Here is a 288358-nt window from a genome sequence, read left to right as displayed (position 1 = left end):
CTTTACTTGAATCAAGATTTTAGGCTATATAAATTTTAACAGTTACGAGGCTACTCGATCCACCTCAAAAATAGGCTAGTGTTCTCAAATTGTCCAACACCTATAGGATAGTCTGTAATAATAAGATGGAGATTACCAAGTTTCTTCCAAGTTTCCACATTTCTTCTTGTTTAAACTATTTGAAATAATGAGACTGTTTTGGTTTAGCTTTTCACTTTTTACTAGAAAATATTATAATATAAAAATCATACAAAACAGTTTTTTTTTTTTTTACTCTCACCCAGATAGTTCATGATAGAAGAAGAAGGAAATCCAGTTGTTACCTAACACATGTTTTTCAGCAACAATGTATTCAGGTCTTCTATATCTTGAAGTTTACTGTTCACTTTTTAGTCACTCAGGCCAATTAATAGTATATGAAATTTAATTTGGGTAAATTACTTTTTGAGATTTTGTTTAGATATATATAATTATTTTTACTTTAGCTTGTGTTTGAAATAGATTTTAAACATAGTATATTTTAAATAGGCTTTTAGGCTTAATTGACTGGTAATAGGCTATTTATATATTATTTAATTATACAAAATTTTATGAACTGTTGCAACGCTTTCATTACGACACTTCCACACTCAATACAGACTTCAAGATCTCAAACGAAATGCCATCAGTGAACAATAATAGACCTTATAATTAAATGTTGGGTGGACAAATGTGAAGCTACAGGATCAACTATGAAACCTAGTCCTATCGGTTGCCATAGAGAAGCGCGATCTGAACAAAATATCGGGCGTGTTCGAGATGCTGTAGAGGATAATCCACATCGATCAGTAAGAAAACACGCTGCTGCTTTGAGTATACCCGAACCAGTATTCACCGCATTTTGAAACAAGATTTGAAGTTCCACCCGTACAAAACTCAATTAGTACAGGCATTAAAAAATACAGCATGGGTATACAGCATGAGACTCCATGACTTCAATAAGGAAGCTGTTTCGTGGGAAAGTCATTTCCAGATTTAGTGACAATAGCTCTCCTTCAAGAAGCCCACACCTAACTCCACTAGTTTTTTTTTTTGTGGTTGTATCTAAACAGTCGGGTGTACAACAACGCTCCTGCTACCCTCAATCATCTAAAGCAAAACATTCGTGAGGAAACTGAAGCCATCTCACCAGAACTCTGCTGTCGAGTCCTCGCAGATGTAAGGTTTCGTTTGGCGGAGTGCCGGCACCGTAGAGGTCTACATCGGGAAGATGTAATCTGTCACAAGTAATTTCCCTGAAGTGTACAAACATGTATTCTTGGAAACATTGCTGTAAATAAAGCCATTTTTCTGTTTTGTTAGTTTTAAAAGTGCATTCCTTTCTGGGACACCCAGTATATAATACTAGCTCCTGTACCCGTGCTTCGCAACAGGAAGATGTACTATATCGCCTAATCCTAACACTTGTTAAGTGTAGTTTGAATTTATAAACAAAAAGTCACCAAATTTATACAAAAAGTATGACCTACATTGAATTGTTTTACTCTGTACATTAAAATGTATCAATAACATAATTGTCACAACTTACGGTTATAGAATCTTTCTTTAATTTCATAATCAATGACATAGGCAGTTTTAGAAATAATCGTGTAAAATATTTTATTTAATTTGTTTGGATCAGCTGTCTGAAATTGTCAAATAAGCATTCAACAATTCTGATTGTTTACATTGAAATGTCAACACAAAGGTAAACAAAGGTTGTGAATTTTCTCATGCTCCCTGGAGACCAATTAATATATTAACTTTTGATAATCTCACCTCAAAACTTTGGACAAACAGAGACCACCTACATTTTATAATAGTATAGATTTTTAGATAGCCTATGGATTAAAAAATTAAACTGTTTTAAAAAACTAACATAATTAACCAAACTGAAGAAATAATTAAAAGATGGCAAGGAACATTTTGAAGATTTGTTGAATTGTGAACAGGAAGAGACAGAGGAGCCAGAGGGTACAGTTGTGGGGGACAGAACCCAACAGGAAATCTCAGAATACATCACTTTTGTAGAACTACAAAACTCAATTAACAAGCTAAGAAATGACAAAATGGAAGAATTCCAAAGTGGATGGATCCATGGTAGGATTTAATATTCACAATGTGCATCCTCAGTGAAAAGATGGTCAAGATGGGGAAAGATTTCCATGCTGGTTTTATTGATTTAAGCCAAGCATTTGAAAGAATGCCAAGGAATTAAATTTGGAGAGTTATGGCAAAGCTGCAGGTTAAAAATGAATTGATACAGGTAATCAAGAGCTTATACAACAACTGTAAAAACTATGTTAGAACTTGCATTAAAAAGTCAACTGAATCTATCACAAAGCAAGGAGTTAGGCAAGGAGATAACTTGAGCCCTCTTCTTTTTATTCTACTGCTGGACGAAACAATGAAAAACTTGAAAGCTAAAACTTAAAGTCTTGTGGTGGGAAACTATCAATTAAGAGCTGTTAAAATTTTAAGCCTAGCTTTTAGGGACGACTTAGTGGTTTTGGGGAAAAACGAGGACAGTTTGCAGCATAATATGAAAATATGGGCAGATGAGCTGTCAATAAGATATGAAAATAAATGCAAACAAAACCCAAACCATGGTCATCAATGGGAAAAAGGTCAACCATCAAATCTCACTAGGAAACGGCCCCTTGAAACAGGTACCAACATTTAAATATCTAGATTCAGTTATCGCATAAAATGGAAAAATAGAAGAAGAAATGAAAATAAATACAAACAAAACCCAAACCATGGTCATCAATGGGAAAAAGGTCAACCATCAAATCTCACTAGGAAACGGCCCCTTGAAACAGGTACCAACATTTAAATATCTAGATTCAGTTATCGCATAAAATGGAAAATAGAAGAAGAAATAAATATAAGCGTTGCAGCAGCAAGTCGCCTCTTTTGTTGCATAACAAACTAATTTCTGGCCAAGGAAGAAATCTCAAAGAAAACCAAATTAGCAGTCTATAAATCTACCTTTGTGCCTACCTTGACCAATGGATGTGAATCCTGTACTTTGACAAAAAGACTCAAAAGCAAGCTCCAAGCAATGAAGATGAGGTATCTTAGGAAAGTAGAAAACAAAACTAGAAGGGATAGGATAAGGAATGTTGCAATAAGAAACACTTTAGATGTTAAGCCCTTAACCACCACAATACAGGAACAGGAACTAAAGTGGTTTTGGCATGTTCATCGTATGCCCACAACTCGGCTTCCGAAAATGATGAAAGAGGTCAAAGTTGAGGGAAAGTGCAAGAGAGGTAGACCGAGAAGGAAATGGGAGGAAAACATAGAGGATGCTCTGTGTGAAAGTGGCAACTCCATTCGTAAAGCTCTACCATTCACTGCAGACAGAAAGTTATGGAGGCGCCTCGAAACCAACCGGTAGAAGAGAACAGGATTAATTAAGTAAGTAAGTAACTAACCAAACTTGCTGTACTATTTCAAAATTCTGTTTGATAACACAAAGCATGTGCTGAATTCAAAAAGAATTTTGAAATGTTACAGCAAGTTTGGTTAGTTAGGTTAGGTTCATTTAGAACAGTTTTATTTCAATTCTTACTGTAACTTAATATTTTTTAAATTGTTTGTTGATACTGAACAATATTTATTTATCGTAGTTGTCAGCTGATCTATATATATAATTCCGTAAGTCAAATTTTTGTAAAGAAATTGTGAGTGACTGGATGGTTGTAGAAGGATGGGAGGGGTCTTATTTTAAAGGTCTTGACGTGAATTTTGAGGGAAAACTATTCATTTTTCTTATTTTTTTACCATAAATTCACAACAGAATAAAACTTTTCCCATTAAAACAACATGGGGTTTAATTTGAAATTAAAACAGCTGTGCCACAGATTTGAAAACAGTGATCAATACACGCATTTGGTTTACTTTTAGCCAGTCAACTATGAAATGTATACTAAAATAAAACTGAAATATTGAAGATTAGTCGGAAAAACGTCTGCATTCTTTGTTTATATTTAAATCATATACTCAAGTTTCATTTTTTCATGCTTTTACGTTATTGTCGTGTTAAAGGAATAAATGACATAGAATAAATATTCTGTATAAATAATCAAAGAGTCTAAATTAAATCTAACTTCTGTTTTGTTTTTATTTTTAAATCATATGTTCAAGTTTATTTTAAATGATGTTGTTTTCTTTATATTTCTACACATTTTAAGGTTAAGGTTGTGTGAATATATACAACTAAAATAACCTATAAATGTTATTGGTTCTAAAATGGTGTATTTGCATTCCTTCGTAAGTAAATTTTTTTAGTGCAGTGAATATACAACGTAGAGTAGTCATATTCGATCATACTTTTATAAAATCGCCAGGGATTCAAGATGTTTTGGTATGTAGGCTGCTGGATATATATTCTTTTCATTATAAGTACTGTAATTAATATGAACGCCAGGGGAATACCACAAAGGCGGGGAACTGTTCATAGGAATGACAGTGCGCGTAGGAGAGCAAGAGTAGATAATGACGAACTTAATCAAGATATGTTACAACCCCTTTTTAGGAGACCCATGGTAGACGAGAGAAATGTAAATATTCATGATGCAGGATTACTGGACCAAGAGTGCATTCAATGTAGTGCTCTTCATTTTAGAGAAGAACTAACGAATAATCATTTTATGACATGTTGCCATAACGGACTTATTAACCTTCCTCAGTCAAAAACTAATGTAGAACTTAAAAGTTTGTTTGAAGAGAGCCCACAACTGTATAAATTCATTCGACAATGCAACAGTGCGATGGCTTTTGCTTATTTTTCAGCCAGTAAGAAAGATATTCCAGGAAAAGGACCATACTGTTTCAAAATTCAAGGACAGATTTATCGTTCAGTCTCAGATTTGCTGCCTCAACAATCAACATGATGAAGACCCCGTGTATGGCCAATTGTACATTATTGACACATCAACAGCAACAGAAATTCGTCAAAGGCGTCGAGAAAATAGTGACTTAAAACCTGAAATATTGTCAAAACTAGCTGAAATTCTATTAGAAAATCCATTTGCACAAATTTACAAAAGAGCTTCGGAAGAAATGGTTGAACAAGGTGACAGTGAATTAGAACTTAGGTTTGTAGACAGGATAAATATGGATCGTCGTAGGTATAATAAGCCTACTGCAGATGAAATTGCAGGCGTCTTCAATTCATCTGAAGGCGAACCTCCAATGAATTTTTAAAATTCCAAACAGGGAAGCTTTTATTTATCCTCATTAACCACAAGACCAAAGCTACCTTAGTAAACCAGTATTTATTCACAAACAATGATATGTTTGCTGCCTTTTCATGTTAAACCACTGGAGTGATTCAAATTATTTATTGAAAATGACATCAACAAAAGCAAACAAAGAAGAACAACAAACTGGTTTTTACACAAAAGATATGGTGTAGGGATGCCTATTCTGACACATAGATAATGTTATTCTGAGTTTGTTTAAATACCGGTATTGCAAAAAGTTGTTTTACATTTGAGGTTTTTAGGGACTTATGTCCCTACAAGCCACTAGTATGTTTCAATTTGATAATACTTAATATCGATATATTGGATCAAAAAATAAAATATCAATATACCTATCAAAAAAACATTGATAACTTAAAAATGAATGTTCCCTTTAACAGGAAGGTACTGTACCTATTATTTAGTTGAGCTGGACTTCTACCTTGTATGAGAGGGTAAACTTTTCAATTATTCAAAATAGTAACCATGCTGTGTTAGTTAGATCAATTCCCGTTCTGATGGGCAGAACCAGCCACTATTACCATTGGGGAGCAAGTTTTAGAATACCAATAAATATAGGCTATGCCACAGCAGTTGGATTGAGTCACTGACATTTTAACACAGCCAAACTGAGAGGACTATTTACTAACTGTAAACTTGTTGCATATTATAATGTCACATCAACTATCACAGTGAAAATATAACCAGAGGAGAAAATAAACTTTTACCCTGTAAGTCCTGTGATTAGCTGATCAAACTTATGTATTAGCAAATTCCCTATATAGGGAATAAGCTATTACACTATCCGGGGCCGCTTTACTTTTTCGTTTTGATGTCACCAAATGCTGAAAACACTAGGCCTACTGTTCAAATTCATATAGCCTATATGTGTCTGCGTTACATACAACCATAGATAAAACATACAGTAGATTTCTCATCCTTATGGAACAGCTGAAGACAATTTTATTGTTAGTTCTGTACGGTTTATGTAGAGGTCGTGTTTTGTTTACAATTTGTTTCCCGTTATTACAGCCATTTAAAACCTCGTTTAACCAAATAATACGATATAATCATAAACAATAACTTGTCCCCTAGTTATATAACCAAACAGTAAAGCACAAATCAAGAAATTAACCCTAAAATAATAGAAACAAAGTTTCGTCGACACTAGCGCCTTTGTGTCACGTACATGAACTAGACACGAAAAACGTGCTTCAAAATTTACAATGGGATGAGAAGTCTACTTGTGTTGGTTAGTCTATGATACAACTCATTATTTCGGCTGCTGGTTACTAAATAAGAAATTTTACAAGCAAAAGAATAGATAAGAGCTAAAATCTGTTTTAAAATTTGTCTACTTTCACAGAATTTTGAGTCTGACATTGGTCATGTAATTTCATTTAAGCATCACATAAGATAGATAATGAAAGTACAGTACTATACCGAACTGTTATTGTCTGTGAGTGTTATAAAGGAATGTGAGTTTTATGTATTTATTGCTTTGATTACAGAAGCATGCCGTGATGCGTTTTTTGCCAGAAGTGGAGCCGTAGAGAATGACATAGATGCAGAGGAACAACCTCACTCTGCTCAGTACGATACATTACTTCATAAAAAACTGAGTAAGTGAAATGTGTTGTAATTCTATACCTCAGTCTTCACAATGTATTATGTACATTCTACTTGTTCTGTATATGTTTGGGTAATACATTATTCAGACCTAGAACACTACTTGTTGAATTGTCAAAAGTTCTCTCAAAATTTGCTATAGGGGCCTAATAGCAGTAAGGGCCATGTCATACAAGCGCTATTGCCGTCGCGCAGATGCCGTAGAGATAGCGCCGGAAAAAGTACATGTCATACGTGACGGCAAATGCGTCGCATTGATGCCGTCCCGCCAACGCCAGGTGCCTGTCATACGTAGCGTCTTCCGGGCGTATTTGCTGTCGCGACAATTATGTTATTATCAAGATGGACACCATCCAGTTAGGTTGTATCAGCGTTTTGCACATTTTAGATACATAGGAATGGAGAGTATTATCGGAAGAATCCAAGACGATGGGGAACCCATCCTGTGCTTTATTCTCGTTTGTCGAAAGGACAGTTTCATCTGATGTTCCAGGAACACAGGAAGTATGAAGATAATTTTGACTTTACATCGTACAGAGGTGGCAGTTTTTCAACTAAATAAATAAATTTTTCCGTATCAAACATCGTATCAAATATCGTAATGATCACTCCAAAGGTGTTCCAGTTGTTCTGACAGTGCTCACGCGGCAAATGCGTCCCGCTGGCGCTAGCGCTCCGTATGACAGGGTCTGTGCGCCGCATCGCTAGCGCGACCGTCCGCGTTGGCTGCGCTCAGCGTCCTGCTAACGCGGACTTGCCGACGGCATTAGCGTCTGTATGACAAGCTCCATTAGAACCCAATTGCCGGGTTGGAGCGACTTTAACGCGACGGCATCTGCGCGACGGCATTAGCGCTCGTATGACATGGCCCTAAGCTAATTTTTATCTCACAGAAGATGAATTTTATCTGGTATAGTTTTCTTATCGAAGCTCTTACATCAGAGTTGGTGCAAGATGTTTTCTTAAACATACAGGAGTCATTTTTAGCACGCTTGACGTACAAGTCTAGAGACACCGTAGTAATGGTAAAAAGTTATTTAAAAGGCAATTTTCAGATCTAAATTTATCAATTGCAGTAAGTGTAGTTATCCGTAGGGTGTCCATTTGACCAGAAGAATTGAGAATACTTTAACTTTTAAGAGTAGGCCTACTTGAATTTTGATGACCATAGAAATGAACTGTACCTACATACATTTTGTGTAGGACTGGGAAATTTTAGTTAAATCTGCCACAAATCGCCTTTTTCCTCTTTTTACGTAGTCATCTCAAGTTAATTGCGTTCGTGGAAGATAACTACAAAGATTCCGTAGTTGCGGGAGATAACCTTGTCGCCATGATCGTGACAGATAATCACGATGATTCCGTTATTGCCGCAATCGTACAGTATTAATATAACATGGAATTTGTTGTTTTTATAAAATAAGAGAAATTTGATACTTTTCCATAGAACTTAGGCAATGACCCACTGCTACCCAATAGATGCAAACACGTTACATAATAGTTACTACATTGGTGATTTTTTTGGGATTGTTTAGCGGTGGATTATCAGTTGTTTGAATAGTTTTTGGAGTCAGGTGTGAAGGGTACAATGCTATGCAAATATTCCAGGTCAGCTTATTTAAAAAATATATATAAACTAGCTGACCCGGCGAACTTCGTATCGCCTAAGTTATAGGTTTCCCTTAAGACAGACCGATGGAAAGAAAGTACCGTTACGTTTAATTTTCAAGATGATCTCGTTCGCATCGCTCAATCACGTCCTGGTTGAAGTTCGTTCGCTACGCTCACTCACCTTTGGGTTGGAGCTCGTTCGCTGCGCTCACTTGCCTTTAGGTTGGAGCTCGTTCGCTACGCTAACTCGCCTCCAGGTTAGCTCGTTCGCTACGCTCCCTCGCCTCCAGGTTGAAGTTCGTTCGCTACGCTCACTCACCTTTTGGTTGCAAATTAGCTGTTGTCATAAATGTAAAAGAAATAATAGTGCTGCACCCTGTTGGTAATCCTTGTAACTTTAATGCTATTGCACATCATAGAACAGAACCAACTTGTTTAATTGAAACAGCTGTTAAGATTAATTAATTCCATTTCTCATAAGGTTAACATGGGAAACTCCAGAGCCACTGGGGTGGAGCCCTTTTAAGAATTTCGAAACGGGAAATAGTTTACGTCCGATTCGCATACCTACAGAATTTACACACCAAATTTCATTACGATCGGTGAAGTCGTTCCGGAGGAGTTTGCAGACAAACACTGTGACACGAGAATTTTATATATTAGATATATATATATATATATAATTTTTAAATATGGTGTAGGTTGTCTAATCTTTAAAATAAATAAGAATTAATTTCCGGTAGCTATCCTTAGGGAGGAAATTTTTATTAAGAGCACATGGTGCTGATTTGGAAAGGGAGACACCCTATATCAGTGCACTGTCTATAAATGTCCAAAAAGTAGGGATGGACGAGATTGGATTTTTAGTTCGAGACCAGACGGGATTTCCCTTCTCATACATAACAGGAAATGCATGCTCGACATTTTTACCCGATTTCGTAACATTGTTAGATGACTGTTTAGATACAAAAATGGCCTAATAATAACAGGCAAGAATATTTAAAATCTTTTAATTAAAAAACATCAGGATAAAAAAATGTATATTAATTAAGCCTAACTTATTAAAAATGCTTACGATTAGGAAACATAGTGATATAAGTTAGAATTGAGCTACACTTATCCTAAAATACATTAAATCATAAAATAAAAGCAATATCTATATAAATAATATTAGAGTTTTGTCTGTACATTGCTCAGAATCATAACTTTTTTGAATATTTTTACGTTTTATACATTAAAGAATCCGAAACAAGTCTTATCTAAATTTCTGTCTGTCTGTCTGTAACACTCAAGATGGCATTTTACACAAGCTTCTCCAGGAAAACGAGAGTACCTATCAAGATCCAAGTCATTTTAATGTATTCACTGGATTGGCGAGAGTGTCTTTAGCCATTAAAATATGGCCTCAATACTTTGTAAATAAAATTACGGACGTTCAAAAATTCAGTTTTGTGCGATTTTTGTCAAGATTCCGTCCAATTTTTATCACATAATCATCTATGAAATAACGAACAGCTGTTCGGATCAAGATTATTTTTTCTAGCTGTAACTCATATGTTTACAAATGTTGTTTACCAATACCGCAACCATTTCCGATCACGTTTTGAAGGCAAATCCCATCCAAGTGAGATTAAAAACGTTTTTCTTACATAAAGGATTTAATTAATCGTAAGTGGAATAATATAAAGTTTTGCTTTTTCTGTCTGGATTCCAAAATGTTAGTTTATGCTAAGAAAACGATAACGCATTTTAGTAAAACATTTATTCAGCAAACCATCACAAATTGTTCAAACGCTTTGAACGTTGTTTATGTATCAATAGTTCGTGGCCTATTTTGGTATTTTTATTATAAATTACCAATCTAAATTGTCTATAGATTTACTGTACTTCATTTCATATAGCAAACCGATTCATATAGCATTTCGACAGAATTTCGGGTCATCTTCGGTCCAAGCAAATATAAATTGTTATTAGGGATGGTCAAGTCTCGAAATTTCGGGAAATTTTAAATCTCGTTACACGAGACGAAATTTCTTTTTGGCTGAGATTTTTATCAAGACAAGAATTAAAAAAAAAAAAAAAAAAAAAAAAAAAAAAAACGCCTGCAGAAAGTCAATGCAATACCCGCAATACAGGAGCGTGTTGTAGTTGCGTTTCCTTTGCGAAGGCGTTCTTATTTAATTCTTTAAATGTAAATATAACTTTAATTATTTTAATAATATTACTTTAATAACATTTGAGAAGTTTTGTTAAGTGTAAGCAGTGTGAGGAATGTTTTATTACTATAAAAAGTCAAAACAAGTAACTATTTTATAAAAACTAATATTGCTTTTATTTTATGATTTATTTTATTTTAGGATAAGTTGAACTCTATCCTAAGTGATATCACTATGTTTCCTAATCGTAGGCATTTTTAATAAGTTAAGCGTGATTAATAAAAAAAATGTTATGCTGATGTTTTTTAATAAAAGATTGTAAATATTCTTGCCTATTATCATTATTTTTGTATTTAAACAGTCATCTAACAATGTTACAAAATCAGGTAAAAATTTTGAACGTGCATTTCCCGTTGTGTATGAGAAGGGAAATCCCGTCTCGAAATTTTATGAGAAATAAAAAATCTCGTCTCGTCTCGTCTCGAACTAAAAATCCAATCTCGTCCATCCCTAATTGTTATGATAAAATTTTATTACATTAATAAAGATTTCAAATACTAATTTTATACGTACTTTGTTATGCATAAAGCGAAGCAAATTCCCTAATTGAGTTCTGTATTTTTGTGTGTATGTCTGTTGGTAACGCAATTAATGTCCTTATTTCTCAGTGTTTCACGGAAAGGACAAGAGCACCATGATAATAAAAATGTCAACCCGAATAAAGTGTTAAATTGTGAGGTCGAGTTAGTACCTTAAATACTTTTAACCATTGTGAAAAGTAACTTTCAATTATAGGCCTACCTTAGGGCTATGTCTTATAGATCTATAAAGCATGTTTTAGTTTAATCATTGGATTTGCCATATGGACCAACAAGATCCGGGTGACATTTAATTGGGAAGCATCATTTTTGGCTTGAAACTGTCAGATACTGTATTTGCGAAGGTTTATATATAATAGTTTTGTCAGCATATCTGAAAGTATGCAAACCAACTGCTGTGCTTTATATAAGGTTTTAACTGAATATAATAAGATCCCCGTGCGTAGAACGGGCACACAGCTAGTATATTATATTATTTGTTTTTTCTGGAAACCCTAAAACTAGATTAGTATGGTTAACTAATATACAGGTAATGTAGACCATAAACCACAAAATGAATAATATATCAAATTACGATAATCCTCTAACACAATAATGCTTGTATTACAACCAACCAGGCAGACATTTACCTTTTCCACCACAGATCTTTATTCATAGCCTATCCTCTATGCAACCAAGGCAGGCAAGTCATTCTTTACATAGCTACACTTGTAAACTTTAAACAGAGTAATTAGCAACTAGTTTGAAAAACTGCAAGCATCTTCTACGAAGCCAGCCCAAGACTGGAGCAGCTACACCAAGGTCAGTTTCCATTTTGCGACTCAGGTCCGAGCTGTCTGTAGTCAATGCAGATCGCTTCAACTTTTTGACTCGTCCAGCCCGTTCCGAATGCCATCGAACGGTAAAGGACAAGACAGCTTTTTACCTCTCGACGTGTCTTCCTCTCACATTCGTCATTTCAGATCAATTAGGCATCGATTCTTCTCCGGCAGAATGTCGACGAAAGGCAGCTACTCTCTTATCAGCCAATCTACATAAAACAATCCCATTTCATTCAATAGGTGCGCCCGATCGACGGAGTCCGATACGCATTAATTGAAGTCACTGCGTACTCAATCATTTACTAATTACAAACATTATCTCTTCGAATCGGATTTTGAATTAGGAATAACAATTTGAGCGGTACGCCGCATTGTACGTTCGTTCTCCCGTAATAAAGTCGAACCATTGTATCTGGTTAATTATCTTCGCTCCTGATTTGTGGCTGTGCGAGAGCAGTGGTTCAAAACCAGCGTTTTTAATTTGAGATAATGTTTACTGTTATTGTGTACGGTGCTCGAGTTTAGGGTTAAATATACTTGGTGAGTAATGATGTAAAATTGTGTTATACGATAATTATTAATCATGATGGACTTTGATAATAAATTTACTGTCGATTCATACACACAGACATATCTGTATGAATACAGATAACCATAAATATGGCATCCTTATAGATATAGCGGTGTATGTTGCCAGTTCGTACAATAAGTCCGAAACAGAAACAGTCTCTTTCTTTTTTCTAACCACAAATGTGACCAAGTATGAAAACAAAAATTTGTACACAAAAGCTTTTGATAATACCATTCACTACTGCTGATGCCAGCCACGTCAACTTTGCCGAGGTTTGCCTGGTGCCCTCTCCCTGGCGGCGCCTAATGCAGCCGCATGTTCTCCGTGGTTCTTGCGCTGGACCTGTCTAAGATGATAATTTGGTAGATGGTTTTGTTTTACGATTATAGAAGCTATTGACACTTAACAAAAAAGTACCCTTTTGTCCATGTTGCAATTACTCAAGCTCCCTCTCTTTTAGTGAATTTCCCAAATAGGGAATAAGCTATTAACGTAGTAGTTATGGTAAGACCTGGACCCAGGACCGATTTACTTTTTCGTTTTAAGGTCCCTAGAGGCCAAAAACACCATCCGTTTCAAATTCATATATATATGTATTTGTCCGTTAGCACGATAACTCTGAAATACGGTATAAACTGTAAACCTACATTTATTCAAACGAGTTTGCTAACCAGCATGATCGGACCATGGGAACGAGGGTTTATGGGGGTTTTATGGGGTAAAAATGGGTTTTTCCCATTTTTGACCCTAAAAACAAAATATTTGGCAATTTCTTTCTAAACCATTTTGTAGAGCTTAAATAAGAAATAATTTAGTTTATTGAAGCGCTGTTGTATGCCTTAACAGTTACGCAGAAAAAAATGTAATTTAAAATTCCCATGTTATTCTTATGGAGAAAATGAAAACTGTTGTAGTTTACTTGTTTATGGATATATGTTGATGAAATTTGGCAAATTGATTTATTTCATCCTATACTATTGACATATGGTAAAAAAACACTTTTTACATTCCCCGCAGCAGCAAACCTAAGTACTCGTTAAATCTAATGATGTTATTTAATTTGGCAATAAATATGTCTTAGGCCTATTTATGGAAATATTTTGGTAAAAATGTAATCAGACAAGTTGAAATACGCTTAGTCTGCAGGTTTGCTGTGACAGGGGTATTTTTTATTATTTCTGGTGGAATAAATTCAAAAAATTCTTACTCAATTCAATCTATAACCATTGAATATTGGATTGATACAGAAAATGTCTCAATAGTCAAAGCTATAACTATGTATATTCAAATCAACTCAATCAAGTTACTAAAATACCAATAATATATTGTTTGCAGCGTTGTTTAATATTAAAATTAAAATTATGCTCCCTTTAGATGTTGCTACTTTCCTACCTGTTTATACTTTTATTCTATTTTTTGTTTTGTATCAAATTACAGGAGATTGCAACACCTCACTTCACAATGATGTTGTCAACTACTCCCGTCATGGTTTGGTTAATGGAGTGAGAGCGTTCAGTACCATAAACCAACAGCTGTTGACAACACAGATACAGATCCAAGACTCGGCCATAGCTCTTGGTCGAGCCAGTGATGTGCTGGGAAAACTTGGAGAAAGTCTCAATGCCCTCCTATCCACCCCTTACATACCAGATATTGATGTTACTAATCTTTAGTTAGAAATTGTGGGGTATTTTTGTACTTCACAGATACAGTTTTCCGTCTTTCTCTGTAGGGGTCTTAAAATTTCCAGAGTTACGTCTAAATGCAAAATATAATATGCTATTTAATTAAGATCACTTACTATTTTAAGGCAGGCCCCCTTTGTATTTGGACTGATCAGGCTGTAGCCCACAGCGTCAATTTTTAGGGGCGCCAAATTTCTTAAAAAGATGTTTTACAATAACTTTTTGATTAGTTTGTTAAAAACATATAAAATACGCCAAATTCTGACCTCTAAAAATCATTAAAAATTGTTTTCAGTTACTTCAATTTTGAAAATACCCAAGACTGTGTAACCTTGGCAAGGTTGTGTAACCTTGAAGCTTAATGAGCATTTAGTATTGTATATTCCAGTTATCATATATATTAAAACGTGACAGGGTTTTTTTATCACTCGATTCTTAATCAACCTCTTGACGGATTTTCATGTTTTTGTGTTGAAAGAAATATAATTTTGAGAACTAAGGAATGTCTAATCATAATTTTAGTTTAGGGTTTCAGTTTCTTAGCAATCAAGGTAAAATTTTGTTTAAGTCTAGCAGCCGACGCTAATATTCTAGACTAGCTTTTGATATAACACCATTTTCTTAACGTAACAGCTGTAAAAAATCAGCCTTCGAGACATAAAAATTCAGCATTTGGATAAAAATGAAATGAAATGATTCCCATACACGTTGGACGGGCCAATAGCTAGTTTATTAATAATAGTATACATAGATGTTTTAAATTGTTAATATTTATCTTTATTTATTTTAAATTATTATTTACACTCTTCCTTTGATTACATTGTTTTTAGTATCGTAGATCGTATACTACAGTTGTTTGTAAATATTAGTATAAGCAAATGTTTAAGATTGTTAATATAGCTTGTTAATTTTTTTTGTGTGATTATTAGGCACTTCCTCTTCATTACTTTTCTTTAACATAAACATATTGTTTTAAAGGTTTAAAAGGTTCATATAACCAACAAAGTCTTTCTTGGAAAGCAAAAGTTGAAGTTTTGCTGCTCTTTCGCTGACAAGATGCAAAAGACTTTTGACAATATTAGTATTGTAAGACTGATAACTTTATTTTAACCTTCAATATTGCTCAGCTTATCTGTGTACTTTGCAAGAAGGACATTACCAGCTGGTTGTCGTGCGAATACCAAGTTTGTAATTGTGACTAGATTTTAAGACAGGGTACCCAAGTTTAACAACACAAGTTTTTTGAATAATATTTTCAGCTCATTTTAGGTAGGGTACCTACTTGATACATACATTTTAACATTGTCTTTTGGATGCTGAAGTGGACATCCCACCCATATCGATCAGCTGTCGTAAAATGTTTTATTAAAAAACAACATAATTGTGTAAGCCAGTCACAGATTGCGCTATTGTCTCACCTTCTATTTCCTACCTTATTTGTTGTCGCTGAGATAGTCTGCATGATTCAAAAGATGCTACAGCTTACAATAAGTCATCCTATCAGTGTTACTTAGTTAAAAGCCAACATATTCGATATAAATTAGCAATTTAATTTAAACGAGTGATATTTGGTGGTTCAACTACGTTAATTTTGATTTTAAAACCTTCGACTTCTTGGCGATGAAACGTCTAGTTCTATCAATAGTCAAAGATTTTATCTAATTGAAAATTTTAGTTAACAATCCATATTTAGTACATGTTTTTTAAGTTGATAAAGTAGAAATATTTAATTAGTTCAGTAACTACAAAAGCTCAGGTATTATTATAAAAATATTTAACACTCAGAATCCAAAGAATAAGATTGTTGCGGAGCGTATGCGCCAATGTTTTGATAATAATAAAAAACTAACACTTTGAAATGAACTATGATTTTATTGATGCAGAAATGAACAAATGATTTTAGTGAACTGTATAATTTAAACGGATGCGGTTGTAAACTAAATGTGAATTAAGATTAATTAAATACGTGAGAAGGGTCTGCCTCTCATGTCCTATATGAAGCTGAACGAGAACAATGTTACTTAACCGACACAACAATAAGTACCGATCGATCCCACAAACCACCCTTACCCACGGTCCTAGATAACAATTCTAAAGATAGATAGAAAAGGTTAGTTTATGTGACAGTATTTGTTCCTCACGTAGAACAGTCTCAACTGCTTTGTTAAGAAGCCGACTAAATGCCCTAGCTGACGGTTAATGCGATCGTAAACAACTCTAAAGGTTTGACAATATTTTTAATTTGGATAGCGGAGATATCTTCTAACAACATAAATATAAAGATAAACAACAAATTAAATAAATACAATTACTCTCCCCAACAAAGATTGATCTCTTAACTCTAGAATATGACAAGAAAACCTTTTCACTTTTTATTTGGAACATTGTTTGAGGCTACCCTACATGTTTAATTTTTCACTGATATAGTTTGTTTTCATTGCCATAACTTGTGACAGCTTAATGATGTCAGTAAATCTGATTAGAGGCTTGTTGATATCAGTCAATTCACTTGGCTGTGAAGTTAGCCATGATTTCTTTTACTCAGTTTGTTGTAACCTCGTCTATACTTATCGGAATGTGTTTAAACAGTGAGGTATGTTGAAAATTGTTAATGTTAAATAGCCTTAAAATAGTTCTAGCATTTCGTACATTTTTCCTAATACAGTAATCTACATATCGTATACTTGCCATTTATTTTTATGCCCGACCATTTTTCTTTTTTTGCGTTTTTGGTTTTTCAAGGATATGGTCCAAACCCTGATCTTGTTACAACTTAACGTTGACCTTTTTTTGATGGTATTAATTAATTAATAGCTTAATGACAAAAGTCATCTGGATCAATATAAAACCAGTATAGCACATTCTCTTTTGAACATGAGCTAAATAACCACTTGTTTACCCAAGCAATTATATTGCCAGATTTCAATAGAGTTTTCTAGTTATAACAAACATCTCTTGAATCCAAAAATGTAATTTCTGATGTTTGAATGCTTGCTTGTAGAATTCATTTGTTTTCATAAGCAACCATCTGGTCTAAAAGCTAAAGCTCCAAAACTAGGTGAGGAATGACGTGCTGCTCAGAATTTCCAAGAGCTACATAATTTAAAATATCATATTTACACTCACCATTAGTCTGAATTGGGATGTTAAGTCCTAAGGTTATATTTCCGATTTACCTAAGTAATATAATACCCCCGTCGCAGCAAACCTGCATACTAAGCGAATTTCCATTTACCCGGCTTGATTTCTACTAAAATATTCCCTATAAATTTTCAGATTTATTTCCTATTTAAATAACATTATTTTAGTGAGTAGTTAGGTTTGCTGCTACGGGGAAGATGTTGAGGTGTGTGTTTTCAATTGAAATATTGATAGCTTAGTATGAAATAAACCAAATTGCCAAATTTGATTAAAATATATCCATAAACAAGCAAACTAGAACAGTTTATTTATTCTCCATAAGAATAACATGGGAATTTTAAATTTACAATTTTTTTAATTTTCTCCGTAGTCAATGAACATTCAAAAACACTTCAATATACTAAATTATTTGTTTTTTTAAGCTCTTCAAAATGGTCTAGAGAGAAATTTAGAAATTTAAAGTTTTTAGGGTCAAAAACGAGAAAAACCCATTTTTACCCCATAAAACCCCCCATAAACCCCTGATCCCATGGTCCAATTATGCTGGTTCGCGAACTCGTTCGAATTAATGTAGGTTTACACGTTTGTACCAAATTTCATCAAAATCGGATCAATTTTGCTCGAGTTATCGCGCTAACGGACACATATATAAATATATATATATATATATGAATTTGAACGGATGGTGTTTTTGGCCTCTGGGGACCTCAAAACAAAAAAGTAAATCGGTCCCGGGTCTAGGTCTTACCATGAGACCTACGGTAATAGCTTATTCCCTATATGGGAAATTCGCTAAAAGGGTTGCCACTTGCCATGACTGATTTGATTTTTACAGTATTCATTTCACAAGAAAGATTCAATAATCCAATATTATTATTATGTTATTTGAGTATTTGGCTACAGTTCTTCTGAGAACCTGTGATATATTATCGGATAAAGTATTTTATATTATTGATTTTCATTCAGTTTGATATATTGATTGTAAAGTATTATTATTCCCAATGTAAACATCTAATTGAGTTATGTCTGTTGACGGTTTTATTTATCCTATCCTACTAATATTATAAATGAGAAAGTTTGGATGTATGGATATATGGATGTATGGATGTATGTTTGTGACAAGTGAACGCGAAAAATACTGGTCGGATTGGGCTGAAATTTGGCATGATGATAGCTGACATTCCCGATTAACATATAGGCATATTCTTATTTCAAAAATCCTTTCGGGCTCCGCCCCAGTGGCTCTGGAGTTTCCCATGTTAACCTAATGAGAAATGGAATTATTGAATCTTAACAGCTGTTTCAATTAAACAAGTTGGTCCTGTTCTATGATGTTCAATAGCATTAAAGTTACAAGGATTACCAACAGGGTGCAGCACTATTATTTCTTTTACATTTATGACAACAGCTAATTTGCAACCAAAAGGTGAGTGAGCGTAGCGAACGAACTTCAACCTGGAGGCGAGTTAGCGAAGCGAACGAGCTAAACTGAAGGCAAGTGAGCGCAGCGAACGAGCTAAACTGAAGGCAAGTGAGCGCAGCGAACGAGCTCCAACCTAAAGGTGAGTGAGCGTAGCGAACAAACTTCAACAAGGACGTGATTGAGCCATGCGAACGAGATAATCTTGAAAATTAAGAAGTTAAACGGGGCAAAGCCCGTGGGTTACAGCTAGTGTTTAATAAATTAAACTATTCATATTTAACCAAAAACAATATATTTTTCCTACAGACAGTTATTGTAAAGCATATAAATAACTAGTCTTTCAAACAGTAAACAACACGTTATTACCTTAGGTTAAATAAATCCAAACATTGAACGAAATGGGAAACGCTGCTCCAGCTGATCGTAGTTGTTATATCTTTAAGTGTTGTCAGGTTATTTTCAAGTATACACGTATTATGGGCCTAATAAAAGCACGCTGTTTTGTGTTGTTTGGTTGTAATACTGGCATGCGGCAAAAATAAAAAGTGTGCGCCAAAAGTAGATGCAGTAATTAGCAACTTTCTTTGCTATAATCAGTGAAAGGAAGGCCACTTTGTCCAGTGACTGTAGGAAAAATATATTTTCCAGATTCATACCAAACAACACAAAACAATGTGCTTTTACTATGGAAATAATCCAAACACACTCTTGTGGACCCTTGAAAATAAGTTGGAAACACTTAAAGATATTACGACTACAATCAGCTGTTGCGTTTCCCACTTTGATCAATGTTTGGATTTGACCTAACCTAAAAACGTGTTGAACACGTGTTTGAAAGACTAATTATTATTGATATGATTTATAGTAACTGTAGGAAAAATTTAATGTGTAACCCAAGTGCAAACTGCCTTAGCTGCACTCGAGACACTTTCCGCACGAGCCGTACATGTAAACATTTTTTTTATTAATGCTGCAAAGAGGATGAAAAACACAAAAAGTAAAGATATTTATAATTTATCTAATGATCTGGTTAAAAATATAATTCACAGTATTGCTCAACCGTTATCTTTTAGCTTCAGCCAATGTCTGCAGGAAGGTATTTTTCCTAGTAAATTAAAAATCTCAAAAATATGTCCAATTTATAAGAAAGGCGCAAAAGACAAACCTGAAAGCTATCGACCTGTGTCGCTGATTCCAATTTGTTGGTAAACTCTTCGAAATGTTGGTTTATGATCAAGTTAGTTATTTTTAGAAGACAATAACTTTCTCAATTTTTCTCAATTTGGTTTTCGGAAAGGAAAATCCACTGTCGATGCTGTGGATCGGCTCGTAAGAGAAGTGCTCATGACTTTTGAGAACAAAGCCTATGCTCAGGTCACTATGTGTGATCTGAGCAAGGCTTTTGATTGTGTTGACCATGATGATCTTTTATTAAAACTTAACTACTACGGGTTTTCTGGTAATTCATTAACTTTTTTTGAATCTTATCTTAAAAATAGACTTCAAACTGTCTCAGTTAATGGTGAATATTCCAAGGAAATCTTGGTTCAATACGGTGTCCCACAAGGATCTGTTTTAGGACCCATGCTGTTCTTAATTAGTATTAATGATCTTCCTAGCTCTGTCCGTACAAAGTCTCTGTTATATGCTGATGATACCACTTTAGACATTTCTGATGACTTTGTTCATCTCAATTTACTTGCCCAGACAACTTTGAAAGACGCTGCAACTTGGTTTAAAGCATATGGATTTTTACTTAACAATCAAAAAACTCAAAAAATGTTATTTACATTAAGAACTGTAGATGGTGTAATTACTGATGATTTGGTCTCAAATGCAAAGTTTTTAGGAATTTATATTGATGACAAGTTAAACTGGCAACCACATATTGAGCACATATCTTGTAGACTTTCACGAGTTATCTATCTTTTAAAACGATTGACAATGTGCGTTCCAAGTCATTATCTAAAAACAGCTTACTTTGCCTATTTTCAATCTATTCTTAGATATGGTCTGATTTTGTTTGGCAACTGTGCTAAAATTGATGACATTCTTATCCTTCAGAAGAAGGCAAATAGAGTTATGACCAAGTCAGATGAAAGTGCTCATTGCAGGCCTTTATTTATTCAGTTGGAAATACAAACCATTATCAACCTTTACATTTTTGAACTTGTATCTTATATACTAAAAAATCAGGATCTTGTTACACTCACTGGGGATATGCACAGTTACAACACTCGTAATAGGGATAAAGCAGTAATTGAGTACAATAGGCTCAGCAAATCACTGTCTAGTCATGTAGTACTATCCCTTAAGGTATATAATAAAGTAATTAATCTTAGTAAGAAATATACTGTTAAAGTTTTTAAGAACAAATTTTAATGAGTGGTTATCTAAAAATCCTTTCTATTCACTTAGTGAATTTTTCTTATTAAAACAGATGTTATGTATAATTTTTGATTCTTGTATAGTTCCTATGAATTGTATATTTCTATGATATGTGATATTACCCTTAGGCCTAATTATTAGTATAGAGACTTGGCATTTCTGCTGTAAATCTGACTTTGTTAATGCTTATGTAGCCTAAAAGACAATAATAAACATATATATTCTTATTTCTCTCGTGTGCAGCAAAGTGCCACTTTGCCCACTAGTTACACAAATAACTATTCATGAACTTAAACAAAACAGACAATAACTTTACATCATAAGTTATTTAGGTAGTAATAAAATATTACAGTTTCTTCTATTTTAGTCATAACATTTTAGGATAACATTAAGGATATAATAAACTAACATCTTTGTTATTTTTTTAATTTTTTTTATTTATATCATATAGTAAAATTAAATGCTATGCGATATTAATATCGAACCGAATTAAAAACAATGATATCAATATTTATCCCGTAACGCAGGTTCTCTGCGCAACTGCATCCGATTATTTTCAAAATAACTTCTTACTTAAAATGGTTTACAATACCTGCATATAGTAATCCTTTGTTGCTGTTTTGGCAACTAGTTTCGGTTCTTGTTTTGAACCATCTTCAGGCCTCAAGGTGTCAAGTGATCACTTAATTTGAAGGTCGTTAACAGAGTTCAATAAATAAAACATATACAAAACCCATATGTTTTATTTATTGAACTCTGTTAACGACCTTCGAATGAAGTGATCACTTGACACCTTGAGGCCTGAAGATAGTTCAGAACAAGAACCGAAACTAGTTGCCTAAATCAGCAACAAAGGATTACTATATATGCAGGTATTGTAAACCATTTTAAGTATAATACAGTAATCCGGAGGCTAAACATTAAACAACTATTTTTAAAATAACTTCTTAATTAAAATTCAGAGACACTAATAACAAGTTATCATTAGTTGAGTTGCAAATAGGCACTAAGTTTCTAATTCAAGGTATAAAGTCTGTCAAAGTCATGTGGTTCTATAAAATAGCAATTAGAAAGTATATTTTTCCAAAATAGTAGTTAACACAATGATCTCTTAAAGGAAAATGTGAGTTGCTTACACTACTTTACTTAAGATTGTTTGTAAAATTTCATTCCCTAATTCTTTACTTTCTTTTTTCAGGGAATAGGTACTGCTATCAGCATTCTTACCATAAGTTCTGTTTCAGCCATAGACATATATTACATATTTTTTAGTAATACTGAATGTATTAAAACAGTTTACTTAAAACAAATAATAAAATACAATTATTTCTTAATATTATTATGTTAGTATGTTTATTAAATCATTAAATTTAGTATGTTATAGTCCTTTAAATTATGAACAAAATGGTACAAATCTCATTTCCGTAAAAATTACGGTTCAAAAGTTATGGTACGGTAACTTATGCTATTTTCCCATAAAAACCCATAAATAAGTACCTAACAAATAAATCGGATTTTTTGAGAACAGCTGGTTTTAATCAAAATTAATTATGATATTTTCCTTATAATTCTAAAAAAATAGTACAACACCCCATTGCTGTAACGGTTCAAAAGTTATTGCAATTCTTGGGATTTTTAACTATAAATATCATATTTACTCTCACCGCTTACCCATTATAAAGGTTGTTGACAAGCTTATGGGAGGAAGTATGTGTCAGAATGCTGATACCGTTTATTAGGTTGTGAGTTCCACTTCCAGCTGAAGTCTCAAGTAGTCAACAATTATTAGTTAATTGAATTGGTCGTTACCAGCTGATAAGTTGGCATTGGAAGCATTATTTTATTGCTTTACAGTACTTCTTTTCTCTCAATCCTTTAACCAATCGGTCCCTCACTTTACCACACTAGTGCTGCAGATAATACAGTATAGGTAAAGTGAATCTTTTCAATTATAAAATTGAATTGAAAGGCAGGTTTAAAACCGATCATAACTCAAATCAAACGTAATGTATTCCATGAAACAAAAATTACAATACAGTAATTCTAAAAAATAAAGGACCTTCCCCACATAGGCGAAGCCTGTGTGTGAGGAACGAGTTAAAATCAGTCCATATTCTTCAATCTAACACAGTTAATTATTATTACTCTACATACTAATTACACATTTACAAAAGGAGAAAAACGATTTTACTAGGAAGATACAGCAGATAACGTTAGCATTATGGAAATATCTAAAAGGTGTAAAGAAAGAGAAAATCGATTAAAAAAGGGAAAATAATGAGAATAAATAAATGATAAAAATCCAGTAAAAAGGGATTTAATAAAATTGTGTCAAAAATCACTGGGACTTGGAAACCATTCGTACATAAGTACGCGAGTAATAGTGTAGTACGGGTAAGTAATAGAATAGTATATACTGTATTACGTTATTAGTCCGGAAAATGTGTTTACCGGAGGAGTACTCCTGGTGAGTATATTTCCTTAGTCAATGGTATCTTGGTTCGTCCAAAAAACGTGTTGCCTTTGTTCGCTCGTGAGGGATACCATACGAGTACAGTAAACACATTTTGATAAAATAACCTATTGAAAAACTGTACAAATCCGTTACATATTCCCACCCGGAACTAAGGACTTAACACCATAACTCACTGAAATTACCTTTTGTCGTAATGTTTATCACCTGCGAAAATGTATCATTACATGGTTACTAGGCAAAGTAAAATGTTAACTATGTTTTTTTATTTTTCTGACATAAACAAACAAGATTTGTTGTTTCATCAACTGTTTCAAATTTAAACAACAAAAACTAAATTTTAACTTTAAATAGCAGGAATAACCTAAAAGTGCTACGAGATATGTAAGGTTCCTAACTGTAAAATAAATATAAATATCCAATGTCTATTTTTTTGATAAAGAACATATTAATTTAGTCATAGTAGTAGCGAGCGAAAAGTAACGTTCAAAACACGAGAGAAAGTGGCGACCATTTAAAGATGACTCACTTTCTAGTCTACTCTTATCATGAAAAATATAAAATCCAACTATAATACCATTATTTTTGCATATTGAGGTACTGGTCTATCAAAGGTAATAGTTCATTCTTATACTAACCGATATTGCATTTTAGCTAAAGATTAATCGAGAAATTTCATTTAAATAATTTAAGATAGCCTATTACTGTTTACCAATAATTATTCAAAATTAACTAGGCCTAATAACCGGTTTGCTATACTCTTCAGTGCTTTTAATAATATTAACGGTCGACGGTTAAAATGATAAAATGTGATTAATGACAGGAGGAGGAGAGGAAGAACGAGCAATTTAGATGATAAAGATTAGTTGGACCAGAACGTTTAGTTCCGATCCGTTTGAGATGGTCATTTATTTCAATGACCGTGGTAGGAGCGGACTGCTGCGGAGAGCGGAGACGCCCGACTGAGATTAAGGAACCAACTTACGGTAGTTAGACAGGGGATCTTTGTTTTTAAACACTGAATATAGATACCTAAAGATACTAATAAGATATTCTGTGATTCAAATCAAACCCTTACTTCCTAGGGGAGTGTAGCCTCGCTATAGCGAGAGTGTAAGACACTGATTTCTAGTTAACGCACTCATACGAACATAACTTTTAGCAGTATTGCTGTATGTAAAACATTATATTTCTATTTAAGTGAAGTGGGTGTGATATAGCGTGAAAATGTGGATTTTATTTGCTGAAATATTTATTCCAGAAAGAAATAGCTAGCGCCATGCTTTTGTAACGGGCATATTCTGCACTACTTGAGGTGCTGCACGTAGTTCCAGTAAACACCGCAGAGTAGCGCTAAACGTTAAGTTGAATGCAATTCCTTTATGGATGATAAAAGTATGAATAAAAAAATAAACTCCATATTTTTACGCTTACGTGACACCCACTTTACTCAAATAGAAATATGTTTTAGGCCGACATACATCAATACTGCTAAAATTATGTTCGATGAACGCGTTAACTATATATCAGTATTTACACTCTCGCTAGGAAGTAAGCGTTTTAATACATAGACTACCTGTCTAACCACCGTGTTTGGACAGCGTTTAGCAAGTAGCAACGTGTAAATACGAAACTTTCTCAAGTACGGATCGGAACGTTACGTTCTGGTCCATCCCATCCCATCCTACATAACTATACCTAAAATGTAGCCGCTCGATGGCGGTAGTTGTAAACCTAAAAATCATGCTTTATTCCGCTTTCATCTCAATCTCCCTATACTTACTGCGTCTGCGTCTGCTACTCTTGTGGTCTACTTACCACGTTTCACGTACGTTAATAGCAGCAAACTACAGTACTTCATTAGTGATTGATTACCGTAGAAGTGAAGTGGTTGCATTATTAAAATATAGTTTAATACATTTCATCACTAGGCCCCTTTAGGACGTAAAGTGACTATTTTCTACCCGAGCTCAAGTTTTACGATCGAGGTGAAGCAGAGTGAGAGGTCGGAAGATGAGCGAGGGTTGAAAAGACACTTTTGCCCTTGTGATAAATCATATTTTTCGTCTTACTCATTGCAACATTAATTCCACGAATAGTAGGAAAATACATTAATTCAAACTAAGTCAGAAAACTAAAATATTTTACATTAATAGACAACATCTAAAAACTACTTCGTACAACTTAAATAATAGTGTATTATAAATGCACTCTACTTTTCAAATTAGTTAATGCAAATAAACCTGCTGTTTAGTAGGTGATTCGATCATTTCGTATTACGATTGTGTTAGTGTACATACACTATACTGTACCATCAATATGTCGATCAATCGACAAGAATGCAACAGTAAGCTAAAACCTTACCTAATAAATCAATCAATAAATTTATAAATAAAAAACTTTTTTAGACAAAACGTTTTTAAATGCACTAAAAAGTAGAAAATAGTTTATAAATATGTGGAGGGTATGAATACTTTTAAGATTTAAAACGAAAAACGTGGGGTGCATGCAATAGATAACTTACAATTACCTTCACCTATTGAACTAATGTATTATTATCAATTGCATGCACCCCACGTTTTTTGTTTTAAATCTTAAAAGTATTTATACTCTCCACATATTTATAAATTATTTTCTACTTTTTAGTGCATTTAAAAACGTTTTGTCTTAAAAAAGTTTTTTATTTATAAATTATTTTCTACTTTTTAGTTTTTAATGTGTGTGGATGTTAAATCTATTTCAAGCATCTATATTAGATTAAGACAGATGCATGTGGGAAATCTAAGTTTTATTTGAGTTTCTTTTCATATAATTATGTATTAGATTGGATGCATGGCCTACCTACTAACTATAAATACATCAATTTATTTACTTTATTGTTTACTTTATAGAATACTAAATAAATAACAATTGACATTATTTACAAACACCTTTATATATGCAATCAGATTGTTTATCTTTATTTTGAAATTTTTGTTTGTATGAAGAATCGGTACTTTCCTGTTAAAGGGAACATTAATTATTATCGATGATTTTTTTCTAGATTTTTTTTTTTTACAGCATCATTTATTTCTGGTTCAATGTAGACATTATACACAGAAGTGTTAACAAAATTAATAAGAAATTAACTATAATAACATCGTGGGTTCGCCCAAACCTGAGTCACCCTGTAACATAATTAATTTAGAGAATAATTTAATCTTCTTTAGGCTTCATTCCTCCAATAGATCTTGAGGGAGCCTTCGACGTAGCCTCCTGTTCTCAGTTGCTTCACCAAGATGAAAAGTTAATGCACCAGGAACATCGTTTAAAGATTTTAGAAATTTTGAGGTGTTTTTTTCAATAAAGGCCGAGATAGACTCCACTCCTAGTTCTTCATGTATATGCCTGTTTCTAACAAACCAGGGAGCATTCACCGCTATTCTTAGAATTTTGTTTTGAATCACTTGAATTTTGAAGAGTTTGTTTTTTGATATAGGTAGCTAATCCCCAGATAGGAGATGCATATGTAATCAAGGGCCGAATTATTGATTTATAGATTAGAACTGTGTGATTAGAAGCTGGCTTCAGAGTAGATTTCCTATTGATTAAAGGGAAAAGCTTTGCAAGGCGTGCATAACCTTGGGACAGTTTTTGATTAACGTGGTAGTTCCAATTAAGTTTTTTGTCCAGCCATACTCCAAGATATTTTATGGCCTGGTCATCAGGGTTCCAAGGTAGAAAGTTACCATATATTTGAATTTCATGTGGCAATGTATGTTTTTTCAAGGAGAATATTTTGGTTTCACATTTTGTTGAATTTTGAATTTAGGCAAAATTTCCACTTGTAGAACCAATCAATAAGAAGATCCACAGAGTATTGCAGGGAATACGTGGCCTCGTGGATGTCGGAATGCTGGCACAGGATAGCAGTGTCGTCGGCGTAGAGAGCTAATGAGGCGTCTTTTGGAAGAGGACATTGGGATCAACTTCAATGCAACAAATAGAGAAACATCACTCAATAACGGCTGAACGCATTTCAGCCAAACTTAACAAAATTACTTAGACTAAGAGTGAGATGGTTTTTAAACAAACAAATTTCAATTAGATAATGCTAATGCAATTTAAAACGAACTTACAATTTCCAATTTTTAACATTAGGCTAATGGGACTAAAGTAGCCATGACAGGTTTTTTGTTTACAAGAAAAATGTAAACAAGAGAATCATCAAAGGTATTTCTAAATATTCTCGATATACGATAAACAAATTGAAACATATCAGCTGACAACTACGTGATAAAATATTGTTCAGTATCAACAAACAATAATGAAATGAAACTGTTCTAAAAAAAATAACCTAACATAACTAACCAAACTTGCTGTAACATTTAAAAATTTCGTGTTTAACTTGTCTTTTCTACTATCAAACCCAAATGGAATTTTTAAATGGTCCAGCAAGATTGGTTGGTTATGTTAGGTTAGCTTAGACTACTTTAGCCTAAACAAGATTTTTTTTTTTTAACAAGTATTTATTTACAATCTATTCAATAATAGAATAATAAGTAAATTCAATAACCATTTTAACATGGGTTAGTTACACTCCATCAAGTGCACTAACATACAAAAACTTTTAAAAAGTTTAACTAAAAACGATTTGGAAGGTCTATTGGATTAACTCTTTTGAGCCTATATGTAGCTTCACTATTGTCGAGGAGGTTAACAGCCAGGAAATTTGGATGGGTTTCTAATTTTCTTTGGTATTTTTCACTTCGTTTCTTTATTTCTTCTTTAACATAGGGTAATTTCGTATCTTGATGAATTACTTTATTTGTGACAAACCAAGGTGCTTGTAAAATTTTTCTCAGTGTTTTCGATTGAAACCTTTGAACTATTTCTATGTTTGAGTTGGAAGTGGTTCCCCAGAGTTGGATACCGTAGGTCCAAATAGGTTTCAATATAATTTTGTATAAAAGTAATTTATTTTCAACAGATAATTTTGAATTTCGACCAATGAGCCAATTTAGTTTGTTTGTTTTTAAATTTAAATGAAGTCGTTTGTTCCAAATGTGTGAATGCCATGTAAGCCGTCTGTCAAGATGCATACCAAGGTACCTAACTTCGTTGGATTGTGGAAGCATGACATTATTCAATGTTACTGGGGGACAAGTTCTTGTAGACATAGTAAATGTAACTTGAACGGATTTGGTTTCATTTACTTTAATTTTCCAATTCTGTAGCCACTGAGACAAATCGTCTAATGCAGCCTGAAGGTTTGATGATGCCAGAATAGGATCCTGATTTGATGATAAAAAAGCAGTGTCGTCTGCAAATGTTGCAACCGTAATACCCTGAGTACTTGGAAGGTCATAAGTGAACAAAATATACAAAATAGGTCCAAGAACACTGCCTTGTGGTACACCTGATTCAATTTCATGCACATCTGTAACTATATCTTGATATTTAATTTGAAAAAAGCGTTTGGACAAATACGATTTCAACACTCCATAGTATGTATGGGGCAACAAAGTTTTAATTTTGAACAATAATCCTGTGTGCCAGACTTTATCAAACGCCTGGGCTACGTCCAAAAAAGCAGATGAACAAAAACGTTTATTTTCAAGATCTTCCTTGATTACATTCACTATTCTATGCACTTGCTCAATGGTAGAATGCCTTCGGCGGAATCCAAACTGATGGGAAGGCAACAATTCTTTTTCATCAATTATAATTTGGAGTCTTTTTAAGAAAAGTTTTTCAAAAACTTTGGAAACCACAGGAAGAAGGGATATAGGCCGATACGAGGATGCTTGATTTAAAGGTTTACCAGGTTTCGGAATAACAACAATTTGTGAAACCTTCCACTGTATTGGGAAGTATTCAAGGCGTAAAACTGCATTGAAAAGTACTGTAAGGAAAACTATTCCTTTTCTAGGAAGCTCTTTCAACACTTTACCTGTTATCAGATCATAACCGGGGGCTTTTTTGCCGTTTAAATCGTCTTTTATTACTTTAGCTACTTCAGATGGTGTGAACAATTTTATTGGTAAATCAAGTTGATTTGGAGAATCGAGGAATTCCAAAATTTCTTGCTCAACATTTGAATTAATATTATATGGCTTGAACACTTCCTTGAAGTATGAAGCAAATACATCTGCTTTCTCGATGTTATTTTTGGCCCAAGAACCGTCTTCTTTTAGAATAGGTGGAATGCAAATTTGTGGACGTTTTAAGTTTTTTGTAACTTTCCAAAGGGAGTAGTCACTAGTTTCAGATGGAGAAAGGTTTGATGTGAAATCTTGAAATCTGTCATTGTTTAATTTAAACAGTAACCTTTTCAGTTGTTGAGTGGCCCTGTTTAGATTTCTTTTATCCGTCTGGTCTCTAGAGTTTTGCCATATTCTACGGAGTCGGCGTTTTTCGGCTATTTTCCTATTAATTTCAATTGGATAGTGTATTCCTGATTTTAAATTATGTTTATTCTGGTCTGGAGTTGCTCTCCAAGCGGAGTCTTGAACTGTTTTGTTGAAATAATGTTCAACAGCAAGATTTAAATCTTCTTCGCTCTTCAAACACACAGAAATCTTTAAATTTTCATCCATTAATTCACGAAAATAATTCCAATCTGTATTTTTGTTGCACAAATGTGGTGGAATAGGTTTAAATATAACATTTGAAGCGATCGTTAAAATTACAGGTGAGTGGTCTGAGGAAAGGTCCAGAGATTGCTCGATTGCCACAAAATCTCGGGATACACCTTTTGTAACAAAAAAATCAAGAAGGTCTGGTATTTTTTGACGATCAGAGGGCCAATATGTCGGTTCACCTGTCGATAGAGTATCAAGGTTCCGTTCTTGGATTGACTGCAATAGTTGTCGACCCCTAGGAGTTGCCAGACGGGAGCCCCATGTAGGATGTTTGGCATTGTAGTCTCCTCCTGACAAAAATTTACAGCCTAAAGTGCAGAAGAAATCATTAAACTGTTGGTATGTAATGTTGTGTCTAGGTGGGCAGTAAATAGAACTTATAGTAAGTGGGCCTGTCTCAAACTCCACTACAACAGATGAACTTTGGATGAAATCGAACTGATATTTTGGCAATTCATGGTGCTTGATATGACTTTTAATCAAGATGGCACAACCTCCATGAGCTCTATTGCTAGGATGGTTAGTGTTGTATAGACTGAAATTTGGAATTTTACAAAAGTTTAAATCAGTAAAGTGAGTTTCAGAAATAAGAATAATGTCCAACTTATGTTTAGCAATGAACAGTTTTAATTCTTGGCATCGCTGTGCCAAGCCGTTAGCATTCCACAAGGCTATTTTCAAGGTTTTCACCATTAATTGAGCTTTTTAAGAACAGTTGTAAGTAGGTCAAGTAAGGAACCTATTTGTTGAGATTGTTGCATAAACAGTTTTTCAAACCGATCAAAGAATGAAGTTATTGTATTTGTTAACTTTTCTGTGGATGCATCACTAGAAGCATTACTTGGCGTGCGTGCATTCACATTATCAGAACTTGTGCTGGGTTTAGTTTTGTTACTTACTCGTGAGTTGCTAACTGCCTCCGCATACGAAGTGTCAGGACGTGTTAGATTGTCAGAAGAGGCAGAATGTGATGATTGAGTAACTTCAGCTTGGTTTGGTACGGTAGTTCTTCCTCGAGCCTGGGGATGTGTTCGACTCTGGATATTTTTGAACACCATGCATCCCCTGTAATTTGCTGGATGATCTCCTCCACACAAGGCGCATATTGCAGGAGTAGAATTGTCTTTAGTGCATTTGATTGTATCGTGTTCTTTTCCACATTTAACACATCTAAATGGATGCCTACAGTAGGTTTTTGTGTGACCATATTGTTGACATCTTTTACATTGAACAATTTCCCTTTTCCTATAAGGGGGTTCAAAAGTTACCTTAGCATGTAACAAATACTGAATATTGAAGATGTCTTTGTTATTTGAACTCGGCTCTAAATCAACAAAGAACATTGACAGTGGCTGTTTGGTGGTTGAATGAAGTACATTAGAAATATTTCTTACCTCATGACCCATCTGTCGTAGTGCTTCTTTTAGTTCTTCTGTATCAACTGAATAGTGCATATTCTTCAATACAACTCTGTATGCTCGATCTTGTTTAAGCTGAAATGTATGGAAGCTAACATTACTCTCGTTAAGTTTTCTCACTATTTTTCTATAAATATCAGCAGATGTTGGAAGAATCTTAACTGAATTGTTATTTATGCATTTGTAGGCAAAAGCAGTAGTGTCAACGACAGATTCAAATGTTTGAATCATTGCCTTCACATTACCCACATCAGGAATAAAAATAGGTGGAGGCTTAGGTTCTGATGATTTTTTAGAAACTGTTCGGATGTTAGAGTCCATGTCTTCATTATCTACATTTAATACTTCAAAACTGTTGCTAACTTCAATAGGCGTGTTCATGTCTTGTTTGGCCTTTTTTTGGTTTCTATTAGAAACTTCTCCAATAGTCCAAGCAAATTAGATCAAATTTAGGGTGTGCTCCCCAAAAAATCGTCTAAAGCTGGAAAGTGTTTTAATACCTTTTGGGGGTCCCAAATAAGACTCCTGTGAGTTTGCGACGGATTCTGACGTCTGCTTAAGTTTTGGTGTCGAAAAACTATGAAAATTTTGCACTTTTTTCAGTTTTTCGCTTATAACTCCTAAATAACGAATCCTAAGGAAAATGTTGTTAGAAGATGTCTTTTAGTGCATTAAATTCCGCGTCGATTGATGTTAAATACGTCGAAATCGGCCGAGCCGTTTAGCTGCTGTAGCTTTTCAAAGTTGGGATATTTTCATCAACATGGCCAAAAGGTTGATTATTTGACCAGTTTTCGGCTTACAACTCCTAAACGAAGCATGCTATACAAAAATGCACCTTTAGTTAGTTTGGAAAACACAAAATTCTGCGTATAATGTTTTTTTTACTAACCAATACCGGCAATTGATTGTTGCTTACTTCGTATGGTCGCCATTTCATTGAAAAAATTATTAAAGTTAAAGTTGGGAAATTTTACTAAAATTGGTAACATTATAGATCCTGTCCTTAAATGGATTATGAATTATTAGATAGTGGTTTATTCCATGATGGTCATCCAGAGGTTTATCTAATAAGGTGTGATGAGAGTAAGACACCCTATGTAATTTTAAGTCCAATATTGTCTGAGGTTCAGAAAATTCTAGGATTCATATCCCAACCATCCTATATACCATCTATCCCTGTATTCATCTTTCAGTTTTTGGCTTACATCTCCTAACGCATGCTATAAAAAATGTTCCTGTAGTAGTTTCCTGTAGAGCATAAACGTCTGCGTAGAATGTTTTCCAATTCATTAAGATCGGCTTCACCATTTAACCGCTATTGATTGTTAACACTAGATCAGATGCTTGTCAAGTTTCCGAAGTTTAAAATCTTACCATTGAAATCTGGCAAACAACCAGCCTAATTACCAAAAACATAGGGGATATGGCAGTGAATCTATCCACTAGTGTGACGTCATGGATCCTGCAGCATGGCCTATGAACAAGTGCTCATGAGAGCAACATCTAAAAATAGTAAATTGTTTTGCAAGTGAAATACCTGACATTCCTTGTACTCGGCTAAAACAAAAGTTGATGGTTTGGCTTGCTGACCACCCTTTTTACAGTTTGGATGAATTTTTTGCAGTACATAATTGTTTTGGTAAAATTGTTAGTAGTGGTGAACCCACAATATGACATCACTTTCGGCACGTTTTCCCCATAAGAATAACATGGTGAGCTTTTTTTGACCACTTTTTTAAAAATCCAGCTCTCGACCAATACAAGCCTATATAAATGATCAATACCATTGTATAACTTCATTACTATTTCAAATCCACATGCATTCACATGTATATTCTCAAAATCATCAACTTGACAGTGCGAGGTTTGTACGCGAACTCGTGCGCGCTCCCGGCTTATGGCGCGGACATGCTCCCGGCTCATGGCGTGCTCCCTTGGACATCCTTAGTGGAAATCCATGAGTTCTGGCTACTTGGGAACCCAAGCCATTTGACATACAATAAATCACCCTTCCTCCTAATTACTTTTTCTATCAAATACATGTCTTTATACTTGGTCTTTAACAACTCCTCTGTATAGAAACCTCCCCTGATTATATTGCCATTTTCATCTTTCAAGATATAAGTCACAGGCTTTGTATTCTTAACTTCTGCTATTGTAAATAGTTCCCCTGTCCAATTCGGAGTATAACCTTTACTAAAAACATGTTTATACTTGGAAATCCTTACGCTATCACCTACCTTATATCTTGGCTTTTTAACTTGCGCTACTTTAGAAGTCAACCTCTCATGCACATATTTACTGTTCTTAATATTCACTTGGTTAGGCTTCATACCTATAGATCTATGCACCTTATTATTATATTTTCGAATTAACTTTGGAAGTAAATCCACCCATTTATAACTTCCCTGAGCACTAAATTCCCTATATAACCAATTCTTTAAAGTTCTCTGAAACCTCTCCACAATCGCAGCCTTAGTTGTAGAAAAAGTGTGATAGTGATTAATATTTAAGTTTTTCATTAGTTTGCTAAAATATTGATTAAAAAATTCTTTTCCATTGTCAGATTGAATGTTTTTAACCCCCTTTGGTAGAATGGTTTTAATGGCTTCTGTAACCACTAACCCTGTCTTATTTTTTAGTGGAGCAGCATAAGCTTTTTTAGAAAATATATCTATTAAAGTTAAAATATATTTATTGCCAGAATTTTCTCTAGCATAGTTTTGCATATCAATTAAATCTATTTGTATGGTTTCGTTTATACTTATTACTTTAAAAGACCTTCTAATGAAATTCTTTCTTGCAGGCTTATGAAGTTCGTATGCAATTTCATTCATTTTTTATAACATCATCCTTTCCTTGTACTGTAAATATATTACCATTAGCCCCAATCAATAGATTATCTTCCATTCTTTTAAATACATAGTTTTCTGGTATATATGGTCTATTATCTATATACTTAAATCCGCTCAAAGATGTAGGGTCGGCAACTAATAAATCAGGATTGTATTCCATCAAATTAAATTTTTTTCCTGCATATACAAATTTTGATCCATCATAATACATAGCTTGTGACATTAAACAAATATCATCTAAATATTCCCCCATTGGTAGATTTCTTATATATTGTTTTTTGGCATCCCAACATTTTTCTTTATTATCAAAAGTTATAGTCTGTTCTTTTGTAACACAGTCAGTGTCATCAATGGCAGGTTTAACACATACTAACCTTTTATTATTAAAATCCCAATAGCCTGCTTCCATTTTTGGAACTTGTGAAACATTCACAGCATCTTTACTATCTGTACCTTCCATCAAATCGCTAAGTTTCTGTTTCTTAGCATTCCAAACACCATTCTCTGATTCCAAAAATTCATAATTATTATCGTCTTGTACAAATTTACCATCTTCTTTTCGTATTAAAGTCTGTTGTAAAGTGGGCACATCATTTAAACTTTCACCCTTTTCCACATTAGTAATTTTCCGTTTCTTAGCATTCCAAACACCATTTTCTGATTCTAAAAATTCATAATTATTATTGTCTTGTACAAATTTACCATCTTCTTTTCGTATTAAAGTCTGTTGTAAAGTGGGCACATCATCTAAACTTTCACCCTTTTCCACATTAGTAATTTTCTGTTTTTTAGCATTCCAATTTTTATTCTTAGATTCTAAAAACTCATATTTAGTTTTACCTTGTAAAAAACATCACCTTTTCTAGTTAATGTCTGACCCAAAGTTGATACATCATCTACAAACTCTCCATCTTTAACATTACCAATTTTACGGTTTAAACAATTCCAACTATCGTCTTGTAAATTCAAAGTAGGTTCACTACTAGCCCTGGGTTCTGCAGGCTTATTATATGGATTATATAAACGATAAAATTTATCTATAAACATATTTTTATTTAATAAATAATACCACTTTCTCTCAATTCCTCAATAATGGAATCTATTTCATTATCCACTCCTGAGTTACCGGCTTGGCGACTTAGCCAAAGAAGTCTTAACCTATCTACAAGCTCATTAGGATCATCCCAATAAATATAGTCTATTTTATTACCAGTCACTTGTCTCAAACCTTCACCAACAGATTTAAATAGAGGTTTAATTATATTAAGATATTTAGTATGTCTATTACTTGAAATTGGTGCACCATCTTTGTAACTCTTTAAATGCCCATTTGTAGCTTCCAAAATTTCTTTATAATTTTGCAAATCAGCCGGAGTATAATCCTCAGGTTCTTTTAAAGTTAACAACTGCCACAAGCCTTTTGTCCCCTTGTAAGTTTTATTTGCAACTGTAACATCATCATTGGCAATATCAACTTCCTTATTTCCAATAAAAAATTTATTTGCTTCTCGTCTAATACCATATGTAGTGTCTGTCATACTACTTTTACTGAGGTAATTTCCTAAATAGTCTGATGCTAAAAGACCAAAATCTAATTTCTGTGGAGTGGATTGTTGTATTGGTTGTAATCTTGGTATCATTGATATTCTAGATGGAGTCATTGGGAGTATCTCCATTTGAGGCCTCTCTGTTTTACCAATAGATGTGATTTTTTTTAATTCTTGTAATGGCTCTATTAAAGGTTGGAATGTTTGGAACCTCTCTTCAGCCTCTAGAAACTTGCCACGTTTTAAAGCTCTATATTTCTCTCGTATTTGATTTGCAGAGTCAACCAATTCTTGTTGAATGTTTTTCATCTTTTATTTACATTTTATTTATCTCATTTGACAAAGGATTGTACTCAAACACTTTATCATGTATTATCAAACAATATGCAGATGTATTTGCTGGTACATTTTCTGCAGTTTCAATCTCTAATTTAATATCAACAATTCCTTCCTTCACTGTTTCATTCTGTCTAGAACAGTCTATTACAATTAGTGGATATTTCTTCATAAACTCAGCCCTACTAATCATAGGATCTGGGATAGTATTATAGTAAGTCTCTCTAAACCTCATAAACATCTCATAAGCTTTAGAGACATCTCCATTTTCAAAGTCGAGATTTAAATCACTATAAGGATAATATTCAGAGTTTAAAAATACTTTGAGATTTTTTAATTTACAGTGATCAAATTCATCAGTTCTTTTTCGTGCACTATTATCCCTAGCTGTTTGGAAACCAAATATAATATACCTAGGCTTCTCTAAACTTGAAGACGTCTTTACTGACCATGTATGTCTTGTGGTATTGGGATATGATGGAAGTTCATGTAACTCTAAACTTCTAAATGCAATTTGCAAATTTTTATTTTGCAATAACATCTTTTGTAATTGTAACTTCTCCCCATCTGATGGTATTACATGTGGCATTACCCATTGAATTGAGTTAAGTGTAATTTTGGGAATTGTATCAGCAGCGCCACTGGCTGGAGCACTAGTGGTTGTTAATATACAATTCAAATCATTTTTCGATCTTTTCAACACCAATTCTTGTTTGATATTTACTAATACCTTATTAAAATCCTCGAATACACCCATTAACAGCTCTAATGGCAAACATGTACTAAACTTGCCACCTTTATGGAACTCTTTCAAATTCGTGTCAGAATCAAATGCCACATTTGACAATTTAGTTGTTTTATTGTAAGAGCTCAATATTTTCATAAGACTAGAAATTCCTGGGTTTCTTACAATGTCTATTTCTTTACCTGCGACTTCGTATCTAATTTCATCAAATAAGAATGCAAATGCATTATTTATAAAATGACCTTTATCGTGATTCTCAATTTCTCCCTTAATATACAGATAACTTCTACATGGGAGAGTTAGCAAATCTTGATTATTAATACATATTCGAATTTCATCAGAATTATTTATTGCTAAAGTGTTGTGGGGAACATAGGAGTGATTTGTAATTTTAACCACACTATCGTCGAATTGGGATTTCCCTGTAACGTCTAGAAAATCTTCCATTTTTATTAATAGAAAATTTTAACTTTAGTCCTATTGATTTTAGGAACCTAGCATTTTGTACACTTATAGATAAATTGTTATAAATTCTCATATCTTTTTTATATGACAAGTAATTGTAGTTTCTTCTCCGTTAAAGTCAATTGCCTTGTCGTGTTGATCGGCAAATGTAATACTGACAACATCTAAACTTCTCTTATTTACAGGAAAATATATAATATTTCTTGGAACTTCAATAATTTTGTAGCCAGGAGGAGCTTCTGGATAAAAGCTATGTATGGTGTGTGATTTGTTGCCGTTTAAATAGGACCCGTTTGCAATATTACATTTTACTCTAATCACATTTACATTATTAATGTTTATTTTATTTGTAGATTCAAACTGAACACCAGGAGTAGAAATACCTTTAAATCCCAATAAAACAGACCCTAAACATGGTTTTGTAAAATCAAACACGTGGCTAGAAAGTAATGTCGCTTTCATAGTTTTATTATTAGCTGTAAGGAAAAAGTCTGGGATTTGCTTTTGAATTTCCTTTGCAAGCTCAACCACCTCATATGTTCCTTCAGAAATTTCTATTGTAACTGGAGCATTGTGATCATAATAGAAAACATCATCACCTTCTCCAATGGTTAATTTGTTGCCTTTAAGTTGATTTAATTTTGGCATAAGCCCTTTGAATAAAAGTTTGGATTTAGTATTAATTAATGCTTCTCCATTTTTATCTATTATAACTTTAAGTTTACCATTTAATAACTGGTTTAAATCATCGACAGAGATCTCTCCTTTTGGTAATGTCATTTTCTCTACTTTGTAATATGTTAAAGTATTTAGAGGTTTTTTAACATTAAATATAGAATTATAACTTTGAAAATCTACTAATCCAATTACATAATCATCATTTAATTCTATGGGAGGAAAGAACACTGACTTAAGCTCTGGCTCTGTACCCGAAAATGTTATAGTAAATGAATCCATTTTTATAAACAAAAATTTTTTATGAATGATAAACATAAAATTCCACAAATAGAACTATTTAAATCTTGTATTTGATCGGTTGTATAGAAGATTTTATATCCCTCAAAATATTTAATTACTTCTTTTGGAGGTTGGATTCCAAATGGGTCAAAATAAATTACAATATCTTTATTTTTACGATATGCTGTCCAATGTGTGCCAGATGAGCTATCCAAATTAACTATTCCGCACTCTTTTACTCTTGGTTTTAGATTTTTTAGCTCGTTTTTTAGGTACACCCCCCTGAAGTGAGGCACGTCTTTTGCGGCCTCTAACAGCTGGTAGTTGTCCATCTTTTTTATTAAATTTTAATCCCATTCCCATTTTTGCTTTTGCCTTCATCAAATTTGTCACGGCATAAGCAGCAGCTTTTTCAGCAAGACTTGCGTCCTTGGCCGTAACTCTAGTCCAAGCTAAGTCTGCTAATCTCATGTCTGCTTTGTTCCGAGCAGCGGTATCGGGATTATTCATGTAGAATATGTCATGCTCTTTACAATAAGAGTCTAGTTTATTTTTTGGAGGTACATTTTTGGCTAGATTCCCACGTATATTCGTTCCAGGTCCACAGTACTGATATGATGGTATGTGAAGTGGGAATGGAAGGTTATTTATAAGAGTATTCAATAACCCTCGACCCCTGTAAGGCTTTAGGAATAAACCTTTGCCCTTTTTACATGTTTTCTTATCATTTTTTACCATTTTTATTATATAAAAAATGTCTTTTATTCAACAAAAACATAAATTTAAAATAGTACATACTAAGGAAAATATACCAAAGAAGTTGGGTCTATTTCCTACCAATATTCGATGTGTTATTTGTGGTCCAAGTGGAAGTGGGAAGACGGTTGTAATTTACAATTTAATTGTAAGAAAGGAAGGATTAAAATTTACAAACTTATATTTAATATCTAAATCTTTAGAACAAGAAAAATATAAAAAAATAATTGAAATTTTTAGTTTGTGTGACGAAGTGAAATTACACACGTTTACTGACTGTGAAATCACACCAAATGATGTAAAATCACAGTCAGTTGTTGTATTTGATGACATAAATAGTCCAAATATTACACAATTTTTCTCAATGGGTCGACACAAAAATATTAACTGTTTTTACTTGTGTCAATCTTACAGCAAAGTACACAAACATTTACGTGATAATGTAAATTTCCTAATATTATTCAAACAAGATGATTTAAATTTAAAACATGTATATCACAATCATGTTGGTAATGACTTTTCATTTGACCAATTTAAAAATCTCTGTCATCAATGTTGGGATAAAACTAAATATGGCTTGTTCGTAATAGACAAAGAAAGGTCAAAGAATAATGGCAAATATAGATTTATGTTTGACCAATTCTATCAAGAGGATGGTAAGGGTAAATAAATAAAAGACTGGAGTTTTTTAACATTTGTATTTATTTTGCAACATTAAATATATCTACATACATTTGAACATAACTATGTTTGATCAATTTTATAATGACCAAGCGCAAGAGTATTGATACCATCTTCCAGAATAAACCTCTTGTCATCGTCAAAGGATAGTACTTTCTTATTCATGGTCAAGGTTTGAAGATGATGATTTGTAGATTTAATTCTTGTCACATTCTCATAGTAATCTTGCCCAGTTGCAAGGCAGTTCAAATAATGTTGATGTCTGAGGAGATGTTTAACAGTAGCACCATCAGCTCCTTTAGCTTTCTTCACCTCTAAAGCTTGCTTGTCTTCTTCATATAACCATTTTAGAGGAATGTAAGAATATAACTTTGGTCTTAAACCACAATATTCATACATAATATGACCACCTAATTCATCTTTAAACTTTCCAGTGACTTTTTTATTTTTATCAGAGTATAAGAAATGGTCTTTACTATATCCAGAGGTATCAAAATAGTGCAAGTCACATTCTATTTCCTTGTAAAAGTCCTCTGTAACTATAGCATACATTAATGAATCTGTATCTGTCATTAGAAATCTTTTATTCTTAAATTTTGACATATAATTATAGTGGAAATCATACATTATTACTTTACTAATATCCAAAATTGTCATTCCTAAATATATTGGTTTATTAAACTTTACAACTAATTTATTTAAATGTATAGCATGTAAATTGTTATCGAACTTTTTGCTACAGTCAAACCTTGGATTAGTGACATATTTTGTTAATAGTGACTCATCCTTGAGATATATGTCACGGAACTTTCGTTGATTCATAATTGTTCGACCAAAGAGACTATTATTTAATAATTTGTAAAAGTCTTTTTCGAAATCATTATTAGCACTTTTTCGTTTTTCAATATTAAAATTAATATAGGGTGCAAGCCATTTTGATTGTCTAAATTTTAAAATTCTATGGTATTTTGTAACAACCAACCCCAATTCCTCATATTTTTGTAATGCTTTATAATGTAAAATATATTTAGTTTTGTCATTTAAATTTGGTATTAATTTCCCATTCATTTTCTCTGGTGCCAATGGATAGTCATTATGTAAATCATGTAAGCTTTTATCATATTTTAAATCAACTTCTAAAATGTAACCAAACTCATAATTTTGATTGTATTTGTAGTCTATCTCATTAGTCCAACGGAATTCATCCACAGGCAGTGGCTCACACATTGCTGTAGAGTATAGCGAGTTACAATCTAAATATATTAAATACACACTCTCTTGATTGGGATCATAGTGTTCACCCATATATCTATTATTGGCTTTAGCATAACGTGTGGAAATCATACTGACTCCTCCTCTGATTGCACTTTCTATGAACAAATGCATGTCAATATCTTGAAATAATTGTAATTTTATACCAGTCATTCTAAGACAGGCCTCCCATGTTAATCCAGGAAGTGAATACATATGTACGGGGTCAAGTTTATAATCCTTTAAACACAGGTCTCTAAAAGTCTCAAAGACATCAGCCAGTAGCAATACATCTGTTTTAAGATATAAATCATGATATTCTTGTAAATTATTTATATTAAAATGGGTCCAGACATTTTTAGCATGTTCATATTCAATGGGAGAGATATGTTCTTTAGTTAGAGTACTGTAAAATGCTTCAATTGGGGGTAGAGACTCTGCAAACTTATCTGGTCCCGTCATATATTCATAGGGAAATACGCCTTTACGTTGTAGTAGTGGATTGTCTATGAATCTAAATGTATTTAAATTGGAAGCTAATTTATACAATGGAAGGGACAGAAAGTTGTATGAATCTAAAAATACTAAATCATCAACTGAGAATGAAATATACTTTTCCATATCCTTGGCTATGCAATTTAATTTACGATTAAACTTTCCCAAGTGTTGCATTATTAAATGTCCATCATAATTTTTTAAGTTATGGAAAAATACTGGTATTTTCTTTGTTACTTTATAGTTTAAATTACAATCATTATGGGCAGCTCCACGGTAACGGCCAGATGAATGACAATGATCACGTACCCTATCAAAATATAAGGGCTTTTCACAAATATGACAATGCGTTGAGTTTTGGAAACATGCCTCTTGTTCAGGAGTCATTACAAGGGGAATATATATCGCCATTTGACTTTTAATGAAGTCATAAGTGTCAAACAACCTTTTGAAAAACACATCCATAACATTTTCACCACTATATAACTCTTCAGAAATAATCTTAGAATCTCTCACTACAACGAATGCAAATCCAGATGGAGTATGGTTGTTAGAGTTTATAAAGCACTCAAAATCAGCATAAATCACAAATGGGGCTTTAAGTTGATATTTAAAATTTTTAAATTGTAATGTATCTTGTTTAGACATTTCCACTCGTTGGGCATCAAAGTTTTGACAATACATTATGTGACGTTCTAATTTATCATTAGTGTAAAAATGTTGTAAACACAACTTGCAAAAATGCTTCTTATTGTTATCTTTTGTAGACCGCAGCATTAATCTATTAAAATCACGAATTAAACAGTAATGTGATTTACGACCTTCTTGTAATAATAATAGATCTATATGAGTATTACTATTCAGTTTGGTTGTTCTTAATGGATGTATACATTTCTGGTCTTCAACTCCAAATACATTAACACTTATATTATTCTGTGTTTCAAATTTTTCTATATCAGATATTTTTACGGGATATTTTATATTTGTCATATTTAACTGCCCTATGTAGGGTGCATAGCTAGAGACCCTTTCAGCATTTTCATTGATACAATTCCTTGGATGTAAAGCTGCTAAAATTGACCAAAGGAAGCATTTATTATCAGCATTTTTAATATTTAAAACTGCATGTTTTGATTGAATACTTTTTGGTGTAGGGATATATGACTTTGGAGTTAGGGGCTTGTACTTGTAAATATGCAACTGCCAATACTTAGTGTGGTCATAAATCCATCCACTGCCTTGGGCTTGATATTTGTGTATAGAAGCATCAATCTTTAAAAGTGAATTTTCAATTTGAGGCTTTAAATCTCTCTTCTCAATAGTTAAGGTAGTAAGGCTTCTAAAATCTGCAATACATTCTTTCTCGTTAACTAATTTTCCATTTTGATCCATTGAATATTTCATAAATTTAATTCTCCTAACTAAAGTCCATTTTATCGGAAGAGGACAAGACTTCAGTGTATTTTCAAGGTCAGCTCTAATCGATTCACCGACAAATTTAATCATTGTATATGGACATTTGATGCAAGAATTGGCATGTCTTTTAAAATGTCCAACAACATTCGTTTTACAGAAATTACAAGTCTTGTGATTTTGTAATATATGTGATTTTAAAGCCACATTATTATCACAGATTAAATTGCAAACTTTGCACAGTTTTACCTTCATTTGATGAATTACCTTGTAGTGGCGAATCAGGTTACTTTTGGTGGAGAGTGACACGGAGCAGTGTTGACAGGTGGGCCTCATGGTCCAGAATGAAATATCACCCGAATGTCACTTCTATTTATAGACTTTTCAAAATTTCACAATTTTTAGCTAGAAATTAAAAAAATTTTAAACAATTTAACTAGAAATTACTTCAACAGGAGGTCACCCACCCAAGGCTTAATCAAGAGCTACCACTAGAGACGAGAAAACCGACCATGAGTCGGGAGCGAGAAGCCTAACCATAGGTCGGGAGCATGACCGGGAGCACGCCATGAGCCGGGAGCGCGCCCGAGTTCGCGTACAAACCTCGATCGATTTTGAGAATATAGATGTGAATGGATGTGGATTTGAAATAGTAATGGAGTTGTACAATGGTATTGAACATTTATATAGGCTTGTATTGGTCGAGAGCTGGATTTTTAAAAAAGTGGTCAAAAAAAGCTCACCATGTTATTCTTATGGGGAAAACGTGCCTAAAGTGATGTCATATTGTGGGTTCTCCACTACTATTGTTATCTAGTTCTTACTTAGTCCTTAGTCAACTGTTACCTAGTCTTTCAATAACTTTGTTTAAGTACCTTACTTTTTGTTTCTGTATATAGTTCTTTTTTTAATGATTTTAACTATTTATTTTCTTGTTGTAGTGAAGATTCCATGTTATACTATCTAGAATCTATGGCCCTTTTTGGCACCTTTTTTTTATTAACGAGGTCTATTGTAACATCTGTTATTTAATGACCAATCAAGATTTATGATTTATTATTCATCTTACTGTGGAGAGCTTTTCCGAGATAGGGGAATCAATGATGGGGATTTAGCCCGATGGTTCGCTGGCAGGTCCATCGCAGTGAATGCTACCGGTACCCATCAAATTAAGGGATATTGTGGGATCACCTCTTCAACATATTATCAGCAAGTTGACAATATAAACTCCACGGATACGGTGGGATCAAAAAGAAATTCATCAAATGGTTTCAGTGTCACGACCCATTTACTGAAAACAGTTCGCTCATGTCAATCAGCTCAGCAGTTATCCCATACGATAGCATCAACGCGAGATATGTATAAAGCATAATGAAAAGGCACAGCTCAAGAAATCGTAAATAGGCAAGCCTATAATGACCATAAACTGTGCAGAATAAAAGGAAGTGGTGACCTTAATTGCGAGCTGTGATGGCACCAGCAAAGATTAAAGAAGAATTTGCCCTCCTCAGTCAGCACATGATATTCCACATTAAATCCAAGCCTCATTTTTTAATCATACTTTGGATTAAAAATAGGTCCGCACCCACTAGCGCAGTTTGATGAAGAAAGCGTGATGTAGAAAAGTCAAAAATCTATTCATGTAGCCTAAAACTACTCATGCTGTTTACTCCAATCAATGTAGATCTCACTGTGTTCTGACGGGTTACAACGCTTGGCGAAGTTGCAGAAGCAGGTTGGCCCTATACATGGTTGGGAGCAGAAAATATCCAAATCAAGTGAGGGTTGGTCTCTTCTAGAAGACACTTTCAACTAATTTTGACATTGATTCTAACAAAAGGGGCTGCTCATCCACCAATCCTTTAGAGCTCATTTAAAAGTGTACTTAATTCAGAGAGATAGGTATGGAAAATTAACGCCAAAGGGTTAACTCCCATCACTACGGTTAATCCACCGGTTCGACAAGAACTTCTCAACTCAATCTACCTATCTCGACTATCGTGTACATGTTAAAAAAGGCTTACATTATCTTGCTCCTTTTGAAATGCAGGGATATAATGCACTACTGTCTGAAAGACTTGCAGGGGGCACGATTATCTCAATTCTATATCTGACGAAAAAGATGGATGGTACCGAATGTCACCATTTGTGGCAAGACCAATAAGAGCAAAGAATAAATTCTTAAGATTCCAATGATGAGAAGTAGAAAAGTTATATGGTAAAATCTACGAAAACTTCCAATCGTTTTTTTAATAGGCTAAATACATAGTAAAACTATGTACATCTGTCCCATTATCATATTTCGCTTATTAAGCTAAAAATAACATTTTTGCTATATTTAATCAAATCTTTCTCGTTGTAATATCTTATTATATATTAGAATCGCTTAACACCATTTTGAAGTGTCCATAGATGGGATAGTATAAATGCGAGCTTAGGACGAATCCTAGAATTTTTGTAACCCCAGATAATAATATTAGATTTAAAATACATAGGGGGTCTTGCTACCCTTCCCTTCACACATTCTTGGATAAACCTCTGGATGATAACCATGGAATAAACCACTATCTAGTAATTCATAATCATAATTCTACGCCGAATTTTGTGTTTTTTAAACTAACTACAGGTGCATTTTTGTATAGCCTGCGTCGTTTAGGAGTTGTAAGCCGAAAACTGGTCAAATAATCAACCTTTTGGCCATGTTGATGAAAATATCCCAACTTTGAAAAGCTACAGCGGCTAAACGGCTCGGCCGATTTCGACGTATTTAACATCAATCGACGCGGAATTTAATGCACTAAAAGACATCTTTTAACAATATTTTCCTTAGGATTCGTTATTTAGGAGTTATAAGCGAAAAACCGAAAAAAGTGCAAAATTTTCATAGTTTTTCGACTCCCAAAACTTAAGCAGACGTCAGAATCCGTCGCAAACTCACAGGAGTCTTATTTGGGACCCCCAAAAGGTATTAAAGCACTTTCCAGCTTTAGACGATTTTTTGGGGAGCATATGTCTAATTTGCCTGGGCTACAACGTTTCTGCGTTTGGGAATCGTTTGCCAGTTGTCTGTATCGTCTTCTGACGTGTTTGTCTTGCTAGGAGAATCAATCATAGCATCGATGATTTCAGATGAAAGAGAACCCTCGGTATTGGAGTAGTTGTGGTCAGAGAGGTGCGAGTTGGTGTAATTCACACCTTCGTCGGCCATTTCAAAAGATAAATGATAGATAAACGTAAACAAATCACACGGTACAGGTTATGAAATTTCAAAAGTCTAAATAGTTACCACGTTACACATCAAATCAAGTCTGAAAGTAACTGAGCATAACGGAATACTAACGCACATTCATTTATGACTATAAAAACAAAAACTAACTATAAAAACCGAGCTTTTTTTGAAAAATAATCAAGAGAAAAATAATTTACAACTATGGTGTAAAACAATACACAGCTGACTCCTAAACAAGATCAGTTAGTTGTTGTCAATTTGTAATGGATCGGAAAATAAAAATATCGATAAATCGAAAAAATCATCAATGATAATGAATGTTCCCTTTAACAGGAAAGTACCGAAGAATCTCTTGGGAGCATAACCTGTACCTCATAACCTCTGCTCTTCGAACTGTCAAATTTAAGTATTTTCAGCTGACTTAAATTAATTGATATATTTACATTCTTTCGAAATGTAAACATGGAAAATTTGGAAGCCCATGGGGCGTAGCCCAAGTGTAATATGAAAATTAAATGATATAATATTGCATTGTCATCCATTTGTGAGCTATGTTTCAAATTTCAAGTCTCTAGCTCATCAGGAACTTCGTTTAAAATTGATATCAAAATTTGTAGGAAAGCGAGCCAATAAAACAAGCCCATGGGGCGTAGCCCAAGGGAATTGTGAACATTTAATGATATAATATTGCATTGTCATCCATTTGTGAGCTATGTTTCAAGTTTCAAGTCTCTAGCTCATCGGGAAGTATCAAAATTTGCAAGAAAGCGAGTTAATAAAAACAAGCCCATGGGGCGTAGCCCAAGGAAATATAAAAATTAAATTATATGATACTGCATTGTCTTCCATTTGTGAGCTATGTTTCAAATTTCAAGTCTCTAGCTCATCAGGAACTTCGTTTAAAATTGATATCAAAATTTGTAGGAAAGCGAGCCAATAAAACAAGCCCATGGGGCGTAGCCCAAGGGAATTGTGAACATTTAATGATATAATATTGCATTGTCATCCATTTGTGAGCTATGTTTTAAGTTTCAAGTCTCTAGCTCCTCGGGAAGTATCAAAATTTGCAAGAAAGCGAGTTAATAAAAATAAGCCCAAGGAAATATGAAAATTAAATTATATGATACTGCATTGTCTTCCATTTGTGAGCTATGTTTCAAGTTTCAAGTCTCTAGCTTATCGGGAAGTTAGTATAAAATTGATTGCAAAATTTGTACCGTACAAGAAAGCGAGCTAATAAAAACGTTTTAATAATGTCGATCCTTGCGATTGCTACAATCGCTTATAACTGTTCACAACAGCTGATTTTTACTTCAGTTCAACTTACCGTTCTGGTTTACTTTACTCATCTTATGTCTCAATAGCATGTCAATACAGTAGTTAATTAGTAAGGCATGCGCAATTGCGATTGAGATTACGACTACGAGAAGTATTAATTCTATAGTTCGGCCGCTTAGAAAGCGACCTCCTCTAGCATTGGTTTAGCATTAGCACGCAGGTCGTTTTCTATGCGGCCGAACTATAATCCTAAATCCCTCACTCTCACTGACCCATTAATTAATCATTGGCTTAATCAGACAACGGCGATTACTCTGGATTACTCCGCTAATGCTACTAACTAGCCAAGCTCATTACACGTGTCAGAAGTCAGACGGTGTTAAGTGCTTTTTGTTTTAAATCGTCTGTAGCGATGACTAAAGACTTTGGTGTTAGGCCTAATACTGGTTTCTGAGGATTGGGAAGCCCAAGTTATATTTCCATTGCATCGATTCTTAGATAAACTTCGCTAATCACATTTTGCAGTCATAATCTTTATAAAACCCCAAAAATCTCAAAATCTTATATAGGTAACCCAATATTTCTATATACAGTACTTACTTAATACATTAAAGGGTTTCCCTGTTACATCCCTTTTTCAGACGCCCTACTTAGCCAATTTTCATGATTTACGTGTCTATCAAACCCATATGATCTAGCGCACCTGCGAATGGCGATAAAAAAAGTTATTTCCTTCAGGTCTTCGCTCTCCCCACGTGTTTAATTTAGTTCTAGAGTATATTTTCAAAGATCCAGTTATGCTAACCAACATTTCTTTATTACGAGTTAAATGTGAATTGTAATTTAACAGCTGTTTCTTCAGTTGAATCTCAGAGTAAATAGGTTGAATGTTTAATCACAGTCAACAGTTTATGTAGGTACCTAAATGTATTTTAAATAGGCTACTTTTTTACAACTGTGACCTGAATGAGGAAGGTAAATCACTCTTTATAGTGTAGATCTGAAATAAACAAATTTACTGTAAATTAGAAGTTCTATTCACCTAATTAACTACTGTCAAACAAACATAAACTTGAAACGGTAAATGGGTATCGCACTGGATTAATTTTGCCTCGGGGACAATTTATTTTACCCCTTCGTAACCGTTATAATACTCCAATAAGCTCAACATCTTATTTGTGCAACACAATCGACTATATATTCCACTTAAGTCTTATAAAAGTCGTCACTTCCTATCTGCTTGAATTGGCATGCCTACTAGAATACCAATATTATCTTAGATTAATCAAACTCTTTAAAAAATATCATCCTATAACAATCAGCCGAACTGTCTAGTTTATGTAGTGAGCATTTAGACCAACTGTTATGTTTATTTCTAGTTACTTATATTGAAAATACATTAAACAAACTAAAAAGTTATTTGAGCTTGTTCTCTGGAATTGTAACCAAACAGTTAAACTTAATTTGTGCATACGGTGCATACTGTCAAAGAAAGAAATATTTATTCGTCATCAGCTCACTCCTACGTCACCATCATGAAACGCATAAACGATATGCTTTGGATGATACAATGGGATATGCAATGTACTAGTACTTGCACTACTCGTAACTCGACGTCAATGATAGTGGTATAGGGTGGACCAAAAAAACAGGGACAATTTTAAAATGTTATTACTCAGCTGTTATAAAGGCTGGAGAGTTCATTTATGCGGCAAAAGAAAGTTGATTTGGTGCCATTTAGTGTATACTAGTGTAGTTGGCTGATTACTATGGATCCTAAATGGTTACCGCATCATTGTGCCTTTGTCATAGTTTTTTAAAGAATAATTTGACTTTCATTTCTACTCAACGTCAATTTCGTGTTCACATGGTGCAACCCCAAACCGAATAAACTACTCAAAGATGGTTAAACAATGTCCTAAACATGGCTTTTGTACTCAAAATTAAACCTATGCAAATTTAAATTTCAATGCAATGTTTTGCAAACGGTTGGCTTTGGACGCTCGACGCAGGACACTCGCGCGAACCATTTCAATGTTTTCCGGCGTTCGAACAGTCCGAGGTATCCCACTAGGGTTGACTTTGAGTGCAGAAGACGTGTTCTGGAAATTACTTACCCAACTTTAAATAGTTTTTCGCTTTGGGGTTGCACCATTACGGCCAATGTTGAAGTGAAAACGAAATTGACGTTGAGTAGAAATGAAAGTGGAATTATTCTTCAAAAAAGTCTCCATGACAAAGGCGCGATGTTGCGGTAACCATTGATGATCCATAGTAACTATACACTAAATGGCATCAAACAAACTTTCTTTTGTCGCATCAATGAACTCTCCAGCCTTTATAACAGCTGAGTAATAACATTTTAAAATTGTCCCTGTTTTTTTGGCCCACCCTTTATTATGCATCAACTCGCTATTTACAAGCCAATGACGCATCACGTGACAACTTAGCACCAAGGACCACGATTAACCGCTAAACCTTTTAAGCTGCTAATTTTTGGCTCACACAGGGCTAGTTTACTTAATGACAATAAATGTTATACCTATATAAATGGCATTGTCTGATCGAGCCTTGAATTCTCCAACATCCCGACTACCTAAGAAGGCCGAGATTTGGTTAACTCATTATTCAGGTTAAAATGGGAAGTTCAAATAGTTTTCATAGTGACTTTACCAAAGGATTAAAGGGTTGCGGCCTAAAAGCCCTTACAGTTGTAATGTTATTCATATGGAGATTCAGAATGAGCTATTTATTAATACCATCGGTTTGAAATTTTGTAATTTAAAGGTTACTGTCATCATACTAGGTGTCCGCGCATTTCTCGCAGACGGACAGTCTTCATGAATTTTTAATGTATATTTAAGATTGTTACTGTAATAGTTAGTTTCAGTAAATTTGACTTGTCGCATGTATATTGTTGATCTAGCTGAATAAATGAGTTATTAATATACCATCCGTTTTGAAAAGAGGTCGTTGTTATTTTCTCATCGAGATTGAAATATTATAGTAGGCTATTGTATATCAGTAAACTTTTAAAATTGAAAGTATTCGATTCCCTACTTCTTACTTAACCATTAATCCAATTTGCATACCGTCTGACTTCACTATTTAACCTGAGAACACTGTGCATAAAGTAAAACCAAACGTTAACAAAACATATTGTCCATAATATAAAATCTTTCTTACTCGTATGACAAGATAATCGAATTTTTGATTGAAACATAATGATAAATGAACTAAGAAACAAGAAAAGCAATGTTGACATTGTAGCGTAGCCATGTCACTATTATCATCAAATTACAGTGCTGACCACTTGATTTCTTTACCCAAAGGTCCCGTTGCAGTAATTAAGTAACTTATCTAACATATCAGAGTGTTATGAGCCCCCGTAGGAGCTGCCAAAAATTGCCGATGTGGGCGATATTTCACGCCCCCATGGCGGGGTATTGGTAAAAGTTTTCAATTAGCAATAATCGCACCTCAGTTAAACCTCATTGGTTACGATATTGCCACTGCGCAAAGTTGATAGGTGGTGGGATGCTAGAGAGACCCAACCAAATTTAGACCCTTATTACCTAGCGAGTGCTAAATGATAAAATATAACTTTTTTCATAACCACAATCTGCAATCCAACAGAATTTTTTTTATTCATGAACATTTTATTTGATCTTGTTAATAAAACCTCTATAACAGTCTGTTACAGATCAAAATAGTTATTAAATTCTAATAATACTGTTATCCAAGTACAATTTTTATTAAGGAAACAGCGAGCGCTTCCCTGCGGACTGATTCTGCACTACATGAGATGGACACGTAGCTCTAGTTAACACTGCTGCTGCTAGGCGCGCTAGCGCTCATCTTTCACTTTCACAACACAATTCGGAATTCGAATCGAATTGGATTGGAATTCACTATTCACAATTAACATTTCACTTTCACTTTCATCTTTCATCCATCATTTCATGAACCCGGAGGCCGGAACCCATTCCCGGTTCCCGTTGTCTGATTTTGTTTTTACTTTGATTCTAAAACAAATATTATTATTAGCTTGGAAACTTGACATTAACTAACGACGATTTTGTTTTGACTAATCTACTTACTTGGTTAGGCCTACACATAGCCTATACAATCGTTCTCGTTGAATAATTTGTATAGTAACTTGCCTTTCTCTAACCTCTCTAACCTAAAGTTTTATGATTATTCGCCAATTTCCGGCTTTTAGCTCATTATTTAAAAGATCCTTTAAAATGCCTCAAGCAATTGATCTTAGTTCATTGGAAGATAATGTAAAAACAGGCGAGAACATCATCAATGGGTTAAAAGAAGAGGTAAGTAAAGTAAAAATAGGCCTAGCCTAAGCCTAGTTAAGTAGAGGGCTTCCATATAAGTGCTTCCAGCTTAAGTGCTGTAATAACATATTGTGTGACAGACAATATGGTTTTAGACGCAACAAATCAACAAAATTGGCACTCATTGATTTCATCAACAGCAGTATAGACGCAATGGAGGCTGGAGAGACGGTAGTTGGTTGTTTTGCTGATCTCTCCAAAGCCTTCGATTGTGTCGAACCTGCGATTCTATTGGAAAAATTGGCATCAATTGGAATCTCAGGACTTGCGCTGAAGTGGCTCACATCCTATATGAGCAACCGATTCCAAGTCACTGAGATTCAAAAAAACTCAAATTCAAAAACTGAAAGAATTTCATCAACAAAAAAATTGATCTCCAATGGCGTCCCCCAGGGATCTGTCCTTGGACCTCTCCTTTTCTTGTTCTACATCAACAACATCACAGATACTGTTCCGCAGGACAGCGTCTACCTCTTTGCGGATGATACAACGTTGTTCGTAAGGGGAACTGACGACGCGGCCCTGGAGGCAGAATCTAATCAAAGAGCAAATGATTTGGCTGACTTTTTTTCCTCAAACAAACTCAAATTAAATTCACAAAAAACAGGATACATGTGTATCCAAACTGCAAAAAGACAAAATTCAAAAAATAATAGGACTCCGAACCTATTAATTGGAGAGGATCAAATTCAAATTTCAAAAACTGCCGACTTTTTGGGGGTGAGATTGGACGATAAATTGGGCTGGGATGCACAAATAAAAAAACTGGAGGGGTCTATGGCTCGAGGGGTCTTTGTACTTCGAAGAATAAGAACCTTCGGAAACCTGGCTCTCTCTAAACTTGTGTATTTTGGCCTAATAGAACAGCACATTTTGTATTCAATCATTCTATGGGGAGCTGTTAAGAAGAATATTGACCAGATCTTTGTTTGGCAGAATATGGCAGTAAGAGCAATCTTGGGCATGCCGCCTCGGACCAGCTGCAAAAATGTTTATAAAGAACTTGGCTTTCTCACAGTCCCTTCACTTTATATCTATGAATCAGTTTGCTATATAAAATCACAGAACATTAAACCAACTTTTACAAATCACACTTACAACACACGAACAAAGGGCACACATGCAGTCCAACATAAACTCACAAAATTTGAACACAAACCAGATTACATGGGAATGAAATTGTACCAGGCCCTACCGAAAAAATTACTTGAAATTCAGAGCTTAGCAAAATTTAAATCAGAATTAAAAAAATATCTAGTAGAGTTAAGTTTAGAGGACATAGACAGTTACCTAGACGGTGAAAAAAATTAGTATTAAGCTGGTTATTCTTTGTATTAACCCTGACCTGTCCAATTCCTTAAGGCAAAGGACTACGGACGGAGAGATCATGTATCATGTATGTATGTATGTATGTAAATATTTGTTTCTATGACAACGACAACACATAACCTAGCCTAGACATAGCATGAGAAAACTAAAGTTTGTAAGTTAACTCTGCAGCCTACAAAACGACCCCGTTCATAACTAATGACCCGAGCTTGCATTAAAATTTACGCAGAGGATAAGTTTTACGTGTCTGTTAACCAGATGTGGATTAAGTGTCCGGCAGTTACTGTCATAACCTAACCTAACCAACCGAACTTGCTGATAAGTAGGGTAAGTTAATGAAAAAATTGAATGAAGGTTAAATTCTGTTCATAAAATTTTAAGTTATCTTAAATGCCAAAAATTCTAACTAAAGATGTACAGTTAAGAAATGGCATTCAAAGCAAAATCTTTGACATAAAATGAGGTTACTAACCTGTCGTCAATCAATCCTCTATTGTCTTGGATGACTAGTTTCGGGGTTAAAACCCCATTTTCAAATCTCTTCAGTCTTCAAAAGTCAAACATATTTTCTTGCATAAGCCGTCGTCAAAATTACTTCACACATACACATAAACACACACGAAAACATTTATATTTACAAATCATGTACATGCGCGTGAGGCCGGCCAAGTAACTTAAAGATTAAAAACAAACACGGACAAAAAGTTAAAAGATACCAATGGGATTCGAACCAGGGACCTCTTGCATAATCAGTCTAGCATACTATCCACTAAGTTACACCACGAACACTGATGGCTGTAGGCCTTAACGTATCGTGGTAATGGCGTTCCGGGCCCCCACAACCCGATGACGTCACTGCTGGACGCCCAATCCACGTCCGGTTAACGGACGTGTATCCTCTGTGTAAAATTTACCTTGAGCTCTACACTTTCATGCTAGGGATGAGCATCTATAGGTCAACCATCGATGTACCGTACTGATAACAACGTCGTGGAGACATCAATGGATCAATGTCTTCGGGACTAAAACATCGATGTTGTTTTTCGACCGCTCTACGTACTGCAACAACTAATCAACTTAAAACTAATACTATTTAGTCATGGAAAACATTGATATTTCAATAAGTTAACTTAAGCCCCGTTCACACGGGGCGAGTTTACAAGCTACACTCCGGCTTTTTTACACGCAGCTAGTAAAATAGCTCAGTGTGAACGACGTACTCGCTCAAAAGCTGCTTGTAAAAAAGCTCTGGAAAAAGTTGACGCTGCTACTTTACATGCCAACTCGCCAGCTTTTGAGCGAGTAGGCGTGTAAAGTAGCCCAGTGTGAAGTAGCCCACAGTTGCTTGTGCTGGTGCGCTTGTTACTCAAAGATGTTGGAGGATTTGGTTCAAGCCAGCTACTGAGCGAGTGGAAAAAGCATCGTGTGAACGACTACAAGCGCACTCGCCGACTCGCCGGCGTCTTTCTACACGTCTGCGAGTTGGCGAGTGGACAAGCTCCGTGCGAACAAACACAAGCACACTCGCCAACTCACCGGCTTCTTACACGCCGCGAGAACGAGGCTTTACTTAGCTAAAACATTGATGTTCCAAAATCATCATTTATTGATGCTAATCCCTACCTAATTTAACTTAATTAAAATCAGACTGATATTATTCAAGTTATCATTTTTACGAACACACACATAATAAATAGGTAGGTATGTTATAGGCCTACATATTAGGCCTAACATCATAAGTTTACTGTATACAATATATTATTGGCCTATTTATAAATTCAAACGATAATAGTGTTTTGGCCTCAGGGGCATTAAGTTAAAATGGAAAAGTAAATCTTTCCCTACAAAAATAAACTTACGTCCAGGCCTATGCCTGAAAGTGTCAATAATTGTAGATAGGCCTAAACTTATTGTTTAAACTGTAGGCTACATGTTTCAAGCTTCAATACACGTCTCGTCTTCAGTAGCATTCTTGTATATCAAATTTATCAATTCGAGAGATGATTGTCTCGAGTAGCCTGTGGTATTTACAGGAAACACACCCCACATATAGAAATAAACATTGAACATTTTAGCTTGCTAGTATTTACATGTGTTTGCGTAGCGTACGGTCAATTAAAAACTTAGGTAAATCTCGACCGGACGACATTTGTAGGCCTACTCAGATTTTTGTTGAGATTTACCTAATCAAGCGTATATGCTAACTTATGCAAATGCTAACTTGTGTAGGCTTATATACTAGCAAGCTAATAACGTTAAATGTTTAAGTACTTAACTACTACATTATATATTTCTCTATTCACTTATATACTCTATATGTGTCTGTGTGTTTCCTGTAAGTAGTTGACAATCATCTCTCGATGTGATAAATTTTACATAGGCCTACAAGAATGCTGCTGAAGTTTGTATTGAAGCTCAAAACATGTACAGCATGAATAATATCTACAATTATTGACACCTTCTGCCACACGTATGTAGATTATTGTTACAAAATATTAAAGGTGTCGAGGCTGATCAATTTGAAATTAAATATTTTCTGTGGTAGGTCTTTCAATGGCTCTTTCCACTTATGATAGCCTATCTTAATTGTTGGGTTTCACATTAGGTTCTTTCCCCATAAGTTAGGTTACCGTAATTTACTATAAACCTTCTTTTTAAATTACAGATAAAGAGTTTGATGTCAGCCATAAACAAGAAGCAAGAAGACAGCAAGATAAAGTTCATCCGAGAAGAAAACAAAAAACTTCAAAGTGAAATCAACATTGTTAAAAGGGAGTTAATTAGGCTTCAGGTTGCTAATGGGGTTCCTCAGGTAGGCCTATCCATTGCAAGTATTGTACCTAACAAAAGAATCGAATACCACTCTTTTCATATACAGTAAGAACTTGATATTTCAAAAGCAAAGGGGGGGGGGGGGTAAAATTTCAAGTTTTTGAGTACTGTAAGCGGGGTTAAAGTTATCAAGGCCGTTATATTGTAAATTTGAGATACTAAGGCGTTGAATTCTGACAATGATTCTACACCATGACCTTCATAACTTGACTTTTAGAAGCTAAACCTTTATAACTCGAGCTTAAACTATTTCTACATACTGAAGGGTGACTGTAAAAAGGATCAAACAATTTACTGTGAATATACAGTAGCCTATAAAATTTGTTATACAGCAATGGTTATTTAGGATAAACGCAAGTCTAACTTTTTGTACTTTGTAAACCAAGTGAAAAACAAAAATAAGTTCAGAAAAAGAACATTAATTCAATTATAAACAGTTTCTGGTTTGCTTTATGTCCATTGATTTATCTTTTCTATTTCTGCCGTATAATTTATTTGTGAAGATTAATTATCAAATGTTTTTAATACCATTGTTAATATAATGAAGCAAATGGTAAATAAAGCAACTATTGAAATGTTGTACTGAAAACTGACTATTTTTGTTTGACTTAGCCTAAATAATTGACAATGATATAATATATTTACATAACACTAGTGTAAGTTGTTTATCATATTATGTGGCAATAACTGTTAATGTAATTTAGGTTAAACCTTGAGTCAGAATTCCGGGCGGAACAACCAACCTGTTAACTCAGCGCTTTCACATCTCTTCAGTTTTAACAATCCAACTTCAGCTGCAAACTTTTCTATGATTATGCCAACATCCCTTAACCCTTTGAGTGCCACACAACGATATATCGTTGTCGGTAGTCTAACCGAAAAATACATTGCAACGAAATATCGGGCTGGCACGACTTTCAATCATGTGAGTTTTAATGGGCATATCGGTTGAGTCGTTTGTTATTATAAAACAACTATGATTTCAATCAATTTCTCATACAATCGAGGCACGATATATCGTTCCATGGCACTTTTGGGATGAAAGTTTATACTTTTACCGATTTTTATTCTTGCGCACTACGCTTCACCCCCACGTAAAGCTTGGCCCTTTCAGACATACCTAGTAAAAAAAACTGGCACTTTTCGGAAAGTACCAAAATAAATTTCTGGCATCCAAAGTGTTAAGCCAGGTTTTCCTAGATGTGGAAGAGGAGGGCGGAGAGTGGAGAAGCGATTAACATGGCGTTACACTCTGCTTCTAGGAAAACAGTAACATTAATTTACCTAAGACAAAAGGAGTTTGCTTTTCGCGTTCCTCTCTCTCCGCACTCTCTACCGCAGCCAGGCTACACCAAGCAAAACATCATAAACATTGTGGGAATGTTTACAACCACCATCAAGTTCCCTCCATCCCTTTTTCTACTATCAAACGTTTTTCTTCATTCAAGTTCGTCAACTAGCGACTATAATAACGGTTGAAGCTTCACATAGGGACTACAGAAATCCAATCACAGATGTAACAATAATTTACCCACACTTCTCATTGTTTTTAATACTAATGACAAAACTTGTTGCATAGGACTGTGAATTGTGATCTGCCTAGAATAGTAGTGGATGAAGTAAAGGGCACAGCATTGGGTTCAGATTTGAATTTGGTCTTTCAATGGAGACCTTAACTTACGAACAAGCATTGTAGGCCCATGTGTGTAGTCATTGCTGTCCTTAATGTCTAACACAAAAACTTAATAATAGATAGCGGCCTGTTTTTACCTGAATTTGTTAAACCATTTATTTATTGCCTTTTCCGTAGAAGCTGCTGTCCAACATCGGTTCATTTATTCCCGCAGCTCCCACCACTGAGGAACTTGCAACATTTTTAGCCTTTGTTTGGTCTTTGTAAAATCTTCTGAACATTGTCGAAATGTTGACCTCTGGATATTCAAATAATTGAACCTAAATGAGAAATATATCTAGGCTACATTTCTGTCTATAATTTTAAGATTTTTCTATGGGTTAATATTCTCAAATAAAAATTTTCTGTGATTTAGCTGTTTTTATTACCCTGTGATTTGATTGCTATGTAAACAATCTTATTACTCCTTTCTGCCTAGTTTTTTACTATTATCAACTTATATTGTTTACTGTTTTTATCCATAGATTCCGATTCCAGGGGAGGACGGGGGAGCAATCAGTGAGTCAGAACCAGGAATACGATCATCCGAGATGAAGGAATACTCCTTTAGTTCTTCTCTGGCTGTAGATTCTAGTGAATCTAAGAAAGTGGAAAGTAGTGAAAACGCAAGTAATGAAACTAAGCCGGCTAAAGCAGCAAAAGTGAAAAAGCGTGAGTATAAATTAATCATACAAGATGACGCTAAGCCTTTATGCTATTACTCTCTTTGGAAAAACAATGTTTTTCTACAAACTGTTTTAATTGTTCACAAGACACTGTCTTCTAATTTGCCTCCCTATTTGAAAAGGAAACTTATGCCTCGAACATCAGTTAGGGAACGATGTACTAGGCAGGATGGCTTGCTTGAAATGCCAAGAGTGCGGTGTGAGATAGGTAAATAGGGGTTCTCATACTTTGGACCCCAGACATACAATACCCTCCCAAGAAATATGAAAATCATGTCATGTAATTCATTTAAGGCCAATTTAAAGCTAGTTTAGTTTCACTGTTTGTAATTATTGTGTACTTGTAAACTGTTTGTGACTTGAGTTGTCTTGAAAACCAGTTTTGGCTGAAGACCGCTTTAAATAAAGGCATTTTATTATTATTATACAGTATATAAAAGATGGAGGTTAACTTTTTATTGGAATGTGAAATTGTGTTAAAATTTGTGATTGACAAATGAAATGTGATTTTTACTATACCTACAATTATTTCATCGTCATTTACTAAAAGAGCCCAAATTCTATTTTCTAGTTGGTATCCTGCAGCAATGTTGGAGGGTAATATCAGATATTTTTGGACCATTTTATGGTGAATCTATATATATAATTCCGTAAGTCAAATTTTTGTAAAGAAATTGTGAGTGACTGGATGGCCGTAGAAGGATGGGAGGGGTCTTATTTTAAAGGTCTTGACGTGAATTTTGAGGGAAAACTATTCAAATTCCCCAAATTTTAATACAAAATTAGATATAACGTAAAATGTTTTCCATAAGAATAGCATTAGAAGTCATTTACTGCTGATTTCTGTTTACTTCAATACAGCTGATCGTGATTTATCATCAAGCCAGTAAGCAATATGAAATTTCTAGATTATTAATTTGCCAGTCAATTCTGCAATGTACTGTATACTATATAAAACCATGGGAAATTTGTTCTTCTAATTTGAAGGTTATTGCTATGTTGAAGGAATGTTTAACATGAAATAACCACATTGACTAAGTAATAAACTATTCAAGATAAAATGGAAATTTTCTGCCTTGTTTTGATTTAAAAACATATGTTAAAAATTTATGCTACACATTTTTTTATATTAACTAACATTTTTAATTTGAGATTATTGTAGTGTTTAATCAATATTTTGTATGAAATGGAATAACCTCAACGGCCACTCTTAGAAAACAACCTGGAAATAAAGACGAACTACGTTCGTATAGGCAATATTTTTGTTCATTAAGTTGTTCCTTTAAGTTAGTTCATTCAAAAGGTTCCAATGGGCAGAAAACATATGTTTTAGAGGACATTTTAACGAGGTACTGACTGTTGCTCCAAGAAAAAAATGTTATAATAATAGCCTAGCATGCACGGTAGTAAAGGGACTATCCATATATAACAGTAAAACCTAGAAGTAGTTTCCGTTTCTTAAAACTTACCAAAAATATGCATGTCAAAGATGCTAATGAAAAAGTAATTTCGTGATTGGTTTCGATAACTGGGTAATGAAACCCTAACCAGCAGCAAAATAGTTAGGAATCAGCGTTGATTAGGCCATATTTTGAAAGAATATGTGAAGTCAATCGCACTTTCTTAAGGAATGGCCACCACATAATCTTACACTAGGCTAATGGTAGTTTTTTTATGTTCATCAGAAACAAATTTAGCGTTAGGTTTTGTCAATGGGATGCCTATACTTTACACTAATTTTGTTAATTCTTTACAAAAGGAGCATGAAATTAAAAATAATAACTGGATCGGGGTGCTAATTTATTGGTTTTGACCAAGAATTTAGCTTATCTCAACACCTTTATTTGCCCTTCATATTTTACGAAGACAATTTCAAATATTTCAACCTAGGAAGCCTTTTTATCATCATTAACCAAAAGATTAAACCTACCATAATAAGCCAATATTTATTCACAAACATGCAATATTTATTCACAAACATGTTTGCTGTCTTTAGCAGAGTTAAACCAATGACTATTGGATACAGAAGTATTAATAGTTGTATTAATAGTCAAAGGTTAAACCTCTGAAGTAATTCAAATTATTTATTGAAAAAAACATCAACAAAAGCAAACAAAGACAAACAACAAACTATTTTTTACAAAAAAGATATGTTGTACTGGGATATCCATCCTGACACATGAATAATTTGATTCTGAGTTTGTTCAAATATTACAATAATTTGTTTTACATTTGTGATTTTTAGGGACTTATGTCCCTACAAGCCACTAGTAAAATATTTAATGCCATTCTGGCAACAGTAGTCAGTGTGTTGGTATATTGTGAAATATAAAGGAAAATTGAATTTTCTGTTATACTTTTAGCTCATTATATAACAAATTACATAGTGTGAAAATTTGTAATGCCTAATTTCTGAAGATAAAAATTCTCAACAAGAGCTTACAACCTAAAGAAACTGTGTTTCAAAATGAATCCCAACCCATTTGGTATAGGCTTAGCCTAATCTGATAAATTGCATTTACAGGTTATGTAATGAATAATTTCCCCTTAAATATATTAGCAATGATCAATATAAACTTAGGTTGTGCGAGTTCTTAAGTGTTAGGAGTATTTTTGAGCAAGTAATTTAGTACTGGACTTGACTCAAGCTTTTTTATAAAACTGGAAGAGTCGAGCTTTTTAATTAGTTTGCTGAAAGTACAGTCTAACCTTAATATAACGAACCTCGATACAACGAATTCCTTGATATAACGAATTTTTTAAATCCCCTAGAAATCTCCATAAGACACAATGTATATTTTACCTCTACATAACGAACAAACCATAACAACGACCTTGATTTAACGAAATTTTCATGATTTCGGCTAAAATAAGACACCTCAATATAGCTAATTCATCATTGTCAGAACCTCTACATTGCAAATTTAACCTCTGCATAACGAATTGTCTACGTCTTTCCCTCGATATAACAAATCCCCCATCCCATTATTGTTTTTGAAAAATCTGTTTCTTTATCAAATGAAATAGAAAGGTGACGTGATCGCTTGCGCTAACATTCGTCTGCTCCGTTCTACACATCTCTGTCTGCTGTCGCTGCGCACGCTATGTTGCAACTGAGAACTGATTTCATTCACATAGGACTGATGACGACGTAATGTTTAGTAAGCTGTGATTGGCGATTAGTAACTATGGTGAATTGTACAATTTTTGGATAAAAAAAAACCTAAGAAAGAATATAAAAACAAAACCAAAGAGAAAGAATAGCAACATCGTTATTTTAACATTCCTTTTTCGAGTGTTTTTATTACCGGTATCTTTAAGTTGGCTATGATTATACACTTTTATAATGACTTATCTAATAATTTATTGTTTTCAATACGATTTGTTTCAACTAGCAACACCAATGCTATAGTTAATGATTATTATTGACATTCCTCTGTTGTGATAAATCAGTACTGTACTAGTACAGTAGCCTACCGGCCTATCACGAGCAGTAGCTTACAAAACTTTCTACTACTGTTTTGTTTGTTCTTTACATGGTTTATTACTACGCAATAAAGTGTTTGGCTAGGTTTTAGGAGGGTTAGAACAAGCTGTGATTTTAAACTTACAGTTTTTTTACCTGTACCAAGGTCAATGCCATTTTCATGATTGCGCAATATTCAAGATCCCTCCCCTTTTTTATGCCGAATAATTTAGGTTCTACTGTACAATGTAAAAACTGTACTGTAAAGTATTGTAGCCTATGCTACTTTAATGTGTTTTAATGATGTCTAATCCCGACCTATATTGACCGACGCTGGTTCTGAACCTCGACTTAGCGAAATTCCTGCAAACATAACCTCTATATAACGAACCTCGTTTTAACGAAATCCTTGATATAACGAATATTTAGTTCGGTCCCTTCAGATTCGTTATACTGAGGTTGGACTGTATTTTTGTTTGTAAAGTATGGCAGAATCAATGCATGATCTTTATATTAGCGAGTTATTTCATAACTACCACTGTCAACAGAGTCAATTAATCTAAAAAAAAATACTGAAATAGTGTTATCGATATATTTAATACGCTAGGCATATTTTTGTCATAATTGTTTTGGAGTGGTGGTGCTACCGATCACCATGTTCGAGGTGTCGTTTGAAAGGTCTCAGCATGTAGTTTTGCCATCAAACAAAAAAACTTTGGAATTCCATCAGGGCTCTGCCCCAGTGGCCTTCAAAGTTTCCATATTATACTTAGGGAAAAATGTCTGTTTACATTTGAACAGATGAATACTTTTAAATTGACACTAATATTTAAAATACCCCCGCCGCAGCAAACCTGCCGACTAAGCGAATTTCCATTTGTCTGAATTGTTAAATATATTTTAATAACATTAGGTTTAACGAGTACCTAGGTTTGCTGCTACAAGGAAACTAATAAAGTGTGTTTTTGAGTAAAATATTGATAGCTTAGTACAAAATAAATAAATTTGCCAAGTTTGATCAAAATATATCCATAAACAAGCAAACTACAACATTTGACAATATTCTCCATAAGAATAACATGGGAATTTTAAATTTACAATTTTTTAAATTTTTTCCGTTACTAATAATCGAACAAAAATACTTTTATATACTAAATTATTTGTTTTTTTAAGCTCTTTAAAAAGGTCTAAAGAGAAATCGGGAAATTTTGTGTTTTGAGGGTCAAAAGTGAGAAAAACCAATTTTTACCCCATAAAACCCCCCAAAAAGCCCCATTCCCATGGTCCGATCGTGCTGGTTCGCGAACTCATTCAAGTTTATCCCGCTTTACACCTTTAAACCAAATTTCATCAAAATCGGACAAAAATTACTCAAGTTATCGCGTTCACGGACGTATATATATATATATATATATATATACACGGCCGCGCCCGGGAAGCCAGTCACATAAAATATACACTGGAAGTCAGTCAGTTGCACCCCCCAATATATTTTAAGACTATGATATATATATAATATATGTTGGTAAATATCTTAAGCCTAGACATATCTGAACGTATATATCTCTTTTTTTCTTAAAAATACTAAAATATAATTACGTAAAAAATGCTATGCTAATGCAGTCACCACCGCATTTGCATGGGAAAGCCAGTCACGTAAAATTTGTGCTGCTAAGCCAGTCACTATATATTTTACCGCATACCACTGGAATCCAGTCACTGAAAATCCACCCGGGTATCCCGTCACTTCAGTCACTTTCACCCCTGCGCTTCTACTTTGTGATATTTATTTGTTTTACAAGCTTGAAAATCCGCACCTCAAACAAATGGATTATGCTTCAGGCATTGAGCACTCTCATAACCCATCTTTCGCACTTCATTTTAATTAGTTGTCTTCCAGATTACTTAACAATTACTATTCTACAGATTAAATACCTAAATGTCAATGTAATCTTTGGTCGTCTTAATAGTCGTCCTGGCAACTGTGGATACAAATATGTACCGTACTAATTCGCAAGCGTAAGGTGGGAAGTTATTGCTTTATAGTCGCACAATTAGGCCTATTGTTGAGTCCTTGGAGGCAAGCGGCCATCTTGGATGATTTAAAAAAGCTGCAAAATTTATCGTCCAAAAATATTTTTCAAACACCAAAGTGTTTATAATTTAAATAGCTAGTATACTGTGGGATTAGAAATGTTCTTTGTAGTTTTGAATTATTCTCCAAGGGAGTCCATAAAATAAGTTAACGGTCACGGTCATCTTGGAAAAAGGCCAACTAATACGAAAACAATATCCTGTGTTGCGCGGGCCGTAGCACACAAATAGTTTTCCCGCCTCAAACAATCAAAGGCGTGTGGAACAAGGCAAAATTCTTGTCTCTTTTGTGGCGAGAGGTAGGGGCGAGCCTAACGGGTTCCATTGATGGGCTACCCGGCTACCGACCGACCTGGGGTAGCGACTAGCGAGCCAGTGGATGGTTAAAAGTTCTGCCGGTTATTTCCATCTTATTGCTGGTTCTCGAGCTTTTTGAGCTCGTTGTACAGTGAAATATTACTTCCCTATTTTATATAGCCACAATCAAAGCGATTTTTACAAGAAAGAATGAAGATATAGACTCAGTGATGTGTGGTTACTTAATTAAATCATGTTCCTTGATTGTTTACCCTTTTGTAAGAGCCAATAATCAATCAACTTATATTTCTTTATTTTTCGATTTATTATCTATATCAGTTCAAGAGGTAGCCCTGTACCTGGTTAACAAATATACCGATTACATTTAACGTGTTTTCTTTGAGTTACGCCCCATGGGATTCCAAAGTTTCACAATGTTTACATTTTTGAAGAATGTAGATAACAGAATGTTTAACGAAGTCAGCTTTAAATGCTGTCAATAAAGTTCTTTGATTTTGCGGTCCAAAAGGTAGAAACGATTCGATTTGTGAAACTTTTAACTTTTGCTACGGGCCTGTTAATTGGAGATTGTGACATTCTTAATTTAAGGAAGTAAACGTATTAACATGGCGTGTTTGGAGTGGGATTTGAAATATGTGACGTGTATCAAACTTTTTCTCTTCAAAATCCTCTCCGATGTAAAACACAGGTACGGCAGCTAGGTTTATTAGAATTCAAAAGTTTTTTAATTGTCCTCCAATGTTTAGAAATTATTTTTCGATCAAGTTGTTTAATGAATAAATAATTGTTTTGCCAAATTATGTGTCGAAAACAGGAACTAAAAATAGATCAGGAAATAGATATTTTAGTTCAGAAAACAAAGCCAATCAAATAGGCCTACGTACTTTTTAAATAAAAACACTGGTCAGATGGTTTTTAACTTTGCTGTTTATTTACTTCAATAAATTTCTAATAAAAATCACCACAGGTACTAATCTATATAAATAAAATTAGAGTTTTGTCTGTACATTGCTCAGAATCATCAACTTTTAGATTATTTTTACGTTTTAAACATTCAAGAATCCGAAAAAAGTTTCATCTCAATTCCGTTATTATCTGAATCATCAATTATTATCTCAATTCCGTTGTTGTCTATCTTCCGTCTGTCACGGTCCAAAGGCCATTTTACGCGGCCTTCTCCTGAAAACGAGAGTACCTATCAAGATCCTCGAATCATTTTAATGTATTCACTGGATTGGCGAAAGTGTCTTTAGCTATTAAAATATGGCCTCGCTACTTTGTAAAAAAAACTTACGGACGTTTAAAACCCAATTTTGTGCGATTTTTGTCAAGTTTTCTCACAATGTTTAACACATAATCATCATATGAAATAGCGAACAGCTGTTCGGATCAAGATTATTTTTCTCTAGCTGTCACTGATATGTTTAAATTGAATATTGTTTACAAATACCGCAATCATTTCAGATCAAGTTTCAAAAGCAAATCCAAACCAAGTTGGATTAAAACCGTTTTTCCTTACATAACGGATTTAATTAATCGCAAGTGCAATAATGTGTAGGGTAACCGTAAATGAAAATAGAGCTTCTTTGTGTATAGAATTTCTATCGAGTTTTGGGTTTATAACCGGGGAAAAGACTTTGACTCAGTGTTCTATATGCCTGGGAAACTTACATTTTTTACATAAGCGTTACCAATAGCTTACATATAAGGTTTCAACTCGTTGACGGCACTTCAATGGTGGTTGTGTAAAGTGTTTAGAGACAACTGCAGTGGGTGATTGTAACAGAGGTTTACGGATTATGCTCAAATCGTATTTCTAATGTGTCTTCTCAACGCTATGTGCTGCTCGCTGGACCATACGTCCAACAGACCAATTATCCATCTCTTGGGTTCGTAGGCTTAAACAATTATTCATAAGTTGGTAGCGCATATAACTCAGTGTTCCGTACGGACAGGCCAAGAGCACCTTTGATAGTGAAATTTCCAACCTGAATGTTTAATGGCGAGGTTGAGGTATAGTATTTTAACTATATATCGTTTGGTTAGTTAGGTAAGGTTAACCTAACCTAACTAACCAAACGATATATGGAATTAAACAATCGAATAATCAATATTACTAATTTAGTTGTTTGTGCCAACAGATATGGAAGTGTACCCCTCATAGATCTATTACGCATTTTTTTTTTACTTGAAACTGTCAGATACTGTATTTGTTTGTATATAATAGTTTGGCTAGCATATCTGAAAATATGCAAACCAATAGTTTTTCTTTATTTAGGAAGGTTTCAACTGACCACTAGAGGATCCCCGTGCGTAGAACGGGCACACAGCTAGTAATTAATATTTAATTAATACATCTTATCTTACTAATATTATAAATGTGAAAGTTTGTGTGTTTGTTTGTTTGTTTGAAGTTCAATCACGCATTAACTACTGGCACAGAAGATATACTGTTTTTAATTTATAAATAATTTGTCATATTGTGCGAATCTTGGTGATTTGCTTTTTTCTGCTGTTTAGGTGCAGTGGTAGAACATTGTTATGGATATGGTAGATGTTTTATACTATATTATACCGTAAATTAAAGAAACGACATGACGAGTGTCGTTGTCAATAATGTCGTCTGATTCTGACTGATGTCAGATGTTACACTGAATCGGTCACAGGGATAATAATTAGTTGTAACCTACCACTAGCTTACCTAACTAAGTTTGAGTGTTGCTATTTGCAGTGTGGGATGATTGCACTGGACAGTTTAGCTATCTATTTCAGAAAAATAAAGTTTAAAATAAATCAAATTCTAGGATCTGTTCTTAAGTTGTGGCCGTTTTGAGATGGATGCTTTCATAGTTCAGTTTAGCCTAGCCTGAACAACTGGATTAGTAGCTTGACTTAGTGGTTCATCCATGTTTAGTTTATAAACACTAATCAATGCCTAATCTAGATTATAGGTGCCTTATTCTACTCTGTTTTAAAACTAATATACATAGGCATAAGCTTTAATTTTTGTATTAAATACTGGGTGCATCATTAAGGTAACTCCGTTAGGTTGCTTTTTATAAATAAATAATTTCATAAATCACTGATACCCTATATCATCTAAGTGTGCTCAGTACATAATGACACTCTCTCAAAAAAGTACTAATCCTAACCCAAAAAAATATAGATAGGTAGCTTTAGGCCTACAGAGGATGAGTGTTTATATTTATATCACTTATATTATATGTCTGTGGTTAGGTTTTGGTTATGTTTGCCTTAAGATGGCTATAAGCTTAGGACTAGATATCAAATAAACTCCCAATTAACTTATAATGCAGCCTAGCCCTAATTTGTCAGTGTCAATGTCAATGAAATAGTGCAATATCAAGGACAACCAAACTTGGATATACAACCATGTTTATACCTAAGGTTCCTTTATGGTACTCACCAACAAGGATCAGCCGTAATTATTTTCAGTCAGAAAGTGTCCTGAGTTTCCAGAAAATTGTAACTTATTACATTTTAAAAATTGAGGGCAAATTAAACGTTTCGGTTCTCCAAGTTCTTGCAGTGACTAATACTTCAAAGGAAGGAAGGTGGGAAGATTTTCATACTACTAATAGCCTTCTTTGAATTCAGCGTGAAAAATACTGGGTAATTTCTATAGTTTCGGCCATTTAGGGGAACCAAACAAATTTTTAAAAAACTCTTCTATCTCATCATTTCAGTAAACTATGATATTATTATTTGAATAGAAGTTAAATGTCAAGAAAAAAAATACCGCAAATTATTATTTTTGGGATAGCATTACATTGACCAAGGAATACTCTCAATGTGTAAAGTTTCCCGAACAAAGCTCGGTCCCCAGCTACTTGTCAAACAACGCAATAATGTACGTTATTTCATAAAATTTGTACCTGAGAAATGTAAAAATGGAAAATGCATTTCTCGTAAGTGTAAGCAAATCTTAAAATGATAGGATTTGTAATGATACGATCTTAAAACGAGCAATTCAGTAGTCTTATTCAAAACACCAAACACCCGCCACTGGATCAAAATATGCCCGCACGGCGCAATCCGGCACGGTGGGAGGCCCCTCTCGTACAATTTAAATTACGTACATAAGCCAAAAATAAAAAAATATGGTTTAGAACATTTCACTTTTTGTATACAGAATCCACTGTTTTTAAACTAACCTGACCAAAAAATAAAATAAAGTAGTAGCCGACAAAAAAAGTTCCGTGGAAATTTGCTATGTCACGTTTCATAAAACATAAAAAATAATCGACTTTATTTGAATATTTAAAATGAAAAGTACCGGGGGACCGAGCCGTGGCTCAGTATTTCGATTGTAAAAGCAATATAAAGTAAACTCGTGTTTTCTTTATAACTAATTTCGGCTTTTATTGTTTAAGTTTCAGTGGAATTTCAATTTACTATGATGTAACTTTAAATGGACAATGCAACACATTACTTTATTTTAATCTTACACATTTCTGTTATTGTAAATAAATTATAGAAATTTAAAAAAAATAAAAGTAGTATTTTTTTAAATACGTTCTTAATGAATGAATTAATATGCGATCACAGGTTAATACAGTAGCAATCAACTACACAGCATTAAAACAGCACAGTGTATGTAAGGGGTGTGATTTATTTCTTGGTACTAAATTAAGTCATTCTTCAAGTATAAGTAAAACTTCAGCATGGGCATACTCTCTAACATAATATCATATGATGGATTAGCTGAAGGCAGATAAGTCCGATTCAAGCTTATTGCTTACTATAAAGATTGTTGTAATACAATTAACTTTAACTAGTGGTCGTCCAGTGGTCGAAAACTCGACCAAAAATATGTAATGTACAGGTTCCAAATGATTTAGGCCTAAAACTTTTTTTCCCAGTGTGAGTAACTAAGGACTTCTGGATAATTTAAATATGATATTTATATGTTTCTTACTCAGGAACAATGCCGTTTCGGGACACTATATAAATGGACGTTAACGTGATTATAAATTTGCATTTTACATAGTCAAAATACAATAGGTATTGCGCAAACGTGATATGTGAAGTCATTAACCTTGGTTTACTAATAAAAACTACACCGTATGCTTACTCAAACAAAACAAAACTTGCTTACTGTACAGCAATAAATCACGTAAAGAACAAAACAAAATGAAAATGTAGACTAGAAGACTACTGATACCGTAGTCATCCTAGGCTACTACTACATGATGTTTCAGAACAGAAGTATGGGGATAAAAATAACTCATAAAACACCATAAAATCATAGTACTGTACTTAAGTCTTTCTGGTAATAATAACAATGATAAAAATAAGATAAAGATAAAAATGACACCTCTTATTATTTCTCTTTGTTCTATTCTTTCTTTGGTTTCTCTACATCCACAAGTTGTCATGGTTACTAATCACCCAACGACCCAACCACAAAATATTGTAGTGTTGTGACAGCAGACAGAAGCAGACGATTGTCAGTATGTCAGTGTCAGTGCAAGATTGTCAGTGTGTAGGTGCGAGCGTATAGGTTGACCTTGACGATACTGATCGATATTTCTCCGTTTTGCTTCCATCTTATTTTTGTTAAATGATCTGTAATATTTCAATAATTGGGAACCTACTGCACATAAAAATTACCGTAAATAGTTAAATATATCGTTCATATCGAAATATTAGACTGAAAAACACAGTTAATAAAACATTTTCTTGGGATTTGTGAGGTTATATAATATATAGGCATCATGATGATGCGACTCCAGTTAAGCGAGGTTCTACTGTATTTGCAAGTTAAAGTTACAAATAGAAAACCCATTATGGTTTGTATTCAATGACCGATGTATTATACAAAATAAATTATAACTTATTTTGATATTAATCAGCAGCATTTATTACAGACTGCACTACTTATTGGCATATATAAATATCCCAGTTACTATTAGTAAAAAAAAAATAAAACACAAAATTGTGTGGCCATTCAATTTTTATAAACACAGTGTTAAACATTTGACTCTGCAGAATACGGGATGGTAAAGAGTGTTTGGTTTCAAGAAAATAAAATAAAAAATAGTTTAACCTGCTTTACTATTTATTTTGAAAAATAATAGATAGGAAACCATAAGGATAGGTATGGGATTGAACTGAAATAATTGCAGGAAAACTTAAATCGTAAAGTCCACAATCTGTACATTGTTAGAGAGCGAGAGAGAGAGAGAGAGAGAGAGAGAGAGAGAGAGAGAGAGAGAGAGAGATTTGATAAGGAATCTGAAAAGTAAACAAATAATCGTTTCTGGCGTTCGTTATATTGTACCCCCCTCCCCCCCCGTATTTGCACTCGTTGCTTCCTTATCATTCATCCGTCCCAAAATATAATTCCTGTAATAGTTTGTTTGTAAAATTGAAATTATTATAAAAATATTTTATCTTTCGAGTGTAGTTTCATGGTTATTCTTATCAGATAGAATAATATCGTTGTCATATGTAATAGTTACTCCTTCGCGTTACGCAATTGCGTAAAAAACAGTTCCAGTATCTCGGACAAGATTCACGTATATTTCTCGAGATAAAGAAAATCCGTATAGTTCCCGGTCCGTGGAAACACTGTAAATACTAGGATAAAAAATATTGTATAAAGGAGAAGTTGACTAAAATTTCAACTGAAGGTAAAAAAAATCAAAAATAACTTAAAATATGAGATGATGAACGGGTAGGATCAAGATTCAACCAATTATAATTAATTAATATTCGACGATCCTTATTAGAGGTGCATCATATTTATTTGGAGTATGAACATGTTTAAACATTAACACGTAGTTAATCACTATCCCAACACAAATAGTAACAAGGAGTAAACGAAGGTTACAGACCGCTGGGTGTTACCGCTACAAAGTAGGGTAGGGTGCCGTACTTGGCTACACTACTCCACGATAGAACACACGATGAGACAGTCTCCGCATTGGTATTGCAGTTACGCTTATCGACACAGGCAGCAGCACCGGTTTGCTGTTTTCATACGTATAAAGTGCACGGGAAGCCATACCTGACTGGCTTATGGGAGAGCTGACTGGCTTTCGGGCGGGTGACTGCCACACCGAGTAAATTACCAGCGCACTGACTGCCAAACCGGGTGGGCACAAAAGTATATATATATATATAAGTCTATATATATATATATATATATATATAAGTCTATATACAGGGTAAGTTTCTACTGACCGTGTTAACTTCGCCAGTGGGTTCTACTCACTAAAAGGAACACAAAAGTTCCTATAAACCCATGTCCGATTTTCGACCGTTTGGCTGTTTTGGGGGATTTTGTGTTTTTCTTATTTTATTAGACTTTGCTCCACAATTTATGTAATAAAAACCTAACCAATTACTTTAGAGAGTTATAGTTAAAATCATTTGGAAAGAACATTAAATTTGCTATAAATCAAAGGTTTCATTCAACAATTATACCATTACATAGTCCACGTTATAACCAAAATAAAGTAAAAATGTCATTAAATTAATTAATTACGATAATTTTCATGGGCCTCCTTTGATACATAAACCTGCATTTATGCAATGTTGAAATGCATAAAAAACTTGGCATTTTAATAATCTTTCAAATGATATGTTATTCAATACTATTATTGATATAAACCAGTGAGAAATTAATAATAAACTACAATAAAACACGGTTTACAGATTTTGTTTTTGCACAGTTTTACTGTTAATAATAATTACTGTATACTCCATGATGTATTTTATTGAACTATCTGATAAAATTTGTACATTATTTTAACTTTTAAATATTTATTAAAATTATATGAATTAATAAAATGTATAAACTCAAGGTTTTTCACATTTTCAAAGATGTAGTGTGTTTGATTCTTAAATGCTGTGTAATTAGTTTTACCTTGTGCTTGATTAAGTCAGCTTTTATTGATTTGTTTGATAGCTAGATAACTCAGCTGCTTGAACATACCTTGTTGAGTAATTTTTTGCTGTTTTAACTTTCCAAGTCAATTAAGAGTTTTTCAACATTTATTAAAATATGGAGCCTTTTACCAATCAAGATTATGCCAACATGATGAATACAGTAATTATTATTAACAGTAAAACTGTGCAAAAACAAAATCTGTAAACCGTGTTTTATTGTAGTTTATTATTAATTTCTCACTGGTTTATATCAATAATAGTATTGAATAACATATCATTTGAAAGATTATTAAAATGCCAAGTTTTTTATGCATTTCAACATTGCATAAATGCAGGTTTATGTATCAAAGGAGGCCCATGAAAATTATCGTAATTAATTAATTTAATGACATTTTTACTTTATTTTGGTTATAACGTGGACTATGTAATGGTATAATTGTTGAATGAAACCTTTGATTTATAGCAAATTTAATGTTTTTTCCAATGATTTTAACTATAACTCTCTAAAGTAATTGGTTAAGTTTTTATTACATAAATTGTGGAGCAAAGTCTAATAAAATAAGAAAAACACAAAATCCCCCAAAACAGCCAAACGGTCGAAAATCAGACATGGGTCTATAGGAACTTTTTTGTTCCTTTTAGTGAGTAGAACCCACTGGCGAAGTTAACACGGTCAGTAGAAACTCACCCTGTATATATATATATATATACATATATAAAAATTTGAACGAATGGTGTTTTTGGCCTCTGGGGACATCAAAATGAAAAAGTAAATCGGTCCAGGGTCTAGGTCTTACCGTGCCACCTACGGTAATAGCTACTTCCCTATAGGGAAATTCGCTAACAGATGGTTATATTAAAATTTTGCACCAAATCAAAACATAACCAAAAAACGTTGGACATAATGGAGACTATAAGACGTTGACCAGGACGGCAAATAGCAGGAGGCCGACGAACTTTAACTGGTAGACGCGAACGAAATCACACGAATTACAAATTGTCTATTGTCGGTGATAGCCAAATGCAGCAAGCACACTTCCGTGTTGGGTTTAAGTGTGCTCTCCAACAGTTGCCTGAAGATTTCACATTCAATTTAGGACTGTTGGATAATCGCTGCATAATATGTTGATTTTGGAAGACAAGGAGGCGGGCAGGACTAAATCGGAAACAGAAGAGAAGATATATTAGATGAGTGGCAAATGTGTTGGGAGCAGAGTGTTTTATGTTAACGTTTTAAAGGTAAACGTTCGGATGTATGCCTAACATCAGAAAGAGACTGGAACAAGATTGGGAGATGGTCCATTATAAAACGCAGTTTGTCACAGGACATGGAAAATGTCTAGACGATTTTGTGCAGATTTCACGTGGTGGAAGAGGAAGTATGTAGATGTGGAGAAATAAAAACCACGAGTCACATATTTATAAATTGTTGACTTCAGGAGACAAATAAGAGAGAACAGGAATAAGTCTTGGATAAGAGAGGTCTAGAGATGAAAAAATAAAAGATGATGAGTGACAAGGAAACAATTGAGACGTTTAGAGAAGTAGCTACAAAGGGAAATAGAAAAAACCAGGGATCCATACAGGCATACAAATTTAAAAAAAGAAACAAACAAAAACTAAAAAAGAAAAGGAATGAAATCTTGCCCATGAAGGGGAGAGGAAAGGTTAGAGCGAATCTCAATGATCCCTATCGCTCAGAGCGGTATGGGGAAGGGAGTCGTGCTGTTAGGCTTTTGGACACATAATGTCTGGAAACCTAATGGAGCTATGAGTAAGGCTGTAGAAAACACTATTTACAATAAATGTTGATTATATAGATCTGTTATGTACATCTTGAGTATTTTTATAATCTTTGAGTAGAATAATTTTAAAATATCAGAAATTATGACTGTTATTCGTTTTAAATTAACGCCTGTAATACTTAGCAATTGCTCGAATTCGAGCAACAGGTACACTAGTTAAAACTTAAAGAGAAGTATAAATTGCTTGGTTTGAATACCTCAAGGGCAAGACTAGTGTGGATGAAATGAAAAGTCTAGCTTCCAAGTATCTAACAAATCAATTAAAAAAAGCATCGTCCAAAAAAAGCTTTTTTGGTTTGAGAATAGAGTACTGAGAAAAATATATGGATCAAATCAAGATATTGTAACAAAAGTTGGAGAATGTGAAGGAACAGAGAACTAAAAAAAAAATATATTAACATCCAAGTTAAGTGGCGCTGATTTAAATAAAGGCTAATGTGGGCAGGCCAAGTTTGGAAGAGATAAGATATTTAAATCTTTAGATTGTATTCCATTGAGTACCACAAGGTAGACACCATCTTGGGAAGAACAATAATGAGGTAGAAAGACCAAACGATATTGAAAGACATCTCCAGGCTTGGTGTCGGGGAATTTTAGATGAGGTTAAAAAAACCTCTCATTTGCTACCATAGCCAGATGCCATTTTCATTAGGCTAACAATCAACTGTTGGTAAGATACCACTGGTGATTGTTGTGTGTTGATTGTAAAAACAAAGGGTTGATGTTTGATAGAAACAAGACCAGCATTTGAACCGTTCCTCTATAAAAACATTTAAAAATTCTGAACCTACTGTTCTAAATAAAAAAAGTGTTAACCGAATACTTGATCTCTGTGCGTAGGACAGGTCCACAGCCAATATAAACTAGTTTTATGGTACTAATAACAACACTAAACAACTTTAACAAGACCAACACTGTTACAGCTGCTGCCCCTGCTGTTAGTGATGGTCCGGTGGATGTCAGTCGTCTAGATATCAGGGTTGGTAAGATACTGCACGCCCAGGTACATCCTGATGCTGATGGTCTCTACATAGAGCAGATTGATGTCGGTGATGAGATATCTCGCACTGTTGTAAGTATCATTTGATAAAATCATCTTGTAGTGATTGGTGTATGACCTCGTTTAATCTTCTCGTTGTGTTTCTTGGTGTCGATTCCCTGATCAAAGTAACAAGTATACAAACTTTTCTCGTTTATAGTGATTGACTTCTGTTTCCTAAATAAGTTTATTGTTAACGTAACCAGTGAATAGTCATTGACATTGATCGGTTTGATGAGTGCAGTCAAACTCTGGGACCTCCATCTCTAGAAACTATTTCACAGTTGTCAGCTATGTTGTGGAGATAATTTTAATCTATCTGTAAAACTGGATACCAACATTCTTGTACTCACCTTCAATTCCAAATTTTACAGGTTAAATCCCAAATGTGGTTGATTCTTCACCCAGATTTCATTTGTCTTTGTGATATCATCAAATTTCTTTGTTTGATAGTAACCTGATCAGGAGTTAGATCCTTAACTAGTGATGGGGTCAGTACTTCACGTCAAATCTCGGTTCCACCGGTTCTTGGCAAAAGAACCGGAACCGAGAACCAATGTTGAAAAGTCGGTACCGGTACCTTCGGTACCAACAATGCTGGGATATTACCTATATTGCTGCGATCGCAAGACAACGATGACGTTTCCGTGGCCGCAGGAGATGATTTTGGTTACCCCGATCACGGATGACGACGATGACGTTACCCCGATCCCAGGAGACGACGATGACGTATACATGGCCGCAAGAGATGCTCATGATTTTGCCCTGATCGCAGGAGACGATGATGACGTCTACACGATGACTGCGAGGGTCAATGTTTACACGGCCGCGGAAGATGATTTCGCCACGATCGCGGATGATGACGATGACATTACCACAATCGTGGACGACGATGAAGACGTTTCCGCGACTGCGGGAGTTCATGATGTTGTCTAGACAACCGCGGGAGATGTTCATTATTTTGCAGCGATCACGGGACGATGATGACGTCTACACGATGACGTTTCCGGGACTGCGGGAATAAATTATATGTTTTTTTTTTTTTGTACAAATAAGTTTTATTTTCTTAATCCCTTAAGTGTTGTACCAACCTAATACTAATGCAAAATACTTTTCAATTGAAATACTTATGGTTTTTTTTTTTTGTTTAGGCTATAAATAAAAAATCAAGTACCGTAGCCTATCTTTAAAAACTAACATAAGGTACCAATGGTACCGGAATCGAGAACCGAGAATCGATTTTGGCTAGGAACCGGTACTGGTACCGACTTTGAAAAAGAGGTACCGACCATCACTATCTTTAACTTAAAAAAAATGTAAAAATGCCTGCGGTTAAAGTTAAAAAAAATTACACAAAATTAAATTGAAACTGTACACTGTTTAACTGTTGTTTTGTCATATCAAAACTATGTACAAGTAGGTATTGGGGGGAAGGATACATTGAATCGAGAAGAAAAGGAAGTCCATAGCTTGTTTAAGATTTAATTTACAATTTCTCAATAAATCAAGTTCTTGCTGAATCATTTAACTCTGTCAGCTAGTTTATGACTCATATTACTGCCTATTGTGGTAGGTGAGCGGACTTGTGAAGCATGTTCCACTGAACGAGCTAGACCAGCGGATGGTGGTGGTGTTGTGTAACTTGAAGCCTCAGAAGATGCGAGGCATCGTGTCCGAGGCAATGGTTCTCTGCGCCAGCACGCCACAGACAGTGGAACTACTCATTCCTCCCGCAGACGCTAAAGCAGGTGACAACATCACTGTGCCTGGTTACCCCCGCAACCCGGATCTTCCGTTCATGAACCCCAAGAAGAAGATTTTTGAAAAAGTCGCAGAAGATTTGAAAGTTAACAGCAACAAGCAGGCTTGCTACAAGGAGGTGCCTTGGGAAGTGGAAGGCAAAGGAGGATACATAACAGTACAGGCAATGTCTGGTTGCCACATTAAATAACCTTTATGTAAATATAGAATTGTTATTTACAATGTTTTACATTTTCATTGGTACCTGGAGATTTATGATAAACTTTAGGGTTATTTGGTAAAGGCACATAACATTTGACTATAAATTAGTAAAATTGGCATTATTGCTATAAATGTGTAAAGAAGTCAGACGAGCTTGACTTAACAAGGAACTGGGTTTGAAATAAACTCACCTCATTTAATTTGTTTCAAATGATGACATTTTCTGATGTTAGTAAGGTCATAGACTACGAATATGCCTACAATAGACTAATCAAAGTATATTTTTTGGATTTAAATAACCCAACTTTATGTGCTTTAGCATTACAGTCATTATAAAGACATTAATATTTGACATTATACAAAAAGGAAAAATAGGTGGAAAAAGCTCGGGTCAGGTTGATTTTCTAACTCAAATCTCAATTTAAGCTTTTTTAGGCCAAGCTTCACTAGACTTGCAAATCGAACCTTTTATATACCTCTTTTGGCTGTACATTTTTATAATTTCCTAAAAAAGATATCTTTTCTGGTTAACTCTATTTAGTTTCTCAGAATATAAACTATTAGGGGGGTTAGGCATTGGTAATGATGAATTCTTGTGGTAACAATAAAAACGTGAATCTGAAATCTACTCTTCCATGTATAATTTAATTGATAAATTAACGGTAATTTAATGTTAAAATCTGGTTGTGTTTAAAGCTTATCGGCTTAAAGCAATACAGTACCATATTTGGGAGGTACTACAGGAAACTTATAACAGTTTCAAACTGAAGTAGCTTAGCTTGTTACGTGTGGTGGCTGTTCACCACACTAAAATAGAATAAAATAATATTTATGTATTCAAAGAAATATAAACTTAACAATCTCCAAGTCTTTATCTGAGTTCACTGATCAAATAAATCCGTTTTATCTTTTTAACTTTCAGAGTTATTAGATGTGTTGTAAGTCTAGTATCAACTTATCTTGTCTGAAAAGTCACAGTTTCCACATTCAAGATGTAACACAAGCTAAGTTCATTCAAAGATTTTTTTTAAGAAGTTAGTAGTGATGAATGTGTTTGTTGATGACCGTTTAGTATCAAAGAAAAGTTGGAAATCTCTGAGCCAATCATGATGGATGGGAGTAAAGACGTGGAAGGTAAATAGTTTTTAATTTAGCTTGATTGAAAATATTACTGTAATTTTTACTTTTAAACTATTGCTATATTAAGAATATTAAAACTAGTTTAAAAAAAGTTATCTCAAAATTGTAAGAATAGGCCCTAATTAATTTGATAGTGAGGAATCAGTGAATAACCAAGTTTTATTTGACTTAAAGACCAAAGATGCGTGAAAGATTGTGAAAATACAGAAGAGAATACTGTAATGTGGTTTTCAAATGTATTGTAAAAAAATAGCTATAGGCCTACACCCTCTATTGATTATTGTGGTAAAACTCAAATTGTTATCAATGCTTATTTTAAAGAAGATCTTTTGCTTGTGAATTTGCAATCAGCTATCAAACAAAACTAATAACTTAATCATAATGTAAACATGGAAAATATATATATCGAGGGCCAAAAGTTTAACTCTGTTAAAAGTAAAACAAACAATTTTAAACTGAAACAAATGGAGCAGATGACACATTCTCAATATATATATAAAAAAAAAAAAACTTAATTGATTGACGTTTGTTCCCTTAGAAGAAGGTTTATAGAAAAACTAATATTTTTTGGGGAATCTCTCATCAAGACCTTTTATTCTAGCTTGCGGTTGGTTAGTGTGTGGCTTACGGGTTTCTCTTATTGTGATCCTCACTAGCTTCAACTTTAAACTGATAACTATAGTGTAAACTAACATTTAACACGACTTAAAGCTTGTAAAGAAAATAGATCAAGTTCAAGAAAACTATGTTACAGTGTTTATAATATTGGCCTATTGACTTGCAGGTCACTCGCAAGACAAATCTGAAGCTAAAGACAACACTTCTACACAGGTATGTGAAGAGAAAGCTGAAGACAATTCCGGTACCATCTTGAGTGATCCAGCAACTGCTGAAAATGGAGAAATCTCCGAAGAAAAAAAATCACTGGTTGAAAATGACATTCCAGACGATCCATTTTTGAAACCTCCGGATGACTTACAAGCCAGGATCGAAGCGTTGATTGACAAGCGTTTAGCTGAATCCCAAAAAAGGGAACAAGACTTGAGAGAAAACAAAAAAACAGCTTATGAGTTTTCATCTGAGAAAGTTTTTAGAGGTAAATTTCTCGAGCCGATTCATGATGAACACGGGGACATTATAGGTTACAAAAACCCTCTTCACATCGGACACCTTGATCTCAAAGTGGGCCAAGTACTCATGGTCGGGCGTCACCCAAAACCATCCAAGGGACGTCGTTACGTCGAAACTATCAGCATTAATCCAAATGTCAAACTATCTAATGATTTTATGGGATCTTTGGAAGACGTACAAAAAATAAAGGAAGAAAGAAGATTGGTTGTAGTAAGTTGAGAATCATTGTGTAGTTATAAAAATTGACTCCTTAGTTTAATGTTACAGCAGAGTCTCGATCTCTCCATAGTTTTCTGACGTTCCATAGTCTCGATTTCTCCATGGTTTTCTGACACTCCCTTCGGACGACCGAGTACTGTAAATTTGAGTGCAATTTCCATGTGGTATGACTGTACACACTTCAGGCCAATTTTACCCTCACAATTGTCCTGAAACTCAGTTGTATCCGGGACTGAACTGAGGACAACCGGCCTCTGACAATCATGTGGTGACAATCGGCAAAGACAACTGTCACACCAACCGGCATCGTGTAAACCTGACTTAAGGGAGTAATGCTAAATCTATGGTTTAACTTACCCCCCAAAAAGTTTTTTTAGAGCTCTTAAAAGATTGTGGATTTGGTTTTAAATATTTTTGACGTAAAACTCTCTGGCTAACTTTTATTTAGAAAATTGAGTTAGATTAAAGAACCATTGACTATAAAAATACTAGTCAATGATAAAACTCAAGCGTTCAAACTGTTCATAATCTACGATTATATAATAATGGGTACAAAAATGGTGGAAAATAAAAGGGAGAAATCTGTGTTAAGGATATAATATTGATTACTGGCAATTAAAAATATGTAGGCTAACCATTTTAATATCGTTAGGTTTACAACTTATTAATTGTTTCAGGAAAGTGGCCTCAGTAAACGATACAGCTCACTAGATTTGGAAAATCTAAAAATAGTTGTTTTATGCAATCCCAAACCTTTTACAAGCAGGGGAGTCGAGTCAAAAGTTGTTGTACTTTGTGCAAAGAAGGGGGATGAAATAGAACTTCTCCAGGCACCCAGAAAAGCACAACTTGGAAGTTCGATCCATGTAAAAGGGTATGCGAAAAACCCACAAAAGCCTTATGTTGTGAACGCAAATGGACTTATTGAAAATGACTTATGGGTAAATAAAGACAAACAAGTGGTCTTTAAAGACAAGCCTTTACAAGTTGAAGGTACTGAAGGATACATTACCACACGTACTTTGAGTGATTGCAGTGTGTCTAATGTGATGGGGTACGACTTTATCTAGTGAGAACATGTTTTGTACAATATCTTGAGATACGTTTGGCGAAACTGTTCAGGTAATTTGCATTACAAATTTTATTAATACTATAAGTGTTTGTGCATACAATACAGGTAAAATTACAACATCAAAATCTAAAATGCCACTGCAGCAAAATGTGAATTTTTTAGGTATAACTGTCAATGAAAATCTTAACTGGAAATCACAAGTTGTTAATTTGATTAAACGATTAAACCGCTGTATTTTCTCTCTTCGTGCAATCAGACAAGCTGTTGACTTGAAGACTCAGCTTATAGTTTATCATGCTTATTTTTCTTCAATAATGACATATGGTATTCTGAAACTCATGCCACTCCAACAAAATATTCAAACTTCAACAAAAAGCAATTAGAATTATTGGGCGAGTTCCTCGTAGAACTCCTTGTAAAAGTCTTTTTCAAACATTTTCGGTTTTAACATTTTATGATCACTATATTTTAGAAATTTCAAATTGGGTTGAAGGCAATCTCTCCTCATTCATGAACCAACCCATTCATTCCCACCACACTAGATTTAAGAGTTATATTAAGCCTGAAACCCATAGATTAGAGAAATTTCATTTATCTCCCCAATATATAGGCCCACAAGTTTACAATAAGTTACCACTCCGCATAAAAAATATTGATAGTAAAACACAGTTCAGATCCACCCTGAAGACCTGGTTAAAAACAAAAAAATTTTTTTCTATAGAATGTTATTTAAATATGGACGTTAAGTTAGATTAATAATTTAGTAAGACATTTTTGTTATTTCTTAGTTTTAGTATATCCTGTATATGACTTTATGTCCTGTCAAAAAATGATGTAATGACATGTAGTAAATAAATAAATAAATAAATAAAAAATATTTGAATATTTTAGCTTGACTATTCCGTGGCAATAGCAATGACATTGAACGTTTAATATTTTGAGATGAAAAGTGTCCATGCTTAAGAAGGTCAATTTTGATGGGAATCTTTTTCATAAATATACCTTTATTCACAATCCTTTCCTTTTAACTTTTAATGGAAGTGATCTATAAACCTTAAATAGTATATTAAAGGTCTTAAGTTTATTTTCCTGGGTCACACTCGATTTTAATGTTACTTTTAAATGATTGTTCAAAGGGAAAAATAAACACTCAATTGAATAATAAATAACATCCAACATACTGTATTATATAATATTTAATGTGACACATACTAAAATATATTACAAACAAGTTTGTACAGCTACAGCGAACATATTCTGGTTCTATGAAAAAGAATAAATGATTCATCCCCCATAGTTAAATAATGGCTAGTGATTTTGCAATAGTGCAGCATTGATGGATAAAATATGTTATGAAATTTTTCCCAAACACATAGTTTATCCAACTACCTGTCAGCCCGTCTAATTGTCCGTTCACACAATTTTGGGGCTTTTAATGGGAAGGTTTCTTTGGTGAGGCTCTAAAATTTTCTTCCAATGATGTCAAATGTGGCACCGCACACAGGAATCCGTCCGTTTGCTTGAGTTCGAGGACGGATTTTTTGAAACTTCTATAAATCGTACTGCGGACATTCCTGCTGCGCATGCGCAAAAAGGTTTTTCAACGTCAATTATCTGCATTGCGCCCCTTGCTGCGCTGTGGTTTTTTTACTAGGGGGTCCAGCCAACCTGGAAATTGGGAATTGTTGGTAAATTTTGATGACCGGAAAAAATCTGTGAATTTTGTAAACCACAGGGAAATCCAGAATAGTAGCAAAAAATCCTGCCAAAAACCACTGATTTTCCTTGTTTTGCGTAGTTGAAAATCGGGATCGCAGGGGAGACGATCACGACCATTTCCACAATCATGGTAAAACATTACGAAGTTATCCCCGATCGCAAAAATAATAGCAAGTTTTGAGATTATAGCGAGGGCTGCTGTAATCGCCAGAAATCATCAAGTATATTGCCGTGATAACGCCAAACTTTAAAAAAATTTCATGTGAGATGCTTACAATGTTAATGTAAATCTGGCGATTTAGAGATTGCAAATAATGATCAGTAGAGATGTAAATTGATAAATTGATTGATGTATATTTTATTTTTACTTGGGCTCTCTCAGGCTGGTCAAAAATTCAAATGGACGCCATTCTGTAATGGGTTGAGATAGAGGCCTCTGGTTTTTGCTAATATTCTTTTTAACTAATGGCCTTTAAAACGATAGGGGTTGGCCGCTTGATAGGAGTTGTAAGCATCTTACATGATTGCACAAAAATGTTAGTGAAAGTTTGCCGTAATCACGGCAATATACTTGATGATTTCTGGCGATTGCGGCACTACCCGCTATCATCTCAAAACCGGTGACAATTTAAAAATACCCCCAAAAAGTACTTTACATTACCATAGTAACGTGTATCGAAGCTCGTTTAAATATATTTAGCCGTTCAAAAATTAACCAGGGGGGAGACTATAATGGGACACTCGGTATTTATTTAAACTGTCACTTATCAAATATTCATCAGTGTTAATTCATCATTAAATCATTTAATTCTTCTGTTATTCATCATTCAACAGTGTTTACCAAATGGAATAATCAACTAATCACGCAAATGTATCATGTCTGTAATACTTCAATGTGGTACTCCTAGGCAGCGCTCGATTTGTAAAAAATGATGAGATGCCGGAACTGTAACCTATTTAACATGATTAGGCCTATTGCCTATTTAGTATTTATGTATCTATTAAATTCAATATTTTTATCTTACCAAAAGAGAGGTACCGGAATTCCGTTACACCGCAAATCGAGCACTGCGCTTAGGTAATACTAATATTTACCGAAAATATAGAATCTTTTCTTGTGGGTGAAAAAACATACAAAATAGTTAAACACACAAGTAAACCAATCATCTTATACAACCGTTAGTGATGGTTTTTGACATAACATACCCTTTATCGTTTGGACCTTCTACGTATAACGGTGTGTCTCTATAAGTAGCGATTCTATCAGCATTAATTTTTAAGTCTGGCGAGACTGCTGAAAATATTTTCCTCTTCGGTATTCGCTTTGGTCGATCAAACCTGTGCAAAGCATATAATGGTTCATAGAGGTTGTCTCGGGTAAATCCCTCTATCTTGACGAATTCACCCGGCTCACTCTTGGATGGCCCCCGGAGAAGCTCTCGCTCACCTGGCTTGGCTGCTAGTAGCACCCGAGCTGTAGCAGTCACCCCTGCCTTGTTGATGGGGTTGATGTTACAAAGGGCAATGCACTTCTTGTACCGCAGATGTCTCATTTTGTAATATTTACACAGTTTCATCACCTGTGGAAAGTTAAAAGCTGTAATTGCAGAGTAGGTGAATCATTCTAACCTCCTTACACCTATAGGTATTTACTGCTTTAGTGGCATTTAAAAATATAAGTTTAAATGGCTTGAGTTTATTAGTAGACTAAACAAACAGCTATACTTAACTTCAAGTCAGAGTGAGGCAGAACCAGGGGTGAACCAGTCTACCGCACTAATAGTCTTATCCCTTGAGTCTATTATGCGTGCTTGGAGCTGCTCGTGCAGCCGGTGACCTGGCCGGTGAGTCATACTACTGGCTCCACTATCTCTGAACAATATTTTTTTCTTAAAGAAAATATTAAAATCTTATGGTATTAATGGATATATTTTAATCTCCTGATCATTTTGATACCAAATTTGAAGAAAATCGTGGAATTTTTAAAATTACTCTACACTGTACTTTGAATGTAACATTAACATTTAATTATACCAAAGTTTAGGTTTAGTTTGACAGTGTTATCATTTATTTGTTGCATATAATACTGAGAAAATAACCATCTACAGTTTTATGGTTGTATGATTACAAATGTATTTTTAGTTGCTATCTTGAAGCCAAAATTTTTATCATCCAGTTCTGAATCAAAGAAAACAAGTCATTAGAACATGAACATTTTGTATTTAAACTAACCAATTAACCAATATGCAAGCGGGTGTTATTTTGATGTTATTTTTTCCAATAAATTTGGCTACATGATCAAACGCAGAGCTGATGAAACCTAAACTTTGGTCTAATTAAATTTTAAGGTTACATTCAAAGTACAGTGTAGAGTAATTTTAAAAAATTCCACGATTCTCTTCAAAATACCAAAATGATCAGAAGATTAAAATATATCCATTTTATACCATCAGATTTTTATATTTTCTTCAAAAAAAATATTGCTCAGAGATAGTGGAGCCAGTAGTATGACTCACCGGCTGCCCGAGCAGCTCCAAGCGAGACGTAGGAATTGGCTAACTCAGGAACTCGCTAACTCGGTCGTGTGTCGGAACTGGCTAACTCTGGAACTGGCTAACCGTCTCAGTCAGGAATTGGCTAACTCCGGAACCCGCTAACTAGATTTTGTCTCGCGGCGGAATTCGCTAACTCTGGAAGTCGCTAACCCAGCCGCGCCCACTGCATGGAGCGTTGCCAACCTTGCACGACGAAATAATCGTACGCTGCCGTATTTCAAAATGTCAGTGTTAATGAAGATACAGTAAACCACCTTCCTTATCACTATAAAGCTTCCTTTATCACTGAGAGAGGTAGAATCATTTAAAAAGTTCCGGTTACACTTACTGTCTTACCTGTTAGACAATTGTTTTTACAGAATTGAGGATTTTTTATCAGTCTGATTGTAGTAAACATAACTTATTGATATTGATATAACTTATTTGTAAACTTTGCTAATAACCTAACTTATTTTATACTTGTTTTTCAATACTGTTCAATTTTATTCTTATTATGTTTATTTCTATATTTATTATTATGTTGCTTTTATTCTATACTAGTACACAATGTATATTTTGACAATTTACCTGCCTGCGTGCAGAAGCACTCCTTAGGCGTTATGTGATGTATTTTAATAAATAAATAAAAATTTTATTGTTTTTTGTCCCTCTTGCCGAGGATACGAGCCTGGAGAGTCCTAGAGGATTATACGGCCAGTGACCACCAGTACATCGTTTTTGATGTCCTGGATAGTCATCAGAGACAAGCTACCATGTCTCGGCAGGTGTCCGTTGGGTGGAACACCAAAAAGCTGGACGTGGCCAAATTCACCGAAGTCATACTACGGGGAGAGCCAGTGGAACCTGCTGCATCTGGCGTGGCTCACGCAGAGACATCAATTACATCATTGATGAGGCTGATAGTCTCGGCCTGCGATGAGTCAATGCCTTGCAGGAGTTCCCGGTGTGATAAGCGACCTGTGTACTGGTGGACAACCGAGATCGCAGAACTGTGACGGGCAGCATTGAGAGCCAGACGTCTTGCTACCAGGGCCAGAGAACCTGAAGATAGACGTCTTAAGTCTGATGCTTACAAGGTGGCTAGGAAGTCTCTTTGCCGGGCCATTACCGGAGCAAACGCAGTTGCTGGGAGAAATTAAGGGACGATGTCGATTCCGATCCGTGGGGCCTGGGTTACAAGATAGTAACCAAGAAGCTTGGCACCCGCTCTCCACCTTCCGTTATGGACGGGGCCTCTATGGAGAGGATTGTAAAGTCCCTTTTCCCGACTCGCACACTGCGCCCATTGCGGGAGTTCGGAAGGGTGGACTACGTACCGCTGTTCAGTCTCGAGGAGTTGGAGGCGGCCGTTCTATCCCTTTTCAATAAATCCACAAATCCTTAAAGCACGTACAATGCCTGTCTGGCCGAGGGGAAGTTTCCCTTCTGCTGGAAAACAGCTAGGCTTGTGCTCGTGGGGAAGGGAAAAGGAAACCCAGACCTACCTTCCTCTTACAGACCTCTCTGTATGTTGGACACTGCTGGGAAAGTCTTGGAAAAGTTGATCCGTTCCCGACTGAATTCAGCCGTGGTTGCTGCAGGAAATCTATCCCCTCGTCAGTACGGCTTCAGGAAGGGACGGTCAACGTTTGAAGCTATTGAGGAGGTAAAGCGAGCCGTAATGAGAGCTGAGGAGTTTAACAACTATTCTCGTCGGGTTGTGCTGCTTGTAACACTTGATGTGCGAAACGCATTTAATTCCACGAGGGGGTGCGATATGGTGGACGCACTGGAGAACACTTTCCATGTCCCGGCATACCTCATGCGCATGATAGAGGACTACCTCCGGTACCGCCTCATCATTTACGACACTACAGAAGGCTCCAGGACGATGGATGTAACTTCTGATGCTGCTCAAGGATCCATACTGGGCCCGGACCTCTGGAACGTCGCCTACGACAGCCTCTTGAGATCCGAGATGCCTGAGGAAACTGTCCTAGTTGGGTATGCAGATGACGTTGCGGCTTTAATAGCCGCACGTAGCATTGAGCTTGCCCAGCTGAAACTAAATCGAGTCATGCGCACCATTAACGCATGGATGGCAGAACATGGTCTCTCGCTCGCTCTGAGCAAAACTGAGATTGTGATTCTGACTAAAAAGAGGATTGACACCATCGTGCCTTTGATGGTGGGGAACGTTGAAGTCCAAACCACTCGTGCCGCAAAGTACCTTGGTGTCATGGTGGACAGCAAGCACAGCTGGCAAGACCAGATCACCCGTACGGCGGACAAGGCCGCTAAAATGGTTTCTTCCCTTGGTCGGTTAATGGCCAATGTCGGAGGTCCGCGGTCCAGCCGCAGAAGGCTGTTGATGTCTGCGATCCAGTCCGTGCTCCTGTACGGTGCGGAAGTCTGGGCAGACGCTCTCAATAAGGAGATATATAGGATGCGGCTCGCCCGAGTGCAGCGCCAGGCAACACTAAGGGTAACATCTGCCTATCGAACAGTGTCCGAACCCGCCGTCCTGGTGGTTGCTGGAGTCATCCCCATCAAACTTTTGGCGGCGGAGAGGAAGGCAATTTATCAGCTCCGTGGGGAGGACCAGGCAAGAATTGAGGAACACACCTGGACCTTCCAGCTGTGGCAGGAGAGCTGGGAACAGGAGACAAGGGGGCTCTGGACCAGGCGACTGATACAACAGGTCCAACCTTGGGTTGATCGGCGGTGCGGAGAGGTGAACTTCTACCTCACCCAATTTCTGACGGGTCACGGCTTTTTCCGGTCGTACTTGTTCAGGATGGGCAAAGCCGTGTCACCCGATTGCATATACTGCCCAGGCATTCCCGATGACGTGGAACACACTTTTTTCCACTGCCAGCATTGGGAAAGGCCCCGCCTAGAGGCTCAACAGTTCGTAGGACTGCTGTCGGTGGACACGGTCATACCGATGATGATGGAGGGTGAGGACAATTGGACCTGTGTGTCACTTTACATCCAGGGTGTTCTCCGCGCCAAGAAGCTTGACCTTGACCGGGATGCAGTGTAGGTCAAAAAAATAAATAATGCCAGAAATGGTGCGAGCCCATATATTTATTTTATCGGCTACGTTGCTCTTACTACTAATTATTCGTAGGATACGACATTATGGTACCGATACGATATAGGTACTACACTTTCGGCAACACTGGCCAAAAATCTTCGTGCTTGGCTCCCATTGGACGGCCCGCGAGGCTTATGATTGGGAGTTAGCGAGTTCCGCCGAGGGACCGAGTTAGCGACTTCCGTACGAGGACGGAACCCGCTAACCCGGCTCTAGAGCGGGTTAGCGGGTTCCGGAGTTAGCCAATTCCGAAACCGAACAAGTTAGCGAGTTCCTCTCATCGACCAAATTTGAAGATAGGGCGTTTAACATGGGGTTAGCGAGTTCCAGAGTTAGCCAATTCCGCGGACCCCTCCAAGCATGCACAATAGACTCGACTCAAGGGATAAGACTATTAGTGCGGTTGACTGATTCACCCCTGGTTCTGCCTCAGTCTGACTTGAAGTTTAGTATAAACTAGCTGTGTGCCCGTTCTACGCACGGGGATCTTACTGTAGTCAGTTATTGAAACCTTTTTATTAAGAACAGAATTTGGTTTGCATATTTTCAGATATGCTGGCAAAACTATTATACAGTATATAAACCTTCGCAAATACAGTATCTGACAGTTTCAAGCCAAAACAAATGCTTCGAAATTAAATGTAACCTGGGTCGTGTTGGTCCATATGTTAAATCCAATGATTAAACTAAAAAATGCTTTATAGATCTATGAGGCATAGCCCTAATGTAGGCCTATAATTGAAAGTTACCTTCCACAATGGTTAAAAGTATTTAAGGTACTACTTCAACCTCCCAATTTAACACTTTATTCGTGTTGACATTTTCATTATAAAGGTACTTTTGTCCTTTCCGTGAAACACTGAGAAATAAGGACATTAATGCTTTACTAACAGACATACACACAAAAATACAGAACTTAATTAGGGGGTTTGCTACGCTTTAAGCATAACAAAGTACTTGTAAAATTAGTATCTAAAATATTTTGTTAATGTCATCAAATTTCATCATAACAATGTATATTTGCTTGGACCGATGATGACCCGAAATGACGGCTTACTATATGAAATGAAGACGACTGGTCCAGGGTGGTCCAGCCACCCTGGTATAGATGATTGGTAATTTATAGTAAATATTACCAAAATAGGCCACGAACTATTGATACATAAACAACGTAAAGCGTTTAAACAATTCATTATGGTTAGCTGAATAAATGTTTTACTAAAGTGCGTTATCGTTTTCTTAGCATAATGTGATACAATAATGATCACTTATGCTAGTTGATCAATAATGATACAACTTAGCATAATATCTTAGAAGGAAATGTGACAAAAATCACACAACGTTGGGTTTTTGGACGTTTGTAATTTTATTTCTTAAGTAGGTAGGCCATGTATTCTAGGGAAAAGTACTGGTATCAAGGATCGTCGTCGAACAGTTTGTTATGAATAATTGGGTAGGCGTACGTACCCAAGAGCATGGCTGTATGGTCCAGCGATTGCATCACACGGTGAGTAGGTACTATTGACTATATATATATAGTCAATGGTAGGAACAGAAAATAACACATTAGAAAAGCGAGTTTAGCATCATCCGTAAACCTCTGTTACAATCAACCACTGCAGTTGTGATTTTTTACTTACCACTTTACACAACCGCCATTGAAGCACCGTGTCAATGAGTGGAAACCATATTTCTAAGCCATTGGCGACGATCATTATTAAATTTAAAGTTTCCCAGCCGTATACAACACTGATTCAAGGTCTTCTTTCTGGTTATCAAAACTCAAGAACAATTTATACACAAAGAATCTCTGGTTCCTGAACTGGATGATGCCTAGTTATTTAATTTCATTTACACGGTTACACTATTACACTATATTATTGCACTTTCGATTAATTAAATCCGTTATGTAAGAAAAACGTTTTTAATCACTTGGGATTTACATTCAAAACGTGATTGAAAAAGGTTGCGGTATTTGTAAACAACATTTGTAAACATATCAGTGACAGCTAGGAAAAATAATCTTGATCCGAACAGCTGTTCGTTATTTCATAGATGATTATGCAATAAAAATTGGACGAAAACTTGACATAAATCGCACAAAACTACATTTTTGAACGTTCGTAATATTATTTACAAAGTAGTGAGGCCATATTTTAATGGCTAAAGACAATCTCGCCAATCCAGTGAATACATTAAAATGACTTGGATCTTGATAGGTACTGTCGTTTTCCAGGAGAAGATAGTGTAAAATGCCATCTTGAGTGTTACAGACAAAGGGAAAGACAGACAGACAGAAATTGAGATAAGACTCGTTTCTGCTTATTTAATGTATAAGACGTAAAAATAACCTAAAAATATATAATTCTGAGCAATGTACAGACAAAACTAATTTTATTTATATAGATTAAACTTTAGGATGGCCTATTTATTGCAATTTAAAATACTTTGAAAATAACTGGGAAAACAATTTTTTACATCTAGTTGTTGTATTGGTCCCACATTACCTCAACAACATAAAATAACCATACACCGATATCAAGTCTAACGTTTAACACATTGAAACTATGGCTGTGACACAACAGCCAACAACAACAGACTCTTAAGAACAAAGTATCAGAATGCAATTTGTTATTGGCAGGCAATAAATGTTGCTGTTGTGTTACTGAGTAACAGCAATAATTTACAACTCTAGTGGGTGTGTCTGTGTTATTACTCACTGCCAGTCTAGTTATTCTCTCCCCAATATCAATCATAGCTATAAAGCAGGTCTCGTCCCAGTGGTGGTACAAGATATCACATATCTCTCCAACTCTCAGGTCCAGCCAGCTGATGTCTATTGGAGGTAACTCCTCATCTGAAATGTATTACACCTTACCTAATCAATAGGCCTACCTCTAATAGTTTAACCATCAATAATGGTTTGTAAAACAGATTATCAAGCAGTACTAGCAAACTGACACCCTCTATTAGCTTGTCAACAACCCTCTTTATGGGTAAGCGGTGGGAGTTACTATGACAACTATGGCGTCGTGTAATACAGCTTCTAGGTCACGAATTGTGGATATTTATAGGCATGCACTGTGGATGCGATACTCCCTGGTGTGGATTAACGTCCGCACTAGTGAGTACTACGACTATCCGCAGTACTATCCTGATAATTAGACCAATTAATTCCACTATAAATTGTAGGTCCTTTAATTGCCATTGGCTGTATGCATATTAATTAACAGCAGTGTCCAAGGAACATGTTGGGTTTAGTCACTAACAATGCGCCACTCATTCTAAACTCTTATTTGTGTTAAAATATGCACATAGTGGTGTCCCCATCTTAATTTATTGATTGACATTTTATAGGTTGTTAAGAGTCAAAAGGAACATAAAATACTAAATTTTATTTTTAATTAAAATGGTTTGGTCCGTTTTTGTAAAAATCCAATTTTTCATTATTTTATACAAAAATCATTAAAAAATAAAAGAATACCTCGAGATAGATGGATTAGAAAACACATTCCAAATTTCAACAAAATCAGATCACAGATGTAGTTTGTAGCTCTCTTCACATACACACAATTACATAACTTCAAAAATCACTTTTTTGGATTCAAAATGGACATTTCCACTCAAACTTAAAAAAAAAAATAGGAAAACAATACTTTATCCATGTATTAAGTGTACGGCAAGAAAGTAAAAATCTTGCTGTAACCAATTATGAACTCAATAATTATAATTAAAATTAAATTAATTCAGCCGAGATATATTGTTTCAGTAAACATATATAAAAGCTACCCAGCCTACAGCTTTCAAACACCCTTTACAGAACATTCTTTAATACTTATTTTAAAAATGTAAATAAACTCAATATTTCTCATTTCTATTTTTCATTGTGGCCAAAAATACACCAGCAAATTTATTATTCTGCACTACATTGTAATTGTATTATAAATATTGCTATGCTTGTACACACCTTTTGATATTTTATTATCTTCCGACATTTCATTTTCAATCCATGATCCTCAAACAATGTTTCACTTTAACTTGGAAAGTATTCCGTCAGCAAAGCAATATAAACAATATCAAGGCTGTGGGAAGACTTGTGTTTTCAAAAAGCTTGTATTCTATCACTGTATTATTGCTGTATAATGCTACTATAAATAATGTATGTGTAATGGCAACTAATGAATAATGATGTTACTACATAGTGTTTCTGATAGCTCTTTCTTATCTTTTACTTAACAGATATACAAAATTATCCAACAACAGTTTCTAGTTTAAATAATCTTTGCTTGAAACAAGATATATTATTTGGACCTTTTGAATTTAATGTATAACATACTTTGTTTGTAAACATGTACTTATAAAGATCGTGAGTTAGGATTTTTTTAATCCAGAGACGATTTTTTTCACATGAGTTTTTGTGAGAAAGTTGGTGTTTTAACCAGTTCATTTCATTCTAAACTCAAATTCATAATACAATTATATTGAGGAGAAGTTAAAAATTAAAAAGTCTATTCCTATTCATCTACTATGGCTCCTTCATGTGAGTAATTTTAAAGTTCAGTATTACACACATTTTTGGAGTTCAGATAGCAACAAATCTAAAAAATTGGGGTTTGGAGGAGGGTTGTGTTTGGATAGCTGAAGATTGTTTTAGGTAATCGGCCATTGACAGGAAGAATGAAACACAATATTTTAACTAATATTTAAATGTATTATTACAAGTTTATATTTATATTTTTTTGCTGTATTTTTGCCATTTTCATGGTTTGTCTATGTTGTAAACACTCATCTTCGATTTTGAGCACACACACAGTACATTGCGTGATGGCTTCTCGGCTCTCTTCAAGGGTGTTTGGTAAAAACTGTTATTTTTATTGGATAAGTTAATAAATTAAAAATTTGTGGTTGTAGAATGATTGTGACAAATAATGTAGGACTTGGTTGGGACTTGAATGTGGCATGTTTGTCAAATGTTGGTACAAACCTAGAGACTGAATTACAGGCCCCAAAAAAGGAAAATTTGTAATCATATCTTAAAAATATACTTAAAGAAGATAACCAGCCGTTCCCCTGCAAAATTTTGCGGTTCAATCAAAATAATAAAGCTCATAATAATAACAAACATTTTGAATTTTGAATTTTAAAGTTTTAAAATACCCACATCAAAAGTTAAAAAATCTCCTTATATGTTGACCGTTCTGTTGGTTCTTGGAAGGATTACAACCTTGTTATCTTTGAAATTCCTAGCTCTGGACAGAGCAACATATAGCTGGCCATGGCTAAACACTGGTTGTGGTATATAAAGCCTAACCCTGTCCAAAGTTTTTCCTTGAGCCTTATTTATTGTTATTGCAAAAGACAGGCAAATTTGAAACTGTCGCCTTCAAAATAAAAAAAAGGCAATGAAGTGTCTGAAGGAGACAAGTCCACTCTTGGCAGCAAAACATCATTAAAAAAAATAACATGGACCTTATGGGTTGTCATGCTGGTGACGAAATAACAACACAATATTAACAGGATATCAAAACAAATGTAGAAATTCCAATCACATGTTTTATTTACAGCGTAGGGTGAAAATAGAGAAGTCTGACATTACAAACTTTTCCAAGTTTTCAACCACTGGACGACCTCTAGTATTTTTAAAAGATAGGATTAAAATTTTATAAACATTTTAAAAAATGTAATAAACTTGAGTTTTGAAATAAAATTATATACTTAGACATAATTAAAGTTCATAATAATATGCCATTTTCTGACGGTAACAAATATTTACTTGTTGCAATTATTTGCACAAAACAATATCTTGTTTTCTTGCAGTCAAAGTTCCTGGTCCCATTGACTTCCGCAGATTTGACATCAGAATTGCTCGCATCCATCATATATTTCCAATGGAGAAGTTCATCGATGGCTGTACCAACAACATGCATAATATGCATTATTATAAAGGACCTGAAGACGACCTTGATATGGATATTAAACTAGTTGTGAGTTAAATTGTTTTTTTTTTCAATTCAGGAGAATAACGCTAAAATTGTTTAAGCTACTGCATTGACAAACAAGCTGCATAATCAATCGTTTTAAGTGGGTTTGGGAGTGTAAGAGTTATACACAGATGGGTTTCTGAACCAAACAGATTCTAATGGAAAACTAACATTTAATACACTATTTATACAAAAGAGGAGGAGTTAACCGTATTGGTAAGTATCTCTAAGCTTACTTTTACGCATTGTTGTGATCAAAAGAAAACCACAAGTGAGTTTACATTTACATTATTAAACAAGTAAGATTATAACGTACCCGTAATAACAGTGACACTCTCAAAATATGTTTTTTTCTCATTTCCACACTGATCTGTTAGAATAGATAAATGACGTGGCAAAGCACTATCCAGAAGATGCTCTCATTGACAAAATGGTGGTGATGCTCTGCAACTGCTTCGTAACTGAAATCGATCAGTTTAAGAACAGAGGAAAGTTTCTCTGTGCAGTTTCGGGAGATAAGGTAAAGGCAACTCGATATTACTTTGTAATCTTCTGGGTTCAAATTTTTGGGTTTCTTTTGGGTTTACATTTTGGATGAATGTAAATATATCAATTAAAGTCAGCTGTAAATATTTTAATTTGACAGTTTGTTCAAAGAGCAGAGGTTAAAGAGGTACAGGTTCTGCTCCCGAGAGATTCTAAAGTTTTATGATTATGAGAATGATAGCAACAACATGTGATTACAGTTAAATAGATTTGGTTATGTATTTATAAGCCATAAAATAGATTTTTAACATATTTACACATTAGAGACTAAAAAGTATAAAATAATGTAAAAATAAAAAAAAACTTTTTTGAACGCACTTAAAAGTAGAAAATAATGTATAAATATGTGAAGAGAATAAATAGTTTAAAGATTTAAAACGAAAAACGTGGGGTGAATGTAATAGATAATAATGATTCAATAGGTTAAGATAATTTTAAATTAGCTATTGCAAGCGCCCCACATCTTTCGTTTTAAATCATACAAGTATTTTTTCTCTTCACATATTTATAAATTATTTTCAACTTTTTAGTGAGTTTAAAAACGTGGTATTTAAAAAAATTAGTATTTATAAATTATTTAAACTTGGTTTGTTTCTTTTCAGTTTAGATAGGCATATGCTGCTGGAATAATAGTTTGCTTGCTTTCTGCTGCATAATAACAGCTTCCCTGTGTTTTTACTTTTTAATTACCTTTTTCAGGTAGAGTTGTTGCTACCCCCGCCTGGTGGATCAGAGGGGGATGAGGTGATAGTGGATGGTTTCCCCAGAGACCCTGATGAACCCTTCATGATGCCCCACGAGCATGCGTTCGAACTCGTCTCTCCGGACTTCAAGGTGGACTCCAGTGGTCAAGCTGTCTACAAAGACATCCCTCTCAAGGTGGAAGGGAAAGGGATCATTAAAGCAGAAACTCTTTATGACTGTCCAATCAAATTCCTCTGAATGCTTTTGTAATTTTCATCGAGGTTATCATTAAAAAAATTGGGAGCTTGAGAACATGGTTGATATATTTGTGACAAAATTTTGGAGTAAAAACCCAACAATATAATTAGATCATTTCCTAATTAATTTTTGCTGTGGTACAGTCTAAGTAATAAATATTTGCACTAAATTTCAACTAGCTAAGTTACAAGTGGTTGTAAAAACAAATAAATATTTAATATATTAGAGTTTTGGATAAACAATGAATCTAGTCAGTGTGGTTACCAAATCAACTTTCACAGTTAACTTTTTCTGTGTATAGTGAAGGTAATAGCTTTGTAAGTTTCCTATGCAAGAGACTTGGTGGTAAATGTTAGTCGTAAAATAGTAATACTACGGTAGTTTTCTTTAAAAGTAAAACACCTATACTCTTGTCTGTAAATATTTCATAGCAAACAAAATAATGTTTTTTTAGATTACCACTAAACAATGTTAAAACCTTACAAACATTACGATTAAATGTAGTCCTAGCAGAGTGAATTGAAATGAAGACAATTTTTACTTTTGACTTTATGAAAAGGATTATTATTAATTTATTTTCTAAACAAATTTCTGATGATGGATAATTTCCCTCTCTTGAAATATTTTATGACTATTGGTATTGCTAATTAACCGTATACATAACAGACTTTCCATGTAGGCTAATGTAAAACTTTGAAGAAAATAGATGAAGTATAGGACCATCTCACTAGAGGGTTCTAAAAGGTTCTAGTGCTAGACATTCCATCCAAATGTTAAATTTGTAGCCAGATTTTTTATCAAAATCGTCGTAGTTGATGTGAGCCACCACCTACAGATTGCGCTGATCTAAATTACTAAATTCTGTCAAATACACAATCCTTTTTACCAAGTCAAACTTAGGGAATGACTTATGGTGAGCCATAGCAACAGATATGACCCATCAACCTGGTCAGCAACAAAAAATAAGGTATACAATAGAATTTTAGACACTAGCGCATTCTATGACTGGCTTATACAACTGCGTTTTTTTGTAATAAAAAATTGGCTACAGCTTGTCCATATAGATGGGAAGTCTACTTTAGTATCCAATAGTCAATTTTGAAAGGTCATTAGTTGGTAGACCATCAACAGATTGCACCACGGTTTTTGGCTTCAAATTTTTACATTACACTAGAAGTCTAATAACTCACCTTTTAGCTAATTTCCCTATGGGGAAGTAGCTATTACCGTAGGGAGCACGGTAAGACCTAGGCCTGGGACCGATTTACTTTTTCATTTTGATTTTCCCAGAGGCCAAAAACACTATTCGTTCAAATTTGTATATATGTTTATATATGTTGTAGTTTGCTTGTTTACGGATGGATTTTGAATATTTTGATCAAACTTGGAAATTTTTGTATACTAAAGTATTAATATTAAAAAAAACACACTATTAGCATAGATAAAACCATAGATAAAACATACTCCCTTAGTAGATTTCTCATCCTAATGGAACAGCTGAAGACAATTTTATTGTTAGTTCTGTACGGTTTATGTTAGAGGTCGTGTTTTGTTTACAACTTGTTTCCTGTTAATACAGTCATTTAAAACCTCGTTTAACCAAATAATACGATCTAATCATAAACAATAAATTGTCCCCTAGTTATTTAACCAAACAGTTAAGCACAAATCAAGAAATTAACCCTAAAATAATAGAAACAAAATTTCGTCGACACTAGCGCCCAGTGTGGCGTACATGAACTAGACATGAAAAACGAGCTTCAAAATTTACAATGGGATGAGAAGTCTACTTGTGTTGGTTAGTCTATGATAAAACATACTCCCTTAGTAGATTTCTCATCCTTATGGAACAGCTGAAGACAATTTTATTTGTTAGTTAATGTACGGTTTATGTAGAGGTCGTGTTTTGTTTACAATTTGTTTCCCGTTATTACAGCCATTTAAAACCTCGTTTAAACAAATAATACGATCTAATCATAAACAATAACTTGTCCCCTAGTTATATAACCAAACAGTAAAGCACAAATCAAGAAATTAACCCTAAAATAATGGAAACAAAGTTTCGTCGACACTAGCGCCTTTGTGTCACGTACATGAACTAGACACGAAAAACGTGCTTCAAAATTTACAATGGGATGAGAAGTCTACTTGTGTTGGTTAATCTATGCTATTAACCCTTTGAGTGCCAACGTCCGGGGAACCGGACGTTTTTAAAATGAGCCAAAAGTGCCAACGTCCGGCCGACCGGACGTTTTTAGAACGAGCCAAAAGTGCCAACGTCCGGCTGACCGGACGTTTCGTAATGATCGAACAGTTGTCATAACAACCGAATGGATACTCGGATTCTTTTAACCCATATATTAACATTGAGTCGAAAGTTACTAGATGCGATACATCGATTTTCGTTGGTCAAAATATCGAAAATTCGATTTTTACGAAATTTTAACCTAAAAATCGCCAGATCGCGCTCGGCATTTTTAGCGCGACCTTCGGGAAAAATCATCGGCATTTTTTGAGCGTTACTTTTATTTCTCGCCTGGCACTCTAAGGGTTAGCATAGATAAAACATACTCCCTTAGTAGATTTCTCATCCTTATGGAACAGCTGAAGACAATTTAATTGTTAGTTCATGTACGGTTTATGTAGAGGTCGTGTTTTGTTTACAATTTGTTTCCCGTTATTACAGACATTTAAAACCTCGTTTAACCAAATAATACGATCTAATCATAAACAATAACTTGTCCCCTAGTTATATAACCAAATAGTAAAGCAAAAATCAAGAAATTAACCCTAAAATAATGGAAACAAAGTTTCATTGACACTAGCGCCTTTGTGTCACGTACATGAACTAGACACAAAAAACGTGCTTCAAAATTTACAATGGGATGAGAAGTCTACTTGTGTTGGTTAGTCTATGCTATTAGTTTCAGTTTCCTTGTTGCAGCAAACCTAGGTACCATTCCAGCAATATCAAAGATTAATAAAACTATTTATTGGTTAAGTTAACCTGAAATAAACAAAATACAGTAAAAGAAACAAATAATCACACCTGATTTTAATAAAGTAATAAATTGAAAGAATAACAAACAAATAAGTACAGCTGAGGTATTTTTAACATTAGGTATATGAAAGTTCCCTTTAGAAAGGAATTACGACCTTAAAGGGCAATTTATGACATAATGGATAGTTTTGTGCAAGGTTTCTCATCATGACAAACATTTTAAGTATATGGTTTATGGGGGTGTGACTTTATATTATAGGGTACTTTTGGCTTTATATATAGATAGCTTTAATTGAAAAGGGATTGAGACAAATGGAAATTCGCTTAGTCGACAGGTTTGCTGTGGTGGGGGTATTTTTAAACAAATTTTGCCTACAAACTTATTTTTCTGTTTCCAGGTTCATACTAACAAATTACATGTGTTTTAAATTATTATAGGTAAACAAAATGTCATTTTACCAATAATAAAAATGCAAAGCCCACTTTTGTCTTAAATGTTAAACCATATGAGTGTAAGTAAACAGTTAAACACTGTTTATATTTACTAAAACACAATGCTTTCTTAAGTGTTTGGTTGGATGATGTTGTGGTGTTGGTGATTAACTATTCCCAATTTCATAATGAAGTCGAAGTGCATATTAAGTGCATACCCTAATATTTGTTCTGTACATTTTACGCTAACCCTATTGATCTTCAATGTAAACTTGCAACATATTCAAGCTCAGGACAAACCTTTGTTCAGTGTATTCTGTAAAGATGACCAGGTATGTAATCAGTTCAAGAATGACATAGGCTTTCAATGCTCCGTCTGCGTAGAAGACGATAAAGGAGATAGCCGTTGCTTGAATACATTCTTCAACAAAGAATGGTTTATTGATCAATGCCTGATTTCCAAAAAATGTAAAAAGGATTGCGGTTATGGTGGAAAATGTGTGAATAGTAATTACAAGTTTGTACAAGCTTGCTTGTGCAATAGAGGTTTCTTTGGAAGTAACTGTAAAATTCCAGCAATATCAGGTAAGCACACCAATAGGTACAAACATTGCTAAATAAAACTGATTTTGTAAGTACTTTGATTTGTTCAAATAAACTATCACCACAAAACTTCTATCATATTCAAAATTACTCGTAATGGGTTTGAAAGCTTTCATTAGGGAGTACAAGTAGTTACAGATGGGACTTTTAAAAGGTAAAGAGGCTTTATAAGTTATACTCTAGACTAGAGTTGTTATGACTGGTTAAATTGTTCTTTGATAAAACCATATTTTATCGAAACAAAGTCTTGTAGTCATCTTATATTTCTGAAGGCTATGGCTAAAACCTCATGTGAATGTAAATTATAAAGATGGACCAGACATCCAACTTACCCAAGGGAGGAGTTCCAGGCAGTTGATATTACAGAAACATTTCACAACCAATAAACTTGATACATCTCTCTTCGATTAATTTTATCACAAAGTTTATTGTGAACATTTGATGTGCTGTCATCTCCCTGTATCTTTCCCTGAGGTGACTTTTTAGTGTATCAAATCGGAATCCTCTTACCCTAATATATTTCTAAGCCAAAAGTGTTTTTTCTGAGAAAGAAATAATGTGAATGAGTAAACTCTGATTTATGAAATAATAATTTACATTGACTGAACAAAAAATTTTATGTCCGGGTAGACTTCCGTATCTGTTGTCAAAAACAACCAAATGAAAATATCGATCGATATATCGAGTATTCGATATATCGAATGAAACAATAGAATAATCGATATATCGATCAATATTTTCATTCAGTTGTTTTTGACAACAGATACAGAAGTGTACCATTTTATGTAGATGGCATGGAAAAGTAGGAATAGACTGTGTATTGTAAGTCCTTAAATTAAGCCCGAGAACTCAAAACACAACTAACTTCTAGTCCATCAAATACTATCAATGTTAATTAATACAAACGTAACCATAGTGGCGGATCCAGAGAGGGGCTAATAGCCCCCTTGGGTATCCAATTTACACTAAATAAAATGGGTACCTAATTGGTTTTGTTCGGTTGCCGAACATGAGAGGAAGCTGCACGCCCGACCAAGGTCATTGACTGTCTCATAGTGAAATCGATGTAGAAAAAGTCTTACACCATTTTAGTCAGTCAAAACCAAGACAAATTTCTTTGTCAAATTGGGCCATTGTATAACATATTCATAGCATTTTACTATTAAAAGAAGTTGTGACATTAAAGTTTCTTTTGAATAGGTTTTTTACATTATTACTGTCCTTTGAAATAGTCAACTTATATTTCATTGTTTTCAAGTTACTCATTAAATTCAGGATAAGAGTAATCCAGCTAAAACTTATACAATACTTCTGCTTTAGACCTTTTATAACAAGGAACAATAAGTGCCTTATTTTATTGCATTATATAACAGTAATGCATTATAGAAACTTGTTATTAAAGTAGAATAACTAAAACATTCAGGTTTATTTTAAAAACTTTATCATTTGAAAAAAATGTAATATTAGTACTACATGTATTTCTGTACTTGAAATACAAAGGTAATACCTTTCAACGTTCAAATTCTTATGGTCAAAGGGTCAGATATGCTATGTTAATGCAAAAACATTCTAATGGCTTCAAAATCCTTTTTATTTTTTAGTGAATATTCTTGAGTCAAACCATAGCTTTTTGCCTATAAACTCTGGTTAATAGTTAAAAACGGCCTAAAAATCAAAGTTATAAATATGTATATTTATATTAGATTAAGAAATTTCATTGTATTTTTATTTATTTATATTTAAGTTTGTCAGGTTAAGTGTAAGAGAGGGCCATGTGGCCCTAACTTTGCCTGGTAAAATAAAAAAATTTTCATTTCATTTCATTTCATTAAAAATGTGTCATTTAACATTTACATTTTGAAAATTTTCCGTAGGAGGACCCCCGGCCCCCGCCTTGACCGAAGTATTCCATATACCCCCAAACACCTAGCCCCCCTTTGACCTATTCTGGATCCGCCACTGAACATAACATATTTGATGAAATTACTACTACCCAAAAGCATAATACATACACACACAAACACAAAAAAAAAGAAAAACACATGTCAATATGACTTAAGGATGACCATGTTGTTAAAAGTTGTTAAAATATTAATTTATAAATTTTACATTCAATAATGTTAACTTTTGATTAGCTTATACTACAGAACTTAAAGCTCCTAAATTTGTTAATTAATATTTCAGAGTGTTGTCCAATCTTGTATCACAGAGACAACTCTACTCCAAATTAAATTTTAGTGGTAGCAAACTATTCATTAATTCGTCCTTTAGGCGAGGCTGGAGTACGGATGTTCCAATGGAAACGAAAATACGCCTTCGTAAAACCAGGAGGGGTAACAAGATTTCCCTACAGACATTTTAGTGACTCGGACATGATGGTGAGAGGGGTGTACTTAATGTTTACAACAGGTTTAGGGGAAACAAAAAACCTGGGGAAGTGTGGAGGAGCGACCAAGTTAAACCCTATTGCTTTTGACAAACCTTGTATCGTTACCGACATGCCAGGTGAGCTGAATCCATAGTAATAGTCGTTGATTAATGATTAATCATTGACTCGTATCATTGACTATTGGATACTAAAGTAGACGTCCCATTTATATGCACCAGCTGTAGCCAATTTTTTTTTTTAAAAAGAATGTAGTTGTGCGAGACAGTCACAGTATGCGCTAGTATCTAAAATTCTTAATTTCTACCTTATTTTTTGTTGCTGGCCAAGTGCATGGGTCATAATAGTTGCTATAGCTCACAATAGGTCATTCCATTAGTTTGAATTGGTAGCCTAATAAAGATTGTGTATTCAACGAAAATCAATAATCAACACAATCTGTCGGTGGCTCACATCAACTACGACGATTTTGGTAAAAAACTGGCTACAAATTTAACATGAGGATGGAATGTCTAAAGTCAAAGCTCGTATGTAGTAAATCAAGCTTCGAAACAAGGATATTTCTAAGCTGTCAGACATTTTTCCATAGATATTGCCGTAAAAAAAGGAAAGATAAAATAGATAGGTCTTAGGTTTTTTGGTTCACCTCCAAAAAGGAAGGGATCTAACTTTAAAAATATCTCCCAAATGGTACAGAGCAGCAATAATTTTACAAATTATAATTTTACAATAATTATTCCTCCTAATGATTCCACAATGCTACATAATTTACATACATTCTGTGTAGGCCTTCGTCTCAGTGTTTCTAAAAAAAAAAAAAAAAACAGTTCTTCTACTATCACTCTTTATCACTGGGGGATTGATTGTCTTGTGAAAGCTTTAATACTATGACTAAGCACAGCTGATTCTTTGATCAGAAACACTGTCCAACACACACAACACTGAAATGAGGAACACTGAAATGCTAAATAGAGAACCTTTTGGATCAACTTCACAAGATCCAAAATCGAAAGATCCAACGTTTATATTTCAGATCACAAGATGCGAAATTGTTTATATTACAGATCACAAGATCCAAAGATCGGAAGATAAAAATTACAGTCATAACCATAAGTAAACTTATGAAATAGACTGTCCGTTTGACTTTGGATCTTGTGATCGTATGTGGGTCGGAAGATCCAAAATGCATGTCAGATCGGAAGATCCAAAAGTATGAACGATTGCGTCTCTTAGATTGATGGTGTTCAAATACACGCCGTCTTCAGCCGCGTTCCTAGCTACGGTATAGATTTTCTTAAGCGATGTGAAATATTTCTTTAAATTAATCTCACTCCTACGTACATACATCTTATACATTTGTGATATTTGCTAACTGTTTTGCATTATTAATCAATAATAATTAAGTGAAACACCCAAATTATTCATATGATTATTAAAAAAAAAATCATTAAGTCAACTGCAACGCTCAACAAATCTTTGGATCTTGTGATCTGCAATAAACGTTGGATATTCCGATCGGCTATAGAACTACTTGATCTTCTGATTTTGGATCTTGTGAAATTCTCCCAGTCTTTTGATTATTAGGGCATAATAACCTAACCACCAAGTTATTCAGCTATGGAAAAAAACCAGTGCATTAAGCCAAAAATAGTTTAGTCGCTCTTGTAATTCATTTTTATTTCCAAATCCAAGTATCGAATCCAAGGAAAGTGTAGACAATATATTACTAATCTTTCTTCCCCATCTTCTGCTGATGACTAAGATACTGTATCATACTGATCAATAAGTTAGATGTGCCTTGTTCATCTTGTTAACTAAACTAGATCTGCTAATGGTTCTTGATTGATTATTCTTGCTAATGTTTATCAATCATATTTAAAGGAATTTTATAGTTCAGCTTTCTATGTGCGTTTCCAGGGTTGATATGCATGGAAAACCATGTGGAATTACAGTTTCCATATTTACTTCCGGACAATGCTTACAATGTTACTGTTCTGAAGACAAAGGACAGGCTGAGGGGTTACCTGACACATATACAAGCTAGATACAAATCAGAGAACATGGGTCGGTTTATTGGTTATACTTACAATGTATTTGTTGACTACAATCGTGTTAATGTGTTGAAGTGCATTCCAGTGATTCAATTAACAAACTGGTAAGTCATTAAATAATTTTAATGATATTTATAATAGTACTAATCTATGAGTACTAACCTTTCCGGGATGAACCCGCAATAGAATGGAATTTTTTGTCATAATGAAACTCAAATTTATTAGGATTCATTGCTCTATTTTATGGATTTATACTGTGTAAAAAACCAAAAATTAAAGGACTTTATACCACGTCATCATGTTTTCCAAGTGTAAAATTATGTGGGTGTGTCTTCTACCCATCGTGAGTATAAAAGCGGAAATAAATGTTATCTGTTGAGAGTTAAAGTCACTTTTGCATCATCAATATCCTATTGTAAATTCTAAAGGCAGCTGAATCTAAATGAGCAACAAGCAAAATATTAAATTAATTTGATAGTCTAACAGTCTTAATTATTGTAATTTTCAGTGCTAAACGGTTTCAAGATGCTCATAAATTCTCATTTCACCGTAGCGAGTATTTGACAATTAAATATAACGTAAAATATTTGGAGGATGGCGCTTTTGTGTCAACTGCAAAAGAGAATCGACAAACTTGCTCGGGAGAAGACACTACTTGGATCTGGAGGTGGGCTAAACGTAAGTATTACCAGCAAAATCAAGCAGAAATAAAAGTTCAAAATTATAGCAGAAAATTTGTACTTGGGCAAATCTCTTTGGTCTTGACAAAGTCTCTGGTTTTCCTACAGAATAAATAAATCTTTTGCCTTTTTACTACAGAAAATTACGTGTAGGCCTATATCAATCCGGCAAGTTGAGGAAGACATCAAAAAATGTGTTGTACAGTGTTTGAAAGACTAATTAATTATCTATATGATTTATAGTAACTGTAGGAAAAATAAATTGTGTGACACGAGTGCAAACAAACTGCCTTTGCTGCACTCGAGAAACTTTCCACACTTGCCTACGGCTCGTGCGTAAAAATTTCTCTTGTGTGCAGCAAAGTGCCACTTCGCTCACTAGCTACACAAATAACTATTATGTTTTTTTTTAAAGGGATTTTTCAAAGTAAAACCTTAAGGTATAAATTGGCAAACATGATGTAAAAATGTATTTAGATATTCCTTTATTCTGTGACCTAAACAATTGGCTTTTGACTATGTTCATCATTGCCTACGCATAGATAAAATTGGTACATTTTTGGAATTAAAGGAACCCCTATTAAATTGCATAGTTCTTACCTAACTGGAAGAAAACAATGAACAATCATGGTGCATGACAAGATAAAATTCGAATCAAATTGAGTTCCTGTTACATCTGGGGTTTCTCAAGGTTCAATTTTAGGTCCCCTCCTATTTATAATGTATATGAATGACATAAAAACCTCTTCTAAATTATTTTTTTATGCTGATTACACAACAATTAATTAATTTGGTTAAGAAAAATGTTAATACTTAAAAAAATATATTTTTTTAGGTATAACAAAAAGGGGTTTTTGAAAAACAATTCAAAAAGTAAAAAAATGTATTTTAGGTGCACTGAACATAACAATCAGATTGCTGATCAATTTAAAGACCTGCACGTGAACTCATATTCATTTTTCTTGGAACCATAATTGATGAAAACCTTAAATGGCAACAACATATCAAATACTTAGCTAATAGAAAAAAAAAAACAGTTGCCGGTATGCTTTATACAGTTTAGGCCAGTCTACATCTCTTGAAATTCGCAAAATGGCCTACTACGCCTATGTTGAAAGTCTCCTCAGGTATGGAATTTTACTGTGGGGATCGCATAAAAAATTGAAACAAATTGTTCAGAGCCAAAAAGTCAATTTTTTAATAGAAAAAAAAAAACAGTTGCCTGTATGCTTTATACAGTTTAGGCCAGTCTACATCTCTTGAAATTCGCAAAATGGCCTACTACGCCTATGTTGAAAGTCTCCTCAGGTATGGAATTTTACTGTGGTGATCGCATAAAAAATTGAAACAAATTGTTCAGAGCCAAAAGTCAATCATACATACTTTAAAGGGAAAAAACTAGCTTGAGACCACTTTTTTAAAATCTTCAAATTTTATCACTGACTGGTTTGTACATTTATGAAATTACTAGCAGAATACCCGTCCTTTGTACGGGGTTGGCCTATAAGTAAAAAATAATTATTGCAGTTATACTCATGCTTTGTGTTTGCAATGGAAGAGGAAACGGTTTGAAAAAATTTGGTCCTTTTAATTTACGGAAGCTAAAGTATAACACATATACCATAGCCATAATGTTCTACCACTACACCTAAACAATAAAAAAATAAATTATCAAATTTAAATTAATAAATTATCATTGTATTCAAATTTCCCGTTTTTGAAATTTACTATCACCTCTTAGCATTTTATTTTATGGTTAAAGAAGACCACCAAGGAGAAGAAATAGAAATAACTAGGTGAAACCCGTCGAAATCGACGGTTGCTTTAAAGGCTTACGACAATTCTTCTAAACTGCGACAAAAAGAGTTAGCCTAAATAAAAAAAAAAATGTGCCAATGAATAACCCTATAAATTTTGCAATAATATTTTTTTTAGCATAACTCTGATTCCATGACATGCGGATGTCAGTTATTTCAGACTTATAAATTACATACCGGTATAGTGTTCAATATAATATATCTTCGGAATATTAGGTGTAGTGGAATATCAATATACTTGTATAGTAAAGCTGGCTTTTATTCTTGAAATGATGGACCTCGTTCATATTGTCATGCGGCTTCATTGGCAACAAATAATGCAAATGACAAAGCAATGCTGCATTTCCAAAAAAACAAATACTGTAAATTGTTACGTAAATGGTCATGTTTACATGCATTGTTGTTAACCCTCCAAGTGTCCATAGTTTAGGCCTTAATGTCCACCTATTTTTGGCGCATTTGCAAGGTTTTATTAAAACGGATCTGAGAAGCTTAAAACAATGTTAATTATAATGTTCTATATACCATTTTGTTTGGAAAATCATGGGCTTCAATATTATATATAAAACAGAAGGAACATTTAAAAAAAAAAAAATTTTTAGGTAAAAAAAATATAATTTCGAAAGTTTAAAAAAAAAAAATAAGTTTGCGCTCAATGAAATTGTATAAATTATAGGCCTATAAATATTTGAAAATAGCCACTTTGTTCTAAATTTTATGAGGATTACGAATATATAATAATATAAGGAAGTATATTTGCAAATAAATAAGTTATGGGCAAAAAACTGATTTCAGTACATAGCGTTTAGCTAAGAATGCATAGCCTAACCATAGCTAGGAATCTGGCTGATAATTTACATCAATATCACTACCTACTTCTTCAGGATCATCAACCAGCACTTCAAAACCACTTAAATCTTCTTATAATGCACCACGTATATCACTACTTTTGATTTTTAACACTAAAACAATGATAAACGTAATAAAACACATCAGTCATCGGTCCGGGGGAACCTAGCTGTTTACAAATACACGCACGTCAGCTGTCTGCTACAATATTTTCGGAACTAAAATGAATAGCGCTTAGAGACAGACCTCTGGAGAAAGCTTAGAATATTACGGAAAGAACGATACCTAACTCGATCCAGTTCAATCCGATTCAGTCAGTCATAGAGCCTTCGCCGTAAACGATGTCTGCGTGTCGAAAAATCGACAAGTAACACTACACAAAGTGTGCTGCTTGTCGAATTTTCGTCAAGTAACACTGGGAGGGTTAATCAACGTATCTTAGAAAGGATGAGGATATCTAGTTCAAAAGAAATACAACCTTTCTGTCATGACAGTAACTGCTTAAATGGTAATTACTCTTTGTGAAATTTGTTATACAAGAAATGTTGATTATATCAATCTGTTATGTACATCTTGAGTATTTCCATAATCTTTGAGTCGAATCTTTTAAAGTCATCAGAAATTATGACTGTTATTTGTTTTAAAATAACGCCTGTAATACTTATCAATTGCCCGAATTCGAGCAACAGGTACACTAGTATGAGTATAAAGATTTTTAATAGACTTCCTAATTCAATATTTAGTAAAACAAAAGAGTACATTGAGGAATGTAAAGAATATTTTACTAGTTTACTATTCTATCAATTACTTTTTTAATGACAACTGGGAAGATTTTTTATGCTTTAAAAGAACATTTTAAAGCCAATATATATTAGTTTATTTAATAAGCAAAATAATAAAAACCAGAGTACCCTGAAATTCATTTTTTATTTAAACTGATACGTATTTCGGCACTAAGGCCATGATCACAGTATGAGTGTTATGAAAGTATGTAAACAATAAAAATAAATAAATAGTTAGTAACATATGTTTTGTATAGTAAAATTTGATTAAATGGTTAGGTGTATTTTTTAACATGTAGATGTGTAAGATGAGAATTTGGTCGCCGTGTTCTTTTGAATGTAGGTATATTTGTAATTCTTCTTTTATATCCATTTTTTCTCCCTTTTTCTCAAAATTTAGAATTTTTACACACTCTTCTAATTTGCCATAATTATGATTATTTTGTAATATATGTTCTGCATACATTGATCGTTGAGATGTTTGATTGTTTGATTTTACGGCTTGGATGTGTTCTTTGAATCTGCATGAAAATCAGTTTAAATAAAAAATGAATTTCAGGGTACTCTGGTTTTTATTATTTTGCTTATTAATTAAAAAAGTAGCCCTAAAACGTGAACAGAACTATCAAAACATTAGTTTATTTATATATTTTTTTAATGTATATAATTGAAATGTCACCCGTTTAATCTGGGAAAACCAGAATAATGTAAAAGTTTTTGGTCACAATAAACTACTCGTTATGACTTATGAACAACAACAAAGTTTTTGTCCCTATAAAATATTTATGAAGAGTTTATGTACTATCAAAAATTATGGATTGAACCAGGATTAATGTAGCTTTTACTTTGCAGATTTCATAAAAAATGGATTTGACGAAGAGTCAGATGAAGGAATAGAAATTGGGAATTTTATGAATTTTAATCCGTTTACCCTCAAATTTGGAATATATCGAATCAATCTCAAGATTAAAAGAGTTATTCAGGCGTCCACAAATGAGAACTTTGATGAGGTAAAAATCCTTTTTGACACTAAAGTTTATAAGGTTTGTTATTTCTGGTAATGTGTTTCATAGTGACATCTTATTCATGGTAACTTAATTGTATGGGTCAATTTTTGTTAGGGGGTAAATTTTGGTCTTTAATATTTGTGAACGGAACGATTGCATTGGGTACGATGGCAATAATGACTGGCGTAACACAAGACACGTCACAACTCTAGTTCAAGACTCAAGGGGTGCCAAGATGAATGCGGCTATTAAGGGAAAAGTAAGAAGTTGACTTGAGCAGAAGGTTTTCACACACATCTCTTTGCCGTGACTGTGCAAAAGGCAGTCGAGCTGATAGCTAAGGCATACTGTAGCCATGCAAAATGATAATACGAATAATGAAATAAATAAATATTGTGGTACAACTGTATTCCTATATAGGTACTGTCTAGGTTATTATAGTTGGTAGAATTACTTTGATTTATCTTATAGCTTAGGCAAGATTAATTTACTTAGAACTTGTATGATTTTAATTGAAATTGTATATTTAATATCATTGAACCAAAGAAGTATATTTGGTATAACTGGGATCTTATTAGGATTTATTTATCAACAAGAATATAATTTATAGTCTATTGTGCGAGGTTGATTGTTTTGTTATGCCGAGGTAAGCTACATATTTTGTTAGATTTTACTTTTTCTTTATTATTTGTTTGTTGCTGCTCGGCCGCATATGCTAAGCCTGAATCGGTGCCTATGAGAAATATACAATATGGTCATAAGATTATTCATGTGTGAAGTTAAAACATCATCTTGGTTTATTCAACCTTTATCCATCAGTGCGTGCGCTGGTGTGCTGAATCAATTGAGCGATACAGTACTCAATTTGTTGAGTGAGAGTGAGTTTTGCTCCTGCTATAGAATAATTTATATTTGGTGCGTCGGTGTGCTGATTCTCATAGGTTGTCACCCTCCTTCTGTTTCTGTATTAAATCAGTCATTAAATCAGTAGACAAAGAAAATTATACAATTGGCATATTTATGGACCTTTCCAAAGAGTTCAAAAGTGTAAAACAGTAAAACATAGTAAATTACTAGAGAAACTTAAAATAATTGGAATATCTACAAGAGCCCTTAATTGGTTTTCTTCCTATTTGACAAATAGATCTCAATTCGTGGAAATTACCCATTTGACAAATCATAATAGAATTATCAAATCATCATTCGAACACTTATCAGCCAATTAAATTTGAGGTGCCACAAGGTTCAATTGTAGGACCTTTTGCTTTTTTTGTTACCTTAAGGGCATGGAAGATACATTATTATAAGCAAAATTCTAAATTATGTCTTTACGCTGATGATTCTAATTTGATTGTATTGTCTAACTCCCAGAAGAAACTGAAATTTTTACATATGTAGAATTAGAGAATATTGGAAACTATTTCTACAATCATAACTTATTATTAAATTCAACGAAAACTAAATTTATAAATTTTAAAACAGAACAGAACAAAATCACAAAAGAACCAACGATAACTTACAACTCAAATAACATTCAAAAGGAAAATCAAATCAACTTTTGGGGTTTGACAATAGATGAAAACTTGAATTGTGATAAACACACACAGTAAGTTTTAATCAAAATTAACTCGCAATATTAAATTTTCACATTATAAAAAACATCTTTTTATTGTAATTTGAAAACCCTAAAAGTATATATTTATTTTGCTCACATTCACTCTCATCTTTCATTCGGTTTAGCATTGTATGGGTAAAAAAAATATTAAATATGGATAGCATTCTGAAGCGGCAAAATCTGAATAATGCTCAAGCTTAAACAAGATGATTCGACAAAAGAACATTTTAAGAAATTATTACAAATGTTAAAAGTTTATATGCAATTTATTTATTTATGAAACAATTCTTATCACAAAAAAATTAATCAGAGGAAGTAATAAATTCATTGCATTTTTATCGTAATTTTAGAAAGTTAGTTTGTCCAGCCTCACAAGTTAAAACTTTTTGAAAAAACCCTCATATGCTGGTAACGTTTTTTTTTAAATTTTCCCTGAATTCATATAAAAAAAAATAGACCTATCAAAGTTCAAGAAAATTCTGAAAGATTATATAATAAATTTAGCATTATATATTCTTTTGATGGGTTTTCCACATCCCAGAAATAGAAATAGTATTTTTTTTTTTTTATTTTGACATTTTGCCACTCTTCACTGTACCACCATGAGTTATGATGAATAAAGATGTTTAAATATGAATATGAATAAGGCCAAGCGGTAGGCGCGGCGGACCCATATTGCGAGCAAACCCTGAACATCTTGACGAGCTATCCAAGCAAAATAAGGTACGATATGGGTTATTTGACCCTTACTGATAACACCTCATAAACAAGTTTGATTCAGACTGATTATTATTATCACTATGTCAATCACAAGCTATACAAACAGTAATATTACAACAATAATTAAATCACATTTGTTGTTTTGCTTGATTTTAGTGTTACTTCAAAGTGACGCCTTGGCCTTTAGAGGCTGTTATTGATGGAGGTGAGGTAAGAGAAATAGTAAAAGATGAAGGATTAACCCTCACTGCTTCACGTTCCTATGATCCAAACGAACCCTTCAAACGCCAACAGTCAACAAAGCTCCTCTGGACCTGTGAATGCCTAACAAAAAACATCACAGGTTGTGAAGATACCTGTGACTTTAATAAAAAAGCCCCTTATAATTGGTTGCAAGGTAAACTAAACAAAACTACTAGCTAATAAAATTTAAGTACAATAAAACCAAGTAACTACATTTAAAATATACTTAATACTTATATACTTTAATACTTTTCAATGACATGGCGACCATACAAAGTAGGTATTTTAAGCCAAGTATGAATGGAGATGAGTGTAGGATGAGTGGCGCGATCTTGTAGTCTTGTTAGTGACTAAGGCCAACATTCCTAAGACACAGCTGTTAATTAATAGCCCATGCAGCTAATGGTAACTAAGGGACCTACAGCTTACAGTGGAATCCGACCCACACTTTAGCCTTGGTATATACGAATTATCAGGATAGTACTGCGGATAGTCATAGTACTCACTCGTGCGGACGTTACTCCATACCAGGGACTATCGCATCCACAGTGCATGCCTATAAATATCCACAATTCATGACCTCCTAGTAGCTGCATTACAGGACGACGCCACCCGTCCCAGTCTCAGTTTTATATCTACTGTAGTTTAAAACTCTATGATGATTCAAGAGCTTTTGCAGTTATTACTTTTGTCTGTATATTTTAGGAAATCTTCAAATACATAAAAACAATCTATATCTATAATACCCCCGCCGCAGCAAACCTGCAGACCAAGCGAATTTCAACTTGTCTGATTATATTTTACTAAAATCTTACTAATATTATAAATGTGAAAGTTTATGTGTCTGTTTGTTTGTTTGTTTGTTTGAAGTTCAATCACGCATTAACTACTGGACGGATTGGGCTGAAATTTGGCACGATGATAGCTCACATTCCCAATTTACACATAGGCATATTCTTATAAAATCCTTTCGGGCTCCGCCCCAGTCGCTCTGTAGTTCCCCATGTTAACCTTATGAGTATTCATATTTAAAGGGAATTTAAGAATTTTGTCAGCTGTTTCAACTAAAAAAGTTGGTTCTATTATATGCAAAAAAGCATTAAAAAGTTATAAAATTTACCAACAGAGCAGGGCGCAGCACCATTATTTTTTTCATTTACGAAAACAGCTAATTTGAACTAAGCAGCAACAAAAAGCTGTGATACGCAATAAGAACTGTCAAAGAAGGATTGTTTACAGTTGTTTATGTTTTTAATTTAATGAATGATTTGTGATTTTTTGCGAATTTTTAATAATTAATTTTTTTCTATTGTTTAGGTGGTTTAGGTGAAGAACATTATGGCTATGGTAGATGTGTAATACTATGTATACGGTAAATTTAAAGAAGTTACAAATTTTATCAAACTGTGTCCTCCCCCATTGAAAACGCAAAGCTTGAGTACACCTGCAATAAGCATTTTATTCCTATATGCCAACCCCGTACGAAGGACGGGTACTCTGCTAGTATTCACATAAATAAGACATATTTATTCTGAATTTAAATAACATTAGATTTAACGAGTGCTTAGGCTTGCTGCTACGGAGAAGGTAAAACGTGTTTATTGACCATACGTCAATAGCATGGGATAAAATAAATAGAACTGCCAAATTTTATTGACATATATCCGTAAACGAGTAAACTACAACAGTTTCCATTTTCTCCTTAAGAATAACATGGGAATTTTAAATTACACTTTTTTAAAATTTTCTCTGTGACCGTTCGGCATACAACAGCGCTTCAATACTACATTATTTATTTTTTTAAGCTCTACAAAATGGTTTAGAAAGAAATTGCAAATTGTTTTGTTTTATAGGGTCAAAAATGGTAAAACCCCATTTTTACCCCATAAAACCCCCCATAAACCTCCTTTCCCATGGTCCAATTATGCTGGTTTGTGAACTCTTTTGAATAAACATAGGTTTACAGTTTACAGGTTTGTGCTAAATTTGATCAAAATCGGATAATCTTTGCTCGAGTTATCGCGCTAACGGACACACATATTTATATGTGATTTTGAACGGATGGTGTTTTGGCCTCTGGGGACCTCAAAATGAAAAAGTAAATCGGTCCCGGGTCTAAGTCTTACCATGAGACCTACGGTAATAGCTTAATCCCGATATGGGTAATTCGCTAAAAGAGGAACTATGTATGTTAGGGTGGGTCGAAAAAAAATCAATAATTAATTAATTAATTAATTAATTAATTAATTAATCAATAATAGTACCTTGGAAAAGGTGCTAAACTGTTACACCAAAACAGTGTAAAAATATTAAAATATTGGTTGTTATCTTCCGGTTGTGCATATGCTCTAAAGTTTGAACAAAAAATGAAAAACTCATTTTTTTCAGAAACTGTAACGGTGCGCTTTTTTTCTTGGAATTAATTATTGACTAGTGTTAGGCCTTCACTCAGTCAATCACTCCAGTTACATAACTTATTTAATTAAATTTCACTTTAGGCTAGTAGAGCCTTTCTCTTATCTCAGGTCGTGGTTCGGTGGGGCTTATTTCATTTTAACTTAATAAATAAAGAACAACTGTCAGAACATAAAAGATTGTTTTATTAATTTAGACTAAAGTTTACACAAAAGAAAATCTGTTCTAATACTTTGATTGTTGAAAGTGAAGTTAATTTTACATTGTTTTGTAAGAAACCAAATTTACTTTAGGCTATAGAATATTTAAGTAGCCATAACCACTAAGTTTAAGTATAAACACTTAGCTTAGGGTTAGAGGCGAGATGAGATGTTCACCGCCTGTAGTGTAGATGGTCACCCTGCGAGTCTACGTTGTTGATGACCGTGGCGTCCCCATGTCCGATGCCGGTGTGGGTGTCATGGCGTCGCCCTCCTAGCCGAACTTCTTTTCAAGCGGCGTTTAAATTATTTTAGTAAAATGCATAGACCGGCACGACTTGACTATCTTCACTCAAAATACAAGTTCTAACTTGATGTAACTCGGATAAAATTTTACGTGTTAACATCGACATGGTGACTGGTAGATTACATAAAAGTTGGTAACGGAACTGACGTAGGTCCGAACGGTATGAAGATCAGTGAAGAAGTGTAGAAGCCTTGCTTCGTTACCGAGCTTGCGCGTCGGTTGCTCAACCCTGGAACTGCCAACACCATGAAAACGGAAAATTTCCGTTTTAGAGACCAAAAGCGTTTCAGTAGTTCTCAACCGAATCGAACTGGATGCGCAGAACACCGATTTGTGTCTAATCCCGCCCTTCTTCTTCGTCAACGACAAACAGGTCTCTCATCTAGCCATCTTGGAACATTTACGATTAATCCTTTTCTTGAAACCATTTGTCTCTAATTTAACCACCATGTTACCTAACGGAGCGTCCATTATTGAACTGAATATTGATAATTGGTTTGATTACCGAACCGTTCCGATAATTAATCATTTGTTTATGTTCGATTATTACTATTTACTATTATTTATTTAATTATTTATTGGACCTGTTACAAAATTTTTACAATTTTTAATTTTTGTATTTTCAACATGTAATAGTTTAAAATGCCATATACAAGACAATAATAAATTTATATTAAAATATAGTATTGTATGATAATATCTTCCGGTCGCGCATTGTCTGCAAATATTGCCAAAAATTAAGAAAAACATAACTTTGTACTAGTTTTAATTAAAATTCAATAATCGATCTCAAAACTTAATATCGAAAATCTGTTTGTACACATTCAGATATTTACCTAACAAAAACAACAGACAAAGTCAGAATTGATCTTCCGGTCGCGCGTAGCAATACAAATTCACTTTAGCGCGGCATTTTCGGGTCAGTGACCCTGGCGACGCCATGTGATTCCGAAGTTTAAGATTCCAAAATTGAACAAAAGGATTGTGATGATAATGTATCCCTGTTCGGATACATTACAAAACTAAAATATACTATTTTAGAGACAGCAATTCCAAAAAAAGACCTATGGTAGGCAAATGAGGATTAACTCTAGGTCTACTGCATTGTTTATCAATTGTTATGGTTTTTTAAACCGTGCTACAACTGCAATTAGCCTCTAATGTTTTGCAAGACGTTGGCATAGTCCTTAGGCCGAATACAAAAAACATCAAAAGGTAAACTTCATTTGTAAGAATTCTTCTCACGGTACTCAAAGTTTTTACTTAGATCTTTACAAATCTTTACATAGACAATGTTTACCAAAAAACCTGTGCCTCTCTGCGATTTATTAAGAAGAAACATTATGTTAATGTATTATCAAAATAATAATTTCCCGTCAAGTATGTAAATTACAATACAATATTTTATATAAAAGCGTTTCAGTTCAAATAATGCCATACAAAGTACGGTGTTTTCTAAAAAATGTATTTAGCTAGAAAATAAATGAGAAACTATGCCCAAATTGATAAAATTATGTATCAGACAAAGTCAAAATGTAAATCACGTGACATAAATAAACACCTACATAATTATTAGGCGTTAAATAAAGGTACAAACCCCTAAAACAACAGTTAGTTATGGCTTAAAAGTAAATAGTCTAAGTAACAAATCTAGGGGGACAAGAGTCAGAAAATGCTTTATCCAGGCGTGAAATGATTCAAACCCATGAGCATTTAAAAATAAGTAAACCCGCTATAATAACTAATAAAATAATAAATATACAGCACAACCGGTAACATTAACATTGGTTATAAAACTCGGGTAGAATATTCCAAGGTCAGAGTCGATTATTTAACCTTTACACGGTCTGTGAACAGATACTTCACTTGCTCGAAATGTAATGGCTCGCCATCGCCTTATTTTACAATTATCTTACCTGCATATCGTCAGAAAAAGTGACTATGCCAACTTCATGTAAAACAATAGAGGCTATTGCAGTTGTAGCACGATCGGAACGGTCGCTAACCAAAACAGTAGAGTTAAGGTTCATCCTCATTTTGCTTACCATAGGTCTTTATTCAAAGTTTAGGTAAAGATCCTTGGTTGCTGTCACTAGAATCGAAAACTTTATAGTTTGTGAGCACAGAGATACATTATCATCTCCATCCTGTCGTTTAATTTTGGAATCTTAAACTTCGGAATGACATGGCATCGCCAGGGTCACTGACCCGAAAGTGCTGCGCTAAAGTGAATTTGTATTGCTATGCGCAACCGAAAGATTAATACTGACTTTGTCTGTTGTTTTTGTTAGGTTACTATCTGAATGTGTACAAACAGATTTTTGGTATTTCATTTTGATATTGATTATTATATTTTAAATAAGAATATTACAAAATTACGTTTTTCTTGATTTTTGGCAATATTTGCAACCGATGCGCGACCGGAAGATATTAACATACAATACTATTATTTAAATATCAATTTCTTATTGTCTTGTAGATGGTATTTTAAACTCTATTACATGTTAAAAATAAAAAATTTAAAAATTGTAAAAATTTCTGAAAAATATGAGTTTTTCATTTTTTGTTTGAACTTTAGAGCACATGCGCAACTGGAAGATAACAACCAATATTTTTATATTTTTACACTGTTTTGGTATTACAGTTTAGCAACTTTTCCAAGGTATTACAACTCGAAAAAATATTATTGATTTTTTTCGACCCACCCTAATGTGTATGTATGTATATATGTATGTACCTTATGGACTCCAAACCGCTCAACAGATTGTAATGCAACTTTCAGGCATTATTAAGCATTATTCAAGGATGGTTTTTGTGAAGTTTGGTGCAGATCCATCAAAAGGGATCCGTCCCAAAGGGTTTTATGTGGGCCAATGTCAGACTTTTTGAACTACAATGTTTACAAATAAATATTATTTAAAAGCAGATGTTTACTTTCACCAACTGTTTTGTAGGTTTGAATGATCACAAAATTCTGTAATAGCCATGATTTGAAATAGTGCCACAATGTGTCCATAGTGTGCAGCACAGAAAACTATTTTACTTTTGAATAAGTCCAAATATATTAAACCCCAATCGCAAATAAAATCAATTAAGAAATGGCGGAGGAGTTCAACCGACAAAGTTTCATGTAGCGTATTAATTATATATATTGGCTTTGTTGAGCATTAACATTTAGTTATACATTTCATGACTTACTTCAAAATAAACTGGTTGTCCTCTAAATTTCAAATATCTAAATTCCTACTAGCTGTAAAATTAATTTTTTTTAACCATTAGGGCGCAGATTAAAGATTAATTTGTCCTAAAAAGTTATCCTCTTTTTTGTTTCAGCTTACCAAAACTTTTATCTCCCCCCAGCAAAGATTCAGTTTAATGCACAGTACAAGTTTACTTTGGCGGTTGACAGCTCGATTCAATATAAAGACAAAAACATAGCTCCACAATACAGTCAGGTCACTATCAAAGTGGCAAATCAAACTGTTACTGAAGCTACTAATTATTTCATAGAGTAAGTATGGCTAAATTATATCAAATTATTTTTATTTTAGCTCAATACTTATTTTATCAATACCTTAATACAACCAATTTGTTGTAAGTTAAGCCCCCCATACACGGGTAACTTACATGGGTAACCATAACTTGACTGTCACAGCTCAAGAGAAGCAAGAGTAGGCCTACTGGGGGGTAGCGGCGGTCATGTTCTCGAGCATGCTCGTCCGTCTGTTGACAACGCCGAGCATGTTTGCGAGCATGTTCGCCAACATGCTTGCGAACATGCTCGCCCGTGTATGGGGGGCTTTAGAATGTGGTGCCACTAAACTGTCAAAGACAATAACCATATGTTCTGTATTTATTTTAATCATTTGTTTATTATTTTAGTTATCCTATCAACCTAGGTAACAACAGTTTTTTTTAGGAAATTAGTATTTTTAATCAAGTATCTAAACTTTTAATTTGAAAGGTTCCTATATTTTTATGTCATTTTATTCTTGAAACTATTAGTAACTCTGATTTTGGTTTTGATATTTAATCAAAACCAAAATCGGTTATTTAAAATCTGTAATTTATCCCATAACGATTTCATGCATCCTTGAAGGCTTTTGTGACTTGATGATTTGGAAAATGAATTTGGAGAAAAATAAACTTATATCAGTTTTAGTTAGAAATGTAAAAGAAAAGTTCATTGTTAATTTTTTTTAAAGAAAAAAGACAGAACCATTAAAAACTTTGTGTCTCCACAAACTAACTATAAATAACTTACTATAAACTACTATCAAAGTATATAACTTTTGGATGGTTTCTGTTTCTTCACACATTGTAAAGCTACTGATACTGTTTTACAGATGCATCCAAAACTGTCACAGAGAAAGAACTCTTCCGAACGAGTTGTTATTTTTGAAGGCAAAATTGTATGGGAAGCATGGATCCATCCAACAAGTCAATTCCACAAAGAGGTTTCAATGGTCATGCTCAAAAGGGAATAATTCCACTCCTTATTCGCTACAATCTAAGAAGCTTGCGAACTTACCAAACCACATGTTGGCAGTCAGACAAGGCTTTTTTGAACTAGGAACTTCCTACTCCATCATGCTACAAGGTTCATGTCAAATATGGCTCTGTATTTTTTTTTTTTTTTTGTTATCAGAAAGATGTCAGTAACTTGATTTTTAAAGCTTCTTTAATAACGTTTTTCAGAATCTGGTAATTCAACGCAATTGGCAGAATATAGCTTCATGACTATATCAATTTCCTATACTGGGGACTGCAAAATTGAACCTGAGTCAGGCATTAAAGGAGTGACAAATTTTTTTATCACATGTGATGGACATGATGGCTTTGTATTTGAGTATTATGACAAAAGTGAAGAGGATATGGCAACAAAAGCGGCTTTCAAAGGTAACTTTCAATTTTATCAACAAATTATAGCAATCAAGCTTTGTATTGGTGTTAAACTAGTCTCCTATAAAAGGATTGGGCTAAGTTATTAATAGACATGTCAGCACAGCAGTACTCTGTATTTTATGTAATTACTGTAAGGATTATAGTGTGCTAATTGTGATCTATTTAACGACGGGAACTTATAAAAAAGGATTGAATCTACAGAAAGTGAAACCATCAAGCAGCAATGTTAGTTATAACATACTAAGCTATCATCGACTATTGGATAGTGTAGTATCAATAGTCTAAAGCTGTCAATGATATTATTATTTAGTCAAAGATTTTTTTTTTTAATAAAGAGGTTGGCGACCTCTTTTAACCTTGCATTTTGTCCACATAGACTAAGCGCCCGTGCGTGGATCGTTTACAGCAAAGCAAGGAGTGAGCCGGTACAGTACAAAGGTGAACTGTACTGATACATTTTAGTGGCAGTGACCAGGATCCGAACCCATGACATCGCTGTCTTGGGCCAGAAGTCCGCAACGCTACCGACTGAGCCACCAACTCACTTTGCTCAAGATACTACTAATCTTAATTCCAAGTCTTTAACAATAGGTTCTTGTTGCTCAGTATTTAAGTTTAGAAGGTTATATCAAAAGATTAGTGTTACAAGTACAGTTAATAATTACAATTTATTTTACCGAACACATTTCTGAGGTGAATTGCAATTCAAATATGTCATATTAGCAGAACTGAACTATTGAACATTGATACAGTAGACTCCCTCTTATCCGGACACCTTTTAACCGAACATGGGTTTAACCGGACTTTTTTTTTTTTTGTCCTAGGACGCTAGGCACGAGCCTGGGATTGTTTTTCACATTACTTCAGGCTAGACCTAGGGGTTGCGGCATTATCACTTAGATAAATCCATTGGTGACTTGGCGGGGATCGAACCCGGGACCTCAGGGACTGAAGTCCCGCGCTCTAACCACTACGCCAGCTCGCTCCCCAAACCGGACTACATTCGGCAGAAATGACATCTCTTTAACCAGGCAATTTTTATCAGCACATCGGTTTAACCGGACTAGATCGGCAGGAAGTGGGCGGTACTGAAACGACCGTTTTCGTGGGAAAGATTTGAGACCAGTGATCATGTGTCTTAATACAATGCTCTCCTAAATTTAAGTCAAATAAGCATTTAAACGGTCCTTTTTTACAAGTTTTTGGGGACTTCGGTATATCCGGAAAAACCGTTATCCGGACTGGCCTCGGTCCCGAGGAGTCCGGATAAGAGGGAGTCTACTGTAGTGGATCGCTTTCAGGTAGAATGCTGGGTACATCAGAGTTCTTAGGACGTTTAGAAGGTGTAAAATTAACAAGAGGGAATGTTGCTGTGTATATAAAACACAAAGATTCAGGAATCTACACTGTCAAGGTTATTAAAGTGAAGGTAAGCTATTGGTTACAAAATGGCGGCAGTCCAAAGTTGTTGCAGAATATACCTGTACAGGCCTTAGTATTGGTAAATACTCGTAGTCAACATTAGCAGGGAAATCTGAAACCCGGTTAAATTTGTTTTGAAGATTGAATAATATTAGTCTATAAGCTAGTTGACTTTAAAATACAATATTATTGTCTACAGTAATTCACCTGATTGTAAGCAAGAATAGTTGCAGCACTTTTAATTGACTTGTACTCTGTAATTAATTTGTTACTATTGTTGACCATTCTTCAAGATAAATCGTTGAATTATTTGTAAGTGTTGTAATACTAAGACATCTTGAAAACTAGGAGGTTTGTTTCAAAGTAAGGGCCGTTTGTGTGTATATCTTCTTAGTAATGATCGAGGGTTGAGTGAAGAAATGGGTTAGAAAATTTTAAAGTGGCCGTAAATATGAAAATGTCTATTTAGGAAGGAATTGTGTTTTTCGTGAGTACCCAAGACTTCTCACAGAAGACCACAAAGGAAAAAGGTTTTCTCAGCCATTTTTACACTCTCTAGCCCCATTTCCACTTTTTAACCTCACTCATATATTGCATTAAGGCCTACAATTCATAATTATGCTGTATAATTGATCTGGGGATGAATGTCTGCTTTGGATGTATACAAACATATCATAACATATCACTGACCTTATCTCTCATGGGACAAGTGATTCAATAATTTAAACAATTTTCTAAACACTCAGTGAAGCGCGTACACTTCTCTTCAGCTACAGAGCTACAAATGGCGCTGTTCTGTTCACAAATGATGCCAGTAAGTGGCGAGGAGCCTCGTTGTGGCATACAGGCAATCTAAGGAGCTATATGCACAACCCGCCCTCACTTAAAAAAACGACCCTCGTATTAAATCTTGTCAAATTACAGGAATGATAACATTCATTTAAGTAAAATAAATGTTATAAACTTACTTAAGTTCTACAATATCTTTATTACATTTATAGCTTGAAGTTTGGTCCGTTGACGAGGATCTGATGGATGAAATCATGGAAAACCTTACATCTACTATCCGATTGGAGGATCTTTCAAGTAGGTAAATATTATTTTCCAATAACAAATAAGATACAACATCAAAATTACAGTACACGAGAGTCTGCATATCTGCAGTTGAGGTAGGAGCCTATTTACCTTGTGACTTCGAAGGAGCCAATGAGGAGAGTGCGGTGTTGCCAAATCTAATAATACCAGCTGATCGATTTGAAAATATTGTTTAGTACTAGTGTCGAGAAGTAGTGAACGGATAATGTTGCAACGCCGCGCTAGTCCATTCTTGGTATTGGCTGCCACCAACTGCAGACTCTCGTGTCTCCTAGTGTAGTTTTGACTTCGACTAGCCATTCTCTCAAGTTAGTTGCCACAAGAAACAATATGTTTTCGAATATTAAATACATAGATAGATTTTGAAATTTTTAATTTCATATTTAATTATATAACTAGTCCAAAAAAGTAAAACTCTAAGAATGGTTATTTTGAAAATGATCACTTAATAATTGAAATTTTTAACATTTTAGCTACTATGAATGCTGTTTCCTACATTACTGATATCCTACCTGATTGGGTGGATAAAAGTTCGATGCTTATAGATCTTCTATTGCCTCTTGACCAGGTAAATTAATTTTCATCAATTTTTGGATTGGGCCAGTGAAAGAACACAGAAATATTTTATATTAATATATATTAATACTAGCAGAGTACCCGTCCTTCGTACATGGTTGGCGTATAAGTATAAAATGCTTATTGCAGTTATACTCGTGCTTTGCGTTTGCAATGGGAGAGGACATGATTAAAAAAAGTTATGCTATCTATGGCACATCTACCATAGCCATAATGTTCTACCACTGCCTAAACAATAATAAAAGTAAACTTCTCATTTCTCACAGCTTTTTGTTGCTAGTCGGTTCATATCAGATGTTGTCATAAATAAATAAAAATTAATGGTGCTGCACCCTGTTGGTAAACCTTATAACTTTTTAATACTATTTAATCTCATAGAACCAACTTGTGTAGTTGAAACAGCTGACAAAATTCCTTTATTCCTTTTAAATATGAACTAGAGGCCGTACCGTGGTCGAAAACTCAATCAAAAAATATTTACTGTACAGGCTTCTCTATTTTAACCCCATGCTGTAAAACATCTATCTATAATATATAACTAGCTGTTACCCACGGGCTTCGCCCCGTTTGACTTCATAAGTATTATTGAAATTATTGATTGGTTAAGTAAAGCTGAAATAAACAAATCAGAATACAGTAATACAAACAAAAATCCCTCCTGAGTTCAATAAGGTAATCAATTAAAAGAATAACAAACAAATAGCTGAGTTATTTTTAACATAAGTCTATGGAAAGTTCCCTTTAGAACGGAATTACGACCTTAAAGGGCAATTTATGAAATAATGGATGGTTTTGGGCAAGGTTTTTAGTCATGGTGAACATTTTAAATATGTTTATGGGGGGTGTGACTTGTAGTTTTCTCAAAAGTTCATGGATACTTTGGGATTTACTTATGGATAAAACATATCAATTGTAAACAAATAGGATTCAAATTTTAACTCAGACTTGGACATGGAAGGATCCCCGCAGACCGGAGACCCTAACACGCGCCCACACTATAGGTTCACAGTGGCATACATTTTGGGGCAGTAGACGTGTAACTATACCAAATAGAATTGGTTTTCAGTACGCTAGTATAGACTGGTGTTATCATGCAAGCACATTATTTATTTATTTATTTATTTCAACGGACATCTCCATTTTACAACTATACAAATCAAATCAGTTCAACTCAGGATGGCTTATATAAAAATAAGTTTTAATTTGATTTTCTTATATCAAATTTATGTTTTCTGATTGAGCGATACACTGTATTGAACTTAACTGATTAAAACTATCAATATCTAAAATGAAATTTCTAGAAGTATTTTAAGACCAAGACATAAAATAACTTAAATAAAAATAGAGTTATGCAGATAAGTACTAAAACGATTATAATTATTGTTGATTCGTGATTCAGCAGTATGCTTTAGGTAGTCAGATCTTAATAATCAATAGCTCAAATTGCATAGCTTTAAGACCAAAATTATGAAAACCGGTCGGGTAGAAGAGCCAAACGAACTTGAAAAAAACAAATTTAACTCCTATAAGAAATGTACAGGGAGGCAGTTTGTGCATAACTCGAAATATACGTCAAAATGAATGCCAATGCTTGATGGCAAATCTGTGGTGCGTCCATACCTTTAGTTTAAGGCCAACATTATGAAAATCGGTCAAGTAGAAGAGCTAACCCGATTCGGAAAAGAAAAACCAATAATTTTTATAGATGGCAATACATGGTTTACCAGTATGCATAATCTTATCATACGAAACCTGTGTTAATAATTTAACACCTCAGCTGTTTGGCCCGCTCTTCGTTTGGGCAATTTAAAAATAAATAAATATTAGAAATGCAGGTGTAAAAACTTTGTTTGGATTCTTATACAATCTCGCGTATGAATTTATTTCTGTCAAAATTTCTCCCAATTCCTACAAAATCTAATCAATCTGATCTAACTCATTAGAATTGCTCTCCATTCTTTTGTAGTGATGGGCCTGTCCACATACAATAAAACAATAGGGCCCATAACCTTTAGGATGTCTTACGTCAGCACCAAATATTACAAATGATAATGCTGAATTATATCTCCTTATGTGTTCTACAAAATGGCGTAATCTTATCATATTCTCCAGATAAAAGACCTATAAAGATAGGACGACTACCAATTGGTGACAGAGAGACTTTCCCATTCGAATAACACAGGGTATAATGATTCCTAGATTTCTCATATTTAAAATGCCGTGCACTACAATGTCTACTATTTCATTTAAAGGGCCCAAGTTCAAGAAATTCTCATCAGAAGGAATAATAAAAGCAGCGAGTCCTTCATACCTTACGTCCTGAGGTGGCCGAGGTGGGCACGGTTGTACCTTTTCACGACTACCTGTAAAGATCGGCGACAACCTCTAGGGCGACCAAAAGATATGATTTGTTCATAGAAATAGCATCAATGTTAATTTACCGTACCTCTTTTTAGAACATAAAAGTAAATAATGAAATAAGTAAACAAAAATGTAAATAAACAATATGTTGTCAATTGCATTGACCAGCTGTTGTTCAATAATAACTTAAACTTTTCATGTAAGGCGTAGCCCTTTGAAAATCAGCCTATGGGGCAGAGCCCTAAGAGAATTCGTTCACATCAATACTTTTCGGCAAATCTAGACACTTTGAGCTTTATATTGATGTGCCATATGCCTATATTTTTATTTGGTTAATGGCCCTAACCATTTACATAAAATTTGATTGTATCACTTTAATAATATAATAGATACACGAAGCCGTTTTTTTTTAAACGCAACTCCTCCCTTATTTGTGGACCAATTTCAACTTTTAAGGTGTCAAAAGATTCGTCTCAATATGTAGCTTTGCAATAAGGTTTTAGACTTTTAAAATTTCTACTCTTAAGGGCGTGAGACCCTCTTAAAAGTCGGGTTTTCCCCTAGAAGAAATATAGCAAAAATTTAAAATCAAAAACAGCTGTTTATAAAAAGAAACTCATTAGCTTTTTGGGAGTAAATATTACTGTAATGTTTGTAATATTCAGTTGGTTAAGATCAAGTTAAACAGGTTATCAGTTTTGTTGAAAGAACAGAAAATTCCTCAAGTTCAAAGAAGAAATATTGAAATCGGGAGGAGGAGATAATTAATAATAAAATATCTTATGCGCATGAGGAGAGTCCATCCAGAACACTTGGTGAGATGAATAATATTTGCCAGTTCTGCAATGCAACTTACTTTGGAAGTGTAAAAATATACGAAGAACATAGTGTTGTCTTGTCACGGTGGTAAAGTAAACTTGCCTATTTCTAAAATTCATCTAAATCAAATGAATGCATGCAAGAAATGACTTCTGACACTGACAGATCGAGATATTTCAAAAAATTAGTAGAAACTAAGTTCAAGTAGTAAGATTATACCAAACCTTGGCGGACCTTATGTTGTTGATGTAAACTTTTGTATTAATCGCTCTACTTAAATTGAGAAAAAACGCAAATGGATGGATTTTTTACTTCTAGGTTTGGCAACATGTTCCTCGTACAAACTTATACAAAGTTTTTTGATTGAATTCACTAACACAATGCAGACATTTCAAGTCAAAAATAAAAAGTTTCTAAAACTCATTTGCTATTAAAAGTTTTAGTGGCAATATTAGACCAAACTCAGTACTGCATTTCCCATTAGGCCCACAAGGCCCAGGCCTAGGGCGCCAAATTTTAGGGGGCGCAAAACTTTAACTTCTTGAATGAATCCCACGTACGCCCCCACGCGTCAGACCGGTAGCCCTGCTACCAGCCCACTGACGCACGGGCACTTCTGAGTGTAGTTTGAATTTGCCGTGGACTTAGTAAGCAAATCGAAGAAGAAGAAAGATTGCACTATTTGGTACTGCCGCCGTGTTGGTAATTACCATGGAGATAAATATATTATAACTGGAGTCACTACTCTCTCGTTGATCATTAGAGAAAAACGTTCCACTGTTTTTGCTGGTTTGTTCTTGGTGTTTCGTGTTATTAGGTTGGCCTTGTGATCGGTTGGTGGGATGATGTCAAATTCAATTCATTCTAACCTATCCATGCTATTTATTTGTGGTTATCTGTTATTTGATGGACTCGCAACTTATTTAAGTTATTGAACGTTAAAACCTGTGTGTTTAAAGTTATTTTGAAACATTATGAATTGTTCTTTTGCTAAATACTAACTTATTTTCAAGCTATGATTATAGGTGAAAATAGTCAAGTTTCCTGGTAATTATTTTTACTACGCCTAGTATAATTATTTTTGTCAATGCCCTACAGGCCCACCCACTTAACTTATATTGAACCATCGCTGTTGTATTTATGATCTTGTTAAAATGGGTTGTTCGTAAAGTAAATAAATAAACTTATTGCAATCATAATGTTGACATATTTTTGTTTACTATCAACAAAACAACAGGATGCCTCTAATTTGACAAGTCCCACCAACCGATCACACGGCCAACTTAACAACACGAAATCTGAAAAAACCCCAGCAAAAACAGTGGTACGTTTTTTAAACACAGAGTGGTGACTCCAGTTATTATAATAGCTCAGTGGGAATAACCTGCTCTTTTGCGTGTGATATGTCGTTTTGCGGTAGTCCCGACGACATCCCTGCAGCGACTGCCAAAATTCAGCTGTGTAATTCTCTCCTGTCAACTTACCTGTTGAGTCGTTCTGTTCATATGCTTTGTTTTGTTATGTTAGTAAACACTGTTGAATCATGCCCGTATTTCGCTTTGAGATGATGAATTAGGTGAATATTTATATAACAATAATTTTAATGATGTTTCGGGACATGAATGTTGTCCATCATAAAGGTATTTTACGTGTTAATGTGTACAACACAATAAAACAATGTGGTATTGTAAATGTTCCACTTCTACATTTTACAAGATTAAGATTTTCTGACGGAAAGTATTTATCATTGTTCAGTTAAACTCATTAGAGGTGTAGTATAGGGACAGGTCATATGCCAATTAATGTGAAGTTTAATACAATATTATACATTTTACAGGAGTTGATTTATTTAAAATATCAACGGATTATCCTTGTATATACAACTCAATGATAATGATCGTGACATTATTTACGTTTCGCGACCAATATTACGGCAGGGAGGGCGCAACTGTTTTGTGTGCCTAGGGGCGCCGTTTGGCTAAATGCGGCCCTGACCAAACTAAGTAAAGGAATTTGTGTTTACATATTCAACTATCGAGTAGTTACGGTCAAGTTGATTTTTATGATTCAGGAGAGGCAAATAATGTATGCAGTTCAAAAAGAGAAATGAAAATTGCTATCCAAATCTTCGACAAATGAATCCATACTTTCAAAACTTTAGGACAGGTATTAAGAGAAACTCCATTGTGAAAACGTTCTGATGCGGGGCATATACTGTGACTGACAGACAACATGTTAATATCCGTTAACCAACATTTAATGGTGTTGCTGCCCTATTCAATGCAAATTATGGCTGTCCAGTTGGTAACCCAGAGTTTGTGGGTAAAAAATGAAGCACATTAAATGGTTGATGGACCTGCATATATCACCCCACTTTTCAGCATTCTTTACGGAGATAATTCGTTTGATTAGGGGGATATCTCAAATCAAGAAATAAAATGGCCCAACTTAAATTACTTAACACAGGTTATCAGTAAGGCAACAATTTTCTTCAATTCTTAAAGCTGAAAAAAATTTGTTGCAACATGTTAACTCGAATTGAAGCAGATCGTTTAGCATTCATTAGAAGTTATCAGTTATAACTGGGAGCAGAAATAATGTTATGTGTCATATTATGCGGCTCATTGAGCCGCATGGGTTCTCTAGTTTGATTGTAATTTCTTCCACATGTTATGATTTTCTGTTTATATTTCGTCACCAGCATGGCAACCCATAAAGTTCATATTAATTTTTTTTTTTAATTTCAAATTCTTTTTTGTGCTTATATTGGAGCCTATTTTAATTTTTAAAGGAATTCTGCGCATCTACAGGAAAATATCTTTCTAACAGTATGCGTAGATTTTCCCTGCGATACACACGAGCTGAGAAAAAAGGTTTTAAAGAAACATGCTTGCCTATTAATATATAGATACTCATAAGGTTAACATAGGAAACTCCAGAGCCACTGGGGCAGAGCCCAAAAGGATTTTTGAGATAAGAATGCGTCTATAAATATAAGAATAGCCCACATGTAAAAAAAGATTCTTGTAATTCAGAAAAAGATTCTAAGAATAATAGCCTAAGTAGATGTTGTTGAACAACATAAGCCAATGTTTATAGATTAAAAAATTCTCACTGTTGTTTACTTGTATATTTTTAATTTATTGTTAACTAGTTTTAAGTATTTAAATGCTTTTAACTGCCGTAAAGATGTCCACCAGCACAATACTCGATTCAGAAATAAACTTGACATTCCCTATGTTGGACTGGATAAATCCAAGAAAAGCTATGAAATGGTGGGCATGCAATGTATTAATAAGATTCCTACATCTATGTTCTCTCTCCCATATAATTCTTTTGAACATAAAGTGTTCCAATGGCTAGCTGTTAATCCTTTTTACAAACCCACTTTTTAGACCTTCCTTCGTCAAAGTTATGTTTTTAGTTGTCATTGTCTAACTATTATGCCTTCACCTAATGCTTTGTAGTACAACCTGTCTAATTTTGTAATGTTTTTCTAACTTTTAAATGGTTGTTTTTACTTCTCGATAGCGATAAACTCTGTGATATTACTTTAAGACCAATTAAATAACTTAAAATGCAATTTTTGTTTTTAGTAGACTTCAAAGTACACTTTGTAACTTACTTCTCAATTTGACAACTGCTCTGCATGAAAAATGTTTGACTCTTCCAAAACATTTGTAATATATGTTTAATGGAAATAAACATATCTTATGTCTCATGTGAGCTATCAACACACCAAATTTCAGCACAATCCGACTAGTATTTTTCACGTTTACTTGTCACAAACATCCATACATACATCCAAACTTTCTCACATATATAATATAAGTTGGAAGTAGGATAAATTTATGAATTTATTGTCAATTTTATGATTAAATAATTATCTCACACCTTCTTAAAATGGGAGAACTACAATACAGGGACCTGATTAATACTTTTTCACATAGGTAAGGTACATTGTTATATTAATGTTAAATAATTCGTAATATAACTTACATCATGTTGAAATTAGATTGTAATATTTAGGATCCAAGTATTGAAATAAATGATGGAAAAAGTTTTTATTTACTTTGGGTAGTTCGACAGATTTATTTGCAAAGCTTCATGTACTGGAAGGGTGATTTGGGATTATATTTGCAAACCGTTTGTTCAGTAAATGATAGCAATTTAATCTAAGTCCTACATAATCCTAACTTAGTCCTGTATGTTGTCAGAACCACTGCTTTGGCTATCATGTTTTTATAAGTGTTCATGGCTCTTCTATAGATATTAATTCTGTTCTCTTTACTAATTTAGATTAGACTGCATACAGTCGCTGATGTCAAATTGAGTGTTTCGACAATGAAAAACGTCCTCGAAAGTTTGTTCACGCCGCACACGCCAACAATGGACTTTGACTTGACCTTAACGACATTTGAGATAATAAAAAGACAGGTTAAGTTGTTGGGAATAGTTACGGCTCACAGGGAAACCTCTCAGTGGATACCATCTGACGAAATCACTCAAATAACTACGTAAGTGTACAGTCCGCTGTGAATGTTTTACAACTCTGATCATTATTTTAGCAGAAACAGCAGTGAAAATGCTGTAATCTTTTAGACGAATCAATTAATTCATTTAATAAATAAATAAATTACAACAAGCGGCTGGAGTTTTTAAACATTGCAATATCACTAGAAGTCTAAATTCTTTACTTCTTTGCAAGGGGTTTTCCAAATTCAAAATGCAAGTAGTATATTTTTCATGTAAAAATGAAAACACAAATAATAATTCATGTACCCGTATGATGAAAAATATAATAAAAGAGCCGGCAGACAAATAGTCAATGAACCAAACTTGACCACAAGTTTTATAATTCATTTCTTGTTTTGGTAAAAATAATAGTATTACAACCATTGTAATATAGAATGGTAAATGTAAAAATTTCTTCTAAAACTGTGAAGTTTAAATAAGTTCAGTTTGGTCTGTTGCGGTATAATTTTTTTGCTTTTGCCAATAGCTATTGTAAGAAAGGGTATTAACCCGCACTATTTAAACCGAAAGTTGATTCCTGTGTTGCTGTCAGAAAGTTTTAAGTATACAGACAGACATGCCTGGTTTCTTCCTAGTTATTAAAAACAAGCTATGGGTAATTATGCATCATTTTATCAAACTGGGACGGGTGGCGTCTTAATCCATTTTCTTGGAGGTTACGAATTGTGGATATTTATAGGCATGCACTGTGGATGCGAAACTCCCTGGTGTGGATTAACGTCAGTACGAGTGAGTACTATGACTATCCGCAGTACTATCCTGAAAATTAGACCAATTTGTATATACCAGGGCAAAAATGTGATTCGGTTTCCACTATAAACTGTAGGTCCCTTAGTTGCCGTTAGCTGTATGAACAGCTGTGTCTAAGGAATAAGTCGGCCTTAATCGGTAAACAGACTACACGATTGCGCCACCATCCTACACTCATCTCCATTCATACTTGGCTTAAAATACCTACTTTGTATGGTCACCATTTCATTAAAAAGTATTAAGTATTGAAGCATCACAAACCCAGATTATTGTCATGATGAGATATTTGTAAATAAACTTACGGTTGAATTTGTTTTGGAAAACAAATTACAACCACTTTTGTGTTTGGTATTACAATGTAAGTTCTCATTCTCAGAAATGTTCTCGATAATCTCCACTCTGCATCAAAATATCTACGCACTACTTCTGAAGGAATGTCTGAAGAAGCTGCAGGTTTCGACACCATTTATCTTGTAAGTTATAACACTACTAGCAGAGCACCCGTACTTCGTACGGGGTTGCCATATAAGTATTAAATGCTTATTGCAGTTATACTCAAGCTTTGCGTTTGCAATGGGGGGAGGACACAGTTTGATCAAATTTGGTTCATAAATTTACGGTATGATATTGTATAACACATCTATCATTGCCATAATGTACTACCTAAACAATATGCACCTTAACAATAGAAAAAAATAAATTATCAAACATTCGTCCAATATCACAAATTATTCATTAAATTAAAAACTCAAACTTATCTGTAAACAATCCTACTTTGACAGTTCTCATTGTGTATCACAGTTCAAATTAGTTCAAATTAGGTGTTGTCATATATGCAAAAAAAAAAATAATAGTGCTGCACCCTGTTGGGAAACCTTATAACTTTTTAATGCTATTGCATATCATAGAACGAACTTGTTAAGTTGAAACAGCTGACTAAATTCTTTAATTCCCTTTAAATATGAATACTCATAAGGTTAACATGGGGAACTACAGAGCCACTGGGGCTGAGCCCGAAAGGATTTTTGAGATAAGAATATGCCTATATGTAATCGAGAATGTGAGCTATCATCATGCCAAATTTCAGCCCAATCCGTCCAGTAAATTATGCGTGATTGAGCAACACACACACACACACACACAAACACACGTAAACTCACAAACTTTCAGACTTATAATATTAGTAAGATTTGAACATTAACTAACTGTAGGCCCGCCTACACACGAGGATCAAGCATCAAGTCAGTTAAAACTGTATTTACTTCAGAACAGCTGGCTTAAATAATTAAATATACGTTAGCATTTTTTAAGAGTTGCAGACTAAAGAATTATCATAACATTAACCTGCATAAAGGCATGAAACATGACACGAAAGAACACAATTAGAAAACTGATCGACCAGAGAGTAACTACTGTTCTATCAAATATGTATACTGTATTAATCAAACACAATTTTAGGTACGGTAACACATCATTTTATTAATCTTAACAACATACATTGAATGTACATTTCTATGATCACATTTCAGACCGGAAACCTCCGTTGCTCGCTCTCAAGTCCACATACCTACTACCATAATCACATGATCGATTACATACTAATATTACTAATGTTCTATGATAAATATACAACACACACTATACGATGCCAGTGAAGGGTAAGTCAAGTCGCATGGAATTTGTAAATAGGTATCATAGCTGACATCATCACCTGATGATTTGCTCAATTTGCAGCACAAAAAAGATGTAGTTGTTGAAACTAGATGGGATCGTTTTGACCTAATGTTATTTAAATAGCTTAATTGAAAATCATTTTAGGCAAATGGAAATTCGTTAGAGGACAGGTTTGCTGCGGCGGGGGTATTTGGATATTTTTGTGAAAAAGTTTTCTGTACACCTCTTACCCTTTTTAACAATGGGACATTGGTTTGTGTTCAAATGATGATGAAAACCCAGGCCTGTGTATCTTCCAAGTTGTTTTTGTGAAACAACAAGGTTTTGCTTAAAATAAGTGCTGTTACACAATATTTCTCATTTAATTTCAAGTAAAATAATTTATAGCTTGTTGGCAACTCACAATTTTCAGTTAAGAGAAGCGGCAATAGAAACTGAAGACATCCTTGATTGGGCCAAAGACATTCTGTCTTACATTCAAGCTCCAGGCTTACCTCCTGCCATGGTGGGGTCTTCAGACAAGTCTTTTCAAGTTTGGGCTATGGTAAGATTATGCAGTGATCCTTAGTTTACAATTACAGTAAACAGTAGTCAGGTTTAGGGCGCCCTGGAGCAGAAATTTCTTAACCAATCCCAAACATCAAACATCACCATAATACAGTAAATTGATTTCCCTCTGTAACGGGTCAAATGTGTAGGGGGTAAAAATATAACGATCTAGACCACGAACATTAAACAGCTAAACATAAGCTGTTGAGTAAGCCTAGTCGCGACACTAAACTGACGTCGTACCTAACCTCCAATTCCAAGACCGCAGACGACGTTGGTGTCAGTTTGGTTGTTTGGCTGTTCGACTGCGTCTGAGGCCGGGCTACGGGAGAGAAGATGAGCAGCGGGGTCACCTTTGAGCGGTACGCGGCTGTAAGCCTGTTAAAGCTGCCATGCGCCTGCCTTCGCTGCCAGTTTTTTTTTTCGGTTTCTGTAACTCGTTGACCAATCAGGAAACGTTTTAACTTTCGTCTCGATTCGGAGATGAAGGTGAAGGAAGAAGAAGATTTGTGAAGATTGTCATTGGTATTCCCGGTTTTTGTTGAGGCATTCGCTAATTATTCGTCCTTTCGTCTTCGATTTGATTTGAAGAGTTTTCGTGCTACTACTTCGTCGTAAAAGTCATAATAAGTTCTGTGGTGCATCGAGTGCGCGAAAAATCGTTTTTTACAGTATTATTACGTCGATTGGTAAGTTGTATAATAAAACTTAGACAACTTAGGTTTTTCTTTCGGCAGAACTTTGTCGAAGTTCATAGGCTAGGCCTGATTCGCAGACCTAGTCATACGCCTTAACCAACAATTTGAGTAAAGTACTGCAGTTGGTGAAATATATTTTCAATTACGTTTCATAATCCGTCTGGGGACTTTCTTTTTTAATTCTTAAAACCCTTTTTTTAAAGTTCCCCAAACGTACCAAAGTCTGTTCCAGCAGACAGGTTTCTGCTGGACAAGTTCTGTCGAAGTTGGTCTAAGTTGAACACGTGAGGAAGTTAAAGTTTTAGTTTTTCGTTTTTGGCTCAAGGAGCAGTTTCACCTTTTTAGTTTCGTTTTTTTGTTCGTTCCTCACCTGGACCACTTAGGCTAACTTGTTTTCTTATCATTTAGTAAATTCAGACTCTGTGGGAGTTAGGCTAGGTTAGGCCTATCTTGTACTAACCTTGTTTGTTTCAGGTTGACGACGTAACTCCGTAGGTAAGCGGAGTGACTACTTAGCTTACTTGTTGATTTGTTAAGTTAGCTAGTAGTGTGTCATTTAGATATTTGCCCACAGAGTCAAGTCAAAATTATTAATTTCCCCACAAGCCCTAGGCTAGAGTGGTGATTTCTAGTTGGGTGTTTAGTAACCCGTAACGTTCGTCTCGAGCTCTGACAACCAGGGCTATCAAATTTAGGCTATCCGAATCACTATCGACTCCTGGGAAACTCCCCGCGACCAGACTAGGGCGAATCCTGGGATCTTCGTTTTATTACCGGTGGCGTAATTTCCCACTTGTCGTCCGCCAGGAAAATTACGTCACACCTCTTAATGATCTTTGCGGATGATCACTCAAAACACAACATAGGCCACGGTAATTTTCAATTGACAATAAATTACAAATTACATAATAGTATAATTAGGTAAAAAAATTTAAAACAAGCTAGAAGTGGTTTTGGCCGCCAAGTTGCCAAACTTGGTGATTTTAAGAATAAAATATAAAAGTAGAAACCAACAAAATGATGCAATTTTACTACAGAAAATAAATTAACAGTAAACTTTTGCCATTGCAAAGATGTAATTTCGTATTAAGGATGTTATGTTAACATTACATTCTTTTTCTTGGCGGAAAAAGGCAATGATTTATTATCTATTTTGGATTGCTGACTTGGCGGGGAAAGTGTTACCACTTAGCAGGCCCGGTCTGGCTCCATTGGAGGCCCTCGGCTAGATGTTGATTTGAGGCCCCCAGCCAGAAATAAAACAAGGACCATGGGGTGCTCTAACGGCAACAATTAGTTAGCATATATGTTTGCTGCATGCCGCAGGTTCATAAAAGGGGCCTAATGTGGTTTTAAATGATTAAAAATTTTTGATAATTTTGATTAAATTAATAATTGCTAAATTTCCATAAATTAAAATCTTTGTATTTATAAATTTAATTCCAAGGTATCAATCAATTTAAATTTGATATAAAATTTGCTCGTATTTCTATTCATTTCTACAGCTGCCATAAAATTTAAAGGCCTCTTAAGTCTTCAATTTTAAAATAAGACCAAAACCTAGTTCTTGGAGTTTACTTCAGCAACAAAGACAAACAGAAATAATCAAAAGTATGTTAATTTGAACGTTGTAAGGCTTACAAAAAACTTCTGATGATTTCCGCCTGCCTGTTTGCGACTTCTAATTGTTAGCAGAATCGGAACTGAAACCAGCTAACCTGCTAACCATAAGTTCAAACAGTTTGAATTTAATTTGTTTTTATTTTGAAATACTTCCTATCCATTTTTATTTTACTTGCGCCACTTGGGTGCACACGTTTCATTCTATAAACTGAACGATTCACGTGTTAGTAATCTTTCAAACAATACGTCATAACCCACTACGTAGGAATGACTGGAAACAGTCGTCGGTGATTAAACTAGTCGTAACACCATATCGACCTTTTGGTGTTGAGATGAGGCTGACTGGTTGAATAAAATCAGTTGTAGATAAACTGACGGATAGAAATGGGGAACAGTTTTTAGAGATGATACATAAAATGTAATTGCATTTATTTTTGTTGTTTAAAAAATATAAAATTGCCAAGACACTGTGTTTTATATACTGATGATTTAGATTTTAATGCATGTAGTAAAATCTGTTTTAAAAACCAGGTAACAAATAAATAGGAATATTTGTTATACTGAGTTAGAGACATTAGGCCTACTGAATAATTTAAATCTTGCAGTCATGTAATAACTAAAAATTTTTAGTTAATTGTAAATGTTGTCATTCTATTACGTTTTATACCAAAGTAACAAAATATTAATGCAAATGACAACAAACAATAGGAATCAAGCGGGAAAACTCTAATGTTTAAAGTAAAATGTTATTCGATAATTTTCTTTGCAATGACTGAAACCACTGCAGCGATTGAACGCCACCAGTTGTTGTTGTAGTGGAATTCTCTCGGTTTTTCATTCGACTGAAAAAACCACTGGTTTTAAAAACAACCGATTGACAAATTGACTAGTCGATAGTTTTTTCCAGTAGGTTGTCCCATCACTATACTAGTACAAGCGCTAAGCTGTCTGCTTGAGTCCAGACACCAGACGACCAGACATATCGCAGACGCGCCGGCACGGCAATGTCTCGTCACTACCGCGGAGCGCTGGGCACTGAGCTGATTCGAACGGTGCGTTGCAGTGAGATCGGTGACTATCCTCTAGTACCGAGTGACTATCACTGTACTTAGGGGCTACCCCTAACTGTAATTCAATTAAAAAAAGAGTATTGTTTATTAAAAACTGTGTTTGCAAGACTACGTCGCTGTGAAACAGTTAAACAAAATATTTTTTTATTATAGCTAAATTTTTTTTGAATTGATTTTTTGGCTTTTGGAGGCCCCCTTGAGCCGGAGGCCCTCGGGGATCGCCGACCAGCCGCCCTGGCCAGACCGGGCCTGCCACTTAGTGGTTTTTTGTAAGATTTTATTTATTTTTGTAGAAAATTAACAGTTAAAAATAAAAATCCTCTTTTCTCTGAAAAAAATTAAAATAAATGTTATTTGTAACAAAGTAATACTGTTAAAACAAACTGAGCTGATGGAATTTAACTACAATTGATTACTGCTGCTTCTACTGTTCTGTTAATAACAGCATTACATGTACAAATTCTTTGAACCAATGGACCATCTTTGCTTTGCTATGTGTTCATCATTGGCTGTTGTCCAACCTGAAGCTGTCTTCATGGTGCAAGTGTAATGGCCTCGTGATAACTTAGTAACTTGTACCTTGCCCAGGCTCAATTCTCGTTGGCCGCATTCAGCATTACTGCACACATAATCTAACAAGGGCTCCCAGTGGTCGTTTATCGTAAGGCTTAACAGATTTTCTAGTGTTACCTTACCAGCCACCACGGGGATTGTGATTATATTGTCTGTCTCCTCTTGCCCTGTGAATGTGTAATGACAGTGCTGGCAAGTTGTAGTTTTCACCGTGCTGTATGAGATGGCTTCTATAATGCCCTTGTTGGCCTCCAATAAGTCCAGCAAGAACAAAGCACAGTCTTTCTGCTTACATATCACTTTTTAATTGCTTGTTTAATATACATAGAGTGTTTTTCCCGATTGTTTTATTTGTTTTAGTGTATGAAAACATAAAACAAACCTTAGTACTAGTACTACGTTTCAAGTTCCTAGGTTTCGTATGTTTTGATAAGTAGTGTCAAACTGTTAAAAATGACGAGCTGCTGTACCAGTGTTATTTTTCAATGGAAAGTATCGGGGAATATCACTGCTCTAAGTAATTTGATATAGTAAGTAGTTCAAATCATTCGGTATACCTGAAAAAAAAACTTATACAAGTTTTAAAATAATTATCAGCTGTTCCTATGAATTTCTCTAACATTTAAATTAATTGAGATTTAATCGCAGCTGGTCCTTCTTTTGTTTTGATTTTAATCCCATGTTATTTAAATAAAATCATACTTTGAGGGCTTGTCAAGGGTTTATGGGTCAACGCACCAACTTGAGACCCTCAAAAGGCACATCTACACGCTAAGGGCTTTCAAACAACATAAAAAACATTAAAATTGAGCCAGTGGTTTGGGCTGTAGGCCGTCAACATTCAAGGAGAAGGAGAAGGAGGAGAACTAGTTTTTCTTGGCTCAAACACAACCGGTTTTTAAATACTTTTTTTTTTTTTTTTAGAATGAGTGCCCCTATCCAGTAGATGAACAATTATTTTAATAGCTTTTGTTTCTTCAGAGCTATAGACGAGTGAAAAAGCCACGTTCCTTAATATCAGCTGTTATCAAAAATAACTACTCTCTGTATGGTGTGATGGAAAAAACCAAACAGGGAGACAAAGCACTAGTCTACAGCAGGGTGCTCCTATGAGATGAAATTTAATAACAAACTACCACGTTGATAAGGTTTTTAATTTTACTGTAATACCAAAAACCTAATCTACATTTTACATAGCTTTTGTAACACTATATAAGTTTTCCCGGTTTCTCTGCTCTTATAAAACCAAAATACAGTGATTTTTTTCATACATTTATATTTAATTGATAGACGATATGTCAAACTATTATTTACCTGTTTTTCGCAGGGAAACGACGATGATTACCGTGTTCCAAGAATGCTATGGAGGAATAATGTTGTACCGATTGGTGTTTCCAATACTCTTATACGGTCCTTAGATAAGAGAAGCGCATCCGGTATGAAATTGTATTTCCAGGTAAGGTTTGGTACTTTTTATATGTACCCTAGTTTCTTCAGATGAATCACAAGTAGATAAGCACTAACACAGTTCTAAGATTCTACTCTTTTATGTTATGTGTTTATTTTTTTTAGTTATTCAGTAATCAGTTATACTTCATAACTATGTTTGGTTTAAACTGGTTCATAAAAATATAACTAAATGGTTTATTCAGTTATAGTAGAGAAAATCATTTAAACGTTGAATGATAATACCTATATCAAAAGTCAGTAGTCATTTTTTGATTAAGTTTAAAATATTAAAATTACTGCACCAACTCAGCAAAATTGTTCATAAAACACGTCCATGTCACTGGCCCGGCCATGACGGAATTAGTACATAAGAATTATGCTAATATTTAGTACCTATTTCGTACTATTTAGTACCAACAAACAAAAAATTAGTACCCCACTCGGTACCGGATAACTAATTAATTTAGGATTCCGGGCCAGTGACATGCTGGCCCGGCCATTTTCGAATTTGATCCTAATATGTATACCATCATTTAGTACCTATTTCGTACTATTTTGTACCTCCATTAATATAATTTGTACCTCAAAGAAAACCAAGCTACGGGCCCGTTAACTGTACAGGTCAATGACCTCTCAGCCCGGCCATATCGTAACCTATGGTTATAAAATATACTACTATTTAGTACTTATTTCGTACTATTTTGTACCTCCATTAATATAATTTGTACCTCAAAGAAAACCAAGCTACGGGCCCGTTACCTGTACAGTTCAACGACCCCTCAGCCCGGCCATATCGTAACCTATGGTTATAAGCTATACTACTATTTAGTACCTATTTCGTACTATTTTGTACCCCCATTAAAATAATTTGTACCTCAAAGAAAACCAAGCTACGGGCCCGTTAACTGTACAGATCCATGGCCCCTCAGCCCGGCCATATCGGAGCCTATGGTTATAAGCTATACTACTATTTAGTAGTTATTTCGTACTATTTTGTACCTCCATTAATATAATTTGTACTTCTAAAAAAACTACTAAAAAAACTGAAAGACAAATAATTTTGAAAACTAGGGAATGTTGAAGCTATAATTTTAGTTTAGGGTTTCAGTTTTTTAGAAGATAAGTTTAAAATTGTAAAAAGTCTAGCAGCCGACGCTAACATTCTACATTCTAGAAATATTGATATTACTTCAGTTTTACTTGACTACTAAATTCCCGTACGTAGGACGGGCCAACAGCTCGTTAAGTTTTACAACATAAATTAATTAAGAAAAAAGAAAGAAAAAATTAACAAAGTTGTGAACTTAATGTTGAATGAAATAAAAAAATCACCACAGTACCCTCGCACCAAAATAGCCTAAACCTCGACACATTGATTACTTGGGTTGTATGAGTAGTACATATTGTTTAATATGAAGAACAAAATAGTTGGAGATAACCACCAAATAACTGCATCACTTGTTAATTATTGAGTACTAAATAATAGCATACCTTATAACTAGAAACTGTGACATGGCCGGGCTGAGGGGTAATTAACCACTAACAATAGCATGATTACACATACAATATGTAACATAAGTAGTTTGTTTATCTTTGAGGTAATTTTTTTACCTCGAAAGGTACAAAAAAGTACGAACAAGGTACTAAATAGTAGCATAGCTTATAACTACAGGTTCCGATATGGCCGGGCTGAGGGGTCATTGACCTGTACAGTTAACGGGCCCGTAGCTTGGTTTTCTTTGAGGTACAAATTATATTAATGGAGGTACAAAATAGTACGAAATAAGTACTAAATAGTAGTATAGCTTATAACCATAGGTTCCGATATGGCCGGGCTGAGGGGTCATTGACCTGTACAGTTAACGGGCCCGTAGCTTGGTTTTCTTTGAGGTACAAATTATATTAATGGAGGTACAAAATAGTACGAAATAGGTACTAAATGATGGTATACATATTAGGATCAAATTCGAAAATGGCCGGGCCAGCATGTCACTGGCCCGGAATCCTAAATTAATTAGTTATCCGGTACCGAGTGGGGTACTAATTTTTTGTTTGTTGGTACTAAATAGTACGAAATAGGTACTAAATATTAGCATAATTCTTATGTACTAATTCCGTCATGGCCGGGCCAGTGACATGGACGTTCATAAAACAGAGTATACAGTGTCAGTATCCAATTTTTCTTAAAGCAATTGAGTATTCACAAATATATTTGGATAAAAAAAAGGTTGATCATCATAGAACTAGAGGTCTACTACTTTAGTTTCTTAAGTTGTCTTGGTTGCTCGTGCTATGAAATCTTAGTATATTTTGTATTTTCATAGTGGATCCTATCTTGCTTTGAGTTTAAAGACAACAGTTTTCCATATAAAAAGTGGCACTGTAAATATTAAACTTTTAAACACGCATTACTTGTGTAACAATGAGTAAACCTCAGGCCTACTTGAAGGCTTACCCACAGCCAGTTGCTTTTGCCAGTATCTTAGCACTCGCTTACAATACAACTTGGATCTTAAACCCAATTAACTAACTATACAGTTAAACCAAAACACACAAAGATTAATAACAACCAAAATGTAGAGTAGTCTGAAACAGTGTTGATAATTTAGTAGCAACAGAAACTCCAATTTTGAAAACATATAACACATAAGGTTGTCTTACCTGGAACCAAGGCCAAAGGATTTCATCTCCACCTCCTCCCACGTACCATCACCTCCAAAACTGGTACATCACACTACGGTCCCTCACAAAACTGAACCCCTGATCAAGCAACAATTCCAGCCTCATGCAATACAATTGACAAAAACTTCCTCACTACAATTTGACCCCTCCTATTATACTAGTAAAAGGTAAAAGTAACAACATATTTTCAAAAATACTTCTATTTATTACAACTCAAATAATTAAAGATTAGGTGTAGAATCATAACAATTTTTGTTTTTCCAGGCGGCAACAGTCGACAGGAATATATTCTCCTGGTCTCAATCTGATGTTAAGTCCAAATTGGTTTCCGTCAGTGTAGCTAAGAAGAAAAAGAGTAAATATTTGGATAAGGTGTCGCAACTTTCCGTTCCCATTTACGTGGCCGTAGATATGGAGAAGAATTTGACCCATACCACTGTAAGTGGAAGTGCTATGCAGCTGGACCCTAGTTTAGACCTGGAACTCCTGGATAACGGTGTTTCAATCCACAGAATTGACACTCCCCCCAAAGGATTGATTAGGATCCGTTTTCTCTTCCCTGCGACTAATGAATCATTAAGAGTGAGTACTTTTCTAGAATTATCATGGATACTTATTTGTAATGTGTAAATGAATTTGACAGTTTGGGTAAAATAAGTGTGGTTTTTTAATAGTAAAATAGTGTATTTTATCACAAGTACAGAAACTGGCATTTTCCAGTGGGTGTTCAATTAATGTGTGTGAGGCAAAGCTGAACACTAGAATACCAAATTTCATGTGCGAGGTAAAGCCAAGCATGTAAGACATTGGACGGGAATGATGGAGCAAGTGCAAGAAAATAATTTTTAGAATAAGTTATGAATGACACTTTTCATCACAACACAGATGTTATATGTTACAGACATACAGAATAACAGATCTCAGTAAGATTAAAACTTAAAACTATTATATTTCTCAGTTAAATTTTTAAATATAGGAAAAATAAAAAAAAAACGGTTTATAGCAAACATTTACAACAACGTAAAAGTTATTAAGGTTATGTGTTTATTGTGCAGTAAACAAGCTTTACATGTCTATTTCTGTTTGCATTTAGATTTTAAAACAGTAAAAACCGCTGACTTAAGCTATAAAACAAATGCTGAAACAACCACAGTGCGTAGTGGACAGATTGAGAACTGATTGAGAATGAGGGAAATCAGATTGTTTTTCCCTTGTTCTAAATCATATTATTTTTGTCAATTCAATTCAATTCAAATATCTTTATTCGTTTTTATGTACATTGTACAATAAATAGTGTCAAAATAATTACAATAAATAGTGTCAAAATAGTTCAACAGGATAAAAAACAGCAAAACATGAGGAATGGTTATAAAAACAACAAATACATTTTACAAATCTAGTAAGATAATTTCAACTATCATAGTGACTGAGGGAGGTGAAAAAAATCGTCAAAAGAATAAATTGCTAAATTTATTAAAAACTCTTTCAATATTTTTCTAAATTTGTTTGGATTTGTTTCTTTTTTAATATTTTTTGGAATAAATTTAGAAAATCTATTACCTGTATAAGATGGTTTCTTTTCAAAAAATTTAGTCCTGTGTGGTTGTACATTTTCGTTCTTATTTCTTAAATTATAGGAATGGGATTTTTCTTTTGGTTCCGAATATACTAACTTCTTGTTTTTAGCGAATTTCCCATATAGGGAATAAGCTATTACCGTAGTACTCATGGTAAGACCTGGACGCGGGACCGATTTTTTTTTTCGTTTTGAGGTCCCTAGAGGCCAAAAACACCATCCGTTCAAATTCATATATATATATATATATATTTATATATATATATATATATATATATGTGTCCGTCAGCACGATAACTCGAGCAAAAATGATCCGATTTTGATGAAATTTGGTACAAACGTGTAAACCTACGTTTATTCGAACGAGTTCGCGATCCAGCATGATCGGACCATGGGAACGGGTGTTTACGGGGGGTTTTATGGGGTAAAAATAGGTTTTTCCCATTTTTGACCCAAAAAACATAAAATTTAGCAATTTATTTCCAAACCATTTTGTAGAGCTTAAAAATCCAAATAATTTAGTATATTGAAGCGTTGTTATGCGCCTAATGGTTACAGAGAAAATTCCAAAAAATTTTAAATTTAAAATTCCCATGTTATTCTTATGGAGAATAAGTAAACTGTTGTAGTTTGCTTGTTTATGAACATATTTTGATCAAATTTGGAAAATGTTTTTATTTCTTACTAACTATTAACATTTTACAAAAAACACCTTTTTACCCTCCCTGTTGCAGCAAACCTAAGTACTTGTTAAACTAATTCTATTTAAATCAGGAATAAATAAATCCAATCTGTCAAATGGAAATTCGCTTAGTCTGCAGGTTTGCTGCGGCGGGGGTATTTTGCAATTGTTATTGATTCATATATATACTGCCCGTAAACAGTAAAGATTTATAAGTCCTTAAAATGCTCTTTAGCTGACTCATCACGCTGCAGCTTAAGCATGATTCTAACCGCTCTTTTTTGCTCCTTTAAAATGCTATCTAGATTACATATTTTTGTTGAGCCGTAGAGTGCTATGCCAAACGAGATATGTGAATGCACATGTGCAAAATATATATTTTTTAAAGTTTTTAAATCACAGTACAAAGACATACTTGATAAAGCATGAATTCCGGAATTAATTTTACTTAAAATTTTGTTGACATGTTTATCCCAATTCAAGTGCTGATCTAGTGTTAAACCCAAAAAAATTGGTACTAATTTCTTCATCAATATTTTGTAAGTTATAGCTTATTGTTGTTGGCTCCTTCTGTCTATTTTGTTTTGTCTTAAAATTTATAAATTTAGTTTTTTGTAAATTCATCATCAAGTTATGGTTATTAAGAAAATTTCCAATAGGTACTTTCCAATTCTACATAAGCAAACATCTATGTTTGCTCTATTGAGTTGGATGATATTACCAAATTCGAGTCATCAGCATACAGACATAGTGTTGAATTTTTATTATATATTAAAGAATCTTTCATTCCACATAGATAGCACAAAAAAGCAGGGGCCCTAATACTGAGCCTTGTGGCACTCTGAAAACTATTGGCTTATAAGTTGAGCATGATTTAATAATTATATTGTAATTTGTCAAGTGAGTTATTTCTACGTATTGAGATCTTTCAGCGAGATATGACCTAAACCAATTAAGATTTCGTTTTGCTACTCCTAGTCTTTGAAGTTTTTCAAGTAGAGTAAAATGCCTAACACTGTCGAATGCCATAGATAGGTCCATAAAAATACCAGTTGTACATTTTCCCTTATCAACCGACTCAATTACAGTTTCAATAAAAGAGTACCTGGGGACCAAGCTTTGCTCGGGGAAAACTATTAGTTTACTCTGAAAAGTATTGCACAGACATTAATCCACTCCCAATCTCCACACTGCTCACCTTCACTACTTACTTCACCACTCCCTATGTCATGGACCTGTTTTCCTCCCTTCTCGTACCATTTTAGGATTGTAGATACCTTAATGTAATTCCCATAAACAGTTCCCAGACTCCAGACTGCTCACCTTTACTACTTCCTTCACCACTTCCTACGTCGCGGACCTGTTTCTCTCCCCTCCAACGGCATTTTAGGATTGCAGATACCCTAATCTAATCGTCATTAACAGTTCCAACACTCCGGGCTGCTTGCCTCTACTACTTCATTCACCTCTTCCTACGTTGCAGACCTGTTTACCTCCATTCCCATAGCATTTTTGGATTGTAGATACCTTAATCTAATCTTCATAAACATTTCCCGCACTCCGGACTGCTCACCTTTACTACTTCCTTCACCACTTCCTATGTCGCAGACCTCTTTCCATCCCTTCCCATAGGATTTTAGGATTGTAGATTCCTTAATCTAATCGGCATAAACAGTTTCCACACTCCAGACTGCTCGCCTTTACTACTTCCTTAACCACTTCCTACGTCGCGGACCTGATTTCCTCCGTTCCCATAGCATTTTAGGATTGTAGATAACTTGATCTAATCGTTATTAACAGTTCCCACACTCCGGACTGCTCACCTTTACTACTTCCTTCACCACTTCCTACGTCGTAAACCTGTTTCCATCCCTTCCCATAAGATTTTAGGATTGCAGATGCCTTAATCTAATCGTCATAAACAGTTTCCACACTCCGGACTGCTCACCTTTACTACTTCCTTCACCACTTCCTACGTCGTGAACCTGTTTCCATCCCTTCCCATAGGATTTTAGGATTGCAGATGCCTTAATCTAATCGTCATAAACAGTTTCCACACTCCAGACTGCTCGCCTTTACTACTTCTTTCACCACTTCCTACGTCGCGGACCTGTTTCCCTCCATTCCCATAGCATTTTAGGATTGTAGATTCATTTCTAATCGTCATAAACAGTTTCCACACTCCAGACTGCTCGCCATTACTACTTCTTTCACCACTTCCTACGTCGCGGACCTGTTTCCCTCCATTCCCATAGCATTTTAGGATTGTAGATTCCTTAATCTAATCGTCATAAACAGTTTTCACACTCCAGACTGATCGCCTTTACTACTTCCTTCACTACTTCCTACGTTGCGGACCTGATTCCCTCCCTTCCCATAGAATTTTAGGATTGTTAGATAACTTGATCTAATCGTTATTAACAATTCCCTCACTCCGGACTGCTCACCCTTACTATTTCCTTCACCACTCCCTATGTCGTAAATAAATGCCACAGACGATTCCCACACTCTACACTGCTATCCGTACAACTTCCTTCCCCATTTCCTACGCCATGGGCCTGTTTTCCTCCCTTCCTATTACATTTTAGGATTGCAGATACCTTAATTTAATCGTCATAAACAGTTCCCACACTCCAGACTGCTCGCCTTTACTACTTCCTTCACCACTTCCTATGTCATGGACCTGTTTTCCTCCCTTTCCATAGCTTTTAAGAATTGCAGATACCGTAATCTAATCGTCATAAACAGATCCCACACTCCACACTGCTACCCTTGACTATAGAATCGAGTAATCTTCAGTATAATCTTTGCTCAATAGTAACAACTGATGTTTTTCCTTTTGTACTGTATTTTGTTTTGCTAGTATACTGTGGATAGACAAATTATTACAAGTCTTTTGTTTACCTCTTCCTTGTTATTTAATTCAGCCAACATGGTTACCTAGCAACCCATAAGACTAGTGTTAAAAAAATGTGATTTTCAGTTTCATTTTTCTACGTAATTAGATTTTTGTTGGCAGTTCTAACGGCAGTAAACTCGTTTTTAGGCCAGAAATAAACTATATACAACATTTGAAGAAAATCGTCGGAGCCGTTTTCGAGATCTTGGTGCAAGCATACATACATACATACATACATACATACATACAAGCAAACTTTGCTCGTATTAGAGTATAGGATACTGCAGCACTCCCAACCGATCTACCATTCCGAAATCCATGCTGATTATCATCTAAACGATTAAATTGTTCTAAAAATTTGGACAATTGAATGTATACTGCTTTTTCATATATCTTAGAGATAGCAGGGAGCACAGATATTGGTCGGTAGTTAGATACATTTGTCAAGTTATTTTTCTTATGTAAAGGTATTATTTTAGCTTGTTTTAATTTCCTAGGAAAAATTCCAGACACAAACACAACAATATTATAACAATATTAGTTATAAAAAAATAGTCTTTATGGAGAGATCAAAACCATTGTTATTTGCTCTGTTTATGTTCTTATGGATCCATTCCCATCTTATTTGTTATTGGTGAAATAGAAATACTAAATTATGGCGGCTAGGAAACTCATCTTTTCTTTTCCTACAATGAAAATGTTTTAGGTGCTTGTGACAGAAAACTACCGCCCCGACTATGCGATGATGACAAATGAAAGGGGATCACATGTGTTGAACTCGTCCAATCCCGTGTACCCTTTAAAGCACCGATTAGTGGATGCCAGCATGTTTTTATACATGGGAATATTGCCTGGGTCAGGAGTAAGTTCAAAATCTTCAAAAATTATTTTATAATTACACATTGATGATTTTTTTTTTTTAATCAAACTTTATTCATTCTTTTATTAACATTTCTACCTAACACTGATTTCTAACAGAGGCAAACTATTATATATTTGCTTCCTACAAGTATTACATACATTACAGTCATTAAGTTAATTACCTATTAAAGTAATGTTTCCTCATACATTGGGGTTTTAATAGATGAGCGTGTCAAAATAATTAGCTGATTTCAGTCAGTAACAATCTCATTATCTCCATCTCCTTCAATGTATCTTATTCTTCACTCACCCTTGTCCTAATTAGAGCTGCCGGTTGTATTGGTGTCATAGTAAATCAACTAAACAACCCGAAAGTTGAATTCAAAAGGTTTTAATCTCCTAGACCTAGATGATTTCAAAAGATTTGCAAATGCACTAACAGTGTCATAGATATTATAATTTCCAGGTGCCAATCAATCAGAGTGTACACTATACATTTGAGGTGACATTAACCTTGTGTCAGCTGTGGATTGAGAGCCAGTGGAGCACCATAGGATGTGGAGTGAGTTTCTGCATTCAATTGTTTTATTAACAATCATAATTCATAATTTATTTATTGATTTTTCCTTCAAAGGGTACAAAAAATAAATCACATTTTCCAATTAAAAATATAAAGGTTGGTAAATTTGTTTCACTAATAGCTAACTAAGTAAATTAATATTATTTAAATAACATTGAAGATCAATACTAGGTGTACATAAACTCATTGTTAGTTTTGAATTTTCCAATTCCAAGATAAAGCCGTGTTTACACCAATGTTGACAACCAAAAGTTGACCACCAAAATTTGACAACCAAAAGTTTACAACCAAATGTTTACAACTAAAAGTTGACAACTAAATGTTGCTCCTCACTAATTTAGATAAACTAGTGGAAAACTTGTTGTCAAAGAATAGGCGCGAAATGATCAGTACAGTTACACAGTAGTGTCAAGGATATGGTTCAAGGATGTCGTCGGAAGAAGAAGACACAATCATTCCTAAAAAGAAAATAATGTGCACTTTAGTTACCTACATTATTGAATCAGCAATCTGACACATATATGATGTGCAGAATTCTCCCAGATATCTCCCATTAGCTTGTCAACAACCATTATCATGGATAAGTGATTCGAGTAATAATGATATTTAATAGGTATTTAGTAACTATGTAGCTATGATATTTATTAGGTAAAATTACAAAAGTTGCATTAACTTTGGAATCGTAACTTTTACAGCAATCAGGCTGCATCAATAGTGGAGGGGGCTGCACTAAATAGGACATGAATGTGATATTTTTACGGAGACATTTTAGTGTAAATTCAATCAGGTAAATAGAAATTCGCTTAGTCTGCAGGTTTGCTGCGGTGGGTTTATTTTGTTTTTTCATGGGGTTTTATGGGAAAATGACTTAAGTTACAATAACTTTTGAACCGTAATTTTACAGGAATGGGAGTTATACTATTTTGTTCAGAAATTAAAGGGTGGCTACAACATACTAAATCTTATAATTAAAAGTCATTTCGGCCATTTCCGAAAAAATCAAATTTTCCGTCTTTTACAGAAAAATCACCATTAAAAATCAAAATTAAAAAAAAAATCAAAAATACCTAGAGATATTATGGATTAGTACCCACATAAAAATTTTAATCAAAATCAGACCACAGGCGTGGTCTGTAGCTCTGTACACATCCAGATGTTGTTAGGCCTAATAAAGATCTTTAAATAGAAATATAGCTAACATTTACCCTACCTATTATAACTAGGTGGCGTTTGCAGAGGCATCCACAAAATTGAGCGGAGTCATCAGGGGTTCATACTATATTGTTTTTGTCATACCGCAGTAAAAACAGTCGTTTTTAATGCATGCGTTGCGGGTCTAAAGTAGCATTTTTACTCTTTAGGGAGTAAAGATCGTTTTTAGCCTCTATGGAGTAAAAATCAGTTGTTGACAACTCAGTTGTAAATTTCTATTGTAAACGATTGCATGTATCAAAATATGTATCGATTTGTGCTTAGTAATCATTTTAACCTACAGTCTACAGTCTCTTCCCATAGCATTTTAGCATTGCAGATACATTAATCCATTCCCACACTCAACACTGCTCACCTTTACTACTTCCTTCATCACCCCCTACGTCGTGGACCTGTTTCCCTCTCTTCCCATAGCATTTTAGGATTGCAGATACATTAATGTAATTGCCAAAGGCAGTTCCCACACTCTGCACTGCAAGCCTTACTACTTCCTTCACCATTTCCTACGCCATAGACCTGTTTCCTTCCCTTCTCGTAGCATTTAAGTATTATAATTGACTATATATTGGTATATTGACTATATAATGGTATTAGATACATTTATCTAACTGCCCAAACGGTTCCCCCACTCTCCACTGCCAGTCTTTAAAACTTCCTTCACCACTTCCTACGTCGTAGGGCCTGTTTCCTTCTCTTCTCTTAGCATTTTAGGATTGAAGATACATTAATCTAACTGCCACAGACGGTTCTCACATTATGCTCATACTTTACTACTTCCTAAGCTACTTCCTACATCGTGGACCTGTTTTCATCACTTTCCATAGCATTTTAGTATTTTAGATACGTTAATATAATTGCCACAAAAATTGCCCACACTTCACACCGCTAGCCTTTACTACTTCTTTCACCATTTTCTATGTCGTGGGCATGCTTCCATCCCTTCTCATAGCATTTCAGCATTGCAGATAAGTTAATCTAACTGCTACAAAGGGTTCCCAGTTCCCACACTCCACACTGCTCACCTTACTACTTCCTCCACCTCTTCTTACATCACGGGCCTGTTTCTCTCTATTCCCATAGAATTTTAAGATTGTAGATACCTTAATCTAATCGTCATAAACAGTTCCCACAATCAGAAAAGCTCGCCTTGACTACTTCCTTCACCACTTCCTACGTCTCGGACCTGTTTCCCTCCCTACCCTTAGCATTATTGGATTGCAAATACCTTAATCTATTGGTTATAAACATATCCCACTCTCTGAACAACCTTTCCTTTACTACTTCCTTCGCAACTTCCTACGTCACCGACCTGATTCCCTCCCTTTCCATAGCATTTTAGGATTGCATATACCTTAATCTAATCGGCATAAACAGTTCCCTCACTCCGGACAGCTCACATTTACTGCTTCCTTCACCACCTCCTACGTCACGGACCTGTTTCCCTCACTTTCCATAGCATTTTAGGATTGCAGATACCTTAATCTAATCGTCATAAACAGTTCCCAAACTCCGGACAACTCGCCTTTACTACTTCCTTCACCACTTCCTACGTCACGACCCGTTTCCCTCCCTTTCCATAACATTTTAGGATTACAGATACCTTAAACTAATAACCATTAACAGTTGCCACACTCCGAAAAACTCGCCTTTACTACTTCCTTCGTCACTTCCTACGTCACAGACCTGTTTACCTCCCTTCCCATAACATTTTAGGTTTGTTGATACATTTATCTAATCGTCATAAACAGTTTCCACACTCCGGACAGCTCGCCTTGACTACTTCCCCCGCCACTTCATACGTCGCGGACCTGTTTTCCTCCCTTCCCATAGCATTTTAGGTTTGTAGATACCTTAATCTATTGGTCATAAACAGATCCAACACTCCAGACAACTCGCCTTTACTACTTCATTCACCACTTCCTTCGTCACGGACCTGTTTTCCTCCCTTCCCATAGCATTTTAGGTTTGTAGATACCTTAATCTAATCGTCATAAACAGTTTCCACACTCCGGACAGCTTGCCTTGACTACTTCCTTCACCACTTCCTATGTCGCAGACCCCTTTTCCTCCCTTCCCATAGCATTTTAGGTTTGAAATACCTTAATCTAATGGTCATAAACAGATTCCATACCCCGAACAGCTCGCCTTTACTACTTCCTTCACCAATTCCTACGTCTCGGACCCCTTTCCCTCCATTTCCATAGAATTTTAGGAATGCCTTTAATATTACCTTTATCTAATCGTCATAAACAGTTTCCACACTCCGGACAGCTTACCTTGACTACTTCCTTCACCACTTCATACGTCACGGACCTGTTTTCCTCCCTTCCCATAGCATTTTAGGTTTGTAGATACCTTAAGCTATTGGTCATACACAGATCCAACAATCCAGACAACTCGCCTTTACTACTTCCTTCACCACTTCCTACGTCACGGACCTGTTTTCTCCCTTCTCATAGCATTTTAAGTTTGTTGATACCTTAACCTAATCGTCATAAACAGTTTCCACACTCCGGACAGCTCGCCTTGACTACTTCATTTATCACTTTCTACGTCGCGGACCTGTTTTCCATCCTTCCCATAGCATTTTAGGATTGCAAATACCTTAATCTAATCGCCTTAAACAGTTTACACACTCCGGACAGCTCGCCTTGACTACTTCATTCATCACTTCCTACGTCGCGGACCTGTTTTCACCCTTCCCATAGCATTTTAGGATTGCAGGTAGGCCTACCTTAATCTAATCGTCATAAACAGTTTTCACACCCTGGACAGCTCGCCTTGACTACTTCATTCATCACTTCCTACGTCGCGGACCTGTTTTCCACCCTTCCCATAGCATTTTAGGATTGCAAATACCTTTATCTAAGGGTCATAAACAGATTCCATATCCCGAACAGCTCGCCTTTACTACTTCCTTCACCACTTCCTACGTCGCGAACCTGTTTCCTTACCTTCTAATAGCATTTTAGGATTGCAGATACCTTAATATAATCGTCTTAACAGTCCACACTCCCTACAGCTCGCCTTGACTATTTCCTTCACCAATTCCTACGTCGCGGACCCCTTTTCCTCCCTTCCAATAGAATTTTAGGAATGCCTTTAATATTACCTTTATCTAATTGTTATAAACAGTCCCCACACTCTGGACAGCTCGCCTTGACTACTTCCTTTACCACTTCCTACGTCGCGGACCAGTTTTCCTCCCTTCCTATAAAATTTTAGGAATGCAGATACCTAAATCTAATCGTCATAAACAGTTTCCACACTCCAGACTGCTCTCCTTTACTACTTCCTTCACCACTTCCTACGTCACGGACCTCAAGCTAGTGTCGTCATTTGATTATATTTATGATCCATACCGTTTCTGTTCTAATATCTGTGGATTAATGCTATCAGCTATTTCTTTTCTACTGCTTTCAAAAGTCAACAGCTGATCATATGTTTTTGTTTATGTGTCAAATACTGCTTCCATAAGGATTACATTGAAACTTTGAGACCCAGTGGGGCGGATTCCTGAGAGACTTTTTTAACGCCATATAGATGTTGGCACTCACCGATATGGTCTCTATCACCATGCAAAATTTGAAAACGATTGATTCATCCGTCTAGGAGGAGTTTGCGTATTACGAAATGCATAAGAGTCGACGTATAAGAGCTTCGCTCGCTTCGCTCGCTCCGCTCAATAATTAAAATAATTCAATAATACACATATACAATACGTGTACAATATGGGAGGGGGAATAGTTCTCCACTAGTTTTCAACAAGTTGTTTGCGCAAAGCACGTAGCAACTAGTCTTCAACTTTTTGTTGTCATCTTTCTTTGATCTTACCGACTCTCCGCGGTAAATCAAAATTTAGTGGAAAACTTGTTGCTCCACTAGTTGACGACAGAAAAAGTCGCTGCATTTTGTAGAAAAAGCAACAAGTTTCCGAAACTAGTCGAAAACCTGGTTGTCAACTTTGGTGTAAACGCGGCTTTATGGAAACAACTGGTTTAATATAGAGTGGATAAAAAAGTCCCAGGATGAATATATAATAATGAATAAATAAATAACTATGTAAGGTACCAATTTTTAAGGGGGGGAGGGGTAAAAACGTACTGTGAATAAATAAACACCAGAACTTACCCAATTTTTATCCACAATAGCCTACTCCTAGGCCTATGTGTTGGACATAGCTTGGGCTATGGGCCAAAGAACGTAGGCCTATTTTCAATCACAGTGAATTACATGGGACACACACCCACAACTACTTATTGATTCATATTAGTACTCCATTTCACCAAATAACATTAGACCAGCCGACTTTACAGATATCTTTTACCGAGGACGACGACATAACCTCGAACTGGTGTTTGTTTACCAACGGCGACAGACGATAACTAGACTGAATTCCAGATCAGCTGTTGGCTAGTTCCCGAAATCACCACTGGAGCGCTTAAGCCGCGGCCAGGGAAATCAGGATTTGATCCGAGAGAAGATTATTCGCGGTTTGACCGCCGACTAGCTTGCACGAATTACGAATACGACACTAAGAAGGTTAGCTATCACACTAGTTAGGCCCCTTTTTACGTTTTATGTTATTTCTGTTTTATCTTACGCATACTTAGCCTATTATACATTTTTGTTTTCTTAAAATCCCGATTGGAATTATCTAAATTAAATATCTTAACTTGAGTCTTGACCCGCCAGTTCCTTCCTGCCAGTGACTAGCGGTGGCTATTTTTTCGGTTTGTTTTAAATCAATTGGCTACAAAATTACATTTGTTCCGTTCGCTTAACGAATTATTACGTACGTTTATTTTAGTTTATTCGTCGTTTAATACCTCGAGACTTGTTGTCTGAGTTTTAAATCCCGTCTTTGGCGGGTGAAAGAATCAAGTCTTGGGAGCAGGCTGATATGAACAATCAGCAGCTACGAATATTAGTATCATATTTATCTTAAATCATCTCATAATCAATCCTCCGTTTAGTTAGATTAATTAGGCCCCGACGACTCTGTAGGAATAGTGTTTTACCTTAAATATATTCGATATTATATTATTTACAACGTTTTAGCCAAACAGTTTAGTTTTAAAGTTCAATACGAGTAGTTTTATCAAATTGGCTAAGATAGAATACTCGTCGGTCCTACAGAGTCAATCCAAAAGTTAGGCAAAATTTACCAAAACACTTTAACGAGGGTGAGGATGATATAGCTCCAACTGAGCGTCTGCAGGATTTCCTGAGCGCTTCTAGAGTATTTAAATTCATTCAGGTGAAACTCACGACTCAATGAGCTGATTGACGTAAGTAATATATTCTTACAATATATTCTTACAACGCTTCTAGAGCTCTGAGCCTTCGATTAAATTTAAATAAATTGATCAGTCAAAGCTGTGACAACATCGTATCGACCCCTGGATTTTTCTCGGCTCCTGAGCACTCCACGGGAAGAAATTTGAGTGTGGCCGGTTCTGGGGTAGGCATAGCCTGACTTTGGTGAATACTAGTTTATCCCTCCCCCCCCCTAGAGTTTTGCTTCACAATTAGTTAAAAAAATTATAAGTAAAGATAGAGCTACAACGCTTAGAACAATGTTGGCATGGAATACTTTTTAACACATTAGAAAGTGACTAAATTAGTCCGATGAACCCCTGAGAAGGTAGCGTACGACTGAATTGCAATCTCAAGAAATCTTTAAACGGTTGCCATTTTCGAGTTGATTGCACGTCTGAGTCTGGGTTTGTGGCTTTGTATTCTACCTTTTTCTACTAATACAGAACTTAAATTAGATGTGCATATCAATCTATGATTACTGTTAGGATTTTCCTCTGACTCATAGCAGGCTGTTCCCCTTAGTGGGGTATCACTGAATAATGTGTTAAAACCATTTCTATGCCCAGTAAATTTATTTTAAGTAGCTCCATCTCGATTATTTTTATGAATATTTACCTGTCCAGGGCTTTTTTACCATTATCATATTTTATACAGCTTAGTGAGCTTGCATACTTTGTAGCTATGCATAATATGTGATCTGACGTAGGTCAGTCCCAGGTCTACAGCTGTAAGGACGGTTTGTGTGTGTAACCACTTGTCGATAATCGCTGCAGCGTTCCCCGTCCCTCCTCAGAGTATAGATCCCTTCAATGACGCTAAGCTGTTTCTGACTGTCTTGGACAACCCACTGGTCGTGCTGTTTGTTATTGTTCTTTTACTCATCTATTTACTACTCGTGCTGTGGGGACGGTGCAAGGACAATGAGGACCAATATAAGGTGAGGTATTTGGGAATAACATTTACATATTTACTGGTAACAATAAGTAGTATGGTCATGATTTATTGGGACGCTGTTCAATGAAAGTGTTTACCACCCCTAGTAAAGATATGTAATATAAAGAAAAAGAATGGTTACAACTCATGAAAAATTCAAAAAGTTTTCACTAAGTTTTTTTTACACAGAACTTTAAATGTTCGATATGGGAACCACTTGCGATACGACAGATGTCATTTCTATAGTCAAGCTCTTGCCATACTTTGAGTGTCTTGATCCATTGTGCCTAAAGCATTAGTAATCCGTTGCGGGATCTCAGGTATACTATCTGGTAATGGTGGCGTGTACGTACACCTTATCTTTGATGTATCACAAGGGGATGTCTGGAGACCTTAGAGTATGTCATCATTTGGATCACCGCGCCCGATCCATCTCTCAGGCAGCACATCCTAACATTTAAATGGGCAATGTGGAGGTCCGCTGTCCAATTGCAGAATGAAATTTGCAGAATTTTCTTCTAATTGGGAAGAGCCATTTTTCCACCTTTTCCAAGAAAATTATCCCATTTTTTGTTTTTTCAATGAAGAAAAATGGTCGGTATACTTTGTTGTAAGTCTAGCACAAAACACAGTAACTTTCACGTTTGAGCCCAATGTAAGCATCTGGGTTCTCTGAGCCCCATATTCTGACATGTCTCTCCACATTACTTCATTAAACCTGGTACTTAAGTGTCGATGCACACTAGTAGATTACAGATTGGTTAATGTGGTAACCCAACACACAAAAAGCTTTCCTTTCAAAAAGCTTTTGTTTTCAAACTCAGCCATTACACAATTAATTTGACAAACAGCTGATATGCACCAAATTCAATGTAAATGAAATATAATGAGTTTTTCTTTCCAATGGTCAACTATAATTTATTTTTGTATAAAAATACAACTGACTTCAAATGCTCTAAAAAGAATGAAATAATTTCAATAAAGTAAACTTTTGTATTAGTCAAGCTCACGTATTTTAAGTCAGCGCGGCTCTACGATGATTTTTGATACAAAATTTAAAGAGGATGTCCACATTGCAGGTGACTATCTATAACTAAAGGTGATTATAATCTTATAGTGGTATTATTAACGAATATCTTTAAAAAGATTATTATATATTTACATGTTTCTAACTTGGAAAAGTAACGTTTTAATTTTAAACTAGCTTCTTTTCCCTATCATAATATCAAAATAAATTATTTTCCTATTCATATAGAACATTTGTGTGTGTTATTTTCATTATGCAATCATTCTGAAGTAAACATAAAATACAAGCAAATACTTCCTTTGATATATATAAACAAAACAGTTCAGTATGTTTTTTTATATATTTATGTTATCCAGCTACAATTTATTGATTTTCAAAATACACTCTCAATATCTTTTATTTTATTCATATTTGCAGTTAGAGCCTTGAACTAATACAAAAGTTTACTTTATTGAAATTATTTCATTCTTTTTAGAGCATTTGAAGTCGGTTATAATTTTTTTTCAAAAATAAATTATTTCATGATTTTTAGTGACTGTATAATTTGTTATATATTAATTACTTGAAGTTTCTTGATAAGCAAAACTGTTTGAAACAATCGAAAGTGCCACAGAACAATCATTATTTTTAAACTGCTTGAGTCACCTGTTCAGGTTAAATAATCAATGGGTATAAAAATTAACATTTTTGGATATTCCATTAAAAAAAACAAAGAGTTGTCCATTACATTAGGCCTAATGAAAAACTTAATGTCTTTCCTAGAGACATTGAAATGCCAGACATCATTGTTTCCGGCAATTGGTGTACTTTCTACATTATAAAACTAAATACAGTAAGGTCTCAAGCCTTTTGGAACAATAAGAAAGTTATTCCTCAGTCACCAGCATTAAAAAAATCTCTTAAAAGTAGAAAATCGGTTGTTATCACGTATATTACCTTTGAAAAATATGTATATGAAAGATTGGTTCAGCTAAAAGTGGTGTAAGGGGTAGGTGGTTTTGTTTGCTCAAGATGTAGTTGAAATTGCTAATCAGCTTCCCATTTCCGAAGCAGGCATAATATTATTGACAGTGAAGAATATTAATAAACATTCCACATCTTCAAATTCATGTTTAGAAATTAAAATATTTAACACTTTTAAGACGATTAACAATTATGCAATCTCACACCTCTTATGTCGTTTAAGGAATAATTGCATCTAATTTATATTTGGACCTCTTTTACGAATGCTTTGGTTTTCACAATACACCTTAAATTGTCAATATCATACAGCTATTCACTATGTTTTTATAAGTCAGAACATTCAATACTCAAAACAGAATCATACACAAATCAGGTCAAACGTTTAAATACCTTTTTTATAGTACCTAACCAAAACAAAATGCATTTTTTTAATGTAACTTATTTAGGCTCCATGGCAAGAAATAGTTTATTAATCAATATGAAGCAACTGTTTCATGAAGAAACTGTCTGTAGCTTCATTTAAATGGTTTTAACTAACAGCTGTAGGAATGTTATTATTATTTGCCTTCTCTGCAAAAATATGAACAAAATAAATGTTGAATATTTGAGGTTTTCAGCATTTTTCACCAAACAAATATTTTTCTTAAACATAATGCTATATACGGTACCAAATAGAAACTCTCCTGGTTATTTTGGTGGCGGAACCACGCTGTTCGGTAAAAGAATCACAGAGAAATTGGTGAACATACATAGAAAAAAAAAACATCGCCACAGACAAATTGAGAACCTCCTCCTTTTGTTGGTAGTGGGGAAGTCGGTTAAAAATAGTCTTAAAACAAATTAACCCAGTAATAATTATAATCAAAATCAGGATCATCATTTGTAATAACCCTGTATATCTGGTACAATTCATTTCCATTTTTAATTTTTTTTTTTGTATGATTGAAAAAAAAACTGAGAAAATTATAATTTTAAACAGGCCAATTTTAAGCCCAGCTTGATTGACTGTTTTAGGGAAGAGTTATAGTGCTGGATGATAACTTTCCTGAAGACACGTACCCTTACTTGGTGGCAGTTCATACCAGCGCTAGGTTCAATGCTGGCACAACAGCACATGTTGGCATCCAACTCACAGGAACGTACGGAGAAAGCCGGGTTCGTATTATAAAATATTTATTATTATATTATACATTTTAATTTAAACTTTAAAAATATTTGCTTGAATAATATTATAAAACCTTTCTGCTTGGGACTTGTAAGTATTATTACAGAATTTCTTTTCTAAATGTGAGAGTAATTTTTTATAAGAGAAATATTGTCAATTTTTACATAAGTTTTTAGTGAATTTCCCTATAGGGAATATTAGCGAATTTCCCTATAGGGAATAAGCTATTACCGTAGGTCTCATGGTAAGACTTAGTCCCGGGACTGATTTACTTTTTCATTTTGATGTCCCTAGAATCCAAAAACACCATCCGCTCAAATTCATATATTCTGTATATATATTTATATCTAAATATATAAAAGGCTATAAGGTGTATATATAGTATATAAATATATAGTATATTTTATATAGTATATAAAAGGCCCTCACTGACTGACTGACTCACTCACTCATCACTAATTCTCCCACTTCCCATTTACCTAGGAGGCTGAAATTACACTGATTCTTTGGGTATTAAATAGGAAAACTAAGTATTTTTTATTCTGATCGGGCTTTCGGGCTCCGCCCCAGTGGTTCTGGAGTTTCCGTGTTAACCTTATGATTTTTCATTTTTAAAATGAATTTCTTAACAGCTGTTTCAATTAAACAAGTTGGTTCTGTTCTATGATATTCAATAGCAATAAAGTTACAAGGATTACCAACAGGGTGCAGCACTATTATTTTTTTAAATTTATGACTATAGCCAATTTGCAACCAAAAGGTGAGTGAGCGTAGCGAACAAACTTCAACCTGGAAGCGAGTTAGCGTAGCGAACGAGCTCCAACCTAAAGGTGAGTGAGCGTAGCGAACGAACTTCAACCAGGACGTGATTGAGCCATGCGAACGAGCTCACTTGTGAAGTTAAACGGGGCAAAGCCCGCGGGTACAGCTAGTATTTATATATATATATACTAGCTGACCCGGCGAACTTCGTATCGCCTAAGTTATAGGTTTCCCCTAAGCCAGACCGATGGAAAGAAAGTACCGTTACGTTTAATTTTCAAGATGATCTCGTTCGCATCGCTCAATCACGTCCTGGTTGAAGTTCGTTCGCTACGCTCACTCACCTTTGGGTTGGAGCTCGTTCGCTACGCTCACTCACCTTTAGGTTGGAGCTCGTTCGCTGCGCTCACTCGCCTCCAGGTTGAAGTTCGTTCGCTACGCTCACTCACCTTTTGGTTGCAAATTAGCTGTTGTCATAAATGTAAAAGAAATAATAGTGCTGCACCCTGTTGGTAATCCTTGTAACTTTAATGCTATTGAACATCATAGAACAGAACCAACTTGTTTAATTGAAACAGCTGTTAAGATTCATTAATTCCATTTCTCATAAGGTTAACATGGGAAACTCCAGAGCCACTGGGGCGGAGCCCTTTTAAGAATTTCGAAACGGGAAATAGTTTACGTCCGATTTGCATACCTACAGAATTTACACACCAAATTTCATAACGATCGGTGAAGTCGTTCCGGAGGAGTTTGCAGACAAACACTGTGACACGAGAATTTTATATATTAGATATGTGTCCGTTAGCACGATAACTCGAGCAAAAATTATCCAATTTCGATGAAATTTGGTACAAACTTGTAAACCTACGTTTATTTGAACGAGTTCGCAAACCAGCATGATCGGACCATGGGAACGGGGTTTTATGGGGTAAAAATTGGTTTTTCTCATTTTTGACCCTCAAAATATAAAATTTCCCAAATTTCCTCTAAACCATTTTGAAGAGCTTAAAAAAATAAATAATTCAGTATATTGAAGTTTTTTTGTATGGTTATTGGTTACGGAGAAAATTGTAAATTAAAAATTCCCATGTTATTCTTATGGAGGATAAGTAAACTGTTGTAGTTTGCTTGTTTATGCATATATTTGGATCAAACTTGGCCAATCTATTTATTTTGTACTAAGTTAAGCTATTAATATTTTACTAAAAAACACACTTTATTACCCTGTAGGCAGCAAACCTAGGTGCTCGTTAAACCTAATGTTATTTGAATAGATTTAATTGAAAATCAAATCAGGCAATTGGAAATTCGCTTAGTCTGCAGGGGTAAATGAGCATGTATTTTTACAAGATTTAACTTTTTTCATTTACTATTTTTTAAGCTGCATAGGGTAGCATTATGGGATTTCTCTTGTATACATACATTGTATACATACACTAGCTGAAACCGGCAGACGTTGTCTTGCCTTTGACTATTTATAATTTAAGTACCGTAACGTTTAATTGTCTTATTGTATATGAAGTGCTTATAACTAAATTAAAATACGTACGACAACTAATGAAACACATATAGTACAAAGGATAACCGATTCTTTATTATTGCTCTTATATTAATGCTAGTGGGTAGACAATATTTTTGGTCTTTCTATTCGGCTCAATCACGTCCTGGTTGAAGTTCGTTCGCTACGCTCACTCACCTTTAGGTTGGAGCTCGTTCGCTACGCTCACTCACCTTTAGGTTGGAGCTCGTTCGCTGCGCTCACTTGCCTTCAGGTTAGCTCGTTCGCTGCGCTCACTTGCCTTCAGGTTAGCTCGTTCATTACGCTCACTTGCCTTCAGGTTAGCTCGTTCGCTACGCTAACTCGCCTCCAGGTTGAAGTTCGTTCGCTACGCTCACTCACCTTTTGGTTGCAAATTAGCTGTTGTCATAAATGTAAAAGAAATAATAGTGCTGCACCATGTTGGTAATCCTTGTAACTTTAATGCTATTGAACATCATAGAACAGTACCAACTTGTTTAATTGAAACAGCTGTTAAGATTCATTAATTCCATTTCTCATAAGGTTAACATGGGAAACTCCAGAGCCACTAGGGTGGAGCCGATTGGACGGATCACGAAATTGATGGTGTATAGTATAAACCTATTCCATGAAATTCTACACGTATGTACCAAGTTTCGTGGCAATCGGTTCAGCGGTGTCTGAGTTTATCACTGCCAAACAAATATATACAAACATCCTCTTTTATACTTATAGATTATGTACTATTTTACAATCCTTTACGTTTCAGTCCCATATTTTATCTCATCCTCGTCGCAAAGTTTTGAAGAGAAATTCAGATGATTGGTTTGTAATTTTTACGTCTAAATCCCTGGGAGACATTTATGAGATTCATATATGGCATGACAATTACGGATCAAGACCTGAATGGTATGTACATGAATAGTTTATACCCTGTTATGGGACCTGAGTCCAAACTGTAATCTTGCATCTTGAAAGTGGATTAGTTGGGTACTAATCCACTTTCAAGATTCAAGATTACAGTACAATTCAAGATCTTAAACAGGTCTGAATTTTGCAACCCAATAGTTCAGCTAGGTCTATATTAGAGCTGGGCCAGAGAGACCCGTCTTAAATATTCAACAGCTTGGAGGAGAGATGGGATGGGTAGATTCTTTGTAAGTTTTGAACCTCAGTTCAGGAATTTTGTTACTTGTTTTGTTACCCATCCCTATGTGTATACCAAAAATGTATCCATACAAATGTTTTGGTATCCATAAAATCAAGAAAAAACTGTTTAAAAATATGCTTAACTAAATACTTGAAAATAAAAAAGAATGACTGAAAAATATCATTACATCACTGAGAATTTGTAAGGTTTAATCTCACATTTTATATCTCAGGTATTGTGAGAAAATCATTGTATACGACTTGACAAACGGCGCCGAGTCATTATTCATTGTGGACCAATGGCTGGCGCTGCAGGTGGGAGACCATCCCGAGGCTAGACTGATGATCGCAAGTGATCAGGACATGCGGAGCCTCAAACGGGTGTTTCTGGACAACACGATCCTCGGCTTCCGCGACTCCCACACCTTTCTGAGCATCTTTGTAAGGTACGCAACTAACTTGCACTGTATGGATTTCATTCGGTTGTATTTTTATAGGGGATCAAAATTCAGAATGATGAAACTTTATACTCTACCTACATACTATATGCATTTTGGCTTTCCCAACTATCAGCCTTAACCACTGTCAATCTTTTATTGGCTTCAGATTTTTTGAAAGTTCCCTAGATCTTGATGGTCACATGGTTTTAGTATGGGTCCAAAGTCTGACACTCATTAAATTAAATGAGAAAATACTGTTAAAAAAGACCCAGACATTATACTCCACTTACAGTGTTAGAGTTTTAAGCAAATCATTTACATTCTTTTTTATTTTTTGGTGGAGTTTTTATCCAAAAACTAAACGTATGTAAAAGGGTTCAGTTGAAGTAGGTAATGTACCACAACAGCAAATTGGTTTAGTTTTAACTCATTGAAACTAATAAATTAATTTTTTTACAAGTATTTATTTACAATTTTTTCTACACTAAAACAATTAGTAAATATCATGACAACTCAACATGAGTTGAACACTCATAAACCAGTAAGTTTAAAAACTAAAATTTTATAAATTTAAGTATACGTATAAACCTAAGTTTGAATAAATAAACGTACAAACAACTAGTTTGAATTTAAAAAAAATGTTGAGTGTGTTTTGTGTTGTGTTTAGAGACAAAGATCAGAAGGTTTAGCTTATCAAATATTTACATTATGTAAGCATTTTACTTTAGGACGTGTCAAATCGTATTTGAAGTTCAAGGCAGTTTAAATACCAACATATGTAACCATGATGTAAAACAATATTCAAGTAATATCATAGATTAAACATACCCCCTTAGTATATTCTCCGCGGGATAGGGCTCGGTATGTTCGAGCTGCTTGTACGGCGAAGTTGCTGGCCCACGTAGTTCAGTACGGTCAGGCTAGGAGGGCTAGAGCTCTCGCCGTACAGCCACACACACGAACACACTCTTACCGCATTATAGCTCTCACACACGCGTTCACACGCCCCGGGCGCCAGCACCAGGAGCAAGGAATACCACCTTGGCACATACACACGACACTCACACCCAGCTTGACTCCATACAGCGTGATTTGTATGTGCAGAGCCTCAGAGCCTCGGCTAACTGTATTTCAGTATTTGTAACACCAGTGTTTATCCTTATAAATATACAAAAAAAAAAAAAAATGTAAAGATAGAAATAAGTTGATTAATGAACAAATACATTTTGATTCCAGTTGTACTTATAAAAATGTATTGGCCGGTGCTTCCGGTAGCCAATAGGGTATAAGTAGGGACGCCATTCAAGATTCTTGTCATTCGCCTATTGGGTCTGATGATGATTGGAGTGTCCAATCGAAATCGATCACCACATACCATCTTTTTTGTATATTTACCGTCTTGTGAGTAACAGTATAAGCGTAAATATATGTTTTAAGTGTTATAAGACGTTTCTTTTATTTACTTTCCGTAAATTTAATAACACTTACAATGCTGATCAAGAAGTTATTTAATATAAGATTACAAAACTGTTTTACATTAAAAAAAGTTTGTTTTGATGCCGTTTTAAAGAAAAGCGTCCATGTTTTTATGCTCAAATTATTATACAATGCATGCTACAAAAACTTAATAAATGTCATCAATGTTATTGACGACATTTAATGTATGAAAAATTATACTTACATTTTTAACTTTGATTGTAATGAAAACTGTTCAAATGTAAACAATTCTTTTTTAATTGTTGGTTATGTTATTTACATATGGTTATGTTATGCATGATATAAATATTGCTGTGATTAGGTTGTTTGGGTGTAAGTAGATTAAGTAACCCAAAATGCTGTATGATGATTAATGTTATTAAACATAGACAATGTTATTATGTAAACATTAGAGTTAAGTGATTAAATACAAAACGTCAAATTAAATACATTGATGAGTTAATTACATTTCACAATGTTTTCCTTTTGATCCTTAAATTTAAATAGTTTATAAATACTATCCTAATGTTTCACAATTACTTTCACAATTAATTGTATTTCCAGTTCATAAAAAGCTTCAAAATTAATTAAATAGTCGTACACTACTCTCAAATACGGCTTTTTGAGTGTCCATGAGGATTTCATCTCTACCCGACAAAATTAAAAGAAAAACATCTAATTTGGGAAAAGTATGAATTATGGGATTTCAATTAGGAAATAAGGGTTTATTTTTTATTGTTTATTTTAAAATGATTCACTGGTAATGACTAATGAATGAATGATCGGTTATTTTATAGTACACTATACACCTTTTACTCCATGACTATGCGCTTCTTTTGTACTTCGTATAAAATAAAAGTAAGACTATATTCGCGTATGATTGTTAAACGGAACAAGGGATTAGTTGCTAGTGCTTTGCTGATGCTGGCGGATACGCTGTAACAGCGGCGCCGGCCGTGTGTTGGGCTTTGGCTTGGGCCATTCTCTATCGCAGATGAATGCTGTCGTTGTTCCTCACATTGCCACGAGGTTGCGCCATTGCACTGATGCCACCTAGAGCGCTAGTACTAGAAATCCCGGATAGAGCGCACTACAGTTCGCCCCGTTTTAGCCGTCCTCACCTTATATATAACATGCCGGCGGGGAATCTACTAAGGGAGTATGTTTAATCTATGGTAATATACAAAAATACATAATTATCTTAATGGATGAAGTGTGGACTTGGCATGTTCCGTTGTGACAGGCATCCACGCAGTGAAGTAACTAGGGTTCAGAGAGTCAGCATATTGATGTGTTTCATCATTGTGGCAATGTTAAGCAGCATCATGTTTTACAAGCCAGATGATCCAGGTGAGATGTCTTTTTGCTTCTAGTTTTTTACTTGGTTTAATTATATTTTGTGATGTTACCAGTACCACCATCATTGATAGCAGTATTTAGCTTTAGTATCATAAATCCGCCTCCAGCCGGAGAATGTCCCAAGGTGGACACAGGAAGAATATGTGTTCCGTGTCGTTGGGAACGCCCAGGCTTCCGCGTCGTCGGGAATCCCCAGGCTTCCGCATCGTCAGGAACACTCAGGCTGCATGTTGTCAGGAACACTCAGGCTTCCGTGTCATTGGGAATCCCCAGGCTTCTGCATCGTCAGGAACACTCAGGCTGCATGTCGTCAGGAACACGCAGGCTTCTGCATCGTTGGGAACGCAGCTAGTAAATGCAGTCAGGTGAACCAGACTTGTAAAATAGCCGTGACCTGACAAGAACTTGTGGACATTTTTTTACTACAGCACAACAGTGGTATAATAGGTTTTTTTTTAAGATAAACCAAAATTATATATGTGTGTTTTATAATTTTTCAGATAACCCGACTGATGATTACCAATACGACGTTGGAACGAAGGAACTTATTGTCAGTGTTCAAACTACTATAATTTCATCAGTACTGACTATCTGTGTGCTTGTTGCTTTTAGGTAAGTTTGTAATGTTTTTACTTTTAAAATAAAAGCTATTATAGTAGTTAAGTAAAAAAAAGTGTTAAAAATTAATGTTACTAAATCATTTATTATGTTTTGTGGACGTTCACTGTTTATTAATTATCTACTGTTTATTACTTTTAAAATATCTACATTCAAGAACACTTTAGTAATTTTACTATGCTATAGGAGACATATTTTATTGACCTAAATATGTGAATTTGTAAATATGTAAATACCTAAAATTGTGAATTTAGAAAATCATTGAATTGTGATGTTAATGTTAACCAAAATTCCATCCTTTTGTATGAAAAAAACATTTTTAACTTGTATAATATGAATTGCAGGAGAAGTTATAAGATTTCTCACAAAAGACGTCGCACCACTCTTCATTACCGAAAAGATCAGTTTGAAGAAACGCAGTCTATGAGCTCTCGGTTCTCACAAGCAAACTGTAATCAAGGTAGATTCAATGTATCTAAATTTCTTAATCCATTGGTTGGTATACAAGCAGATAGTCATTGAGTAGGGTATCTTGGTAAATGAGCCAACTATAACTGTAATTATAAATAGATGAACTAAATAGTATGTAATTCTTTTACAGGCAAGTCATTCTACGACAACTACGTACATTATGTTACAAAGTATCTGAAGGGTTCTCCATTGACACCTGTTTATATGCAGGAAAGCAGGGAGACAATACAGAAGAGGATGCATTGGTACATTATAGCTTGGTAAATATTGATGAATACTGGTAGTATTTTGAACTTAAGTGTTGAAGGTTACTGTACCTAAGTTATTATGGTTGAGAAATCAAAAAATATACAGTAATCGATTAGTTTGAAAGGAAATATGTTTAAGTTGAAAAAAAAAAATGCTGTTCACTTTCTCTGAAGTAAAGCTGAAATGATGTATTTGGTGTGTATCAATACATGTGACACTAACAACCAAGAAATATGTTAGGAGGGTTCACACTGTGACCAGAAAGTGTCATTAGATAGTTGACAGCTCATACAGTCATACACTTTAAGTTAATTTCATTAGTAAAACCCCATCTCATACATTTTAAAAACAATCACTGAAGAACACTAATGACTGCAGTTAAAAGTATGTTTCATTACAAAAACTCCTTGAATTACTGTATTATCATTCTATAGATCTAACTTATTGATTCTTGACCCTCTATTTACAACCAAATAGCACAACACGTTTACCAACTTGCTTCAGTTATAATGCAAATGATATATTATGTTTTAAAAGCTTACAAACAATATTTCTCTTGCTCAAAATAAACATCTGCACTTGTGTTGCATCTGAAACGTCTGTTACATTAAAGGATTGAAAGTTTTTGAAATAAAATACCTGCTAAATAACGTTTACCGGTGTCCAGGTTGGTGTGCACCGTAGTAATCCTCGGATCCTCATACCTGGTCATGCTGTACGGACTCAAGCTCGGCCACGTCCAGAGCCAGAAGTGGCTGACGTCCTCAGTTATGAGCCTAGGGCAAGACATCTTTGTCCTGGGTCCCGGCAAGATTATCGTCATTGCTGTTCTGTTGTCTGTAGCCTTCCAGGTGAGTATTGGGACGTTTCGATACACCCACAATATTGAATATTGAATAAACACAGTATTGGATCAATTATTTTCTTAATATATGTTAAGAGCAAAGAATAACTTAGAATGTTATAAATCATTACTCATTCAATAATATGACTGCTATAGACATTAGAAATTGATGTTAAGATTATTTATACATTTTTAAAACCCTACCTAGGTTTATCCTTTATCATTTGGGGTTGTTTGTTGATAAACATTTATAGTCGGGACCACGTAAGTTTGCAGTTGGTGGCAGCCAATCACAAGACAAGGCTAGTGCGACGTTGCCACATCGCCCGTTGACAACTTTAATAAAAATATACTAAGCAATATTTTCAAATCAGCTGGTATTATTAGATTTGGCAACACCGCACGGTTCTCATTGGTTCATCCAAAAATTTCTTTTTACAGTTATCGACCAAAGTGGATCTTCATGGAATAGATGTAAAAGATGTGCTGAGTTCTAGGAAAAATGATGTTAGCTTGAACTATGCTAAACTCTTAATTAAAAGAAATCATCCGATGTACTTGCCTCTATCATCATTGGCCAGACAGGTAATTGTATTATATTCATTTTGATCAATTTAGATTAATTATAAGTCCATTCAAAACCCAACAGCATAGATAAAACATACTATCATAGTAGATTTCCCATTCCTGGATCAGCTGAAGAGAATTTTATTGTTTGTTCCGTCTGGAGCACTGGAGAGGTTATGTTTTGTTTTGTTTCTTGTTATTTCAGTCATTTAAAACAACCATGAACAATAACTCGTCCCCTAGTTATTTAGCCAGACAATAAGGCAAAAATCATTAAACTAAACCCTAAAGTAATCAAAAATAAATTTCATTGACACTAGCGATCATTGCTACCAACATGAACTAGACACATAAAACGACCTTCAAAATTTACAATGGGATGAGAAGTCTACTTGTGTTGGTTAGTTTGCTGAGTCTCCAACCATATTTTACCATGGTATTTTCATAATTTTTGTGCCTACATTTTTTTATCAGTGTTGTAACAAAAAATGAACTTGAGCTACATTTAGATTATTCAAATGTTTTGATCAAAAACACGAAAACTGTTTGGCTTTTAACATTATACATAATATTTGAGTTCTGTTTGTTTGTGGTATTCACGCCTCTTAATCATTTAGTAGTTTGAAAAGGGTTTACACATCATACTGATGTTCATACAGGATGTTCAAAAAAGGTGGGGACATAATTTACGTAATGGTTCCTTTGGTCAAAGTAAAGAGATAACAAGAATAATAATATTTTTCCAAAATCGCTTCATTAAACCAAATATCCGCCATTTTGTATTTTTTTTTACATAAACATATTTATCTTCTAATTTTTTCAACCTATCTTTATGAAACTTTTTATGTATGTTAAGGTAGAATTGACACATCTTAGAAAAAAAATAATCTTAATTCAATTAAAAATTAAAAAATGGCGGCCATTTTAATGTTTTAAACTTAATTTTCTAAAATATGTCAGATTTTATGAAAAATGTCAAGAAGACTTTTGTTTGAAGACATTTTTGATTCCCTATCAAAAGATTCCAAGTTCAAAATGATCAAATAAGAAATAGCTGAAATATTATGATGTTTAGTTGTAAAATGGGTCAAACCTGACTAGCTTAGCCTTATTGTACCCCATTTTACAACTAAATCGTAATATTTAAGCTATTTCTTATTTGATCCTTTTGAACTTGGTATCATTCATTAGGGAATTAAAAATGACATATAAAAGTGTTTTTGGCATTTTTTCATAATATCAGCCATTTTTAGTAATTTGAGTAAAAAAAAATAATTGGCTCCCATTTTGAAATTTTAAGTTTATTCAAAATGGATTTTTTTTTGAGTCTTTTTTACTTTAACATACATACCAAGTTTCATAAAGATCGCCGATCGTTTGAAAGAATTATAAGATAAATATGTTTATGTAAAAAAAAAAAAATGTGGATATCTAGTTAACGAAGCGATTTTGGAAAAAAAAATTCTTTATTTTCTCTTTATTTTGACCGAAAAAATTCCTACGTAATTTATGTCCCCACCTTTTTTGAAAACCCTGTAGAGCTGTTTTATTTATCATGATGTTGCATTACTCCAATATACTGTTCATGATGGTTATAATCATTTGCTAACATATTTTGAAAATCATTTAGGAATTGCTGGAAAAGCACGATATAAGGCAAAAGTGGTGGAGTTTTATTGACTTTATGAGCGTTGTGATTAGTGCGGTTGTTGTGAGCTCTATAATCTACCGTCTGTGGACTTCCCACTACCATGGAGTCAACCATTTGATAAACATGTTCTCCAAAACACACAGAAAAGAGTTTGATTCTGTAGACATTGAAAAAATCAACAATACAGACGCGTGAGTATGTCTTTAGAAGAATAACCGTTCAAAAAAATGTCTTCATGTCAATTGGTAACTGTGTCATTAAAAGTAGTTGAACACTCGTAGTTTATGAGACATTATATGTTCATTAAAGTTTGTAGTGTCATGCTATCTACATATATATAGAGAGCCTAGAACAGAAACAAACCTAAAATATTGTCAAAAATAAAAATATTGCTTAAAAAATACACTTACAATATTCCTTGCTTGTATTTGTACAGTACTGTTAAAGTATTGAGGTCACTAATTATTATATTATTAATAACTAATTACTTGTAGAACTGGCAACGTAACCTTCCTATTTCACTTTGAAAACTAATAAATGATTCTTTAAAATGTTAAAACAAAACTGAATTTAATAATCACAGAAAAATACAAAATGTAAACATAAACATTTTACATATATGATTTAGATAATTGTTTAAAAGAGACAGGTAATGTGAATATATTACAATATGTTATAAAAAAGTACATAAAAACTCACAAACTTCCAAAATACACACAAGAAACCGTCTACTTACTCCATTCACTATAAAATAAAACGTGATTGTTTTTGTTTCAAACCCTCAATATCAAATATTATATCAGCTTTGATTTGAGCTAAAACGTTAACAAATCTCATGATAAGCTGCTTTATTAAAACTGTCAATCAAACATAAACAAAACAGAAGCAATTTAAAAACAATTTATTCTCCCATGTTACGGGAGAAAACCCGACTTTGGTGGAAGATCCTGCCCAAACTAATAAAAGTTTCAAAAAAAGAAAACCACTTTGCACAATAAAGATCAGGGCAATTTTTTGATCATCAAAATCTGTTCAAAAATGAGGAAAGAGGGAGGTGTTCTGTTCACAAAATTTTGCTTTGTGTATTATATATATATACTAGCTTCCATACCCTTGCTTCGCAACGGGAAGATGTACTATACAGTTGAACCTCGTTTGTACGAACCTCAATAAAATGAATTCCTCGATAAGACCAATTTTTTGTTTAATCCCCTTGACACTTTCATATAGGTCAATACTAAAAACACCTCTATACAACGTAGTAATTAAGTTAAAAACCTCCATAAGACGAATTTGTTTGTGACATGGGCTAGGACTTTTTTTTTAAATAGAGGGCCAGGCTTTAACCATGGGATTGCAGCGCAGCTAGAACAGCTTATTGTGCACCCTCATTCACAGGTCCTCATTCTTTGTCAAATCCCAGGTCCTTTGTTAACCGTGAGATCCTTTTGACTATGGTGATCCGTTCTTCCCTTTGATCTCCAGTCGATAGGCCCAGGGATCTCATGCGCAGACCTTGTAGGGCTGGACCCATTTAAATATCACGTCGAATGCTGTCTCCTCCTCCTCTCCACATTTCCTACATAAGAGGCTTTCAACTTTAATTCCCATCTTGTGTAAATGTCCACGGAATACCCAATGGCCCCTAATAAAGCCAACCACCTTCCTATTCAGCCCAAGGGCTTCTGCTGCTATCGCACCTGTAGGTTCCTCCAGCATTCTCTTTGACTGTACATTTCCTTCTGTTCTTTCCCAGTTCCTTCGATGTTCTATGCCCATCCACTGGCGAACAGCTCTCCGTGCTGTGCTGTAAGCAATGCCACACGTCGGCACTGGACCCATGAGCGGGCTTTCAGCTACCTTTGTTTGCCCACTTGTCAGCTCCCTCATTGCCAGCAATACCTTTGTACCCTGGAACCCAACTAAGGATGATCCTGTTGGTTTTTCCCAGGGCTTTCATGGCTTGATGACAGTCCCATACAGCCTTGGAGGTAAAGTCAAAACTGTCAATTGCCATTAGTGCTGCTCTGAGTTCATGTATACAGTGTGGCCTGTGAGACCGCGCTTCAAACACACTCTCGCACACTCAGACAGGGCAACAACTTCTGCCTGGAATACAGTGTCCATTTTTCCCAAACTTACGCAGAACTGCGCCTTGGGTCTGACTCCATATATTCCAGCCCCCGTGCCCGTTGGCTTTTTCGAGCCATCCGTATACCAAGTGATCCCCCTTTTCATGTATTCAGGTTCACCCTTGTCCCAGGTATCCCTGTCAACAACCCTGGGCTAGGACTGATTAACCTCTATACAACGAATATTCTTAGCACAAAACCTCTACAAGACGAATGTGACCTCTATAAGACAAATTTATCATAATCTTAACCTCCATAGTACGTAGTTTTCAAAACAAACAGAAGCTTGTCTCAACATGAAACCCCCACCCATCCCTCCTCCTTCCTCAGTCATTGTTTGGAAAAACCTTGGAGCGAGGAGAAACCTCTATAAGAAGAATAACATCAGCATTAAACCTCGATAAAACGACCCTCTTTATTAAGAATACCTCTATAGTACGAATTTTTCCCGTACCCCTTGAAATTTGTCTTATAGAGGTTCAACTGTACCGCCTAATCCAAACACTTGATAAATAGTTTGAATTTATTAAAACGCCACCAAATTTATACAAAAAAGTATGACCTATATTAAACTGCCTTACTCTAAACATTAAAATGTATCAATAACTTAATTGTCATAACTTACGGTTATAGAATCTTTCTTTGATTCCATAATCAATGGCATAGTTTTAGAAATAATTGTGTAAAATATTTTATTTTATTTGTTTGGATCAGCTGTCTGAAATTGTCAAATAAGCATTCGACAGTTCTGATTGTTTACATTGAAAAGTCAACACAAAGGTAAACAAAGGTTGTGAATTTTCTAATGCTCCCATGGAGACCAAATAATATTTACTTTTGAAAACCTCAGCTCAAAACTTTGGACATCTAAGGGCCCCAGAGGAACTAAGGGAAGTGAATAGGCCTATGACATTCCTAGATATTATGTGGACGATCGGTGTGTTTAATTTTGGCTTTATCAGTTTAGTATTTTTTAGTCATGGCAGCCGCACAGACAAACAGACACCACCTCAATTTTATAACAGTATAGATTAGAACTGGCACTAAAAATTTTGCAGCTGCTGACATATTAGATCTATTAAACATGTTTCAAATATTTTCAAATTTTAGTTTAGTAGGTACTACAACAAGTTTGAAATAACCGTAAGATCTGAAATATTTGTTAGTACTGTAAACCTATATTGGATGTTAATTTTACTGGAATTTCAGATTTGACTATCTGTTGCAGGGTTGACAACTATTTTGAAGTTACTCTTTTTGAAGTTTTGTTCAACCTACACTGGTATAATGATGATCGTTTGACTACAAGTATGTATTGCTTTGATAAAAGATACGGAGTCATTATTCTCAAAAGCATTTAAATAAGATTTTGTGAGTTTAAGGGACAAAAATGGGGGAAATGTTTAAGGGACATGCACAAAATAAGTTTTGTATGGAGGGAGGGGAGGGCAGAGGCGTGTTACACTTGAGTACATCACTTCTGTTGCGGGCAATTTGTTTGTAAACAACCAATTGCATAGCAAAGTAATTATTTACTTTACCTAAAATCAAAGTTTGTTTGTGTTCCTACAGAGATATCCTCCCTACCCCAATTACTTTATAACTTACCCCAAAATGCCATATCGTCCTGCAGTTTAACCCTTTGCAGACATATTTATTGTTTTCTTCTTCTTCCCTATGGATCGGGAAGGCCACACTTAGTGGCCCTCTCCATTTTGTTTTATGACGCAACATTGTCAGCGCAAAGTAGCCTGGCAGCCCGGTCCAGCCACGCGTAGTGGCCCTCCACGTCAGCTGCAGTTCAAATCCAGTTCACCTTGGCTGGCCACTCCTTAATGGTTCCATGTTTCTGTTCATAATATTTAACATTGTAATTTTGTTTTCGATTCTCTTCGCTTGGGAGGTGCTGCGCTCCCTCGACAATCATCGGAACTATCTGGAGACAACAACAAGCCATTGTTTTTATGAGCTTATAACAATTTTATCACATCTTTCCTTAGTGGGTTCAGCTTGGTTGTGCAATAGTCCTTTTAAAACCTTTTAATTTGTAATAAATTGATATATATGATTTAAAATAGCCTCAAATAGAGAATTAACATCAAATACTATACAGGATTTATCTCTTCATTCATCGTCTACGAAGATGGCGATCTTTCCATTTGGTTTGAGTTTAATGGTGTAGAGGAAGATCAGTATTTTATTTTAACAGTTTTTATATAGGCCCTACAATAAAACCTTATATTATCTTGTTTTACGTACTAAACTTCAAAATTAATATTATATCTATATTTATAAAAGAGGAAGTTTGTGTATATATATATATATATTTGAACAATATGAGCTTGGACACCGTTGGACCGATTGCGATGAAACTTGGTACATACGTGTAGAATTTCATGGAATAGGTTTATGTTTATATAACATCGGCTCCGACCCAGTGGCTCTGGAGTTCCCCTATTTTAACCTTATGAGTACTTATATTTAAATGGAAATTAAGAATCTTGACAGCTGTTTCAACTAAACAAGTTGATTCTGTGATGTTCAATAGCATTAAGAAGTGATAGGTTTACCAACAGGGTGCACCACTATTATTTTTTAAATTTATGACAACAGCTAATTTTACCAAGCAGAAACAAAAAGCTGTGATACATGGAATGGATGGATTTTTGACAGTTATGTTAATGTAGCCAGTTAATACTAATAGTAAATTAACAAAGGTCTACCTACAGCAGATCTAGGGAACATAATAATTGTTCTACTTAGCATTCTCAAGCTGCTTGCCATTATATTGTGTGTATATTGATATATTGTGATATATTGACAAGGGCTGTCAATAAGTTCAAATCTATTGATCCATTAATTACAGTTGGGGCCAAGCAAGCTAGTTGAAATGTGACCTTAGTGGTATGTTCTTTACTACATCTACTACTACATTAGCCAGTTCTCACCCCTTTGCAATGATTTGCCTCGTCAGTCATCATAGTAGTTGAAAATGGTGTGAAGGAGAATCAATTAACACTTCTGCCAAGTTCGTTCTGTGATTATGTTTCTGTGGGAAGGGTAAGTGCATGTTTAAGTGTTTACCATTGTCCTTGTTAGTCTTTATAGAGACATCTCGTAATAGTTCGGCAATCTCTTGTTCAGTCGCGGTGTGAACCAAAAGACTGATGAACTAAACAGCTGGCCTACAAGTTGTAAAATATCCTTGACATCTTGAACATGCTTAAACACCTCCATACCCTATGTTCAAACACGTAGCTCCATTCACATTTGTCAACTAACTGGCAATGAACTTCAATTGCTGTTGACGTTGACGCCTTAGATCACAGAAGTCTAATCACAGATTGTGATTCTTATTTGGCATTGATTTTCCCTCATAGCATTATCTTCTGATAATCTTGAAGTGATATCTTCTGAAGTGATGACGAACATGTTTTGCACAATTTTGTCAGATTGTGGTAGCTTGCTTGACCACAACAAGGAGCTTATTGAAGACCTTAACACGTTCAGTGTGGCAGGCATTCCAACAGGCGGTCGCCAATGGCGGCATTCAAATATTTCAATCTGACGAATAACAAAAGAGCAGCGGTGATTGTACTACACATTACCCCGAGATTGGACGTAGTTCCCTAAAACACCCAAAGGTAGCAGCACTGCCTGGATCAGTAGTCAGTCAGTGGCTTTGTAATATGGCTTGAAAAGAGAAAATCCCCGAAGCCGGGACAAAATCATTGTCAGACAGGATTTTACGTGAAATTTTAGTACCAACCTAGACCAAAATAAAGCTCGCATTCTAAGCTACAGGCTAGCAACGGTTTTAACGTTCCCCGGCAATGGCTGAGCTCATACTGAACTATTGTAGTGGGGATTGCACAACTACATCAATTGATGTAGTAGGCCGGTTGGAGCGCTCGTCGCGTGACTACATCAATTGATGTAGTCAGCACTGAACGTGTTAAATTACAGACAGTCCTTGTTAGAATAAAGAACTTAAACCACCATACAGAACTGTAGGTATTTAATGAATTTAAAACTACAGACTAACCATAGTCTGAGCATTAGCTCAACAAGCAAGTGATTAAACTCCAACATATGTTTACAAAATAATTTCTTGCCAATTAAAGAAATTTTTATTCAGTGAAAGAAGAGCCAGAAGGGATACTGAAGTACTGGGCCATTGATTGTCACCACAAGATGATTGGAAAACCTCTAGTTAGACAAGTCAGAGTGGTACCTCGTAAGTATATCCTTTCCTTATGTACTTTGGTTTTTACTTGTTGCATTTTGCCCTTAAAAACCTTTGACTAACTAGCCATTAGTGTTTTGTATTATGATCAAGTATATGGTTAACACATTCGCGGCGGCACGTCAAATTGGCGGGCGTATCCCCAGTGCGGCGCGGCCCTCAGCGTCGAACAAACCCGATTGCCGCGTGTGATTGGCTTTCCAATTTCGGTCTGACGTATAGCAAATAACGTGCGAGGATGTCCTGTTTTACATCAATAGTCGACGTAGTTCGCTAAACACCCACAGATAGCAGCACTGCTTGGAACGTAGCCGGTCCCATTGGAATTGTATTGCCAAATGGAGGGGAAAAGACGGGACAAAAAGTACATTTTTGAGATTGTCAGACGGGGATTTTACGGGGAAATTTACTACCAACCTACACCACAAAAAATACAGTATACTATTGAGCAGTGCTGTGCGAGGTTTCAAGTTTCTAGCTCTAATCCTGGCTTAAAGAAAAATCATCTTCATCCCTAACATATTTGTTCACATTGATTTTTGAGACAGTGACTAATTCACACTTGCGCCCTATTGTAAAAAAAAAGTTATTTTTGTGTTTCAGACGAGTGCCATAATCCTTACTTCACGCGGATGAAGAAGTGTCTGTTGAAGTGGAGTTTACCAAACAAAGACACAAACGTGTATGGAGAAGGCTGGGAACCTGCGACATATCTTGACACTACCAAGGAGGACTCACCCTGGGAGTATAGGGCGAGAGGAACAACGTTTTGGTGGACAAACCAGCGGTTTTACGGTAACCGAAATAATTCCTTGGGTTTTTAAACTTGCGAGCACAAATAAAAAGCCTTTAAATGTAGCCAAACATATTTAGAAATGTTTGAATTGTACTTCTTAATTTGATGAAGAGGTTGGTGGCTTCTTTTAACCTTGTATTTGTCTATCCAAATAGACCTCGGGCCTCTGCGTAGAACGTTACCAGAAAAGCAAGGGAATGAGCTGGTGTAGCACTTGATTGAGTATACTGAAATTAACTGCTCAAATGTATAAGCAAACACCCATGTCCTTGCTGTAACGGATCTGTAATCTTTCATGTAACGACTGAGAATTAAATTTTGTATAATATTCTTCTTGATACAAAATGTTTGTATTTGTTGAATACAACTACTTCTTCTCACTTTTTATTACTCTAAAACAGTTGTTCTGTACTTGCACAAAATGCTTTTTCAGTCATCTTAAATATTAAATAAACTCTACACCACAGTATAGTCCATCAATCAATATATATTTCATAAGAACTGAAGCGTAAACATTGTGTAACATTTATTTCCCTCTTTTTCTAAACAATTTAATAATACTGCAGGTAAATATAGCCAATTGTATGACGTCAGTGGCTACTACACTTCTATCGGCCCGACAATGAAGCTGGCAGAGAGGACTTTGGCAGAACTGTGGGCCAACAGTTGGCAGGACTGGTACACCAGGGCGTGTTTCTTCTCCTCTACCTTGTACAATGTGAACGAACAGACGTTTACTCAGGTCACGTTGATGTTTGAGTACTTTGTGGACGGGTCCATGTACACAACCATTACGGTAATCTATATTCATTTTTTTTATTTCTGATTGAAAGGAAGTAAATGTACATTCTTTCTCTCGTTTGGTTTTGACTTTTGATTGTTTGGAGATGTATGATGGTGGTGACGGCCACCCTCATGCGTGACTCAGTTGAGAAGGAAAGAAAATCAACAACAGGTTTTATGCTAGAAACCAACTAGATGCCAAGATACCAAGGCGGTTGCCGCTGGGTATGCACTATGCATTATTCACTGTATTCTATAACACATGGCTTGGAAACACATTTATAATTTTGGATTATTATGTATAAGGATAGGGATCAGCTAGATTACCTGGTAGATAGAGTCCAGATTAGCTTTGGTAATACACTCAAAACACATAACACAAAAGAGTAAAACCATAGATAAAACATACTCCCTTAGTAGATTTGTCATCCTTATAAAACAGCTGAAGCCAATTTTATTGTTAGTTCTGTACATCGCACTGTAATGAAATGAAATTAAAAACGTCTTTATTTAAGAGGCAAAGTTGTGCACCTGTTTCCCTCTCTTCCCATAACATTTTAGTTTTAGTATTACAGATACATTATAGTTGTGGACAGGGTATCTCCGGACCAGGAAAAGGAGACCTACCTGCCTCTGCTATTGTGGAGTTGCCCGACCGACCGACCCTAATTAATGTCACTTGGCTGGGCTCAACGAAAACAACAACTAGATACCCAATACCAGGTCTCCTTTTCCTGGTCCGGAGATACCATGTCCACAACTATAATGTAACTGCCACAAACAATTCGTACACTCCGCACTGCCAGCCTTTACTACTTCCTTCATCTGTAGAGGTTGTGTTATGTTTATAATTTGTTTCTTGTTATTTCAATAATTTAAAACCTTATTTAAAAAAATAAAACAATATAATTATTAACAATAACTGGTCTTCCAGTTATATAACCAAACAGTAAAAGTATAAATCATGAAAATGACCCTAAAATAATATAAACAAAATTTAGTATACACTAGCGATCAGTGTTGAGGTACATGAACTAGACACAAAAAACAAGCTTCAAAATTTGTATGAGAAGTCTACTTGTGTTGCTTACTCTATAGTAAAACTTAATATTTCGTCCCTGTTAGGGACTTCTTCAGAAGGGAGAAGAAAGAAGTCTAATCCCTATCCTTGTATATAATAATCATAATCAGCTAATTGGCTTTTCCTTTCTAACATTTATAAATTTGTTATTGATAATAATACTAGCAGAGTACCCGTTCTTCGTACGGGGTTGGCGTTAAGTATAAAATGCTTATTGCAGTTATACTCAAGCTTTGCGTTTGCAGTGGGAGGGGTTAAAGGCTTGAAAAAATTTGGTTCTTTATATTTACGGTAACTTATGCTATAGTACAGGGTTATTACAAATGATGTTCCTGATTTTGATTATAAATATTACTGGGTTAATTTGTTTCAAGACTATTTTAGTTGGTACCATTGGAAAGAAAAACTCATAAAGTTTCATATACATTGGTTTGGGTGCATATCAGCTGTTTGTCAAGTCAATTGTTGTAAGTGTTGTGTAATGGTTGAATTTGAAGGCAGGAAAGCTTATTGCCAGTTGGAATATTACATTGACCAATCTGTTATTAGTGTGCAACGACACTTTAGAACCAGGTTTAACGATGATCATCCTTGTAACCACTATATTGGCAAGTGACACTTGAAATTTAAGAGAAATGGCTGCATTTGAATGCTACTTGTAGTATGGCTTAACTTAACAATGTGCTGCCTGAGATATGGAACGAGCTCGGTGGTCCGAACAATGACACACTCCTGAACTGGCCTACAAGATCTCCGGACATCACCCCCTGTATTTTCTTCTTGTGGGAATACATCAAAGATAAGGCGTACACACCACCATTATCAGATAGCATACTTGAGATCCAGCAACGGATTATCAATGCTATTGAAACAATAGATCAAGACACATTTTTCAAAGTCTAGCAAGAGCTTAAGTACATTATTGACATCTGTCGTACCACAAGGGGTTCCCGTATCGAGCATTTACAGTTCTGTGTGTCTGTGTCGAAACTTTTTGAGTTTTTCAAAAGTTGTAACCATTTTATTTCTTTGTATAACAAATACAACTATATTTTCTGTATGTTTGAAATCATGAACATCATTTGTAATAACCCTGTATTACAGATATAGTATAGTATATACAGTATAGTATTACACATCTACCATAGCCATTCTGTTCTACCCCTGCACCTAAACAATATAAAAAAGTAAATTATCAAATATTCAAACAACATCACAAATTATGTATTAAATTAAAAACATAAACAATACTGTAAACAATCCTACTTTGTGTATCACAGCTTTTTGATGCTGCTTACAGTAAAATGCCGACTATCCGAACGACAACTAACCGAATCATTAAATCATTCTCCGAATCGGCTCCAAGCTTAATATTAAAAATTAAGTGCAAAAATTCTAACGACTGCCGCGTAGACACAGTGACACTGCCACCCCGCATGGGCGTGTAGTGAATTGACAGCGAGACAGTGTTTAGATGCGCAGAATGTACTGCGCATGCACCTGCAGCCATCTCCCCCTAACCCAATGACACGTGAACTATCAGTTTTAGGCGGGATCTAGGTCAGTTAGCTCCTCCCTCTCTTATTGTGCGGATCGCTGGTTTTTATAGAGTTGTGAGATTGTCAAACTTGTGATCTTCATTACTGTATTTAATGGTTACGTGTGTTAAATAACTAAGTAAAATGAGTGAAAAACTAAAATAAACGTGTTGTCCTATCCCTAAAGGACAAAGTGGAAATAATAAACCAACTACAGAAAGGAGTGGCGGGAAAGGTATTGGCGGAGAGATTTGTTTGGGGCGGCTACAATTACTGACATTAAAAATAACAGTGAAAAGATTTTAAGTTTTGTGACTACGTTGCAAAGTATGATGGATGTTCGTCGCGAAAAGTGATGAAAAAGGCTAAAGATGAACAGCTTGAAAATGCACTTTTTACTTGGTTTTTGCAACAAAGATCTATTGGACAACCGATTTCAGGACCTATTTTATGTGAAAAGGCGCGAATGTTCAATGAAAAAATGGGTGTAGCTGATTTTAAGGCAAGCACGGGATGGATACGTCATTTCAAGAATTGGCACGGAATTCGGTAATTAGATATTACCGGTGAAAAACATTCTGCTGAAAGTGAAGCTGCTAATAAATTTGTAGAGACATTCAAAAAAGAAACATAAATGTACGACCCTGATCTTGTGTATAATGCTGACGAGACTGGTTTGAATTGGAAAGCGTTGCCAAGAAAAATCCTAGCATCTAAAAGACAACAAAGTGCTCCCGGACACAAAGTCAGTAAAGATCACGTTACTATAATGGTCTGCGCTAACTCTACCGGTACCCATCGTCTTCCTTTATTATTGATCGGCAAAGCAAAGAAGCCACAGGCTTTTAAGAACGTAGCCAACTTACCAGTGACCTACACTAATCAGAAGAATGCTTGGATGGAGAGCACTATTTTTTTGGAGTGGTACGATAAAACCTTTCTTCCTCAAGTGAAAAAATTTAAACAGGAAACAGGAAAAGAGGGTAAGGTTTTACTTATCATGGACAATTCGCCGAAACATCCTTCACTGGAGCTTCTCGTGAGAGAAAAGGGGAGATTTAAGTGTCTCTTTTTACCTCCTAACGTGACAAGTCTGCTCCAGCCCATGGATCAGGGTGTAATTGAGTGCACAAAAAGTCTTTACAGACAACAGATTCTTCGTAAATTGCTCCTAGCTGAAGAGAAAGACAAAGAACAAGTTTTGGATTCTTAAAAAAAAATCAATTTGAAATACTGTTGCTACATGATTGCAGACTCCTGCAACATGGTTAAGAGTGTTTCACTTTAACGGACTTGGAACAAAATTGTGACGTATTTTTGCTCAAGTGAGATTTTTAAGCAAAGGGTAACGTCTTAAAGAGGTTGCCTGGATGAAAACTCGAGCTCTGGGTTTAGTTCCAGAGCTCAAAATCAAAGTTTTAAAAATAAAAAGTATTTTGGACCAAACTCTAGTTTTGCCACTACTGCTCTTTTTTTGAATAAATTTTGTTTGGGTCTATAAACTCAGACAAAGTTGGAATTCACAATCCGAATGATCAGTGATCATTCGCTATCAATAATGATCAATTCAAGGATCAATTGTATCATCACAGTCTTAGACCCAGTTAACGTTGTATTCCAGTATTATTGTTTGACAGAAATTATCAGTGTTGAGGATAAGCAAAAGATAAGAGTGCAACTTTTGGTTAACTGATTAGAGGGTTAGCGTCCATGTGCCACGAACTGAGTAGAAGTTATCTCAGTGGTTAGAAAGAGATAGAGATAGTCCTAGCTCTTGACAGACTACTAACTATGTATGTCCGCCTTGCACGAACATAGATAAAGTATAGTCCCAGAAGTTGTATATAGAGAGTTAATATGTTATATTCGGTTAATTGAATGTTATAAGTCCGTATGGCACGAACATAGCAGCAGAATAGATGGTTAGATAGTTAATTAGTAGTTAACTCGGATAGGTGTTAACAAAGAGTTAGTCCTAGCTATAATTAAGTATGATAGTATAGATAAGAATATCAACAGAGAAGAGAGTCAGTTAAGGTAAAGTTATGGTCTTACAATAATACTGGAATAATCTGATATGATTTTAATTGTGTTTCAAGATTCTCAGAAAATAAATTCTTTTAATATTTTTCAATATAAAATTGATACTTGGTGGCTCTATGGGCACTTAATGTTATTGGCAGTTAATATTTCTAGCTTGCGTTGATTTTCCAAAGTGTCAATGTCACAATTGGTATTGATGGTACTGTGTATTGTATAATCTGTGACAGTACAAGGTAGTAAATAATTGTTGCAGTACCAAAAGTGTAGGTGTCAGTGTAACAATCACTACTACATTTATCAACGTGCAATTGATGTAAGCAAGCAAGTAAGAAGCAATAAGCAATAATCACTAAGTACCGTGTTCTCACGGACCTCCAATGATCAATATAATTATTAATGTGGCAGGAACCGTTTTGTCACGGACCTAATAATGCCTTGGTGTGTATGTAGATAATGCCCTAACGTAAAATCAATTTTTGAGGTTTAATTGTATGTAGCCAGAGTAATTTCAGTATATATAAAATGTAAAATATTTAATTGTCTTGTTCCAATTTTACTCATACAAGCTATTTACTTATTAGTGTCTACAAACAATATAACACAATGATAAAAGGATAATAATCGTATATTTCTTAAATCACACTCTTGGTCAAGTCCTGGGTCGGGTACCTTGTTATCTTAACGATATCTCACTCTGGAATGTCACTGGGTTTACTGTTGATTTATTGTAAGCTTGTGTTTAAAACTATTGCCTTCAACTTGTTAACAAATATATCCTACTTCACACAGTGAATTATTAATGCTTTATTGTATTAATCATGTTTATAGTGGTTTATATTTTTATGAATCAATCAGACAGATCCAACACTAGTCCTATAGTACCGTGTTCGCACGGACCTGGATTTAGTTTACTCACAAGGGTGTAATTAAGTTTACTTATTATTGGTAATGGTTTAATGACACGATGTATCAAAGCCTAGGGTATATTTATAGTACCGTGTTGTCACGGACCTGAATATGGCTTATTATTGGGCTTAAAATTCACCAGAATTGAATTAAGTTATTTAGCCTTATTTAGGCGTTTAAATTATTAATTTATGATTAATCACACAAAGCCTACACTATTCCAAAAGTACCGTATTGTCACGGACCTGAATATAGTTATTTATAAGGCTTAAAACTTCTCCTGAAAGTAATTCAGCTATCTAGATTTATTTAGACGTTTATTACAGATTTTTATAAGTTCAATCACAGCCTAAACTATTCCTACAGTACCGTGTTCTCACGGACCTGGATTTAGTTTTTGATAACGGCTCTCAGTTAGCAAGAATAATTAATTATTATAGGGCACCGTGTTCTCACGGACCTGCAGAGGATTATTAACAACTTTTTTATTTATCTATTTATTTAAATATACTGCACCTATCCTTCAGTATTCTTTACACGGATCTTTGGTTTAAGCTATTATCAACAATTATGTGATTAAAATAGACTTAATTAACCTTCCGTGATCTCACGAACCTGTATTGGATGGTTTAATAATTATTTTACCGACGATTTACAATGATTATCTGCTGATTAAAGGTTACCGTGTTTGCACGGACCTGTATGATCTAAGTTTGCCTCTATTCTACGAGTACAATACTTAATTAATCATCCGCCACTACACTAACCTTTCCAGAATCATTTAGTAAATATTATTTATCCCAAAAATCAATACTCGAGGTATTATTTAGTCAGCACGGGCCTACTCTGATTTTAGGCTATTTCAACTATCTAAAATTAGTCCGTATCTGCTATGAACCTCTATTTTACAACCGTTTGATTGGTTATTATTCCTCTGATAATTAATATTCTATAGGCCTAACTGGATTGATTTATTCCGTAATCCCTATGGTACCGTGTTCTCACGGACCTGTATGATTTAAGGTTTGTTCCTAACTTTGAGCAAAACACTTAATTAATCATCCGTGCTTGCACGAACCTATAGAGATTAGTTTAGTTGTTTCTTTAAACGTTAAATATATTGACTGTTACTGTTTAGCAATTCCCTACGGCACTGTGTTCTCACGGACCTGTATAATTTAAGTTTAATTCACTATTTTAGCTTTTATTAAAATACTGATTTAATCAACCGTGCTTGCACGGACCTGAATGATTGTGGTTTAGTTGGTTTAATTTTGCCGTTAACTAAGTTATATGTTACTGTTTAACAAATCCCGAGGGTACCGTGTTCGCACGGACCTGAATAAGATTGTTTAAAGTAAAAGAAACTTTAATTTACTGTTAATATTTATTTAAATATTTTAAATAAGATTTAAATACTGAAATTAATTCAAAAGTTAAATGATCGAAATATTAATATTGATTTTGATTTCAACTATGACTTTCAACTGATTAATTTTTACAAGTCCTAGACTATTAAGTAATTACCCAGAGTGAGAGTGACTTTCCAATGCGTGATGCGTGGCCAGGAACTGATCGAGAGGCCAGGTCCCCGTGGTTTTGTTGGCCATGCGTACCTTGGTGCGCATGCGCGCCGTGCCCACTCCTTGGTGGAGGGGACAGACCAGTACTCAGTGAGACATCACGGAGCTCATGCAGCCGTCCTGACTGATATTGACTATGGCCCTTGACCTCCGACTTGAGGACTGATTATCTTACTGATTGTTAGAAATTGGCAATCTGGCTACTATTACTTCGTTGAAAAAAATATATGCTCAGTTTATAATTCAAATTCCCTTCACATTATGTTGATTTAAAAAAAAATACACACCTAGATTTTACTACCGTTACAAAATAAACGGTAGGTCGACAAAAGAGCAATTTGAGTTAGAAAAGTAAGCCAAGGAATGAGAACTAACTGCTGAAGCTGCTGGCGTTAATGAAGACGAACCGGAATTGCCGTCAGTTGGGGAGTTAGTAAACATGGCTAAGGAAATTGTGGGTTGTTCGGAGTGTGATGTAGATGATATGGAAGAGTGGTTGGAATGTGATAAGAACGATCAAGGATACCAGATAATGACTGATGATGAAATCACAGTGAGTGTCATGGATGAACGGGAATACAGTAGACTCCCTCTTATCCGGACTCCTCAGGACCGAGGCCAGTCCGGATAACGGGTTTTCCGGTTAAACCGACGACCGGTTAAAACTCGTTTAAACAGACCGTTTACTGTGATATTAAACTTAAATTTAGGAGATCATTGTATTTAGACACGAGATTGCTGGTCTCAAATCTTTCCCACGAGAACTGTCGTTTCAGTACAGCCCACTTCCTGCCGATCTAGTCCGGTTTAACCAATGTGCTGATAAAAGTTGTCCAGTTAAAGAGATATAATTTCTGCCGAGTGTAGTCCGGTTAAACCGATGTCCGGTTTAAAGGTGTCCGGATGAGAGGGAGTCTACTGTATGAAGATGAAAACAATGAGACCGCGGGAGACGAAGAGGCAGGAGACGAAAGTGTACCATCACATAGTGAGGAGTTTATGTACTTTGACATCGCCCTAAAATGGATGCAGCGGCAACCAGAGTGCGTCGGTGTACAGCTTCTTTCCGTCTGGCGCCTGCGTGATCTAGCTGCGCGGAAACGAGCTACAAGGTCACGGCAACTTACGCTGGTCGAGATGTTTAAGTAAGCGTTGTTAAAGAATTTTTTTTAAAGAACTTTATATTGTACTTTAGTTTTGTTTTTATAAATATCAGTACAGTATTTGTTTCTCTACTGTACTTCTATTTAATTTAAAAGCTCTATGTCTTAATTATCATCCACTCAATAAAGTTCATTGTTGTGTAACACTTTGATTTTCTTTATTACCATTCTGTGTCCTACGTCTTGGGCCTGTTTCCCTCCCTTCCCATAGCATTTTTAATACTTCATGTACATTAATCTAACTGCCCCAAAGCGTTCCCACACTCCGCACTTCTCGCCTTTACTACTTCCTTCACCACTTCCTACGTCGTGGACCTGTTTTAGTTTGAACATTTGAACAGATGAATACTTTCAAATTGACACTAATATTTCAAACAGCCGGCTGTACTAAAATTTAGCACAAAATCAAAACATAGCCAAAAAAAGTTCGACATAATGGAGACTATAAGACGTTGACCAGGACGGCCAATAGGAGGAGTTCAACACATTTTAACTGGTAAACGAGAACGAAGTACAAATAATACTATTGTCGTTGATAGCCGAATACAGCAAGCACCCTTCCGTGTTGGGTTTAAGTGTGCTCTCCAACAGCTGCCTGAAGATTTCACATTCAATTTAGGACTGTTGGAGTTGGATAACCGCTGCATAAGCTGATAACTTTGGAAGACAAGGAGGCGGGTAAGACTACATCGGAAACAGGAGAGAGGAGATATAGATGAGTGGCAAATGCGTTGGGAGCAGAATGTTTTATGTTAACGTTAGGTAAACTTTCGTATGTATACCTAACATCAGAAAGAGACTGGAACAAGATTGGGAGATGGACCATTATGGAACGCAGTTTGTCACAGGACATGGAAAATCTCAAGGCGATTGTGTGAAGATTTCACATGGTGGAAGAGGAAGTATGTAGATGTGGAGAAATAAAAACCAAGAGTCACATATTTATAAACTGTTCACTTCAGGAGACAAATAAGAGAGAACAGGAATAAGTCTTGGATAAGATAGGTCTAGAGATGAGAAAATAAAACATGATGAGTGACAAGGAAACAATTGAGACGTTTAGAAAAGTAGCTAGGGAAATAGGAAAAACCAGGGATACATACAGGCGTTAAAATTTAAAAAAAGAAACAAACAAAAACAAAGAAAGAAAAGGAATGAAAACTTGCTCATGAAGGGGAGAGGAAAGGTTAGAGCGAATCTCAATGATCCCTATCGCTCAGGGCGGTATGGGCAAGGGAGTCGTGCTGTTAGGCTTTTGGACACATAATGTGTCTGGAAACCTAATGCGGCTATGAGTAAGGCTATTTGTAGAAAACACTATTTACATTAAATGTTGATTATATCAATCTGTTATTTAGGCTACATCTTGAGTATTTTCATAATCTTTGAGTTGAATTTTTTAAAGTCATCAGAAATTATGACTGTTATTTGTTTTAAAATCGCCTGTAATACTTAGCAATTACTCAAATTCGAGCAACAGGTACACTAGTAGATACAGTAATAGATAAAACATACTATGTTTTATCTATGACTGTACCTATTTGATCAGTGGTCGTTTCCAAACTTGGGACTTAAATGTTAACTTAAGACTTTCTCTGTGGCATTTGATCAGTTTTCATCATCCAAATTTTTTCATCATACTAATATTATAAACTAGGTGAAACCCGTCAAAATCGACGGTTACTTTCAAGGCTTATGCTAATTCATCTAACTGCGATAAATTGAGTGAAATTATAGGCCTACATATTTTGAGCATTTAGAATTGTTTAAAGATTAATAAGTATAAAAACAATAATGATATTAATTGCATTAGTTACCAAATATGGTTGATTATTCAATAAATAAAATATTTCCTATACCGTACGTCATCGGAGATATTATGTTATCTGGTATCTCTTCCTTTGGAAGAACCTTTAAATAGTATTAAAATCGTATTGGTGGATCTTTTAAAGTTAAACACTTTCCTGATTTTATCAGTGTAATGCAGATTAATCTATGATTTTATTTGAAAAAAAAATATCTGTTTGTTGGGAAGACACGTTCCAACTTCAAAGGGAGGTATATACGTTACAGTGTAAGTTTGATTTTTCCTTCGTCACGTCACGTCAGTTCATGTCGTACTTCTGTGCCAATGAATAACCCTCTAGCACAGTTTTGAGAAATTGGTTGTGGGGTTACTGTTAAAGCTAGATATCCTAGACATGGGGATGTCAGTTAGTTATATCAGCCTTATCAATTACATAAAGCTGTCAATATAATCTCTCGATGGAATGTTAGGTGTAGTGGAATATACTTGAAGTGAAGTTGGCTTTTATTCTTGAACTATTAGGGGCCTCCTCATTTATAAGGTCGTGTGGCTTCATTGGCAACAAATACAGCAAATGACATAGCAAATGACAATGCCTCAGCATTTCCAAAAACCAAAAATAATGTAAATTGGTTGTCACGTAAATATTGACGTTTACATGCATTGTTAATCAACTTATCTTATAAAGGATGATGTGATCTAGTTTAAAAGGAATATGACCTTTCTGTCATGACAGTAGCTGCTTAAATAGTATTTACTCATTGGGCCATTTATCACAGCCAAAATGTTGTGTTATTTTCAATAATGTTACCGACCCAGTGGGCCACGGTCAGTAATATAGGCCACTGTAAATAATTTGTTAAGATAGGTACCATTTAAGGCTAGATTTCTGTGTTTGGATGTTATTAGACACGGTAAGAGCACAATAAAATTATTCTGCAGATGAATTTTCTGTTGGAAATATAAGCCGAATTATAAATCTCACAATGCGAGTTTGAGCATTTTGTAACTATATGGGTAAGTTAAATAGATTTTTTTAGACTGCTGCTCAGTACACTTTAAGAATATTATATATTTCAGAGATAAATTAAATGGGTTTTTTTGCTGAGTAGCGCTAGTAAACATGCACAACCCTTTTCGTTAGTCTAATAACATTTAATGGCTCTCTAAGAGTTCAAGTTCTTACTTGTATACATATCTATATTATGTTTTCACTATGCTGAATGAATACATTGAAGTAACCTCTCTGAAATGTGTTCAGTATATTGCAGTATTCCAGCTTAATGACTTTCTAAATCCTACACATATTTCTACATAAATATTGTAAAATGTTTTATCCAGTTGCTGTAAACTACTATTAATTTAACAAAATATGGACACAGCTCAAATGGGCACCATGCCCTTCTGCACTTGTATTATTTTGAATTTTACTACACAATCGAAGATTTTTCCATTGATTGAAAACATGTATGACAATAATCTCATGAACCTATGATGATCTGTCTAGAATAATATGGTAAAATATAGGGAAAGTTGTGAAAAAGGCAGACACCAACCCGTAAAATAGATATAAGATAGTTCAATAAGAAATAATTGTAAGAGTTACTGAGATAAAAGGACTTTCCACTGATTTTGTAATGGAATGTTATATTGCAAAACATGACATAATACAGAAGAAAATCAACTTTAAAATCAGAAAACATTGCAAATACTTCTTTTGGACAATTCAGTAACTCCCAAAAAATGTGTGTTGTTTAAAACACAATTTTAAAATTAACAGCTGTTTCATTATAAAGTATTATCCACATGGCCAAAATGTAAAAAAATCTGTGGAGAAATCTGTAAAGGCTTCTGGGGCAGAGCCCTTAGCGAATTTACTTTGTTTTTCTTTTGATAACTCATCTACAGACCAAGACCTTTCATCGAACACCTCTATCAAGTTTCTATGGCCAGCTTCTCTCAAATTAGTGGAGACAAAGTTTCCAATTAAATATTTAGATTCCCCAATGTTAATCTTAAGGGAGAAAAACCAACTTTTATGGAATATCCTGCCCAAACTAATAAAGATATCAAAAAACGAAAAACACTTTGCAAAACTATTGTTTTGATATTTTAATCATCATAATCGATCAAAAAATGAGGGAGGAGTTCTGTTTACGAAAATCGGCTTAGCCTATAGATGTGGAAGTTTGTGTGTTTGTTTGTTTGTTTGTTTGTATGTTTGTTTGTTTTTGTGACCCAAAATACTGGTCGGATTGGGCTGAAATTTGGGGGGATGATAGCTCACATTCCCGATTAACATATAGGACTATTCTTATCTCAAAAATCCTTTCGGGTTCCGCCCCAGTGGCTCTGTAGTTCCCCATGTTAACCTTATGAGTATTCATATTTAAAAGGAATTAAATAATTTAGTCAGCTGTTTCAACTATTTAAGTTGGTTCTACATAGGGTTAGGCAAAAGTCTGGAACCCCCCAGTTAACTTTTTAACGCTTTGCAGTAGGAAAACCAAACTTGGCACATATTTACAACATAAGAAATTGCACTTTTTCATCAAAGTTACAACTTTGTCCCAGTCCCAAATTTTCAAATATAAACACCTATCATGTGGATGCGATGCTCCCTGGTGTGGATTAACGTCCGCACTAGTGAGTACTACGACTATCCGCAGTACTATCCTGATAATTAGACCAATTTGTAAATTACAAGGAAAAAATGTGGTTCAGATTCCACTATAAACTGTAGGTCCCTTAGTTGCCATTAGCTGTATGGGCTATTAATTAACAGCTGTGTCTAAGGAACATGTCGGCCTTAGTCACTAACAAGACTACAAGATCGCGCCACTCATCCTACAGTCATCCTTCACTCATATTTGGGTTAAAATACGCACATAGTGGCGTCCCCATCTTAAATAATTGAATTGAAATTGAATTGACCCCTCATTTTAAAGGGTTTATCAAGAGAAATTGAATGGCGCAAACTAGAGGTCAATATAATATCGCACCCCTAATCAAAATAGCAGCCATTTTAATTATTTAAGATGAGCAAAGATAAAGTCTGGACACCCCCAGTTAGACACCCTACTACAACGCTAAAAGGTTAACTGGGGGGTTCCAGACTTTTGCCTAACCCTGTATGATGCAATAGCATTAAACAGTTTTAGTAAAGTATACCAACATGGTGCAGCACTATTATTTTTTTTCATTTATGACAACATCTAATTTGAACTAAGTAGCAACAAAAAGCTGTAATACTCAATGATAACTGTCAAATCAGGATTGTTTACAGTTTTGTTTATGTTTTTAATATAATGAATAATTTGTGATATTGTGTGAATATTTGGTAATTTATTTTTTTCTATGATTTAGGTGCAGTGGTAGGACATTATGGCTATGGTGGATATGACATAGCATACCTTAAATTTAAAGAAACAAATTTAATTTTACCAAATTTTGTCCTTCCCCATTACAAAAGCAAAGCTTGAGTATAACTGCAATAAGCACTTAATACTTATTTGCCAACCCCGTACAAAGGATACCCATAAGGTTAACATTGGAAACTCCAGAGCCACGGGGGTGGAGCCTGAAAGGAGTTTTGAGATAACATGATAACAATATGCCTATATGTTAATCAGGAATGTGAGCTATCATCCCCCCCAAATTTCAGCCCAATCCGACCAGTAATGTGTGTTTATTTGTCTAACATCCATACATACATCCAAACTTTCTCATTTTTAATATTAGTAGGAAATAGGATGTATTTTAAAATAACGTTAATGGTTAGTATTACGGTATATTGATTTTTAGTTTGGACTAGTGTTGGTCCCAATATGTCAAAACTAGAGTGAGTCTAGAGAGTCATGGTGTAATTTTTATGAGGATTTCGTTATTCCCTGTATCTCTATTAATATGTAAATTGCTTAATTGTATAAGCTTTGTAAGTTTGCCTAGCAAGCTTTCTAAGCTTTATGATTTTTAGGGTGAGTCCAGCTGCCATTAATAAAAATCATACTAACATTTAGGATGAAGTTATATTGGAATAGTGAGAAAGTTATGAGCAATAGAGCAATCTTGGCCTATTTTCAGTTGCTTATTTGAGGCAAATTTCTGTAATCATTTTCAGGCTCAAAATATTTTCTAAATACCTTTTAAAACGTTTTAACTAAGAAACAAAATGTATCTTTAGAAAGGATGTGTATATGTAAATTAAATAAATTTATTTTTTATACTAAAACATTAAATTTTATTACAGGTCATCCCGGTATCAAGAGTTATTAAGTTTGGAGTTTGGGAGTTGATATTCCTCCTTTACACTTTCTACTTTTTGTTTCGCTGTGGCTATGTCATCAACAGGACAGGACTTTTAGAGTATTTAAAGGTTGTAACCAATGTGGTTCGCATATTTAACATAACCTTATCATTTCTGGCGATAGTTATTTGGTGTTTCCACCATCGAATGTCCATCAGGTACGCTCAACAGTACATGAAAAATCACACTAGTGATTCCTTTGACTTTGACAACTTCATAAAGACTTTCAGTTTACTTCAAGTAGTGCTGTCTGTATTGCTGGGCCTTGTACTTACTGCAACCGTTATGCGGATTGAAGGTGGGAGAAGATTCTTGAACTCGTATTACACTTTTGTCATTTCGCTTATTTGGTTGTACTGGATGACTTTGGGTCTACTACTAACACTTTGTGTGCTTATAAATCTTCAATATCTTCTCGATTGTCCACAATACTTTAGGATAAAAGAATTAATATTCTTTAAAAGAATGACGGAGCTTTTAGAAAATAACACTTTGGAAAGTGGCAATGTTCAAATCTTTGTCGCGTTTAGGACAATTGTGATGTTCTTTATTCGTATTTTCTTTATATTATTGTTCTTGTATTATACACGAATTGCCAGAGCGTACAAGTTAAGGGATTCAGACAACTTTAACTTTGTGTCATTTATTTTAGATAGATTGAAAAAATGCTGCAACCGAAATAAAAAATGAAATACATTTTATTCGATAATGAACCTTAAATACCTTTGATTTAATACAGTTGCCAATACGAAGGACTTATACTTTTTAATGTATACTTTGATAAATGTATATTTCATGTTACTTACTGTGCCATATTTGTGGTTTGTTAGTTATTCTGATTAACTTAATAATCTATAAGTTTGTAAATTTGATAAATAAACAAACTTTGTTATTAGAATCAATGCTAAATTTATTTATTATTTAAGCTATACTAAAGCCTTTAATACTTTATCTCATTGTACAGTAAAACAATGTTGCTGTTTTCTATTTAGATTAACTAGAATAGGGAATTGTATTTATAAATACAGAAAAAATGTAAGGGAAAAACATAAAAATATTTGAGTTTAAAATTCTGCCTTTAAAAACATTAAACACTTATTTAAGGTCACATAAAATTTGAGCTTTTACGCACCATGTAGGAAAATAGTGAAAATACTGAGAATATAATCAAAAATATACAAAAGGAGTGCAATTGCTTTACTATCTTTACTGTCTAGTGTCTAATGTAATACCCTGAAAAAACCAAATAAAAAATAGATGGGAGAATATTTAAATATATTAGGGGTAGCATATGACGATGATATGGAGTTAATAGCCAAGCGAAGACCCAGAGAATTAAAAAAAGTCCAATAAACTAAAAAAAAGTAAAGTAAGTAAAGTAAGTAGTAAGTAAAGTGAATTGGACTTGAAGTAAAATAAAGAAAATGCAAAATGTATTAAAGAAGCAGAAATGGTTAAGGTAGGCCTAAATGAGCAAGGTATAGTCTGGAAGGTGTAGCAGAATCCCATCAAGTTTAATATACACCCTGCAGCAAAACTACAGACTAAGCGAATTTCCATTTGCCTGATTTGATTATCAATTAAATCTACAATATTTCAATAACATTAGGTTTTAAAATTGCATCTACATTCTAAAAAGACCAAAAAAATATTTATTCCATTGTTTCAAAAGTGGTCGTAATTTTCAAAAATGACAGTAAATTTAAAAAAATGAAACTGTTTATTTTATGGTTTTTTTAGAATAATGATACAATTTTATTTTAAAGACTTATTTCTTTTAGCATTTTCTCTCTAAACTTACTCGTTTAGGAGCTACATGTACTTACAGACTACTGTACCGTAGTCGGCATCCAGTTCAGATCGCGGCAATGTCAACCGGTACCATGTGTGTGACAGGCCTGTTCGTTGTGTTTTTGTTAATTATTATAAAATGTTATTCATATGTGTTTCAACTATGACGACACTACTTCAGCTGAATGTTCAACGTCTGACGATGGCATTATAATGCCGAAACGGCCGTAACTCAAATTGCAACAGGTTGAGCTGTAGACGAAGGTAAATACCTATTTTTAATTAATATATCACAGCTCAGGGGCTAAAAATGGATTTTAATTAAACTTAAATTTTAGGGGTGAATGAGTAAAGTTACGTAAACATATGTAAGGATTAACATGTTAAGTAAACTATAAGTAGAATACAAAGCATTTATAATATTTGTCAAAACAAATTACTTAGGTAGGAAAAATAGCAAAAACCAATAAAAATTTGGAAGAAAATTAAAAAGTTTTTGAAAATAGTGCGTTTTTTAAGGGTGCAGGGGTGAAATTTTCGGAAAACAAATGAATCATTTTCTAGTCTTTTGTATGTATACTAGGCATGTAATTGAAATTCTTGTATTATTTTTGCAAACCATCATCTTGCTTTGATATGTATTGTTTAATGGCATTTGCCGTAGGAATAAATAAAATAAAATAAAATAAATAAATAAATAAAGTGGGTATTGTAGAAAATTTAATTCCTGACCATGAAAATTTTTTCAAATCTTTGCTAGCTCTTACCGTTTTAAGTTATAGACGTAAAAAAAAAAAAACAGGTTTTGTCGTTTTCCGATGTCCGCCATTTTAAGTGTTTATGGGGGTTAAAATTTTAAAATGTGACTTTTGGAAATTTGACTGTTAATTTGGCATCACATACTACAATGCTGCCAAATTTCATGTCTCTAGCAAGTTTCTAAACTGTTCAGATGGACATACAAAAGTCGGTAACTTTCAATGTTATTCTCCATAAGAATAACATTTTTTTTTTTTTTGTCCTAGGACGCTAGGCACGATCCTGGGATTGTTTGTCACATTACTTTAGGCTAGACCTAGGAGTTGTAGCATTATCACTTAGATAAAATCCATTGGTGACTTGGCAGGGATCGAACCCGGGACCTCAGGGACTGAAGTCCCGCGCTCTGACCACCAGGCCAGCTCGCTCCCCAATACAGAATAACATAGGGCTCGTAAAAGTGCTAAAAAACCTAAAGGTTTTGACTTTAAACTTAAGTTTTGGGGTTCTAGGAGTAAAGTTACGAAAAAACATACTTACATAGTAAAATTTAAAGTAAACTAAGGATAATGCAAAGCATTAATAATATTTGCAAAAATAATTTACTTAGGTTGGCAGAAGTCCATGAGCCAAACCTAAAAATGACCTTAATTGGAACAACCTAGGGTGGCAAATGCAGACTATGTTTTTCTTGTATAGTGTTATGTGTTGATCAAGAATATATGTGATAGCAATGCATAAGTAGTAGCTTTATGTAAAAAAGGTAGGTTTTTATACAACAAAAATGATTTTTCTCAAAAAATTGAAATTTTTTGGTAAATTTGTACAAAGGTCCCAGTCAAGATGGCACGTGCTATCAATGTTTTTCTTGTATAGTTTTATGTGAAGATTAAGAATATATGTGATAGCAATGCATAAGTAGTAGCTTTATGTAAAAAAGTATGTTTTATATAACAAAATTTAAATTATTTCTCAAAAAATTAAATTTTGTCTCATATATTTGTAAGAAGGTACCAGTCAAGGTGGCATGTGCTATCAATTTTTTCTTGTATAGTTTTACGTGTTGATCAAGAATATATGTGATAGTAATGCATAAGTAGTAGCTTTATGTAAAAAAGGTAGGATTTAAAAAACAAAAATGATTTTTTCTCAAAAAATTTAAATCGTCTGATAAATTTGTAAAAAGATCTTAGTCAAGGTGGCGGCTCGTGCTGTCAACGTTTTTCTTGTATAGTCTCATGTGTAGATCAAGAATATATGTGATAGCAATATGTAGTAACTTTATGGAAAAAATAGGTTTTATAAAAAAATAATTGCATTTTTTCCTCATAAATTCGTAAAAGGAACCATTCAAGAAGGCACGTGCTATCAATGTTTTATTATTGAGTTTTGTATGTGGATCATAAATTTACATTATAGCATTATCTATGTAGTAGCTTTTTCGTAAAAAAATAATTTTTAATCTGAAAATATCAAATTTTTTCTTTGAACAAATGTTTTTGGCATGTAGATTTATAAAAAGTGCTCCGATAAAAAAATGTTTAGATTAAATGTTGTTCTTTTGTCCAATGTCTAAAACAAAGCATATTTCCTTTTTTCCGTATGTCTTACTGTTTAGGCTCTATATGGACTGGAGTGCGTTCTGGCTCCATGCTTCAAAACATCAAGTGCGTCTCAAAATAATTAGCATGTCCAGTCTAGCACCAAATTTACATACCTATTAATATTTTAAAATTTAAAATTATTTTTTTAAGAAAAATCTATAACATAGAAAATGGTATATTGTAAATTTATGATCTACATAGTACATACAAAACTTAATAAAAAAACATTGATAGCACGTGCCGCCACCTTGACTGAGACCTTTTTAAAAATTTTACAGAAAATTTCAATTTTTTGAGAAAACAGCCCCGCTGCAGCAAAGCGAACTTCCATTTGCCTGGATTGATTTTTAATTATTAATCTATTAAATTAACAGTTATGTTTAACAAGTACCTAGGTTAGCTGCTATAGGAAAACTAATAAAGTGTGTTTTTTATTAAAATATCAATAGCTTAGTATGAAATAAATGAAAACGCCAAGTTTGATCAAAATTTATTCATAAACAAGCCAACTACAACATATTATAATATTCTCCATAAGAATAACATGGGAATTTTAAATTAAAATTTTTTTGAATTTTCTCCGTAACCAATTATTGTACAAAAACACTTTGATATACTAAATTATTTTTTTTAAGCTCTTTAAAAAGGTCTGGAGAAAAATTGATAAATTGTGTGTTTTAAGGGTGAAAAATTAGAAAACCCCATTTTTACCCCATAAAACCCCCCGTTAAACCCCGTTCCTATGGTATGATCATGCTAGTTCGCAAACTCATTCAAGTTTATCCCGCCTTACACCTTCAAACCAAGTTTTATCAAAATCAGACAAAAATTACTCAAGTTATGGTGATGGGCACATCTCTATACATAAATGTGAAATTCCGATCAATGCACAGGCGAAACCATTGCACCTAGAAGCATGAGATTTTGCATACATATTCCTCTCATAGCCTAGGCAGACAAAAATAAGTGATTTTACAAAATTCCCAATGGTCTCCGCCCCACAGAAGGTCAAAGTTAGCATGGAGTTGGTATAAGAAGAATAATTTGTTTTGGGTTTTTTTTACATTTGTCAGAAATTTATTCAATAGTCAGCTGTTAAAATACAATTTTATTTTAGTTTACTAAGGTTATTTCGGACCAAATAAACATCATGGTTGTGTGTCAGTGAAATTAACCTAATTAACTGTGGTATTTTAGTTGTATCCACTTCTAATATAATGTGATTACTGATTAGTGTTGAAGAAAGTAGAATTGAACTTAGTTTTTTATTACATTTTAATTTTTAAGAACTAAATTATGATACAATTCTGTTAATATTTTTGTAGTTGGTTAAACCATGACAAAGTATGAACACTAAGGTTTTAAATGTTAATGGAGAGTTTGTTCCACGCAATATCATTCACATCAGAGGAGATGGTGCGTGTTTATTTACTTCACTCTCATTCATAATTCACCTTACACACATACACACACCAACTGTGTGCGAAGAAATTGTTGAACATGTTGTGAGAAACTGGGACTACTTTTCAATCTTATCCCACGACAGTGACAGGAATAATTACCCTAATTCCAGGGAATACTTCTATGAAATGTCTGATTCTAAAAAAATTTGAACTTATTTTTTAAACTGCAAAAAACTGATTGTTTAACAATTTTAAAGTTGTTGTAAAATAGTTACAACTTGTCTTAAAACTTATTTTTTTAACTGCAAAAAACTGATTGTTTAACAATTTTAAAATTGTTGTAAAATAGTTACAACTTGTATTAAAACTTATTTTTTTAAACTAGAAAAACTGATCGCTAAACAATTTTAAAATTGTTGTAAAATAGTTACAACTTGTATTAAAACTTATTTTTTTAACAGCAAAAAAATTTATTGTTAAACAATTTTAAAATTGTTTCAATCTTATGTTAAAATTTTTGTAATATGAAGTTTAAATCAAAATGTTTTAAAATTGTTATACAACAATTGTAATTCAATTTTTGAAAATTTTAAAGAATATTTTTACTTATTGGGGTAGTACTCACTCGTGCGGATGTAATTCCACACCAGGGATTGTCGCATCCACAGTGCATGCCTATAAATGTCCACAATTCGTGACCTCCTAGTAGCTGGATTACAGGACGACCCCACCATCCCAGTCACACCTACTATTATAAGATCAAAGAAAGCCTCTCAAACATTTCAGTTTTTGATTTTCTCTGCTTATTTGTGTTATTAAATGCATGCATGGGCATTAGCTTTCTTAGTGAGAGGTTATGTTTCAATTCATTAAACGAAGAACGAAGAGGAAACAAGAAATGGTTATACTTTTTTCTCCAGTTAGGCACTGCCTCTTCAATATTTAGAAACTCCTGGATTATGAAGCAGAAAACAAAAACAATGGAATATAATGCATGGATTATAAGTCAGATAGACGATGCAGACATTTATCAAACTATATTTAGAACTTTGTATTTCGGCTGCCAATTATTCTGTATAGACAGGTGCCTGCCACAAACCCCCATGGAATTAGTAGTGTTAAGCAATAGAAAATTTTTTTGTAAAGGAAAAAAATTTAATTTTTTGTTTGTTAATTTTTGTGTATCAATTGGACCTCACTGTCAAGTTTTGTAATCTTTGGCAAGGCCAAGATGTTGTATTATCATAAATAATATTTATAAATAATACACCATATAGTACCTTTTTTTTAATTATTTTTAATGACTGATGCATTTCAACACTAAGGTCATGGTCACAGTCTTTCACAATGTCATTAAATTTAAATATGTAAATATTTAAATATCATCCTACTTATCCTACTAATATTATAAATGAGAAAGTAATATTATAAATGAGAAAGTTTGGATGGATGGATGTATGTTTGTGACAAGTAAATGTGAAAAATACTGGTCGGATTGGGCTGAAATTTAGCTCACATTCCCAATTAACATATAGACACATTCTTATCTCAAAAGTCCTTTTGGGCTCCGCCCCAGTGGCTCTAGAGTTTCCCATGTTAACCTTATGTGTAATCATATTTTAAAAGGAATAAAAGAATTTTGTCAGCTGTTTCAACTACACAAGTTGGTTCTATGATATTGAATAGCATTAAAAAGTTACAAGGCTTACCAACAGGGTGCAGTACTATTATTTTTTACATTTATGACAACAATATCCATTAAAGGTTAAATTTTGTTTTTAATAGTATATTTCGTACCTAGGGCCGAAAATTAGGTTTTGCCGGCTCGAGATAGTTTTTAAGTTCGAGACGAAGTCGAGAACTTAAATCGATCGAGAGCTGCAAAACCATTTCGGTCCGTGATACGAACGCTATTTTTCACCACACTATACCCTATTACCACTATTCACGACTATAATATAGTCAAAACAACTACAACTTTAAGGTTATGTGAAGAAATAATTTGAAGAATCAGCAAAAATAAAAATAAATAGTTGCTAGGCAACGGTGATAATAACACAATTATATTGCAATGCTATGGATTTTGATTGTGTATTTAAAATGCAATCATGTTTTAAGTAAGTAAGCGGACAGCTGATTTTGCGGCCCCGGCCTGTAAAAACCTGCTCGGTCCCCAAATTATGGACAGCTGGCATCGCCAGCAAAACGTAACTTTCGGCCACCAATTAACGTATGTAATACAGCCAAAAACATGATAGTGTGGTGAAAAAGGCTTTTGTGTAGCTATTTTATCAACAGATGTAAAGATCAAAATGTTTCAATTATGTGTTCTCTTCCCGTTGCAAAGCACGGGTACAACACTTGGTGGAAGGAAAAAACATAGGTGTGCTATTCCCGTCATATTCTGACGTCACTCGGATTGCAAACAAAAGATCGCCTGATTGTAACTGTCAAATTAGTATATGTATTTGTTTTGATTTGGTTGTTATTGTTTTTATAATGTATGTTTTTATAAAAAAATAATAACAATCAAATCAAAACAAATACATACTAATTTGACAGTTACAATCAGGGGATCTTTTGTTTGCAATCCGAGTGACGTCAGAATATGACGGGAATAGCACACCTATGTTTTTCCTTCCACCATGGGTACAACCAAGCCTTGGTACAACAGCTAGTAAATAAATATATTGGAATTTGAATCTCTATTTATCTGTCTGAGAAATAAAATATACAGTCATATGTTAACGAATAAACATATTGTTCCTTCAAATACAAATAATAACTTTTGAATCAATCATTAAAATGTTGTAAACCCAATTCCAGATCAAAAGTGAAATGTTCACATTAAAACTACTTTTAATACTTCAAATATTCACTGTAAACTGGAGGTTGTTTCAATTTCAACATTTACAACCCACATTTAACAAAGTTCCCTGTAGTAATGATCATAATTGTAACTACTACCAAGCCGAGGAAGGATTCCAGTGTTCTTTATGTGCTGAGGACAAAACCAAAGAAAAACACTGCCTCGCTACTTTCTTAGACAAAAGATGGTTTCTTGATGAGTGTGAATTGCCAAAGACCTGCAACATGGGATGTAATAACAATGGGAAATGTGTTATTGAAAAAGACTACAAGCAAGGGTGTGTCTGTCCTCAGGGATTCTATGGCCAGTTTTGCGAGTTTCCTGCTAAAATAGGTGAGAAAAAAATATTTTTTTCTTGAGGAGTTTTTATTTGTTGCAAATAATATAATCGTGCCATTAGGTTCCCCTTCTTATTTCACAAAAAGTATCCTAACTGAAAATGTCATTGTCTTGTCAAAATATTGAACATCTCTCGTGGCCGCAGAAACATCATCATTGTCACCTGTGGGGGGAGTGTTCTCATCAACATCCACGATTGCAGAAAAAGTGTGAATTTTTCAATTGCGTGGGCGTGATCCACGTAGCTGCGTTCTACGGTAGCTATCGCTGCCATTGTGTGGAATAGGTATTAAATAAAAGCATTTGATTGTAATTATATTAACAATGAAAACCAAATTATATCACTTAATGACATTTGAGCTTTGAAAAATGTCATAAAAGCTCCTAGTATGGAATCAGGTATCCAAACTGTGAGCACACTAAGCTGAATCCTCTCTGATGCTGCAAAACATTGCCAACAAAAGTTTAAAGATATGATTAATTCAAAAAGAGCTATGGATGGCTACAAACATAAATTTACGAGCACAGCTTAATGTACGCGTGTGAATTAATGTGTGGTATGCAATCAATGTGGTACTCTTTGTGCTCTCCTTTTAAAGCTATGAAATATTAGGAATTGTTCATGTGTCACACATTAACCAGTCAGTTTAACTTATGTCCTATCATTTTACAACTTAATCCTCTTTCAAAGACAGCCTTCACAATGTCAATCCCATGATCACCTTAACCAGGGGGCTTGAGACTTGTGCTTGTAAAACAAATCAGGGTAAAATATACTTATTGCGGTACGCTAATCTAGGCCTCTATAGGGATGTATCCAAGTGATTTTTAACTTGATTTTTTATGTTCTGTGCTATTTATTATATACTTCACATTTAAAATATGATTTTATCCAAGCCATTTAAAAGTAGATATAAGAATTAATAAGTCTATACACAAAAGTTTGTGAAGGAATTTGGTGTATTATTTTCAGGCCAAGAATATTTCCGCATGATCCAGTGGCATAGAAAAAATGCATTTGTAAAGCCTGGAGAAATAACAAGGTTCTATTTCAAGATTGATTGTGATGCCAAATTAGCCCGTACTGGAGTGAATAGGATGTTTAAAACTGGATTGGGGAATATAGTTAATTTAGGAGAGGCTGGAAAAAGAGGACATGCTCCAGACTTTTCCGAGAACACGGATGGTAAAGAGAAACTTTGACTAATACATACTTTGTATTCTATGGTAGTAGAAGTAATTGTTAGTTGGCCAAAGTTGATAATACTCAGCAGTTTTGGCTACAACACTGGGCTTTGGTAAAAAAAATTTGTAAATACAAATTATAGGACCAAAATGCTTTTATTTTGCTATCTTAACACATATACAAATTTAAAAAGTTCGAGGAAAAAAAATTATTTAGTGTTAAAAATATTGAGATATGAAGACAGCAGATATAGTAAGTCTTCTTCTTTATTGCATCAGCATCAGCTATTGAGATGGAGACGCCACCTAGGTCCGTATTTTAACCCAAGAATGAGCGAAGGATGAGTGTAGAGTATGGTTTGAGCAGTCATCTGTGTAGCTTTGTTACCATACTACGATCAGCTGTTTCACCAGTCATGATCATTTTAAAGCCCAATGATCAGGGACAGCTGGGTCCGATTCTGAACCATAAGAAGCTTAACTTTCTGAGAATTAAACCGGCCTGCTATTTCTGAATTTGAACCTTTTTATTGCTAGGCTAGCACTTTAATCACTCAGCTACCCAGCCATTATAGAAATATGTTGTAGACATTTTAAAGTTGCAAGACCTTGCAACTTACAAGTTACATTATGCAAGTTACATTACGCAAGTTACATTATGCAAGTTACATTATGTTAAGACACATATTGTTTTGTTATTTGGTTTGATTGAAGCAGTATAAAAAATTGGTGTGTTGGTGAGGAAGGATTTTATTGCCAATGTGCATCCCACCCTCATCTCTAATACATTCAATCTACTGTCATTTTTCAGATCCTTCGCTAACAGTTCAGTTTGAGGACTACATTGACATGCAGTACCCCTATTTACTGCCAGAAAACGAGTATGGGGTGACTGTGCTGAAGATGAACAACAAGCTGAAAGGATATTTGTCTGCACTAGATGTTAAAATTAAGACTACTCCTTTTACGTATGCATATTACACTTATAAAGTATTTGTCAATTATGATCACATCCCAGTAATGAAATGCATTCCGGTCATACGGCTAACAAACTGGTGAGTCCAACGTTAAATTATAACTAAACGTTTAGTTTTGAATAAAAAGTGTCTAGCATTAACATTAAAAAGTAAACATTAGGGGTATCAAATGTTTAATAACTTATGTGTAATAATTATTAATTATTATTTTTAGAAAAATTCTGATCAAAGAAATGATCAGATCAGAAAATTATCAGTCCTAGATTATTTTGAAATTAATATTATTTTATTTACCTTTTTAATAGCGCAAGAACACATTTTAACTCGTCAAAATCAGTTTTCCATCGTAATGAGAACATTATCATCAAACACAATGTAAAATTTTTGGAGGACGGAGCTTACTTGTCAACAGCAAAAGAGAATCGACAGAAATGCACAATGGAGGACACGACCTGGATATGGACATGGTCCAAGTGTAAGAGATTTGATTTCATTTAGGCCCACTTAGTAATAATTTTTATTTACATGTTAAGGAAGGATACACAACTAACTCACCTGAAGTCCCAGGAGGATAATAGAACACATAAAAGTTAGAGATAATTCTAAAGCCAAGTTGTTTTTTTTTATTTTCCCCTTAAAATCTCTTTATATGTTAAGTGACTCAAGACCACAAAAATGAAATTTATTAGTTAAATAGCTTAAGTTAACAGACAAATGAAAAACAATATGAGATTATATTTTAGTACTTGGAAATATGATGTTTTAAATATTTCAGTCGTCCTGAAATGGAAAATAGTATTGAACTATTGAACTGAAAAAGAATTTTTACAATGATTAATGTTGATGTTGAAAAAAAGAATTTTCTTTTTCAGAACCTGTATCTTGAGGATCAGTCCTAGACGCCCCAATTTTTGTGGTTTTATCAATGATTTGCCTTATTTCATTCCTTGTTAAACTCTTTAAACCACTCTTTAAGCTGATCCGAATTTGATCTAATCACTCGAGGAACCGGAATGAGGTGTCAAGGTTAGCTAAAGATTGGTTTGAAGAAAATTACTGAAATCCAAACTATACAATAACAGAATAAATTAATTTTAACCTTTAATAAAATCATGATTAGAGTAAATCAGTAAAATTGCTAGGAACCTATACTGATCAATTCAAATGAGCAGACAGACTATTATGTAGTAAATTGACCTGAATAATATCTTGTTTACAAAAATTAAAGGGCAATGTTAGTGAAAAATAGGTCTCGATTGTTAATGCCCATTTTCCCATTCCCATCTACAATACGGGGTAACTCTTCAGGAGCAAAAACAGATTGATAAAGGTAGTCAGATTCATTTGGGGAGTAAAGCCCAGTCAATTGTAGAAAAGATCTCAAAGCTGCAAACTTTTAAACCCTTCCATGTTTGTATGTTGTAAATTATTACATTCCAAAGAATGTTAATTTTTACAGTAAAAAATTACATATATCTCTCTGTATATAGGACTACATGAGCATTAAAAAAACAACCATCTTATTTTTAATTTACCACTTGCAAGACTTCCACTAACACACAATATCTACAAAAATATTGCATAATTCAGTTATTTTTGTTAGGGGCCTATATTAATTACCTCCTGCAGCAACAAATCCAACCAAAATCTGAAAAACTCCCAGGGATCATGACTGAAATCCATTTTCTTTCTGTCTTGATGAGTTTTTGTTCTTGTAGGAGTTTTAGGATGTAAATTTTGTTAAAGATATATTAGTATACTTTTGTAAATTCATCTCTTTGTGAAATTATTACCTGTTTTATTTTACTGTTAGGTATTTTGGTGTTAGGCTGTTGGTACTATATGTATGTTATTTGATGTCAGTTGCTCCTTTGGCCCACAAGCATGGATCTCATTCACATGATTTACTAATATGTGTCAAAATTAGTATATGAATAATAATGTATATGTACAAGTTTAAATTGTTACATCCTAGTTATGAAGAGGTTGTTTTAGGTAATGATAATAGGAGAACTACATTTCAAGGAGATGGAGAAATGATTGAAGAAGGAAGCGCAATTGGAAACATCCGTATATTTGAAAAGTTTACCCTCGGTATCGGAAAGTATCGGGTAAATCTTAGGATAAAAAGAGTAATACAAGCTTCTACAAATGAAAATTTTGACGAGGTGAGCTCTTAGGTTGTACCAAAAAATGTTTAAATTAGCAAAAATCAGTTGAACCAAACCTCTTGCTTTGATCTGTGCCATATTCATATTTACCTACAGATAAAGTTTTGCTTGTTTTATACGTGCAAGATACCTGGTGAAATTGAACTAATGGTGAGAAAATTATCATATGTATTTATGATAGATTGTAAAAATTAAATACCCTTAAAATAGTACCATTTACAACTCTGTCATAACTTGCGGAAATTTATTGTTCTGTTATGAATTTATAAGATAACTTATTTAATGTTACTAATAACTTCCATGTAGGTATGATACATTGTATTATATCATGACTCATGAGTTGTATAAAAAGAGGTTAAGCTAGCTCTTAAACTCACTCTCACTCCGTTGGCCATTTATACCCAAGGCAGGATTTGGCCGCACCAACAACTGCTCTCCATCTCTCTCTATCTTCTGCCTCTTCCACTGCTGCCCCCACTTCTCTGACATCCTTAGTTCTGAATTTATCTACTGATATGAACTGAATCCACTTAGCTCTGAAACTTTACCTTAAATTCCCAGGACCAACAAAAATGCTACATTTTACTCTTACTATTGTAATCTCTAAATTGTTTTGCCCAAAACTGATTCCAAAATTTTGATTCCGAAAGCTAATTATTGATTGATAATGTATATTTCAGTGTTATTTTCAAGTGAAACCATTACCCCTTAAAGCAGTAATCGAAGGTGGAGAAGTAAGGAGGGTTATGAAGAATACTGGAGTGTCCCTGGTTGCAAAACATTCCTACGACCCAAACCAACCATCAACCGACCAGAGTTCTCTTATGATACTTTGGACATGCGAATGTTTAACAAAACACATCCAGAATTGCGAGGATACTTGCAAAATGAACAAGAATAATCCTGTTTGGTTATCAGGTGTGTACAAATTTTGAATGTTGCAACACTTTTCAGATTGCATGAGGTATGTGCAATGTCAAAGTAACTACAGTGCTTAAAAATATAATTTTATAAAATTTTTATCTTAAGACTATGATTATGAATTATGATTCTAATTATAATTATGTAACAAATAATAATTAAAATCCCCTGAAACAGTAAACTTGACTGTAGTAGGAAGTAACCCCACCATAAATTAATATATTCTTTGTTTTTAGCCAACCAGGAATTCTTTTTATACTCAACTCAGCTGCAGTACAATGCAGAGTATAAGTTCACCCTGACTGTGGACAGCACAATCAGGTATAAAGACACAAAGATAGCTCCTCAGTTCAGTTATGTTACCATCAAAGTGGCTAATGAGTCTGACATTGCAGTGACTAACTATTTTATTGCGTAAGTATACTGTAATCTCTTCTACATACCTTGGATAAAGATTAGTTAAAAAAAATATGAAATCGTCTTCTCTAACTGAGAGGTATCACATAGTTTTTAAAAGCAGAAAGTTTTAAAAGCACCCAATAGTTGGTTCTTTTAACTCTAATTAAATATATAGATGTCGAAGAATTGTATGATAATTGTTGTCCAATACAAACTAACTTGTGTTTTTAGATGCGTGATAAACTGTTTAAAAGATGGGACTCTGCCCAATGAAGTGTTGTTTTTGAAAGCAAAAGTCTCTGTGATAGGAAAGTCAAAGAGCAAAGTAAACAAGAGTATGAAATTTAACTGGGTTTACTCAAAGGAAAATGATTCAGTGCTCCATCCAGTGGATTCAATTTTGCTTACCACTGACCTTCCTACCAGTATGCTAGCGATCAAGGAAGGTTCTTTTACACAAGGGGTGACCTACACTATCATGCTTAGAGGTAAATTGAAACACATTTTGGTCGGATATAATATGGGATATACCTAAGAGTCATAAAACAGAGGTTTTAAATAATTTAATTAATTGTAAAACTGTTGATTTGAATTGTTAATACAAGAGTTGTCCGGGAATTAAGGACTCCATCGGTTCCCACCGCAGCCAAGTGTTCAAGTTCAAATCTGAGACCAACATCATGTTCTTTACTATGATTAGAAGTGAATGTGAATCACTATAAGGCGCTAACATGTCTAAAAACCAAGCACCCACTGAGTATATGAGTATACTACACTTACTTACATATTAATCTACCACCAACCTACACCCCCTACCTTGTATGATAATCTATTTTTATGTTCCAGAATATGATAACCCAGAACATGTTGCACAATACAGCTTCAAAATGTCTTCCATACATTATGAGGGAGGCTGCAGAGTAGAGCCTGAGTCAGGAGTGAAAGGACTCACACCGTTTGATATCATCTGTGATGGATTTGAAGGTCTGGTTTATGAATTTTATGATAAAAGTGAAGAAGACGTGGCTGAAAACTTGGTTTTTAATGGTAAGAAACTCATCATATAGACTGAAGTTTGAGTACATCTTATCTTACTATCTATAATATTAAAACAAAACAGTGTTTTTTTATTCACGATTCTGAATCAACCACTCGACGGATTTTCATGATTTTTGTGTTGAAAGAAAGATAATTTTGAGAACTAGGGAATGTCGAAGCCATAGTTTTTGTTTACGGTCCCAGTTATTTAGAAATTAAGTTTTAATTTTTGAAAAGTCTAGCAGCCGACGCGAAGATTCTAAATTAGCTTTTGGTGTAATATAATTTGCTTAACATAACAGCTGTAAACATTCAGCGTTTGTAACACAAATTCAGCATTTGGATAAAATTAAAAGACATACTAAAGGGTTGACTTATTTATACTATGTGTAATACTAATCATTGATACGTTCAATCCTTCGATGAGAGGATGACAGATTATTTAAATATACATAGGTAAAATACTAGGATGTTCAAAGGATTTTTAAATAAATCTTTGTAATCTTCGGTTTGTTTTAGTGCAATATAATTTTCTTTTAACTAACAGCTGGTTAAATATAAAAATGCTCTGTAGAACTATGAGGTTATTTTATTTACTCAGATTTTGTCATTGATTATAGGAAATAAGTAAGATTAGTAGACCACCGAGAAAAGTAACACCATCGTTGTATACAAGTCGAGGCTCTGTACACGAGTCTTAAAAAAAGGATATACAAATTATTATACTGCTAAACTTTTTTAGGAAAGGGTAGGAAATTCCATTTTTTACACGTTTTAATTTATCTTGGTTTGTTTACAATCAATGTTTTTGAATGATTAAACTTTGTTTGGATTAGGCCCGGAAATATTGATGTCATAAAGAAGGAGATCAAGAATCCTCAGGAATACAATTTTAAATTACCACCACAACCCAGACGGGTTTTATCCAAAGATATACAGATATGAATTACATAGATTGAGCACAACGTCATCATTGACCTAGAATACTACAATTAGACTAACCATCCTTTTATGAAATCTAAAAAGTTGTTTGGCGTGTGTTTAGTTGTTGTGGTTACGTTTGGAGACGCTGAATTTTATAGTTTAAATAAATGAATATGGGGAATTACGGTGTACATTGATTCAATGAGGTTGGTTTAATTATTAAGGAAATGGTTTAATCATTAGAACTGATAACGGAATTGATAATAAACATAGACAATTAATTACGTCACTGGCTTTACTAGCGTGTTTTACGTTTTAAATTCCTTCAACATGTGACCAGTTATTTTGTTCAAATGAATATTATTTTATTTTTGACTCAGCTGTTTACCAAAACAAACTATATGTTGTTGTTTTTACTTTTCTTTGTTTACACTAATTTATTTAGCAATTGATGCAGTGAAATTGATACAAAGGATATGTGTGGACGATTCGTTTGATGATGTCAGGACACAAACGTTATAATTATGTGTACTGTGAAGTTTATTGGATGTGTTCGTTTTATTTTAGAGAGTTTCTATTCAGACCTACTGGAAATTGTGTATAGTATGAGTAATTGTATTGTGTTGATATTGATTATGGAAGAGGCAGGTATGCGATGGAATTGGAAGGTGATATCGTTGACTAGGCCTATACACTTTGTCAATTGATAATTACTCTTTCTACTGTAGGCTGCTATAAAATTTTTCTTTATACGTGTAAGCTAGCTGTTCTGATTTATACACAGTTTTAACTGACCACTCCCGTACGAAGGACGGGCTAAAACCTCGTTATTATAAATGTGAAAGTTAGTGTGTTTGTTTGTTTGTGTGTTTGAAGTTCAATCACGCATAAACCACTGGACGGATTGGGCTGAAATTTGGCATGATGATAGCTTACATTCCTAATTAACATATAGGCATATTCTTATCTCAAAAATCCTTTCGGGCTCCGCCCCAGTGGCTCTGTAATTACCCTTGTTAACCTTATGAGTATTCATATTTAAAGGGAATTAAAGAATTTAGTCAGCTGTTTCAACTAAAAAAGTTGGTTCTATGATATGGAAAAGCATTAAAAAGTTATAAGATTTACCAACAGGGTGCAGCACTATATTTTTTGCATTTATGAAAACAGCTAATTTGAACTAAGCAGCAACAAAAAACTGTTATTCACAATGAGAACTGTCAAAGTAGGATTGTTTACAGTTATGTTTATGTTTTTCATTTCATGAATAATTTGTGATATTTTGCAAATTGTTGATAATTTATTTTTTTCTATTGTTTAGGTGAAGTGGTAGAAAATTATGGCTATGGTAGATGTGTAATACTATAGAATACTGTAAATTTAAAAAAGCAAATTTTATCAAACTTTGTCCTCCCTTATTGCAAACACAAAGCTTGAGTATAACTGCAATAAGCATTTTATACTTATATTCCAACCCCGTACGAAGGACGGGTACTCTGCTAGTCATGTATAAAACTATATTATTTGAGTTGTATGGGTCGGCAATATATATTTCCTCGTGCTCATAGTATAGAGAACTTCAATATGGTGTCTCACAAAGTGGTTTGGATGTTAGGTTTTATATTACTTGCTCTTTTATACAGCAAACATTTTAAAACTAATCATAAATTGTATAATAGGTGCTGAAAGTATTCTGTGAACATTTTATCCTCCTAACATGTTTAAAAACAAAATGACAGTACCTATATTAAAGATTCTACCCATTCACTTCCCTATTCAAAATTAATTTCTTAATCAACTATCTGATTTGTTTCTTGATTAAAGTTTTGACACTTATTGTTGAACAGTTGTTTGTTTGAAGAATATTGCTTGAGCTACAAAACCAAGCCTTAATAAGTAGAGTTTTATCGTAACTGAATTTCAAAGAGTGACTTTAAATGTTGGACAAAAAGTCATGTGCTGTTCAAGGTAACATTACAGAAACAGTTGGACTGGTGAAAGCTTGAACATGGGATTAGTATGTCTAGTTATATAGTTATACAGTGAAGTTATAATGTACTGATGACATACAGTTATTACGTTGACTAGCTGTGTTATTGGACTACATACGAGAATGCTTTTGTATGTTCACCAAATTTTATACTTTAATATCTCTTTATTTTGTCTTTGGTGTTTAGGCAGAATGCTTGGAACCTCTGAGTTTCATGGAGTCCTGAATGATGTAAGGATAACAAGAGGACATATTGTCATCTATATAATAAACAAAATCAGCGGATTATATATAGAAAAGAGTCTGAAAGTGCAGGTAAGTGTTCATAACGGTAATTTCCATAGAAAATGTAAAAAGGAACTATATTGGATAAGGTCCTACACTTTATTTAATCTAGATAGGTGGTCAGACCAGTGGCGGCTCTAGGACCTAGTCTAGGGGGGGGCTCCGGGGGGTGGGGGGGGTGTGGAGCACCCCCCAACAGGAGAGGGGGGTCCGGGGGTCCTCCCCCGGAAAAATTTTTAAATTTTTAAAGCCGTTTGGTGACTTTCTGAAGCAATTTTAACGCCTAAAACTGTGTCCAATAATAGTCCAAAAACTCCCATTTCACCTGTTGTTTGTTATGCATGAGCAAATAGACATAAGTAGAGTAAAGTAAAGTATATTTTTTAAATAGTTTTTACCAATTTATTTAATAGATCAGATTTATTATCCTAATATAACTAGGCCTATATTAAATATGAATAGATATTGCAAAACATAACAATTAATCCTCTATTGTGGTTTCTATTTCATAATTCAACTTTTTAAACCTAGTTTTAATTTGTACTGCTCAATTTCGGAATTTTGGGGGAGGGGTTTGACCCTCTAACCCCCCTCCCTGCCTACGGCCTTGTAAAACGGGACTACACTGTATTGAAAATATAACTAACAATTGATAATTTAATAGTAAAAAATCCACGGCAATAATGAGTAGATAACCAAACGGCAAGGCCTGACATTGATTGAATTGTATAATTTAAACACCCACGGCAATAACGAATAGAAAACCAAACCATGAGGGTAAGGCTTGACTAATTGTATTTTATATTAAAACATCCACGGCAATATGAGTAGAAAACCATACCATGAGGATAAGGCCTAACTTTAATTGTACTGTTTGAATGTGAAATCCATCCTCCTTTCTTTCTGCCCGGCGAAGTGATCTATTACTTTTTCGTTGAAGTTTAAAGTTGACAACAGCTTTTTTTCGATAGAACACATAGCAAGCGCACTTAGTCTGTCTTGTTTCATGGTACTCCTGGTAAACGTTTTAATTCGTTTCAAAGTAGAGAAACAACGTTCACTTTCCGAAGTAGTCATAGGTATTGTGCTTATGATTTTTAAAAGTTTGATTGACTCTGGAAGCACATCTTTGAGGTTGTTGTCATAGACAAAGTTGAGTAGTCTTAATGACCCTGTGGCCGTTGAAAAATCATCCCTATTGTAAATAACATTTAACTCCTGTTTCAATTCAGTTTTATTTAGGCTAAATAGTTCCGCAGCAGCGTGTAACTCTTTTTCGGGAAACTTGGTTTTAAACTCCCCAAACAAACTTGGCTGAAACAGTTTTGCCGCGGACAAATGATTTACAAACGTAAAACGGTCATCAATTCCCAACGTAATTATGTCACACACTTCCTTTGCGACGACGCGTTTTTGATCGTCGTGTCTTCTCCGCTTTTTGCTCGATTCGGGTTCACTATCTCTCGGTTGATCTAACATGGTCGAGTTTCTTACGCGATCTACCACAGTTTTGAAATCGCCGACAAACTTAAACGCCTTGACGCAATCAATTGTTGTTTGCTGCAGTTGGTTGTACAGAATGTCACTGTGGGGCAGTATTTGATTGAAAAAGTCCAGCCAGAAAATAAAGTCTTCGTCTTTTAGAATACTTCTTAGGCCAACAGCTTTATTTATTGTGGCATAGTCATTGGTGTCATCGTCGAGTATGTAACTTAAACATTCCTCCAACTCTCTTTGATAATTAAAAATTGTGCTTACAATTCTGGATTTAAAATTCCACCGAGTACCTGAGCTTTTTGGAATACGACGTTTTACTATCTCATCGAGAACTGCAGTTCTCTTTGTTGACTGGGAAAAGAATGATGAAACCCCTCGATATTACTGAAGAATATCTTAACCTGCTTATTTTGTGTAGCACTGCGTTCAATGATTAAGTTTAATTGATGTGCGTAACAGTGGACAAAATTTGCATTCTTATATTTAGATTTTACACGCGCTTGTACTCCCGTGTGTTGGCCACTCATTACGGAAGCCCCATCGTAGCTCTGGGCAATGACTTTATCAGGAGTTTTGTCGAGGTTTAATTGCTCTAATACTTCAAAAATTGTTTCGCTAACTGATTCTGCATCATGGCCTTTTGGTCTAATAAAAGTGATAAATCGCTCGTGAATCGTGCCATTCAGCTCGTACCTAATAACAAATACTAGTTGGAATAAAGTGGCACAGTCAGTTGTTTCGTCGGCTTCAATAGCAACATAGTCGGTTTGTGTCAATTCGTCACGAATCATTTGCAGACAAACGTAATATATTGAGTCCAATAACTCGTTCTGTATGGTTTTAGACAGACCCAAAAACACTCGGTTATTTGTTTGATTTATGTGCTGTTGCAATGTTACATCCAGCTCCGCCATAAGGTTAACCAAACCACGAAATATGCCAGGATTTTTTGAATTTTCGCGTTCATCATGTCCTCGTAATGCTAATTCAAACGCTCCACAAAATTTAATTGCATCAATTAGCTTACTTAGAATGTATCGATTTTTCGAAACATCTTCATTTTGTTTTTGTATTCTTAACCTATATGCATTGTCCAATTGGCATCTAATATCAACTTTACCTAAAACAGCATATTCTATTGACGCATTTATGTGTTTTTCACTTGTTTTGTGTTTTTTAACTTTTTCCAGTAGATGTTTAAGGTCTGAAATGCCGTCTACAGTCCATGCTCTATCTTGAACCCCCATGACCAAACAAGTGTAGCAGAAAAATGAATTTTTAATTGAACAACCACATAGCCAATCTGCATGATTGTACATATGTGGCGAAAATTTCCGTGTGAAGCTATTCTTATTCTTTGAACTGTTTTGAATTTGGTTTATGTTCATGAAAGGTCTAGGAGGTCCTAATTTTTTCAAAGAAATTCTGTGGTCAATATTTTTGATCCCTTCATTGATAATCAGGCTAACTTCGTTAGTGACGTTAGCCGTCGACGACAACGAAATGCCGCCGTCCATTATTATTTAGATTTAGGCCTTCAACCCACGGCAAATTTACCCGTAATAACTTATTAAGACTAATAATAAGTAACTATAACTAAAATTGTCCGAGTCACTTTACCTATGGTTAGTTTACTTAGTTTTCGGGTTGATTAGGTTAGCCTATACTAAAACTACAGACGTAACTTATTGACTCAAAGATACGAACTAACTAACTCAATCAATTAAGTATAACTATTAATAATTTCTACTTAGCTCTTTCAATCTTCAACAAACTACCGCTGCCTTCCTTACGCCTCCATCACTATCACTAAACACTATTGATCACAAAACAACAGGTCGTTTGGCACTAAACTATAACTGAACTGTGGTCATGGACATGGAAAGAAGTGAGGTTAGTTAATGTTTAGTTTATGGTAGTGACAGTGTGGATGATGGCTCCAGCGCTGCCAACATGGTTCTTCCTATCCTAATCGTGTGTGATGCAGAATTATCCAGTTTAGGGTGGCTGCCCTGATTTATGGATGCGCGCGCAGCTTTGGACTCTGCCCCAGAGTCCCTATTGTAAAGCATTGGAATGACGTCACGGCACCCTCAGCGCTGTTAGGTGTTTCTACCATAAGACTACATGCATTGAGTTTGGGACGGAGGTTGCCGCCGTCCGCAATCCACATTATGAAAGCGACTATCGCAAAACAGTCATTACTGGATTCAAAATTTAAAACTATTTCATTTCATATTATTATCATATTGATTAAGTAGTCGTAAGTAATTGTAATTTAATTTTAATTACGACATATTATTTTTTTATTACATAAATAAAAAAAATATTGATTTCTGTATTGTTGGGAGGGCGGCGTCCGAGAGTCCTTATGGGCTAGCCGCTACTGGGTCAGACATAAGGTGGGCTCTGAACTTGACATGGTCATATTGCCGAAAGCCATTGTTTATTGAATTTACTTTGAACCTCTGGGACAAAAGTCCAACATTCTAACCACCTGAATGAAGGAAACCTTTCATAGGTTATGGATAAAACACAATAACAATGTCATTGATAGAAACTGCCTGACACAGAGTCATCAAAGAATGTATCCTGCTCCTCTTCAGAGTGTTCTGACATTTGTAATAGGACATAGTTAAATAGACATTTCAACTAGATTCAGACATGAGCATTGGCAATGTAGCCTATGGGAATAAAATTACTACCTAAGTATGTACAGACTATTTAAGAAAATGAAAGCCATGAATTCCTAATCAAAATCTATAGTTTTACTATGGATAAAACATAGTCCCTTAGTAGATTTTCCATCTTTATGGAACAGCTGAAGACAATTTTATTGTTAGTTCTGTCCGGTTTTCTGTATATGTCGTGTTTTGTTTACAATTTGTTTCTTGTTATTTCAGCAATTTAAAACCTCATTTAACCAAATAAAACTATCTAATCATAAACAATTAATTGTCCACGTGCTATATAACCAAACAGTGAGACATAAAAATTATGAGAAACTACCCTAAAATAATAGAAACAAATTGTAAACAAAACACAACATCTACAGAAAACCGGACAAACTAACAATAAAATAGGCTTCAGCTGTTCTATAAGGATGGGAAATCTACCAAAGGACTATGTTTTATCTCTGGTTTTACCCAGTTTGATAAACTTGTTATGATTAAGTTACGGTACCTTTTATATTGGTCAGTTGCCTTTTAACTAGTGATGGACGAGACTAGATTTTTCACTTCGAGACGAGACGAGACAAGATTTTTTTTATTCCAGCGGAACGGGATTTTTTTTTTTAATTTTTAAAATTAAAATTTTTTTTAAACTTTTTAATAATTTAAAATGAAAAAAAAAAATAAAAAAATGAAAGTTTTTTTGTCGAAAATATGATGTAAGTATTTCAATCCTGCCCGAAGCTTTGACATAAAAAATTTTTAAAAAATCTCGAAGTTTTGGGTCTTGTCCATCACTAATTTTTCTTTTTACTTCCTTCCCCTATACACTGTACATTATATGGAGAAAATGTTTTGTCAAAATGTTCTAGTTGAGTCTAAGTTGAAATATCCGTTTTTGGTGAAATATCCATTTTGGGTCCATAACATAAACATAATAGATTTAACAATTCTGTAATTTTCAAAATTATCAATGACGTAGAAATAAACTCCAAACAATCTGGCAACACTGGTAGAGAACAGGCAACACCACAACACTTGGAAAAACCCATCCCCCAGCCCTGAAACCAGTCGACCTATACCCGTCATCGCCGTTCTGCGCCGCCGGTGTAATCAATATCTAATACTCTTACATTATATAATGTAAAGTCCTCCACAAACACTTGTACACAGTGACTTTTAGTTTTAAGGTACTCTGAAGATGCAACAATTGTGGCAAATGCTTATTATAGTAACCTCATCTTATAGGGAGGAACAATAAAATCGAGAACAAAAAGGCAACTAGCAAATATGATTACTTTATTCCTAATCCAGTGACCTGTACCAGTGTAGGGTTTTGGTAATCTAATAATAAATTTGCCTGTTCTAGCTGTCACCATGGAATATAAGTGATCAGCGAATGAAGGAAATCAGAAAAAACCTTACTTCTACAGTAAATCTAAACGATTTGTCATGTAGGTAAACATTTATACTTTTAACTCCTACTTTTTGACAATTGATTTACCATCTCTAATCTGATATACTATGTATACTCAATTAAGAAAAGAATATCCATTATAAACACATGGTATTTTTGATGATAAAATGCCACTTTTTTCTAAATCCAACTTCCTCTATTATAAGTTTTAAAAATACAATTTAAACACTCATGAAGTTGTCAAAATGATCCAACATGTGTAATAGTTCTAATTGTATCCAATTAAACTTAGTATTTTGTTTACTTAAGATTAACTATAGGTCAGTGTAAAAATAAGTTATTTGTATTATCAGTTATCAGGTCCTTTAAAACACCCACCATTCCATAAGTTGTATTTGATGATATTATATGAATCGTAATGATGAAAATGTGATTTGCTGTAGTCACTTTAGGTACATGTAATAGATTGACTAGAGCACAAACAAAATTAAATGAATCTATAACTATTTTACAATATGGTGCTGCATTTATAATTTTGATAAAAAGTACCTAATTAAATATTTAAGAAGTTGTTAATTTTTCAGCTATAATGAACTACATCTCATTCATTCCTGATACTTTGCCTGAGCAAGTAAATAAACATGAAATGCTGAGTTTGCTTCTAGAACCTATCTCGCAGGTATTCAGTTTATCTACGTCTAAAAGTATTAAGTAAAGTAAAGTATAGTATGAACACATGTTTGTATATTGTTGTTTGTAACTAGTGAAATATTTTGTATTTACTTATTTACTATAATAGCAATACTAGTGAATTTTACAATCGTTAGTTTTCAATCTGATAATAATGAATCTAAAATAAACGGTATCAGCAATCTGACACATACTTTCTCCCATTAGCTTGTCAACAACCATTTTCATGGGTAAGCGATGAGAGTAGACTAGGCCCGTTTCTTAAAAAAGGCAATGCAAGAAGCATTTCATGTAACAATTGAGGAAACAGCGTTTTTGATTCGAATAGGGGTAATCTCGGAGATAAAACATACAAAAGTTTGAGTAATGGTCTTTAATTAAATGGTCGCTTTATTTGGGTTTATTATAAATTATTTGGGACCAAATAAATTAATCAGCAGGTTTGCTGCTGCGGGGGTAATTAACTCTGAAGGATTTAATTTACTTTACTTAATTAAATAAATAAATAAAATCCTATAATATATAAATAAAGACTTAACTCTGAAATGGTCTTTTTCTTATATTTCTTGTTCTCTTCCGAGGACAGAAGTTTTGGCGGCCATGTTGGAACCTATGCCCTCTAAACTCAAAAAGAGTAAATAATGAGTGTTGCAATGCGTTTGGAATCCGATAAAATGCATTTGTAAGCGTTTAAATAATTATTTTAAGCCAACAAACAAGGGAGATATGAGGAAATTAGAGTTTTTGGCGGTTATCTTGGCCGCCATCTTGGATACCGCACTTCCGGTTCAAATTCCGCGTTGGCAACAGGCAGATTCGTACTCAGCAGGGTTGAAATACCCTATAAAAACGTTGTTTCACCAATTGTTACATGAAATGCTTCGTGCACTTTATAGAGAGGGATTTTATAATTATTGGCCTGCTCTAAGAGTCTTGGGGCCTCAAATGCTTTGTCATGGTTTCTTATTAGTTTCTAGAATCAAGTTTGTAATTTATACATATTCCCTTAGGTTACACTCAACACAGTGGCGGATGTGAAACTAAGTGCTTCAACAATGAAAATCGTTTTACAAACACTAAATAGGCCTACACCTTTAAACGTTGACTTGGGACTCATTTCAAAGACATTGGCTTTAGTATCAAGTCAGACTGAAATCATTGTAAATGCTGTAAAAAATAGAGGGACATTGCAATGGACGTCTTCGCAGGAAGTTAAACTTGTAGCGACGTAAGGATAACAATCAGTATCATTAGTAGCATAGTAGTCTGTGTATGTTTATAAAATGTGAATAGTTTAAATTATTGCATGTTTTACAAAATCTAAATCAGTATAGGCCTAATGCTATTAAGCTCTAAGCTCAAGAACTGGCAAATTATTAGCAAGTACAGTGGATTTTTTGGCAATGATTTATTCAGTTCCTTAATTTAAAAGTATCCACAATAATATGTTGATAGTCATGGTTCACAAATGAAAGTAACCTAGAAAATATTATTATATTTCGTAAATAACTTATGTTTTCTAATAATTTCCAGAGCTCTGCTTGAATGTCTAAACACAGCTCTTAAATGTGAAAGCGTAAAGACTAGTGGACTGTCTGAAGAAAAAACTGGTTTTGACACCTTGTTTTTGGTAAGCTAAGAAGTAAAGTAGAACCATTTAAGAATATTTCATTTACTCTAAAAATTATTTACCTAGTTAATCTACAGAGTACCAAGTTTTAAGCAAAACCTCTGATTTAGTCTTTAAAAGGCAAAATAGACTTTTGACCTATCACTCACATTCTTTTAAAAACTTATCATAACTCCCTTGAAACTCTACCATATACAATAACTATAGCGCATATCAACGTCATAATAATAACTACACTGGCACTCTAAAAAAAATATAATTTTGTTCGCGTGAGATTTATCCCATCCTTGTTGGCAATACACTTGAGAGTTAGTGGTAGGTTCTTGTGAATAATGACACACTAGGTTATAACTGCTCAGTTAACATATAGGTGCTGACTGGGCTGAGACATGGTGTGGACTGATATGAATATAGAGAATTAGGCAGCGTTGGAAAAGGTGGTGTGTGATATGACGCCATTGGACATGTCATGACCTCCCTTTATAAAAAAATCATCTGATTTCAACTTGCAAATACAAACATACACAATATAGATCATGGTAACATTGGTAACATCATGATGGTACAAGTAACAAAGGTAACATTATGATGGTACAAAAATGATCTTAAATGTTCCTTTCAATTTACTTTGCCCCTTTCGCTCCCTTTTACAATTAATTCAAGCAAATGGGTTTTGGATTTGATGATATCTGTAGCAAAAAAAAAATATTTGCTTTTTGTAAGAGCTTCTTTACTTTTTCATACTTACTGTAGGCGTTCATTTAGTATTTTGAATTTCCGGAATCACATTTCCAAAGTTTTTACATGTCAAGTCCTATAACATAATTTTTGTACACAACAGTCTGATATTTGAAGGTTTTGTATGATTCATTGTAAACATATTTCCAGCCTTATGTTTATTTTTATATGGGCTTTCAGTTGAGACAAAATGCAAAAGAAAATAGTGAGATACTTGATAAAGTTAAAGACATTCTTTCCTACATTCAGGCCCCAGGACTGCCACCTAATAAATTGGCTACTTTTGACAAATCATTTCAAATTTGGACCATGGTAAGTGAAAACAATTATTCTACATTTGAAAGGTTAAACTGTTTAACAGATAGAGAGAGATGACAAGTTTGTTCGTTTTCGTGATGTTCCAGTCCAGTGAGCTGAAACCCTACTGGACTGAGGTAGTTTTAGGACTATGTCCTCTTCAGCCATAAAAGTTGATAAAAAGTTCTGTACTTAGTAAATGAAATATCATACTTGTTCTTAAACTGTAATTAACGTTTTTTTATCGTTTGTTTATAATTGCTTTAATTTTAATTCAACAATTTCATTTAAAGGTTTTAATAGTTACATTTACAAAAGCTGTATAGTTAAACAAAATCAGCAGTTTCAAACAGTTAATCAATTCTGTTTGACATTGGCTTACACTAGGGTGTTTTAATCATCTCTGATGGATGATTCTATTTAGGGACAAGAAAGCAAATGTGCATTATGAATCAAGTTATTTCAATTGATTGAATGAATCCAATAAACCTCATATTGTTGATATTTCCATAAACACAGCTCAGAATAGAAGATTACTAATTCAGGAGTTTCCCATACTCATGTATATTTGAGCAATTTTTCATATGGGCACAACCTATGTTTAGTATAACAGTCAAGTTTGTTTTTTATACTAAGTAGTTTCATCAGTATAGATTTAGAAAAAAAAATCATCTAGAAATAATATTGATAACTATTAGGGAAATGATGAAGAGTATCCAGTAACAGAAATGTTGAAGAAGGACGACACAATTCCATTTTCTGCTTCGAAACACCATTTGCAGACTTATTCAAAAAGCAAAAATAATGACATTGACTTATTTTTTCAGGTAATGTAAAATATTCTGTAACAGTTGTTTAGTTGTAGTGCACATTAGTTTTAACTAGCAGAACCTATTAAAACTGAGACAAAAACTGTCAAGTGATGTTTGAAATATGAGAGCTGTAGTTACAATCACTTTTATTTTTTGTTCCACCGTTGTGTAAAGAAAAAAAATAAACGTTCTTTACTTACTTATTACTTCAAAATATACTCTTTACATTAATTGATCATTCCATCACTAAAATCGCCTCACACCTTTATGTAATGCAATTTGGCTATTCCATATAGGTGTGAGTACAACAAAAAGTTGCCCCCTGGTGGGGTTTCAATGAATTTAATTTAGTTGATCAGACAACTGAGGACCAATCACAGAGCCGGCAGTGGAAGTAAGATGTTGTATTGAGCCCTGATAATTGTGTATCCCAGAAGTCCGATTTATGGACCGTTGAGAGGTCTGATATGTCCTCCTGAAAGTGCTTTCAATAATCTTAAACGTAACACTTCTTAAGATGCAATAAAAAGTATATCAAATACTCTGAATGCAAAATTACACTCTTTGTTGAAACTTTGTTAAAACATTGGTTTTGACTCTGAAATATTGAAACGATTATGCAAAATATTGATGAACCAATATATAATAAATTATGTGTCAATTGACTACTTAATGATATTGTACTTTATTGCAATTGTCCGGTTAAGCCGATTACCTTGAAAAGATTAACACAGGAGAATTAATAAAATTGATGAAAGAATAAGCTTTGTGTATTATCACTATAAATAATACAAATATTACAAATAATCAATATTAATATTCAAGTTTCTGCTAAAATTAATAATATTCAAGTTTCAGCTATAATTTATAATATTCTAGTTTCTACTAATTACACTTCAATTTAATGTGAGAGAGTATTGATTGTGGTCTTTTGACTTTCTTTCCTGAAATATTGACAGCAGAGCCTCGGGAACCTAGGTTTAATTTATTCAATCTGTTTTAGGCTATTAGGCTTCCCAAAGTATGGTATTTACTTACAACTGGCCAGTTGATCTTATGTGCAAAGGGGCTATTCGTAGATCTGTGTACAGCACACTTTGTTGCTCAGTAGCAAACTGGACCAAAACGACTACTGAGTCGTTTGTTTAATTTAAGTTAAAAATATGATTTTTATGGCGTTAATGGAAGCCTACCTTGTAGCCTGTATTGACACCTAACCTTCAACCGGGACAATGCTCTAATTGAAACCTGAATTTGCACCCAATCAAATACTCTCAGTGATCTCTTTATGTATTTTTGAAGTGATTTCAAACCCAAATATTAAAGCAAGAACAAATTGTAACAGTTTTACGTGACAGACAGCTGATTACCCTAACAATATAATTTGAATTTAAGCGCAAAACTAATATGAAATTTAACTGGTATAAAAATTTACCCAAATTATTAATATAACAATATCTACAAATGTATCACAGTATGTATTTTAAAATAAGTAAATGGCAATAATTCTAAAGCAATGTGACTGAATTTACACACTAAGACATGAAACCTGCAAGAAACATGATTAAACAAATATGAATGTGGACAGATTGGCTTCTCCTAATGATATAAATACAATTTACACAAAACATTTACTTACATACACAGAAGACAATTTTGACGACACATAAACATATAATTACGACACTGTACTTGGGATAGGCTCTACGAAAATGGTCAAATCTGACGAATTTTGCCGGTCGACGTCGAACTTAAAGACTCGTTTTGTTTCAATTCGTAATTTAGTAAATGCTGTTTCACGGTTTTAGATATCAATGCACTCCGGAGATCGAACAATTGATTCGTTGACGAAATACACGTTACGACTACCAAAAGTGATTTTTGCAAATTGAAAAGGAGAATTTAAAGATTTCCGTACATCGCGGCTCAGAGCTTGGTCCCAAGTGACCGTTAGAAAAAGACGTCCGCACAAGTCAGCAAATTGGTGTTCCTCCGCGCTCACGTGATTGGCCGTTGTTGGTCCTTGCCTTCGCGCGTTTTCAGTTTGATTTGAATTTTCATTTGGTCATTCATTTTGAATCGGTACATGATGCCCCCTTGCCAAAAAAATTGGCCCGAGCGACCACAAGGTCCGCAAGAAGACTTCGTCCAACCCGGGACAATTTTCAAACCGGCGGCGCGACGCGACGCTTGTGACGGCGGAGAGACGTTTACACAACAGTTTCACATTTACACAGTTACAATTTACATACATTTAAACACGAAACAATTTCTTCACATTTACATTTTTTTGAATAATACTCATATAATAAATATTCAATATTAATATTTTCAAAGTGTGAAAAACATGCTGGGAAAAATTTTATTTTAAAACAATTTTTTTTTCATTTTTTCTTATTTCTATTTTTTTTGCTTAACATTTATTTTCTCTTTTTTTTTTCCATTTTCCATTTTTTTTTCATTTCATTTGTTTGCCTTATTTCTATTTGTACTGAGGGCGAGAGCGATTTGAGATGGGAGAGCTGACAATATCTGACACCAAAGTGTCTCACAAATTACCACTTACATCTACTCCACACGAGTGGTGAAAAACGCGCACGCTTAACCACACTGTAGAATTACCTAGCACTCAATGAAGCAGACAGCAGCAGTTCATTCATGGTTCACTATCGGCGATCAGCTGTTGGCGATAGAGTGGGGCGGGTGGGGTGGGGAGTAGGTCATCGACTCGTGTGTGGCGCCGAGTGTGGTCATCGAGATGTGGCGCACCAGCTGTTTGAAACCTGTACTTGATAGGTGTACGTTGTCTGGCTTCCCATTTCGATACTTCTTGTTGTATAATGATAGATTCATTGGTGCGAATGGTGGGAATAGTTTATGGAATTTTATTGATTGAATGGATGGAGGATTATTTAAAGACTGGATAAAAATATTTAAGGATTTAATTTTGGGTTGAATATGGGGGGTATGTAAAGTGGGAGGGAGGGTGGTAATGTAGATGGTTTTGTTGTGGGATTTCAGTAAACGGATAATTGTCTTTATATTGATTTTGGTTTTCTCTGGGGCAATGGATTTGAAAATGTCATTAATTCCAATGAAAATTATGCATGTGGGTTTTAGCACTGACACTTGGTTTCTGATAGCGCACTTGAGATCTTGAGTAGTCCATCCGCCGTGAGCAACACTGTGTTCAATCGACCATTGTTGTGTAGTTGATTGTTGTCCGCCGCCCACTCTGACCAGCCTGACCCCTTGCGAGTCTCCCAAAACACTCACAGCGACGGGTGACATTTCTCTTCACACTATTCACTGTTGGAGAAAAAAATGGTTTGGTGTTACCGCCTTAAAATTAACAATATTGTGTTTAAAAAAAAACGAGTCGGTACCCCCTCAAACAAACGTAGGCATTAACAACAATGATTTTTTTCCTAATCTCTCGAATAATACTTTTTTATCTGACATACATGAACTACTTTCGCAATGGATGGGTCCCGATTCAGACGGATTTTTACATTTACCTGATTTAATACTTTAATTACAGTATACGGTCCATCCCAGGTATGAGTTAGCTTATGACTGATTTTATTTGCTTTGTTACTAGGCGTATATTTTTTGTATAATACCAGATCACCTTCAGTATATGGAGACGGTTTTCTATTTTTATTGTATCTCTCCTTTATCTTTTGATGAGCTTTCTTAGAGTGTTCTAATATTTTACTCACTCTATCCTCGGCTGTTTCAGTCGAGCATTCATCGCCAAGGTCCCAGTGTAGTTTGAGTGAATGGTTTAACTCTCTACCAAGGAATGCATAAGCTGGAGTCACACCTGTAGTTTCGTGTAATGCAGAGTTCAATCCCATACAAAGGAAAGGTATATTTTCGTCCCATTTCTTTTGGGTTTGAGAATGATAGATTTTGAGTATCATTTTGAGATTTCTATTTAATCTCTCGGATTGATTTGAATTAGGCCTAGCCACTGATGTAGTTATGTGTTTCACCCCTAAACCAAATAAAAAACTCCTAAACATTTCGGACTTGAAAATGGATGCATTGTCCGATACAATGGTTTCTGGCAACCCATGTTGTGAAAAAATCTTATCCTTTAACGCATTAATTATTGTCTTTGAATCTGCTTTTCTCATTGGAATAATCCAGCTGAACTTAGAGAATGAATCAATACATACAAAAGCATAAGCATTTCCTGAAACAGATCTTACTAGTGGACCAAACATATCAATGTGGAGTCGTTCAAAACATTTCTGGGGTGGTTTTGAGTTCATCAAACCTATCTGTAAATTCTGGGCTGGTTTCGAGAGTTGACATAGTTCACATGAACGTACGTAATTTTTTACGTCGTTAAAAACTCCATCCCATGTAAAATTCTTTATTAGGCGTGCTGTAGTCTTTTTTATGCCCCAATGAGAGTGAATGGATATGTCGTGGAAATATTTCATCATCATAACACGCATTGAACTAGGTACCACAATCTTTGGGGAACATTTGATGTTTCTCTGGAATCTTAGAATGCCCTTTTTTATACAATAATGAGGTACAGTTATACCATTCTCCAGATCAGTGATGATTTTACCTAGGGTTTCATCTTCCCTCTGCTTATCACTGAGTGATTCGAACGTTTCTGGAAAATGTTGTAAAAAACAAACTTGATCAGGTTTTGGAGTATTGTTTTGTTTTATAGCTTCCTCAGGTTCGAACATTCGACTCAGAGTATCACTTACAATGTTTTGGGTGCCCCTACAATGTTCGATCTTGGCAAAAGGAAATTGTGAGAGTCGTAGTTTCCATCTAGCTAACATTCCGACACTTTTATCGCAACCCATCACATACGTAATAGCCATGCAGTCAGTTTTAATGACAAATGGTCTGTCTGCCAAATAATCTTTAAATTTTTCTAAACCAAAAAGTACGGCAGCAAACTCCTTTAAATACATGCTATATCTAAGTTGGTTGTTTGAGAAGGTACGACTCGCAAACGCTATGGGGACAGCTCTACCATCTCTGATCTGTTCAAGGACACATCCGACGGAAAATTCGCTTGCATCACACGACAGAACGAAGGGCTGCCTCCAATCGGGCAAATGCAACACCTTAGGCGAAGACAAACACTCCTTCAATTTATTGAAACTTTCTTCCTGTTCTTTACCCCATTTAAAACGGACACCTTTCCTCCTTAGCATATTGAGTGGACGACTAACACTGGAAAAATCAGGAATGAATTTCCCGTAATACGCTGCCATTCCCAAAAATTGTTGAACTGCTTTTAAATTTCGTGGTCGCGGGAAGTTACTAATCACCTCGGCTTTGGTTTCGTCGACATACAATTTTCCGTCTTTGATGACGTGTGACAAAAATCGAATGCCGCGTTTCGCTAAAGTGACCTTGCTTGGTTTCACAGTCAATCCGGCCTCCCGCAATCGTTGTAAAACTTGTTTCAGATCGCGATAGTGTGTCTCTGGATTCGGACTATAAATACAAAGATCATCTACAAAATTGACGACGCACTTGAATTTCAAATCTCCTAACACCTCGTCGACAATTCTGCCTAGCACCTGACTACCTATTTTAATACCCTGGGGACAAGTTCGTGGTTGGTACAATGCGTACCCTACATTGAAAGCTGCGTATTTTCGACTGTCAGGATGTAACAAACACTGATAGTAACTGTTGTTCAAATCGAGCGTAGTAAAATATTTAGCACCTTTAAAATATTGAAAGATTTTATCAACTTCGGGCTGCGGAAAACTATCCATTTCGATGTATTTGTTTAGCTCCTTGTAATTGACAACTAGCCTATACTTACCAGCTTCTTTCTTTGGACGTAGAAATGCACTAGAACTGAATTCAGAAACACTTTTCTCAATGACACCTTGATCTAATAACTCTTGTATTGTCTCTCTCATTATAACCATCTTATCTGGTGGTAAATGATAAGGTCTCTGACGAAACGGAACGATGTTATCGCTGAACTTGATTTTATACGGTTCTGTTTTCGCTGTGCCTATTCTATTTGATATGACGTCGTTAAAGCTGTATAATAAATCGTCAAATTTTGTTTTCTGTTCAGGAGTGAGGGGAGAATCGCCTAAATCTTGTTTTTCGCAACGCGGAATCTCATCGTCGCCTACTAAACAAAGAGAGTGTTCGTTGTCAGCAAAGTTGAATTTTATTATTGACTTATTCAAATCTATGGACATCCTTGTGAAAGTCATGAAGTCATAACCCAAAATCATTTTGAACGGCAGTTGATTCACAACCCAAAATTCGTAGTTCCAGGAAAAATCGCCTAACTTCAAATGAATTGTAGCTTCGTATCTGACGGTGATTTTGTGCTGTGACGCAGTACCCATAGAATGACTTACCTTATTTACATTTGACACCAGTTGTTTATCTTTCAACATATTGAATAATTCTTTACTAATTAATGACCTACTACTACCAGAGTCGATCAAAGCAATGCATTTTAATGAGCTGTCGAACGTAACATGCGCAAATGGCAACTTACCACTTAAATCTACGGCTTCCATTTTGTTTTTGTTGGGGATGGTCGCGAGTTTTGTATGACACCGGGCCCCCTCGTCGATGTCATTTACCAGTTTAAAGAGCTCCTACAGTTTCTGGCTAAATGTCCTTCCTGATTGCAACGAAAACATTTTATGATTCTTTCGGCGGGTCTATTCCTAAGATCGTTGGAGTCGTTACGACGGGGAAAAGGTTGTCGGGGTCTCTGGGAAGGAATAATTTGGGGTGGGGGTGTGTGAAATTGTGGTGTGAAAATCGTCGGTCCAAAATATCGAGTTTCCGCCCTGACGGCACTTGTGACTCTTGTAGCTAGTCTACGAAGTTCTTGAATTGTGTGTGGCCTAGAATCGAACGAAAAATGAGACTTTGTTTCCGGCCTACATTTATTCAGCGCTATTTCTATGACGTCGTTTTCAGACAAGTTTGTTTTAAGAGCAAACGCAGTAGATAATAAATGTTCACAATAATCTGAGAAAGTTTCTTCGATGCGTTGTGGACGATCTAACTCTATTGACTCTATTTCTCTTCGTCGCATTGATGGGATAAATCTATCTAGAATTTCGACGTGCAAATTATTCCACCCTGATTGAGCACTTACGGACTCAATCCATAACTGAAACAACTGACCTTTGACCTTTGGTAAGAGCAACTTAATTATTTCATTGTCGTGGGACGGAGATACGTTAAAAATCGGCATTAAATCTTTAAGGAATGTAACCAACTCAAATTCATTCGATGCATCGACGTCCTTCAACTTCCTCAAAAGTTCCATTATTACAATAGAATCTGTTTTTGACAATCCCTGATGAACGAAGTTACCCTGCAATTGATTCGCCGGTACTGGAGCTACGAAACGAATTTGTTCGTGGTTCGCTGCACGAGGAGACGATGTGAAATTCGAAGACATTGCATTGTTTTCAACCCTTGGTTCAATCGCGCGAATTGACGATCGTCGATCTCGAAAGGTTCCATCATCAATCGTGACATACTCTGTTGCGGTCGAATCAAAAGTTAGATGCGAACGTGAGTGCACAGCTTGTTCCAACACGTCATTATCTAAATCCAACAAACAATCACTGTTCGACATGTTCAAATCGCCGACTACATTGTTCGCAATACGCTCTATTTCTTCTCCTACAAATGTGACGTGACCAGCGCGGAACGAATCGGTGGGGGGGGGAGAGACATGATTGCTACGAACGTTTCCTGTTTCTGCGTGTGACGCACCAACCCTACCGGACACAAGCCCTTCGTCTGACACATGACGCCTGCTTGCCATCCTCTGAGCCCTATCGCTTGCCGTAGTTACGTAATTGGGACCGTACAATTGACGTCTCATTTTTGAATTGCAAAGTTTTTTTTTTGAAATCAAATTCGCAAAAATGCAATCGACCTCAGTTTTATAAATTCACAAAATGTTTCAATTTTCCCTATAAATAAATATAAACAATCACGGACAAATATACACAGATAATAAATAACCAAGTAAACACTGCAATATGAACGGGTATAATCTGTCTTAAAGATAACAAGTGACAAGATAACAAGATTCTGAGGGTCAATATCAATCTTATCTATGCCAATCTGTCCGTAGAAGAGCCAATCTGCCTTGTTACCAGACCTCTCAATATTAGTGCTATCACTTTTTGTAAAGAAAAAAAATAAACGTTCTTTACTTACTTATTACTTCAAAATATACTCTTTACATTAATTGATCATTCCATCACTAAAATCGCCTCACACCTTTATGTAATGCAATTTGGCTATTCCATATAGGTGTGAGTACAACAAAAAGTTGCCCCCTGGTGGGGTTTCAATGAATTTAATTTAGTTGATCAGACAACTGAGGACCAATCACAGAGCCGGCAGTGGAAGTAAGATGTTGTATTGAGCCCTGATAATTGTGTATCCCAGAAGTCCGATTTATGGACCGTTGAGAGGTCTGATATGTCCTCCTGAAAGTGCTTTCAATAATCTTAAACGTAACACTTCTTAAGATGCAATAAAAAGTATATCAAATACTCTGAATGCAAAATTACACTCTTTGTTGAAACTTTGTTAAAACATTGGTTTTGACTCTGAAATATTGAAACGATTATGCAAAATATTGATGAACCAATATATAATAAATTATGTGTCAATTGACTACTTAATGATATTGTACTTTATTGCAATTGTCCGGTTAAGCCGATTACCTTGAAAAGATTAACACAGGAGAATTAATAAAATTGATGAAAGAATAAGCTTTGTGTATTATCACTATAAATAATACAAATATTACAAATAATCAATATTAATATTCAAGTTTCTGCTAAAATTAATAATATTCAAGTTTCAGCTATAATTTATAATATTCTAGTTTCTACTAATTACACTTCAATTTAATGTGAGAGAGTATTGATTGTGGTCTTTTGACTTTCTTTCCTGAAATATTGACAGCAGAGCCTCGGGAACCTAGGTTTAATTTATTCAATCTGTTTTAGGCTATTAGGCTTCCCAAAGTATGGTATTTACTTACAACTGGCCAGTTGATCTTATGTGCAAAGGGGCTATTCGTAGATCTGTGTACAGCACACTTTGTTGCTCAGTAGCAAACTGGACCAAAACGACTACTGAGTCGTTTGTTTAATTTAAGTTAAAAATATGATTTTTATGGCGTTAATGGAAGCCTACCTTGTAGCCTGTATTGACACCTAACCTTCAACCGGGACAATGCTCTAATTGAAACCTGAATTTGCACCCAATCAAATACTCTCAGTGATCTCTTTATGTATTTTTGAAGTGATTTCAAACCCAAATATTAAAGCAAGAACAAATTGTAACAGTTTTACGTGACAGACAGCTGATTACCCTAACAATATAATTTGAATTTAAGCGCAAAACTAATATGAAATTTAACTGGTATAAAAATTTACCCAAATTATTAATATAACAATATCTACAAATGTATCACAGTATGTATTTTAAAATAAGTAAATGGCAATAATTCTAAAGCAATGTGACTGAATTTACACACTAAGACATGAAACCTGCAAGAAACATGATTAAACAAATATGAATGTGGACAGATTGGCTTCTCCTAATGATATAAATACAATTTACACAAAACATTTACTTACATACACAGAAGACAATTTTGACGACACATAAACATATAATTACGACACTGTACTTGGGATAGGCTCTACGAAAATGGTCAAATCTGACGAATTTTGCCGGTCGACGTCGAACTTAAAGACTCGTTTTGTTTCAATTCGTAATTTAGTAAATGCTGTTTCACGGTTTTAGATATCAATGCACTCCGGAGATCGAACAATTGATTCGTTGACGAAATACACGTTACGACTACCAAAAGTGATTTTTGCAAATTGAAAAGGAGAATTTAAAGATTTCCGTACATCGCGGCTCAGAGCTTGGTCCCAAGTGACCGTTAGAAAAAGACGTCCGCACAAGTCAGCAAATTGGTGTTCCTCCGCGCTCACGTGATTGGCCGTTGTTGGTCCTTGCCTTCGCGCGTTTTCAGTTTGATTTGAATTTTCATTTGGTCATTCATTTTGAATCGGTACATGATGCCCCCTTGCCAAAAAAATTGGCCCGAGCGACCACAAGGTCCGCAAGAAGACTTCGTCCAACCCGGGACAATTTTCAAACCGGCGGCGCGACGCGACGCTTGTGACGGCGGAGAGACGTTTACACAACAGTTTCACATTTACACAGTTACAATTTACATACATTTAAACACGAAACAATTTCTTCACATTTACATTTTTTTGAATAATACTCATATAATAAATATTCAATATTAATATTTTCAAAGTGTGAAAAACATGCTGGGAAAAATTTTATTTTAAAACAATTTTTTTTTCATTTTTTCTTATTTCTATTTTTTTTGCTTAACATTTATTTTCTCTTTTTTTTTTCCATTTTCCATTTTTTTTTCATTTCATTTGTTTGCCTTATTTCTATTTGTACTGAGGGCGAGAGCGATTTGAGATGGGAGAGCTGACAATATCTGACACCAAAGTGTCTCACAAATTACCACTTACATCTACTCCACACGAGTGGTGAAAAACGCGCACGCTTAACCACACTGTAGAATTACCTAGCACTCAATGAAGCAGACAGCAGCAGTTCATTCATGGTTCACTATCGGCGATCAGCTGTTGGCGATAGAGTGGGGCGGGTGGGGTGGGGAGTAGGTCATCGACTCGTGTGTGGCGCCGAGTGTGGTCATCGAGATGTGGCGCACCAGCTGTTTGAAACCTGTACTTGATAGGTGTACGTTGTCTGGCTTCCCATTTCGATACTTCTTGTTGTATAATGATAGATTCATTGGTGCGAATGGTGGGAATAGTTTATGGAATTTTATTGATTGAATGGATGGAGGATTATTTAAAGACTGGATAAAAATATTTAAGGATTTAATTTTGGGTTGAATATGGGGGGTATGTAAAGTGGGAGGGAGGGTGGTAATGTAGATGGTTTTGTTGTGGGATTTCAGTAAACGGATAATTGTCTTTATATTGATTTTGGTTTTCTCTGGGGCAATGGATTTGAAAATGTCATTAATTCCAATGAAAATTATGCATGTGGGTTTTAGCACTGACACTTGGTTTCTGATAGCGCACTTGAGATCTTGAGTAGTCCATCCGCCGTGAGCAACACTGTGTTCAATCGACCATTGTTGTGTAGTTGATTGTTGTCCGCCGCCCACTCTGACCAGCCTGACCCCTTGCGAGTCTCCCAAAACACTCACAGCGACGGGTGACATTTCTCTTCACACTATTCACTGTTGGAGAAAAAAATGGTTTGGTGTTACCGCCTTAAAATTAACAATATTGTGTTTAAAAAAAAACGAGTCGGTACCCCCTCAAACAAACGTAGGCATTAACAACAATGATTTTTTTCCTAATCTCTCGAATAATACTTTTTTATCTGACATACATGAACTACTTTCGCAATGGATGGGTCCCGATTCAGACGGATTTTTACATTTACCTGATTTAATACTTTAATTACAGTATACGGTCCATCCCAGGTATGAGTTAGCTTATGACTGATTTTATTTGCTTTGTTACTAGGCGTATATTTTTTGTATAATACCAGATCACCTTCAGTATATGGAGACGGTTTTCTATTTTTATTGTATCTCTCCTTTATCTTTTGATGAGCTTTCTTAGAGTGTTCTAATATTTTACTCACTCTATCCTCGGCTGTTTCAGTCGAGCATTCATCGCCAAGGTCCCAGTGTAGTTTGAGTGAATGGTTTAACTCTCTACCAAGGAATGCATAAGCTGGAGTCACACCTGTAGTTTCGTGTAATGCAGAGTTCAATCCCATACAAAGGAAAGGTATATTTTCGTCCCATTTCTTTTGGGTTTGAGAATGATAGATTTTGAGTATCATTTTGAGATTTCTATTTAATCTCTCGGATTGATTTGAATTAGGCCTAGCCACTGATGTAGTTATGTGTTTCACCCCTAAACCAAATAAAAAACTCCTAAACATTTCGGACTTGAAAATGGATGCATTGTCCGATACAATGGTTTCTGGCAACCCATGTTGTGAAAAAATCTTATCCTTTAACGCATTAATTATTGTCTTTGAATCTGCTTTTCTCATTGGAATAATCCAGCTGAACTTAGAGAATGAATCAATACATACAAAAGCATAAGCATTTCCTGAAACAGATCTTACTAGTGGACCAAACATATCAATGTGGAGTCGTTCAAAACATTTCTGGGGTGGTTTTGAGTTCATCAAACCTATCTGTAAATTCTGGGCTGGTTTCGAGAGTTGACATAGTTCACATGAACGTACGTAATTTTTTACGTCGTTAAAAACTCCATCCCATGTAAAATTCTTTATTAGGCGTGCTGTAGTCTTTTTTATGCCCCAATGAGAGTGAATGGATATGTCGTGGAAATATTTCATCATCATAACACGCATTGAACTAGGTACCACAATCTTTGGGGAACATTTGATGTTTCTCTGGAATCTTAGAATGCCCTTTTTTATACAATAATGAGGTACAGTTATACCATTCTCCAGATCAGTGATGATTTTACCTAGGGTTTCATCTTCCCTCTGCTTATCACTGAGTGATTCGAACGTTTCTGGAAAATGTTGTAAAAAACAAACTTGATCAGGTTTTGGAGTATTGTTTTGTTTTATAGCTTCCTCAGGTTCGAACATTCGACTCAGAGTATCACTTACAATGTTTTGGGTGCCCCTACAATGTTCGATCTTGGCAAAAGGAAATTGTGAGAGTCGTAGTTTCCATCTAGCTAACATTCCGACACTTTTATCGCAACCCATCACATACGTAATAGCCATGCAGTCAGTTTTAATGACAAATGGTCTGTCTGCCAAATAATCTTTAAATTTTTCTAAACCAAAAAGTACGGCAGCAAACTCCTTTAAATACATGCTATATCTAAGTTGGTTGTTTGAGAAGGTACGACTCGCAAACGCTATGGGGACAGCTCTACCATCTCTGATCTGTTCAAGGACACATCCGACGGAAAATTCGCTTGCATCACACGACAGAACGAAGGGCTGCCTCCAATCGGGCAAATGCAACACCTTAGGCGAAGACAAACACTCCTTCAATTTATTGAAACTTTCTTCCTGTTCTTTACCCCATTTAAAACGGACACCTTTCCTCCTTAGCATATTGAGTGGACGACTAACACTGGAAAAATCAGGAATGAATTTCCCGTAATACGCTGCCATTCCCAAAAATTGTTGAACTGCTTTTAAATTTCGTGGTCGCGGGAAGTTACTAATCACCTCGGCTTTGGTTTCGTCGACATACAATTTTCCGTCTTTGATGACGTGTGACAAAAATCGAATGCCGCGTTTCGCTAAAGTGACCTTGCTTGGTTTCACAGTCAATCCGGCCTCCCGCAATCGTTGTAAAACTTGTTTCAGATCGCGATAGTGTGTCTCTGGATTCGGACTATAAATACAAAGATCATCTACAAAATTGACGACGCACTTGAATTTCAAATCTCCTAACACCTCGTCGACAATTCTGCCTAGCACCTGACTACCTATTTTAATACCCTGGGGACAAGTTCGTGGTTGGTACAATGCGTACCCTACATTGAAAGCTGCGTATTTTCGACTGTCAGGATGTAACAAACACTGATAGTAACTGTTGTTCAAATCGAGCGTAGTAAAATATTTAGCACCTTTAAAATATTGAAAGATTTTATCAACTTCGGGCTGCGGAAAACTATCCATTTCGATGTATTTGTTTAGCTCCTTGTAATTGACAACTAGCCTATACTTACCAGCTTCTTTCTTTGGACGTAGAAATGCACTAGAACTGAATTCAGAAACACTTTTCTCAATGACACCTTGATCTAATAACTCTTGTATTGTCTCTCTCATTATAACCATCTTATCTGGTGGTAAATGATAAGGTCTCTGACGAAACGGAACGATGTTATCGCTGAACTTGATTTTATACGGTTCTGTTTTCGCTGTGCCTATTCTATTTGATATGACGTCGTTAAAGCTGTATAATAAATCGTCAAATTTTGTTTTCTGTTCAGGAGTGAGGGGAGAATCGCCTAAATCTTGTTTTTCGCAACGCGGAATCTCATCGTCGCCTACTAAACAAAGAGAGTGTTCGTTGTCAGCAAAGTTGAATTTTATTATTGACTTATTCAAATCTATGGACATCCTTGTGAAAGTCATGAAGTCATAACCCAAAATCATTTTGAACGGCAGTTGATTCACAACCCAAAATTCGTAGTTCCAGGAAAAATCGCCTAACTTCAAATGAATTGTAGCTTCGTATCTGACGGTGATTTTGTGCTGTGACGCAGTACCCATAGAATGACTTACCTTATTTACATTTGACACCAGTTGTTTATCTTTCAACATATTGAATAATTCTTTACTAATTAATGACCTACTACTACCAGAGTCGATCAAAGCAATGCATTTTAATGAGCTGTCGAACGTAACATGCGCAAATGGCAACTTACCACTTAAATCTACGGCTTCCATTTTGTTTTTGTTGGGGATGGTCGCGAGTTTTGTATGACACCGGGCCCCCTCGTCGATGTCATTTACCAGTTTAAAGAGCTCCTACAGTTTCTGGCTAAATGTCCTTCCTGATTGCAACGAAAACATTTTATGATTCTTTCGGCGGGTCTATTCCTAAGATCGTTGGAGTCGTTACGACGGGGAAAAGGTTGTCGGGGTCTCTGGGAAGGAATAATTTGGGGTGGGGGTGTGTGAAATTGTGGTGTGAAAATCGTCGGTCCAAAATATCGAGTTTCCGCCCTGACGGCACTTGTGACTCTTGTAGCTAGTCTACGAAGTTCTTGAATTGTGTGTGGCCTAGAATCGAACGAAAAATGAGACTTTGTTTCCGGCCTACATTTATTCAGCGCTATTTCTATGACGTCGTTTTCAGACAAGTTTGTTTTAAGAGCAAACGCAGTAGATAATAAATGTTCACAATAATCTGAGAAAGTTTCTTCGATGCGTTGTGGACGATCTAACTCTATTGACTCTATTTCTCTTCGTCGCATTGATGGGATAAATCTATCTAGAATTTCGACGTGCAAATTATTCCACCCTGATTGAGCACTTACGGACTCAATCCATAACTGAAACAACTGACCTTTGACCTTTGGTAAGAGCAACTTAATTATTTCATTGTCGTGGGACGGAGATACGTTAAAAATCGGCATTAAATCTTTAAGGAATGTAACCAACTCAAATTCATTCGATGCATCGACGTCCTTCAACTTCCTCAAAAGTTCCATTATTACAATAGAATCTGTTTTTGACAATCCCTGATGAACGAAGTTACCCTGCAATTGATTCGCCGGTACTGGAGCTACGAAACGAATTTGTTCGTGGTTCGCTGCACGAGGAGACGATGTGAAATTCGAAGACATTGCATTGTTTTCAACCCTTGGTTCAATCGCGCGAATTGACGATCGTCGATCTCGAAAGGTTCCATCATCAATCGTGACATACTCTGTTGCGGTCGAATCAAAAGTTAGATGCGAACGTGAGTGCACAGCTTGTTCCAACACGTCATTATCTAAATCCAACAAACAATCACTGTTCGACATGTTCAAATCGCCGACTACATTGTTCGCAATACGCTCTATTTCTTCTCCTACAAATGTGACGTGACCAGCGCGGAACGAATCGGTGGGGGGGGGAGAGACATGATTGCTACGAACGTTTCCTGTTTCTGCGTGTGACGCACCAACCCTACCGGACACAAGCCCTTCGTCTGACACATGACGCCTGCTTGCCATCCTCTGAGCCCTATCGCTTGCCGTAGTTACGTAATTGGGACCGTACAATTGACGTCTCATTTTTGAATTGCAAAGTTTTTTTTTTGAAATCAAATTCGCAAAAATGCAATCGACCTCAGTTTTATAAATTCACAAAATGTTTCAATTTTCCCTATAAATAAATATAAACAATCACGGACAAATATACACAGATAATAAATAACCAAGTAAACACTGCAATATGAACGGGTATAATCTGTCTTAAAGATAACAAGTGACAAGATAACAAGATTCTGAGGGTCAATATCAATCTTATCTATGCCAATCTGTCCGTAGAAGAGCCAATCTGCCTTGTTACCAGACCTCTCAATATTAGTGCTATCACTTTTTGTAAAGAAAAAAAATAAACGTTCTTTACTTACTTATTACTTCAAAATATACTCTTTACATTAATTGATCATTCCATCACTAAAATCGCCTCACACCTTTATGTAATGCAATTTGGCTATTCCATATAGGTGTGAGTACAACAAAAAGTTGCCCCCTGGTGGGGTTTCAATGAATTTAATTTAGTTGATCAGACAACTGAGGACCAATCACAGAGCCGGCAGTGGAAGTAAGATGTTGTATTGAGCCCTGATAATTGTGTATCCCAGAAGTCCGATTTATGGACCGTTGAGAGGTCTGATATGTCCTCCTGAAAGTGCTTTCAATAATCTTAAACGTAACACTTCTTAAGATGCAATAAAAAGTATATCAAATACTCTGAATGCAAAATTACACTCTTTGTTGAAACTTTGTTAAAACATTGGTTTTGACTCTGAAATATTGAAACGATTATGCAAAATATTGATGAACCAATATATAATAAATTATGTGTCAATTGACTACTTAATGATATTGTACTTTATTGCAATTGTCCGGTTAAGCCGATTACCTTGAAAAGATTAACACAGGAGAATTAATAAAATTGATGAAAGAATAAGCTTTGTGTATTATCACTATAAATAATACAAATATTACAAATAATCAATATTAATATTCAAGTTTCTGCTAAAATTAATAATATTCAAGTTTCAGCTATAATTTATAATATTCTAGTTTCTACTAATTACACTTCAATTTAATGTGAGAGAGTATTGATTGTGGTCTTTTGACTTTCTTTCCTGAAATATTGACAGCAGAGCCTCGGGAACCTAGGTTTAATTTATTCAATCTGTTTTAGGCTATTAGGCTTCCCAAAGTATGGTATTTACTTACAACTGGCCAGTTGATCTTATGTGCAAAGGGGCTATTCGTAGATCTGTGTACAGCACACTTTGTTGCTCAGTAGCAAACTGGACCAAAACGACTACTGAGTCGTTTGTTTAATTTAAGTTAAAAATATGATTTTTATGGCGTTAATGGAAGCCTACCTTGTAGCCTGTATTGACACCTAACCTTCAACCGGGACAATGCTCTAATTGAAACCTGAATTTGCACCCAATCAAATACTCTCAGTGATCTCTTTATGTATTTTTGAAGTGATTTCAAACCCAAATATTAAAGCAAGAACAAATTGTAACAGTTTTACGTGACAGACAGCTGATTACCCTAACAATATAATTTGAATTTAAGCGCAAAACTAATATGAAATTTAACTGGTATAAAAATTTACCCAAATTATTAATATAACAATATCTACAAATGTATCACAGTATGTATTTTAAAATAAGTAAATGGCAATAATTCTAAAGCAATGTGACTGAATTTACACACTAAGACATGAAACCTGCAAGAAACATGATTAAACAAATATGAATGTGGACAGATTGGCTTCTCCTAATGATATAAATACAATTTACACAAAACATTTACTTACATACACAGAAGACAATTTTGACGACACATAAACATATAATTACGACACTGTACTTGGGATAGGCTCTACGAAAATGGTCAAATCTGACGAATTTTGCCGGTCGACGTCGAACTTAAAGACTCGTTTTGTTTCAATTCGTAATTTAGTAAATGCTGTTTCACGGTTTTAGATATCAATGCACTCCGGAGATCGAACAATTGATTCGTTGACGAAATACACGTTACGACTACCAAAAGTGATTTTTGCAAATTGAAAAGGAGAATTTAAAGATTTCCGTACATCGCGGCTCAGAGCTTGGTCCCAAGTGACCGTTAGAAAAAGACGTCCGCACAAGTCAGCAAATTGGTGTTCCTCCTCGCTCACGTGATTGGCCGTTGTTGGTCCTTGCCTTCGCGCGTTTTCAGTTTGATTTGAATTTTCATTTGGTCATTCATTTTGAATCGGTACAGTTGCATCTAAGGACACTAGCTCTAGACCAGAACTGTTTTCACATTACTAGAGGATAGGTCTAGAGAGCTGTGGCATTATCACTTGAATAAAATCTATTGGTGTTTTGCGGGATTTGAACCATGGACTTCAATGATCAAAGTCCAGACCAAATCGCTCCTCACTAGTGATAACTTTCACTATTATGAACTATCAGGAACAAAGTGGAGACGTAGGAAATACTGTAGGATGAAGAGAAAAAATTATCAAAAAAATTCTAATGCTTCTGTGCTAAATGGGGGGGAGAGTTGTTTAGTGTGTACATTGAAGAGTGCCCTGTTAGAATAAAAGTGAAGAATATACATTAAGAAAACTAAGAAGATTGTTCAGAAAAGTGACTTTAAAAAAAGTGAAAAGTGTGGTGGTTTAAAGTGGTGTATAAGCAAAGCCACACTAAAAATACAGGCCGTAATGCTCGTCAAGTATGACGTCACGATAGAAGACGGCAATGACATAAGGTATTTATTTATTTATTTTCCAAAGAAAGATTAAAACAAGCAGCTGATCACAAATGGCAAACATTACGTCATTGCCGTCTTCTATCGTGACGTCATGCTTGACGAGCATTACGGCCTGTTTTTTTAGTGTGGCCTTGGTATAAGTCTCAAACTAACCAGGGGTTGGGGAGAAAATCATGAAATGTAAACTTTGACCAACCACTTCTTTTTCCTCCCGATCTCCAAATTTTCCTTGTAGCATGTGTAACTGTATGATTTAAGGCGATGTATTGTCCAAAGACCACACTGGTAAACATTGAAGCACTTTTGTTCTTTCTTAAGCATGATTTATTTACAGAATTAGTTTCTTATTTATTCGTCACATTTTAAACAGTTTTTCACATTTTAGGTTGCATCAATTGACAGAAACGTCTTTTCTTGGTCAAAGTCAGATGTTAAATCTAAACTCGTTTCCTTGAGCATGGCTGTTAAGAAAGGAGATCATTTAAATAAAGTAAAACTACTCTCATCGCCTATTTATGTACGACTCGGGATGGAAAAGAATTTGGCCAACACCACTGTGAAGGGAAGTGCTCTTCAGTTAGATCCACGGTTGGATCCTGACACTCTTGATATAAGAGTTACTGTACATAGAATAGACTGTCCACCTAAAGGGTTCATAACAATACGCTTCATCTACCCTCCAACAAGTGATTCTTTACGGGTAAGCAAGCGTGTCATGTTTTTAATGTTTAAATATCGTATTTGTTTGTACTTAGAGTTAGACACAATTGAATTGAAGATGTAAGACAATGCACATTAAGACCCTCATCAAATCCAAGGAAAGAAAGATTATGTTATTATGTGTTGTTGTAAATCCTATTTTATTTTTAGATTATCTTTACTTAATTTTGCCATTTTAATTTATTTATAAATAACATTCTTGTGTGTTGACTAGTTGGGGCAATGAATTTAAAATGTGTTTAGTTGAATAGTTTAGTAAACCAGTTAGTTTTCTCTGGATGAGTTCTCAACATGCTACACACCATAAAGCTTTCTATAGACTTTCATAAATTTAGGCCTACAAAATTCCTATGGCTATTAAGTTAGCCCACATTGAACTCAAAGTCATTTCTTTCTAATAAAGATAATTCCTAATTTGTGTTTTATTTCTGTGTAATAAGGTAAGTCTTTAATTGTCTTAATCTTATAATTATGAATTATTTTGAGAATAAATAGATTTGGTAAGTTACAATATATAATTTATTAATGAAATACAAATATAAGATAGCCTAAGTTATTGGTTGAATTAGCTACAGGGTAAGTTAACAATGGTAAATTTTCAAAATGGTGGGGGTTCCAAAGTGGATGATATTATTCTAGGCTTATATTGGGTTGGTTTCTTCTGAAGTACTAATTAATATTTAAATAGGCTATGAGCTCTTAATCTCAGGGAGGGGTGGTCGTGCCGGTTCGAATGATATATTAGGCTTCTTTAAAATGCAAATAATTTAATTTAGTTATTGTTCTGAAATAAGTTAAGCTAGGTTCATGATGCTATTAATATAATAATGTTAATGTCCAAAGAAAGATTCCAAATGGTTTCACTGAATTTAAAGAAATAAAATAGAATTTGAAGATTAAATTTTGAATAAAAGTTCAATTTGAAATATGTATATATCTTGATGAGTTGAGCTAATTGGGCCTAGTAGGCTATACTGATTAAATGTCCAATGAAGATTAAATTTGTCCTTAGTTAAATAAGATGGATGATGGTTACCAAATTTGGAGTGTCTGTCTTCTTATAAGGCCAAATAATGAATATTTTAATGATGAAACGTTTGATGTATATCACGATGATCCAATATATAATAAATTTAATAGCACAATAAATAACTTCAAAAATAGAAAAACAGATCCAATCGAAGATGAAACATTAACCCAAGAAGAAATAGATAATTCCCTAGCAACAAATACGCACATAACCGCAGAAGAACGTGAAACATTAAGCAGTTTATTAAATAAATATCAGCATATCTTTTCTGATCAGCCAGGAGTATGCAACAAGTATACACATGAGTTACATGTAGAAAACCCTAAGATTTTTAAAACTACTTCGTACCCTGTCCCGCAACAATATCAAGACCAAGTTCAAAAGGAAATTGATCGAATGGAAGCATTAAATGTGATAGAGAGAAGCAAAAGTACTTTTATTAATCCAATAATACCTGTCGTCAAAAAGACTGGCGAGATTAGATTGTGCCTCGATGCACGCAGGGCAAATGAAATAATAACTCCCGATTTTGAATGCAATCGAAGTGTAAACGAAATTTTGGGCAAGTGTAAAAGCGCTAAATTTATAAGTAGCATTGACTTAACAGCTTCATACTGGCAGATTCCCTTAACCGAAGAATCCCGGCAGTACACAGCATTTCAATTTAGAGGTCGAGTTTATCAGTACACCGTGACACCTTTTGGTATTTCTACGTCACAAGCTGCATTAGTCCGTGCATTGGATAAAGTGTTTGACTCAGAAGTTGAAGATTTCACCGCTATCTACATCGATGACATCTGCATTATTTCACCAGATTTCCCAACCCATATGAAACACCTTGAATATATATTCCAAAAACTTGAAGAAGCTAACATGACAGTTAAATTCAGCAAATCTAAATTCTGCCAGAACTCAGTACCATTTTTAGGATATACTCTAACCAATGAAGGGCTACAAATGGATCAGAGTAAAGTGGATCCTATATTAAACTTTCCAACCCCTAAGAATCGATCACAACTAAAAGCTTTCCTCGGTAGCATCAACTATTACAACAAATTCATTGACAAATTTTCTGCTACAACACAACCTTTAATGAGATTAACCTCTAAGAAAAATAAATTCATTTGGACAGAAGAAGATGATAAAACATTTTCAAAAATCAAACAACTTTTCCTACAAACCAACACTCTAATTCATCCAGACCCCAATAAAGAATTCTACCTCCAAACAGATGCATCTGACTACGCAATTGGTGGTCACCTATATCAGTTAAGAGAAAATGGCGATAAGGCTGCAATTATGTTCATGTCACGAACTCTACAACCGGCAGAACAAAGATACACCACCACTGAGAAAGAATTGCTTGCTATAATCTACTGTCTCCAAAAAGCTAGATATATCGTCCTTGGAATAAATCTAACAATAATCACCGATAACCATACCTTAACTTTCCTTAAGAGTTGTCGCTTACTAAATAATCGATTAGCTCGCTGGATATTAATTCTCCAAGAATATAACTTCAAAATCATACATTGCAAAGGCACTGACAACATAACTGCTGATACTCTTAGTCGAATTTCCATCGATAAACCAGCAATCTCATACAACAACCCCATTGAATTAACCATCCATTATATAGATAAAATACCAGATCAAAATCTAAAAGACGCTTTACGAGACCTTCCCCTACTCCAAAGAAGAGATCCTAAACTCCAACACATTATTAACACTTTAGAGATTCAACCAGAATCCGAAATCGGAACAAAACTATCAGCCAATTTTCGATTACATCAAGATACCCTCTACCAACGACTGAAGAATAAATGGCTCATCACATTACCAAGTTGTATGATTGAAAAACTTGTGTGGGGATGTCACCTATTCTACTTACATTGTGGAGCCAAGAAATGTTTTCAACTACTTCAAGAAACCTTTATTTTCCGAAACATGAACAGAATAATTAGGAAACTTATTTCTACATGCGATACATGTCAAAGGTGTAAGATTAGCAACCGTCCGCTGATGGCCACAGCAAAAGGTGTGCGTTGTACTGGCAAGAATGATCAAGTTGCCGTAGACATTATTGGACCTCTACCAACCAGTGTATCAAATGTAAAATATATCCTAATTGTCATAGATATTTTCACAAAATTTATAAAGCTGTACCCCATTCAACGAGCGACAACAAAGATAATTTTAAATAAACTTTTCACTTTGCATTTTCCTACATATGGATACCCAAAAAGGATACAATCAGACAATGGAACTCAATTCAAAAGTGAAGAATGGATCAGACGAATGGAAGAACATAATATTGAGCTAATTTTCAGCCCTGTTTATCACCCATGCTACAATCTCGCTGAAAGACCAATAAGGGAAATCAAAAGGTGTTTGCGAACCTATTGTTCTCGCCAACATACAAAATGGGCAAAATTCATACCAGAAATAAATGCTTGCTTAAACGAGCTCTATCACGAATCAACAGGATATACACCTAATGAACTTCAGTTAGGAATCAAAGACCAACGGTTTTGGGATAACTACTTAACTGAAAACACATTCAATAGTGATACTCCCATTGAACAAAAGTTACTCCTAGCAAAACGAAGACTTGAAGAAAAACGCCTGAAACGATCGTCCAAACCAAATGAAAATCGAAAACCTCAAACCCTCAAGATCAATGATAAAGTATTAATCCGATCTCACCACCTCTCAAGAGCTATATATGGCGAGACAGCAAAATTATTCGAAATATACGAAGGACCTTTTATTATAAAGAAAATCTTAGGAAAATCCACATTCCACGTGACCAAAGAAGATGAAGATGTTTTATACGGCCCCTACCATATATCAGCCCTTAAGAAATATTTAGAACCAACCCGAGCAATAGAAGCTGTAATCGACGAGATAGATAATGATGACTCTACCTTCGAAGACATTGTATATCAATAAATTTCATAATGTGTTTCATCCATCAATAGACTTTTGTGCATCATCATCTCTAACCAAATTGTGCCATGGACCTTAATCGCGAGTGCGTGACCCCATAAATTGTGTTTTCCATAAACTGATACCCAGGTGATAAAGTTTATAGACAATACTCAGCATGTTGAGAGCTCATCCAGAGAAAACTAACTGTTTTACTAAACTATTCAACTAAACACATTTTAAATTCATTGCCCCAACTAGTCAACACACGCCCAACGTGGGGCGCCAAATTTGCTACACACCATAAAGCTTTCTATAGACTTTCATAAATTTAGGCCTACAAAATTCCTATGGCTATTAAGTTAGCCCACATTGAACTCAAAGTCATTTCTTTCTAATAAAGATAATTCCTAATTTGTGTTTTATTTCTGTGTAATAAGGTAAGTCTTTGTCTTAATCTTATAATTATGAATTATTTTGAGAATAAATAGATTTGGTAAGTTACAATATATAATTTATTAATGAAATACAAATATAAGATAGCCTAAGTTATTGGTTGAATTAGCTACAGGGTAAGTTAACAATGGTAAATTTTCAAAATGGTGGGGGTTCCAAAGTGGATGATATTATTCTAGGCTTATATTGGGTTGGTTTCTTCTGAAGTACTAATTAATATTTAAATAGGCTATGAGCTCTTAATCTCAGGGAGGGGTGGTCGTGCCGGTTCGAATGATATATTAGGCTTCTTTAAAATGCAAATAATTTAATTTAGTTATTGTTCTGAAATAAGTTAAGCTAGGTTCATGATGCTATTAATATAATAATGTTAATGTCCAAAGAAAGATTCCAAATGGTTTCACTGAATTTAAAGAAATAAAATAGAATTTGAAGATTAAATTTTGAATAAAAGTTCAATTTGAAATATGTATATATCTTGATGAGTTGAGCTAATTGGGCCTAGTAGGCTATACTGATTAAATGTCCAATGAAGATTAAATTTGTCCTTAGTTAAATAAGATGGATGATGGTTACCAAATTTAGTGTCTGTCTTCTTATAAATTTGTACTCTTCAATGCACTTGTCCAATACTTTTGGATGATAAGAAATTTAAAATATAGGTTTTACTTTGGGATTATGAATTTTAGTTTAAATCAAACACAATTTCCAATAGAATGTTCACACTGTGAAGAGTTGGCAGGATCTGGGGAGAGGCAATGGTAGAAGCTCAGGAAGTCCATGTCCATTGTTGAAATGATGTACAGCTGGTTAATTTACATGAATGACACTTGCCACAGTAATTTTGATTTTCTTTGGATAATTTTGAAAAATAATACTATATTTAAGATGTGATTACTATATTGCAATTTTCTTACAATTATATATTATTCTAAATAAATGATTATTGTTGGTTTTTGATGAGTACAGGATAGGTATGGTGAAAATTGGCATAAATATTATATTGTAACATAAAATAGGATGATGTTTCTGTGGGGTGATGGGATACTATATAACATTGAACAAAATTGGATAAAATAACACATTAACAAGGGGAACAAATTAAATAACTGATAACACATTATCAGGGGCATTAACAGACATTATGGGAGAAAATACACAAATAATACAGAAATTAATGTTAATGATGAATGAATGACATGTAATATTACAAACAACAAAAGTAGCCAACTCTTTTAGTAAAGAAGAAAATGTTCATTCTATGGTTATACCTCCATACATGGTTACGTCTGCATAGATCTGAACAAATTATTAATTTTACAGTTTGGTCTACTTAAGCTTAGACAGATTTTGGGAAGTTTATAGTGTATTTTAATATAGGCACCTGGATAAGGTAAATATTATTGCTCACCATCTAAGATCTAATGTATTATTTAATTTCAGGTACTTGTGTTAGAAAACTACAGACCAGACTACGAGTTAATGACCCAGTCCAAAGATGTAGTGATCATAAACTCCTCCTATACAGTGTACCCGATAAACCATCGGTCAATAGACGTACCAATGTTTTTGTACATGGGTGTACTGCCTGTTGAGAGTGTAAGTATGATGAATATGAAAATAAAATGAATAAGTCAGTTAGTACGGTAAAGTACAAAAACAATGAAAATGTTTGAATCAAGATTATTTGTTTCCTTTATTCAAAGGATCAAAATGTAAGGCAGTTGATTAACTATAAGCTATACAGAGACGTCTAATGTGAACAAAAAAGAAATGTAAAAGCTGATCTAATTTGTGGGTTGTTACAAAAAAACTACATAACTGAACTCTCCATGTAAGTACTAAAATATTTTGTAACATAGTGATTATTTTGAAAATTTATTAAAATATTTTTGGAAATTTGGCAATACATTACCTAACTACTTTTAAAACACTTGTCCAAAAGTATATTTTTAAAGCAGTAAAATTTCTAAATTTAAATATGATAAAAAATACTGTGATGTCTAATTCATAACACAATATAATGGTGGTATTGTGTTTTGAATACACAACACTATAGATATTGACTAAATTTAGACCGTGTGATTCCAAATGTACAATTAACAAGTCTATTGATTAAGAGACAACTGGAACTACATTGAGATTTGTGTCAAAAGGCATAGTGTTGAAGAGATTGTATAAAAAAAGAATTAAGTTTATCTTTTGTATTCACTTAACAAGTCTATTGTACAATTAACAAGTCTATTGATTAAGAGACAACTGGAACTGCATTGAGATTTGTGTCAAAAGGCATAGTGTTGAAGAGATTGTATAAAAAAAGAATTAAGTTTATCTTTTGTATTCACTTTCAATGTAGATCAGTTGTCTCTTTAGTTGAATTTTTACTGTATTTTGAATTATTAATAGTGTAAGATAACATTAATGAGTAATCACATGGACTTGATTGCATGCTTTACTCAACCTAGCCGCATTTCTGAGCTATGTGATGTTTTTCAGGCCTCAGTCAATCACACTGTGAATTATGAGTTTTTGGTGACAACAAATCTTTGTCAACTGTGGATTGAGGGCCAATGGAGTTCAATAGGCTGTGTGGTGAGTGTTGTTTAATATGATCAACTATACACACAGTTAACTCACAATACTTGTCTGCCCCCCTAATGAAGAACTCAGCGGTTGCCGGGGGCTTTGACCTAGGAGACGTTCATGATTCCTTTGCAATCACACAAAATGTCCACAGTTTTTACAATCACTAATTTTTATTTATTTTCTAACCATAATTTTTGCAAGTTTCATTATTTTTTTCACATTTTGTTGGTGATCTTGCTTTGTTTTCTTGTAGGTAAGCACAGACACCACATCGGAGGAGACGGTTTGTGCGTGTAACCACTTGTCGATATTTGCTGCGGCATTCCCCGTCCCTCCTCAGAGTATAGATCCTCTTGGAGACGCCAGGCTTTTCCTTACAGTCCTGGAAAACCCTCTGGTGGTAGCGTTTGTAATCGTTATATTCATACTTTATCTGCTTCTGGTGCTCTGGGGCCGGCACAAGGACAATGTTGATCAGTATAAGGTTGGTAGCGTAAAATCTGTAGATTTGATTAGAGTGTAGCAATAGATGAATAATTGATTCTAAGTAATTTAAACAAGGAAAATAAGTTTTTATACAAAAAGTTGTCGGAGATCATTCAAGTTGTAACAACACGTTCAATATAACATCATAATTTGGTTATTTTGACTCAGCATAGTGGGAAAGTGAATATCCATTGCTTGCGAGAAAAAGTTCAATGTAGGGTGCAGTGTTGGGGAAGCTACTTTTAAAATGTAGCTAGCTACAACTACTGCTACATTTCCAAAAAAGTAGCTTAGCTACAGCTACAGCTACAGTTCCCAAAAAGTAGCTAGCTACAACTACAGCTACAATGAAATGTAGCTACAGCTACAATTTTAGCTACTTTTCCAAAAGACGTTACTTTTTATTCCACGCACATTAGGTAAATGTAAAATTAATTGCAACTACATTTTTATTGAACAAACATTTAAAAAAATGTCAGTATTGTATCTAACATTACTTGGAAAACAAATTATTCCTAGATTGTATTTAATTTGTTGGCATTATAAACCTAACATTACAACAACAGAACCAAATAGTTGGGTGTCCCATCATATTTAGTACTTATTTTTAAATATTGCATTATTTTTAAACATCTTAAAATGTAAATTTCATTAAGTTCAAAGGACATACAACCAAACTATATTTTAAAAGCTCATTTTATTAATCTAATATAGATTCATTTATAGATGTTTTATATCAACAATTAAGACCAATAAAACTGTAAAAAGATTATTTAAAAATACTTTTTTGTGTTACAGAGCCTAGCCTACTGAAATTGGAGTTTATTGCCTTCCTTTACTTTTAATGTTAAAAACGACATTGCTATAACTTTGAAAGTGATAAATTACTTGTTCTACGAATAACACTTTTCAATGTCAAGAAATCGTCCTTTATTGTCATTATGCATAGGGCAAATTGTGCTTCAACCTAGTTGGTAGAGAAAACAGTATTCAGTAACTTATCCTGAAATCGGCTTTTAATTTAAACGTGTTTAATTTTGTAAAGTAAAAATAACATGTAGGCCTACTTGGCTATGTAACAAGTTGGCTATAGTAGGCTTGTTCTTGCAAGGACTAAACAGATATATTCATAATACCTAATTGAACTTGGAACTTGTGTTCGTCTTATAGCCTCAGTCCTATACAAGTACAAGAGTTGTTAGCAGGAGCAAACTATGCTATTTTTTCAATGTATGTTTCATGTTATATGGAGGGAGATTTTTTCATTACAATTATCATGTAGTCTAGGCATATCTTAAATCTCATCAGGTAATTTCCTCTTTGTTAATTTAGTAAACCTTTGAAAAATCCTCGTAATCTAATCTAACCAAGGAAGGACTTGAGATGATAAACCACAATCAACAGCTGAAGCAAAGGTTGATAGACCAGCTTTCTAATTATTTCAAGGTGTGTTGGTTTCCATTAAACCCCCCAAGTTGAAACATTATCGATATAATAAAGAAACTAAATTGATTACTAATTCCCCTGTCCTGTCAATCACTTGCAAGCATTCAATAGCTTCTCTTGTCACCGGTACCCGGTACCGTTTAAACGTCGTCTGCATCTAGCAATTTTATTTTATCTGACAGTTAGGGATGTTGCGATACCACTGTCTTTCCGATATTTGGTATCGATACCGTATCGCAAAAAAGTATCGATACCGGCTCAGTATCGGAACTAAAGTATCGATACCATTAGTATCGTATCCATTCGATACCAGTGACGTCATATTCTGATTCACTGATCTTCGATTAAAGTTTACTCGTTCCAGTACAGTGCAGCCAATATAGGATTCGAATTCAAGCTGCTAAAAACTACCTAAATAGCCTATGTAAAACATTGATAAAATTAACCAAACATAGCCAACCATTGTTTTCAATTTTACCTTCAAGTATAAAGTGGCCTAAGCTTACCTTAAGTTCTAGGCCTTTATAAATTATCTTTTCAATAGACAATGTTATTAAATTGCCAACGTAACACATTCGTGTTTACCATCAGCCTAAAAAAAGTTTTTTAGTTAAATAACTTTAAGCGTGGTGCCATCTTTTTAGTTTATTTGATGTTAAATAGTCCATGGTTTCATTTTATTTGCCTAACACAACGTTGCTAACATTGACTTGTAACAAAAATAACTCTGCAACTAAACCCTTAAGTTGTATCATTGACTACGTCTGTAGGTATATATAGTCAATGGTTTTACTTATAGTTATGTAAAGTTCTATGGAAAGTGAATCATAATTTACTCCAATCACATATCAGACAAGCTAAAAAAAAATATTTAATTGGGTTAAAGTTTTGTTTTTTTGTCACTGTTGCTCCAGCCTTGGAAAATAACCGCTCAGAAGGCACGAGCGTGGCCATTTTACTCAGATTTGTCAGAAATTACCTTCCGATACTTACGATACGATACTGGCCTCTTGGTATCGATACCAAGTAAATATCGGAACAACCGATACCGATACGATACCAGCAGTATCGCAATAAAAGTATCGATACCTACTGGTATCGATAGTATCGCAACATCCCTACTGACAGTAATCATAGAGTAGTAAATTAAGGAAATGAGAGCCAAAAATGTGGATAACACTCATTTAATGGCCTCTATGTCCACACAACGTTGTGTTGTAATAGGGAATGAAACGGCTGCAACCAGCTGTTTGAAGCCAATAAAGTAGGCCTATTTTGTTTTTATCTCAGTTTAAAAGAGGTTGTTTCACGTAAGGTTGAGGTTATGATAAAAATCACTATCTCAAACAAGTTAATGTAGCGAGAAAAGTAGCTAAAATTCCGCTACAACTACTTTAAAAATGTAGCTAGCTACAGCTAAAGCTACAAAATCTTAAAAGTAGCGTAGCTACAGCTAACGCTACAAAAAAAGTAGCGCGCTAACTGTAGCGTCGCTACTTGTAGCGCGCTACTTCCCAACACTGGTAGGGTGAATACTAATTTGAGGTTTATGAACTAACCTGTAATTAGGTGTTGTGTTTTTAGTCTTAATTTACGATTTCATGATTTATTACAAAATTTAACTCAATAGAGAACACAATGTGTTGAATCACCCACAGAATACTCCAAAGTAAATTACATCGCTTTAATGCTAGAGTTTGCGAGTGTACTGCAGTTTATTTTATTATTATATTTGTCACTACTTTTTCAAGGGGAAAGTTGTTGTGCTGGATGATAACTTCCCAGAAGACACGTACCCGTACTTGGTGGCAGTTCACACCAGTACAAGGTTCAATGCTGGCACCACGGCACATGTTGGCATCAAACTTGCGGGAAAGGAAGGAAATAGCAGAGTAAGTCAGTAAAAATATCATGTTGAATTGTCCTCCCAAACTTGTGTTTGTTTCTTAATCATTTAAAAAAAATTTTGTTTTAAAATGGGGCAAACCTGACTAGCTTCTGCCTTTTTCTACCCCATTTTACAACTAATTGTAATATTTCAGCTATTTCTCATTCAATCTTTTTCAACTTGGTATTGTTTGATAGATAATTAAAAATGCTAAATAAAAGTGTTCTTGACATTTCTTTCATAAAACCAGCCATTTTCAAGTAATTTAAGTTTAAAAACTTTAAATGGCCGCCATTTTGAAACTTTAGGTTGAATCGAGATGAAATTTTTTAACATGGGTCTCTTCTACCTTAACATACATACCAAGTTTCATAAAGATCGGTTGAAAATATTAAAAGATAAAAATGTTTATGTAAAAAATACAAAATGGCGTATGTCTGGTTAGCGAAGCGATTTTGGAAAAAATTCTATTTGTGATTTTATCTTTATTTTGACCCAAGAGTCAAAAAGACTAGGTAAAATATGTCCCCACCTTTTTTGAACACACTGTATACCTATATGTATATATTAATGAGCATTTTAATTTGCATTCACAACCTATGTTGAGGAATGCACAGTTAGACAAGCAAGCATCCCTTTGCACACCTTTCTTGTAAATGTTAAAAAAAGTTTCCAAGATAATTCTCAACTTTAAGATTAATGGCAAAAAAATCTTTTTGGTCTTATCATCTATTAAATATGCCTAATGCATGCAACCAACCTAAATTTGATTTACTATGTTTCTTATAGTTTTCTGTTTGTTTAATCTGTTTGTGTTCTGCATTGCAGGCTCATATTCTGTCGAGTGAGAGGCGGAGAGTATTGACAAGAAATTCTGATGATTGGTTCATGTTGTATACACCAAAGTCCTTAGGCAGTATTTATGGTATACATATATGGCACGACAACTATGGATCAAGTCCAGAATGGTAACTAACTTATAATTATAGAGCAACATGGCTTTTGGAAAGGAAAATCCATAGTAACAGCTGGTATAGAATGTATAGACTCAATTTGAAATGCAATTGATAAAGAGGAAAAGGTCGTAGGAATATTCTTAGATCACAGTAGATCCTTTGGCAGTGTGTCACACAATAAACTAATTATAGTTTTAAATGAACTTGGAGTTTGTGGTAAAGAACTCAAATGGTTTGAATCCTATATTCAAAGTAGGCACCAGTTTGTTAATGTAGACAACATTATAGAAAATAACAATATAAATTATATTTATGAAATTCAATTTCAGCATCAGATGCTGCGATATGGTGTCTCCCAGTGATCGATCCTGGCCCTCTACTATTTCTTTGTTATATTAGAGGCTTGCCTGGGACTATTCCTGGGAGTGACGGATCCATGTGTCTGTACGCTGATGATTCTAATATACTACTTAGTACTTACTGGAAATTCTAATTCTAAAATTGAAACCTCTCCAAAAAATCTTCTGATAACTTATGATTTTTTTAAAGAAAAAATCTTCTTAATACAAATAAATCAAATTTGATACCTTTTTCAACCAACAAATTTGTTCTTTCTTTTTTTTTAATTTTTTTTTTAATAGGATAGAGCAAGTTGAACAAACTAAATTTATTGGATGAATTGTCGGAATAGTCATGTTAAACATGTTGTTAAAAAATTGACTTCTGGTATATACACTTTGATGCAGATGTCTCAGATCTGCAGCATAGATACCTTGGGGACAATATATTTTTCATTATTGCATAGTCACACATCTTATGGAATATCTATTTATGGAGCAACAACAAAGACCTATTTTTATTCTATTCTTATCAAATAACAAAGAAAAAGGCTATTCGTTTAGTGTTGAAACTGCAAAAAAGAGATTCGGCTAAGAGATATTTTACAGAATTGCAGATCCTAACAGTATATAATCTGTATATTTATGAAACATCCGTCTTCAATTTGTATCCACTTCAAGCAATTCTGGTGACTAAAACACTAGATTCAAAATTAACTTACCCCGACATAAACTGGAATTATTTAAAAATAAAACTAGCTATTCAGGATTAACATTTTTACAGCGCTTAACGGCTTTGATAAAGAGGGAAGAAAATTTAAATAAATTTAAAAGAATGCTGAAAGATTTTTTTATCCAATTTCCATTTTATTCCTTTGAAGACTAAAAAAAAACAAAAATATAAATTAGTTTCTGTTGGTCTTCATGATTTTAATTTGAATTCCATAAAAACATTATGGAAACATTTTAAACTTTTACCATGTTTTTTTAAAAGAATACTTTTTACTTTTAAATTTATTTTAGCTCAGAAACTAAATGTACCTATATACGTACGGTATTTTGTATATTTGTATAGATGTATTTATAGCGTATAAGTTATTTAACTCTATTCAATACATGTTCTTTGTGTATGATGAATAAAGAATGATTTGATTTGATTTAAACTAAACATTACACAACAGGACATTTTTTTGAGTACCACTACGATGTATAAGCGGTCAAAATTTACAATTAAGCCCCACTTAATACCTCTATACTACTTAAAACTCAGTAATAGTTATGTTTTTACTATTTACTTGTAAGATTATTGTTTGCAATAATAATAGAAAATTCCCAAACTTTATTATTTTTGCCACTTCCTCATGCATCTCCGTATCCAATTTTATAGAATTCTGTACACTTTACTAATCCATAATCTCTGTACAATATTTTAGTTTCTGTAATTTGGTGCAATGGTTTTACATGATAAAAAACAGACACCACTTTTTTGCAATAGATGCTGTTTGACTCTCAGTTTCATTTGATCAAATGTTCACAGGTTTTGCGATAAAATTGTCGTATATGATTTGACTCGACACACAGAGTCAGTTTTCATGGTGGAACAGTGGCTGGCGCTACGCGAAGGAGACTACCCAGAAGCCAATCTTGTGATTGCAACCGGCCAAGAAATGCTCAACATAAAGCGAATGTTTTTGGACAACGCCATTCTTGGATTCCGAGACACACATGTATATCTCAGTGTGTTTGTCAGGTACTTATTTAAATATCATTTGGTTGGAAAACTAGTATGAATAATTTTTCAAGGTTAGCGACCTCATGGAATTTGCCCATCTACACAGATCTCAGGTCTGTCTGTGAAACGTTTCAAGTAAAGCAAGAAGTGAGCTGGTACAATACAAGAGTGAACCTTGCTGATATATTTTAAGTTGTGGCACTGGAATGTGAACCCACGACATCACTACTTTGATTTATTAGTCCGTTGTGCTACTAAGTGAGCTACGGATTCAACATTTGTGAAACTGACTTAAGACTTAGGTCTTAAAAAAGGTGAATTTTCGACTAAATCCTTTGTTTTTTATCATAAGAGAATTCGGAATTTGAACTAGGGATTATTTACCTCTGCTGGTGTTCTTCTTGTATTTTATATTTAGGAAACACTCAAATTAATTAGGTAGATGATTAATATCAAACATACACTCAGCCCTCACTGATATTCCACTAAAAACTACACCAAGTAAGGAAAAGTTGAAAAGAAGTACTGGCATCTAATAAAAGAAAGAATTATAAGTGCATTGATCTTACAGCCACTGATGGCATGAGTTGCCTGAGCAAAACTTACTGTTAAAGTAAAAAAAAACATTTTTGAAAACCAAACCCAAGTTTTCTATTAAAATGTAATTAAAACTAATAGTAATACATAGTGAACAAAGTGTATGTAGATAGATAAGCAAGTAAGATAGTAAGATTAGTGGTCTCAGCATAGCCACTGAGGATGCCACTTCGTAGTAAGGGCGAAACGTCTGGCAGTTAAATACAACTAACAAAGCGGTTGACGCCGAAAACCATCACCGTGGATTTCAAAGATAGTAAGATGTTTGGGTCATTCAATTGAAGTATATCAAGGAATTAAAGGGAAATATTTTTTAACTGGATGATTGATATGTAATGATTCTTTGGATGATTTTCAAAATGTGTAAATGTGTTTTACAGACACCCCCGCAGTGAATTCACCCGAGTGCAGAGGATCAGTGTGTTGATGTGTTTACTAATGGTGGCTATGTTGTGCTCCATCATGTTCTACACACCGAATGACAATGGTAAGGATTGGCGGGATAAAAAATTAACACTTCATGAAAGTCATGATTCACTTCTTGTTTAAAGAACAAAATGTAAATTCAAGCTAAACTTGTTTACAAGAGTTCTTTTTTTGGGGATTTAGAGGATTAGCTTCAGCTATAATGTTTTTACAAATAAGTGACAATCTAATTTATAAACCCTTAGTGTTTATAAATTAGAAATTAGTGTATTAGAAGAGTGAAATTTGAGGTATAAAAACTATAGCCAAAAAAGCGTGACTCAATGATTATATTAATCTTTCATGGGTGTTTTAGATTTTAAATCACAATCTGGGACACAATTTGTTTTTCTGGGTATTGAGACATTGGACAAACAATGTAATTTTGTACACATTACAAAATGAAGTTTTAGGACATATTATTACATTATGTCCTATAAAGATGTATAAAAACCATGTATATAAACAAAAGTGTATGGTACATTAAATCAATAAAAACGTTACTTGACATTATTTATAAATATATACAGCCAAAACACCATAGGTGACACAGAACTACACTCCGGGAACCTCGTAGCGTGTGTGGTGGCACAAGGGAGCGGATTCCGTGGTACGTGACTCTCAGGCCTCAACTGGTTAGTAGGAGTAATACGGTGACGGGGGAGAGCGAAAGATATCCAATCGGCTCCTAGAAAGAGGTCTGTGAGCAGGGGCGGACTGGGTACTCTATTAGGGCGTAAACCTTGACCAGCCCGAAGGCGCCAACCGGGGGGTCTGGGGGGTATGGAATACCCCCCTCTTTTTTTAAAAATTATACCTGTAATCTCGCATTTTTAGGCAATCTAGAGGCATTAATAGTGGAAAATCAGAAATCTGATAACTGACACTATTGGTTAATGTTTGGTGTACAAAATTTAGACTATTTCCCCTCACGACTTGGTGCTATTCTGACAGTAAATATCCTAACAAAAATAAAAATACAAATGATTTTCTTAGGTTCTTTCGTATTATATTTGTGTATTTTCTTTGTTTTCCCTTGCATGGCTTGGCTGCATGCATACAATATTATATACAATTTACAATATTATGTATACAATTTGCTTCCTGTTTACAGCATGAACTTGCAACTGTTGCATTTTTTGGCACTGTAAATAACAGAAGTTATATATTTTTTATTTCTATGAAATTATTTTAACACAAACAATATGCTTTCACTGTGAACAAAACCAATTTATTGACTTAAACTTTTTAGCATTACATTAAGTCAAAACTGTAACCCTAAAGTAGGCCTACCTAACCTATTTCTACAAACGAAATAGCCTAGAGAAAACTGGTATTTACTCAGGGGAGGTACAGAAGAGGCTACGATGACAGCTGTGGACTTCTTATTAGCTGAAGGAACGCCATTACCGAAACAATAAAATGGTCAGTGGCCATCGGCCTCGGTGGTCAAGTGGTCAGCGTGCCGGGCTGATATGCTGAAGGTCCCGGGTTCGAATCCCGCTGGTGGCAATAACTTTTTGTCCAAGATATTTTCATTATCAGCAAGTTTGGTTGGTTATGACAGTTTAATTTTATTATAAGTCATTATAAAATTTTAATTTAGCAATTTCTAGTTTTATTTAATAAACAGAATTATTTTTATTTCATTACTAAACATTTGTTATATTATTTAATTATCAGCAAGTTTGGTTAGTTCGGTTAGGTTATGATAGTTTAATTTTATATTTTAAAAATTATAAAATTGAATTTGTGGCATTTATAATTTTATTTTATGAACAGAACGATTTTTGCGATTAGTATTAGTAAACCTTCATTGCCAAAGTGCTCTCAACTACAGCGCTGTTCACGGAGGAATTTTGAACTAATGCCTCATTCGTACCTCCCCTAAGTCAGACCCGAGAAAACTAAGAAGGTATTTTAGGCTGGCTATCTGTAAGTAAAATAGGAAAGTTGACAGAATTAGTGCCATAGTGCATATTGAAATAGTTAATTAATAGGCTGTAGCCACATATTAAAATACTGTTTACTGTTTAACCTTTACTGTGTAATGGTTAAGTTAACAAATAAATACACTGTCACTAAATCTATTTAAATTTTGTAAAAGTGGTGATTCTACAATACTGCTTTCGTTCATGTTTCCTGTGTAGGTAAAGAATATAAAAATAAATTGAAGCTTTCGACACAGAGACACAAATCAAACACTCACTAAAGAGAGTCACATTTTAATTGGCACTGGCAACTCACACTCTTTATTTATTTATTACATGCACGGCAAACGCCATTTTACAAGAGAGTTGAGTTGATATTGATAAAATTAAATGTGACTTAAAGTGAAATAGTTATAGTGTGAGCAATAATTAAATATTATAACAAATATGAATAATATTAAATTATCTTCACTAGTTGTTTATCACAGACAACATCGTGACACCGACCGATGTCGGATGTAGTCGCAGTCACGAATACTAGAAAAATACCGGTATGGATCACAAACATAAACAAATGACGTTGTTGGCCCGAATCCTATACTGAGCATTGAACATATCATTTGGCAGTTCCATCATAGATAAAACATACTCCCTTCTATGGTTCCATCATAGATAAAACATAGTTGGTTAGTCTATGGTTCCATTTAAGCAATGTTAAATAATGTTTATTTTCGGGCCAAAAACGTAATTTGTTTATGTTTATGATCCATACCGGCATTTTTCTAGTACTCGTGGTCGCAGTGCAGTTTTTTTTCGGGATCGGCGTAAAATGACGCGGGAAGAGGACAGCTGTTTTTAAGTAGCTCAGACCACAGAGTAAAGTAAGTGCCTTCCACTCGGAGTAGGCCTACACGTACGAGAGAGAAGAGCTGCTTTGCTCTCGCTTGTCGACAGTGTCTATTCAGGTCTCACACCCGACTTTATGTTTTGCTATTCACTGCTGAAACTTTTACTCTAAGGTTTTCCTCTTGCTTTCTAAAAAATACATCTCGTCTCATTTTTTTAAAACTTTTATAAATTTTTCCTTTAACGAGGGCGCAAATATTGGAATGTTGAGAAGGCGCATCGGCCCTCCGGCCGGTGGGCCGGCGGGCCAGTCCGCCCCTGTCTGTGAGGAACAGTTACTCTTGAATCTGCCAACTGGCGATAACGTCGATAATTCATATCTTTCTGTAAAAATAAATATGCTTTGAGGAAAAATTCCGTTATGACACCTATGAATTAATAGGATTTTCAGATATGAAGCTTAAGGGAAAATAAAATGTATAAATTTAATTTTATAAATCAACATGTCTATACTCAAAAGTGTTTTGATTTAAACAACTGAATTATTGGTTAGTGAATCAACAAAAACACTTCAATTTTTGACAATGTGCACATAGCACCAAGGCATAAGACCTTTCAAATTTTTGAGGTGTTATTTGTTCCATTACTAAAAGATTGACTAAATGATATTAATAGTATTTAAATATTATTTTTTCAGTCAGCCCTACTGATGATTATCAATATGATGTTGGAATGAGAGAGATTATAATCAGTGTAGAAAGCCTCGTCATTACTGCAACTCTAACCCTCGGAATGTTGTTTGCATTCAAGTAAGCAAATATATGTTACTTTATAATCTTGTAACACACCATACTAGATGGGTGGGGAGCGAGCTGGTCTAATGGTTAGAGCGCGGGATTCCGGTTCCTGGGGTCCCGAGTTCAAATCCCGCCAAATCACCAATGGATTTTATCTAAGTGATAATGCCGTAACCCCTAGGTCTAGCCTGAAGTAATGTGAAAAACAATTCCGGGCTCGTGCCTAGCGTCCTAGGACAAAAAAAATTGTCCTTTTGTTCATTTGTGTCTTTTTGTTTATTTTGTTAATAATGTAATAGCCTATGTAGATTGTAAACTTGAAGCTCAAGTAAATGATAAGTACAGTACCTGCCAATAGTAGATTTTAAACCTGGCCAGCTTGTTTTAACTTATCTAATTAAATAATCTTTGTTATTTTTTGTGAAATATTTAATTACCTTATAATATTATGCAGCAATTTATTATGTAGCAAATGACAAGCCCCATTACACTGTATAATGTTAAAAGATCAAGATTCTTATTCTTACTCCTACAACACATTGCGTGATTGCAGGAGGAGTTATAAAACATTCCATGAACGTCTGCATACCACTAGGCAGTACAGGAGAGATGAGATCGCAGAGGCAATATCTCAGATATCTGATGACTCGAGAGTCAGAAGTCCCGTGACAAAAGACGCTCACAGTCAACTCTCCACCGCTCAGGGTAAAATAATAGTGCAAACAAAATAAACTTTGTTGTTGAATAATATGTCACTGAAGTAAATTGTAGACAAATTAAAATCAGACCAACTCATTTCAGAACAAAAGATGGCTTATTGTGAAATTTGAAATGAATTGCAGTTTATGAAGACTGATAATGCTAGAAACTTATAAAATTTGAACAAATCAGTTGGCTTATAAATTTATTGGCTAGGAGCAAAACGATGAAGGCATTTACATATACATCTTATCTTACTAATATTATAAATGTGAAAGTTTGTGTGTTTGTTTGTTTGTTTGTTTGTGTGTTTGAAGTTCAATCACGCATAAACCACTGGACGGATTGGGCTGAAATTTGGCATGATGATAGCTTACATTCCCGATTAACATATAGGCATATTCTTATCTCAAAAATCCTTTCGGGCTCCGCCCCAGTGGCTCTGTAATTCCCCATGTTAACCTTATGAGTATTCATATTTAAAGGGAATTAAAGAATTTAGTCAGCTGTTTCAACTAAAAAAGTTGGTTCTATGATATGGAAAAGCGTTAAAAAGTTATAAGATTTACCAACAGGGTGCAGCACTATATTTTTTGCATTTATGAAAACAGCTAATTTGAACTAAGAAGCAACAAAAAACTGTGATTCGCAATGAGAACTGTCAAAGTAGGATTGTTTACAGTTATGTTTATGTTTTTCATTTCATGAATAATTTGTGATATTTTGCGAATTGTTGATAATTTATTTTTCTCTATTGTTTAGGTGAAGTGGTAGAAAATTATGGCTATGGTAGATGTGTATATACTATAGAATACTGTAAATTTAAAAAAAGCAAATTTTAACAAACTGTGTCCTCCCTTATTGCAAACGCAAAGCTTGAGTATAACTGCAATAAGCATTTTATACTTATATTCCAACCCCGTACGAAGGACGGGTACTCTGCTAGTATATATATATACGTTACTGCATAGAGAAGTAAGATACAAAGGAAACTCGCTTATGGGACTAACATGTTCCATTCAGCTCTAGTCTCTCGTGCCGGAAATATACTTGTGTCAAGCAAGGAAGAGCCCAAGTGGCGAGCACTGTGCTGAATTATCTATAGCACAGGGCTCAAAGTCATTCCTCCACCAAGAGTGTTGTAGAAGATGATGGCGAGGGGGGTGGTGTTGGACTTTGCCCTAGACACCAGCGATTAGTGCTAGACACCATGTGTACCAATGAGTGTTTCCTCTTTACACACCTTACTTCTCTGTGGTTACTGTATGGTGTAACCAGAAGTTTATTTGATAGTTGGAAAAATCCAGTTAAAACAGTTTGTAATCGGTTTGGTTTAAAAAAGAAATGACGTTATTTATGATTTTTATGAATATATTATAACATATCTATATTATAATAATAAAAATATATTATAATCCTTCCAAATGAGTATTTGAAGGAAAAGAAAAAAAAAACTTTTGGTTTGCTAAAGATTACTTTTGCTTTTGGGTGAGTGGGTGAGTCTTTTTAAAATCATACTCACCTTGTTATATGTCACTGAATACTTTAGAAAATCTTAATTCAATTCAAATCAACCATAGTACTATTTCTCAATTAAAGTTTTTCTTGTTATCTACACAATGGAATAAAAAGAGAGCTTATTGCTTAACCTTTTCTATTTGTTTTTCATCAGTACTGCTTGGATATAAAATAACATAATTTTCACAGATAAATCGTTTTACCAGAACTACGTCCGATATGTATCTAAGTTCCTCAGAGGACCTCCCTTGGCCCCGGTATATCTGTGGGAAGGAGAGAGGAGGATACAAAAAAGGAAGATTTGGTACACATTAGCCTGGTAAATATTGTTATTTTTGCATGCTAACTAATGGTGTCTATGAGTTGTCTTCTAGTAGTGGGGGTGGTAAATAAGCTGTCGTCCAATAGTAATTGAGCAGGTTGCAATTACAACCTATTGTTGTTCAGTAGTAGACTTACAAACTGGTTGCTAAGACAACCTATGTTGTCTAGCACAGTAGACTCCATCTTATCCGGACAACTTTTAACCGAACATCGGTTTAACCGGACTGCACTCGGCAGAAATGACATATCTTTAACCGGACAATTTTTATCAGAACATTGGTTTAACCGGACTAGATCGCCAGGAAGTGGGCAGTACTGAAACGACTGTTCTCGTGGGAAAGATTTGAGACCAGTGATCACGTGTCTAAATACAATGCTCTCCTAAAATTAAGTCAAATATCAAAGTAAACAGTCCGTTTTAACCCGTTATCTGGACTGGCCTCGGTCCCGAGGAGTCCGCATAAGAGGGAGTCTACTGTAGTAGAAAGGGTGGCTGCCACAACAGTGACAACCTGTAGCATAGTCACATTGCTCACACTCACAGTCAGGTGATTTAGTCGAGAATGTCCTTATCATATATCGGTGTGACCAAGTAGGCCTAGTCAATGTTTGTATATCAAACTATAATGTCATGATACTGAAAGTCATCTATGTAAGGTAAAGAATGCTTTGTTGCATAGAATATAATTTTTAGTAAGTTCTATTATTTATTCAATGTGGAAAAAGATGTGTAAGTAAATAAAAATTAGGAAGTTAGACGTAAATACAGTTTTAATAAACACTATTTAGGAAATATTTTAGGAGACACCTATCTATCAGTGAATATTTTAATTTGACAACACTTTCGATCACTAATGCAAAATTTAGAGGGGGTAAGGGGCAAAACTGGACTAGGCCCTCAGGAACATATGCCTTTACAACGTGGTTTAGTGTGACATAAGTCTCTACCTAGAAAATAGATATGAATAATAATATATATTTAATGCGAGGAGAGTTATTTTCTTAGAACCACTTTTTTCTGCAATTGTAAGAATACTTTTTTAATGTTAAGTGTACGATTTGTTTTCCAAGGGTGTCTTGCATTACAATCATGGTCTTTGCCGCATACCTGGTCATGCTGTATGGACTCAAGCTGGGGCTGATCCAGAGCCAGAAGTGGCTGACGGCCGTGGTCATGTCCATAGGAATGGACATCTTCATCATGGGCCCGGGCAGGATCATAACCATGGCCATACTTTTGTCTATGGCTTTTCAGGTTGGTTTTGGAAACTAAACAGTTGTTCCTAAAATAATTTGAGACACTAATAGTTAATAAGGATTTAAAAGCATTATATTCTACAAGAAATTTTCTGTTAAATACTTTGTCAATGATTATGGACAATATAAAGCATATTTTATCTACTCTACTATGATCCATTAGTTAGTATTTCCTACCTCTGCATGGAATTGATCACATTGCCATAATACACCAACCACAGCCATGGATCCAGTATGTTAACAACCGATAAGCAAATAACATAACCTAAATAACATTTTATCTAAAAAGTTAATATGTGTGTTATTTAAATTTAATTATGGTGGTAGGAAAATCCTTGTGTATATTACGAGCACAAACGGTGATTGCCGATCTCGAAATGTATGATCGCACTCAGCTAAAGCATTGGGTGACCATCAACAATTTTCAAGCGGCAATGACATACTTTGCACTCTTAATACACAAATTGCTATTTCCGCCTAGTAATGATCACGCCACATCTGTAAGCAGTGCACAAAATAGCTCATTCCTACTTTATTCATTCTCGATTGCTAAATCAGCTGATTTCACTGTTGGCGTTTTATAATCCTAATCAGATTTTTCAAACAGTACATTGATTTTTTTGTACAACCAAAAGTTACAGTATGTACAAGTCATAGTACATTGATTAGTTGCAGTAAGTAAAGTAATGTAGTAAAATGATAAAGGGTCAATAATCAACCATGTTTTTTTACCTTCAGACTTCTACTAAAGTGGACCTTCATGGGATAGCATTGGAAGATGCCATACTTGCTCGTCCGAAAAATGAAGTGGATTATTTAAACATCCTTCTGGCGAAAAGAAGTCATCCAATGTACGCACCACTTACTGTGTCTGCCAGAGGGGTAATTGAACACATATTCTTCAAATTATTATACTGTATAAACAGAATTGAATCCAACTTCGCCGCTCAAGGCATACGAACATCTCTCCCGTTGAGCTCCAACAGACTTACTTTAAGTGTGAATTAAGATAGGTACTTATATTTCTGATAAAAATAAACTCAATCTTTGATATGTGTTTCCTTTGTTTGTCCTAACGATTTTCTCTTTTCTTTGTCAACTATATTAAGACTAGATGGGTCTATCTTTAGTTTTTTATAAAACTGTGTTTACAGTCTTTGCTGAAGAGGAAGAAGATAAGACGCAAGTGGTGGAACCTGATTGACTTTGTGAATGCTGTGATCTACGTCACCATAGTGAGCACAGTGATATATCGACTGTGGATATCTCACTATCATGGAGTGAACCACCTACACAAGGTGTTCTCACACGTTCACAGAAGGGAGTTTGACATCTCAAATATTAACGAAATAAAAAATGTGTCTATGTGAGTATGCCATGCCTCAATACATAGTGCATTTCATAATTTAGGTTTTAGATTCTGGGCTAGCTTTTCAATGTCACTAATTGGAGCTTGAGTGGCTTAAGATTAAAAAACACTTATGAAAAAATACTTTCTAAAAATTGAAAACTAGAGATGGACTCTCGATACTGATGCTTGTTTAGGAAATTATTTTAATCTTCTTTAGAGTTAATATAAAATTATTACCGTATCTGACAATTTTACTTGTAGCTCACTTTGGGTTTGTTAGTACCCTGATTTTTACTCTTTTTGGCGGATTGCAGTATTGATGCAAAATGTTAATTATGAAATCAAAATGTGTTATTGAATGAAAAAAAAATGTTTTCAGGGTTGAAAACTACATGGAGTTTACTTTTGTTGAAGTTCTGTTTGACTTGTGGTGGTACAACAAACAGTTATTGTCAAGTGGAAGTGAGTAATATATTGTGTACATATGTTTATTATTACTGAAAACATTCTACGGAGTACTTATTGTTAGTAGTGATTGCTAATTCTTTGTTTCTTTAGCAAAAAAGTACTGGATAGTGTAACCCAAACGCTAAGAGCTATTTCCTGAATATTGCAACAATGATCAATCATCTAAATGGAGATGGCCAGCAAGATCATGGACCCAATGGAATATATGTTGTTACTAACGAAGGACAACATATAGAACATGGTTTAGAAGTAATTGTAAGCATTGTTTTAGTAAACTTGTAATAATTTATTTTTGGGTTTCATTTTTTTTGCACCACCCTGTATATTTCTGTCTTGATGACTTGATAACATAACCAAAAAATGTTCAATAATTATATTTATTCATGTTGAAGCCTTCCGGAATTGGTAATCAATTATAACAGGTTACGTACCTTGACGTCCACAATTCCTTAGTCGGTATTCGTTGACTATAGTTTCGACTACTGCGTAGTCATTATCAAAACGGAACGTTAAAATATTACATTCGTTGAATGTCGTCAGATCTTAAATACATTGAACACACAAACAAACATAACACGAACACGGTAGACATTTAACATAATTTGCCGGCCGGCACACGTCACTGAACTTCAGTGACGTGTGCCGGCCGGCAAATTATGTTAAATGTCTACCGTGTTCGTGTTATGTTTGTTTGTGTGTTCAATGTATTTAAGATCTGACGACATTCAACGAATGTAATATTTTAACGTTCCGTTTTGATAATGACTACGCAGTAGTCGAAACTATAGTCAACGAATACCGACTAAGGAATTGTGGACGTCAAGGTACGTAACCTGTTATAATAATTATATACCTTACCTTACCTATGTGGCCACTCAAACCTCAATAGGTTTTTGGCCTCACCTACAACAAGTCGCCACTTTTCTCTGTCTTCCATCCATTCTGTCTCTGCCCTTAGCTTTCTTAGAACCTGGTTCTGCCTTCTTAGTCGAACTTGTCTTCCCCCAGGGAGATTTTCTGTCACAATTCTTAGCGTAGAATCTTCTTTTCTTCTCTTCACATGACCAGTCCATCTCAGTATCCTACTTTTTATTTGTGCTATTATGTCTGGGTCTTTATGGATTTCCCTTAATTCTTTGGTTTTTCTGTTCATCTACACCCCATTTTTGTTGATGGGACCGTAGATAGTTCTTAGTATTTTATTTTCAAAAAAAGTTATTTTCTTTTCATTGTTCATCTTCAATGTCCAGGTTTCAGATCCGTAGAGTGCTATTGGCTGTATTATAGTTTTATAGAGTTTTGATTTGGTTCTTTTTGACAAAAGTCTACTTTTTAGCAGTGATTCAAGGGCCCAAAAGCATTTATTCCCCAGTAATAATCTGGTGTTTATCTCTTCTTCTTTATTTTCTTGTTCTATGGTAGCTTGTCCTAAGTAGGCTACTTAAACTCTGCAGTCCTTTTAAATTTATAGTCTCCAACTTGTAAGGAGTGTTCCACATCAAAATCTTGTAAGTGTCGGCCAACTATTGGGTATTTTGTCTTTTCTTTGCTGATTTCAAATCTGATTCAATAATTAATAATTATATAGAAGATAAATATTAGTATCTTAGTGTTAAATTTAAATAATGGGTAGTATGATCTGACCATGTAGTAGTCAGACAACTTTAACTTCGTCTGCTGTCGTCTGTAGCAGCCGGTTCGGTGGTGAGATCCGGAGAAAATTAATTGCGTCAAGAGTATTTGTAACCGATTTTTACGATCAAATTTTACTCAATGAGATACACAGTAAGTTACTGAATGTGTGTACCTAGGGAACAATGTAATCAGCGTTTTACAAGCCCGACAATCTGACCTTGAAAACAACGAAGAGACCAGTACTGAGAATGACCTCGCCCTGGCCGCTGAAATAGGGACATCGCTACTGAATGAAAATATAGAGTTGAAAAAAGAAAATGGAATCCTACAACAAAAAATAATGAGCTTACTCGCCTTGAATGAGGAAAATGACCACCAAATAAACAGTTTACATACCCACAAGGCAACCTTGACTGAATCATATAACTCTCTCCTAAAACAGCTAGCTAAGGAAAGGCAACAATACAATGAGCTACAGCATCGCTTCGAGGAACATGACACTGATCAAGAGATACTGATAACAGACCTCAAAACACAAATACGACGGCTAAAAGACACCAGGCTAGCGAAATCTACTCCAGAAAAGCAGCTTAAAAGCTATCATAATGACAAGTCGCTGATTTCTATACACTCAGTCGACGATAAGCCAACAACAAACCTTAGTGACGACATGAATACAGATACAACTATCTTATTGAGCAAAATCAGGTCACTTGAATGCAGGGTGTCCACCCTGGAAGTTTCTTGCACGTCTGGCACAGCAATAAACGTTCCAAACAAGGCAACAAAAAAATTATCTAAAGAATCAGCTCTACCAATTGTAACAACCAGTCCTGAAAAACATGTCACACTCCCGAACGTAAAGCCCAAGCCTTTAAACCCACCAATGTTTGCAGTGATACGGAACAATGACGAAAGTGTGGATGACTTTTTCCATAGGTATCTAAAGCTTGCTGATAGTTTCAAGAAAAACAATACAGACTATGAAAACCCTCTCGACCCCAAATCGACAACAACTGTAATCTCAAATGAAATCAAAGAAGACTCCGCTCCAAAAGACTACGTTGAGAAGCATTTTTTAGCCTATGCCCCAAACCCGGAAGACAGGGTGAGATTCAAGCAAAAAGGAAGATTAATAATCAACTCGTCTCTCAAAAAGTAACTATCTTTCACCAGAACGTAGACCGCATAGCAAACAAGATCGAACGCTTAAACCACCTACTAGATATTCACAAACCAGACATAGTTGTAGTCACAGAACACGGGCTCAGTCGCGACTGCATTGGGAACGTTAGTCTTGCCAACTATAATCTGCTCACATCATACTGCCGAACAAATCATAAAAAGGGTGGTGTTGCTATATACTGCCATAATTTACTTGGAAATCATACAGTAAGTGCCGATATAGATCATTTCAGCAGAGAGCTAATCTGCGAACTAACAGGAATAAAAGTTGACCTCAAGGCAGGTGGGAGCATTTTTATTCTGGGTACTTATCGACCCCCCGACGCACCACTTGAGGATGCACTAATGTCGCTAGCCAGCACCCTCGACGCACTTCCTTCTGCAAACAGCGGAATCTGCATTGTTGGAGACTTCAACGTAGACTCCTTGGTAGAGTCAAGAGAGAGATCGGCGCTTAATGAGATGTTGACGTCATTCAACATCCACAGACTGCGTATTCCCGCAACTAGAATAACTAGCACATCAGCTACCTCAATTGACTATGTTTGCTCTAGCCTTGATCCAGATCTAATAAGTGCTGAAGTGGTTCACGCACATCTGTCTGACCACACTGGGCAACTTATTAATATACTTTTCCCTCTAGGGAAACATGCGGAAACCATCTGTACCCGGCGACATTACAATCAGAACAACATGCTGGACTTCAGAGAAAATTTGTCCATCCAAACTTGGGACGAAGTTTTGCAGGAAGAGTATGCAGATGCATCCTACACCAAATTCATCTGTCTATTGACTTCCATTCTCGACCTTTCTTGTCCATACAAGACATCCAGAAGAAAGCCTTCTAAACCAAAAGCTGTCCTTTACGACGATGAAGTAAATGAATATAAAAGGGCCTTCACCGAAGCAAGGGAAAAGTTCATATTGACTGGTAGACTAGATGATAAAGTTGACTCCGCTCAGAAGAAAAAAATATATGACCTCAAGCTTAGGACCCTTAGAAAAAAAGAAAATGAGAAGCTCATCTCCAAATCGTCAAACAAAAATAAAGCAATTTGGTCAATAATCAACTCAGAAATAAATTCATCAAATAGATCCAAGGATACTATATGGTCTCTGAAAACAGCCAACGACACAGTAAACAGCATTTATATAATAGCAGAACTTTTCAACACACACTTTGCCACTATTGCTGATGAAACTCTGCGTAACAAAAATCTGACTAAAACATTAACAGCCAGCAATATTCCCACCACCTTAAAAGAACCACTTCAGACATTTGCTCCAACAACCTTGGAAGAAATTAGCAAAATTATTCGAGCAACCAAAGTGTCTTCTTCAGCAGGAGTGGATGACATCTCATCAAGAATCATGAAATTCTGCGAGAAGGAACTTCTCACTCCCTTAGCTGCCCTGATCAACAAATCACTAGCTCAAGGTGTGTTTCCATCAAAGATGAAAATCTCTAAAGTCTACCCACTCTACAAAAAAGGAAATAAGGATGAAATCAAGAACTATAGGCCGATTTCACTCGTCTCTACATTCTCTAAAGTCTTGGAGAGAGTTGTGTTGAATAGACTTCGGGATCATCTTCATCAAAATGACATCAAGCTCAGCGAGCAGCATGGATTCATCCCAGGTCGCTCAACAGTGACTGCTCTCGGGGAAATTATTGAGCACATCATTGACAACTTGGATGCTGGGAACACAACCATTAGCACCTACCTTGACCTAAGCAAAGCATTCGACTGCCTTGACCACAGCTTGATACTGAGCAAGCTGGAACTTCTCGGCATTGCAGGAACAGCAATCAACTGGTTTTCAAGTTACTTAAGCGGCCGAGCACAGATCGTGGAGCTGAGACAAACCATCGATGGAACAACAACAGCAGTTCAATCCAAACCGCTAAAAATAAATAGAGGTGTTCCACAAGGCTCGGTCTTGGGACCGGTGCTTTTCGCCTTGTTTATGGCTGATTTCCCAAGCCATGTTAATACGTTCTGTAAAGCGGTAATGTTTGCTGACGACACCGTCCTGTTGACCTGCAAGAAGACAGCAGAAGAATTAGAAGTGGATAGTTTCATCGCCCTAAACCTGGCTCAGGACTACTGTGATAACAATGATTTGGTCTTCAACGAAGATAAAACTACCCAGCTCATCATAGGAAGACTACAAAACCAAGTCTCTGGCCCTCCTAACATCCAAACGTGCACTTTTACCAAGCATTTGGGAGTCGTTTTAGACCAAAAACTTACTTGGAATCAACACGTTGACGCACTCTGCCTAAAACTAAGCTCTGCGAAATTTGCTTTAAGGAGGGTTCGATCCGTCAGTACCTCCGAAACTATACGAACATGCTACCATGCTTTGTTTGAATCCCACCTCAGGTACGGGATCATCTTTTGGGGTGGATCATCACAAGAAAACCTGGATCGAGTTTTGGTGCTCCAGAAAGAAGCAATGCGAATAATGGTCGGTCTTCAACCAAGAGAAAGCTGCAGAGAAACCTTCCGTAGCTTACGCATACTCACCGCAGTCTCGATCTACATCTTGGAGGCAATTTCCTACACAATTAAGGTCTCTTCGTCGAAGCATGTTGCCTTCCACAGTTATGATACGAGGCACAACGAGGACTTCCATCTGCCCTCCCACAGAACATCACTCTTCTCGAAGAAGCCTTCGTATGCTGGAGCGAGGTTCTTCAACCTTCTTCCCCAGATTGTCAAAGAGGGCTCACCTACAACGTTGAGAAGGCGAATTCGGAATTGGCTTGCTGACTACCCAATCTACAGCCTTGAGGAGTTTACGGCCCGTGCAAGACCCCATCTACGGTTACACTAAAAATCTTTTCATGTAAAAAAAAAAAAAAAATGTATTGACACCATTCTGTGCTTGATGCTCATGAATAAAGTACTCTGTATTCTGTATTCTGTATTCTGTATTAACACCTACAGGCTACATACTTTTAAATTTTACTATATGAAAAGGATTAGTTCGATATTTTTGTCAAGTTTCAGATGTATTTATGCTGAAACAGGTTTTTTATTCATAAATCTTTTGTACAGATGGAACTGAACCAGAAGGTATCCGACGTTACTGGATAGAAGATGGACTTCACAAGGCAATAAGCAAACCACTCATTCGGCAAGTTAGGGTTGTACCTTGTAAGTCATCATATCATACTAATCATACTATATTATAAACGTGAAAGTTTTTTGTGTTTGTTTGTTTGAAGTTCAATAACGCATTAACTAGTCGGATTGGGCTAAAATTTAGCATGGCGATAGCTCACATTCCCAATTAACATATAGGCATATTCTTACCTCAAAAATCCTTTCAGGCTCCGCCCCAGGGGCTCTAGAGTTTCCCATGTTAACCTTATTAACATTTTAAAATAATTAAATAATTTTGTCAGCTGATTTGCCAACAGGGTGCAGCACTATTATTCGTTTGCCATTATCATAGCAGCTAATTTGAAGTAAGCAGCATTAAAAAGCTGTGATACACACTGAGAACTGTCAAAGTAGGATTGTCTACAGTTATGTTTATGTGTTTAATTTAATATATAATTTATGATATTGTTCGAATACTTTTTTCCATTGTTTTTAGTTACAGTGGTAGGACATTATGGCTATGGTAGATGTGTCATACTCTAGCATACCGTAAATATAAAGAACTTCATCTTGTGTATTGCCTTCCGGATTACTTCATGAATTCTATACAAGAGGTTAAGTTACCTTGATTCTGTCCAAGTAATCCTTTAGCCGTCATTATTGCGACCGGTTTCGATGTCTATGGCATTATTGTCAAGCTGAACGTAAAATCGCTCCTAGGAGGGTGTAGGTCTAGACTCATAGTCTAGCTTATAAGTCTAGATCTACCTACACCCTGTACCCGCCGCCGAGTTGTAAATTAGTTGTGTGGCCATGCATTTTATCGTTTTTTGTTTGTGTACGTGTTATGTGTTACGTGTTTTTCAAGACTCATGACGACCTCCTAGGAGCGATTTTACGTTCAGCTTGACAATGATGCCATAGACATCGAAACCGGTCGCACTAATGACGACTTAAGGATTACTTGGACAGAATCAAGGTAACTTAACCTCTTGTATAGAATATAAAGAACCAAATTTTCTCAAACCTTATCCACCCCCATTGCAAACACAAAGCACGAGTATAACTGCAATAAGCATTTCATACTCATGCCAACCTTGTATGAAGAACGGGTATTCTGCTAGTGTTGTTATATTTATTCACCTTAAACATATGGTATTTTCATTTTCATGTCCATCTTGAAGGAATAGTATATTACGTTACTAGTCCTGAAAATAAGTGTTTGCCGGACGAGTGTGGTCGTTCCCGTGCGAGACGAAGTCGAGTACGGGATTACCATACGAGTCCGGTAAACACATTTTGGACGAGTGACGTACGATAGTTTACGCCATACTACTAAATCTGTACAAATCCTTATATATTTCCACCAACTAAAGGACTGAAAATCACTAGTCATAACCTCTAAGAGAGGTTATGTTTTTGTTTATAACCAATCATTGCCACCTAAATACAGTATAATCAGCTGATTGGTGTCCGGTGAAACTCATTGAAGAACAGTATTACGCAATGAAACCCCATTTGAATAAGCTGGCGGCAAACAGCTGTTTTCTGGACTAAATCCTTGCGTGGGAAGTTCGTCAAAATAGTGTAGTGTGGCGTAAAGTTAATTTTGCTATCAATAAAAAAAAACATAAAATGTTGAAATCTAAACTACAAAAATTATAACTGGTCACTTAGGGTAATAATTCTAAAAGTCAGAAATTAAAAATGCATAGTAGTCGTTGTGAAACAATAAGCTGTCAATGGTCTGGTGTATGATCAGTTAAGCACCCTTGAGTGCTGATTCGTTGGTGATTTATAGACAGTTAAGTACCGGTATAAGTTACATGGCAAGTCAGGCGAAACCACAGCACAATTATAAGATAAGTGTAAGTGGCTGGTCTGGGATCAGTAATGTCTTGCTTATAAGTCCAAGACATGCTACCAATGAGCTACCATGGCTTTGTATTAAATCTCTATCTTGATACGATTTTGTATTAAGTGATACCAAGATTTAAGCAATCAGAACTGTTTGAGTGAAATCCTGACACTAAACAAAGTGACAGATACTAATGAAAAAATACATACTGTGTCTGTTTGTCCCTCTTAAAAAAATATAAACTGTAAATTTGACACCCAGGGTTATGTTAATTCTTTCACCAACACGTTAATCAACACTAACCCCTAACTTGAATACTGTATTTCCCTATGTCCTAAAATAATTGCTGACAGATCAACAACTCTAACACATGGAGTTAGAAATGCTCAACAATCATGAATACCAAATTAGTGGGTTGTGCAGAAAAAGATCCATTATATATTTGATGACTTTACAGATGCATGCAGAAATGTGTATTTCTCCACAAATAAAACCAAGAACTGTCTGCTGAAATGGAGTTTGCGAAACAAAGACAAAAATGTCTATGGAGAAAAATGGGTCCCTGCTACATACTTGGATACAACCAAAGTTGACTCACCTTGGGAGTACAGAGAGAGATCAACTATCTTCTGGTGGACAAACGAACGGTTTTATGGTAATTTTTTACAACATATACATTGGTTATTTTGTATAGGCATTGTTTATTTGTTTAACAACTGTTCCGATTTTGATTTGTTACCCACGGATATGGACAATTTTACAGCATGGGTGAGAATCAAAGCAAACTGTAATAATCAATGATGTACACAAGCTCTCTGGATACACTGTTTTATGATTTTGTTTCAACGTAAATGCCAATAAAAAAAATATATACAGGGTGGCGCAGATGGATCGGGTGGTTTTAAAATACTTGTTAAACTGTCAATTTTAAAGGTATTGGATTGAAATAAAGTTCAAAACGTGTAGTTACAATGGAAGTTTATTTACAAAAAATTATTTAAGTTGGTTTTTAAAAATTACATGCATCAAATGCCTTCCTTCTCGAGCGACGCGTTCTTGGAGTCGGTCCTTGAGGTTCCGCATTGCTCGCTCAAGCACATCACCAGGAATTGATGTGATTTCGTTGTGAATTGCAGCCTTCAGCTCCTGAATGGTCCGGGGTGGGACCGCGTCTCGTTGTCCCTCCGTCTCGTTGTCCCTCCGACTACTTGTACCTCGAGGCCTAGGGACAACTAGTCGTAGGTACAACTAGACGGAGGGACAAGTAGACGGTGGCTCACCCGACTAGTTGTACCTGCAGATTTTTAGGAGGTACAACTAGACGTAGGTACAAGTAGACGTAGGTACAACTAGACGTGTATCCCACCGACAAGTAGTATCACCTAGCTTGTACGGATGCGACCAGTTGTCCCTACGACTAGTAGTCCCTACGACTAGTAGTCTCTACGACTAGTGGTCCCTCCGTCTAGTAGTCCCTACGTCTAGTTGTACCTACGCGTATTTTGCGTCCTTATAGTCTAGTTGTATCTATCCTCCAATTCGTTACCCTGTTTAATTGATTACTGCACGAGTACTTTTTAATAATACCCTTAATTAAATCAGGAACTGCAGTGTTCCGAGTCGATTGAGTATGATTGGCAAATATTTTTCACCGCAGTACGTTGTTTTAGTAGTTTTACAGACGTTAATTGGAGGCTGAAAGCTACGCATTGCTGTCCAGGGTCGAAATGGCAGCTATAGTTGTGATTAAAATTTCCCAGCCCTAGTACAGAAAATCGCTTATTTAATTAAAACATTTATATATATCATTAAATATACAAGCAGTATATCCCTAATGAATTGCAATAGACCGCTGCCCAGCAATTATGTATTACTATTTTTGCTGATTCCTTTAAATATTTTTTCACATAACCTTAAAGTATTTGCATTGATTAGTGTGCATATCTTATAGTTTACAATGGATTTCCCAGTGATCAATGAACAATGAAGTGTACAATGAAGTTGAGGTCCAGCGGTTGAAAACTCGACAAAAACTATGCAATGTACTACACATACTTCTCCATTTAACATACACTGTAAATAATAAATGTGATTGGAATATGTTCCATTTGTTTTGATTTTATTTTCATAATTAGTTGTTATTTCGTCACCAGCATAGCAACCCGTTAAACCCATGTTAGTTTTAAACATTTGTAATTCTTTTTTTATGTCTTTTTAGCCTATTTTAATTTATAAAGGCATTCTGTAGATCGACAGGAAAATACATTTCCACCGATATGCGGATATTTTCTGTGTAATGTTCACGAGCTGATAAAAAGGTTGTAAAAAAACATGCTTGCCTACATTATTGATATATTTTCTCAGTTTTGTATATTTTGGTGAAAAACAGCAATCGTACCACGGACCGATTTCATCTTCGTCTCGAACTTAAAAATGATCCCGAGCTGAAAAAAGTCATTTTCGGCCCTTAAAAAGTCGAAATATACTCTTAAACTATCGTAGGATCGGTGAATACTAAACTCTATCTTGGAATTGCATACACTCGCTCCTATCCTTAAGTTTACGTTGTTGCCATACAATAAATGTATAAATAAACACAAAAATTCACAAGTTTTGTTGTAAGTACCTATATCATGTATAAATAAAAACATACAATAGCATAATGTGTAAGTGTATTCTGTAAAACTTTAAACAAATATTAGTAAAATAGTTTTCAGGTAAACTATTGTTGAATGAATTAGTTTTAAGTTGTTAAATTTACCTCGAACCGAGCTATATTTTTAATGGAGTTTGTCCGGAAAAATACCATGGTAAAATTAAATCAAATAAATAAAATCAAAAGCAATTCATAACAAAAGAATAATAGATACAGAATGAACGTAATTTCTGAAAATCGACAGAGCCTACATATGCGAAGCCTTTGCGTGGGGACCAAGTTGACTCAATAATTGGCAATTTGTCATAGTCTTGTAACATAATTAACTACCACTACTATAATTATCAATACATTTTCAAAGGAGAAACAAACGTCCGATTATTTCTAGGCAGCCACAACAGATAACTTTAGAAAACTACGTTATAAGAATTAGAACAACTCAAAAATTAAATTGTTAACATGATTTGTTTAGCCTAACGAAGAAAATCATGAAAACCAAATTTAACTCCCATAAGAAAAACATGGGGAGCAATTTCGTTTACGTATAAGCCGAGTGAGATAATAGAAAAATATACGCCGATGCTTGATGGCAAATCTGTGCGTGCATACCTTTAATTTGAGACCTCAATAATAAAAATGGTCGGGTAGCAGAGCCAAACGAATAACCCATTTTCTTAAATTTATAAGATTATTTAATTATTTATTTATTTTAATTATTTATTTATTTTACTTGACTGTTAATACCAAAGCAAAAGCTTCAACTTCGTATGCGTCCGGATTACGAATAAACCTAAAACAATCTTACACCAATTTACCAATAAGTTTAATAAACCAAAATTGCACATACTCCGGACAGATTTCTTATAAAGAGATGCTATGACAATATGATCAAATCTCTATTTAATATAGTTTAGGTTGTGTATTGATTAGTCAGGACATTGATTGAATAAATAAATATTTAAACAGTATATATATATATATACTAAAACATAAATACAGCACAAAACAAACATATAAAACATAAATGTAAAACATAAAACATAAATGTACAGTACATAAATAGCCTAATTGTTACAATAAATTAACAATGATCATTTGTTAAATTAATCAGTTCAATGTTATTTATATAATTCGACCATAAAGAAGGCGAATGTCTCTCGTGTTTATTAGGACAATAACACAATATACCTTATTGTTGATTCAGGAACACGCCATTACAGCTATTTCTGAGAAAGGTGAACGAAATACCTGTTGTAAAATGCAGCTAAAGACATCTGCTACAACGTATTTGACTTATTGTTTAATATAAGCAAAACCATATAGATTCAGTACTTGGAAAGGCAAAGGAAATATTTTGTAAACAGCGTACAGAATGTCCCGTTAATCCCCACACGTTACTCAGAATGGACTTCATTTGCAAATTCTTAGAGTTTCCTTTCACAACAATCCATTCCAGTTATTGGGGTGTTGGGTCAGACCTCTATCGCGTAGTTGCGAGAAAGTGATTGGCCTCCAATCAACCTAAATATTGTTTTGATTTTACGTAGTACTGTGGTAGTTGCTAAAAAAAAAACTCTTTCACTCACAGTATTAAACATTTTCAAAAAAAATGTTGATTATATCAAACTGTTATGAACAGTGTGATTTTTTTTATTAATAACATAAGCTTTTAGTTGAGTATTTTAAACTCCTTGAATGACAAAAGTTTTAATGTAAAACAGATCTATAATCTGATGTACGCTGGCCAACAAAGACGTTATTTATTTATTAGTTTTGAAATAATTCCTGGTAATACACATAGCTTAAAAATTAGTCGATTTCGAGAAACAGGTACACTACATTATAGTGCAAACAAAACGTAAATAACACTTAGATTTTCAATCCATTACTGATTTTATACTGATTTTAAGTCTAAATCTACACAGGCAACGTAACTTATGAAATACTCTTAGTTTATGAAGGCTTGGTATAAAAAGTCTTGTAAAGTGCCATTCTTGTGTGTTCTCTGGTTAGGAAACTAGCCTTAATATTTAGTTGTTTATGATATAAGCGGTCTGATTCATACCTACAGTGTATTCAGGTTTTGGACTGGCTAGGCCTATATACAAATATGCATGAGTGTTCGATGTCATCACGAGCGTTGGAATGTTTACCTAAAAAAAATGTCGTAGTAGAGGGCGATAGTGTAAATCATAGCTGTTCCCTGGTCCATCGGCCGGTGCCTCGAGGGATAATGACCGACGGACTAGGGATAGAGCTGATGACTCATCCGGTCATGTGAACATCGGTATATTAACTAATACTATTTAATAGTAACTAGGTGAAACTTGTCGAAATCGACGGTTACTTTCAAGGATTACGTTAATTCACCTAACTGCGTTAAATTGGATAAAATATAGGCTACATATTTTGAGCATTTAGCATTGTTTAAAGAATAATAAGTGTAAAAACAATATTGATATTAATTGCGTTAGTCGCCAAATTCGGTTGATAATTCAATGAATAAAATATTCCCCTTACCGTACGTCATCGGAGTTATTATTAGTATGTCATCTGGTATCTCTTCCTTTTGAAGAACCTTTAAATAGTATTAAAATCGTATTGGTGGATCTTTTGTAGTTAAACACTTCCGTGATTTCATCAGTGTAATATGATTTTATTTGAAAAGAAAACTTTTTTTGGGAAGACATATTCAAAGGGAGGTATATCCGTTACAGTGTAAGTTTGATTTTTCCTTCGTCACGTCGCGTCAGTTCATATCTTACTTCTGTGCCAACGAATGCACCCTCTAGCTTACTTTTGAGAAATTTATTTTGAGGTTACTGTTGAAGCTGGAATTTCTTGACATGGGGGATGTCAGTTAGTTGTCTCAGCCTTATCAATAACATAAAGTTGTCAATATAATCTCTCTACGGAATGTTAGGTGTAGTGTAATACTTGAAGTGAAGTTGGATTTTATTCTTGAACTGTTAGGGGCCTCCTATTTCATACGGCCTTTTGACTTTATTGGCAGCAAATAATGCAAATGACATAGCAATGGGACATTTCCAAAAAAAAAAAATACTGTAAATTGGCTGTTACGTATACATTGACGTTTAAATATTGTTAATCAACGTATTTTATAAAGGATTATGTGATCTAGTTTAAATGGAATATGACCTTTCTGGCATGACAGTAGCTGCATAAATAGTATTTTCTCTCTGTACCATATCTTACAGCCAACATGTCGTGTTATTTTCAATAATGTTACCAACCCAGTGCGCCAAAGTTCGTAATATAGGCAGGTGCAAATAATTTGTCAAGATAGGTACCATTTTAGGCAATGTTTCTATGTTTGGATTTTATTGGACATGATAAGAGCAGATATTTGTACATAAATATTTGATATGTGTAGAATAATATGATAAAATGTAGGCAAAAGTGGTGAAAAAGGCAGACACCATCCAGTACAATAGATATATGATAGTTCAATAAGAAATAATTTATGAATTGCTGTGATAAAAGGATTTTGCACTGATTTCGTAATGGAATGTTACATTGCAAAACATGGCTGAAAAATAAGAAAAACAATTTTAAAATAAGAAAATAACATTAACTCCGTTGTTTGAAATACAATTTAAAAATAAACAGCTGTTTCATTAAAAAGTATGATTCATATGGCCAAAATGTAAACAACTCTGTGGAGGGATCTTTAAAGGCTTCTAGGGCAGAGTCCTAAGGGATTTTGCTTAGTTTTTCTTTTGATAACTCATCTACAGACCAATACATACCTTTCTTTGGACACCTCTACCAAGTGGTGTCGCGAAGTTTGCGTACAGTGAAATTTGCGTACAGCTGGAGTTTAGCGAAGACTGCGTACGGCTGACAACTAACTGCACTCACGGTTAAAGGAATTTACAAGGGTTGGAAGGGTAGCCCGCCTAAGCCATTTGGAACTGCACTCACGGTCAAAAATCGGTCTTTCACGGCTGAACGCTTCGCTAGCCCCTTAGTCATCTGTTTATTCCGTCCTCTGTCTTACTTTATCCAATACTTATATTTAATACACGTTTTAGTGTCTGTCCCAATAAATACAACAATAACTAACCTAACCTAACCTAACCTAACCTAACCTAACCTTTACAAAAGAAGCTTCGTTATAATAAGAATATAGCCTATCATGTTATCGTAAATACTATGCTAGAATTTTCTGTGCACATATATATGTGTATTTTTTACAATGTCAGTAGTAAGTTTATTTTTTGACGTTTAGATTAATTTAATCAAAACTTTTCAATATATTTCAACTAATTTAATAAGTTTTAATCAATTCAATCATGGTGTTGCACAATGTGATATAGGCTAATTAAAAACTGACCGTGAGTGCAGTTCCAGTACCTCCAGAAAGGCTCAAAGTGATCGTGAGTGCAGTTCCGTAGTTGGATTAGGACCAGGGACTGACCGTGAGTGCAGTTCCAGCCCTCCCTGTAAGGCCCCTATTAGCCGTGAGCAACATGTGGCGCAGCTAGTGGAGCCGCCGGTGGAGCCGCCGGTCTCCCTGCGGCTAATAGGCACCATTTGACTCCATGCCCCTCTACACGTCCGACACCGGCGGCTCCACTAGCTGCGCCACATGTTGCTCACGGCTAATAGGGGCCTATAAGGCTCCAGTTTTACAATTGTCTTAGTTTACTGAAAGGTAGATGGAAAAGAAACATATGCCATACACTGCATTCCCGGCGCCGGGGACGTTTCGTGGAAATACATCTCACCCCCATCCCTCCCGTAGGTATAAGTAAATGCCAGATATGCAAGATGTCAGTTCGTCTTGAGCAGTGGTCATAGAAGTTGGTGAATTATCGTGCTGAGCTATGTCTGCTGTGTCTTTTAAATCGAAATTTGGTGGGGTTTGGTGGTCAGATGATAAAAGTTTTGTGTATAAACCTAAGAAGTAGAGTTTAAGTGGAAAAAACAATGATAGCAGATCTTGACAAGAAATAAGGAAAACCAAAGTGTAATATGGAAAAGGACTGACCAAGTGACACAAGTACGTTGTTGTCAAGAACAGGGGTTTCTCAATGAGCTGCAGACAAGCCAAATTTTCCTGGCTTTTGTAGCAAGTTGTTTATAATAAATTGTTGTAAGATTGTATGATTTTTAAAGAAATAAAATTAATCTCTTAAACCGGTGACAAGTTGAGGGGGAGATACAACTAGCCGCAGGTACAACTAGACGTAGGTACGAGTAGGCGTAGGTACAACTAGTCGTAGGTACAAGTAGTCGTAGGTACAAGTAGTCGTAGGTACAAGTAGTCGTAGGTACAAGTAGTCGTAGGTACAAGTAGACGCAGACGTATGAGGTACAAGTAGACGGTGACGTTCCCGACTAGTTGTACCTGTAGATTTTTAAGAGGTACAACTAGACGTAGAGACAACTAGACGTAGAGACAACTAGACGTCCGCACCATCGTCAAGTTGTCTCTACAGCTTTGGACGGGGTACAACTAGACGCCTGTCACCAAAATGCAGCAGGTACAACTAGACGCCGGTACAAGTAGACATCGCCCCTCCGGGGTTTGTTCATGTAGACCCATGCTTCAGGAGCTGAAGGCTGCAATTCACAACGAAATCACATAAATTCCTGGTAATGTGCTTGAGCGAGCAATGCGGAACCTCAAGGACCGACTCCAAGAACGCGTCGCTCTAGAAGGAAGGCATTTGATGCATGTAATTTTTAAAAACCAACTTAACTAATTTTTTGTAAATAAACTTCCATTGTAACTACACGTTTTGCACTTTATTTCACTCCAATACCTTTAATGTTGACAGTTTAACCAGTATTTTAAAACCACCCGATCCATCTGCGCCACCCTGTATATTTAAAGTAAAAGCACTAGCATTAAATCTGTGGTAAATATCATTAATGCAACATGTTAAAGGTAATTTAAAATGTTTATTTATTCCTGATTTATAACTTTCAATTAGGTACTCTGGCATTGCAAAATTCCACTTAACATTGGAACACAAAAATGTCAAATTCTTATGAAACATGCAAGCAAAATACTTGATCAGTTGAAGTAAAGAATTTAGCCATCCAGCAAACTTCCACCTGAGGCATTTACCTTTTATTGTCCCTTACACCAAGGTCTGACAAAGACAGGCAAGCTGCACAACCGAAACAGAGATTGAACCATTAATCTAAGGGGCTCTCTCCAAAGCCAGGGTAACAATGCTGTAGATCACTTAGGCATTAATCAGGTCTTGCCTATTGCCCATTTAAATATAAAATAATTGATTCTATTGAATATTTTGATTATTTATTTAGTGAAGTCTTTATTTTAATTTGTGTGATACTGATGTACGGTAGCTAAGTTATTCCCAGCTGTACCAATAACATCATGACACAGGTGCTCACGGAAGATTATACGATGTTAGTGGTTACGGGACATATCTCGGCCCAACCCTGCAAGAAGCCCAAAGAACACTGGCTGAACTACGGGAGAACCTTTGGCAAGACTGGTATACGAGGGCATGTTTTCTGTCTACCACTGTGTACAACGTTAATGAACAGACGTTCACACAGATCACAACCCTCTTTGAGTACTACGTGGACGGCTCCATGTATGCCACCATTACGGTAAATATTTCTCAACTTACACTTTATACTATACCTGACATCAAAGTATAAATACCTGGGTAGCTGAGTGGTCATGTTGTTGAAGGGACTTAGACTGTCATTTTATATCGAGAGTAAAACACACAGCTATAAAAACATTTTGGAATATGGAATCCTCAGGTGAAAAAATTCATAAAATTTTAGAAAATTAACGGGAACTGTAACAAAACAAGAGAGGCGTATGTTTTTAGGTGGTTAAAGTTACTTTCTCATATGATAGGATCAGAGATTCCAGATTCCAAAACAATAAAACTTCAGTTTTTTACTTTGACTCTTACTCATCATACAAGAAAATATCCACAAATAGCCCTAGATTCAAATAAACCTTCACATTGCCTAAAATTAACTTCTAATGAAGAATTGAGGGGTGTATTCAAGGGGGGGGGGGCTGCCCCCCTTGGCAAGATGAAGTGTAAATATTTATACAGTAATCTTCCACTAAAATAAACTAGAGCATAAATTTTTTTTCATTTTGATTTTATAAATACAATAAAACATAATGATTCTATCATTTTATAAATTCAAATCAAACATTCCAGATATATAACGTCACAACGCCCTACACTTCCCTCGTCAATTGTCTATCTTGTTTACATTAGGTAGCCCAAGCACAAGGTTTGTATCGCAAACTGTCCAAAGACAGTAAAAATATCTCTAGGAGCGCTCTATTTCCAGCCAATTGATTTAATTGATAACATTTTTAGGACTATTGACCATAACCCAAAAATTCGATTGTGTGTTTTTATTTCAAAATTCGCTCATCTCACATTAACTTAAATTATTTTTATAGTTTTGGAGCATCGATTGATACTTTTTTACTCCTAATTATTCAACATTTTCCAGAACTCCCGGAAGTTACCCATCCCAAAGTGATTCTCCCCCCCCCCCCCCAATCTGTACCTACCTGATAATGTTAGCTTGATGATCAGAAGATTAGCCCTGGTCTGATCCTGATTCAAGTCACCAGCTGTTTGATGATTCATAACTGTACCCAGTGACATTATAAACGTGAAAGTTTGTGTGTTTGTTTGTTTATTTGTTTGTTTGTTTGTTTGTTTGTTTGAAGTTCAATCACGCATTAACTACTGGACGGATTGGGCTGAAATTTGGCATGATTATAGCTAGAATCCCCGATTAACATATAGGCATATTCTTATCCCAAAAATCCTTTCTGGCTACGCCCCAGTGGCTCTGTGGTTCCCCATGTTAACCTTATGAGTATTCATATTTAAAGGGAATAAAAGAATTTATTGTCGGGGCCACATAAGTTTGCAGTTGAGGGAGGAGCCTATTTACCATATGGTTTTGAATGAACCAATAAGAACCGTGCCGTGTTGCCAAATCTAATAATACCAGCTGATTTGAAAATATTGCTTTGTATATTTAATAAGTGTTGTCAATGGGCGATGTGGCAACGTCGCACTAGACTTGTCTTGTGATTGGCTGCTACCAACTGCAAACTTACGTGGTCCCGACAATAGTCAGCTGTTTCAACTTAAAAAGTTAATTCTATGGTATGCAAAAGCATTAAAAGTTATAAGATTTACCAACAGGGTGCAGCATTATTACTTTTGTTGCATTTATGGAAACAGTTAATTTGAACTAAGCAACAACAAAAAACTATGATATGCAATGAGAACTGTCATAGTAGGATTGTTTACAATTAATTACTTTTATGTTTTTAATTTCATTAATCTTGTGTGATATTTTGCGAATCTTTAACAATTTATTTTTCTCTATTGTTTAGGTGAAGTGGTAGAATATTATGGCTATGATAGATGCGTAATACTATAGTATATCGTAAATTTAAAGAAGCAAATTTGATCAAATTGTGTCCTCCCCCATTGCAAACGCAATGCTTGAGTATAACTGCAATAAGCCTTTTATACTTATATGCCAATCCCGTACGAAGGACGGGTACTCTGCTAGTGTTTATATGAGCATATAATTTTTTTACTGATAACAAATGAATAAATGATAGCTTTAGGAAAAAATTACTTCGACCTCTTTGGAATACAGACAAGATTACATTAAGCTAGATTCTTAGATACCTACCTTTGATTTACACAGTGTGAACTATCAAAAATGCATCTCTAATTTAACGTGGTTTGTTGCAGACAATCCCCGTTTCCAGAATCATACTGATCGGTGTGTGGGAATTTTTATTCTTATTCGCCGCAGTTTACTATGTGTTCCGCAGTGGCTACCTGATAAACCGTTTGGGACTCATAGACTACCTGAAAAACTTAAACAACATCACTCGAGTGATCAACGTGTTCCTCGCATTTCTGGCTGTTATAACTTGGTGTGTCCATCACACCACATCCATTAAATACTCTGAGAAATTCATGAAAAGTGAAGAAAACGATTACTTTGACTTTGACAGATTTATAGGGACTTTCAGTTTTCTGCAGATAATACTTTCTTTACTCCTGTGTTTCGCAATCAGTCGCGCCTTCATGTGTATGCGGGGAGGAAGAAGGTTTTTGAATGCTTACTACGCTTTCATTATATCTCTTACAGTATTGTTTTGGCTGGCCCTACACCTCCTATTATTGCTTTTCATTTTCAAGAGACTACAATATTTCCTGGATTGCCAAAACTATTTTAGGACAAAAGAACTGAGTTTAACAACTAAAATGACATTGTTTTTAAACCCTAGTCTTTTGGAAAATCTAAATGTACGAATTTTTGTTTTGTTAAGAGTAGTAGGAATGTTCTTTGTTCGCACGCTATTTATAGTTTTGTATCTGTATTTTAGTAGGATTGCTAAAGCCTATAATCCTAAAGACTCCGACAGCTTCAATTTTGTTCTGTTTGTCATAGAGAGGTCAAAAAGATGTTTAAGCCGTGATAGAAATAGGTATTATTAAATTAACTCAATTCTATATGAGTAAGCTAACTGAAATATATTTTGTCATATATTATGTATAATGTTTTTCAGTAATGAATGTATGGTAAATATAAATAATTGTATTAAAAATGTTTTTTTATGGATCGATTGATGGACAAAAGATTATTCTTTTATATTAGCTTTCCATGTAAAATAAATAGGCGGAAAAACATATTATTTATCTAGCTGATTTTCCCTTCCTGCAATGGGTAGTTTTTTAGTATGAGTGTTAGTGCTTCAATGATTAATAAATAATTTGTTTAATAGAGAAGTAAGGTGCAGAGGAAAACTTGCTTATGGGATGACCAAACGCTTTTAGCTCTAGAATGTAGGTACACACCAGGGGAAAAATATACTTGTGACGAGTGAGGAAGAGCCTTAGCGGCGAGCCCTCTGCGGACACAGGGTCTTTCTCCAAGTTGTAGTACATGAGGGTTAGGAGAAGTAACGTGTTGGATTTTACCCTAGACACCAACGACTTAAGTGCACCATTAATGTTTCCTCCGGGCACCTAAATATTGCGTTCAGCTGTCACTCTGCTCATCATACCTTATATAATCCCTTCAACCTCCAAACCCAGTTATGACGCTAGGAGAGATTCATCTGTTTATGTTCAATCATCACAAAATAATTTTTAATTTTTAATCATTAATCTTGCAAGCTAATCTATATATTATTAAAAGAATTTGTTGGATTTTTTGTGCAGCAAATCGACCCCTAAATATTTATTTTTATTTAGGCATATTGGGTATCAATTTAAAGCTCTTATCCTCTATATGTGCCTTTTGTAGGTTTGGATGATAATCTCGTTTTTCTTAATTTTACTTGTTTATGTTGTAGACCAACACGGAATGGAAATATGTTCAGTTCTTCTAATGGAAATTTAGATCAAAATATAATGTAAAAAACAGATTTCAGTTTAGGATAACAGCTATCTCAAAGTACAACAATCACTGACTTAAAATGTAATAATTAAGAAAATTCTCACTGTAACTTTTCATTATTGCCATATTTTGCTTTACATAAATTAAAAAGAATTGCATCCGGATATTCAGTAGCCTATGTTTATCCTTTTGGCGTACATCCCAAACAGACTAAGATAGTTACATGTTGGGGCAGAGCAACTATAATTGAACATATTTTAATGTATGGTGATTTAATTTTTTCTTCTTCTATGTACATTATAGTGTTGATAAGACTTGTTATATGGCATAATATAGTTATTACACCCAAGATTAAGCACAAAGATGGCCCACATGACCAGGAATGTCTTTGGGCCTATATTCACTTCCCTGAGTTCTTCTCGGGCTACGCCCTTTGGATGTCGAAAGTTTTGAGGTGAGGCGGTTTACAAAAGTAAATATTAAATTGGTATATCCATGGAAGCATGGGAAAATTCACAATGTTTACCTTTGCATTGACATTTCAATATAAACAATCAGAACTGTCAACTGCTTATTTCACAATTTCAGACAGCTGATCCAAACAAATTAAATAGGTACAGGGTGAGGCAGTGAGAGCACCCCAATCTTCTTTTGTTGCCACACTATAATCATTAAGTAAAACAACAATGAATGAACAGCTGTGCTTATAACACCAATAAAACTATGCCATTTTAGTAAATATTATGCCTGAGGCTATTAACACTGAGATTTTGATGTGAAAACCTATTTTTAAAATAGAGATTCTTGTGCAAAAACCCAGAGATTTTTTGGACCACATCCTTGGTCAACATGGCGCTGTTCCAGATTGGAAAACAATGGTGAACTGGCTAAAATTATTTAGGACAAAACTCTTAAATCTTAAAAATAATTGGTGGGTACCGCAAAACTCTTTGTACACCAGCAAATGTTGAAAGAGTGCGAGTCGCAGAAACTCAAAGTCCAAAGAGATTTGCCAGGAAGCTTTTGTTGTTGAAAGCTTTATGTTGGCTCCTTTTTTTTTTTGGGGGGGGGGGTTATTCTAATAAGCTATTTGAAGTTTTCGAGGCTTTTCAAACTCACCCCACAGGCTTGCTTGAACCGAAGCTAAGAATTGTCCAAAAACTAAAGTTATTCCTGAAGAAATGCTGGAGGAGTATTTGATGGAATTTTCAAGTAGTGACTAAAAAGGAATATCAAGTAGGACAAGGACATCAATTGCAGGATTTAGTTTTCAATAAATTAACAAATGACTTTTTTAAGTTAAAATGGCAAAAGATAAGCTGTGTTTTGATGTGCTATTTATATCCATAGGGTGAATATTATTGAGTTTGTACTACTTATAAATTGGGGTGCTTTCATCGCCCCACCCTGTATAATATTTTACACAACTCTTAAGTGGTATGGTTTTATCGTAAAACTTTGTCATTGATTATTTATTCTAAAACTATGTCGTTGATTATGAAAATTAAAAATGTATAACCCTTGCTGTATCAACCTGAAGTTCTGTGTAAAGTCAAAGTTATTAACTACTAACTAGGCTATCAAGATGTGTTATGACTAGCTGAATACCCGTCCTTCGTACGGGGTTGGTATATAATTATAAAATGCTTATTGCAGTTATACTAATGCTTTGTGTTTGCAATGGAAGAGGACGCGGTTTGAGAAAATTTGGTTCTTTTAATTTACGGAAGCTATTGTTTAGCACATACGATAGCCATAATGTTCTACCACTACATCTAAACAATAAAAAAGTAAATTATCGAATATTTGCACAATATCAAAACATCATTTATAAATTAAAAACATAAGCTTAACTGTAAACAATCCTACTTTAACAGTTCTCATTGTGCATCATAGCTTCAAATTAGCTAGCCTATGTTGTCATAAATGAAAAAAAAAATTATAAGTGCAAACCCTGTTGGTGAACCTTATAACTTTTAATAATATTGAATATCATAGAACAACTTGAGTAATTGAAACAGCTGACAAAAATCCCTTTAAAATATGAATACTCATAAGGTTAACATGGGAAACTCCAGAGCCACTGGGGCGGAGCCCGGAAGGATTTTTGAGATACGAATACGTCTATATGTTAATCGGGAATGTGAGCCATCATCATACCAAATTTCAGCCTAATCTGACCAGTAGTTAAAGCGTGATTGAACTTCAAACAAACAAACAAACAAATAAACAAACAAACACACAAACTGTTGTGAGAACAGTTTATTTCATAACACCTGTTAATTTCTATTAATTATTATCATATGTTTATTTGTTATTCTATGTTTGTAAAAAGGTAAATAAAGTTAGTTGAGTTTGAGTTATGACATAAAACAGTGTATTCACTTAATTCTTAGTAAAATAGTACATGGTGGCAGCGGTTTAGAGCTATGCCTCAGAAGAAAAATCCAAGAAGGAAACAATCTGACTATGAAGATAATGAAAATGAAAGAAGCAGAGAAAATGAATACAACAATTCAACTAAGAAGTCAATCATTGTATCAAACACTCATTCAGTTATTCAACCTCCAGCTAGTTTCTCCTTTGTACCAGCAGATTGGCCAAGATGGAAAACACGATTTCAAAGATATCGGTCAGCAAATTTGTCAGCGAATACACATCAAACAGAACCATACAACCGTCCAAAGAGAAATATACACAAACCAAGCTGGTTGAAGAACTTTCAAACTTAAAAGGGAGGATGTTGTGAGAACAGTTTATTTCATAACACCTGTTAATTTCTATTAATTATTATCATATGTTTATTTGTTATTCTATGTTTGTAAAAAGGTAAATAAAGTTAGTTGAGTTTGAGTTATGACATAAAACAGTGTATTCACTTAATTCTTAGTAAAATAGTACACAAACTTTCACATTTATAATATTAGTAAGATATAAAGGGACACCCATTCTTCAAACTGAATTTTCTTTTCACGGATACAGCAACTATAGTTATTTACTAAAGGCCTTTTCAAACAATACACAATTTTATGTTACTGTCCCTCTGCACTTTCTTCTACCTCATTAAAGAGAGAACAAAACTAAATATTGTATTTACACTATGCATGGCACGAGTTAAAATAATTAAAACACACCTCCTTTGTATATCACAAAATTAATTATGTAACAACGAGTTACTAAATAAAGCTTTTCTAGTGTGAGGTTTCTTCCTTCTATTCTAGGGACGGGACTGGTCTAGCATTGGAGCAAGTTCTTCCGTCATAGAGCTTCAAGTTAAAGTGTCGCCAAATACCAATACTTCTTTTATATGATCCTGAGGTTCAGGGCACACCCTAACCTATTAATCCCTAAAGTATATA

The 288358-nt window shown here is 34.8% G+C and overlaps 6 protein-coding genes and 1 non-coding gene across 12 annotated transcripts in view; 5 read left to right on the top strand and 2 right to left on the bottom strand.

The window, feature by feature from the left end:
* LOC128992268 (uncharacterized) overlaps positions 1-15248 on the top strand; it is a 19718-nt gene extending 4470 nt beyond the window's left edge. For both annotated transcript variants that reach the window (XM_054415755.1, XM_054415756.1), the window contains exons 4-5: positions 6782-6892; positions 14095-15248. In XM_054415755.1, the coding sequence (XP_054271730.1) occupies positions 6782-6892; positions 14095-14330 (347 nt within the window). In that variant the 3' untranslated portion in view covers positions 14331-15248. The remainder of the gene's footprint in view (positions 1-6781; positions 6893-14094) is intronic.
* A 1561-nt stretch (positions 15249-16809) lies between these two features.
* Positions 16810-77311, top strand: LOC128993361 (aminoacyl tRNA synthase complex-interacting multifunctional protein 1-like). 3 transcript variants are annotated; one of them, XM_054417211.1, is made up of 6 exons: positions 51801-51819; positions 52042-52147; positions 56163-56309; positions 58487-58673; positions 75211-75359; positions 76900-77311. In XM_054417211.1, exons 2-6 carry the CDS (start codon positions 52067-52069, stop codon positions 77275-77277), a joined length of 942 nt encoding a protein of 313 aa, XP_054273186.1. In that variant the 5' UTR covers positions 51801-51819; positions 52042-52066; the 3' UTR covers positions 77278-77311. The 3 variants fall into 3 exon arrangements, with proteins under 3 accessions (XP_054273187.1, XP_054273186.1, XP_054273185.1); XM_054417210.1 differs by lacking the exon at positions 51801-51819 and having other exon boundaries at positions 51860-52147; XM_054417212.1 differs by lacking the exons at positions 51801-51819; positions 52042-52147; positions 56163-56309 and adding an exon at positions 16810-16935.
* Positions 51203-51343, bottom strand: LOC128993691 (U4 spliceosomal RNA). Its single transcript, XR_008490819.1, has one exon. It is a non-coding gene; the product is annotated as a U4 spliceosomal RNA (small nuclear RNA).
* Positions 77312-78238: 927 nt separating the features above from the next.
* LOC128992028 (aminoacyl tRNA synthase complex-interacting multifunctional protein 1-like) lies at positions 78239-95720 on the top strand. 3 transcript variants are annotated; one of them, XM_054415374.1, is made up of 6 exons: positions 78239-78422; positions 79213-79769; positions 80456-80900; positions 94021-94187; positions 94567-94704; positions 95430-95720. In XM_054415374.1, exons 4-6 carry the CDS (start codon positions 94092-94094, stop codon positions 95670-95672), a joined length of 477 nt encoding a protein of 158 aa, XP_054271349.1. In that variant the 5' UTR covers positions 78239-78422; positions 79213-79769; positions 80456-80900; positions 94021-94091; the 3' UTR covers positions 95673-95720. The 3 variants fall into 3 exon arrangements, 2 of the variants coding, with proteins under 2 accessions (XP_054271349.1, XP_054271348.1); XR_008490686.1 differs by lacking the exon at positions 95430-95720 and having other exon boundaries at positions 94562-94697; XM_054415373.1 differs by lacking the exons at positions 78239-78422; positions 79213-79769; positions 80456-80900 and adding an exon at positions 92598-92743.
* On the bottom strand, positions 83733-90974 carry LOC128991650 (aminoacyl tRNA synthase complex-interacting multifunctional protein 1-like). Its single transcript, XM_054414728.1, has 2 exons — positions 90924-90974; positions 83733-84149 (listed from the first exon to the last, which is right to left on the bottom strand). The coding sequence occupies exons 1-2, from the start codon at positions 90957-90959 to the stop codon at positions 83733-83735; spliced, it is 453 nt and encodes a 150-aa protein (XP_054270703.1). The 5' UTR covers positions 90960-90974.
* An 8961-nt stretch (positions 95721-104681) lies between the features above and the next one.
* LOC128993344 (polycystic kidney disease protein 1-like 2) lies at positions 104682-193080 on the top strand. Its single transcript, XM_054417184.1, has 32 exons — positions 104682-104823; positions 109126-109283; positions 111772-112012; positions 118114-118291; positions 119127-119380; positions 119479-119679; positions 120987-121114; positions 122109-122193; positions 122676-122770; positions 130258-130475; positions 131621-131717; positions 133331-133462; positions 138759-138887; positions 141827-142144; positions 147426-147581; positions 148047-148142; positions 155401-155631; positions 158632-158772; positions 161836-161975; positions 162449-162661; positions 165375-165481; positions 165991-166102; positions 166453-166568; positions 166710-166839; positions 167496-167679; positions 168114-168257; positions 169870-170081; positions 173251-173330; positions 176161-176259; positions 176872-177063; positions 177631-177860; positions 192218-193080. Exons 2-32 carry the CDS (start codon positions 109185-109187, stop codon positions 192962-192964), a joined length of 5505 nt encoding a protein of 1834 aa, XP_054273159.1. The 5' UTR covers positions 104682-104823; positions 109126-109184; the 3' UTR covers positions 192965-193080.
* Positions 193081-200623: 7543 nt separating this feature from the next.
* LOC128992907 (uncharacterized) lies at positions 200624-284207 on the top strand. The gene is made up of 35 exons (XM_054416652.1): positions 200624-201033; positions 202013-202225; positions 203036-203279; positions 203507-203676; positions 205197-205369; positions 206053-206290; positions 206530-206707; positions 206924-207180; positions 207539-207739; positions 210832-210959; positions 216468-216552; positions 217100-217194; positions 218216-218433; positions 218739-218835; positions 219754-219885; positions 220569-220697; positions 239688-240002; positions 245880-246035; positions 246933-247028; positions 247276-247506; positions 250706-250846; positions 251671-251810; positions 253674-253886; positions 254846-254952; positions 258405-258516; positions 259058-259209; positions 260911-261040; positions 262117-262300; positions 263041-263184; positions 263457-263668; positions 264033-264115; positions 270007-270105; positions 272370-272567; positions 280954-281183; positions 283340-284207. The coding sequence occupies exons 1-35, from the start codon at positions 200670-200672 to the stop codon at positions 284093-284095; spliced, it is 6621 nt and encodes a 2206-aa protein (XP_054272627.1). The 5' UTR covers positions 200624-200669; the 3' UTR covers positions 284096-284207.
* The last annotated feature ends 4151 nt before the right edge of the window (positions 284208-288358 follow it).

Source organism: Macrosteles quadrilineatus, unplaced genomic scaffold, assembly GCF_028750875.1.
Source record: "Macrosteles quadrilineatus isolate MER2022 unplaced genomic scaffold, UCM_ALF_1.0 Scaffold_4__1_contigs__length_99947679, whole genome shotgun sequence".
Taxonomy (NCBI): domain Eukaryota; kingdom Metazoa; phylum Arthropoda; class Insecta; order Hemiptera; family Cicadellidae; genus Macrosteles; species Macrosteles quadrilineatus.
The sequence above is the reverse complement of the archived record's forward strand: the minus strand, read 5'-3'. Positions and strand labels throughout refer to the sequence as shown.

What these genes read in the sequence shown, in the direction of transcription:
- LOC128992907 (XM_054416652.1), top strand. Translation starts at nt 200,670, where the DNA reads ATGTTCACATTAAAACTACTTTTAATACTTCAAATATTCACTGTAAAC. An exon ending in CGAGTTTCCTGCTAAAATAG is followed by an intron (nt 201,034 to 202,012) that starts GTGAGAAAAAAA and finishes TATTATTTTCAG; the next exon opens with GCCAAGAATATTTCCGCATG. An exon ending in TAATCCTGTTTGGTTATCAG is followed by an intron (nt 206,291 to 206,529) that starts GTGTGTACAAAT and finishes CTTTGTTTTTAG; the next exon opens with CCAACCAGGAATTCTTTTTA.
- LOC128991650 (XM_054414728.1), bottom strand. Translation starts at nt 90,959, where the DNA reads ATGATTGATATTGGGGAGAGAATAACTAGACTGGCA. An exon ending in AGAGAATAACTAGACTGGCA is followed by an intron (nt 84,150 to 90,923) that starts GTGAGTAATAAC and finishes AACTTTCCACAG; the next exon opens with GTGATGAAACTGTGTAAATA.
- LOC128993344 (XM_054417184.1), top strand. Translation starts at nt 109,185, where the DNA reads ATGAATTTTAATCCGTTTACCCTCAAATTTGGAATATATCGAATCAAT. An exon ending in TCAAGGTTATTAAAGTGAAG is followed by an intron (nt 121,115 to 122,108) that starts GTAAGCTATTGG and finishes TTACATTTATAG; the next exon opens with CTTGAAGTTTGGTCCGTTGA. An exon ending in CCATGTACACAACCATTACG is followed by an intron (nt 177,861 to 192,217) that starts GTAATCTATATT and finishes ATTTTATTACAG; the next exon opens with GTCATCCCGGTATCAAGAGT.
- LOC128993361 (XM_054417210.1), top strand. Translation starts at nt 52,013, where the DNA reads ATGATTATTCGCCAATTTCCGGCTTTTAGCTCATTATTTAAAAGATCC. An exon ending in TCAATGGGTTAAAAGAAGAG is followed by an intron (nt 52,148 to 56,162) that starts GTAAGTAAAGTA and finishes TTTAAATTACAG; the next exon opens with ATAAAGAGTTTGATGTCAGC. An exon ending in ATGAGATATCTCGCACTGTT is followed by an intron (nt 75,360 to 76,899) that starts GTAAGTATCATT and finishes CTATTGTGGTAG; the next exon opens with GTGAGCGGACTTGTGAAGCA.
- LOC128992028 (XM_054415373.1), top strand. An exon ending in ATATGGATATTAAACTAGTT is followed by an intron (nt 94,188 to 94,566) that starts GTGAGTTAAATT and finishes CTGTTAGAATAG; the next exon opens with ATAAATGACGTGGCAAAGCA. An exon ending in GTGCAGTTTCGGGAGATAAG is followed by an intron (nt 94,705 to 95,429) that starts GTAAAGGCAACT and finishes TACCTTTTTCAG; the next exon opens with GTAGAGTTGTTGCTACCCCC.